Source organism: Gopherus flavomarginatus, chromosome 1, assembly GCF_025201925.1.
Source record: "Gopherus flavomarginatus isolate rGopFla2 chromosome 1, rGopFla2.mat.asm, whole genome shotgun sequence".
In the NCBI taxonomy this organism is placed as follows: domain Eukaryota; kingdom Metazoa; phylum Chordata; order Testudines; family Testudinidae; genus Gopherus; species Gopherus flavomarginatus.
This window is the reverse complement of record NC_066617.1, coordinates 77,385,490-77,629,282: the sequence shown is the minus strand read 5'-3', so window position 1 is coordinate 77,629,282 and position 243,793 is coordinate 77,385,490. Positions and strand designations below refer to the sequence as shown.

The 243,793-nt window shown below is 41.7% G+C and overlaps 2 protein-coding genes across 2 annotated transcripts; both read right to left on the bottom strand.

Annotated features, from left to right (window-relative positions):
* Positions 1-7,015: 7,015 nt before the first annotated feature.
* OTOGL (otogelin like) lies at positions 7,016-142,754 on the bottom strand. The gene is made up of 58 exons (XM_050934069.1): positions 142,676-142,754; positions 141,538-141,577; positions 140,366-140,414; positions 139,316-139,382; positions 138,484-138,582; positions 136,988-137,142; positions 135,399-135,520; positions 133,578-133,783; positions 129,868-129,998; positions 128,715-128,821; positions 124,797-124,903; positions 122,053-122,178; positions 119,605-119,713; positions 119,296-119,342; positions 117,300-117,445; positions 116,516-116,639; positions 111,811-111,988; positions 108,020-108,144; positions 105,925-106,134; positions 105,163-105,328; positions 103,637-103,711; positions 102,522-102,571; positions 101,618-101,780; positions 97,786-97,893; positions 96,247-96,385; positions 79,248-79,382; positions 78,593-78,739; positions 75,912-76,031; positions 73,725-73,841; positions 70,780-70,936; positions 68,873-68,899; positions 64,103-64,270; positions 61,336-61,614; positions 60,427-60,544; positions 59,895-59,974; positions 54,676-57,716; positions 52,948-53,125; positions 51,371-51,513; positions 48,478-48,501; positions 48,262-48,354; positions 47,031-47,220; positions 41,966-42,180; positions 37,795-37,936; positions 37,235-37,420; positions 34,783-34,995; positions 32,498-32,602; positions 32,063-32,170; positions 31,102-31,203; positions 30,286-30,390; positions 30,159-30,199; positions 28,509-28,572; positions 26,458-26,636; positions 23,350-23,454; positions 18,755-18,874; positions 16,733-16,778; positions 14,637-14,708; positions 12,861-12,940; positions 7,016-8,543 (listed from the first exon to the last, which is right to left on the bottom strand). Exons 1-58 carry the CDS (start codon positions 142,752-142,754, stop codon positions 8,343-8,345), a joined length of 10,029 nt encoding a protein of 3,342 aa, XP_050790026.1. The 3' UTR covers positions 7,016-8,342.
* Positions 142,755-152,425: 9,671 nt separating this feature from the next.
* On the bottom strand, positions 152,426-155,915 carry LOC127042717 (40S ribosomal protein S16). The gene is made up of 5 exons (XM_050935967.1): positions 155,771-155,915; positions 154,823-154,924; positions 153,594-153,690; positions 152,772-152,819; positions 152,426-152,645 (listed from the first exon to the last, which is right to left on the bottom strand). Exons 1-5 carry the CDS (start codon positions 155,816-155,818, stop codon positions 152,500-152,502), a joined length of 441 nt encoding a protein of 146 aa, XP_050791924.1. The 5' UTR covers positions 155,819-155,915; the 3' UTR covers positions 152,426-152,499.
* Between the last annotated feature and the right edge of the window lie 87,878 nt (positions 155,916-243,793).

Genomic DNA, 243,793 nt, shown 5'->3' with positions numbered 1-243,793 from the left:
CCGGGTCCCAGTCAGCAGTCCTAGGGGCTCGGGGTCCTGGCCTTGGCTCGGGGCTCTGCAGCCGCCCCCAGCTGTGGCCCACTGGCCCCAGCCTGGGGCAGTGTGGGGTGGAGACAGGGGCAAGAGGGGACACAGCTCATAACCCTCACTTTAAAATTGTTCAGATTGCAAAGTGTATTGCAAAAAATGGAAACCCATTTACAGATGGGAAAGATATAAAAAGTTTTTCTCAGCCATTTGGAGGTTTTGTTCAATGATTTGCCAAATAAATATGCGTATCTAGAATAAAAGAACTGCCTGTCTCTGCCAGAACAGTTGAGGGACGCATAAGCGAAATGGCAGAAAACATTAACGAAAAGCGGACAACTGCATTAAGAGACACAGCAGTGTTTAGTGTTGCAGTTGATGAGAGCGTGGATATAAACGATGTTCTATGTTTGGCATTTGTTGCAAGATATTGTGCTTCTGATGAAATCCAAGAGGAACTTTGTTGCCTAAAACCCCTGCATGGCACCACAAAGGGGGAAGATATAGCAGAAACTTTTGTAAACCATTTTGAAGAATGAGGAGTTGACCTCAGAAAAATATTTTGTGTGACAACAGATCATGCTCGTGCCATGGTCGGAAAACAGAAGGGATTTGTAAAGTTACTTGAAGAACAAATTGGCCTCCCAAAAGTCAAATTTCACTGTATCATCCATCAAGAAAACCTGTGTGCTAAAATTTCTAATTCAGAGCTTAATAATGTGATGAATATAGTGGTGCAAATTGGAATATAGTGGTGCAAATTGTGAATATCCTTGCTCAATCTGCTTTGACTTGCAGACAATTTCAAGCACTGCTAAAAGAGATGGATAGTGCTTATAATGACATTCCACTTCACAGCAACATTCGGTGGCTAAGTTGTGGCAAGGTTTTGGTGTGCTTTATAAACTGTTTTGATGCAATCAAGGCCTTTTTGTTGGAAAAAGGACAAAATTACCACAAACTGGATGATGACAAATGGCTGTGTAAACTCATGTTTCTAACTGATATCACCACTCACCTAAACAAATTTAACCTCCATCTCCAGGGTGCAGGGCAAACGGTTCTGGATCTTCATGAAGCCTAGAAGGGTTTTGTTTTAAAACTAGCAGTTTTTTCTCAGGATATTCAAACTTCAACTTTCTGCTACTTCCAACACATAAAAGAGCTATCGACACGTTGCACTGTCAGTGTCAATGAGATTGGAATGTACATGCAAGAACTGGAATCAGAATTTTCTGACAGATTTCAAGATTTCCAGCGATTTGGCCCAATGGTTTCTTTTCTAATTAATCCTGAAAAGTTCAACGAAAGTGACTTGGATTTGTCTGTATTTCAGTGGATGGGTGTTGAAGATTTTGAAATGCAGCTCATTCCGTAAAAAGAATTGTGGGCATCAAAGTTTGGAGATCTGCGGAGTGCACTTAAAGCTATCAACAGAGATCATGGGGCCTATAGTCTGACCTGCTGAACATCCCTGCCAGTGAAATGTATCTGTTTGAAGAAAATTGCGTTTGCAATGCTTTCAGCATTTGGATCCACATACCTGTGTGAACAGGTATTTTCACAAATCTGTCCTCTGTCCCTCTCAGAGATGGTTAACAACTGATCACTCAGAAGCCTGTGTGCAGCTTAAAGTATCCAGATATGTGCCAGACACTGGAAAACTCAGCAAGGAAAAGCAAGGGCAAGGATCGGACTAGACTGATAAGATCTGCATTTTAATTTAATTTTAAATTAAGTTTCTTAAACATTTTAAAAACTGTATTTACTTTACATACAACAATAGTTTAGTTATATATTATATAGAGAGAGACATCTTCTAAAAACCTTAAAATTGTATTACTGGCACATGAAACCTTAAATTAGAGTGAATAAATGAAAGACTTGGCACACCACTTGTGAAAGGTTGCTGACCCCTGCGCTAGATAAATCAGTCAAGGTATAAATAAAAATAAGTAGCCCTATCAAACATGGACAATTCATGACATACATTTCCTTATGTGGTATATCTTCAGGTTCTACAGTCACATGTGGTACAATATTTCTGTATCATGAGACATTCACTGGTTATATTACACTATAGGAGTTCCTAATAGCACACAACACTGAAATTGTGAAGTAAATAACTGTGACATATGCAAGCTCTGACTAAAATGTCACTGTTGTTTACTTCACAATTTCAGTGTTGTGAGCAGCTATTAGGAAATCCTATAGTGTAACATAACCAGTGAATATCTCATGATACAGAAGTATTGCTTATTGCTGCATAAGCAGTTTTGGGCTTACCAGTTCCCTGCGTTCTCCAGGTCTCGTTGACAAGAAAGAAAGAAAGAAAGAAAGAAAGAGACCCAAGTTGCTGTGATGAAACCAAATTGGCAGTTTTTAAGGCATTTTATTAAAGCCCCACTCAATAAAGTATGTGTGTGTGTGGCACATTCCACTTTAATCAAAAGAGTTCTTTCCAAACAAACATTTTTCTTTTATTCAGTATTTCCAGCAAATGTTTAAGCTTGAGTTTTTCACCAGTGTAGTGCCCAGAATGTAACACAAGAACTTGTATACTATCTTAACAAGTTTATTTTTCCCAAACTCTTACTCATAAGTAACACTATAAAACACAATGGAGCTACTTATGAAAGTAAAAATACTGCTTGTGTATTCATAGTTTTGCAGAATTAGGGCCAATCCTCCATCCTCTGAAGTCAAAAGAAATCCTGCCACTGAGTTCAATTACATACAGGATCATGCCCTTTGTTTTTAAGCAGGAGTGTCATGGAGGCAGGTAAAAGATTCAGATCCAAAATGGTCAATAGGCATTCAATAATTTGTGAATAAATTTGAAGTTTCTAGGTCTCACTGATTTAGAGATATGATGTTCCAAAAAAGCATGCTAACAATTTGCCAATGGTGATTTACTCCTAATTTTTCCAGCTTCCATACCTCGGAAATTTTAAATGTAAATAGTGGGAGGGGGAACACACACACACTCCCCATTACAGATGGGCTACTGTCTCTCTATAGCAATGCCTTAAAACAGGGGTTGTCAAACTGGGGGTTGTGACCCCTCAGGGGGTCGCGAGGTTATTACATGGGGCTTCATGAGCTGTCAACCTCCACCCCAAACCCTGCTTTGCCTCCAGCATTTATAATGGTGTTAAAAAGATAAACAAGTGTTTTTAATTTATAAGGGAGGGTCACACTCAGAGGCTTGATTTGTGAAAGGAGTCACCAGTACAGAAGTTTGAGAGCCACTGCCTTAGAATGTACTTTAATTAAAGTATATGAAATGGATGAAATCTATTCAAACCACATAAAGCTTAGAGTATTCAGGCATTTATGTGGACGAAAGGCAGAACTGTTGGCAAGATGAAATCCAACCCTTCCAAACCAGAGCTAGGGAACATGGCTGCTAGTCTCCCACCCTACCTCCCACTTCCTTCAGGTATTACTCCAGCCTCTGAGTTGGAATATTGGCCACAGCCCTTTTGTGCCGGTTGCACAGGGTGCTGGGACCACTGGATTTACACTGATGTAGATATGTGATCCTGCCTCATTTCCATAATGCTGTTCTGTGAGAGCATGGGCCTGTGTTGAAGATCCTTTCCACAGCACACAGGCGATGCACAGGTGCACCTGTGTTTCCACAAGTACAGCTCCTATGTGGGGCTTTAGTACTGCAGAGGCCCTTATACCAGTGAATTGCACCCAATAGCTTTTCCTCTTCAGAATGGCATTCTGAATGCCTATTATTCAGTGCACTACAAAATCATTTACGGATGAAGTAAAATTATTTAAAAAAAAAAATACATCTTGGACCAGCTCCCACTCCACTGAAGACGACGTTTGCTGCCGATTTTCAATGAGGGTCTGATTCAACTCCCATTGGCTTCAGTAGTTGGAACAAACCCTGAAATCAGGAAAAAGTCTTTTAATATGTTGTCCCAGTTGCATATCTTCATGAGACTAATTAAAAATCTTTAAAGGTCGGTACATCTAGTGTAACATAAGACTCTGGGTTAAAGTTGATGTTTATGGATATATGTGAGTTACTTAAAAGACGTGCTGTATTGTTGACTAGTTACATTGGTATTGATTCACTGTAATTCAAGAGATTATTGAAAATATAATATTTATTGATAACTCTTTAATTACAAATAAGTGCTAAGTTTTACAAAAACGTTTTGTATAAAAATATAATATATCATTTACCATTTCAATCAAAACCCATCAAGTGTTCTATGATTAAATCTTTTGTATCATATTTAAACTTGTGGCATTATTTGGAAAACACTAAATGCATTAATAAGTATTGGCCCAACTCCCTGTAGATACAAAAATAAGATTCCTATCTCTATATGCCAAAAGCTCTTGAAGACATTTTCTTTTTTGAATATTTGTCCTTCCAATATATTGCACTGTTATACAAACTTTGTGTATAGTCTAACAAATGAAAGTAAGTTATAGTTATAATTATGGTCATTGTACACGGGTGCAGCCAGGGCTCGACCCTCTCCGGGGGATGAGGGGAGCCACGCCAGCCCGCTATGCACCAGTGGGTCCAGGAAACTAGCCTGGCAGTCCTCGTGGCAATCGCCTGCCCTGCAGGGCAAGGGGCTCAGGCCCTTGGGCAAGGCTGCGCAACAACAACAGTTTAAGGCCCGGCCCTAGGTCAGGGCGAGGCAGTAAACACTGAGTCAGGGAGCTCAGGCCCTTGGGCAGGGCTGCGCAACAACAACAGTTTAAGGCCCGACCCTAGGTCAGGGTGGGGCAGCAAACTCTGGCTTCGGCCTCAGCAGGCCAGGAAGAGGGGGAGTCTGCCACCCCAGAATGGGTGGCAGGGGGGACGCAGGCCCTCCCACTCCACTGCGTCCCAGCCCAGGGCCCTAGCAGCAGCTAATGATCCACTGCTCAGTCAGTGGGGGTCCTGGCCGCAACACACTGACATAGGCTCCGGTAAGGCTGCAGCCAGACTACAGTCAGCTGCCCCCGAGCTACTTCTGGGGACCTACCTGGGTCCAGATGTCGGCCTCTGCAGGGTCCACAAGCATGGGCTCATCGCAGCCGGGGCTGGGTGGTAGGTCCAGGAACTCCTCTGGGTAGTCGGGCCAGGGCAGCTCCAGGGGCTCCTCGAGTAGCAGGTGCGGAGAAGCTCCGGGGGCTCCTCCGGGTAGTGGGCGTGGGGAAGCTCCGGGGAATCCTCCAGGTAGAGGGCGCAGGGGAGCTCAGGCCAGTCGGGGTGGCCGGCCTGGGCCGCAGGAGTTTCCCAGTCTTGAGCTCCCTGCAGGACGTCTGCTCTCTCCGGCTGCTGGGGCCTGACTGAGCTCTGAGGGCTGGCCTTTATAGTTCCTGGGCGGCGACTGACCCTTTGAGGGGCAGGCTCAGAGCTCCTTAGCCCCGCCCACTCTGGCCTCCGGCTGGGCTCTTCCTCCTCGGGGCTGGAGGGGAGCCACACTGCCTCACTACAGTCATGAACTGGTACAGCACTAGCCAAGCACATTTTGGTTCTAGGTCCCAGTACATAATAGCTCCCATTGGCTGGGAACGGTGAACTGCAGCCACTGGGAGCTGTGGGCGGCCATGCCTGCAGATGGTCAATGTAAATCAACTGCCCTGCGGCCCACCAATGGATTACCTTGACAGGCCACAGGTTGCCCACCACTAGTCCATACATTCATTAAAACTCTAGGTGTAAACCTGGCCCCACTGAAGTCAACATACGTTTTACCATTGAATTTACTGGGGTCAGGATTTCACCCATAATATTTTATACGTTGCTGCCACATTCATTGTCTCAACTGGCTAAAGTGATTGGATCCTGTTTCTGACTATTTATGGTATCTGCTTTCCCTACACAGAATAAAATAGACAAGCAGTATTCCAAAGATATATCATTGTTGCTACAGTAGCAACTCTATGATGACCATCAGATGAATATTATGTCTTTATAATGATTAAATATTTATGATAAAGGCTGCGTGTCTGTCACGGAAGTCATGGATTCTGTGACTTTCTGCAACCTCTGTGACTTCCACAGCTGCAGCAGCCAGTGTGGCTGACCCATGGCCACCCAAGCAGCTGACCTCAGGGCCAACTGCTCAGGTGGCCCCAGGGACATCTGCATCAGCCACTGCTGGAGTGGCCCTGCAGCCAGCCGCACGGGTCATTGCTGGAGTGGTCCTGAGGACAGTCGCATCAGCTGCTGCTTGGGCAGCGCCGGGCAGCTGGTCCCAGAGACCATGCACGCAGCTGCAGGTGCAGCAGGCCTTGGGGACTGCCTGAGCAGTGGTCCCGGGGGCAGCTGGAGCAGTGGCTGGTGGGGCTGGCTCTAGGGCTCCCCAGAGCTGCGGCACCCCGGAGGCCCCTCTTAGCTGTGGCGCTCCTGGGCAGCTAATATTTAGTCAATGTTATTTATATAAAGGTCATGGGCAGGTCACGTGCCCATGAATTTTTGTTTACTGCCCATGATCTGTCCATGACTTTTATTAAAAATGCCAATGACTAAATCGTAGCCTTATTTAACCCAACTCACAATTTTTTTATTATACATGGGGAACAAATATTTGATAACGGATTCTTCCATCTAGCATATGAAGGTATAATATGATCCAATGGTTGGAAAGCGAAGCTAGACATATTGTTTGGAAATACATTGGAACAAAATACAAAGCATTGTGGTGGATTCTCCATCACTGGCATTTTTTAAATCAAGAACAGATGTTTTTCTAAAAGATAAGGCCTAGAAATTATTTTGGAGGTGTTCTATGAGCTTTGTTATACAGATGGTCAGACTAGATGATCACAATGGCCCCTTCTTTGAATCCATAGGAAGGTATCTCATGAATAACTGACTGATTAAAGTTTATATACTATTTTTCTCCCTAATCAGCCAAATTTAGTTCACAGGAGATGGAAAGTTAAGTTTCAGCATATGAAGTGATGAATGATACAAAACAGCCACAACTTTTAAATATATTTATTTTTCCTTTTTATAGTGACTATTTCTCATTATAAAAACAATGTAATAATCCAACCTCTTTATTATTTTATTAAATTCCAACAGTTTATGAGAACTGCTTACCCAAGAAATTCTTAGATTCTTAGCCAAGAATTTTAGTTTCAAAATAATACATGAGTGAACTCCTGGCCTCACTGAAGTCAATGACTTAACTTCCAATGACTTCTACCTGGCTAGAAATTCACCAATGAGTTTCTAGGGTGAGCAATGCTTCTGAAAATGGGCATAAAGCTACATTCTCAATTCTTAAGAATTACAATAAATAGTTGATGGCTAAGAAAATGGAGAGCACTTTTGGTATCAGATACACAGGACCATGTGCATCCATAGACTAATTATATATATGAATTATCTCCTTACAATCAATGTTATATCCTTTTCAATGGGCGCATGTTTCTTCTTGACTCCAAATGATTTGAGACTTAGATTCAGCAATTGTGTCCAACCTTAATATTCCTTTAAATCAATCGTTAAATTTAGTTAGTTTAAATAAAAAATATTGAACATGAGCATTTCAACCCATGAAACAAAGGGTAAAACCAAAACAGAAGGTGCACTGGTCCACTTTAAAAACAGAATACATTCACAGAATCCTCATAAAATAATACAGTAAGAGCAATTTCTCCTCTGATTGGTTGTAAAAAGTTAAAAATTGATTTAAAGAATAAGCCTTCAGTGAACGGTAGAGTTTTTACATATTTTTAACAGAAGTCTGAACCACGCTCCATACTTGGCCCCTTCTATCCAATCACAATATTTAAAATGCATATATGATATTAAAAAAAGCAAAATGCCATAGATTTAAGGAATGTAACATTATACTACGATTTAGGCCACAGGTTTTTTAAAAGTACAAATTAAAAAGACTACATTCATTATGTTGCTCAGTGGGTTCAAATTTATGCAGATTTCAGTCACTGAGTAATGCCTAATGAAACTGCTAATAAGATAAAAGCAAAAGGTTTCACAAAAAATAACTTTTGGATACAGTTGGTCCAATTCAATCAAGTTAAATTTTAAAAATCAAATTAGTTTTCAGCAGCATATTGGACAGAAGTAAATAATTGTCAAATTAATAATCTGATATTTGCCAATGTCTGAAAATGTTTTGCTGTAATATTTCTATGCATTTTCTACTAAATTTGCTAAGAAACCAAGTTGGCTGAAACATTACTGATAAAATATATTTTTCTATATAATATTTATTCAGTCTGTCCAATGCCAAAAAAATTTAATTCAATGATAGGAAGCCAACTTCAATTCTCACTGTGAAATCAGGTACATAGAATCCATCAGATGTTCAATTCCATTGGCATGAACAGTCCGTAGGCTCTTGGATGACATACATCACTTCAGTGCCATTTCCTGAGCAGTATAGTGGCACAGTCAAGTTCTGTACTCCATTTTCACGACAACATTTACAGAATTTTAAATGGCTATCGATATTGACATTAAAAATTGTAGCTGAGGGGCATTTCCCTTCACAGGAAGCCACATTTATCTATTAGTGACAGAGAAAGAGAAATTATCAAACAAGTTTCATTAACAAGATGAAACAAAACATCTCAAAATTAACTGTAATCAGAATCTGTTTTTATATTTAAAAATATCCAGGTTTTTGTAAAAGATTCTGATACGTAATAATTATTTTCCCTATTAAAAATCATTTGAAAGTTATCACATACAAAACTATGTTAAATGGTTATGTCAATTCTAAGTTGAGGTGAGTCTCTTTGTTCTTGCCTTTTCTTTTTTAAATGAAGTCAGCTTCTAAATGTTGAATTTTTTTGTACTTGTGACCACATATGTTGGCTGAGCCTGAACAAAATTTGGTACTTTATTCTAAAGCTGTTTACCACTAACTTTTACCTTATACTACCTTCTTCTCCAAGCAATCCACTCCCTGCTCCTGGCCTAGCACTGTTGTGGAAGAGCATCTAGGTTTTTGAAGGTAATGAGCCAGATACAGAGATAATGTATAAAGGATGACAAGTTATATCCAGGTAGATCTATATGGTACTCCTTAATTAAGGCCTGATCCAAAGCCCACTGAAGTCAATGGAAAGATTCCATTGGGCTCTGGATAGTAGGCCCTTAAATAGGGATATTATTCCTGTAAGAGCAAAACCCTACCCCATACAGAGCTTCCTATAACCTAAGAAGAGAATCTTCAGATCTTCTTCTCCGTTCTCTGGTTCCGATAAGCTGTTTAAGCTAAAAAACTTGTCCAGCCATCACTAAATCCTAAAATAGATGGATATATTTATAATGTTTAAACTGTGCAGCTAAAGCTGTGTCCTTTACTGTTGGTGGATTAATCTAAGCAAACTGTGGAAAAGTCAATATTAAGTATTCCCCTGCGGGATCAAAAGTGGAAGCACACTAGTGTGATAGCTTTCTCCTTCCTCTTTCAACATGGCTGGCAGCTAGAGTACTGTCATTAGCCACACTATCACTCTGATAGATATGTGTGAAAGTATTAGAGCAGAGGTTAGGTCAGCAAGGAACAAGGTGGGTGGGGTAGTGCAGGTTGCATAAAAGAACTTGTGCCACAGAATCCAATCTCTATCTTTTGTATTGTTTGTTTGGGACCTGAGCTGTGGCTATGTCTACACTTATGGCAGCATATACAGTACATACACTGCACACTCCTCTGGCATGGGTATAAATAGCAATGGAGACCGTGAAACTCTACCTAAGCAAGTAAAGACACTCAAGAACCTTAGGGTGTATATCCAACATAGCTCTCAACACACCCAAGCAGTGCATCCCACATCTACGCTATTTTTAGCAGTGTACTGTCCCACTGTCTCCCAGCTGCTGGAGCCTTTCCCCACTGTCTTCCCCTGGCAGAATCTTTCTCTGCCGCATGTAACTATACATCACCAGCGTGGACACAGCCTACTTTTCACCTCAGCATGTTGCTACATATAATCTATACACCATTCCAAGTGTAGACAAGGCCTATATTACCATGGGTGCTATCCTGACCTCAATGGGACCAGGATTTCATCCAATACTTACAGCATATAAACAGTTTTCTGATATGCTATTGTGCTGGGGCAGATTAGAATGCTGATACAGTTGTAGAATACATAGAATCATGAAATAACATCCATAGATATATTGAACATACAAATTGCCGCAGTGATTCAAACTAGTAGTCTATCCAGTTCAGTATCCTGTCTCTGCCAGTTGACAGAACCAGATACTTCAGAGGATGGCATTAGAACTTTGGAATAGGCAAATGTAGAACCAATTGCCCACACATAGCTTTCACCCCAAGTTTTAATAGTTAGAGATTGCCTTAAACCCTAAATCAGTGGTTCCCAAACTTGTTCTGCCGCTTGTACAGGGAAAGCCCTTGGCGGGCCTGGCCAGTTTGTGTACCTGCCGCGTCCACAGGTTCAGCTGATCACAGCTTCCAGTGGCCCCAGTTCGCTGCTCCAGGCCAATGGGAGCTGCTGGAAGCAGCGGCAAGTACATTCCTCAGCCCATGCCACTTCCAGAAGCTCCCATTGGCCTGGAGCAGCAAACCACGGCCAGTGGGAGCCGCTATCGTCTGAACCTGCGGATGCGGCAGGTACACAAACTGGCCCAGCCCACCAGGGGCTTTCCCTGCACAAGCGGCGGAACAAGTTTGGGAACAACTGTCCTAAATCATAGACTCACAGGGCTGGAAGGAACCTCAAGAGATCATCTAGTCCAGTCCCCTGCACTCGTGGCAGGACTAAGTATTATCTAGACCAGTGTTTCCCAAACTTGGGACACCGCTTGTTTAGGGAAAGCCCTTGGCGGGTCAGGCCAGTTTGTTTACCTGCTGCGTCCGCAGGTCTGGCCAATCGCGGCTCCCACTGGCTGTGGTTCGCCGCTCCAGGCCAATGGGAGCTGCTGGAAGCAGCGCAGGCTGAGGGACATACTGGCTGCTGCTTCTAGCGGCTCCCATTGGCCCGAAGCAGCAAACCGTGGCCAGTGGGAGCCGTGATTGGCTGGATCTGCGGATGCAGCAGGTAGACAAACGAGCTTGGCCCAACAGGGGCTCTCTCTAAACAAGCAGCATCCCAAGTTTGGGAAACACTGATCTAGACCATTCCTGACAGGTGTTTGTCTAACCTGCTCTTAAAAATATCCAATGATGGAGATTCCACAACCTCCATAGGCAACTTATTCCAGCACAAGCTTTAATATCCCTTCCAAAATTTTGTCTTGAATTATAACTCTGTATCTTCTTGATATCCATATAAAAGTCTAATCCCTTTTTGAATCTTGTTAAATTCTTGGCCTCAACAACTTCTTGTGGCAATGAGTTCCATAGCTTAATTACATAATGTGTGAAAAAGTATTTCTTTTATTGGTTGTGAATATGCTGCTTTTTCATTTTATTGAAAGTCCCCTAGTTCTTATATTATGAGACAGGGAGAACAGTTGCTGCCAATCCACCTTCTCTACACCATTCATTATTGTATATACATCTATCATGTCTGTTTTATTTGTCTTCTTTCTAATGTACACAATTCCATTCTTTTCAGTCTCTCTCCATCTGCAACTTTTTCTATGATCTTGAATATTCTTGTCCCTGTTCTCTGAACCACCTCCAGTTCTGCAATACAATTTTTGAGATGGGACGATCTGTACTGTACACAATATTCCAGAATAGGTCACATCATTGATTTAAAGACATATTTGGGGGATTATTCTCCTTCCCATTCCTTATGCATCCTAACATCTTGTTAGCTTTTTTTGATTGCAACTGTGCATTGAGCAAAGGTTTGCATTGAGCTATTTTGGACTGATATAGTCAATTTAGAACCTTGTAACAGTAGCTTAAATTTTTCCTCTCAATGTGTATTACTTTTATATTTGCCTACATTAAATTTCATTTGCCATCTTGTTGCCTGTTTACATAATTTGTTTAGATCTCTCTGATGTTCTCAGTCTTCTCTGGTCCTGACTAACCTAAATAACTTTGTCAGCTGAAAACTTTGCTACAGCCCTATTCACACTCCTTTCCAGATCATTAACAAATATATTAAACACCACAGGACCAAGTATGGAAGTGTGGGACACCTGCTGCTAACCTTTTTCAATGATGAAAATTGACCACTTAAATCTACTCTTTGCATTCTAGGTAATAGCTAACTTTTGAACCAGAACAATACTTTGCTTCCCACCCCATAACTATTTAGTTTTTTAACAGCCTCTTTTGTGGGACCTTGTCAAAGGCCTTTGGAAGGCTAAATAAATTATGTCAACTGGTTCTCCTTTTTCCACTATATTATTGACACATTCGTACATGCACATAACAGGTTTTATAGCTGAGACGGAGACCTCACCAAAGCAGAGAGGTATGATGTCTTATTAAATGATCTCTATCAATGTATGATATAGAGAGACTTGTCATGTGGAAGCAAGAAGAACATTTATGTCAGAAAGCTCTTTAAGGAGGAATGTGTTTCCATAAGTGGAAGCATTTATACTCCCATTTTTGAGTAACTCCTCTTTAGGGATGTTATTTCATGATGGAGAGGTCAGTGCCTTTGTCAGTGATAAGCAATTATATTGTGTACTTTTCATTTAGAGTCAGATATTATTCCAAATAGAAGGGCTCAGCATTTCTGCCATGTGTGGGCAAAAGTAATTAATTTTTACCCACACTTATGAGTAGAATAACATTTCCAGGGTGAGAGGTCTGCTTGATGAGAGGATAACAGCGTTTTTTGTTGTATATTGATGTCTGCAATCCTCTTTTTCATACTTGTTTTATTAGTATGACTCATACTCATAACGAAACACAAAGACAACAGTTTTCTATACTTACAGGCCTCTGACTTATACAGTCACTTTTTCTTATAGTTGTTCTGACTGTCACTTTCTGGCAAATCCTTTCGTCCTTTCTACCTGATAAAATACAGAAAATGTTTATTCATTAAATAGACATTGTGCTCTGTTTTTTCATTTTTTAAAATGTGAAAGGAGAATTCCAATAATTGTAATAATTGAATTCTTACATTTTAAATTAATAATATGGTAAAATATTATTTCCATATCTTACTCATTAGACATTGACAAACCAGTAATATACTAATAAACATTTCCTGGAAACAAATACTATAGTGTCTAATTATCATATATGAATACATTAATGAGCATAGTCATAGAACATATAAAGAGGTTACAACTGTTGAAATGTTAGAGAGATTTAATAGTTATGTTGTAAAGCTTTTGAAGATTGAACCCACATAGCAAAGGCAAACCCAGTGAATAGAAAAGGGCAAAATGCTGTATTTCAAACACTATCAATTCTAAGGTCTGAATTTATGAAAATAACAGACACTAACTTGAAATTAGTCTTAATTATATTTATTTAAAAGGCATATTTTAAATAATTATATCCTTGCTCTTGCTCCTTAGAACACTTCTGGAACTGGCTATCATTAGAAGGTAAACCAGCTTTAAATATCCAGCACACAGACTAGGGTCCAGGTTTACTAACTGTGGGAGAGTCTGACAGGGCTTTGGGAAGACTTAGGAGGAGAGATGCACATTTCCTCCACGTATGTGGGGTATTTTGTACTAAATACTACTCCTATGGCTGGAGCTGTTTGGGGATAGCAAATGCGCATAGAGGTTTATGAAAAGATTACATTTTTCTACAGTTCTGGATTTTTGTGGATTGTTCTTTGAGCCTTTGGAAAATATCCAAATATTAAGAAGGATACTTGTGACACAAAACAACTAATACCATGATACTGAAACAAATACAAAGGTTACACAAAACCCCCATACCATAGGACACAAAACAAGTTGTGCTAGATGTATGTATTATACAATATATTTTTACTACACCAATTTCACAAGCAAATCAGAAGTCACTGTATAACTGTGTTGCCACATAATTATTTTGCATCTTCAGCATCTAAATTAAGTGGGACTAACCAACGAAGTCCCTCTTCACTTTCAACACATCCCATTCCTGCTCCAAAGGAAGGGCGGAACATATGTTTTGTAAGATCAGCAAGCTCTGAGCAATCCAGTGACGCATGTGGAGTAGCCATGGAGCTGGTGGGTACTCCATGTCAGGAGTAAAGCACAAATCTTCTGGCTTCAGGGATAGATGCCATGCTATCCTCTGACAAATGCTATGCAGAATCAAGATCAGGTCGGTTGGTATACTAAACACTGTACTCTCTTACCAGAATTGTTGTGCAAGGGCTCATCTAAACAGTGATTTAGTGCTCAGCAGGCAAAAGGTGTAAATCTACAGTGCGTCACCCATTGTGCACTAAGTAGCCATGTAGACTGTGCTACTGCATACTAAAAGTTACATAGTGCACTTTGATCTACTACCGACAGCACGTTCCAACAATTAATGGGCTTAATCCTGAGATGCACTGAACAATAGGATCCTACAGAGGATCTCTGCTCTATGGAAGATTCCAGGAGGATCAGCACCTCTCAGGATCAGACCCAATACCAGTATGGTATTGGTTATATTACATTGATAGTCAAGTATAAATATATCCCTACAAACAATTATGTTATATAAAAAAGACTATGTTATATAAAAAAGAAAATACATTAAAAATAATAATACCTGGTTCACAATTTATACTATCAGTAGAGACTACAGGACTAATGGCAAAGGGTAATACACCCAATCCAGAACCTGGCAGAATTATTAGGAATATAAGTTTCTTGTAAAATAAAAACATTTTTACACAAATGACATTTCATTAATTCTTACACTGCCAACTGCAATTTTAATTTTGGTAAAAATGTAATGAACTTCCCTATTTGCCTTCCAAATTTAGAAATTCTGCAGTTGCTGAAAATCTCACTAATAACACCCTAGACTTAGTACTTTCCTGGTTAAGACAAAACTTCAACAGTGTTTCCATGCATACCCCACTTTTGCAATGGGTATCTCATAACTATGGCAAGGTAAGAATTAAGTATATGAACTCACTTTGCATGCACTTAATCAAGCTCTTTTCAAAAGGATTACTTGTTCCCATTACATCCCCCAGGTGTTGCAAGCTCTATTTTTAATTTGTCTTTTTAACTGCTTTACCCCAGGGCACATGCTTTTAGTTTGAAAACACAAAAAAAAATAAAAACAATAAAATAGCATGTAATTGTATGTATTGTATTTTTGTTCTTAGCAGCCACCTCAGCAAATATTTCTGAAGTATAACAACGCCTTTCCTGAGGCCACAGAATATTGTGAAAGCTAAATCTTTCCTGATTACTGCAAAAGGCAGAAAATATTTGTAGCCATTAATACTTTAGTCTCATTCTCTAAATGAAACCCACCCAACTTGTATGGCTTCAGCGAAATATTTTGCAACTTTACTCCAACCAGTAAAAGAATAACTCCTTTTGAAAGACACTAGCACAATTCTTGTGCAAGGTTTTTATTATTATTATTATTATTATTATTATTATTATCTTTCATTCTGAAAAAAGTACTCTATTAAGCTACAATCATTTCTGGCTTCTTTGCTGTGTTTATGAATGAACAACATTCCATCCACATTCCTAAAAATTGATTTTCAGGGCCTTGTATGCCATGGATGCTAAATATAATTTTATTTGATAAATATGAATAGATAAATATATGCCTTTATGCAGCCACTCTTTTAAGAGAGACACAGGTATACATATGCAGCTATCATATTGTACTTTTGAATGTCAAGTATGACACAGTGCAATATGAAACTATATTTATGTGTTCTTCTGCAATATTATTGATAACAGCTTGGTTTAAAAAATGAAATTCAGGATTTCAAATTTTAATTCTGAAGAAAAAAATTGTGCTTTCCAAGCAGCTCTATTTTTGACATTTATTATTAACTATTAATACAGAATCAAGGGTTTTATTTTATGTCGTTTAGAATTCACAGCCTAAATAACAGAGCTTTTTGTAGTTCAAAACTACAGACAGAGGACCAGATTCTGTTCTCAGTCTGTTTTTACACTGGAGTAAAAAGAAATCAGAATCTGTCACATAACCTACACCATAATTAAGAACTTGTATGTTTTAAACATATGCATTCATAGAATGTGAATATATAACTAGACAGCACAAGTGTACATTTGATCTAGATTTATGCCTTTTATCACCATCAATAATTCTTTGCTCTACACCCTGCAATGTTTTTATATTTTGGATTTAAATGCATTTTCCAAAATGGAAAGGGTTAATTTTTTAATTTAAAAAATACTGTATTCCAGCACTCTGACCCTAGAAAACATACAAGAACAAAACAGAATAAACCCATAATTATACAATTTGTTTCAAAATATGATCAAAATAGGTATCAATTTTAGAAAATTTGTTCTGAGCTTTTATAGAGAACACTATAAATATGTATATGTATAGTTTTGGAGTAATCTTAACAACAAACAAATCTTTTCATTATTTAAATTGAGATTACTTTTCATCTTCCTCAGGCTGTCTTTGGAGAGATTTGGTTATACTCCAGAAGGATAAGGTTAAATATCACCATATCAGCAGCCACATGAAGCAAGGCTTTTCAATAAACAGTTGTTAAAGAACTATAACAATTTTGTTTGATTTGGGGACTGCATGCTTTTTCCTTTCTTATGTCCCAGCAACTGAGTTAAAAAATACTGCCCTCCAAAACCAAAGCCAAACTAGCATGTATTGCAGCAGCTTTCTTCACTTACACGTCTTGCAGCAGCCATCGTTATAAGTCTGTACAGTGCCTCCATTCTAGGAAAAGAAAAGGGGAATATATCAAAAAAGACTGTGCCCAATGGAATGCCCTGCTGTATCCAATTACATTTAGAACATAATGGTCCAAATCTTCAGTTGGTGTAAATTGGTGCACCATCACCGATGTCAATGAAGTTACAAAAATTCACACCAGCAAAGGATCTGGGTCAAAATCTCCAATCTGTTTTAAAATAGAATATTTGAAAATGAACTTGCCATTATGATTGATCTTATCTGAGCTGGTCTCTTTTGAATCAAGAGAGCAGTCATCTTCTATAGCCATTACCATCCATTCTCCCACTGATGGCTCAATTAACATTGGGAGTTACTTAGACATTTTAAAAATTCCATATTTGAGTAAGATGTAAATTTGTTGAAGATTTAGAAGGGTTTATATTGCTCATGTACCACAGAAATGAACCAGTGAAAATACCAATTAGGTAGCTATTTACAACTGAATACCTATAATTTTGCATCATGTAATATATTTTCAGAGCTCTAATTCATCTCTTCATTCTAGTTTTTTGGTTTTCCTTTCACATTCTATAATTAATCTTTGTTATGATTTTCTTCTCAAATGTATTGTAGGCAGGACTGAAGCAGGAATGCAGAAAACATATCGAAATGAGGAGATATTCCTTTTTAAATTAAAAAAAGAAAAGATTTCTCTCATGCAGAACTGACATAATAAATAAGAGAAACTGTCCACACTTTTAATACATTTACAGAAATTGCAGGTAAAACAGGAGAGTGGATGGGATAGCAGTCTTGTACTAATAGGGTACAAAAGATTTTTTTTTAACTCATAGTATTGGTTTTCTATATTATTATAGAGAAATCACTGAATATGTTGATCAATTTTTCAAAAACAAGCACTTAAAGTTTGCTTCCTAAATCCAAATTAGCTCCTAAATTAATCTAACCTGATTTTCAAAACTGCTGAGCAGCCTCAACTCTCACTTGAAATCAATGCTTAGCATTTCTGAAAATCAGGTCGAACTGATTCAGAAGGATAATTTTAGGAACACATTCTGGAAAATCTTGGCCATTATTATTATTATTATTTATTATTATTGCAAGATCCTAATAGAATGTGATAAAAAAGCTCCAGAAATAAGAAAAAGTTTTCAACAGCGTCAATCTTACTTTAATGATAAGGTGCTTTATTTGGGATAGGCAGAAGAATGGCTCTGTGCCCTTTCTAAATAGCATGCAACAGATTTATAGATCTTGTTCAGAATTTGAAATCGGTACTCAGGACAGATACTGCAATGTATTTTTAGAAGCGTTGTTTGAACAGCCACAAGTGCAAAATGTAGAATGTACAAAAACCAGAATAATTAATTAGGATATAAACTAGACACATATATTCCCTAAACAACAACAAAAAAGTGTGTGTGTGAAGTATCTAAGTCCTTTGAACGATAGCTATTTGGTTTATAAATGTTAATTTTTAGGTAGGTATACTAAGTAATTTGTAATCTTCAAGAACCAGAGCTATTTGTTTCACATAGAGCACAAAGTCTGCAGGCCTCTTGAAGTGTTTCTAATCTCTGGTCAATTTATGGAATTTTTGAAACTCCACTGCTGCACATTTATCTGCAAAGTTTCTAAGTGGCGTGAAACCGCTCATTTCATTTATGTGTTTATAAACTCTGTGAATTATAGGCCATATTCAGAACTCTCTGCTCAGAAAAAATTGAAGGGAGTAAGAACCCTATAAGAGAGCAGCTTAATATCAATTAAACAAAATTTTAAAAGTGGACATTGTTTGGGATTTATGATATAACCCTAAAAACAAACAGAAAAATAGTAAATAAGACCATTCATTGCTCATTTAAAGGTTGTTACTTACCAAATGTTTTTTTTAGATTAGTCATTCTATGGGTGTCAGACCCATAATAATTCTGAAATGAATGCCAAGCTCCAAAACAAAAGATAAGTTATTATGATTTACATCACAAAGTACAAACCTTTGTGCATTCAGTCTCATTAAAAGGGGGACAGACAACACTAGATCCCAGTATCATAGCACCTACAGCAGTCTTTGCACACTCATATTTGGTGCAATTGGAGACCCAGGTGCTTCCCTCCTACAAATACAAAACAAAAATACCAGAACAGACAGCAAGTTACAGGAGCACTGATACTAGAAGATTGTTTAGTTATAAAGGTGTTATTTCCACATGTAGCCACTAAGATAGTGGACGGGCCCTGGGCTCTATTCCTCGCCAATGCACCAGCCGGAAGGAAAAGAGCCTGCACCAGAAAAAGGGCTGGTGCAACTTACTTCCCCATGAATCAGAGTGGAAACTGAATTAAGTAAGAGCCAAAGAGTCATAGAGTTTAAGGCCAGAAGGGATCACCAGATCATCTAGGCTGATGACCTGTAGATCACAGGCCACCAAACCACCTGCACATTAAACCCAGCCACCAAAATTAGACCAAAGCATTACAGTCCACAGTAAGAGAACAGGAGGGACAGAGATGCTCCAGTTCCTGAGGCTCCTGCAATGGCAGGGAATTGTTTATGTCAGATACACATAGATAATCCCAGTAAGTGATCCACACTCCATACTGCAGAGAAAAGTAAAAATACCTCAAGGTCACTCACTATCTGACCTGTGGGAAAATTTCATCCCAATCCCACATATGGCCATCAGTTGGACCTTGAGCATGTGAGCATGAGCCAATCAGCTAAGCACGGGAGTGACAGACTGTTCAGTGCCATTTCAGAGCATTGGCCCACCCCGTCCAGTGTCCCATCTCCAACCATTTCTGATGCTTCAGAGGAAGGATACCAAAACCAAAACAAAAAACCAAAACCCAGAATACATTGGGGAAAGGTGAAATCCCTTCCTGATTTCCTGCAGGTGACCAGGAAGCATGAGCTATAGGAACATGTGAATATTAACCTTCTTAATATTATTAATCTTTCATTTATATCATACCCACAATCCCAAAATGCTTTACAACCTCTCCAAAAAGTATATAGTACAGAATCACTAACACCAATCACTGGAAGGCAGCCACTATTTTGTGTTCTGAGCCTCTACCAAAAAATATAACAGTAGCCATTGACCCAATCCTCTTTTTACAACTCACATTGGCAAGTTCGCCATATATATCTGCTTAAGTGTTTGAACAAGAGCTTCCCTGACATCAATAATAATTCCAGTGTCATTTAGGGAGCCTGATTTTCAGGTGTGCTGAGCACCCACAGCTCCCATTGACTTCAGTTGAAGTGGTGGGTGTTCTGAACTCCTGAAAATGCGGTGCCAATAGCTAGCTCCACAAAGGGACTTGGGCATTGCAATGCTAACTTTTAGGCACACTGCCACTCAGTTGAAACTGCAGCCCTGAGTTAAGCATCCAGGCTCCCTATGCAATGCATGGGGAGAGTTAGATGTCAACTAATGGGATTCACAGAAGCCAGCACGCTAAGCTAAGCAGTAGGAAATGCCAAGGACGGGGTACATCTTAAGCCCCTCCACACACACTCCTTCAAAGGTAGTCAAGTGCCTAAGTCCAGGTTGGAGGGAGGCACCTATCTAAACCTGGGATTCACAGCTGTGAACCCTCTCCTTGAGTTAGATGACTAGGCCTTTCTCATGAAAAACCAAAGAGAATGATTCCATTATAGCCAATAGCCCAGTGGTTAGGGCACTTGCATAGATGTGGGAGACATATTTGCAAACCCCTGCTGCAGAGCAGAACTTGAACTTTGAGGCCTGGTCTACACTATGTGTTTAAACTGAATTTAGTAGCGTTAAACAGATTTAACCCTGCACCCGTCCACACAATGAAGCCCTATATATTGATATAAATGGCTCTTAAAACCGATTTCTGTACTCCTCCCCGACGAGGGGAGTAGCACTGAAATCGGTATTGCCATGTCAGATTAGGGTTAGTGTGGCCGCAAATTGACGGTATTGGCCTCCGGGCGGTATCCCACAGTGCACCATTGTAACCGCTCTGGAAAGCAATCTGAACTCAGATGCACTGGCCAGGTAGACAGGAAAAGCCCTGCAAACTTTTGAGTTTCATTTCCTGTTTGGCCAGCGTGGAGCTCTGATCAGCATGGGTGGCGATGCAGTCCCAAATCCAAAAAGAGCTCCAGCATGGACCATATGGGAGATACTGGATCTGATCACTGTATGAGGAGACAAATCTGTTCTATCAGAGCTCCGTTACAGAAGACGAAATGACAAAGCATTCGAAGAAATCTCCAGGCTATGATACATAGTCCACAGCACAGTGCTGTGTGACAAGCGTAACGGAAAGCCAAAGAATCAAACGGACGCTCATGGAGGGAGGGAGGGAGGGGGTACTGAGGACTCCAGCTATCCCATAGTCCCCACAATCTCCGAAAAGCATTTGCATTCTTGGCTGAGCTCCCAATGCCTGAAGGGTCAAAAACATTTTCCCAGGTGTTTCAGGCTATATATCGTCAATTTACACCCTTCCCCCCCCCCCGAAAGAAAAGGCAAAAAAATATTTCTCGCCCTTTTTCAATGTCACCCTATGTCTACTGCATGCTGCTGGTAGACGGGGTGCTGCAGCGCTGAACACCAGCATCCCCTTCTCCCTGGCAGATGGTACAATACAACTGCTATCCATCGTCATCATCAGCCCGTGAGTGCTCCTGGCTGGCCTCGGTAAAAATGGGAATGACTCCCAGTCATTCCTGGCAGATGGTAACTGTCCTCCTCATAGCAACTGGAGGCTAAGATCTATCAGCCCCCCCACTTTCATGTCTAAAGAAAAGATTCTGTACTGCCTGGACAATCATAGCAGCAGGAGGCTGCGCTCCTCTCCCCCCCTACACCTTTTAATCTCCTGCCTGGACTATCATAGCAGCTGGAGGCTGCCTCCCCCTCATTTTATCTCACTAAAAAGTCATTGTTTCTTATTCCTGCATTCTTTATTACTTCATCACACAAATGGGGGGACACTGCCATGGTAGCCCAGGAGGGTTAGGGGAGGAGGGAAGCAACAGGTGGGGTTGTTGCAGGGGCAACCCCTAGAATGGCATGCAGCTCATCATTTCTCAGGATCTCTGGGGCTCTGACCCGGAGCGGCTGCGCTCTCCGGTTCTCTAGTACACTTGCCCCATATTCTAGGCAGGACTGACTCTATTTTTAGACAAAACATAAAGAAGGGAATGACCTGGGGAGTCATTCCCAATTTTGCCCATGCGCCCCCGACCAACCTCAGCGAGGCCAGCCAGGAGCACCCATGACAGCAGCAGACGGTACAAAACGACTGATAACTGTCATCTCATTGCCAGTTTACAATGGCAGATGGTGCAATAGGGATGGTAACCGTCTCTGCTATCTTGCAAAGGCAAATGAATGCTGCTGTGTAGCACTGCAGTACCGCGGCTGTCAGCAGCATCCAGTACACACACAGTGACAGTGACAAAAGGCAAAACGGGCTCCATGGTTGCCATGCTATGGCGTCAGGCAGGGCAATCCAAGGAAAAAGGGCATGAAATGATTGTCTGCCGTTGCTTTCTCAGAGGAAGAATTGAGTGATGACATTTACCCAGAATCACCCGCGACACTGTTTTTGCATTGGGATCTCAACCCAGAATTCCAATGGGCGAGGGAGACTGTGGGAACTATGGGATAGCTACGGGATAGCTACCCACAGTGCAACGCTCCGGAAATCAATGCTAGCCTCGGTACATAGACGCACACCGCCGAATTAATGTGCTTAGTGTGGCCGCGTGCACTCGACTTTACACAATCTGTTTTACAAAACTGGTTTATGTAAAATCAGAATAATCCCATAGTGTAGACATATCCTGAGTCTCCTATATCGGAGGTAAATGCCTTAGCCACCAAGCTATTGGGTATTCTTGGGGGAGGGGCTTGCACTATCTCCTGTTCAAATTCTTCCACTTTGTATAAAACACTAAAAATTCATTGGAGGAGGCATTTGAACTTGGGTCTCCCACATCCCAGAGAAGTGGCCTAACCACTAGGCTTCAGAGTCACTCTCACTTTTTGCATTCTCAGACTGCCTACTTGGTCAAGCCCCACAGATAAGAGGTGATAAAGCCTAGTTTGAGAATCCCACCAGGGCTTAGCCACAAGCTATAGTGTCAAGCTATTCAGCAGTGGCAGGGCCTACGCAGTTTTGCACATGCCCAGTGGTGATAACTTAGGCACCTAGGGGACTTTACTGGAAAACGTCAGGTGCCAAGGAATTTAAGTGCCTATAGCATTAGGCAGCAGTCAAGCAGGGATTCTAAGGACTCACTGATGTTTAAATGTTGGACTTATATGCCTATCTGCCAATTTAGGTGTCTAAGTTCCTTTATGGATTTAGCCCCAGGTGTTTAGTTCAACTTCTCTGCTCCCCTATATTTGCTGGCTGATGACAGACAGCCATGTGGATGCAGCTATATTGAATACCACAACTGTCCACGTGGACAGACCAAAAGTAGCAATGTGAGAAATGATAATACAATAACCAGCTAAAAGATGTCAGTTAAATACTTGAAAAAAGTCATATGTGCTACTGATACTATTATTTCCTCCAACTGCCCAGAGGCACTTACCTCATGTACAGATAGTGTTCCATTTTCAGTATAGAAAGCACAAGACACATTTTGGCAGGTTCCACAACAAACATGATGACTGGAAGAAGGAATGTATATTTGATGCTGTTAAAAAAGAAAAAAATGTTAAATGAACCTTTTTTTTTTTAACATATAGGTCACTAATTATAGGTTGGCATGGGAGTTTCCTTGTCTGTGTTCTCTCTCAGTAGAGATGGTCCCAAGTCACAACGTTTGGATGTGAATCAACATCCACATTCTTCAAAGTGTTAGGCAGGGACATGATCTGGTGTTTTGATTTAGGCCCATCTCTATTTTAGAGAGGTTACGAAAATGTAGACTTTTATTTTTATGATGAACCATATGATCTTTGCCTGTTCCTCAAATCTTTCTATATTCTTAGTTAAATGAATGAAGTCCATTTTGACTATTAAAACATGACATACCAAAACGAACAAACAATATAGGAGATCTATTTTGGTGAGATACATTTACTTTTTATGCTACACATTTACAACATAAGATTGCAAGAACGAAGACAAGCGGCTGAGAAAGAAAGCTGGGAATCAAATCTAAGAGAAAATGTGTTATTTATTAAAAAAGTAAAAAAGTGACACCAGGGAATAGGAAACCCATCCCACAAGGAAAAGGGAAAGCGTCTTCATGGCACATTGTCATTTTTACTTAAATTTGTGCAAAATGTGCCCACTATAGCCTCTGGAAGTATGAATAATAATTCAAAAACATCAATATTAGAGAATTTTAATATTTACAAAAATCATCTTCTTCCACTCCCTACAAAAGAAAATACAAAAGAAATTCAACCCACTCAGGCAACCTTCCTCAAGTAAAAGCCTAAGCAACTCAGTAAGCTTTACAATGTGCCCTGGAGGTTGGTTGTCAAAACGGCTAGAAAAGTCAAACCAAAGTGAACATCTCTCCACCGAGAATATCTTGTGTTTTGAGAGGAGTAGCACAGAACTCACAGCCCATTGAGAAGGTGGACTACAGTGGTATTAAGCTACCTTTGCATCCTTCCAACCCTCAGCTACTCTGAGACCTCAGCATAATTTATGCAGTCCTGGAGGCCAGTTTAAATTATGGCTTCCTCCCAGGGACATTCTATAGTTTTCAGCACTGCCCAGACTCTCCACAGTGCTATGTGCTGTGGTCCTGTGCTCGACACAATCCTCTTGCTTCTAGCCTGCCTCCTGGCACAGCCCCTATACACCTGCGCTTATGAAGGGGTCCCTGGAAGGCAGCCTTACAAGGGAATTCTCCCTAATGGGATACTGGGCTTTTTAGGACCCCTTTACACTTTTCCAGCCCCTTCATCTGGCCTAAAGGTGTGGAGCAGGGGTGAGGATCTTACCCTTTTTTTCTAAGATAGCTAAGGCCATGTCTGCACTCACCAGGGATTGACGCTGCTGCGATCAATGCAGTGGGGGTCGATTTAGTGAAGACCCACTAATTTGACTGCAGAGTGCTCTCCGGTCGACTCTGGTACTCCACCGGAATGAGAAGATTAAGATAAATTGATGGGAGAGCGTCTCCCGTCAATGCAGCACAGTGTAAACACTGCAGGAAGTTGACCTAAGCTACATTGATTTCAGCTACGTTATTCACATAGCTGGAGTAGCGTAACTTAGGTTGACTTACTGCGATAGTGTAGACAAGGCCTAAGACTCAAACTTTAAAAGTTCTTCATATCGTGGCAGTATAAATTATTGACTTTTTATAGGCAATCACGGTAGATCAACATCTATAATTTCCCCAAGAAGCAAACTGCTTAGCTATCTGTACACTATAGGACACATATGCTTTACTGGAGAAACACCATTAAATAATCGGACAACCAGGGCCGGCTCCAGCTTTTTGCCGCCCCAAGTGTCAAAAAAAAAAGAAAGCCACACTCGGCAGCACTTTGGCGGCTGCTCTCCTGCACTGCTTCATTCTTCAGTGGCAATTCGGCGGCCGGTCCTTCCCTCCGAAAGCGACTGAGGGACCCGCCACCGAATTGCTACCGAAGACCCAGATGTGCTATTCCCTTCCATGGGCCGCCTCAAGCACCAACTTGCTGCGCTGGTGCCTGGAGCTGGCCCTGCGGACAACAATTCTCTTCCTATATAAGCTGAAGTTTCTGAGTGGTCTTCAAGCCCCATGTAGAGTGCACTGCAAAAGTCTGTCTTACTCCCAAATGACATAATGTTCAAATATGAGAAAATGTAGTTAGAGGAATGGTTTCAAATTCTTTAGCAGAGATAAGCTAGTTTCTACATTTAAGAGGTTAAATACTACACAACTAAGGGCTGTCTATGCAGCACCACAGTCCAGACCACAGGGGTATGATTTGTAGAGTGTTGTAAGTGCCCCATATAGACCCCGCTGGCATGGACTAAAAGGTACCTAGTTCACTTTAGTGTAGTCCTGGACCTTTTAGTTCATGTCAGCAGAGTCTACATGGGGCAGTTTAGAGGGCTCTGCAAATCACAGCCTCATAGTCCAGACTGCAGCAACATGTAGACAAGCCCTAAGATAAGACCCCTAACCAAAGCCCCAGATCTGAATACTCCATGAACTTTCAGAAAGCGGATAGGGATCAATATCCATATCTGAAAGTTTGCAGTTCAGGTCCATTTCTACTTATAACTTGCAAGCCATTTGCAGCCTAACTGCCAGCCAGATTCCCCAAGTGGAGAATACTGTATCAAAGTTACTACTTCTCTAGTTTCTTGTGCTATCTACATACACAGCCTGCTGAAAATATGCACATATTTCTTACCTGCTGCTTATAACTTTTTGCCATGTAACCATTATTTTTAAATAACAGACTTGCAATTTGAAAAAAAACTCTTTGTTCCTGGCAACTTCTGAACTGCAAAATGAAAAATTTGTTTATAAAACTTAAACAAAAAAATCTCACTAAAGCAAGATTTGTCATAGGCCACCACCCAACAAACACAAGGTTACTGCCATTAAGTCAAGTTCTTATTATTCCACTTGCTGGATAGATGTATTGTTAAGCATCCTCTATTCAATCTTCATAATCTGTAATTAGGATGTTTTTGTTCACAAGTTACATCAGAATTGGATTTTAAAAACACTCACAGCATCACATTGTTGGGAACAGTTCACAACTGTAAAATCCATGGCATGATATCCTGTGCTGTGATCTTTTTCTTGTAAGCACTGTACTATGTAACAAAGATTTTCATCCAAATACTGAATCATAGATTGTCCAGGATTCAGCACAGTTACTTCTTGGAATAGGCACACATCATCCTTTTCTAATAATAATAATAAAAAGAAGAAGTGGGTCATTAGGAAAATGTTTTCCATTAAGCAAATTATCAGAATCTCATTCAAACAACTAGGACTAGATCCTGCACTTTGTGACAATTTTGACATTTACTACTACAAGTATGGATTGACCAAAGTAAGCTCCTTGACTTCCCATCCTGGAGACAAATTCTATGTTCCCTTACATCCAGTGCAATTTCACTGATTTTGATAGAGTTCTATGGAGATGAAAATCAGTGCTGAATTTGCCTTCTGCACTTTAAATATGCCACATTTAGATGTGTATATTTAGTTGTGAGACGGCTTCCTAGGCAGGAGGCAATGTGCTCTTCCAAAGCATGTGGTGCACTGCTCAGGACATACAGGGAAATGAAAAAGTCACTGGGATGGATTTTAAGCAACAGCCTGCAACTTTATTCACTTACAACTGAAAAGGGGTGGTATACACACACCCATCTCACACATAAGCCATTTAGCTGGGTCCACTGCAAGGTTACAGGGCTCCCATCATATAACCAAGAACCCAGGGTAAACCCTTCAGTCTACCTCCTAGGACTCAGATCACTTCTACGTCCTCTCATCCTCACCTCCTACTTTGCAAAAAGAGCAAAGTACCAACAGGGGGACCTTGGTCTGCAAAGACTTCAGGCCTCCCCTTCTTACAGGCACAAGATCCACCAGCAAAAATCCCAGGTCTCATTTGCCTCTGGGACATAGTCCTTTTAGCTTTTATCCATTCTGGATACCAGCTGCAAGCTGAGACAAACTGTAAATTCCTATATTATCATTTAATATCAGACTTCCAAATGCCTTTCTTCTTCATCCTAACTGCACGTCCACAATGCTGTGAGGAAGGCAAAAAACACACCGACTCTCTGCCATTTTGGCTCAACAGGAAAAAAAATTCCCCCCTGATCCCATAGCCAGGCGATCAGTCACACACGCAGCAGCCTTGAAACACAGCTCCCTATCTACGCTATAGGGAGGAAAGGCAGAGCAGCTGAAGAGGCAAGGGAGCTCCTGAAGTTTAAATTATTTTAGGGAGGGGCACAGGAGCCAATCAGCTCTCACTCTTCCCTCCTGGCTAACCAATAGGCTACAACAAACTGGGACCCAGGTCTGGCATTTTGGGGCATGTGCTGCCCACCTTCCCCCTCTTCCAGGAGCAATGCATTTCTTTTTCGGGTCCAACCAGTTATGTCCCTCCTAACCCACTGAGAGGGCTGAGGGGCATATCTCAGGCATGGGCTCTCCCCTCTTAATTTCCCTTATGGTGATAGTGCATTCTGACCAAACATTTCTACTCCAAACTCCTCTGCCCCAAGATGAGTGTGGGGCTGAGATTTTTCCCACTCATCAATCCCATATTTGGGGCTGGTAACTCAGTATCAGCGCATACATGGAAATTTTTTGTCCATGTTTAACACTTGATTTGGAATTTAATTGTTAAACCGGATGGAATGGGGACTTTCCTAGTATTTGGGAGGAAAAGAAAGCCTACAACATAACACTGCTTTAAAAAAAACCCTGAAAAGCTATAAAATGTACAACTACATAATGTTAATAATACTCCTGGCCTGGGGCTGAAGTCAGTCTTCATATTTTCTGCATTTCTCTAATATTTAACACTATGATAATCTAATTATCTATATATATTTAGTCTGCAAATCACAAAAATGTAGCTTTTCACCAATTAAACTTCTATCTTTAGAATTAATGTTGAGACATTATACACTGTAGATATAAAGTCACTTTAGTGTTTCCATCTTAGAAGGCCAGTATTGGTCCACTCCTGCATTGCTTGTGTGCTTTTGTTTAGTAAAACAAAAATTAATAACATTAAAAAGAAAAACAATTACCACACATGTACTGCATGCATCCACAAGCGCTATAAATGCTGTTGTCTATTTTTTGAACTTCTCCCTGTGTAGTAAGAAACATTTCAGAGTCAAATACATCAAACACAATTTATAAGGCTTACAAGAGACACCCTTTTCTTAAAACATACAAAGCTACTGCCACTCCAGCCTAAGCTTTGAGAAAGAGAAAATCACAATCCATTACAATAGACAGCAGATTGTATGGTTGCCAGATGCACTTCCTTTTGGTCTGAATATAATAACAGTGTAGCTGAATATGAATTTTAATTAATACTGACCTGAAGAAGAACTTTGAAACTTGCCTCTTTCACCAACAGAAGTTGGTCTGATAAAATAATATTACCTTACCCACCTTGTCTCAGTTTTAATTAGTTTATTTTTTAAAAATCTTTATTTACTTTATTTTGGATATACTTTCAAGTGACAAATCCTGGTTATTTTAATAATAAAGGTATATCTGGTCATAAAATACCACTTTGACAGCTCTGAAACCTCCTCCATGACTTCAGTGTAAAATTCTGTACTACCGTACATCTCTTGTAATTGGTTCAGAATTTGGCCTGTTATGATCTATATTACAATCCTTGCATTATATCCTTGCATTACATCTTCCTCATATGTAGAGCCCTACATAGATACAAACTTTATATCCGCGGATGCAGACATCTGTGGATATAAAGTGGATATCCACAGAAGTGCAGGGCTCTACCAGGAGTGGCAGCAGCGAAAATTGCAGCATGTTGGGCATCTGCTTCCAGGAGTCAGTACCCTCCTGGGCAGCTCCTCCAGCATGGCTGTACTGGCCATCCCTGCCCACTGGGGCAGGCACCAGGCTCATTGGTAGCTGTCACTGGTCGTGCTAGTGCGTGCAAGCGGCTCACACACTCCTGGATACACTAGCATGACCACAGACTGCTGCCATAGATATCCGCATCAGTGGATATAAATTTTGTATCCATGCAGGACTCTATGCATATGGGGGAGGGCATGTGATGGGAAAATATGCTTTTCACCACAGTGATAGTTCAGAGTTACACCATTCATTATCATGCATTTTCCAGGTTATAACAACTAGCCTATTTAAAACAAAATAGAAAATGAGCAAGGAGGCCAGTATATCTAAACTCTCATATGTTACAAAGGTCAAAGATATTTAATAACTTTCATAGGAAGCATATATTATTAACAAAACAAGCTAACATTCTTCTAGAAACAAAGCATGTTCATAAAGTTGATTTCTTTCAATAACAAAAATTAATTTTGTAACCAGTAAAATTTTAAGCATTGTCAGTATTGAACAAAAGTAAGATTACATTTTCTTCCCTTCAGTTAGGTCTGCTTAAAAAACACATAATCAAGCTTCTCCAGTGGACTGATGGTAGCAACACAGGATCTAAAATAGGGGGTTACAAGCTAGATTTGGAAGATAGGAGACAGTGTTTCAACACCTCCCCATTTTATAATCCATGTACTGGCAAATATATGATAGGCAGTGTTGGTATCCCCAATCCCATGGCCTATGATGACAAACTCAAGGAAGGGACAGAAACAATAGTGCATAAAAAGAAAGAGGGGAATCAAAACACCGGATGTTATTAAGTAACTAACAACTAAAGGAAATTTTCTTACCACTTTACAGGTTGGTACAGTAAAATTTTCACAGCTACATTCTAAGAAAAGAGGAACAAAAGTGTATCAGTCAAAAGATATTAACTTCTATTTATAAGTAACTAATAGAAGAACAAAAAATAATTACCACAGTGCCAGTCTGGACAACACTGTCCAGGTACTTTCTCTTTCACAAGTTGCATGTCAGCTGTGCAGTTCAGAAGAGGCATTAAACAAAGGTTCTCATCACAAACTAAATGGGGGGAAATGACATGGATCAACATGGATCAACTATTCTAACAACGTTGAAGGTTTTTCATAGAATTTTGTTATTACTGTTTAATATTTGTTAAGGTCCAATAGCATTCTTGGCAATGTACAAGGGACAAATAGAGAGACACGCCATGATTTCCAAAAGTTAGCGATTTTGGTTATCTCAGTTTTTGATGCCCAACGTGAATCACCTTTAAGGGTCTTACATTTTCAAAGTCTGCTGAATGCCAGTCATCTGAAAATTTTGCTCCATCAAAGCAACTCAAGTTGGTCACCCAGCAGTTGAGGCACTCAAAATCACTAGTAATTACAGGAGTGCTCTAGCTGTATATCTGTAAATAGTTGGTAGATAAGGTGTCGGTATACGGTGGCTGACCAGAGGAATGGAGTCACTTCAGAATGGTGGTGAACAACATTCCACTTCTTGTTGCAATGCTAATGTATGGGGATAGCGGTGAAAACTGAAACTTCTTCAGAGCCTATTAAGGGCAAACTGTGAAAGGGATGCCAAAATACTGCAATAACTTAGGACATTATACAATACTGAACATTTTATAATACTATATTTTTAACATTTGGATAAATTCAACTTTAGATGGAAAGTGTTGAATCAGTTGAAAAAAATAAATACTCAGCATATAATATTAACTAGATACAGGAAAACCTTTTAATTAAAAACAGCTAAACTTACCACAATGGTAACGAGGACAACAGGAACGCATGGTGCTAAGATCTACTGTGAGAATTTCCCCCTCATTACATAAAGGAACAGGCTCAATGCAAGACTCACAAACTAAAGTTAAAAAGAATAAACCAAATACAAAGTTTAAAATACATCATCAGAAAGTTGTTACATATGAGTTTTATTCTACCCACATTCTTCTACTGTGCTGGCCTGCCTGCCAACCAGCCAGCCCCTGGGTATCTAAGAAACTTTTATTGACTAACACATTTAAATAAAATAGATAATTGAATGCAGTGATACAGTAATGGTAGTATCTATTGCTTTATCTGGTGTTAAGATTTATCCTTAGACTGTTGCTACATGGACTGAAAAGATGATTGTTGGTGGGCTATAATCTATGAAGCTGCAGACTGAAGGCAAAGGTCACATAATTCTATAAATGAAATATGTCCAAATATTTTCAGACAAGCCCAATTTCTGTACTTGTGTGTGAAATGCCATCATTCTTTAGTGTGCAGTTCAGCAGTAACATTAAAAAAAAAGTAACCTAGGAATAAAGGCCACAAATTGCAAAATGATACATGCAAGTGGACACTTATAGCTGTAAGTGTCTGCCCAGGCCAGTCCTGTGACAGCATTCTCAGGCAGCCTTATCAAGTATGCAACTAGAGACCCGTCTCTTTTTATTTGTAGATAGCCTAATAACAGTGGTTCTTAAACTGTGGTCCAAGTACCCCAGGTGGAAGGGGGAAGTGTCTGCAGACTATATCTAAGGGGCCCACGAAAGACAGACTGAAAACTGACTGAACAGATTCAACTATATATACACAGACATTAGATTTCTAAAGGGGTCTTGTATCTCCATTCAAAAGTTTCTAGGGGTCCTCAAATGAAAAAAGGTTGAGAACCACTGCCCTATAATATCCTGTCTACCCACAAGGAAGGTAGTATAGTAAAGGCTTCTTACCACATAGATAAGAGAAACAACAAGGATCTTCCTGTTTTGCTTCAACAATAAACTGGTCCTCTCTGCACTCCGGACGGGGAGCATTGGGACATGCTAAGGGATCACATTCTACATAACAGACAATCAGTATCTCTCATAAAAAGTCACATGAGTAATCCTAAAATAGAAGAATCTATTTTCCTTAATTTTTTTTCCATTTTCTCTTCTCTTAAAACTAAATTGATGGGAAATCAAAACTGACAGAAAGAACAAATACAAAAATAAGTATAAACCCTAAGGATCAGAGCAGAAACAACATGAGGAAAAGAATAGAAACCTCTCTCATAAATTATTTACAGTGATCTGTTAATACAGGCAGAATCGTCATCTGGTACAATTACCAGACAATGTAGTGAAGAAAAATATACCCTTAATCTTGTTCCATATATCACTTACCACATTGGTATTGTGGACAGCAGGAAAGGGCACTATAGCCTACCATCAATTTTTCACCATTTTTGCATGTTGGAATAATAGCCTCACACAAAGTCATGTCACATTCTGAAAAAAAAATGGCATATGCAAATATTCATATATGTATGAACGTGACTAGACATTACATTTGTTGATAACTGGCAAGTGGTTACAAGTAGCTATCTAGATAGTGAAAATAACAGTTCAGCTATCCCATTTGCCCTTTATTTCCACAAAAATATTTCATTAACACATTAAAACAAGCATCTTATGACTAACATATCAGATACTTTTCAGAGCAGCAGTCATGTTAGTCTGTATCCGCAAAAAGAACAGGAGTACTTGTGGCACCTTAGAGACTAACAAATTTATTTAAGCATAAGCTTTTGTGGGCTACAGCCCACTTCATCAGATGCATAGGCATCTCAATTGACTGGCATCTTACAGTTGGTATGGCTACTTCCACCTTTTCATGTTCTCTATATGTATAAATATCTTCTTGCTGTATGTTCCAGTCTATGCATCTGATGAAGTGGGCTGTAGCTCAGGAAAGCTTATGCTCAAATAAATTTTGTTAGTTTCTAAGGTGCCACAAGTATACCAGATACTAGAATCATGCTTCTTTTGGTAAGAAACATGGACAGACAGAAAACTAGCATCTGACCATCAACTGACACTAAGCTGTTTTCTGGAAAAACAGTAACATGCCAATTCATGATTCACTTAGAAGAAGCAGTGATGCAAAGATGTAGAATCATGAAGATTCTAACAAGGCATTCTACTGTGCTGGCAGCTCACTGATGGAAATAGAAAATAAAATAGTTAACTACATAAGAGGATGAACAGTGTTGTCATTAAGGCAGAGGACATGGGATCAAGGAAATTTGGATTCACTTCCTGGCTCTGCCAAAAAGTCTTCTTGTGTTTCCTTGTGAAAGTCTCTCTGTCCCAGCTCCCATGTGTAAAACTGTGGTCAGTCAGAACACTTCCTTTGTCTCACCCTATGACTTGTCTATTTAGATTTTAAACCCTTCAGGGCAGGGACTGTGGACTACTCTGTGTACATAACAAACCTAGCACTAGGGGACAGCAATCTATGTTTCGGCCTTTTGCCAATACTGTTATCAAAAATACCATTATTTATTATTGCACAATAGAATACATAATGTGCAACAACTAGGGAGAATTACCTTAGGGTTTGCGTACATGAACATTTATACCATGGCAAGCTGGGGTGTGAATCTACCCCACACTAGCCTGCCGCAGTCTAACTGTCCATGTGCACTCTGCTGATGCATGTTAACAGCTTATAGAGTGCTTTGCTCTAGTCCTCTTTGGACCAGCTCAAAGAACATTAACAAACTGTTAACGTGCATCAAAAGAGTCCACACAGGTAGTTACACTGCGTCAGGCTAGTGCAGAGTAGATTCACACTCCAGCTTGCTGTGGTTAATTGTTCATGCAGACAAGCCCATACTCTTCTATTTAAAAGTGAGGACTGTTCTATCATATCCCTTCCAAGACAGGAATAATCTGCAAACTGTTTAGGAAAGTTTAGCCTATGTAAAATTAGCCTACATGACATAGACTATGTCGACACTAGCACTTTTGTCAGTAAAACCTTTGTTGGTCAGATGTATGAAAAAACACATACGCTCTCCCACCGACATAGCAACCATCGCTTGCTGGAAGTGGTTTAATTATGCCGATGGAAGAGCTCTCTCTCGTCGGCAGAGAACAGCTACATAAGAGGCCTTACAGCAGTGCAGCTCCAGTGGTACAGTAGTAAGGTCTCTAGTGTAGACACAGCCTTAGAAACCAGAGTCCCATTTTCAAAAGTGACTAAGACAATTAGGAGCATAAATCCCATTGATTTTCTGAGAGACATTGGGTCCTACGTGCCTTCAGGTGTGCCTACAACTGTGTTTAGGCTTGGGCTAGAGACCAAGCTCTGGGACCCCAGGAGTGGGAAGGGTCCCAGAGCTCAGGATCCAGCCTGAGCCCAAATGTCTACACTGCAATTTTACAGTCCCACAGCCTGAGCCCCAGGAGCCCAAGCCAGCTGATGCAGGCCAGCCACTGATGTTTAGTTGCAATGTAGATATACCCTAAGTCACTTTTGAAAATAGGTTTTTCACTCTTAAGTCAAATAGGCATTTTTGAATGTTTTACCCTGAACCCTGCCTGTAAATCAAACCATGTCAATAAATGTGTAAACACCTCTTTAGCACATTTGTTATGGAAAATATGTTTGGCTGCATACTTACCGCAAACTTTCTTTGGACAGCAAGCCCTCTGTTCAATTACATTAACGATAACTTCACCTTCCCTCTCACAGACTGGCAGTGGGTCTTCACTGCATTCTGGTTCTATAGCAATAACACTTCCATTCTCCAAACAGTTATACATACAACATCCTTTAATGGACCCATTCCAAACCTCTCCAGCAGAACGAGGCTGTCCTTCATTATCTGTACATGCTAAGGAAGAAAAACATCACTTCCTTCAGACCTGTATTTAGCACAAATTTATTCCAGACTAGTACTAATAACATGTCAGCTGGAAAACCTCATGGCATAAAAGGATATGCAATATTTTATCAAGTATTTAATTGAAAGGTCTGCATTGTTTTCTAAAACACGATTGAATCTGATATATTGAAAATTACTAATTTAATTGATCTATTCTATTAACAGAAACTCTATGTGGTACAGAATGCCAGTTCCACTGAATGGTATGATAGCTGATATGCATAACACCAGAGTTCAAGTTTCTGCACATACTTCCTCTTTGCTTCTGGGAGAAATTCAAGGAGTCAGTGACTAACTTTACAGCCTTGAATTGTCTGGGTCCCAGAAATTACCTCTCTACTGATACATCCTTTTATGCAGTGTAGTTATAGTTTGTCAGTCCCAGGGTACTAGAGATACAAGGTGGGTGAGGTAATATATTTTATTTGTGGCTCTAAAGCTTATCTCTCTCACCAACAGAAGTTGGTCCAATGAACGATATTACCTCGCCTACTTTGTCTCTCTGATACCTTCTCATGTCATTTAGATCCTCTAAGAAGCATTTGCTGTCATAACCTAGATTTGAATGGCCTGAATCTTCCTACCTCATCCTCACAGAGCCACAAACCCTGAGTAAGTGTCCAAACTCACTCCTTTCATTGAATCTATTTAGAACTCAAAAACAATACCACGAGATAAACTTCAGCCTAAGCTTCCTACCTGCGACTGGCATTTAAAACCATTTGATCCAAATAGACACCGCCATTCCCTTTACACATTGACAATTTAGTGGGAGAATTAAATTTGACATAAATTCAGTCATTTTGTGTGTCCAGCCAATATTAGCTGAAAACCAAATACCATATCATTAAAAATAATTCTTAGGACTTTGAAAGGCAAGGCCAAATAGTTCCATGATTGCAATTTTGCTAATTAAAGTGGGAGGATGTGATAGGAAGTTAAGAGACCATGAAAATGGAGGGGAATACGTAAATAGCCAACCTGGACTTTAAGTGCCCCTAACATATGTTTTATTGTTGTTATAACTAAAAATACTAAAAATGCTTTGCTAATAAAAAATGAGCAATTTGCTAAAGCTAAAAAATTCTGTGACCGGCTAGGGGTTACTAAGGTGACCCACTAGGAGTAACCATAAGTTATGTGCATTATTTAAGTCAATTATAAAAAATTAAGTACAAAAATACACTTTGGAACCGTTCAAGGAAGCTTTTCTTTGAGCAAAGACTGACATCTCCCCAGCAGGTGGACAAAAGTAGGGCCCGCAAAAGCCTGGCTGTTGATCACTGGAAACCATCTCACACTTAGGATAACTATAACCTGGGATGCTCTAAACCTGTTGCTACAGCATCTGTGTATGTACGTGAGACTCAGTAAAGAAGGAGTTTTCAATGAAAGCACTCTTGTTTGTACCAATCATTTATCAGACTGAGGAGCTGTGTCCCCACTGATTTGTTCCTGACACCACCTGAAAAAACAAGTTAAGTTACCACAGTTTGGGGTTCTAAAAACCCCAAGGAATGGAGCTAATTATATTCATTTTCCAATATGACTCACTGGTAATTAGTCTGAATTTTAACACAGGATTATAACTAGAGCTGTCATGGAGGATTACAGTTTTTCTACGTTTAATTTTGTTTCAACTCAGAATAAAAGCCAAACATTTTTAAATTCTTTGGTTCTGGGGCAGTCTGCTTGGTATGGTGTCCTGGAGCTGCAGACCCCGGAAGCTGGGGCTGCCAAGGAGCCATGACAGCCTAGAAGCCTAGGCTTGCCAGAACAAGCTGTCAGGGGCAGTCACTGGCCGAAAAGCACCACCAAATTACAAACATCTTGAACAAAGGGTGGACACAAAGCCACTCAATATAGAGGACAGGAGCTATTCTTTGTTTTTCTTCTTGGGTGCACTAAGAAAGGGAACAAGTTGTAGGAACACAGAAAGAACATCCTAGTGGAATGGCCCTTTAACCAACAATAGGGATTGCACCAAGGACCTGCACAGATGAAAGCATGAATCTCTACAGCTTGAGCTAAAGAGCCAAGTGCCGTATCTGGGGCTGTAAAAGATTCACATTCTCTGGTGACTGGGCAAAGATAGGGTACATAACTTACTATGAGATGTCAATATAACCCACCAGTTAGTGGGTTATATTAACATACCTACTCAGCCACTCTGCTCAGCTTTACTTACCACATTTTTCTTCAGGTATGCAGAGATCAGAGTCTGTTCTATGGAGAATAGTTCCATTTTTACACACACAGTCTTCTCTTAAATAGGAGCATGGGGATTCTTCATAGAACCATTTATTTAGGCACGTTTTGGCTGCGCAGGGTTGCACACAAGGTTGGTATTCCTTGCCATCAGGACAACCCAGAGCTAGAAGTCACACACAGAGGAAATAAAGTATTGCTTTCATTTTCAAAGGGGAAAATATGTAGTAAAAGCAACATGTTTATATAATAAAAAGCATGTTATTTACATTTTTAGCAATGTAAATTACAAAATTATGCTTTAGGAATACATATGACTAATTCAGTCAAGATTAGAATTAAGTTATAACATATTTAATGAAAGGCATAACTTTAAAGTTTTAAGAAATTTTACCATGACTTAACAAGGCTGTGACTGAAAGGGCAAATCTTCTGACAATAATATGTAAAAAGAAAAAATTGCTGGCTAGTATACAAGACACAGAAATGTTTCAGTGATAGGAAATTATGTCTGGAGATAGAATAGTGTTATTTACTTACAACAGTAATCTGGTGTCCTCCACTTAATGCAGATATTATGTTTGTTGCACAAAGCCACATATGCAGAAAGTGCGTCACATTCATAATTCCAAAAGTAAGTATTGTTGATCCACATCTTCTCACAAAAGTCCTGTGGTGAAACCTAGAATTACATTTTAATTGAGATTTAATAAGAACAACTTTTTGTAATCAAAGTTTCTAATTAATTACAAGAAATATTACCACTGTAGGGGAAAAATTCATCAACGATCCGTGACTGACAGGAATTCAATACCTTTTCTGTTTCTGATCATTACTTCTATGATTCTACACCTTCCTCAATTTTGTATGCTCACTACTAGGCAGTTTTGTTACAGATCCTTCTTCACTTTTTGAATTTTGTTTCATTTAACTTCTGTGAAGCATATAGTATATTCCATCCTCTCTGGCTCTGCCAGTTTCATGTGCACATGAGAGAATAAACTTCATTCTGGCTGAGGCAAGTGTTCCTGGCTTTGACACAATGTCAAACACTGATGCAGCTCAGAAATGGAGCACACAGGTTCGATGTATCAGTGCTCCTGACAGCTCCGTGAGGAGTGGTATTCAGAACCCAATGGTTTTGTCATGTATTTTGACTACCTGACCTACCTCTGAACTATAAGCTAAAGACATCAAAGTGTATAAAGCAAAGACTACCCCCACCTTTTCCCTCCTGCTGCCAAATTGCTTTCCACAGCTCCCTCCTCTCTTGATCCTGTCAGGTTTCTTCAGATGACACCTACTAAAATGTCACTCAATTTTTCTCCTCAGCCACTCCTTCAATCTGAGTTCCCTCCATTTTCTCCCTTCATATAGGAGTGGGGCAAAGACAGGAAACATCTCTGGAGCTTGAAGGAAGGGGGTGAGCTGCCCATGATGCTGCTCACAGTTGGCTGGTCTACAGTCAAGCAGATTTACAGGGAAGGGCAGAGCAGGGCAGAACAAACCACAGAGAAGCAGAGGTAGGAAAGAACAAAAATAAAATCAGGAACTGGAATCTGGACCTTTGCTCCTACCCTGCGAAAGCACCAGATGGAAAAGAAGTTTTGAGGCTTGTCTGCACAGTCCAGCAATGTGCACCACAGGGGAGTGAGTTGTGAAGTGCTCTAAAGTATAGATCCTGCTGATGTGCTCTAAAAGGTCTCATTAACATATTCCTGTTTCATGGGGTCTACATGGTGCCATAAGTGACATGTGTGTGTAGGGGGGGGAAGGAATGCAGGGTCACATGCCCCCCAGATTTCTTCCAAGCAGGGCTGAGGGGGACATGCCTGGGAAAGGCACCAGCACTGAGCTCTCCCACTGAGCCCCACTAGGTGGCGCCCAGGGCAGGGACTTGAGACCAGCTGGTAGCAGCTGCAGTTACTACAGCTCAACAGTGAATCCAGCTTGGGGTGCATGTGCAAGGATGCAGAAGGGAGCTCAGGGCAATGTAGGAAAGGAGAGGCAGTAGAGCCCGGGGGCACTGGGGGCCAGGAGGAATACAAGTGCAGTTCCACTGAAACTGTGACAATAATATTTTATTTCATTTTTTTCCTAAAGGCTCTAATCCAGCAGAGTACTTAAATGTGCTTAAATCCAGCACTTGAGCAGTTCTCTTGATTTCAGTGGGACTAATCACATGCTTATAACTGAGGATATGCTAAAGAGTTTGCTGGATTGGAATCTTAATGTCAAAATATATTATAGTGAATAATAAGAACTGGAAAGTCACACTTGTATCTTGTAATCTTAATAACAAAAGTGGGTCAGTTGTGAAGCTTCAATCCAAATTCAAATACCTAAACTTCAGATCCAAACCTAAGCCACTTCACAAGAGTATTGGGATTTGGAGTTCTGAATTGGTCCATCACATAATTAAACCTGAACTGTGAATCTTAGAATTGTAGGACTGGAAAGGACCTCAAGAGGTCATCTAATCCAGTCTCCTGTACTCATGGCAGGACTAAGTATTATCTAGATCCTGACAGGTGTTTGTCTAACCTGATCTTTAAATCTCCAATGACAGAGATTCCACAACCTCCCTGGGCAATTTATTCCAGTGTTTAACTACCCGGACAGTTAGGAAGTTTTTTGTAATATCCAGCCTAATGTATTCTAATATTCTAAATATTCCCCTTTGCTGCAATTTAAGCCCATTGCTTCTTGTTTTATCCTCAGATTAAGGAGAACAATTTTTCTCCCTTCTCCTTAAAACTACCTTTTATGTAGTTGAAACTGTTACATCCCCTCTCAGTCTTCTCTTCTCCAGACCAAACAAACCCAATTTTTTCAATCTTTTCTCAGGGTCATGTTTTTCTAGACCTTTAATAATTTTTTTTTTGCTTTTCCTTAGACTTTCTCCAATTTGTTCAGAAGAGACATCATAACTACCAGGAGGGTTGGCATGATATTTCTGATGCCCAAGACAGCCAAAGTCTCCCTGTAAAGCCAGAAGAGAGAGCAGATTCAAATAGAGGGGGGAAATAATTTTATGTGGTTAAATTAGAATGGATTCCTGACATACTTATTGAATGCTGATATTATCACAAGAGCTCTAAAAGATCATATCAACTGATCGGTTTGCAAATATCTCTGTTCCTCAAATTGATAGACTATGTCAGAGCAATCCAGAGTTTCTTCATGTGTAGCTCTCTTTTAGAACAAAGGGGACATGATAACAGTTTTCAAGTACATAAAAGGTTGTTACAAGGAGGAGCGAGAAAAATTGTTGTTCTTAACCTCTGAGGATAGGACAAGAAGCAATGGGCTTAAATTGAAGCAAAGGCAGTTTAGGTTGGACATTAGGAAAAACTTCTTAACTGTCAGGGTGGTTAAGCACTGGAATAAATTGCCTAGGGATGTTGTGGAATCTCCATCATTGGGAATTTTTAAGAGCAGATTGAAAAAACATCTGTCAGGGATGGTCTAGATAATACTTAGTCCTGCCATGAGTGCAGGGGACTGGACTAGATGACCTCTTGAGGTCCCTTCCAGTTCTATGATTCTATTACATCAAAACTTGCTCTAGAAATCAAAACTCCTTTGCCTTTTGAATGACTGCCCTGAACGCTGCTGCATACCACCAGAACCTTTAAATTGTGCATCCCCTCCTCCCCCATCAGCAGTTACCAGTCACTTCCGCATGGAGCAGGTAAAGAGCAGCACTTTAGAGTGCTCTACGATTTACACCCTTCTGGTGCACCATATAGGCAAGCCCTTGGGAGTGAGCAAGATTGTACAATCATATTTCTTCTCCTCATAAACTTATTTTCTCATTTCTCTTCCCCTGCAAACCATGCCTACTCTGCCTTTATTGTACCAGCTACCTCTAGTGGCAGCTGATGTACTGAACTATGTAATTACTAAAAGTACTGAAAATAAACACTCTGTAAGGATATCACAAGCGTAGGAGTGACTAGGTTAATGTCTATGTGGCTCAGATACTTCTGTAAGTCTGAACTGGATGCTATTACATTTATTAGAACCATTAGGCCTTCACTCCGAGCAACATGCTTCTTGATCATGTACTAAACATTACCCTTTCTGAACAATACTTCAGTGTTAGGCTGTTGCTGTGGAATCTCTACCTTTTATATGTTCTTTTCAACTATGGCATGGTACTTCGAGGATCCACACGTTCACAGCGTGTTCTCACTGTATTGTTAGATCAAATTAGTACACTCAAGTTACTCTATTCGAGCCAGGCTAGTTCCAGACAGAATAATCATGCTGAAGCTATACAGGCAGCTGATGAGGAGTTGTAACTCCTCATCCCCACTGCATTACTAGCTCAAGCTTCTGCAGCACTTGGACTTCAACACTTCCTCATCTACTCCCCCATCGCTCCCTCCAAGGCTGGTTACCTAGAGCTTAAAGCACCACCAATTAGCTCAAGCTAAATATGTGTGTGGATGGACAGGAGTTGGATTGGGGCAAAACCTGAGGTACAGCTCAAGCTAACAAAGCAGTGAAGAAAAGCCCTCAGAGATTTGCAGGTAAGGAGACCATCTGAGGTTACCCATGAGCAACATGGAGGAGGAATTAATTCTGTCAGTCCCTTCACTAAACATTGGAAGCAAGTGAAATGTAAAAATAAGTATTATACATTATATTTTTATTATAAATTTTATTAATTTAGACTTGGAACTGCCTATTTCTTTGTACTTACTTTTTTGTGACATGGAACAAAAACTCTTCTGTTTAACAGCTCCATACAGTAAGTGCAGTTATCTTCAGTACAATTTCTAACTGGCCTCCTGGTTGTTACATCAACTGATTTCTCAATTTCCCAACTTTTAATAAATGCTTCAATTTCTTCCAGATCTGTAATTATAGTCCTATTTTGCATCTTGAGGTCATCAACTGGGTCTCCATTACACACACCTTAAAACAGTGTGTCATATTTAGTGAATAAATATAGCACATTTGTTCTTCAATTAAAGAAAAGTGCAAAGGATAAAGTAATGTTAACAATGGAGCAAATTCGTTTGTAAACAATTTTATTTGCAATAGCCTATTGCATTTTCAAAAGTTAGAATTTCATTAGTATGGTTTTAATTTTTATTGGGCACACTGTCACATCAACAATATTTTAGCTAGACAGACAGATCATACAGTTCAATTAAAAACTTTCTCAGATGTGGATTAATTGAAAATAACGGGTACTAATATATATCACAGGCAGAATGGCAAACTCACTCAGATTGTGCCAGATTCTGACACCCTTACTCACATTGAGTAGGACCTAATTCCACAAGTCCAATTATTAATTTAAATAAGAGTGCTTATGCAAATAACAACTCACTGTGATAGACTGCAATATCCCGGACAAATCTTCTTGAATTAAGTTTAACATCTTTGGAGTTCATTGTTTTAAAAATGCAAATATGTACTATTCTGGGATTGCATGGAACTTTTTTTTAGCAGGAAGACAGGATTAATGCAATCTCTGAGAGATATGAGGAACTTCAAAGCACACTTTGGGACAATAAATATAAAGTGGATTTCCTAGGAAATAGTTGGGGGTGAGGGAAATGCAAATACTCACTTCAGATCCATGCTTTTGAAGCTGGAGAGAGAAACCAATTGTTGCTAATTACCTGCTCCTGGCAATCCCAGATCAAAGACCCTTAAACTACATAAAGGGTGAACTAAATATATCATGAGTGTGCTAGTTCTGATCTGAGGCTCTTATGAACTTGTCACCACAAGAGACCCCTTTGGGAAGGTTTGAAGACTCACTTGCCAGAACCCATATGGAAGACAGGCATTGGGAGGGGGCAGAATCTCTGCTAATCTTATTAGCATGTGTATAGGTTCTTCTATTGTTTTAATATGTTTTTCTGTGTTTTTACACTAAGAATAAACAAGGCTTGCAATAGGAAGTGCTATGTGGTAACTTAGAAGTGTGGACAGGTACACTGTAAACTCTCTGAATATAAAGTAAGCAGGCTTGCTTAGGCAGAGTCTCTTGCTGGGAATAATGCAGGGTACTGTCCAGCCTGCAGATACCCCACTCAGAAGGGAGACAGATGGATGTCTGCACCCAAGACAGGCGACGGCCAGGTAATCCAGAAGCTTGAGAATGAGAGCTCTTGCTGTACCACTAAGGGGAAACACAGGTGCCCTGAACTGTGGCACGCACCTTGGGCAGGAAAGAGCTCATAATCTGGCATAGTATTTGGATTTATCTCAACATTTCTAAACACTATAGTTATCAAAAGTAATTTAAAACAAAATTGAATAAATTACCCTCTTTACCACAAATACTTGGTATTACTTGATTTCTCAGTGCAGAAAGATGCATCTAGCATATTTTAAAAATTAATGTTCCCTATTCTCTTATGAATTTGCTATTGTATGGAGAGACAACAGATGCAATTTCCATACTCAAAGACAAGTATTTAGAAATCACTATCTTCCTATAAATCTATATTATACAAAGTCAACAATAAAATGGTAGAATTCGAATCTTTATGGATGGAGTTTGATTTAGCAAATAAGCAGCAGAACTCTGTACAGCCAAGGTGACACTGAATATTTTTGTTTGGGGAACGGGCAGCTGGGGTTCCTAGGTCTTTTTTATTATTATCTAATTGTTTTGTTTCCTTTTCTTCCCAGGCCATAGAGCACCTTTTAATTTCTTCTTGAGTCATTATGAACTTTTAATTTGTGTTTATGTATTTTTAAAGTCCTGGTAGGCATGATTTGTGTCTTGAGATCTTTCTGATGTGTCTGTATGTAAAACAAATTTGTAATTATGGTGCAATTACAGTAGCTGGATGATTTCATTGTCAAACTCTACAAATTTTGCTTCATACAATTTAAACACCAAAGTCTCATTTAAAATCTGATTTAACATGCATGTATGTTGATGATAAACGTAGTCCAAATTACCCACTATGTAGAATATTTCCACACCATAAATTTCATAAGTTTGGATTTATAGGGTGATATTCCCAGGAGTTTTGTCATTGACTGCAGAGAAACCAGGATTTCACATATTCTTTCCTTCAGGTAACAGAGTTCCCTATAACACCTTTCTTGACCCTGACCACTCAGCACCACCACATCAACCACCATGGCAGTAAGGTTTGTGATATGGTATCCCCTACTGTCACTGCCTACCTATGGGGACACAGGTCACATCATGAAGGGGTACCCACACTAATCAATGCTGAAATTGATTGATGCTTGGAAGAATCAGAGTGTGGGGTGTGGCGGATTACTGGGCCATCTGTCTTCAACCCTCTCCCTCCCAAGTCATGAATCCATATCATCATGCACTCCTACAGGAGGTTTTCATGGGACTGAAAGAAAGGAAAGCATGCATCAAAGCCAGCACTTCCCATCTCCCCTGGATTTACAGCTTTTTGCTCTTCTCAGCCCATGGGTGAGCTTTTGGCTTTAAGTACTTGATTTGCTTAGACATGGAGCAGCAGGTTTGTATACTTTCTGGTGGTGCCCAGAATGGGTCCAAGTCCCCTCCTCACACACACACGCACACACACACACAGACACCTGCCTAAGGGTCTAGAAGGGAGTTTGGGTGCAGGATGGGATTCAGGCTCTGAGAGAGAGTTTGGGTACAGGAGAGGTGAGGGGTCAGGCTCTGGGAGGGAGTTTGGGTACAGGGTGTGGGCTGGGGCAGAGGGTTGGGTGCAGGAGGGGGCAGGCTCTGGGAAGGAGTTTGGGTGCAGGAGAGGGTGCGGAAGGTGGACTCTGGGAGGGAGTTTGGGTGTGGGGTGCAGGCTCTGGGCTGGGATCAGCAGTGAGGTGCAGAAAGGGGGCCGGGGGCAGGGTCTGGGCTAGGGCATGGCATTGGGGTACGGGAGAGGGTGAGGGGAGCGGCACTTATCTTGGGAAGCGCCTGAAAGCGAACTGCACACCTCTCTGGCAGCAGCTCCTAGGTAGGAGGGCGGGGAAGGGGTGTCTCTCTGTGCCACTGCCTGCAGGCACCACCCATGCAACTCCCATTGGCCACAGTTCCTGGCCAATGGGAGCTGCAGAGCTGGCACCCAGGGAGGGGCAGTGCTCAGAGACACACACACATCCTCCAAGGTGCAGGGACGTGCTGGATACTTTTGGAAGTGGCACAAAGCGAGGGCGGGCAGGAAGCCACCCTAGCCCTGCTGCGCTGCCGGTGATGGCAGGGTGGGCAGGGACCACTGGGCCCCTTTAAATTGCCTGGGAGGTGGCAGGCAGGGCTGGGAGACGCTCTGGGGCAGGTGCGTGGGGGCCCTGAATATTCCTGGAGCCTGGGCAGCACAGGCCCATAACTCACTGCCACTGGCTTAGGCTATAGATTTTATCTGTTGGAATTAACATTGACCTGTTATTTTGAAATTAATTCTTTTAAAAATAATAAAATAATTTGAAGTTTAACTCGTGAATTTTATTTGTATAGAGCAGTAATTGTTAAATTACATTGTGACTAGTATTGAGCAGTATTTATACAAAAATTAAAATACCTCTTTACACTTAGGATAATAATGTTATCTTGTCCTTTGAATTTGACTACAAAGAGCTAAAGGGAAGAGAAAAGCTTTTAAAACTAATCTGTGACTCCAAATCGGAAAATAAGAATTGAAAAAAGAAAGAAAGAAAGAAAAGCTATATTATTCAAGACTGTTCCTGCAATTTTCTGCACTAGCAACTGTTAATTATCAGTGCTCCAGAGATTGAGGAACAGAGTGTCCTCACTCTTAGAACACTTTTGCTTTAACCACAGTATCCCAGTTTTAATAAATATTTCTCAGTAGCTGTTGTGTTTATGTGCTTCCACATCAATATTCATTACACTCTGCAGAAGTTATATCCAAATTAAATGTGTTATACGGTCGAGTTGCTGTATCAAATCAATAACAATTTTATATGTCACATTAGTTATGAATCTTTATTTTTTGTTTTCTTCCCTATTAAATCTGTTGATGTGCCTCTTATGTCGAAGAGCATAGTAAGACATCAATTTAGGGATGCACTCAGTACCTCATGAGGCACAGATAGTTTTACCATGGTTATTTTTCTCCCCTTGCATAGCTCTTTTTTCCTATATTTTTTCATTCTGACGACTGAAAACCACTGTTTTTGCTGTCCCTAAGCAAAAACAGTTGTGGATTAAGGAACCATAGCAGGCCTGTGTCTACAAGGGAAACAGCTCCTTAGCCAAACCCACAGATTTGGTAATTGCTCCGATCATCCCAGGGCTAGACCATTTCTTCCTTTACAGTGGATGGGGCAGAAAGCCCTTCAGGAATTAGTATCCCTTTGCAAAGCCCACTGAATGCACTGCCCCCACCTCAACTCATTCCTTGGCGGTTTCTTCCGAGCACAAAATTTGGCTCCTTTTGTTCAGTGGATTTCATTAATATTTTTGCATGCAGCCAGTGCTTTTGATGGGTGCACGTCAAATAGAGATAAATACATAAAATGTAGTGAATAATTATTTACCCTGATATTATTTAAACAGGTGCTTTGAAACACAAGTAACGTTCATTGATAGATTATGGATCCAATCCTGGGAGCCCAGATCAGGTAGAATTTTCATTAAAATTAATGAGAGTTTCATATCAGAAGGACTTTAAGACAACAGATAACAGCTGATAAATCTTGATTGGCAGCAGCATTAAGAAGTAGGTATCTTACAACTTTTAAGTGAGAGAAGACTAAAAAATAAAAAACTTTAGTGAAAAAAATATAATACAAACAAAGATTAATAGAGAAGATAATCTTACCACAAAGTCCTTCTGTCTTGGTAGATGTGTTAGAATGTAAGCCATATTGTATATCTATAATGCCTGTAACATGAGCCCACTTAATGCTAATGCCAGCAGGTGTGTTAATGACGTACATGGCACCAGTATCCTGAATACACAGTCCATGTTTTGAGAAAGGTAAAGGTTGAATTACAGAATCCACTACTACCTAAATAAACCAAATATATTTTGTAATGAACAGCAGAATTCCAGAAACACACTTAATGAAATAGCAAATACCATTTGTATTTTATTGTTTTAGATTGTTTCCATCACATTTGTTAGAGGTAGTCAGGGTGTGCAAATCATGTCATTTCTAATCAACCTCCATCTCCTATAATTGCAAAGAAAGTAGGCAATGAGAGAAAATGATGAAGGAAGAATCTTTTGTAATTATGAAGACAGGAAATCTTGCTTGATCCCATACCCAACTGCCCAAATAAGAAACTCATCCTGCTTTCTTCATTTTTTCCCTTTTTTTACTTATTATTGACTAACAGGGAGATAATGGATTAAACGTAGAACTGGAGATCAGAAACTCAACAAGTCTAGGAACAGTTCTCATTTTGGTTCCATTTTGAACATCTTTTATGAACGTGTTTTGCAGAGCTTCCACCAACATGATCAAATCCCTGGTGCTTCTTCAAAAGTCTGTGAAATTGGGCCAAATATTGGTTTTATAAACCAACCAAAAACTAATACATTTTTCTTGGTTTGAGGTTTCATCACAAAAGAGTCTCACAGCTTTGCTTACGGTCTTAGTTCAATATCCATCTGAAAGACTGTAATTCCATCACCACCGTGTCCCCTAAAACCATGCTTAGGAACTATGCTATCTAGAGAATGACAAACACCACTTCCAGCAATAAATAGGAGAGGCAGCTGACCTCAGTGCCGTAGGAGATCAAGAATAAAAGAAGAGGGGGAAGAAATTGGTAGATTCAAAGTTTCTGATTGTTTTTCTCTAAATCATTCATGAAAGAGGAATAACTGGGAAGGCCAACAGCATATTTTATACAAAAAAAAATTATAAAATACTGTTGTTCCTCTTGTAGTAAAACAAGGAGAGGCTGGAGCTGTACCACAGGAGTAACCCTGTTCCTACACTTCATAAACTGTAAAGACTGGTTTACTGCATTCTAGAACAGAATAACGCTGTAGAAATTACCCTTTAAATACACATATGCTGAATATTAACAGTTATTCTCACCTTTCTTGCCAAGCGGTTGATGAGTACTTTATTTGTAAGTGTTGTTACATTTAATTTCTTAAAACAGAGCCCTGAAGTGCCTCCAGGTGAAACCTTGTAAGAAAAATGCCAAAATAAGAGTTTGGGGGATGGGTGAATATTACAGATAGTATTTATTTTAGCATATACAAGAAGTAAATAACAAGTGGTATACTTAAAAATTAACAAAATACTCACTAGTTTTCTTATTGAATTTGCACTCTGAAAAACATTTTAAAAGTAGATTAGAAATGCAGGGATATTAGTAACATTCCTCCTGTTTTGCTATGACAAATTATTAGTCATTTTCAACACTGAGGGTCCTTCTCCTGCTATCTGAATGCTAGCTAAACTTTCACTAAACATGGGAACATATACTTCCCTGTTAGTTCCAAAGCATATGTTTATTAATATGGTGCATGCTTCTGTGTGTTTACTTATTTACTATGGAGTTAGAGCCAAATGGCCAGTTAGGGGAATCAAGCAGGAAAGACAACACCACGACCTAGATAAAGAGCATTCCAACACTCAGACACAATTGCCAGTTTCACAGTAGTGAAGAGACAACTCCTCGGTCCCAACCCTGGTGACACAGCTATTTTGCCAAGGCTGAGAAGAGAGATCTCAATGGGAACACTTAACTGTTACAGGACCCCAGGCCTAGAAAAGGGGTGGGAGGTTGAGTATGTGGCCAGAGGCTGCCTAGGGTGTGTCAGTGAGATCAGACAGACTGGCAAAGAGACACAGAGAGTTAGGCCTCGTCTACACTTCAAAATTTAGATCAGCCTAGCTACATCGCTCAGGGCTGTAAAAAATTTCATATCCTGGGCATTGTAGTTACGTCAACCTAAGCCCTGGTGTACATGTGGCTATGTCAATGCCTCTCAGAAAGAAGGATTAACTACATCAGTGGAAAATAGCCTTCCATCAATGTAAAAAGCCTCTACGCTACAGCACCACAGTGGCACAGCTGTAACTCTGCAGCTGTGCCACTGCAGTGGCTGTAGTGTAGAAATGGCCAGAGTGAGAAGTCGAAACTGCAGCAAGGGCTCAAAGGTGGAGGTAACTGGGCTAGCTGAAACACACAAGGATGGCAAGGAAAAATCAGTTAAGAGTAAGATAAAAGTAAATATGCACATAGGCCTTTTTTTTTATCCTTCACTCTGTGTGCTTTGCACCTTTGGGTGAATGATAAATAATGCTTTGTTTTGAAGAAGCTGTTTTTGAGTCACTTTAACCTAGAGGCTGCTCTAGTTATATACAGATTAGACAGTTGATGAGAGCAACTGATTTCTGAGGGCAAGATTTCTGTAGACTTGCCCCAGTACCCTCCACAGGGAACAGTAATGTAATGGTGGATGAGCCTGGCAGTGCTGCCAGTGGGCAGGGGGACCCCCTACCAGGGCTACCTGAAGCAGGAAGTGACTCCCAGCCAGGATGCCAGTAAAGTGCTCTTGCCCCCCTACCCAGCTGCTCAGTGCAGGAAAGGTCACTGCCATGGTTCAGAGATGCTCCTGATGGCACCACAGATGCTGATGGGACTTCAATCACAAGCACAGCGACCTGCCTGGCTCCATGTCAGTGCCCAGCCGTCACCTGCCACTCTGAGACCGCCCATGCCCCAGCCACTCTGCGGCCATGCTTCAACTCCACTGTATCCAGGTTCTAGTGGAGGAGTTGCCACCAGAGAGCTACAAGCCCAACAGCAATGAACTCACCCAGGAAGGCACAGGGAGGAGGACTAGGGCGCATAGGGATTGTTGGGAGTCTCAGGGGGTGCAGGCTCTGAGTTGCTGGGGGTGTGTGCAGGAGGCTGGGCAATAGAATGGCAGTGTAAGGACTGAGGTGCAGGACTAGGCTGAGCAAGCACAAGCCCAGATGCCGAGAATCCCACTCTGTCCACTAGGAAGAAGCCCACCACCCACTATGTGAGGAGGATCAGCACCCCCAGGCTGGGTGACCATGTGTTTCTACCCAGAGTGAGGTGTGGGATGCCAGGCTTGTCGTGTGAGGGCTACACTTGAGAGGCACCTAAAAGTAACCACACAGTAACTGGGACCCCTTATCAAATTACAGTAATCACCTAAAACAGTGCTGTAGTAATATCATAAAATTTAGTGGTTTGGGTCCCAATCCTACAAAATATTTGCTAATGTAGCCCATGTGGATTTTGCCCATTTGCCCCTTGCACTCCCATTGAAATCAGCCATACAGGACCAGGGTTCCACAAGGTCTATCTCAATGAAGGACTGGGACCCTGGACCATTACTACAGTGTACTGTAGGCATTTATTGTCTAAGGATAAGGATTGCAAGATTGAGCCTCAATTTATTTATGATAAAATGTGATCTGGAGTATTTTTTCTTGTGAAACTCATTTTAATATAATCAAATATGTTGTGACTCTCCCTCTTACACAAACCACCCACACAATGATCTTAATTCCGCTATGAGTTTTACCAAGTTTCACCAGCCTTGCAGAAAGTCAACCCTGAGAGAGGTAGCATTGGTACAAGTCCCCCAACACCCGCACCCAGCCAGTGCAGTTCCAGAAGTGTGAGGGAAGGTGGAGGCTTTAAGCATATCACTCAGGCATTCGCTGCCCCAGGAGGACTGTTGTGGAGATCCTGCTGCAACTTGAATCTAGCATCACAAGCAAAATCCCTGGAGGAAGCCAGTGATATGGGCATCTCTTGCTTTCCTCTCATGGGACTGAATTCCCCTAGGTTACAACTGCTACAGGCTAGTGGAAGGGGATATATAATTTGCACTTCCCTTCACCACTTCAATTGAACTATGCTGATTTAATCTTTGAGGATCTAGCCCACCCAGTTGAATATCTGACAATAAGAAAGAAAACTACAGTTTCATTTTCTTATAACAAATACAACAATTACTAGTTACCCTGAGGTCTGTTTCATTTCCCAAGAGGTACAATAGAACGTGTTTTGAAATATAAATAACTTGCAATTTCTAAAATGGCTAACACTGTTAACTGGATGTTAATTCACGTTGTGCCTTTGCACACACATATCAAAAGAATTCAACATTACTAAGAGTATTGAGGAAGTGATAGCATGCAAACATCTTACCTGATTAGTGGGACACTTCTCAATATGAGCAACAATTATTTCTTCTGGGAGCTTCACTAAAATGTAGGAAGCCATATTATAGAGGGCTATGTTATTTCCATCAAACGTAATAATGCTCAGTTCAGATAGTACAGAGCATTGACCTAAAAAAGAACGGACAGTTAATGAGGGTACCACAAAACTGAACACTACAAATTTCTTTAAATCTTCTATTTTTGGCAACAATTGCCGCTTCTGTAAAAACAAAAACCCACCACTGTTAGCTGGAATTGCTGTGCACAGCACATTGAGCCAAGAGGAGAAGGGAGTACCTTATGTTGTTCAACAGCAACTACTCTGGCTAGTTAAGGAGTGTGCTGGATACAGGGACAGATCCTCAGCCGTTGCAAATTGTCATCGCTCTGTTGAAGTGAATGGCACTATGACAATTTACATGAAATGAGGGTCTGTTCCATGGGTCAAAAGGGAGACTCAATTATTCTTCTACAACTGAAAAGTCAGTGGCTGCAACATGGAGGTCTCAAGAATGTCATACATCTTTGTGACTATCTATATTTTAATACTCACCTTTGCTATACCCTAAAAAAAATAAAATAAAATTGGAAGGTCTATTGCCAGAATTAGGGCCTGATGCAACACTCTTTAAATTAAATGACATATCTATTGAGGTCAAGGCCTAAAGTTCCAAATAGAGTTGAGTGAAATTTGGAATTTCCGTCCTGCAGGAAATTCTGATATTTCAATGTTGTTCTTTTGGGAAAAAAGCTGATATTCTAACATTTTTCATGGAAGAGAAATTTCAATATAGAAATGTTAAAATGCTTCATTTCAATATTTTCAGTCAGAATGTTCTGACATTCCCCAAATCAAAAGGTCTCATTCTAATTTGTTGGTAGAACTAACCTGAGACATTTGATTATTAAACTGTATTTTCCTACTGTGGCACACTGTCTCATGGGAGTTGTAGTTCTGGAGCCTGATTTACAACAATGTTTCAGGTTAGTTCTACCAACAAATCAGAATGAAACCTTTTGATTTGGAGAATGTCAGAACATTCTAATTGAAAATATTGAAATGAAGCATTTTAACATTTCTATATTGAAATTATATTTAAAAGTATATTTAAAAATCTGTACATTAAACTCCAAAGGAAAAAAATCAAATTAAGCAAAGTAACCTATAAAAATAATGCTGATTTATTCTTTCCCACAAAATTTTAATCTCTCCCCAATTTATTTATTTTATTTTAAGAAAAGGCTTCTCTATTGTATTTTTACTGTGGTATTGCATGCCTCATGGACATTAATGGATTTAGTTTCTCAATATTCCTAAGAAGTATGGAATTCACAATTTTTAGATGGAGAGAGATTAAGTATTTTGTCCTAAATTCACACAGAAAATCTGTGGCAAAACTAGGAATAGAACCCATGTATTCTGAGTCTCAGGCCAGTGCATTAATCACAAGACAATCCTTCCTCTTGAATTTATAATCCTTAATTTATAATTTTTGATGTTTACATAATCAAGTTTTAATCCTTCACATTTGAGAATGTAACGTAAACAATATAATGACTTACAGGGACATTCCCATTCTGGACAACAACTATCACTGTTAACTTGAACTGGCATTCCTCGAAAACCACAGTCAGGTTTCTCCACATTCTTATGGCAGTTCCTTGAAACGTTATACAACATCCATCCCATATTAATGCATACATACTGGCTACATCTGTCTACAGGTTCAATGTATCTTGGCTGTTATGTAGAAAGGAAAAATAGGAATGAGCATTGCAGTCTGTGTATTCAAAAATTAAATTCAGAGACACGGACAAGAATATTCTTACACCACATGAGATTAGCTGCAACATGAGCTCCCTGCAGCTTTTGCTTTGGAACATCCAAAAGCACACAGAGACCTATCTATGCCCATTTAAGGTTAAAGAGGCCAACTAGATGCACTAGACAGGCCTCCATCTAGTACCCAAGAATCCACCAAGTTAATATGCTGCATGATCCTAGGTTAGAAAGGAAAGAGACTCCCAATACTCTTCTCCCACATCCTCCACGACACTCAATGGCAGATTAGCCACGGGGCCAATGGGGCCCCTGCCCAGGGACCCCAACCCGCTCTGCCCACCTGGTGCACCTGCCAGGGGGTGGGGGAAGCCTCCGCACCCCGACCCAGCTCCTCGGCAGGAGTGCTGGGCAGGGGGGTGGGGCAAGTCCCCCGTGTTCTGACCCCATTGCCCCAGTAGGAGCCCTGGGGAGGATGCAGGGGGGACTGCAGGCAGAGGGGGTGGGGAGGGGCCCACTTGCTCTGGCCGAGGGGCCCACAAACCTCTAATCTGCCTCTGAGGACACTGAGCAGGACAAGGCAGAAATTTGCCATAGTGCCCAAATACATATACAAATAAATTAAAGATAACTGAAAAGAACAAACAACAATAAAATCAACAAAAACACAGAATTCCAATTAATCCTCAAAATTGTGACATGGTCACGGATCTTTTGCTAAAATTGGGGAAAAGGCTCTATCATTTGAAGACAGAGTAACTGAAGATGTTGGAGGAACTTTATTCTCTTGTAGCTCCTTGTATTTGTTCCAATAACCTCAGAAAAACAGGTTATTCACCTATCAATGTATTTCCAGGGGTCTGCTTTCATACACCCACAGCACTTGGTACATATATACATAAACACACACACACCTCTCACTGGAGCATAGGTGCTGGAACTAGAGGTGAGGGGGGCTGCAGTACCCCCTGACTTGAAGTGGTTTCCATTATATATAGAGTTTACAGTTTGGTTCAGTGGCAATCAGCACCCCCACTATAAAAATTGTTCCAGTACCACTGCACTGTAGCCCTATAGAAAGCATTGGCTATTGAGGCCACTTGCTCACAATAACCAGTGTTCATGCCCAGAAGCATATAAGGAGACATAACCCTGCTTTGTTCCTCAGTAACTTTCACTAATTTAAATTCCATAGACTCCAAAGAAGTAGGAAGGGAAGGTGAGCTGTGCCCATCTCTGCAGGAAATAATTTCAGAGAACTCCATGTCTCAATAGGTGCACACAGCTCCAATAGCCAAAGTTTTCCAGAGTGTTTCAGCCAATTTGTGAGCGTGAAGGTGCAGGCAACCTTCAAAGAAAAATTAAGAGCCAATATAAAGGCAAAACAGAGAGAGAAAAATGAAAGATATTTTATCCAATTTAAAACCTCTCCCATCCCAGTTGGTAGAGAAAAAGCAGATTAAAAAGCAATATACATAGACTATACAGTGGGCAGATAAAATTGATCATACCACACAATCTGAGGAAGATGACATCAGTGTATGTATCATTGTGCCATATGAAGCATGGTCAGCTGTAACTGTCATCATCATGTCTGTGTCTGTCAGTGAAGTTTGTGTTTCCACAGTTTCTGTAGTAGAAGACAGCACCTTTGCATAACTGAAATGAGATGAAGCTGTTACAGTGGTACTCTGCGATTCTCCAATCCCCACTTGCTCTGGTTCTGTTAGATTATAGTGAGGTTTGATTGTTCTTGGTGGTGGAATTCTGGACCAATCTGATAGCGGTACATCTGTGACTTCAGAAATAGAGATAGATTTTCCTGAAGTTATCCTGCTCTGACTGGGCAAGGAAGTAGTCTGAACAGAAAAGAACGTTGAGTGTAGCAGTGAAGATTTCTCAGTAGTTGTAGATTTTGTCTTAGTAATATTTCTTTCTACTTGTGAAGTCTGACTGCTTTCTCCAGTATCTGCAGTTCTCCCAATGGAGGTTGCATATTTAAATTCTGAAGCTGCAGAAGGTGTAATCTTCAGCTCTGAGAATGCAGTCATGGCACCAGTTGTTTTCATGACTACAGTTTTTAGCATTTCTTTAGTACTCAGTGAAACTAGGGAAGGTGCAGATGTCAGTAAAGTCTTAGGTGAAGGATACATAGGTGTTTTAGAGGTAGCAGGAACTGGCCCTGAACTAGAGGCTGTGTAAAGCTCAATATGAGTAACAGAAGAATCAGTGGTTTTTGCAGTAACACTAGGGGCTATGGTGGTGGCAGGAGTAACTAATAAACTTATTGAAGGACTAACTGATGTTTTCATAGTGACATAAGTTGGCACTAAGGATGTAGTACTCAAAGCTGTGCTCATGGTCAGTGCTGCCGATGGCACTGTGGAGTGAGTGACTATTTCAGTGGGTACAAAAGTTCTTGTTTCATATTCTGTGGAAGGACTTGATGATGATATATTTGTTCCCAATGATACAGTAGATACATGGGAGGTCTCAGAAGAGGGTGACAATGTAGTAGTGAATATACTGGAATAGCTTTCCAAAGTGACTTTAGGAGTTTTAGAAGTTAATAAATGTGGTAGTGCAAACGATGTTTTAGGCACTGCTGAAGGACTTATGTAAATGTTTGTGCCTAAAGTTAATGTAGAAATACCCGAGGGAGAGGTTGCCAGTTCTGTATGGGGGCTTCTTGAGGTTTCTTGTGTACCTATGGATACAATGGGTGACTGGGTAAGAGTTACATTTGATATCAAAGCAGATGTCCTGTTTACTGTGGGAAGCACTGAAGAACTTGTTGTATGGGATGTCATGGCAGAGGCTTGTGAAACAGATGGTCTTGATGATGATGACAACAACATTGTAAGTAATGTGGATGGACTGGTAAAAGACAATATAGCTCCTGATAGTTCTCTAGAAGTTAGAGAAGTATCTGTACTTCGTACCACAGAGGCAGTTTTGAATTCTGAATGTGGACTGATAGGGTACCCTGTTATTTTTGAAGTGGTTCTTGCCATTTGATAAGTAGCTAATGTGGCATTTATGGGAAATACAGGTGTACTGAAAAGGAAGTCTGTAGAACTAATGGATGCAGTCAACCTTTTAGAAATAGTCGATATTGGAAATGCATCAGTGTGTAGTGCATATTTACTTTTTGTTGAGATTGCACTTGTTACAGATACCTCAGAGATTTGAGGAGTAGCTAGAAGAGAGACTGAAGTAGTGGAAGGTCCTAAGAAGAGACTCTTTGAGACAACTGTGACTTCTCTCGTTGCTTTGGGCTTGGGGGATGTAATTGGAGGAGGCATTAATGTAGACATTGTGTGTATTACAAGAGGACTCAAAGAAGACCACATTGTTCTCATGGTTGTAGGGATTTGGGAAGCAACTGGAGATGAAGTTTCAGTCATTATAGGTGGAATAGTGGAAACAGTGTCTGTGCTTAATGGAACTATATGTTTGGAGGGAGTAACTGAAATGTCCATTGAAGATAAAAATGTAGGTACTGAAGTTCTAGTTAAAGAACTGGTTGTTCTTAAAGATGATGAAGTAGTTCGAGAGGTGGCTTGAGTTGCCACCAAGTATGAAGCTGTGATTAACTGAGGAGGACTAGTTTCAAAACTAGTAAATCTAGAAGTAGCCATGGGAGTTTGAAAAACAGTTGAAGTTGGGGCATAAACAGAAGCTGGGTGAATTATAGGTTGAACCATAGTAGACCTGGTTCTTTCAGTCATAGTAGATAATGGTGAAGTAGATGCAGTTAATATTAACTGTGAGCTTGTTAAGAATGTGGGACTTGAAAAAGATGTTCTTCCAGTTAATGAAGCAGATGAAGGAAATTCTGTGGATGTTCTTGGCAGTTGTGAATGACTTGTGGAAAGTCTTCTGGTTCCCCAGATCCTTGTAGGTACTTCAGTAGTGACAAAGGCTGGTCCAGGGGATAAACTTGCTAATGCTGTGGAAGAGGATGCAGTTCCTGTTTCAAGTGAAAATGGTGTTACCACTAAGGAAGTGGGCATTGGTAATGTAGAATATCTAGAAACAGGACTTGCAGTTAGCAGAGTAAAAGCAGGTGTTGATGGAACTGCCATAGTTGTAATGGGTGAGGCTATAAACACTGTCGGACTTGCAGTAGGGGATGTTTTTAATGTGGCTGCTGATGTTTGAAGAGTAGCTGGAAAATCTGCTGAAGATACGGGCTTGGGCAGTACAGACAGGCTTGCTGTGCTGTGGGTTACTTTGGAAGACTGCATTGTACTTGAAACGGGTAATGAATAAGTTGAATAAGTAGTTGTATGAGGTGATGTCAGTGAATGAAAGTCTGACAGAGTTTCTGCTGTAGTGTTTGCTCCTCTTAAAGTTGTATCTATCTTTGTGGTTATTTTGGTAGTTACAGTTGTATGACTAGGCTCAGCTTCAGCTTCTGCAGTGACAAATATAGGGGGCAGCTGCGGAAATCTCTCCGTAGTAACAATTGTAGGAAAGACTAATGCAGTGGGCCTTGTCCTCTGGGTTTTTGTTCCAGCTGCCAGCTCTGTAGGTGTCACAGGTATGCCTGTAAGGAAAACGTATATTTCACTGTTATTCTGTATTAAAGAAAGAGCAAAACAGCAACATCTATCAGTCACTGGGTACCAATCTAAATATAAACCAGCCTATTCTTAGACAGCTTAAATTCCCTGAAAAGATAACCACAGTATGCCCCAAAAGGCATTGGTTCAGGATATCTGCAGACTCTAGAGGATAACTCAACATTAGTTGCACACAACTCACATTTGTAAGGTTTTCTTCACAAACCAAAAGCTAGGTTTTTTATTACACGGCAATTTAAAGCTTTTATTCTGGAGCACAATTCTGCAGCAAGGAGTGAATTCTGTAGCAAATTCTGCAAACACAGAATAGTAGACTATATGGGACCTGGGATTAAAAAAATACAATTTTCTTTTCTATTTTTGGATAGTAATGCACTATAATAGATTACTTTATATTAGTAATTATTAAACATCACATAACTAGTTTAAAAATACAAAATACTGAGACTATTTTAAAATGGAAGAAAAATAACTATAATGCTTAATCACCACATTATCCACAAATAAAGGAATGATGTGATAGCCACATGCCGACAGTTAAGCATCCAGGACACTGAGCTATTTAAATTCCCCCTCCCCTCAAAAAATGTAGCCAAAGATGCAGGGAGGTTGGCAGTAAGGTAACAAGAGTTCATGGTAAAAACACAGGATCAATGTGTAACTGGGGTAGAGTTGTGCTGAGCCTTTAACAAGGACAAGACATTTCAATTTAATACAATGGAAGTGACCAAAGAGAAACTGAATTTGTGTTCAACATAGTCAGATGTGGAGGATGATTTTTGCAGCTGTATTCTGGATGGACTGGAGTGGAGTGATGCACGTAACAGGGAGGCCAGGGCGAAGGAGGTAGCACTTTTGCAGGAAGCATAAAAAACTTGTGCAGTTACTGCATGTACAGTATGCATATCCCTCTTCTTCTCCCTCTCTCTGTATATGGGCTTGATTTTCTTCTAGGCTTTCAATCTAGTTGTTACAGCCTGACACCCCAATATTCACCACTGTCATGTAATTAGGATATGTCTTAAATGAAGTATGCCTTGTGAGGTGTCATTCGAAAAGTCTTGATCTGCTAGACAGTAATATCTCATAGGATTGTATGTGCTACTGTCATTTGTGAAGGTAGGCTTTGTTTGTGTTGCTGAAACATGTCCTGAGGTTGAAAATACCCACAAGCAGCCTTTCAGGTATGACAGTAAAAAGACCAAACAATGTTAATGGCTTATTGAGGAAATGCACACAAGCACCAGGATTACCCCAGGAACTGTGTACAACAGAAACCTCTCAGAGATAGCTCTACACAATGAGAAATGTTTGTCACAGCAAAAGAGCTTCCAGCAAGTGGGGAGAAGATATAAAAGGGGGGAAAATGACATTGGGGGGGGACCTCACTCTCCCAACAACACCACACCTGGAAACACCTGATGAACAAAGACTGAACTGTGGGAAGTGATGGTCCCAGGGCAGAAGGATTTTTAGCCTGTGTATGAAAACCTGGGAAAGCCAAGGCAACTTGTGTCTTAAGAATCTGACAGCCTGGTTGTCACTCAGAGTGAGAATATGCTAATTAATATCTTACCTATCTGGTGTGTTAAGCTCAGTTTGCGGTTTTTGTTTATTTACTAAAGTAATCTGCTTTAATCTGTTTGCTATCCCTTATAACCACTTAAAATTTAACTTCTGTAGTTAATAAACTTATTTCTTGTTTATAACATAACCCAGTTTGTGCAATTCATATCTGGGAGGGCAAGAAGCTGTGCACATCTCTCTCCACATCGAGAGAGAGGGTGAATTTTTACGAGCTTGCGCTATGCGGATCTTTCTATACAGTGCAAGACAGGCTTATCTCCCAAAATAGGTGTGCACATTAGTGCTGGGTGAGTCCTCTCACACAAAGCGGACTTCAGTCTGTGTCTGCAGCTGGGTGTGGCCCTAACTCTGTGTGTGTGCTGCAAAAGGCAGGAGAGCCTAATTCAGCAAAATAGGGAGAGGGAATCCAGGCTGGTGGAGCAGGAAAGGCTCAGTGAAATCCCAGTACATCAGGTGGCACCCCGGACGGGGGGGTCCAACCTACCACTCTGATCATGACCACTAAATAAATTATATAATAAAAAACTTTACTGGTAACTGCAGAAAGTACTTACAGTCTTCTGGATAAACACATTTAAGCGTCACTTCATCAAGGATCATATTTTTCGGACAATATGGTAAGCATCCTTCAACCCTTTAATAAAACCCAAAAAAAAATCACATTAGAAAAAAATGGCAAATCTACAATATCTTAGTTCAGTTTGACAAAATGACAGTTTTTAAGGTTCCTTTTTTTGACCCTGCCACACAGAGAATCCTGAGACCTCTTCATTAGCTTACACACACACACATATCTGAAATCCTGATGCTGCCAGCAGGAGACTGACAAGGAGTCATTCCACATTCATGCTGATGGACCATTACCCACCAGATAAACATAAACATATATCATGTGTAAAATCATCTAATGGGCAAGTGCACACTTGATTTTACAAGACACAAGAGGCTAATTCAACCTTGTTATAACTCCACTGAAGTGAACTTTTTGTTGGTAAAGATTAGTATATAATATATTATTAAAAATGATAGCATATACATTCTATATAATTGTATTATATTGGAGAAATATAGTTTATTTAGACTTACGGTGGAAGAAATTTACATGCTACTCCTTCAGGATCACTACATGTTTTAAAACAGGGGCTAGCACAAGGTTCATATCGCCATTCACACATCCTCCTATAAGGCACTGACGCATGGAGATCTGAGAAAGAAGGAAAGCATGGTATTTATAGATTGACAGTCTTTTCTAGGATGTATATTACAGTAATAGCAATTTGATAGTAGAAATGAAGTACAGACTCCCAAAAACTTCCAAATGAATAGTAATGTTTTTATAAGTGAGTATTTAAACCAAGGAGTCCTAGAAAGTTCAAAAATATTGGAGTATTAAAGGAAAAAGGACATATACTCAAATGTGCTGTTGATTTCAGGAACAACCCTACTGCCTCACCTAGCAAACAGAAAAAATACCTATAGCTCACTAAACAATATATGAACTTTTGTCTGCTTGTTATAACATACCAAATTCATTTCCAAATTAAAAAAAATAGGGCTGTCAAGCAATTAAAAGTGAGCACTAAACACTTTGTATTCTGTGTTATAACTAAAGTCAATATATTTGAAAATGTAGAAAAACATCCACAAATATTTAATAAATTTCAAATGGGATTCTATTGTGGGATTAATTGTGATTAATTTGTTTAATTGTGATTTTTTTTGAGTTAATCACATGAGTTAACTGCGATTAATCAACAGCCCTATAAAAAAAATTATCAATTTGACTGTGAATTATGCTGTCAAGGCAATATTCATGACCTAAAAAACAGGAAATCAATAACATGTGGACACAGAGGGGAATAAACACAAAAACAAATAGGGGAAATCAGTACAAATATTTGCTACTATTGATGAAGACGATGCACTCATGTGTACCCCTCTTAAGACAACTAGAACAGAATTCTACAGTATCCTTTGGGATCATGTACAACTTACCTTCAATGCTAAAGCTACTTGTACGTTTGAATTCTTCTGAATCATCATACTTTGACACTTTAATACCAGAAGCTGTCAGTATAATGAAAAAGCCTTTCTTGTTGTGAAGTTCAAATGCACTATAATCTGGAAACCAGAGACCTTGGTGGTGAAAGAATGTAGCTCTTCTACGAAATGAAGAACTTGCATCCCACTTTTCCAAAGTAACAGTTTCATTGTCATGGACATACAGGAAGTAGTTTGGTCTTTCAGCAGACTCAAGGGAAACAAGAGACAGAGCTGCTGCAAACAAAATACAAAGCAATCAAGAGTAGGTTATCACACCAGAAAACCAGAGGCTATGGACTACACGTTAGCTATTAAGTAGTTTATGTCAAAACTATTGCTCTTCACAAAAATTCTCCCATTTTTCTGTAGAAAAAAGCAATGATGACCCATAATTCAGTTCATACAAAAATCTGAAAATTCAGCTAGATATAGAGCTGACTGAAAAAGGGAAATTCCTTTTTGAGAAAAAGTTTTGTCCCAAAGTGAGATGAGACATTAAAAAACATGCAAGTTTTCACAAAATGGGATTTCAAGAAAATTTTCATTTTGGGAAAACCTAAACAGGATTTTTCTTCCCTCCAGGACAAGAGCCTTCTAGCCAGCTGCCAGAAAGTCTGAGAGCCTGGTCACTCTGCCTCTCTCCACTTAGCTACCAGGTCTGAGAGCCTGAGGGGTGCTGCCCATCCTTGGAGCTAGGGGAAAGACAGAGAGACAGACAGTCCTGGTGCTCTGCTGCGTTTTGACACAAATTTCATCAAATCTGTGCTATATTCAGCTAAACCCTTCACTCTACCAAATAAGGGTGACCAGACGTCCCAATTTTATTGGGACTGTCCCGATATTTACTTGTTTGTCCCACTTCCTGACTCCAGTGCATAGGCAGAGGGGGCTCTTGCCCCCAACTCAGCCTCGGACCACCCCGACTCCGCCCTCTCCCTGCCCCATTGGATCCCTCCCCAAATCCCCACCCTGGCCCTGCCTCTTCAACAAGCACGCCGCATTCCTCTTCCTTCCCCCTCCCTCCCAAGCTTGCGCAAATTTGCTATATGGCGGCACAAGTGCTGGGAGGGAGTGGGCAGAAGCAGGATGCAGCAGCCTGCTCAGGGGAGGCGGAGGTGAGCTGGTGTGGTGTGGGGCAGGGCAGGGAGCTGCTGGTGGGTGCTCAGCCCCCACCAATTTTTCCTATGCTCCGGCGGCTATTTTTTTTTTTTTTTTTGCTCCGCCGGCGACTCCCCCACCCCCCATGTCCCGATATTTCATGTCTCTCATCTGGTCACCCTATACTGAATTGGCATTTTTTTAGTGTTACCAGAAAATTTCCCACCAGCTCTAGTTATGAAAGCATAGTTTGTCCAAACTTCTTTTGGCTGCAAAAATCAGGGTACACATTTTGTGAAAACAAACTCTTCTCCCCTGAGACATCCTGTCACAGCCAGAAGTGCCGTCAGGAAAGTTGTATTTAATCACTTCTTGTTCTGGTCCTGGACAGATCAAAAGTGAAGAAATCACTTCTCTGAACATTTGAGAAGCTCAAAAAAGGCTTGGTTCAAATAACATGGGTAAAAATATGCAGCTTCCATACTTCATCCAATTATCATCTCATCCCCAACAGTAATTTGAAAAATGTCCATATACTACACGGATTTACTTCAGCTTTCAGTCACCTCAACATTTTACCTGTACTATTTTATATCTGCTGGAGAATTTCATTAGACTTCATTCATCCTTCTACTTCATTACCTTTCCATTTATTTTCAAATGTCATCCAAAAACTTATTTTCTCCCTTGCCAATATATCTCAATTTCTCTTAAACATGAGTTAAAATCTCAGGACAGAGATGACCCTTTTGGAGATACTGGTTTCACAAACTGTGATAGATGGGAGCCCTGCATCCACTGATATCAATGGGAAATCTCCCACTGAATTCACTGGTGCAGGATATATAAAGGATTGAAAGAAGGAAAAATATTTTTATATAAAAACATTTTTGGTTACGTAGGTCACTGTTTGAATGAAAGAGAAAGCATTAAAAATTATTTACACAGTGTGAACAAAGAGAAATAGGAAGAAGATATATATTAATAAGTGCAGCATAGGTGGTTGGTTTATTACACAAACACTTTTGGTAAACATTTTTAATATCTAATGTTTCATATTCACCCATGCAAACCAATCCTATTTCTAGTTGCACAAGATACTTAAATCTCCCTTACAAAAACACTCATTTGGACCTTGCTGCATTTCTAAAATATATTCTTGCAAAATTTAGCATTAAAGCCTTAAGTAAATTTTTCCAAGAGTGTATTTTAAATGCACTATATTTCTTCTTGAAACCGTAAGGAAAAATCAGTTTTGCAACTGTCTAGTCCATTCTCATTTGTTCCATTCCATGAAGGACAAACTGAAAAAAAAAATCACTGTAGCATACTTTAGATAACTAATACATTTAGAAATAAGTAACAGAGTAACTGATATATATATACACCTCTACCTCGATATTATGCTGTCCTTAGGAGCCAAAAAATCTTACCACGTTATAGGTGAAACTGCGTTATATCAAACTTGCTTTGATCCACTAGAGTGAGCAGCCCTGCCCCCCAGAGCACTGCTTTACTGCGTTATATCCGAATTCATGTTATATATGGTCGCATTATATCGGGCTAGAGGTTTAGTTCTAAAACTAGTCTTTGTCATTACTGTAATATTGAGTATACTTACATAAGTCTTTATCTTTGAAAAGGCCAGGAGTTATCATAAAACTAAATCCTACATTTTCATATGTACTGATTCTAGGCAAAGGAAATAGCTTTCTGCTGGTAATGTTAGCTCCTATAACAGTATCGTTCTGTCCATAACTTGCCAAAATATATGGTCCTTCTCCAAGGCCTAGTGAAACAAACACCAAACAAACAAAATCAAAAGGAAAAAATCTATTGATTTACTTATATAAAAAAGCAAAACCTCAGCTACTTACCGCCAATGATTGGTGGCATATATTGCCATCAATTATTTCCCCACACTTGGAATTGTTCACAAAGAAAACCCAGGAACCATTAAAAGCAGTTCATTTAGAATGGGGCCATGTGCCTCAATGTAATCTCAGGCCAAGGCAGCATCTAAGCTTTTGTAACTACCTTGCAGCTGGGAGTGTGTTTTCCAGTGCAAGCAAATAGATATAGCTAGCACACTAAAAATAGCAGCATAGTTGGTCATAGCACAAGTGTCAGCTTGAGCTAGCTGGCCAGGTACCTGGGGACTGGATGGGTTTGTACTCAGACAGCTAGCCTGTGCTATGTGCTACCCCCAGCAACACCGCTGTTTTCAGCAGAGCTAGCATGTGTCTGTCTACTTGATCTTGGAAGCATGTTCCCAGCTGCAGAGATACAACAGTCCCTAGCCCCAGTTCACTCCCTGTCCAGAATACAAACACTCTAAACAAGTAAAAAGCGACAAAGAGTCCTGTGGTACTTTACAGACTAACAGAAGTATTGGAGCATAAGCTTTTGTGGGTGAATACCCACTTTGTCAGATGCAACGAGATGCAAGAAAGACAAGTATAGATATATTCAATAACTACCCTCACTAGTAAGTAACTCAGGTTTGTTCTTCATGAAATTTCCTCCTCTATATATCCCCACTCTTGGTGATGAACTGAAGGTGTCATATTTACACACAGATGATTGTCTCAAAGATACCAGACTGCATCATCAATTTCTCCTCATAACTGGAATAGCCTGCAAGACCCTGAATTTTTGGCTAGCCACTCAGGCCAAAAAGTAGTAACAGGTCACAGCATCACTCACTCAGACTTGGCCTGCCTGTGCACCTCCTTCCATCAGAAGGGAAGGGCAGCCAGGCCAAACCTGAGCTGTTCTGAGATTGTGTGCATCAGTTTGCAGGACAAGGAGCCAGTTCCATCCCCATGAGTAGGGCCCTACCAAATTCAAGGTCCATTTTTGTAAATGTCATGGTCGTAGCATTTTTTAAATCTTGAATGTCACGGGTTCAGATATTTAAATCTTAAAGTTCATGGTGTTGTAACAACCATGAATATGTATTTAAAAATGGCAAAATATAAACATGTAAAGCCCTTAAGACTCAGTATTTCTCAAACTGGGGGTCCTGACCTAAAAAGGGGGTCACAAGGCTATTGTAGAGGGTCATGGTATTGCAAGCCTTACTTCTGCACTGCCTTCAGAGCTGGGTGGCCAGAGAGCAGCAGCTGCTAGCCAGGTGCCCAGCTCTGAAAGAAGTGCTGCTGGCAGCAGCACAAAAGTAAGGGTGGCAATATTATGACCCTCCTACAATAGCCTTGTGATCCCCTTTTGGGTTGGAACCCCCAGTTTGAGAAAAAGCTGTGCACTTTTGTATACTTTTACCTTATTAGGGTAAAAGGACACAAAAGACCAAATATCACGATCCATGACACATTTTTCATAGCTGTAAATTTAGTAGGCCCTATCCATGGGATAGGAGCAGCTGCTGCCAGGTGAGTGTTCTTGTTTTATATGTTATTTTTCATTTTATTTTGTGTTATTTCATGTTTGTGAAGAACACAAGGGCTCTAGCCATAATCTAGTGTGATGGATCTGCTAAGGAGGGCACTATAACTCCCACTAACCCCCTTCCCTACTGCATATCCCTTTCCCCTGGTCAGGTAAGAAGAAGGTTCTGACACAGATGATGACTGGGCTCTGTGTGGCGAGTGGCAGTCGCATGGCAAACCAGAGAAGCTGCCAGAGCAGCAGCTGCATGGCAAGCAGAGAGATGGCAAGAAGCTGGAGACAGGAACTGTGTGCGGAGCCACATGTGGAGCAAGCTGTGACTGCCAGACATTATAGCTGGGTGCAGGTCTGTGTGGGACTTATGGGGGAGCATCAGCGACTGGGCAGGGAACCAGTGCAGAGAAGCCTCCATGAGAGACACTAACTGAGCCTGGCCTGGAAACCTGCAAGTGCATAATTGCTTGAAAAGACATAACTGGCAAACTCACAGCTTCACCCTGCCCTGGCAGCAGCCTGCTGCTCTTCGCCTCCTCCCCTCCCTGACCACTGGAGACACCCTGAGTGCTCTCCGTGCTGCTGCCCTGACCTGGCCACATTCCTGCATATTTTAAACCCTTGAAGCCTGTGGAAGCAAGAGGCCCTGGCCAGGGGGAGGGGGGGGGAGGAGCTCCGGTTGGCACTGCGTTCCATGGTCCTCTCTAGGGGATGGACCCTGCTGGGTCCTGCTGCCAAAACAGGCGTGAGTTGCCCACTCCCCTCAGTGAGTCACTGTGTGTTTACTTTTGTTTTCTTGTAACCAATTCTGACTTTTATGTCTCATTACCTCTAAACACTTAAAATCTATCTTTGTGTAGTTAATAAACTTGTTTTATTATTTTACCTACACCCGTGTCTTTGGGAAACTCCACTGGAGATAACAGGATTTGTGCATATCATTTTCTAGTAATAAAATGACAGACTTCATATGAGCTTGTGTTGTCCAAGAGACGGCTGGGCAGTACAAGACTCACATTTTGATGGGGAAATCCAGGACTGGGAATTTGCTGGTGTTGCTCTGCAGAGTGGCTGGCTATAGCACTCATACAGTATCACTGGGAGTAATTTACATGCAGGAGGCTGTGTATGAGCAGACCAAGAGAGGGTGTTCTCACAGTGAAGCTATGTAAAAGGCATCTCTGGTTGGAGAGTTGAGGTGACTCAGCTGTTCAACAGTCCAGATGGTATTCTGGGTAATGACACACATTATGCACTGATATCACTGGATCTAGCCAAGATTTCAATTTTTGTGTAATGTCTTGTTTCCAGGATCCAAGAAACGTGCCATGCAGTTCTAAGAGATGAAGTCATGAAGGTGAAGTTTCTTATGAATATTTCTATAATTTAAAGCAGCCATTCTTGAAAGTACCAAGACTATGATATTTTCACAGAAAATATCTGTTATCCTATTAATATTCATATGAAGTAAACTGATAAGCCCCAACTATTCAGAAAGCTTTTAACAAGCTCAGATCTCCAGTTTTGCTATAATTCACACTGAATCAATTATCTTTTTAGATTCATTTTAATATAGTATCATTAGAGATGTAATATATAGTGATACTATTCATTTTGTAAGAAACAATTATAATTTCACTGTCTACAAAGGCAGTTCACTGCGGTGAAGGTTAAAATGGTAATAAGTATATATAACATCAAACCACACAGCTTGTACACTAATGTGTCAGTAGTTTGAATCTCTTAATAGTATGCAAAAACAATGAGGAGTCCTTGTAGCATCTTAGAGACTAACTAATATGCTTCTCTGTTTACATTAAAAAAAGTTTTCATGGCTTTCATATGGGAGAAGTCCCATGAAATAGATGGGACATGTAGAAAGAAAATATTGTTAGGTATCTTTTGTAATGGAGTAAAGTGTAGAGGAGGGGAAGATTTTTAGGTTCATCTATAAATCTGGTGTGAGCCCTTGCAAATATTATATAAGCACAAGCTACTTTGAACTCAGCCTAACACTTTTCTGATTAAAAGACTATGGCAAGTACACAAGGCAAAGGTGCATGCGCACACACACACACACACACACACACAGATGCTTGTTTCCAGTGAAATGTTACAGTTTGCCTCTAGTCCAGGCTGGTGAGACAGGGAAAAAGCCTGCCTCAGAATAAGGGATCATATTACAAGAGAGCAGTACAATTACATCATGATATTAGCATGGAAGGGCAAATATTGAAAAGGACATGCAATATTTCTGGCTAACGTGTCTGCTGCCTTCTAATGGTTGAGAATGTCTAATGTACTCAAGAGTTTGTTAATATGCAATCCAACTGGAGGGCCTAGAGGCCTAGAAAGAAGACAACCTCTAGGACCACTACAGCTGACAGAGATTTTTCTTTGCTTAGATGGTGGAGGGCTGTGTTTTTATAGCAGGATGTCTTAAGTTACATCCCAGATGACAGACACAAGTGGTTTAGCTAATCACTGTGAGGTCTGTATCCATTTAATCATTGTCTCAATACCCTTGGAAGTCACTCAGGTGTCAGTTTGCTAACTAGCTGAGCTGCTGGTGCATAGTTCAAGACATCTTACACGTTCATGGAACAGAAACATTGAAAAACCATTAACTTCCACTAACCAGAGAAATATCAAGCCATACTGACTTGGGAAGAATTTGGCCTCCTACATACATATAGATCTTGGCTATACTAGAGAAAGCAAGGTTTGAAAAACATTTTTAAAATTTGTTTTAAAAGATCATGCCCAAGCCCTGGGCATAACAGCAGCTAAATCCTGCACAAAACTAATTGAGAGAGTAACCATATTTAAACTATTGTTTCAAAATAAGGTTCCTTCTAGCATATAGAGGGTCGTATGGTATGGCAAGAAACAGTCTGGATTATAATGATAAATGTGCTCATCAAGCTATTTTGAGAGATGAGGATGCATCCAATAGAGAAATATTTATCTTTACATAAATACTACGTACCTTGGTTGTAATATTCACAATTATAAGCTGCAAGAGAACAAAATAGATAACGTCATTAAATGCCATCAATAAAATTCATATCTGTCAACAACCTGAGACACCGTAAATCAAGGTCACAGTGTGGTAATTCACTTTGATCAAAGAAAGTTCTGTTTTCCTTAATGTGTTCCAATTAGTGGATCTATTTCCATAGGATATCATTAATAGACACACATCTGTGTTCAGTTAGAAGTGTCAGCATTGCTGTTTTAAAGCACCAAATACCCATTACCGAGTCGTCCATTGAAGAACACTTTTTTCATAGTGAAGTTAGATGTAAAATATGTCAAATCTAATGGCAAACTCACAATGAGAGTTTGCAAGTAGCATACTCTAATATGGAGGCTACTTTAAAGGACAAAGGTATACATAAGAACAGCTATACTGGGTCAGACCAAAGGTCCATTTAGCCCAATATCCTGTCTTTTGACAGTGGCCAATATCAGGTGTCTTAGAGGGAATGAACAGAACAGGTAATCATCAAGTGATCCATCCACTGTCACCAGGGCTGGATTAACGCAGGGGCTACAGCCCAGGGCCTCGGGCTAAGGGGGGTCCCGCAAAAATAAATCCATAATTATATACAATTCAGTGATCACCAACCCATCGATCAAGATCACTGGTTGATCCTGGAGCCTCTGCAAAGTCGATTGCAATCTCTGGGCCACTACAAGTCCAGCAGCGCAGCAGGGCTCAGGCAGACTGCCTGCATGCCGTGGCCCCATGCTGCTCCCAGAACCAGCCAGCTGCTGGCACGTCTCTCATGTGTCTCCACAAGCTGCCCCCGCCCCCAGCATCATCCCCGAAGCTCCCTTTGGCTGGTTCCCAGCCAATGGGAGCTGTAGGGGCAGCACTTGCAGGTAGGGACAGCGTGCGGAGACACATGAGAGATGTACCAGCAGCCAGACACTTCCAGGAGTGGCATGGGGCTACAGCATGCAGGCAGCCTGCCTGAGCCCTGCTGTGCATTCAGCTGGGAGCTGCCTGTGGTAAGCACCTCCTGTCCGGAGCCTGCACCTCACATCCCCTCCTGTGCCCCAACCCCCACCCCAGGTCAGAATCCCCTCCTGCACCAAACTCCCTCCCAGATTCCACACCTCCTCCTGCAACCCAATCCCCTGCCCCAGGTCAGAATCCCCTCCTGCACCAAACTCCCTCCCAGAGTTCACATCTCTCATCCTCTCCTGTACCCCAACACTCTGCCCCAGCCTGGAGCCCCCTCCTGCACGCAAACTCCCTCCCAGAAAGAAACCAATGTAACAACTGTTCTAAGGTAACAAATAGGCTATTTTGAATTAATTTAACTATAGTCTACATGTTTTAAAATTGAGATGTAACCACAAAATGGCTTTATGTTAATTAAAAGGCAAGTTTAGTATAGTGTTAATAGCCTCGATGCCATAATTGTGATTGTTTTGTTTTAAATTAGAAAAAAGACTTGTATATGGAGGCCCTACAAAATCTAATAGCCCTGGCCCCACAGGAGAGTTAATCTGGCCCTGCCTGTCACTTATTCCCAGCACCTGGCAGACAGAGGCTAGGAACACATCCCTGCCCATCCTGGCTAATAGCTATTGATGGACCTATACAAAAATATTGTGATCATAGCCCATTTCCTTATAGAGGGCTGTAAATTCAGTTCTAAATGACTAACTTGTTAATGCATGGACTGCATGAAAAATTTAGAGCAAAAGTACATATATATATATTATAGCTTCTTCTATCCCACTTCTGATCATTTGTATTGTCAATGAGAACTTTAATCTTTCTTTTTCCTTATGTGTCAACAGAAATCAATCATTAAAAGGTCAAATAATCCAGTGTTTCTTTATTGTGGTTTCTGGGGACAAGATCAATCATGTACTTACGACAGACAGAGGGAGATCTCCAATGAATTGCTGCACCCTGCTGGCAGCATTTGTAAGCATAAGCTGCAATGCTTGTGCACAAACACTCACAGTCCCCACCAAGATTACAATTACATGTGTCTGTATGGCAATTTTTGACAAATGAAGTCACATCAATCTGAAAAGTGAAAGGGAAAAAAAGCAATTGAACGTGTGGGCTCCACCTTGCCATTACTTTGCACCAAAACTCCCACCAGTTTCAAATGGAATTCTGTGTTTAGAGAGAGAGCAGAATTCAACTCTCAAAGTCTGTCATAGAAATCTGAACATTTTCTAATGCCTGGGTAAGTTACTTTATCTTTTAACATAAGTATAACTAGATTTGTCCACAGAGGCTAGAACTGACTGATCTTGCAGTAGCATCCCCACACCCCCTGTGCACAATCACTTACGCACAGTAACGCTATTGTCTTCATTGCACACTGTGTGTTTCCCAACTATAGCAGTACTGTACAGCTGCAGGCCCCCAATAGTGTGTTCAAGTCTTAATGAAGAACTCTGAACAACTTTCAAGTTGTCCTAAACAACGTTGCTTGTCTAGAAAACTTAAAGTGTATATCATAAAGTTCATGCAGTACGCCTGCCAACACTCTTGCTATTTAGTGGTTATGAACATTTGCATGGTTACAACATTTAGTCAAAGTTCCTGATTTTCTATTTTTATAAGGCAAATACTGCCATCTAGTGTAATATCTGTAGTTTTACATTAACAATATCAAGACCAGGGCAGTGATAACATGAAAGGAAGACCTTGCTGAGCAATTTTACAATTCAATTTACTTTACTTTAAAAAAAAAAATCAGTGTCATTTTCTGGCAAGAAATAGAATGTCTGAGAAAAAGTGACTGAACTTCTGGAGCTGTTGTCATTTAGACAAAAGTAAAATATTTCTGTGTTTTGAAGATTTTCTCTCTCATTTGTCTTATAGCTCCCCAGATTTGCATTAGCCCACACATCCATTTGCTTCCCCATGCCATTCAGAACTCTAAAACTTAAAAAGAAAGAAACTATTGCATTATTTCTGCAACTTGAATTATAAAATAACCCTTTGTCAGGCTGAGGCAACCTTAAATCATCATAAAAATTCTTACTGCAATTCTAAAAGCTGGAAATATTAAAAAGTGGGGAGCTCAGTTTAGTAGTTTTAGATCAATCTTTGGTAACGCATTTTAGGTCTACAGGAATTGTATCACAATCAGTAACTCAGAATGGCTGCTTTACTGAAAACTACAAAGACACCATGAGCCAAATTTTCAAACAATGAGGTCTAAGTGGTATATACACCTGGAATGTACTTGCACCTGCAAAATGTGTTGCACACCAAAGATATGTGTACGTGTGTAAATACGCAATTGGATACGCAATTTCATGTTTAGCACGTGAGGTGAATTCTTGTGAACATAATTTTGCCAATGCAATTTAAGTGCCATTGTTGAAAAATGATCCCAAACACTGGTAAAATAGAGAAAAGTGAGCGCACAACAAAAAACCAAATTCTTAAGTTTTTGTTTGTTTTTAGAGAGAAAAATTTACCTTCTGAAGATTCCATTTCTATTTCTATTTTATATTTTGAAAATATATTCATCACAGGCTGATGCTCAAAAAATTCCTAAAATATTGGCTAATGTCACTATGAGTAAATCTACTCACTCCATAGTTAAACTATGTACAACACTGTAACTCCTCCATCAGGCAAATTTCTGACCAAACTGGTAGTCCTTACACCATGCTCTGAAAGTCAAGAGATTCCGTTTCTGATAGGCCATCCAGAGATACCATTCGTTATGTCTAGAAGTCATAAAGAACTGTGGCAAGCACCAGTGCCTACACTGCAATTAAGGGATGTAATCGCAGCATGTGTATGTAGGTGCTGGAACTAGGGGCACACTCCCTTGCCTTGTAGTGGTTTCCATCATTTACAGGATTTACAGTTTGGTTCAATGGATCTCAGTACCCCCACTATACAAATTGTTCCAGCATACCGGCATATGTAGACATACTCGAGCTAGCCTTAATCTATCTAGTTCAGACACCAATAGCAGTAAACTGCAGCAGCATGAACTAGCTGTGAAAAGGCCCTTTTGGTAACTGAAGGTACCTGAGTAGGAACATACAATCAGAAATCCAGACAAATATGCAGATTACAAACTATTTGATAAAGGCTCAGCAAACATCCTTATTAATGGGGTCAGAGACTTCCCTTGTCACACTTTCCTCAAGATATCTGCACCATCTCCACCTTGTCTGGATTGAGCCTTAGACAACTTACTGTAATCCAAGCCCCTAATAGCAAGGTACTAGCAAAGCCAAGATATGGGCCACACACTTGATAAAAAGGTTAGTTACCAGTCAATTACGTTATCATGGCTCTGACATCCAAATCTTCTCACTCTCTCCCTCAACATCCTCTCATACAGATTGAGCAGGACAAATGACAGAAGACAGCCACCTGAGATAAAAGCTATACATGTCTCCAACTTCTCATATCATGTATTTAATGCTCGTGTCTATCAAATTTTCAGAATCCCTTGATGCATGTGAATAGTCTTAAACTTAGTTAACAACATACAAATATACTAATACAGTAGAAACTTGATTTTCCAAACTGGTAACCCAAAACTTTCCGTTATCTGAAAGAGGGTCATGTCCATGACATTTAATAATATTGAAAATCCCACCAACTGTCCTATAGCTTTACAATCCAGACTTTGGCTAAAATCTTGCAAGGAACTTTGTACAAGCACAGGAGTTCACCCACCCAGAGATCTTTACAGCACTGGGAGCTGAGTCAATGTCTTCCAGTTATACTGTAACAAGGAATTAATTACTGACTCTTGAATATTTTGCTACCAGAGATTCAGAATCAATATGTTCATCTTTGAATAGTTAATAAAGTATAAGCTTACCACATTTCGACAAGGAGCAAAAACATCACTGTACAAAATTGAGCATTCCCTTTTGGCATAGGGGAACTTGCTCTGATGCACCTCACATGGCTTTATGGTTTCATTTGGGCTTTTACACTTAAAAAAAAACACAAAATGAGTTTAAAATATTTATATAAACTATGTTTTTGTTCTTGTTTTTTGTTTTTGTTTGTTTGATTGTTTTACAAGATACTTACTTTTGGGATATAGCAAAACTCCCATTGCCAGGGAGCAGAGAAAGCAATGTTAAACAGCAAATATGTTTCCCCTCTCCTTTCCAGTGTTTTATAATTGAAAACATTTGCATGAAAAATAACCTTTGCTTTTTGTTTTTAAGAAGTCAGATGTTTCTGCTTCATGCACCATACATGAAGACAATTTTTTTTTATTTGTGACACAGTGTAATTGTTTCCAGAGCAACCAATTATAATATCATAAACAGAACATCATGGGGCAAATCCATCCCTGGTGTTTTGCCATTGACTTTAAATGGCATCACACTAGGGATGATTTAGCCCTATATATTCAAATGAAGAAGCAGCAGTAGGAACAGATTAACTCATAAAAAACAAAGAGCCAAAGATCATCATGATAACTCAAAAATGACGGAGATACTCAACTCCCTTTTTGAATCGCCTCCTTCAAAATGAAAAACGAGTGGGCAGGAAAGTTTAACAAAAGGGCACCCAACTTGCTGAATGCAAGTTCATCCAACATATGCACCCAGGGTGGGAAAGAAAAATTTGGGAAGCAGCAATGGTGACAGAGATCTATCTATTGCTTATCACAGACAGGAAATTAGACATGATTTTGCAACAGTATGCAGCTCCAAAAATAGCCAGAGCAAGCTGGGCTGTGTAAGCAAAGGCACCACGTCATGGAGCAAAACGTTATGATCTCTTTTCTGATGATCTGATGCAGCTGCACAGAGAATCTCATGTTCAGTTATGGCCACCACATTACCAGAAAGATATTGACAAAGTGAAAGGATAATGAGGGAGACTAGAGTGGTTTCCTTGTGAGGAAAGATTAGAGAGAGTAAAGTATGCACAGACTGGCTAAGCAGAGACATGATATCATGTCTACAAATGTTGGGGGCATTAATACAAAGGAGGGAAAGAAATTATTTCAGTTACACACAGCTTTATAACAAAGTAGTAATTGAAGAAAATTAAGAAAGGGAAAATTTGGGGAAATTTCCCTTTGGGGAGATATATTGGGCTGTGAAATAATGATGGAAGTTGCATCACTTGAGAATTTAAAACTAGTCTGGACAAAATACTAGAAAATTGCTCTCAGGAACAATTCTGCTTTAGCAGGGAGATGACCTCTTAATAAGGTTTTTTCTAACTATACCAGGCAATGCCAGTTATGTACTAAATTTCAGACAACCAAATAGACTTGTAGAGAACCAGTGACTTATGCTCCCTGTACCCAAGCCCCTTTTACCAGCAGCCATCATTTGATCTCATCTTCTTTGCTAGATTAATCTTTGTTTATAAACCACATTTTTAAAATCACTGAGTGAACCTGAATCTGATTTCATAGGCCATTCAAGGCACAGTACACAGAGAGTCAAGCTGTCTAGCCCAACACTGTGGAAATAGCCTGTCCTGCTATCATTTGCATTCAGGAAAATTCTAAGATTTGCAGCTGACAGTTCTCACAGCCAGAATATGCTTGCTTCAACCGAGGCCCCTAACATGAGAGAAGAAATAACAAGAGATTTTCTTAAAGTTGGACCCAGTCCAAAATACCAGATTCAATACATCCCAAACTTTGGGGAAGTTCAGATCTAGATATGAACTTTACAGAGTCTAGTTTTTCTGATATACTAATATTATAATTGATATTACTATAGCATGCACCAGGACTCTGTTGTAAAACAATTATTTTGTTTCCTAAAAAAATTCCCAAAATTATTTGGTTTGGTTTTTCACTTAAACTCAACATCATCTATTTACTGAGATACAGAGGTATCTTTATACCACATATAAAGTTTATAGACAAAGTTTCTTCTGTAAGTATCCAAATGTCCCTTCCATGCATTGATTTGACTGGCAATTTGGAAAATGTCAGCACTCTCAGTGTTTACATGTTCTTTTATACAATAATTAACTTTTCATACTGTTTATTTCTAAGTTGGTGAACAAATATGTTACTTACCTGTCCCATTGCCCAACTCTCTCCAAAAACCTGAGCATTTCTCACTTCCATGTTATTTGATGTAGTCAGATCATTCGAAGTGTATTTATCAAAATTTCCACACAAACCTGCTAATTTACCCTAAAACATAAATTGAAATTTTTTAAACATCTTTTGATTGGTTTGTAATTACAGTTTGATTACTGACAGTGGTCAAACATTTTTGGTTTTACTTTTTAAATAGTTTTAAGGGAGAGGAAACTAAATTAATGTTGCCTTAATATCAAGTTTACAGGGTGATTATAACCCTGACCCACACTTTGACAATATTTGAAGTGTCAATATATTTAGAGCTCCGAACTAAAGGTTTTAAAAGCAGAACATTATGTTTTCATTTTTTATTCTATTTTCTGCTCTCAGAACATATCTTCAATTTCTCACTGAATAAAGGGACTAGGGTCTCTTCAAAACTCCCAAGTCAAAAGCCAAAAGTTCCGGTACATTACCTCATACCATTGGAGCCAGGGGCAGCTCTAAACATGTCACTGCCCCAAGCACGGCAGCATGCCGCGGGGGGGGCTCTGCCGGTCGCCAGTCCCGCGGCTCCAGTGGACCTCCACTGAAGCCGCCGGACCAGCGGACCCACCGCAGGCACGCCGGTGGGAGGTCCACCGGATCCCTGCCTGCTGCCCTCCTGGCAACCGGCAGAGCGCCCCCCATGGCATGCCGCCCCAAGCACGCGCTTGGAGTGCTGGGGCCTGGGGCCGCCTCTGATTGGAGCCTGACTAATGATCATGAAGACCTTCTGCCTATATCCAAGTTAGGATAGCGAGGGCATTCATATCAACAGTTATGCACAAGCCAGTCACCTGTAGCACTCTTAATATTGGGGCATGCACTAGCAATGCAAATATAAAGAAGAGAACTTATTTTTTCTGTTCAATAGTACAATCAAGATGATGGACATTCAGACTCCCAGAGTGCTTTGGGTTCATTCTAATAAATTGTTGTTTCTTTAGGTCCTACTACTACAGGCCCTTTCTTGGCTGAGCTGAAGTCTCTGAGAAAGGTGTATGTGAGCGGGAGAAGTGTGTGATGTATTGGTGTCCTTGTATGGGCACTATAACTCTTCTCGCTGATGGAGCCCTTCAGAACCCCTTTCTGAGCATGTGTATTCATGGTTGAAACTGAGGGTATGTCTACACTGCAGTCAGAGGTGTGACTGCAGCATGTGTAGGCAAGCCCGAGGTAGCTTTGATCTAGCTAGCCTGAACAACAATAGAGGAATAGCACTGCATAGGCAGCAATGGGCTAGCTAATTAAGTACATACCCAGGAAACTGGATGGACTTGTACAGCATGTACTGCTGCAAATTCACTGCTATTGTTACTTGAGATAGCTGGATCTGGTTTGTCTATATATGCAGAAGTCACACCTCTGACTGCAATTTAAACATACCCTGAGAGAACAGCTTGGTAGGTATTCAGAGAGTGTCTCCTATTTCTTTCCTAGATCCTTTTCCCTGGCTGTGTTGTTTGCCCATGTTTATTTTAATCCCAAAATGTGAATATGTAATAAACTACGCTGACTCTTCTACAACTGTATCATCTCAATCTCTTCTCGCCTTAATTTGGGTCACACTAACACCTCAATGTCACAGGAGAGCAGTGGAATGTATCACCAGGGATGTCAATTAAAAACAAAGACAATAATGATTATTCCACAGAAGTCAACAGTTGCATTTGGAGCACTGAAAGCATCCGAGTATGCTTGACAGTATTTTTCAGTGCCGCCCAGAGGATTCAGGGGGCCTGGGGCAAAGCAATTTTGGGGGCCCCTTCCATAAAAAAAAAGTTGCAATACTATAAAATACTATATTCTTGTGGGGGCCTGAGGCAAATTGCCCCATTTGCGCCCCCCCCCCCCCGCCAGGGCAGCCCTCGTATGCTTTGAATTACTAAAATAATCTGACTGAAAGCAGCATTACCAATGTAACACTCCTACGATTGGAAGACAAGCAAATATATTGATTTCAATATCTAGTGTAAACCTCAGACTCTACGAGTACTTGTTACTCGTTTAAAGCTAGATTCTGACACACTTGCTTATGCCAAATAGTAATTTATTCCACAAGAACTCCTAATGAAATCACAATTTGGCCTGTATTTATTTTTCTCAATTTAAGATAATTTCATTTTATTATTGCTTATGAGAGTTAAAGAATGACAGTGCTAGCTTGATCCAGGAATAGCGTAGGCAGCCAGCATTCAATTTCTTATATGTTGCTGTAAATGTTGCTGTTACTTAACCTGCAACTTACCAGCTGAGATTCTTAGCAGAATGTATTGGGCTGAATTCTGCTAAATTGCGTCAAGGTTTTATTGACAAATATAAACCAAGAGTGAGACCACCAAAGTCATAGAACTTGTGACCTCATAATGACCTCAGCCATGAGGTTCATATCTGGGATGAAAAAATCCAAATTCAAGGAGTTTACATCCAATATTCTGCTTTGGATCCACCTTTGCTTTGTGATCTAAACCAGGTTTCAAAAGTGCCCAGAGATTAAATGTTAATACACTGAATTCCAAGGGCCTCCCCATATTTCCACCCCACACTGTATTTCTTTCCGTATGAATGAATGAACCTCTTTGTAATATAAAATACATTGTATACAATATCAAGTTTACAATTTGGTGCACCTTCCACCGAGGTCCAACTTTGACATGTATCGTTGTCTTCTTGTCCCACAGGATTGTAATTTCCTGTTCTGGAAAGTGTACCACTGTATAATATCCAGCCTTCCAAAGCTGATATGTTGGGGGGTTTTCCCGTCCCCTTGAGGTCCTCTGTCAGAAATGGATATTTGTGAAAGATCAACAACAGCAATTCTATAATGCATACAACCAAGAGATAGAGCCAACTAATAACTAGCCCAAGGAGTATTTTAAAGTGTAGCTTAACCTTAGCATGTTATTGAGCAACTAGGGAGCATTGCCTCAGCTGTTTTGTTTTAAGAATTTTTATTTTATTTGTAGTTATTTTGGCTCAGATGCTGCCTTCCATCACAAAAGCACATGGACAGAAACAAACTAATTCAAAAACTCCTTGGTTCCATTGGAGGAGCAGCAGCCAAGCATTCTTCCCAGTGGGACCAATATGGGTGTGGAAGGGGAAAGGGAAAGGGGGCTTGGAAAAGCAGTGAAGAAAAAGAATTTTCATGGGGATACAAGCTACATCAAGCTTGGATGTTTTTGATACTTTAGATTGAGTGAGACTTAGTTTAATAAATTAAATTTGTGTGTTTCAGACATGAACCTTAAAGGGTCATCCAAACAAGGAAAGAGAATAACTAACCTGTTTGTCAGAAGGTTCACTAAAATAAATCTCAGTGTCTCCAACAGAGATCAAAACACTCTTTGAGCAAACAATGTCATTGTCAAAGCACTTCTTGTTCTGGGCAATTACAGATACATTTGAGTTGTCTGTACTCTGCAGTATGAAGACAAAGTCATTTTATTTACAAATACAATACAATTACATTTCACTTCAGCAGATAAATTCCACCTTAAACATCTTAAACTGAAAAGCCATGTAAAGAAATATCAATCAAAGAAAGAGATTTTAAATCCAGTACTGTACCTTCTTTTGATTCAAAGCTTAGAGTTAAACAAAAAGAACTATTAAATCCATCTTTCAGTCATTTTATATTATTGAGGACTTTATTCACAATTTGAGGATTAGCCTACCCTAAAATTAGAATTTTAACTAAATAAGAGTTTGGTTTAGGTTTTAAAAATTGATTGTATGCAGAAAAAATCTAATATTTTAGCACAATATGGTAATTATAGTCCAGCTATGTTATAAACAACAATGAAAAGGAATTTTTAAAAAGCAGGCAGTCTGAGAACGTGTTGCTATTGTATTTTCAAAAACAAGAAGTGTACCAACCATTTGTCAGATTTGTGGTGGGCAATAGTGAGATTATCAACCAAAGTCGCTGGAACCCTGAGGACGGCCCCCCTAAGGAGGCTGTTGCCTGTTGTGGGAACCCTGCAAAGGGACCCTCAGGAGGCTACCACCTGTCACTGGAATCCTGCAAGAGGACCCTGAAGAGGCTGTCACCCATGGTTTGCCCTGCCTGGCCCCACTGGCTGCCAGCTCCAGTCCCATGGCCCCAGGGAATGAAGCAGAAAATGTCACAGAGGTCTCTGGAAGTCACAGATTCCATGACTTTCATGACCTCCATGACATAAACGTAGCCTTACTCATAAGTTATGTAGAGGCCACTAAACAGCCTTCAAACAGTGAAGGCTTGAGAGACCTGATTCTGATCTTGCTTACATCAATGTAAGTCAGAAGAAACTCCTGTAAAGTCAGACTGGTGTCAGATCAGTTCTAGGCATATGCTCATTACAAGCCCATGTTAGATACAAAACAACAACCCCAAGTTGACAAGCTCTATATCCCACCTCTGACTGAGTCACCCAGTCATACATCCTCCATTTGGACACTGTCTATAACAACTCCTTGAGTCCTCTTTTGTACCCATACAAATACCCTAATTTTGCTCCCTTGAACATTCTCAGAAAATATGACTAACTTAATACATTGTGATGCAGCAAAATCTCAGAAAACTCACCTGCTTTCATTGAAGTATTTTACTGTTTTAGCTCCTTGAGTTCAAACTAGATAAGAGACACAGGATTCAAGTAAAACATTACTAATGTGTACTAAGGATAGGAAAATTACTGAACTATGTAAATTAGTAAGTAAACAACGCATGGATTCTTCACCTTCATGACATTCCGGAGTTTTGCATTTGAAAGCCCTGTCCCACAAACCCACATCTCTGCTGAGATCTCACACATTCACATCTCTCACATTCACCAACAGACACCTACAATTCCTCCTCCCAGGCACTGGGGGGTGGGGGTGGGGGGGGATTGTGGTGCTGTTTTCAGGTAGCCTTTCTGCCTCCACTTTGTTTTTGATCCCCCTTGCTGGTCTGCCTCTTGAGAGGCAGAGACAGCATCTGAAAGGGAGGGGCATGGGACAGAATAGGGGGCTGATGGGACAATTGGGGCCAGGAAAGGGAAGGAGACAGAAGTGAGGAGGCTAATGGGGAGAGGCTGGGGCAGGGTAAGGGTAGCTGATCCAGGGCCCCCACACCCCTAACAATCCTCCAGTCCCTACCACTGGCCCCAACAACTCTTTCTCCAAGCTCTCTCCTTCCAACAGCCATAAACATGCCCCCCTTCCATGCTCTCTTTCACAGCAAGCCATCCCAGCAACCCAACTCCCTAATACCCTGAGGTCCTCTGGCTCCCCCAGGTCCCTCTGGTTCTGAGAAGTGCAGGAGATAGATTCTGTTTTCCCCACACACACTTGCTCAACCTGCTCAGGAAATCATAGGGTGAAACATCAGTTGCTTTTTCTCACCAGCAAGAAATGTTGCATGTGGGGGTATGTCTACACTACGGGATTATTCCGATTTTACATAAACCTGTTTTGTAAAACAGATTGTATAAAGTCGAGTGGACACAGCCACACAAAGCACAATAATTCGTTGGTGTGCGTCCATGTACCGAGGCTAGCGTCAATTTCTGGAGAGCTGCACTCTGGGTAGCTATCCCGTAGCTATCCCATAGTTCCCGCAGTCTCCTCCGCCTCTTGCAATTCTGGGTTGAGATCCCAATGCATGATGGTGCAAAAACAGTGTCGCAGGTGATTCTAAGTAAATGTCGTCACTCATTCCTTCCTCCGTGAAAGCAACGGCAGACAATCATTTAGCGCCCTTTTTCCCTGGATTGCCCTGGCAGACGCTACAGCATGGCAACCATGGAGCCCGTTTTGCCTTTTGTCACTGTCACCGTATGTGTACTGGATGCCGCTGACAGAGGCGGTACTGCAGCGCTGCACAGCAGCATTCCTTTGCCTTTGCAAGGTAGCAGAGACGGTTATCAGTTGTTCTGTACCGTCTGCCATGCCATTGTAAATTGGCGATGAGATGATGGTTATCAGTCGTTCTGTACCGTCTGCTGCAGTCATGGGTGCTCCTGGCTGGCCTTCACTGAGATCGGCTGGGGGCGCAAAGACAAAAATGAGAATGACTCCCCGAGTCATTCCCTCCTTTATGTTTTATCTAAAAATAGAGTCAGTACTGCCTAGAATATGGGGCAAGTGTACTAGAGAACCAGAGAACCGGAGAGCACAGCCTCTCCGTGTCAGATCCCACAGAAATGATGAGCTGCATGCCATTCTAGGGAGTGTCCCTGCAACAACCCCACCCATTGCTTCCCTCCTCCCCCAACCCTCCTGGGCTACCATTGCAGTGTCCCCCCATTTGTGTGATGAAGTAATAAAGAATGCAGGAATAAGAAACACTGAGTTTTTAGTGAGATAAAATGAGAGGGAGGCAGCCTCCAGCTGCTATGATAGTCCAGGCAGGACATTAAACGGTGGAGAGGAGAGGAGCCCAGCATCCCGCTGCTATGATAGTCCAGGCAGGACAGAATCTTTTCTTTAGACATGAAAGGGGTGGGGCTGATTGAGCTCAGCCCCCAGTTGCTATGATGAAGACGGTTACGAGCCGTCCGTTCTGTACCATCTGCTGGGAATGACTGGGAGTCATTGCTATTTTTACCCAGGCGCCCCCAGCTGACCTCACCTGAGGCCAGCCAGGAGCACTCATGGGATGATGATGAGGACGGCTATCAGTCATTCTGCACTGTACCGTCTGCCACAGGGGAAGGGAGAGGAGAGGATGCTGCTGTTCAGGGCCGCAGCACCGCATCTACCAGCAGCATGCAGTAGACATACGGTGACATTGAAAAAAGTCAAGAAAGTATTTTTTTTCCCTTTTCTTTCACGGGGAGAGGAGGGGGTAAATTGACGCGATATACCTGAACCACCCCGGACAATGTGTTTGACCCTACAGGCACTGAGAGCTCAGCCAAGAATGCAAATGCTTTTCGGAGACTGCGGGGACTGTGGGATAGCTGGAGTCCTCAGTAGCCCCTCCCTCCTTCCATGAGCGTCCATTTGATTCTTCGGCTTTCTGTTACGCTTGTCACACAACTCTGTACTGTGGACTCTGTTCATAGCCTGGAGATTTTTTTTCAAATGCTTTGTCATTTCGTCTTCTGTAACGGAGCTCTGATAGAACAGATTTGTCTCCCCATACAGCGATCAGATCCAGTATCTCCCGTATGGTCCATGCTGGAGCTCTTTTTGGATTTGGGACTGCATCGCCACCTGTGCTGATCAGAGCTCCATGCTGGGCAAACAGGAAATGAAATTCAAAAATTTGCAGGGGTTTTCCTGACTACCTGGCCAGTGCATGCAAGTTCAGATTGCTTTCCAGAGCGGTCACAATGGTGCACTGTGGGAGACCGCCCGGATGCCAATACTGTCAATTTGCGGCTACCCTAACCCTAATCCGACATGGCAATACCGATTTCAGCGCTACTCCTCTCATCGGGGAGGAGTACAGAAACAGGTTTAAAGAGCCCTTTATATCGATATAAAGGGCATCGTTGTGTGAACGGGTGCAGGGTTAAATCGGTTTAACGCTGCTAAATTCGGTTTAAACACATAGTGTAGACCAGGCCTGGGACTGCAGAGAACTTGGCAGCTATGGGAAGCAGTCTTGTAATCAATACAAATAACAACAAGCAGCACAGCTTAAAGTATTGTTCTGATCTGAAAAGTGACTGTGTGGTGGTGGGGATACGGGTTTTTTGCTGATCACTGGGAGACACTTCACAGCCCTGCATAACCCCCAGTTCCCTGGTGCCCTTAGGAAGAGACTCCACTGAGCCAGCTCACAGCTTGTGGGGCTTGGGGGTTAACTTCTAACAAGAGTCTGTTCAGGGAAGCACTGCTAGCTTGATGCTTCCTAGAGGCAACAGGCTCTAATTAGGTTCAGGATCTTAAAGGCTATATCATCAATGCAGACGTATCTCAAATTATCAAAACTTGAGGTAACCTCTCTCAGGTTAGCCTGGTTTGAGTGAGGGGAGCCACACTGCAAGTTAACACTCAGGTGATGTTTTCACTGAAAACAGTAAGTGTGTGTGTGTGCGCATGCGCGTTGAAACCTCTTAGTGTGGGTAGACAAATTTGTGCTAGCTGGACTCCAGCTAGTGCACTGAAAATAGCTGTGAGTGTTGTGGCTTTGGTGGAGACTCAAGCTATCTACTCGAGCTCAGACCGAGAGGGTCGGGCTGCCACACAAGCTGCAACGTCCACCCTGTCTATTTGGGCTGCGAGGCACACTCCCTGCTGCAGCATAGACACACTCTGATAGGTCAGCCAAGTCGAGTTAAAGGCACCACCACACAAAAGGGTTTTTTGTGTATGAACAGAACGTGAGTTCAGGGGGGTGGACACAACTTATAAAACGAGTTAACTCTGCAGTGACAACAAGCACAGTGAGGAACTGGGTTACTCTCATGAGAGAGATAGAGCAGTATTGCTGACCAAAAGCCCAGACAGGGAGCCTTAAGGACCCAAAAGTACTTTCCTGTTTGTTGGTTTATATATTAGAGATCATTTATGGAAAGCTGCATGGCAGGAATGCAGCCAGAGACTGCCAGTTTGTATTGTTTTGATTAAAACAAAACTCCTGAAATAAATCAGAAATCTCAGAAATGGCATTCTGTGTTTAAACCTAAGCCTCTTGTGCACCCTCTCCTGCCACTCAAACCCTGAGCCTGGCCCCTACTATAAAAATGCCCCTTGTGGGGCTCCATGTTTTATTGTGTCACAAAACTTTCAGTATCAAATTTGCTCAGTTAATAAAGACTTTTTTTCCCTAACTGCAGCCCTGCCACTCCTCCACAGATCTGAAAGTAGCTGGGCTTTTTCCTTCTCACACAGCAGCTTGAGTTACACCTGCGTAGTCCCATGATCTGCAAATTCAGCAACCAGTAGCACATGTGCCACCCTATTACTTTCAGTGGGTAAAGCACGGGTGCAACTGCAATGTAGTAAATAATTCTGTTGACGATGCAAAAAAAGAAAGGGGTCCAACTTAGACAGTAATCTCTTCGCCAGACAAACCATCTTTTTGTTCGATGTTTAGCACAATGGGATCCGAATCCATGACTGGGGCTCTTAGATGCTACAGTAATACAAATAATAAATAATTATTAATAATCAAACTCAGTCTCAGTAACCTGCAGTAACAAACTACTTTTGTCACTGATGTTGGCAGATACGTCCGAGTATACACAGGGAGCAGATCTAGTGAATAACAAGGTGTCATTTTTACATAGTCACTTTCCAGAGCAGAGCTACTCTTTACCTTATTAGGTAAAATGTCCACAAAGAGCGATGTGCTACAATCTGTCATGTGAAACCAAGTCATGCTGATAGAAACTAGAAATAGAATGGTTTTCCCACTTCAAGAGAAACTAGTATCTTCCCACGTAAATTACCATATCCAGCCTGTTCCAGCTTAATATCAGTTTCTTTGTGATAATACGGAGTTGCTAAGCAACGTGAAGGCAGAGTGTCACGGACCTGGGCACTCAGTCAAAAATTCATTGTCAGTCTTAACTTCTCAGAATGTTCTTTTGCTAGACTTTTCAACTGCGCTGTATCCCAGGCCTTTGAGATAGGAAAAATGAACTGCTACCACTTTCCAAATTCGTAATAATGCTCGGGAACGTTACATCTTATTTCTGTCACAAATCTTCAGCTGCTAACAGTGCCAACTAATAAGAACACTATGCTCATCTCAGAAAATCCAGCCCAATAAATGATGACTTGAAGTGAAGGTTGGTTTTTTTGGGAGGGGGAAGGGGGGAATCATTTAAATCCATCTGCTTTAGAGCTACATGCTCAAATAACCAGGATTAGTGGGACACTCAGTAATTAACTGATTTAAAGGCATACCCTCTTCTCCATCTTTTCCAGGTCCTAATATCCAGGCTCACTGGCTCCCGCTCTGTATGATGTACCAGCATGCCCTCTGGTAGTACCACTGCACTCTCTACAGAATCTGGGGACAGACTGGAGATGGTACAGGGTAAATCAAGTCCCATTTTACTTATTTTTGTCTGAGTTTGCTACTTTTTTCATAACGATACTCGAAAGACAAAATATGGAGATTTGAAAACATTGAAAACTGCACTTTTCTGCAGAAAAGTAGAACTTGTTTTACTCTTATTGGCTATCTCCAGGGGGATGCCACCAGCATAGTATAGACAAATTTAGCCATTTTCCCTTTGTATATGTCATGAAAGCCCAGGCTTATTATTTGTTATTTAGTGTGATGCGGTGCTCTAAAACTCCCCTGCAACGCACTTAATGTTTAACTCCTGAAGCATCCTTGCTAATCTATTATTGACAAAGACCTCAATCCTGCAAGATGCAGAGCATTCTGTCCCCAGTCGAGCAAAGCACTTAAGCATAAGCATTAAAGCCTATATACCTTTGTGTTTTCGTAGAAATACACACACATTATTTACTGTTTAATTTTAACTTCTTGCCTACCTGAAGCACAATGCTAATGGCCCCCAAAAGGCTTTGCAGGAGTCGTGTGCATTGTTATTGAGAGTCACCAGATGGCACGGATACACACAGTCTCACAAGTTCTGAGAAATGGTTAAGAAGAGCTCAGAACTGGAGATGGGATGCATATTTATATGGAAGAAAGGGGGGTTCTCGCCATAGAGGAAAGCACCAGGAAAGAAAAATGGAGAAAAGAGCAGTGATATTGCTCATGTCTACAAAAATTAACTTGTTTATTTATTTATTTATTTAAAAATAAATAACATTTGGAACTACTAACATGCAAGCCAAATATCAACCAAACGATATGACATTTGTTACATTTCTCGCTTCCCACACACACCTTTTCCTTGCCATCCCCTATGTGTATATTAAGTCTAATTTTGTTTGTAAACTCCAGAAAGCACTGATATAATTGGATAAATCTGTAAAGTACCATACCCCTCTATGGCACTGTAAGAATAATGAATGATAACACTATTGAGTAAAAGGGCAGGAGCAGGGTGCAACTGCCGGTGGTGGGAAGGCTGTGGCAATGCTATATGGGTTATTATTCTGGTTTCTAACTCACCCTCTGACCATTTTCAGATATCTGATAATGCACTCAGGATACCCTCTCCAGAAGTGACTTCCAAAATATATCATTTTACGACCTTCATCTGATTTCCTAATTCTGGGAGCTTTTTATAGTAGTACAGAGTATGTGTACTAACAATTGTTTAGTGAATCTGACTCTATTGACAGTTCACAGTGGTACTATGACAAGGGAATCTTTCTGGTTAACATATTCCAAAGTTTATTTCTAAAAGAATGCCCTGTTTTAATTAAATCAAAATTTCAAAACCAAAATGATGCAATCAGGTAAAAAGAAATATAGCAAGGATTTTCTTCCTTCTTTTTTTCATATTTTAAGAAAAAGAATGCATAAAATCGTTTAAACAGATTCTCCTTTGTTTTGTTTATTTAATTTTGTCTTGCTTGTGTATCAGATTTGGCATTTGCTTAGGTTACATTACAACAATCCTTTTCTAATTAAAAATGTGATATTCCCTAGATTAAGGTTTTGGGAATGCTTGGGTATCTGTTACCAAGTGATAGGATCCCCAGCAGTATAAATTATTTTGAAATACAGAAGGTATCTAAACAGCACAGTTAATGGATGTACTGATTTATTGCATGTTTAAATATTTAAATTTTCATTTATATGGAAGCATGCAGTATTATAAAGTGTACGTGATATATTATTTTTGTTAATGGACCATAAATGTGGTTTTATTATTAATAGCTACTTTTTAGATGTAGCTAATTTTCTTGTCACTATGAAAATTTTGCTTTGTTCCTTAGTAAAGCAAAATGTAAGGTGAAAATGTAGAAATGACATTGTGACAGCAAGTTACTTTTCCGAAGTATCATATGAGGTATTTCTGAGTATCACAAAACATTGTCATTGACTACAAGTCCTAGACTTCATTACAACTTTTATAACAAAAAAAAGTTAAAATTGGATCATTTATATTGCTATACTGTAACGTCTAGTTTCTATGGATTCAGAAAGGTAGGATCTGAGGAGCTTTCCTGACTCAGCCCATAGCAAATTTAATTCAGAATCAAACATTTTCCTATATTGTGCCTACATTACCCATTCTTAGAGTCTCACCCACACAGTCACCCCTAAAGCAGCAGCAACAGGTGGCCCACACTAACATCGTCAATCTGACTCACATGCTTAGAGTTCACATATGGTAAAGGGCTCTCAGCAGTGAAATGACAACAAATACAGTGATCACCCTAAAACAGATGCGTACAAAGTTATTTTTGTTTATGGCTGGGAGTGTTATATTAACAGTCTATGGAACCTGACACACCAGAAGCAAGCAGTATTATCAGAACTCCAACTAGCCATTTTTATGGTGGTCTTGCTCTTCAGATAGGCAACAAATTAAAATGTAGATTAGGGATTCCCAAAGGACACCTGCCCAATCGTAACACCAAAAGCAAAAATCAATGGTTAAAAAGTTAACTGTCTTCATGCTGTGCGGTCACTGCTGAATAGCAAGGACGCATCATGTGGTGCCAACCTGTCAATCACACCACACCTCCTCAGTAACTCCAGTCTCATGGAAAGAAATTTTGCTCCAGCCATTGCTAGAAAACCTTCGTGCTAATCTGCACAAATTGAAAGCAATCTTTCCTTTGTTGGAGAACAAAGGTGATTCATTCACAGCATAATTTAATGGTCTGGATAGCCAGATGGTGGAGACAGAAAGGCACGTAGAGATAATTGAGTCTGAAGTCATTGATCTGGAGAAAATGGAACAAGAGCATGAACCCATTGCCAACTGTAATTTAATCCTCTGCTCACCGAGAGGATGGAACAAGTGGAAAAAAAGATACAAGCCAAAGTTATCTGGATACTGAGCTTCCCAGGTGAAGACTAAAAAGGAGAGGGACATCTCTATGGGCTTGGTTAATAAGAACCTAGCAGGACTTCCAAAAATTGATATAAAGAGGAGCTTTACTCTCACTGACTTCATTGGGCTTTGAAGCAGGCTCTGAGTATTAGCATAGAGCTCTCATTCAAGGACAGGCTGATCTTCAGGCTACGCAGACCCTTCAAAATTTTTCCTTGGTTGACATTCATCAGGTGGGAACATGACCTCTCCTACATCACTGAACGTGGAACTCTGTTTCTACAAAGAGGACAGCCCTGAAAGGCTGCAAAATGCCTACACGCTAGCATTATGCAGCCACTACTGAAGATGAGATTGAATTTCAAGAGTGAAAGCACCTATAGAGGCAATTATGAGCTAATTAGATTAGGCCTTACATATATACCACACAAGCAGCAATTTTAACATATATGCAAAAGTACCAGGAAACAAACAGGAATGAAACAACTGAGGAACATGTAGTATAGACAACCTCAGTGATTTTACAGTAGAAAAATATCCCTCGGTTTACTTTCCTATGTTTTTAAGGAAAGATCTTCTATTTAGCTATAACACTTGGCTGGCATGAATTCATCAATATTCAGACCTGCAAAAAATGAGCAATTTACTTGACTTACAGTGAAGTGAAAAAGATTAGTCGATCTGCACGGAATAGAGATTTTCTGCTTTGAAAGGCTTTGTTAATTAAGGAAGATTTTAAATTGTTAGGGCTTAAAATGGACACGTTCTTTAAGAAGTCATGCACAAGTGCAGTAACCTTTATGTGCACTAAATTCATAATGTTATATACTACATGAAACAAAATATCTTGAAATACATTACTAACTAATGAGAAGTAATGACCTCCCTGATTTAAAAAAATATATATTCTCCAATCAATTCTTTCACATGTTTTTTTTACCCAATAGAGAATATGTTCTTGAAACTTTTATAAAAAGTCTTTTCATTTGCCTGGTGTCATCTTAAACAAAAAGTGCTGATAATAATTACACTGAGTCTGTGTTTTTAAATGTCCTAAGTGGCTGAAAGATTAAATATGTTTCCTTTTCCCCCTTCCCAACACAAGCAGGTTCATCTGCTTAAAGTTTAACAGCAGGATAGATTGATAAGGTGTATGGTTTAAACACAGTGCATCAGGTTCAGAAAGGCTAAATGCCAAGTCAAACAGCTTCAGCCAATTACGTGGACTGGCACAACTCACTATCCTATCAACCGAGAAAACAGCTATAGTAGATTCAGGATAAAACTCATGACCTCAGTCTTGTGTCAGTAAAGAACATAGCAATAAGTATTTGGTAGCAAGAGTTCCCAGTATTGTATTCCACTGCCAGTTTACAAACTAGCAGGAGCAAAATGATCTATTTCTTACAGAAAAAAAAATTTCTGGTTCAGAATAGGCTGTTTAACCAGTCAAATTAATGTGTACATTTTAAAGTGGTGATTTCTTTTTCCTTGTAGAAAATGGGAAATGACGGTTGGGAAGGCTACCGCAATACAATAAAAAAGTACAGTATAACCTCAAAGTTATGAACACCAGAGTTATGAACTGACCAGAAGTACTCAATCAGGCAGCAGCAGAGAAAATAAAACATAAATACAGTACAGTTAAACGTAAACTACTAAAAAAATAAAGAGAAAGTTTAAAAAAAAAGATTTGACAAGGTAAAGAAACCCTGCGCTTTTTTTCATTTAAATTCAAATGGTTAAAGGAGCATTTTTCTTCGGCATAGTAAAGTTTCAAAGTTGTATTAAGTCAATGTTCAGTTGCAAACTTTTGAAAACAACCATAATGTTTCGTTCAGCATTACAAACATTTCAGAATTATGAACAACTCCCATTCTCAAGGTGTTCATAACTCTGAGGTTCTACTGTAAATAGTTTCCATTCTCTTCTTCCCGTAAGAGCAACAAGTTGAAATCATCATTTGAAATAATTATATCAAATATGCTGTTGAATAAGCATAATGTTACTTTTTAGGGAACTACTTTGTAGTGGAGGTGGTGTGGACAAGTGGCTGGGGTTTCTATCCTGGCTCTGCCACTGAACTGCTGTATAACCTTGGGCAAATCACTTCAATTCTCTGTGCCTGTTTTCCCTCCCATCTTTTATCTGCCTGATCTATTTAGAGTGCAAGCTGTTAGGCACAGAGACAGTCTCTTCTAATGTGTTTGTACAGAACCTAGCACAAAGGTGCCTTAATCTCAGCTAGGATTTCTGAGCACTACTGTAATGCAAATAATAGTAATAATACTGTAGGTGATTAAACGATGGGTAGGATAATTATGAAGAGAAGGTCATGGCATTGTACTAAATTAGGAACAATCAACTATAATTTCAAAAAGTGCACACAAATATGGTAATTATATGTATGCAAAGGAATGAATATGCAGAATTAGAGGTTGGATATTAGAAGAATGTGAAGTAAATAGGGTAAAGACTAAATAATAATAATTTTGCTTCTGCCCTTGCTTTTAGTTTAAATAGGCTAAATAAACAAGTAAGAGTATGTACTTGAAAGCACAAGGCTGCACTCCCTCTTCTCCCAACCCTTCCCCATCTGGTAGCCTTGAAGATAAGGGGCTAATAGAGCAAGGGGTTGCTATGGTAACCAAGCAGCTGGAGGGGAGGGGAGGGTAAAAAGGAGACTCAAAGTCTGCAAAAGAGTAACCATAGCCAAAAGTAACTCTGCTCTTTACCCCTTCCATCAGGTACAAAAGAGTTGGTCTTATCGACCCCCCACTTAAGACTCCCCAGAACGGAACACAACCATATATTGGAAGGGGTGGTACCAGGGGAGGGCCACTACAAGTATAATTAAGTTCACCAAGAAGAGGGAGCTCCATCCCTGTGCAGAGCTAAGGGTTAGGAGAAGAAGGGAGTTCTGCTGAGGCATAGCAATATAGTTGGGGGAGGGGAAGAGGAAAACTTTATTGGCGTATAGAGGTAGCCCGACTGATGTACAGGGCTTTGGAATATGCTTGTTCGTTTAGCCCCAATAAACCCGTCAAATTGCCTGCAGACTGGACTCTGGACTGTTATTTTCCAGCAAACTTTGTCTGGGAACTGAGAGAGAAGAGGGAACCGGACCTTCGCCAACACTGGGTCCTGGCTGGATAAGCATGTGAACCACATGTTCACACTCCCACAAGTAATATGCCAATTACACCTACATACACTACATGCAATGTATTAAATATGATAGACAAGGCGTATACTTTAATATTCAGTTGGAGTATCTATAGCACATATACTTCAGAGTTCCAGATAAATCAACAGGATTTAATGAATAGAAAATAAAACAGTTTAACCTAATTCCTGGGACAAATATTTAAAGCAGAAACTGCCCATCCTTGCAGTAGGAGAGACATGGAAACTATCTGATAAATCTGATAAATCAGTCTCTTCGCTGCCTCTAAATATTTTATAGACAGAATTGAACAAATAGCGATGTTATTGATTCTAGCAATCATCATACAGCGCCTGGCTTGTAGTAAACAATCCTTCTGCAGGGGTGGTGCAATCCTTCAACACTTCAATGCAACCCAAGGACCACGAACAAATTAGCTATTGTGAACCAGGCATATCTTAATTTTTTTTTAAAATGCAGAGTTTGAAAGGCTTCTAGGTAGGCCTACCATTGCACCTGTCTCCAACACAACAAGGCCAGTACTGATATCACAAATCTACATAGGCAGCATTTTCATCACTTGTGTCATCTCGTTCACTGGATGAAAGGACTACAGGCAATGTGCCACATGCCTTGATTATGTGACTGCCAACTACATTCTTGAACTTTAGAACTCTATGTGCTCCCGGTGGTTCATTTAAAAATATATATATTTAATATGAAGAATGACAGGTGAAACTCGACTGGACAATGTGAGGGATCAGCAAAATAGTCACAGCCCCTTGAAGGTGGAGAGGCTAGTAAAGATTGGGCTATGTACCTATCCAGATGGATGATTTACAGATTAAGAGATGGCTATTAATTTTCCAACTCACACATGCCAAGATGGTATAACAAATAAGTTAACTTCTATTTCCCGGTTAGAAGATGCCCTGATGCATATCAGGAGTTTAGTTGTGAGTGATTTTGTTTGTTTTGGCTTTTGGTAGAAGAGGGTTGTAAATCATCAGTTTGAATCATGCTTTGCAAACAGACATAAAAACTTTAGGCCATAGATGTAAAGTTGTATTATAAGTTCACATAGTTCTTACTTTGATAATTTTGTTTTATTTCACACAGCTTTGGATATTTTGTAAAGTTTCTATGAAATGTTATTTTGAATAATAATGACTGAGAAGCTGGGTTTCTTATCAGAATTAGAAGTAATAGGTCACATACAGTAACTCCTCACTTGAAGTCATCCCTGTTAACGTTATTTCATTGTTACGTTGCTGATCAATTAGGGAACATGCTCGTTTAAAGTTGTGCAAAGCTCCCTTCTAACATTGTTTGGCAGCCACCTGCTTTGTCCACTGCTTGCAGGAAGAGCAGCTCATTGCAGCTAGCTGGTGGGGGCTTGGAACCAGCGCGGACCGGCAGCTCCCCTATCATCTCCCCACTCCCCTATCAGTTCCCTATGCAGCAGCTGCCTAGCAGGCTAGCAGTTGCAGCTGTCCCACCCCCCACTGCCATGTGCTGCTCCTGCCCTCTGCCTTGGAGCTGCTCCCCGAGACTCCTGCTTGCTGTGCGGGCAAGAGGGGAGGGAGAGGGGGACTAATGTCAGGATGTCCCCAACCTCCCTGCTCCTGCACCCCGCTTACCCCATCTTCCGTAGAGTAGGGAGACACATGACAGGGCTCAGGATGAAGGGAGCTTGCTGGCAGCAGCTGCAGTCTCAGCAAGCTGATCTAATTAACAAGGCAGTGTAGTTAAAGGGGAAATGCACATCTCTCTCTCACACACATGGTGTTTGTCTCTGTCTACGATGCTGTCTCCCCCCCCCTACATTCCTGCTGCCTTGTAGAGTGTGAGAGTTAACCCTTGATGGCTCAGCCAATTGCTAGTTCATCATTTAGCAGTAAGGCATTCCCTGGGAAATATCCCACCCTCTGACTTCACCACCTCAACCAAGCCTCACAATCATCATCACTGTGTACCAGTATTAAATTGTTTGTTTAAAACTTATACACTCTGTGTGTGTGTGTGTGTGTGTGTGTGTGTGTGTGTGTGTGTGTGTGTGTGTGTGTGTGTGTGTGTACACATACATATAGTCTTCTGTCTGGTGAAAAAAAATTCTCTGGAACCGAACCTCCTTATTTACATTAATTCTTATGGGGAAATTAGATTCACTTAACATCGTTTCGCTTAAAGTCGCATTTTTTAGAAACATAACCACAACATAAAATGAGGAGTTACTGTACTAGCGTAGTAAAAATATTCTTTTATAGGACATTACTGGAATTCCAAAAACAAATTCTCACTTCTAAACACTACCATAAGCACCAACCAAGAAGAAGAAATAATTAGTATTTTTTTAGCAACAGGAGGATACATTTAGAAATGTCAGTAATGGTATTTTTACATAAAATAGGCAAGTAATGTAAATATTTGCTATTAGGAACATTAGTATGTAGTTGCCAGCCAATCATAATAAAGGAATTTGTGGCTTTTTTGTTAAATCAGCACACTTGAGTTTAATTAGACACATGCATTCAGGGTGTAACCCAGATCCCATTGGAGTCAATGGAAAGAATTTCACTGATTTGGGCATTGTGGATCAGGCCCCTAGAAACTATGCCAACCAAGTGCATTTTATAAATGAACACATGATATAAAACAAATAAACAAACAAACAAATGCAAAAGCTTCATCTAGCTGCACACTAGTTTCCATGCTAGCTGCTCTTACAGGAATACAGTCTCTCGGTATGATTACACTGCAATTAGACACCTGCAGCTGGCCCATGCCAGCTGACTCCAGCTTGGGCTCTGGGGGCTCAGGCTAAGAGGCTGTTTAATTGCAGAGTAAACATTCGGGCTCAGGCTGAAGCCCACGCTCTGAGACTCTCCCATCTTGCAGGGTCCTAAAGCCAGGGTCCACCCCAAATCTGAACATCTACACCACAATTAAACAGCCCTTCAGTTCAAGCCTGAGTCAGCTAGCATGGGCCAGCTGCAGGTGTCTACTTGCAGTGCAGACATACCCTGTGAGAGCAATACAGTTGTCATTTTGAAATTACATTGTTACTTTTTATTGTTCTCTGAGTCACAGAGAATATAGTGCAAAGCAATTACCTATATGGTTAGTTTAGAACAGTGGTTCTCAATCCACGGCCCAGCTGTGTGCTAAAAAACATTCAAAATTTGCCATTCTGATCTGAAAGGAGGTGGGGCTGGCTAAGGAGGACACAGCATCTGGCAGCCTGCTGAAGCGCTCCTGTCAGCCGGGGAGCTGGTGAGTGCTGCAGGGAGGCAGAGTGCAGAAGAGAGGGTCTCTGGGCAGCCTGTGGGGAGGGAGGGCACTCTGGGCATTGAGGGGATGGGGGCACTGGGAACTAGGGTTTTGTGCAGAGTGCTACAGCGTGCCAAGGTTTTAGGCTGCCTGGCCCCGCATGGCGGGCTATGGGTGTCCGGCTGCCCAGACCCGTGCTGCGAGGGAGTAGGGTCAGGCTGCCCATCCCCACGCCCTGGACTCCACTCCTGGCCCCATCCTGTGGAGGAGTCTCCGGGCAGGGGGGCTGGGCATAGGGGACTGTGCAAGGCTTTTGGGGGGGTGATGTGATTCTCAACCTGCAGCCCATATAACACGTTGTAGGCCGCACATGCAGCCCAAAATGATAAATAGCTTTAGAACCACTGGTTTAGAACAAGCTAGCTAGATGCAGTTCTAGTTAGATGCAAATAATGGTTAGCCAATCTTAACCTGTTCCTATGCCCTGCTATTTGTTTTAAGGCTGACAACTTACTCAGCAAGGTTGAGTACAGAAAATAAAGGAAGCTTTTGCTACAAAGAGCTTAAATCTAAAAGATACAGCTGGAGGAGCACAATGGGAACTCCAGTTGGGGAGATGGCTTGATGAGGGTGGTCTCTACACATCCCTTTGATTTGTCTTCCCTTATCATGGCAGGGCAGAGACAGGTCCTGTCTTTTATTTGTCCTTAGAGCACCTTTGTACACTTTGTCCACTATATAAAAAAATCATCACCATCATATTCAAAATAGTGTTAGCACAAAAAGCCATTTATAGGATAATTCTTTATAGATTTCCCCTTACATCTCTGTTGCACCCCTTTATTAAAGGCTCCTTCCATATATCAACTATTGATATTGAAAAAATGTAGAGGCTCCCTTTGCAAGTCCAGTTCTCTATTTTTTTTTCTTTTTTTACACAGGAGTGTGCCTAGGGAAAATAAAAACAATGTGCGAATAATTCTCCTACCTTCACTAAATAAGCTTGGCAGTCACTGACGTAATCATATTCCAACCCATCAAAAGTATAATAATGTCGATCCCCATAAACTGTACACACAGCAGGACAAGGATAACTGGTGCATGTGAATATCCCTCGCCGGCAAACACTGTGAGGAAAAGGTAATATAGTCCATAACATCTCCTAGAAACGCTATTTTCCTTTCAAACCCTTATTTTTCCAAGAAGTTTTCTTATGCTCTTTATTTTGACTTGTGGGGGAAAAAAACAAGGAAGGGGAAAACTTGCATGGCCACGTTCACCCAGAGTTGTGCTGCATGCTGCCCCAAAACTGTAGGCTTGCCAGTGTTGCAGAAGTGGCAAAAGGGTGACCTTAAACCCACATATTTGATAAAGATGTGCAGAAAATGAACATGAAAACCCTACTGATTCCATGGCACGTGAGAGCATTCCCACTGCCTCCTCAGGATGCACTGGCAGCATGGATAACTCCAGCACCGTGATGGCACTCTACAATGCCTAAGCCAGATTCTTAGAACACTAAGAAATTTCTGTTTGTGATTCATTTTGATATATTTTTGAGACAGGATCTATATTTGTTCAATACACAGAGCGCTCCTATTACTATCAATGGATGTCCTTGTGTTAAATAAGCCCCAAAGTTGCTTACATTTGGAGGGCCAAATTTTGCTGTCAGTTACATGAAGTGACTTAAATGGAGCTGCCTGGTGTAAATGACATCAAAAAATCCAGAGCCTTTGCTTATGAATGTGTAATTAATTTCTGAGCTCATACAATTTGCTAGTAACACTTTCCCACTATCACTAATTTGTATATGCAAGCTGACTACAAAGCAGGTGCAAGCAGGTTGTGTCCCTCAATTACATTTTTTTCCATATGTGAGTTAGCGCATACAAAGTTGTGTGGGTGCCAGTGCAGGCCAGGTTGAAAACCTGTGAAAGGAATCCAGGTGCTCTCTCTCCAATTTTAAAAATATTTTAATGCTGTGTAGTTATTCTATTTCCTTTATTTTTTTGTGACCTAATTTTTTTCTTTCATGGTCTTGGCTAATGGACAGATTCTGGTATCCACACGCACACTAAGTAGTACCGTATCCTGCACATAGCCCCATGCCTTACTGGAGAATAGCATGGGGGATAGCTCAGCAGTTTGACCATTGGCCTGTTACGTCCAGAGTCCTGAGTTCAGTCCTTGACAGGGCCATTTAGGGTTCTAGGGCAAAAATCTGTCTAGGGATTAGTCCTGCTTTGAGCAGCAGGTTGGACTAGATGACCTCCTGAGGTTCCTTCCAACCCTGATATTCTATGTAAGCTCATCGAGCTAAGCTACCAAATGACCAGCTTCCTCACTCATGATTTTACATTCAACTTTTCTCTTGTATTCTCCTTCACAGTGTCTCTTGATATTTCTCTTCCCGTACAACCTTCTTTTTCAATATAGTTACAAAATGTGCTGTATTAAGTATAAAGTTCACTTTATTATTAGGCAATGATGTTTTGGAAATATGTAAAACATAATAGTCACTTACCAGGTATAGCAAGGTGTAGCTATCACTTCTCCGGACAGATACTCCCAATCTTTCCAGGTACATGGACAACTATCAGGAATATAACATTTCCCTTTGTGCTCTGCCATCCTTCAAAATAGAAAACAAATCATTGTTTAAAGTGAGAATCCAATTACCTGAGTTTTGACTAATCACCTAAAGCACAGTTTTTCAGCTGTGGCCAGTAGAACATTGCTGGTCACTGGAAAACCTGCTGGTGGTCACATTGTGCTGACTTCTTACCTCCAGCTTCTCAGCTACATAAAAGAACAGCTAAAATATACTACAGGGGTACACAACCTATATTGGGCATAGGCGGCATGTGAGCTGATTTTCAGTGGCACTTACACTGCCCGGGTCCTGGCCACTGGTCCAGGAGGCTCTGTGTGTTAATTTAATTTTAAATGAAGCTTCTTAAACATTTTAAAACCTTATTTACTTTAGATACAACAATAGTTTAGTTATATATTATAGACTTATAAAAAGAGACCTTCTAAAAACGTTAAGATGTATTACTGGCTCGCAAAACCTTAAATTAGAGTGAATAAATGAAGACTCGGCACGCAACTTCTGAAAGGTTGCCGACCCCTGATATACTTCATGCTTTCCTGATACTATGCTCTAGGGAAGCAATTGCTGTAGCTGCCATTGTGACTGAGTGGGGAAGTAGTCTAGGCAAATAGATACCATCGACACTATAAGTTTGAGGATCCTTCACTTAAAAATTAAAACAAAGTGCACAGTAATGTTTTCCGAGTATTATCACCAGCATTAAGGATTAGTTTGTATTTTATTTTTCAAACTAATAAGACGTGATGGGTAGCGGGGTACCCAAGCCTATGAGTCACCCTGTTATCCTCTGCCTCCAAGAAGAGGAAGTCTTGCTTGTACTTAGGTCCCTGTCACAACCAGCCTATTAGCCACTCAAGCATTCTTCTGTGAGCTATGCCAGCCCTTACTTTGCCTTGCAGGCTAACAACAGGTGCACCCCAGTCTCTTTGAAGCAATCCTCTGTGACATCCAACCCGACACTGGCTACTCACAGAAATACCAGGTTTGCTGAGCCCAAGGGAACATGATACACACAGCTTGTAAGATTCAGCTCAGAACCATCCCTTTGCTTAACACCACAGCACAAATATATTTATAGTGAAAACAAAAATAAGATCATCATCAAAGATTAGAGATTCAGCAGATAGTGAGTAACGTTATTGGAAACAAATCATAGAAATGTAGGACTAGAAGGGACTCAGCAGGTCATCTAGTCCAGTGCTCTGCACTGAGGCAGGACTAGACTCATAGACTCATAGACTCTAGGACTGCAAGGGATCTCGAGAGGTCATCGAGTCCAGTCCCCTGCCCTCATGGCAGGACCAAATACTGTCTAGACCATCCCTAATAGACATTTATCTAACCTACTCTTAAATATCTCCAGAGATGGAGATTCCACAACTTCCCTAGGCAATCTATTCCAGTGTTTAACTACCCTGACAGTTAGGAACTTTTTCCTAATGTCCAACCTAAATCTCCCTTGCTGCAGTTTAAGCCCATTGCTTCTTGTTCTAAATATTATCTAGACTATTATCTAGACTAAATATTATCTAGACTATTGCTGACTGATGTTTGTCTAACCTGTTCTTAAAAATCTCCAATGATGGAAACTCCACAACCTCCCTTGGTAATTTGGACCGGTGCATAACTACCCTTACAGTTAGGAAGTTTTTCCTAATGTCTGAACTAAATCTTGCTTGCTGCAATTTAAGCCCATTACTTTTTGTGCTGTCCTCAGAGGTTAAGAAGAACAACTTATCGCCCTCCTCTTCTAAACAACTTTTTATATACCTGAAGACTGTTATCAAGTTCCCATCAGTCTTCTCTTCTCCAGACTAAACAAACTCAATTTCTTCAATATTCCCTCATAGGTCATGTTTTCTAGACCTTAAATCAGTTTTGTTGCTCTCCTCTAGACTTTCTACAATATGTCCACATCTTTCCCAAAGTGTGTTGACCAGAACTGGACACAATATTCCATTTGAGGCCTTATTAGTGCCAAGTAGAGTGGAAGAATTGCATCTTGCTTACAACACTCCTGCTAATACATCTCTGAAGGATTTTTTGCAACAGTATTACATTATTGACTCATTTAGTGTGTGATCCACTATAACCCCCAGATCCTTTTCTGCAGTACTCCTTCCTAGACAATTTCCATTTTGTATTTGTGCAGTTGATTATTCCTTCCAATGTGTAGTACTTTGCACTTGTCCTTATTGAATTTCATCCTATTTATTTCAGATCATTTCTCCAGATCATTTTGAATTCTAATCCTGTCCTCCTAGCTTGGTATCATCCAGAAACTTTTTTAAAGTACTCTCTGCCATTATCCAAATCATTTATGAAGCTATTGAATAGAACCAAACCCAGGACAGCCTTACGGGACCCCACTCTGTATGCCATTCCAGCTCGATTGTGAACCATTGATAACTACTCTCTGAGAAAGTTTTTCCAACCAGTTGTGCACCTGCCTTAGAATAGGTTCATCTAAGCTATTTTTCTCTAAATTGTTTATGAAAAGGTCATGTGAGACAGCATCAAAAGCTTTAAAGTCAAGATATATCACATCTACTACTTCCCCTCTATCCACAAGGCTTGTTACCCTGTCAAAGAAAGCTGTTAGGTTGTTTTGACATGATTTGTTCTTGACAATTCCATGTTGACTGTTACTTATCACCTTCTCTTCTTCTAGGTGTTTTCAAATTGATTGCTTGATTATTTGCTCCATTATCTTCCAGGTAATGAAGTTACGCTGACTGGTTTATAATTCCCTGGGTTGTCTTTATTCCTCCTTTTATAGATAGGTACTATATTTGCCCTTTTACAGTCCTCAGGTACATATAAAACAAAATTCTAACACACTTGCAGGAGACTAAACTTAATTAATAGGTTAACCTCCTGTCTAAAGAAGTTTATCTCACTCAAAGTCCTTTTCAGCTGCCTGAGATCCCATTTTCCTAAATGTAAACAGGAGCGGGATGACAGAGTATCTTCTTTATTCCGTAAATATAGTCCAGCAAATCTTTAAAGTGCATCTCAAGATGAGGTTCTCTTCCCCAGCTGCGTTCCTCTACCTGTTAGCTCCTCTCTGAAATTCTTACAATCCTTCATCTGCATTCAGCTCAGACAGGTGATGGGGAACCCATTGTGAATGAGACAATCCTTAAATTTACATTTAAACAACCAGACAGATGGACACACATCTCTTGTCTGACAGAAAAGTGTTTTACACGTCTGATGGTGACCAGTACCTTGGTATAGTTTTTAAAACATTTCAGTATACATATATATATATATATATATATATATATATATATGTATGTATACTGAAATGTTTTACACATATACACAGTCACACATTGCTGTTTTCATAATACCTACACTTATATTTCACAAAAATATTAATAACCAGTGTGACACAGGCTTCCATTTGTAGTGTAGGACCTGATCTTAGATTGGGAGAACTGCAGGATTCTGTGAAGAAAAGGTAAGGCATGAGGCCTGCCACTTGTGGGGGGTGCACTCACAGAGACAAGAGAAAGGGTCAGTAGTACAGATAGTCTGGTAACCATAACAATCACTATTTTGCATCTCAGAAAAAAAGACAGCTTGATAGATTCAAATGTTTGCAAGCAAAACGGAAGAAGGAAATTTACGAATTGAACTACCTGAAGAAGAAAAAAAAAAAAAGAACAGGGGGTCCCTATGGAGGCAAAGTATTCCTGTCCCTGTGACTCTACTAAACACTCTGGTTTACACTTACCCTGGGGGGCAGATACAACCACTTGCACATGGTGGTGATGGCACACAGGTGAAGTTCATGGCAAGGTTTGCACAGGAGATCTCACAGTTCACACCAGCTGCTGGTAAGCCAGGCACCGGATGTCTGCAGTCATAGTAGATTTTTCCTTCAGGGCATGTGAGAACTTCAAATATAAAAGGCAAATTGAATGAGATCAGCTGCTCCTTTGCACTGAAGGTTTATAATTCTTTTAGTTCACAATTTATTTTTAAAAATATTGTAATTAATAAAATATACTATTTAAACTAAGTGCATTTTGTCTGTGTTTGACTGCAGTTAAAGTGAAAATTTGCATTTTCATTTATAGTCTCTGTCATTATTTCATTAAGAATATCTATTAACTAAGGTCCAAAACTGAAAACTTCAGTGCCTAAAGTTAGGCATCTAAATCAAGGCACTAAGGGCCTGATCCACAGCCTATTACAGTCAATTACCAATCACTTCAGTGATTTGGATCAGTCTTTAATGTGACTTTATTTTCAGAGGTGTTGAGCACTCACAAATTCCATCAGAAATCCAACTGAAATTTCATTTGTTCTGCACCTCTGAAAATCAGGTTTCTTCCTTTAGATGTTTTAAAATTGAATTTGGATTGTCAATTTTAGGCACCCATTTTTGAAAATTGTGGCCTATGTCTTACAAGAGGTGTTTTTAAAAATTCTTCTTAAGTGACTTAGGAATGCAAGCTGCATTGAAAGTTAGGTCAAGATAAGTAACTTTAGACTGAAAAAATTCATTGTTATAAAAAGTGGTGATATTTAGCATCTGATGAGATGTATATGAATATAAAACTGCAAATGAATGAATACTCGAAAGCAAACATTTCTCCTGTGAAACTATAAAATAAGACAAGAATATAAATCACCTGCAGTTGTAGCAGTTTCAGTGCATTTCATTGTTCCATTCAAACACTGGCTGGTGTAAAGAAAACAAATCATCTTTATTCCAGGAAAAAATAAATCACACATCTGCTGCCATATGTAAGAAAACAACTTAGCAATTATGTAGCACTCCAAAAACACTACCTAATTTAAACAATCTAAATCAAGAGGGGAATGATCATTAAACTCTAGAAATCTAAATCTGTCTAAAATTCTGTATGTAATTTATTTATATTGATTCAGGAACTGGGTGTCTCAAGGTATTGGTAATGTGATACAGGCCCAGATTAACCAATGTGCACTCTGTGTACTTGCGTAAGCCCCATCTAAGGGAAATAACACGAGACAACTTGGGTGGGGGGACTAATTGGCACAACAATGCAACACCACTTGCTCAGATTTGGCCCAGCCACACCTCTGTCATGATGGAGTCAAACCTCAGCAGCACTGCAGCCCAGTGCGCTGGATCACACCTTACTCACTGAAGTTTGGCATGGCCACCTCTCTGAGCACTGCACGCAACTGATCAGCCCCGAAACCCTGTGTCTCTCAACACTTATTGAACTTTGACAGCCACACCAAACCTGAGCAGAGTGGGGCCGAGTGACTGTGAAGCGAGTCGAGCTGGACAGCCAAGATCAGGAGGAGCCATCCTAGCCCAGGATGGGAGTGGAGGGCTGAGCCATGGGGAAGAGGAGTGGAGGGGCAACTTTGAGTGGCTAGGAAAATCCCAGAGGAGAAGGGTGAGGTTGAGTTGTTGGTTGGCTGTGAGGTGCGTGAGGAATTTTGGGGGGCTACAGAGTGAGATGGGTTGTGGCAAGTAGGGGGCAATGGGACATGGTGAAGTTGGGCTGAGTGGGGAATATTGAGTGGTGGTAGGATGAGTTGTTTCTTTGGGTTTAAGAGTTCTTTGTTAAGAATGTATTAAATCCAGTTTCTTTCAAGATTTACTTTTCCAATATATGAAATAAACACAGCTCTTGAAGCAGTTAGGCCTGATTCTGAATTAAGAACCACAAGGGCATAGGGGTCTGCTCATACAATTCTACTAGCAGGGCCTGAGTGAGTCAACGATTAAATACTTAATACCAAAACCTACCAAGAGCCTGACTGTGTGGGCAGGATTTCCGCAGGCTGGAAGGTTCTGCCTTTGTAATAGCAACGACAGCTAGATCTGTGAAAACAAAGCTTATGCATATGGGTATAAAAACTATATGAAATAGGGTATAAGGATATTTACTCTTCAAATCCTAACCAAGTAGGATAAAAACACAGTTTAATTCTCTAATTGATCTGCTTATTTATATTTACTGTGCAAACTTAACCTAAGGCAAGACTTAAAGGGTGCAATCTTGGCCCTGTTGAAGTCAGTGAGTAATTTGCCATTGACTTCAATTGGGCCAGGATTTCACTCATATCCTGTAATGATCTTCAAATTACTTATTTGCTGTTCCTGTGTGTTGCAGTCTCACAGAAAGCAGCTTTTCTTCCTGGTTACGGGATGAGTACGCAGGATGCAGCCTGATTTAAGAACATAGGAATTGCCATACTGAATCAGACCGGAGTTTCATCTGGTGTAGTATCCTGTCAGACAACGGCCAGAATGAGACACTTCAGAAGATGAGATAAGAACTCCACAGAAAGCAGCTGTGAGATAATCAGCTTCCCACATTGATTTCTAATAGCTAGAGATTGGCTAAAACCATGAAAAATGAGGTTTGCTATCCTTTCCAAAATAGTTATTGTCATTAATTGTAACAACTCTGGATAGTCTTGACAACTATATAAACATCCAGTTCTTTTTTGAATCTTATTAAGTTCTTGGCCTCAATGACTTCCTGTGGCAATGAGTTCCACAGTTAATTACATGCTGTGTAAAAAGGTTTTTCCTTTTATTCATTGTGAACTTCCCACCTTATAATTTAATTGAATGTCTCCCTGGGCTTCTATTATGTGTAATGGAGAACAGAAGTTAAAGATCCACCTTCTCTGTTATATGATACACCTCTATCATGTCACCTCTCATTTGTCTCCTTTCTACAGTAAACAATCCCAATCTTTTCAATCTCTCTTCATATGAGAATTTTTACATGACCTTGAACATTCTTGTTGCTCTTCTCTGAACCACCTACAGATCTGCAATATCCTTTTTTAAGACTGGGTGACCAGTACTGCAAACAGTATTCCAGGAGAGGCTGCACCTTTGATTTATAGAAGGGCATTATGATAGTTTCTGTTCTATCCCTTTCCTTATGTATCCTAACATTTTGTTAGCTTTTTTTGACTGCTGCTGTGCATTGAACAGAGGTCTTCAATGAGCTGTCTACAGTGACACTGAAGTCTCTTCCTTAAGCTGATATAGTTCATTTAGAACCTTGTAAAGTACAAGTAGTTTAAATGTCTCCTTCACGTGTGCATTACTTTACATTTTCTGATACTGAATCAGTAAATCACTAGTCTTGTTGGCCAGCAGTCACCAGTTACACTATCATCAGCCAATAACTGATACAGTAATAGTGGTGAAGAAAGGGGAACACAAAATGAGATGCAAGAAAGAGTTCTATTTTAAAGGCTTGCTGCAAAGTGACAAACATGGTATATTCAAAACAATGTAATATGACTTACATTGGCACACAAAAGTTGATTGATTCTTCAAAGTATTTGCCATCAGGACAATTGCATCCTTCAGCACAGTCACCATTACACACATGCGGGGCAGAAAGGGAAGAACAGGAGTGTTCGCAAAAAGAAGAACACCGATGATACAGCATACCACTTCGGCACACTAGAGCTAGGGAGGAAACAACATCGTCTTATGAGACTGCAATCAATACACTGAGATACATTCGTGACAGTGTGAGATAACACAGTAAGATGTACTGTCCCAAATTGCCACAGAGATGTGCTGGGGTTTAATCATGTGATTCTCAGCTAAACCTGAGACCAACTCTGATTTCAAGTGTGTTAGAAATGTCTTGTCTTCACCCATTTTGAGGCTTTAAATGATTAAATTCAGGATACCTTTTTGTTAAGAAAAACCCTTGAAGAAGTATGTGTGTTTCAAAGTATATTTGATATATTTCTAGTAGCTCAGTTTCTAAGGGAGAGGAAGAATGATGCAGTGGTTAGGGCATTAGCCAACAATTTGAAAGATCTGGATTCAAGTCCCTGCTCTACCTTCCATATCACACTGTGACCTCATTCCCCTCCTTCCAAACAGTGACACCCTCAGCACTGCAGCTGCATCTACTGCGTATTATGTTCAGATCTGAACATCCCAAAGCAGGATTCTTGCTTCTGATGCAAAACAAAGATTTATTCTATTTCAAAGAATTTCTCATCATTCCCCATTTCTAAAACTATTCTTCTTTTGCAAATGTTACTCACCACAGTATGAAACTTGAGATCTAAAATCAATAGCAATTCCATGCTTGCCACAGATATAGGCATAGTGTGCAAGTGCATTACACAAACAGCTGCTTCCACATTTACAGGCATCAAAACGGCACAGCTGGTAGTATAATCCTGGACTGATGTATGGGTGACATGGAGCAAAAAGTTCTTGATTGATGATATCACAGTGGGATGCATAGCCAACTAAGGGAAGGAAACATTTTCTTTTTTGGCAGTACCCATGATAATATATCAAGCAAAAATAAATAGCAAAGAGTATCAATAACACACCAATTCATACAACTGTGCAATAAAAGCTTCTACATAAAGTAGTTCCATAAAATACTGTTCTTTGTAACTGACGTAAATATTTCAGCAATGAACTTTGCTTCAATAAAAATATGTAACTAAATAAAAATTTATATTGAGGTGAAGGAAACATGTAAACGGAAGCAGAATACATTTTGAAAGCATAAGGAAAGTCATTGACAATTTTGGGAGTTTGCAATGGCCAAACTTTTCTTCGCACACAGGCTGGGCAGTTATTACAAATTGGAGCTTTGGGACCCAAATGTCCCAAGACTACTGCACTCTCCATGTGCCACACAGTGCTTTCTGGAGTTACTGACTTTTTGCTAGCCTGCCCACTGAAATTCTTATCTGGCACAAAATACTCCATTATTTCTGCTTTGGTGCTGAGCCCATTTCATGCTTTTGTTCATTTTATCTCCTGGCATTAACAGAAGCAGAGGTGGGAGGGATAGCTCAGTGGCTTGAGCATTGGCCTGCTAAACCCAGGGTTCTGAGTTCAATCCTTGATAGGGCCATTTAGGGATCTGGGGCAAAAATTTGTCTGGGGATTGGTCCTGCTTTGAGCAGGGGGTTGGACTAGATGACCTCCTGAGGTCCCTTCCAACCCTGATATTCTATGAGAAGCTGGTGACTGAACGCTTGGCTGTTACATGGTGGAATAGCTGCCACAGATGATCATTCCAACTGCATGGCTGATATCTATGCCAGCCCACCACAGGAATGCTGAAGTACCACATGTGGCTTATTGCTGCACTTGGACCTCTTCTACAGTACTTGGTTTCCTAAAGATGACCATACTTGTCCTTTGAACTTAAATATAAAGGCTAAGAGCAGAGCAAACTCAGATCTTTGCTGTCTCTTGCCACCAACCACACCTCTCCCTGAGCTCTCCTGGAGCTGCCAGGAAGGCTCAGCTCTTTGATAACAAACTGCCTGTTTTCCAGCTACCACCTCCCCAGTCAGCCACATCAACACCACTGTCCTTCTGTGTGCTATACTAAACGGCATCCATCGCCATCCACCACTGCTGCTCTGCGTCATCTGCCCATGCTGCTTTCCTGTATGAAACAGGGGGTGGAACTTGACAGCAGATGGAGGAAGGGCAATCTTTCAGGCAGGCCAGAGGAAATAAGAGGGTATCTTGGAGGGAATTGAAGAGATGACTCTACACAAAACTCCTAACGTGCCCCCCTCACATTGGCCACAGACAATCACAGCACTCTAGAAAACTGCCCAGCCCTCAAGATATAAAACTCCTTAGGATTCATCAGCTTCCTAAGAGTTAAAGATTATTCTGGGCTCAGTCCTGTAGTCTTTACTCAGGGCTCAATCCCATTGGCTTCAGTGGAGGTAAGGCCTGATTAAGGACTTGAAGATTATAACCAAAAACATTAAAAATACTAAATCCAAATTATACCTGGGGATAAGGCACAATCAGTGTGAGCTACACATGCATATCAGAGAGGAGACCTAACAGCCTTCAAATCTGCAAAACCTACTTATATTTCTTAAAAGGAAACATAAGCACATCTAAAACTAAGTAATCACCTTTGCATATGCCAATGGTTATTTCAGTGTGTATATTAAGGACATTAAACATACCAAAGGAAAGGGTTTGAAAAAAAAATCAGCGTGTGTCTAAAACTGAAGTTAAACTAATACCCACAGATAATCTGTAAGTAACAATGAAGCTCAGGCAGCACAGAGAGAACAAAATCCTGATCTAGTAATGTGGTTAAGATAAATCTAAATCTAAATTCCAAAAGTGAGACAGTACCGTTTTGTTGATTAATGTTGCAAGGATCAACCACAGGAATGTTAACAGGCGCAAAACAAGCTGAAGAAATCTTCCATGCATTGGCATGAAGCTGAGGGGTTCCTTCAATCATCCCCGCTGGAGAACTGAAGGGAGAAGGAAAAATAAAGTAAAAGATTGCCTGGTAGGAGGGCTTCTCACATAGACTAGTTGTTAATATTGTCTATGCATTTGTCCAGATCTCTCTTGCACATCCATTGTTTCCACACCAAAGTGGAATTACCCTATTACTGCATTTTGTTTCAAAATCTTTGTAAAGGAATGAAAATGAACAACTCTCATGAAAACATTTTCCTTTACAACTGGCAAATCCTACCTTTGAAAGTGTAACAGCTGGTATAGGTACAGAAATATTTTGGGTGCCTGGTATAGGTACAGAAACATTTTGGGAAGTTAAGTATACTTAATCAAGGCCTGTCCAGTGTTCTTTGCATTATTACAAACATTTTATAACATCTTTACCAACTCTGTCTTATAAATTCTTTATAACATTCTTAAATCAGTTCCATTAATTTCACAGAAACTGTTGTTGACTATGTCCTTGCTCACCTCAGGCGTGATTTTCAAAAGTGCCTCGGTGACTTAGGGACACCAATTCCCAAATGGACTTTGTGGTTCTAAATCACTTGGGCACATCTGCAAAATCAGACCCCTCACTGTCATCTTGCCATAGAATTCAAGATGTAGATGCGGCAAAGGGCCACAGAGATGCAGACTCAGAGTCACTTCAGAGTTGACACACATTTCTGTTTTCAGATAAATGTCAAACTTCCGTAAGTTAGGTACTTACCTGGAAATTAGAAACTTGTATAGATTCTAGAAACAGAAGTAGCATCCCAGAGCCAGGGTATTTGCTCAGTCACAATAGAGAAGAACAGAGCATTCATAATACATTTTTAAAAAATCATTAAAACCAAGAAAACAAATATGAGAGATGAATGCTCTTTTGGGTTTCCTGTCTCCATTTGTCAGGCTTGCCCCAGCAAATAACAACAACCCCTAACTCTTATTTAGCACTTTTCATCAGTAGATCTCCAAGTACATTACAAAATGATGGCAATAGCATTATCCCCACTTTAAAAATGGTGAAACCGAGGCACAGAGAGAGAGGTGAAGTGACTTGCCTAAGATTACCTCACAGGCCAGTGGCAGGCCTGGGAATAGAACTAAAGTCTCCTAAGGGCTGCTTTATCCACTGGGAAACACTGCATCCAATGTATGGATTTTGAACCAGAAAAATCCAACACAGTGCAAAAAGAATGACAAGTCAGCTTTATTATTGACATCAAGGGAGACGAGTTATGACAAAAATGGAGAGCTGTTAAAAAAATCTACCCTTAAAGCACACTTTAGTGGATTTCAATGGGAATTTGTTTATGTTTGAGCCTGTCTTTAAAAAGAAAAACATTGCATAATTGACCAATTTTATTATTAAATGCAAATCAAAACACTTTGTAAACAATGATCTAAAAAGGAGGCCAAAGTTCATTTCTAAATAGAAAATGTGTAATGTTCTTTTTCACAACATATTCAAAGGCATTAACTTTTTAAAATAAAAGTTTCTCTCATCAGCTCATAAGTTGCTGGAGCAGTCACGTGGCCCATAAACTCTTGCCTGTGATAGCCCAGGTAACCGCAGGGCCGAAGCCCTGACTCAAGTAACAGACACTAGCTGTTGTTGTGGACATGCAGATAAACTTAAGCTGCTTCCTCTGAGAAAATGAATCAAAATGAGTCCTGCTGTTTCTACTGGCCACATGGGTTAGGTTCAGCAAGTCAAAGAACCTCAAACATGTAAGCAAATTCACCATTCAGAAAAGCAGTCTCCACATTTTTTAGCTTTCAAAAAAGTATAATCAAAGTCAGGTTCAGCTTCAGCTAATATTTTACTGATGCAGAAATGTCTGACTTCACTTCCACCTCAAGCAAGCACATTCATAGCAGAGTTGGATGATCCAGGAGGGAGAGCAGAATTTGGCCATTGCTAAAACTCACGTGTTTAGTGAAGCATCAAAAAAAGCTGACAAACAGCCAATTCTCAATGATGTTTTAATTTTGTATTCAATATGTCAAACAAATATATTTTCTATAAAGAATTGTGATAGAGTTTGAAGGATTTTCAGGAAGGTAGAGAAGTAGGACTGAAGGGAAGAGGAAAGGGTATCCTTTGTGATTAAGGGGTTCTTCTAGTTTAAAGTTGTGCCAATCCTAATAAAATTTAAGGCAAAAAATCAAGCAATAATAATGTTTGGAAATCAAGGGAAGATGGTAACAGTATTGGATACTGTCATTTTTCCTGGCTCTGATGCCCTGTGCTAATAGTTTGGATGCAAAGGAGCTACCTGGAAATACCAGGAATAAAATGGTTCAATACACAGATGACATGTTAATCTTTCTTTAAAAGGAGGATGACATACAGTGATTTACAGAGTAGTTTCTTGCCATGTCATGGTTGAGATAAATCAGCATGGTCACAGAAAGGCTGCTTTCCTTTGTTAAAAAAAACCCTGTTCAGTCCATAAATCAAAAGAGAACAAAATGTTTTATCAAAAAAAAGCGAATCTGCTAAAAAGTGAATTTTATTTATTGGTAAGTGTATACCAACTTTATCCCCCCAACAGAGAGCCATGAAACGACTCAAGATCCCATCAACTGTACTTCTCACTACCTTCCTGGTGCTGCAACCCCAATACAACCAAGAAATAAAGAAATCGTTAATCCTTTTGTGCTGGTGTTTCCCAGTAAATCCGTCGCCAGCAGTGGACTTCATGCAAGGAAATCTGACCTCCGGCGCCAAGGAGTTAAACAATGATACAAAACCTGCCTTCTGTTAAATATTTGCTTTTACTCAGTTTGGGAATGAATCATCTTTCTGTCCTCTGAAACCCCTGTAGCAATTCCTGTAGAAAGCTGTCACTAAATCTAGTAGAGAGGATAAAGATGCTGCTAGACTCAACCAAGCTGCTCAATGGATTTTTTCTGTTTGACTAATGATAAATATGTTAACTAATATGCTTTTTGGCAAATATAACAGCGTGATCATGATCTTGGCAGACGCAGATCTGACCTCTGCCAATTCAAACTACAGACAAGATGTAACAGACTAAAGTAATCCCTTGATCAATTCATAGCCTACATTTTTATACAAAATAGAGAAACACAATATAGCTATACTCTATATATGAGATGTATTCTGTGTATTAGATAAATGTCTAGTTATTTTTCTATGATTGCACTGTCATAAATAATCATTTACATTTATATATTGTCTTGCATCCAAGCATCTCAAAACACTTTGCAGACATTAGTGAGTTAAGCAATTTCACTGTGAAGTAGATAAGTTATAGTCATTATTTTACACATAATAGAGTCCAGAGGTGAAATCCTCATTCCACTGAAGTCAAAAGGAGTTTTGCCATTGACTTCAATAGGGAAGAATTTCACATCAGGAATCCTGACTTCCAGGCCCCTTCTCAACTCACCAGACAACATTGTCTCTCTGTAAAACTGATGCATCTCACCTTGGGGGGTGGGGGGGAGAGCACAAACACCTTGATTCTTAAGAACTTGACAGAGAAATAACCACTGCACAGGGTACTAAGTGAACCAATTTAATGTTAAAAAAGAAAGTTGTTGAGATTCTTGTAATTAAACTCAAGTGTTTTGGGGTTTTTTGACTGATTGGTTAGATTTATCTGAATATTTCACCTGTTATTAAATTCAATCCAGACATATATAAAAAAGAAACTTACAGAAAATCATCTCTTAAGTTCCCATTAAAAGTTCCACATAGACCTAGTGTTCTTCTTTTCCAGCTGGTATTGACTTGTATATAAAGTCTCTCCCCATCTTTAGCAAATTGAATCTTTAAACCAAATCTAGTTTTCAGCTGCACAAACAAAGAAGACAGGTTCTGAATTTCAATGTCCCCTGCACATAACAGAAGAAAAAAACGTTAAGTTATTTTTCCTTGATTGAAATATTTCCATACAGAAACCAGCCCTATGGTTTTAAATGTTTCAACTTAAAAAAAAAAAAACTTTGAAAAGTAGAGAAATGGACCAATGGACTATACACAACCTCAGAACACTCCAAATATCCCTGCCCACCCCGCTCCAAAACTAATGGAGCCAACCATGTACCACACTGTGACAGGCCCAATTGTGGTTCGCTACTCTGTGTCAGCAACTCTTCTCAAGCCTGACATACTCACTGCACCACTATGGTTATAACTGGTATCTAAAAGCTGTCATGTAATTTGTCATTGGAAAATTAATAACTCATTGATCATTAATATGTTTGTGCGATATATGTACATGGTGTGCATTAAGAGTTACGGATATATGCTGTTTAAACCAGGCATGTCATATGGAGTTGGAAAACAGGTCTGCCCTAGACAAACAAAAGTGTATTGGCTTCTCTGACCAGTCCTGTTGTCAGGCAGAGACAAAGAAGGCCTATTTACGTATTAGTTAAACTAAACTATTAAGTGGGGAGAGGAGATAGCTTCCAGCAGAAAAAAGAAACTTCATCTGGGATATAAAGACATAGGGCCTGAACCTTAAGTGATAAGCAATTGAATCAACAGATTGTATACAATATTACAGTATTAAGTGTATCGAGTGAGGTGTTATGAAAGCCTTTGACACACTAGTGATTAATAGCATTGTAAAATGTATATATTGACACCATATAAGGAATTATGGATACTCATTGGTATTAAGCTTTACAGCCTATGTCCAAACAAAGGGAGAAACATGCCTCTCCCAGACAGGAGGGGATGTCACAGCTATTCACTTGTCTCCCATATAAATTAAACATGGTGGAATAAAAACAATTGAAACCCCATTTACTTACAGGGGGAGGGGAAGACCACAAGAAGGAAAGAACAGCACAAGGTTACCTCGCCTCTTGAAACAAGGTCATTGAATTTTGGAAGACATAAGCAAAGGCAGATGCCATCTCTGGCATCCACTGCTAGACAGAGAAGGTGATAAAGGTCTTGCAAGCTGAGAGAGATGGGTCCTTCAACCAAAGGGGGGAGAGTTAAAGTCTCTGGGATCTGAATATAGCTGAGAAACTTGCTTGGGCAGAGATCTTTCACCTAGGAAGACATAGGAAGTCAGTGTCTTGTACTTTTGTGGAAGATCATGACCTGAAGAAAGTCAGATAGGGTTGGGAAGAAGGAAGGCTGGTGAGAAAAATCATCTTGAACAAAGCCTGTACCTTGCTAGATTAGGTTTTAAACTTTTAGATGCATGTTTTCACTTTGATTTGCTTGTAACCATTTCTACATTTATTTATTTTTTAGTTGGCTTCTCTTAACCTATGTTCTATTTTTTTTTATTTGTTTTATTTGTTTTATTTTTATTATAAACCTACTCAGTGTTGTGTTTGCAGGAAAGAGTATATTTATCCCAGTGAAGTTAATAAGATTTAATGTGCTTTTGTCTCTTTAAAGGAGCAAACAAACCTTATTATTTCTCTGAGCTGTCCAGGAAAGGGCTGGACACCTCAGGGCACAGAGTTTTGGAGAAATTCAGGAATGGGAGTGCATTGAGGTCACCTTGCTGGTTGTAACCCAGGCTGACGGAAGGCAGACAGACTGCTGGGGTCAGACAGTGCTGAACCAGGGCTATATAGCACACACGCGCGCACACACGCACACACACACACACTCAGGGTGTGACCTGCATGGCTGTAGGCTAGCTGTGAGTGTTCCAGGCTAGGAGCTACAGCAGCAGAACATTTTAAAACACTCAGGGCTGCCGAACACATGGTGACATAACCCCCAAACCCTGCAACACACATCTTCAACATTGACAAAATAAACCAGATGCCACAACTACAGTGTACCATAATCAGCATAAAAATGTATGCATCACCTTCCTGTACATGTCAGCTACTAGACCAGAGACTATTCTCCATTCTTTGACTAGACAACAACAATAACATCATGCCTCTGGTGAGACAAACGACAGTTCCGTTGAGGACAGAGTCAAGGGAGAATATGAACCTATTCCAGTATCTGCCAAAGACTCCCTGTGTAACTTTGGGCAAATCACTCAATCTCTGTACCTGAGCTTTCTCTTCTGCAAAATGGGAATGGTACAACTTTCTTGACTCACAGAGGCATTGTGAGGTTAATTAACAGAGGTTTGTAAGGTGTATTGCAGTCTTTATACAGAATATGCTACCTAATAAGTTTATTATTAATTATTATTACTACATTTCATATACAAACAAAAAGCTATAAGGTGGGCTAGAAGGTGGATAGAAAGCTGTCTAAATTGTCGGGCTCAACAGGTAGTGATCAATGGCTCCATGTCAAGTGGCAGCCAGTATCAAGCGGAGTGCCCAAGGGTCGGTCCTGGGGCTGGTTTTGTTCAATATCTTCATTAACAATCTGGAGGATGGTGTGGACTGCACCCTCAGCAAGTTTGCAGATGACACTAAACTGGGAGGAGAGGTAAATACGCTGGAGGGTAGGGATAGGATACAGAGGGACCAAGACAAATTAGAGGATTGGGCCAAAAGAAATCTGATGAGATTCAACAAGGACAAGTGCCGAGTCCTGCGCTTAGAATAGAAGAATCCCATGCACTGCACAGACTAGGGACCGAATAGCTAGGCAGTAGTTCTGCAGGAAAGGACCTAGGGGTTACAGTGGATGAGAAGCTGGATATGAGTCGACAGTGTGCCCTTGTTGCCAAGAAGGCTAATGGCATTTTGGGCTGTATAAGTAGAGGCATTGCCAGCAGATCAAGGGATGTGATCATTCCCCTCTATTCAACGTTGGAGAGGCCTCATCTGGAGTACTGTGTCCAGTTTTGGGCTCCACATTACAAGAAGGATGTGGAAAAATTGGAAAGAGTCCAGCAGAGGGCAACACAAATGATTGGGGGGCTGGAACACATGACTTGTGAGGAGCGGCTGAGGGAACTGGGATTGTTTAGTCTACAGAAGAGAAGAATGAGAGAGGATTTGATAGCTGCTTTCAACTACCTGAAAGGAGGTTCCAAAGAGGATGGATCTAGACTGTTCTCAGTGGTACCAGATGACAGAACAAGGAGCAGTGGTCTCAAGTTGCAGTGGGGGAGGTTTAGGTCAGATATTAAGAAAAACTTTTTCACGAGGAGGGTGGTGAAGCACTGGCATGGGTTACCTAGGCTGGTGGTAGAATCTCCTTCCTTAGGGGTTTTTAAGGTCAGGCTTGACAAAGCCCTGGCTGGGATGATTTAGTTGGGGATTGGTCCTGCTTTGATCAGAGGGTTGGACTAGATGACCTTCCAACTCTGATATTCTAAAATCCCTAACCAGCACCAAGTCCACCTTCCTAATAAAACCCTTATAATGGGCAATGAAAATTTTACAATCATTGTATCCAATTATTATCCATAGTGGTTGGGTTCCCTGCAGTTGCAGATATCTTAAACCCAGTATGCCTTTGCAGCTAATTTACATAACACTCTTTTGCATAACTGGAGTGAAAATGGTTTAAAATGCCTGCAGCTTCAGACAAAACACTTCAGTATATAAAACTTTAAAATGTTCCTAACTGATAGCCAAAACATTCAGCTATCCAGGGTTTAATAACATGTACTAGCTGTAATACCAAGATATTTGTCATAGCCAAATATTTACCTTATAAGAATGTTCCACAAGGTAGTGAGGCTAAAAAGGTAGAGCTTCTTAACTACATTCCCAAACTTTCCTGTGTTTAAGCTTTAATGTTTTGGAGTGGGGTTTTTCTAAGTGTCATCTTAACTTTTGAACTCCTTGCCTCATGTATTTGTCTTTGATAATTAAAATATTCTGCTGAGAGGTTTCCTCCCAAACCAACTAACTCATTTATATCTATTCACAAACATCTTAACAAGTTTGTCTGAGAAGTGGACATAATCAAGATGCTAGCTTCAACCTTAGAATCTCACTAGTTAACCCTCAAAACAACCCTCTGAGGCAGGTAAATATTATTTCATAGTTTTAAAAGTGGGGAAATTGAGACAAAAAGCTGAACTAAATTTCCCAAAGTCACATAGTAAATCAGTATCAGAGTCAAGACTCATGCATTCTTAGCTCTCAAACCCATGCAGATGCCTTTAAACCAAGTTGTGCCTCGTTTGCATTTTGGCTTGCAACATGTTCCAAGAATAAGCAGGACCATCCCTTTAGCATCAGGATGATCCAGTGGAAAAAAAAAATCAGAATGGCTGACACCTGTAGGTGTCCTTGGCAGTATAACACAGGGATTCCCCACTCCTACATAAAGTATTTCTAGAGTATACGCAGTATTCCATAGGTTATTAAAATTAAGAAGGTTAAGTCTTTTAACAGTAGTTAGCACCATTCATGGTTTGGGTCTTCCAAGGAATTATTTACTTGTAGAAAAGTATAATAAAAAGCATTAGAAAATATGAAGGCAAGAACGTGAACTCTAATCCATGTTTTTCTTACCATTAAAGTTAAAACCCTGGCTAGGGCCAGTTTGGACTTCACCATCCCTGGTAAGAGTCACTTGTTTACTCATATCATCTTCAAGAACTAGTGTTACAGACTGGATGCAGCCATGGTCGAGGTTCTGAGTGAAAACGAATTTTATCAACAGACAGAAAGATACAGAGTGTTTTCCTAACACTAAATTAAACTTCAGTTTGTTCATTCAAAAGTATGTTAAAATAATGTGAGGTATTTAACTTTTTTTAAAAAAATGAAATTAAAAGTTAAGGTTGCTGTTAACTCAGACCAATATCATATCCTGAACTCTTCAGCCACAAGCTGACACAGATGGCAATTAACGTTTTAATATTTTTGTGACCTCCTTAAACATACTGTTCCAAGGAATGTGATATCCTATAAAATAACAAATAAGTGTCTGAGACTGCTAAGAAATCTCTCTTACCTAGCTGGCAGTACATTAAAGCTATCAGTCCTTCAGTAAGAGCGTTTTTTCTGTCTAAGACACCTGCTCAGGCTGTAACCAAATATGTAGATACCTGTGTAATCATGCACGAATGAAAAGGTCTGTTGACTTAATCCCAGAAAGGCAGCAATTAATTTTACAAAGGGCAATAGTGGTAACACACAGATCATGATCAAACTATATTTAGCTCCTCAATATAAAAAGAAGCAAAACTGTTTCTAGTAAGCATGCCTGGTTAATTTACATTGGCTGGCTATGTAAGATTATCTGAAATTTTTATGTACCCATTTATCATCTCAAATTCACGTGTGAGCTTACCTGACCACATGGAGCTTTCTGTAAAGTGATTGTGAATTTGTCTTTCCCAGTGCCTTTTACCAGAATATACTGACAAATCCCGAGAAAGGTATAATGACGACCATCAAACGTTGTAAAATGAGAGTCACCTACAATGGTGCACTCAGCTTGAGAGAAAGAACAATGTTCAATAAATAGGAAAGTTCATTTGCACAGAGCCATATCAAAGAGTCAGAGATGGAAAAGAGGCAATGCAGGAACATTTCCCTACCATATATTCTCAAGCACACTATCCCGCCTAGTTTAAATCTATCTAGCTATCATGATGTCTGGTGCCACATTTAGTGCATGCGAAGTATCACATCTTACGTTTCCATCAGAAACCACCTCATCAAATGCAGTTTTACATGTGCAGCATCCCTATGTTCTAATCATGCTCATGTCACCATGTTATCAGAGTGCCCTCCCCCTTCAAAATAAGAAGAATTAATGCAAGACAAACCCCAACAAGAAGACTATATTCTGCATACACACACACACTCAAACTACCTCCTGTGAGGTTCCCGGAATACTTTTCCTCCTCTTTTCTCTGCATGTCAGAGACAGAGACAGAGAGAGCATGTTTCTCCCTTTTATTTTCCCTTTCTTAGTTGTTGCTGTTTTGGGAAGGATAGATTAAAAGGCAATGAGTCATGCATTGCATTCTGAAGGAGGTTAGGTAGGCAGTCATTCTTATCCTTCCACCAGGAGAGCCATAATCTAGAGACAGTTGCCTGGAAAGCTCTGTTCCACTTTCATGAATTTAACCTCCTGATTTTGAGTTTTATCATTTCTATGAAATATAACTGTCAAGGGAGACCTTGGTCCCTGAGGTACAAGAGTTATTGAATAGGTGTTGAATAACTTCCTCCAAAGCAATGGAGTCCTTAAAAATGAGGCCTGTTATCTTTAAATTAACTTGTTGCTCTACGCAGAGTAAGCTCAGCACCAGGATGATGTGCTCTTATCACTGTTTGTATTATGATAATATCTAGACACTCCAGTAATGGACCCATTGTTCTAGGCACTGTAAAGCACAATAGAAAGATGGTACCTGCCCTGAAGAACATGAAGACAAGAGACAACAGGTGGATACAACAAGAAGATTGGGGGAAGCATAAGGTAACAGTAGGATGATATGGTCAGATAATCAGCACATCAGTGGTCTAATCACTGCTCTTTGCATCCATTTATTTAATCTTTCCTGTTTGCTTATTATCATCCCTAAACCCCTAAAGCATATCTGTTTCTCTTATCTTTTGCAGCTTCTGGGCCACATATTCAGTATAGAATCATGGGACTGGAAGGGACCTCAAGAGGTCATCTAATGCAGTCCCCTGCACTCATGGAAGAACTAAGTATTATCTAGACCATTCCTGGTCTAGGTGTTTGTCTAACCTGCTCTTAAAAATCTCCAATGACTAAGATTTCACAACTTCTCTAGGCAATTTATTCCAGTGCTTAACCACCCTGAGAGTTGGGAAGTTTTTCCAATTTCCAACCTAAACTGCCCTTACTGCAATTTAAGCCCATTGCTTCTTGTTCTATCCTCTGAGGTTAAAGAGAACAATTTTTTCACTCCTCCTTGTAATAACTTTTTATGTACTTGAAAACTGATAAGTTCTCCAGACTAAACAAACCCAATTTTTTCAATCTTTCCTCATAGGTCATGTTTTCTCGACCTTTAATCATTTTTGTTGCTCTTCTCTGCACTTTCTCCAATTTGTGCACATCCTCCAATGTGGCACCCAAAACTGGACACAGTACTCCAGTTGAGGTCTAATCAGTGCAAAGTAAAGTGGAAGAATTACTTCTCATGTCTTGGTTACAACACTCCTGCTAATACAACCCAGAATGCTGTTTGCTTTTTTGGCAACAGAGTTACACTGTTGACTCATATTTAGCTTGTGATCCACTATGACCCCCAGATCGCTGGTGATCCCTATACTGGTGATAGGAATAATTAAAATGCAGTTACCTGGACAGTCATGTTCAGTGCAGTTCCAAACGCCACCAATACAAGTACTAAATAAAGCACAAAAAGACAGAACATGCTTTTTGTTCCAGTTTTTAGAAAAAAATTGATTTTCTAAGTCTTCAGACATGTCACAAATTTATACTTCATTTAGTGGTACATTTTCTCTGTATTCTAGTTAGATACAGAACACGGATTGTAGATACAGATATAGAATAGCCTTGAAAAATGTAACGTAACTTGGTAAACATCCTACAATGAATTAAGTATAGGCAAGCAGATACATGAAAGAGTGGATTAAAGGTTACATACCACTGACTGCATTCTTGTTCAATTTTTGAGCCGGCAGAGAGGACTTTCCCATGATAAATACAAGGACAATTTGACACAGAGATACAAGTTCCATTGTCCATAACGAGACCTATTTTTGTTTAAAAAAGAAAGGACTGAAAACAAGATAGGAATATTAGGGGTCTGCTGTTCACTCCATATGTTCACTTGGTCATAGGGACACCATTTTCATGATATTTCAGTGGGTGGTTTTATCTCAGCAAAGCCTGTCTCCTCTCCATGACCCCCATTGTACAGATGGAGAACTGAGGCAAAGCAGGCCATTTGTCCAGTTTTAAACCAGACAGTCCAGATTCTTAATGATTTATCCCCTGTCCAGTACTGAGACAAAACCAGGCATGATTTTATCTGAAATCATGGATGCAGGGTGCCATTTTGAAGAGTGTGCCACATCATCCTCACTCCCACCCCACCATGACCATTCATGCACAGTTGCACCAGTGGGGGCAGGGTGGCTCATCCTTTCAAATGGTGTCCTCTATGTCAGTGGTTCTCAACCAGAGGTTCGGGGCCTGCTAGGGGGCCACAAGCAGATTTCAAGGGGTCCATCAAAATAAACCAGAGAGCAGGGCCAGCATTAGACTCACTGGGGCCCAGGGCAGAAAGCTGAAGCCCAAGCCCTGCTGCCTGGGTCTGAAGTCCAAACCCAACCAACTTAACTTCACAGGGCTGCCCGGGGCCCTGGGCAATTTCCCTGCTTGCTACCCCTAGCACAAGCCCTGTCTTTTAATCTACTGGATATGCAGAAAAACAGTTGTTGTGGCACAGGTAGGCCATGGAGTTTTTATAGCATGTACAGGTGTGGGGAGGGGCTTAGAAAGAAAAAAGTTGAGAACCACTGCTCTACATGGTGTGACCTCACATGCACAGCACACCAAGGGACAGTGTCAAGTAGGTGTTGGGACCATGCTGTTCCTGGAAGTATTGGAATGCATGAGTTGCCACCCTAACTGGGCTACAAAGAGACTAAGGGCATGTCTACACTTACCAGGGATCAATGCTGGGTCACCTAGTGGGTCACCTAGTGAAGACCCACTAAATCGACCACCAATCACTATCCCAGTGACTCCAGTATTCCACTGGAACAAGAAGTATAAGGTAAGTCGACGGGAGAGTTTCTCCCATTGACCCAGCGTGGTATAGACACTACAATAATTCAACCTAAGCTATGTTGACCCCAGCTACGTTATTCATGTAGCTGGAGTTGTGTAACTTAGGTCAACTTAACCCTGTAGTATAGACCTGCCCTAAGTGACTCGCCCAAGGTCACACAGGATGTCCATAATACAGCAGGGAATTGATTTGAATCTCCCACATCACAGACCAGTGCCTCAACTGCTGGGCCATCCTTGTGCTCCACTGTTCACTCTGCAGCATAAAAGTTCAATTCAGCGAAAGGGTGAAATCGTGTTTAATTTGTGCCAGGGATGAGCCCTGGCACTTCTAGGCTTGGCAGTTCAAAGCTCTGGCACCTCAGGGCTTGCTGCATCAGTAAGGAATGTAAAAAAATTGTTCGAGACTGGCACCTAATTGCTTGAGCTCTTTCATTACAAATTAAGCACTGACTGAAATTCACCCCAAAGCAAGGTGTCCACTCAAGTTGCACCACTTACTAGTTTAAAGGGGCTTACAGGAGGAGAGAGGGCGTTGTGGTGGAGGTCTTTGAGCAGGTCTTTTGAAGCAGGTTGAATTTCACCCTGAATGTGCACACCATGTACAACACCCCCAAAGATGCCATAGAACCATACAAATTTGAAATGGAAAAGACTGGTGTGGTCACACAGTCCATTGCAGAGCTGTTCCCTGAAGTCCAACATTTTGTCTTTTGTTGAGTCCAGCTTTAAGGAAGATAATCTTCCTGAACACAGCATAAAATATCTGCACTATTTAAAAGACTCAAAACAATTAGGAAAAATTCAGATACACTAGTTAAAACTCATGCAACTTTTTTATTTGTTTAGCTCACCCAAGAGATCACCCAAGTTTTAACTGATATGGTCTGATTCACAGTTGCACTGTATTTTGAATGCTCTTTTAGAGGAAGGGATAGTTCAGAGGTTTGAGCATTAGCCTGCTAAACCCAGGGTTGTGAGTTCAACCCTTAAGGAGGCCGTTTAGGGAACTGGGGTAAAATTCTGTCTGGGGATTGGTCCTGCTTTGAGCAGGGGGTTGGACTAAATGACCACCTGAGGTCCCTTCCAACCCTAATATTCTATAATAATGCAACCAATGCATAAAACATTAGCAGGAGAAAAGAAAGTATGGATATATTAAACTAAAATAGAAGCTTATGTATGTAAAATATACATTTTTTCTGATTTTTTATTTTAAGCAGTCTATGACACTATAGTTGTGTTGTCAGGCATTAGTTTAACGTTAATATGTCCTGTGACAATATTAGATACTTACCATCTGGACAGTAACAGCCATCTAAGCAATGGAGGTTGCTGCCAAGACAATCCTTTTCAAATGTGCAGGTTGGGGGGCAACAACTAATGCAATCCCGATGGACAAAACTGTCTTCACACTTTTCAGCTAAAACATGTCAAGTTACACTGGACATTAGTGCATTATGCTTCCTTTATAAGTTAGAAAACCTTCATCAGTCATTTTTTTTTTTTTGAAACACAACATACCTTACCAAATAAATAGTTGTGCAATGTTTCTGGTATAGTTCATTATTGGAACATAAATCTACTTTTAAAAGCCCATTAATACCTCTCCAGTCATAACAGGAAGAGGAATTAAGTGGGGGCTTATAGAATGCTGTAATAAATCATAAATCCAGTGTGTCTATTCTATTTTCCCCTATGACTGGAGAGATGTTAATGGGGCCTCTTCACCTTAAAGGATCCCCTGAAATATGTGTTAACTACTTATGCTAAACAATCTGTTCCACCTTGTATTTAGCTGTTATAGTCGAGTACCTTTCCCAGACCTGAAGCAGAGCTCTGTGTAGCTTGAAAGCTTGTCTCTCTCACCAACAGAAGTTGGTCTAGTAAAAGATATTACCTTACCCACCTTGTCTTTCTAATATCCTGGGACCATCATGGCCACAGCAATATTGCATATGTTAGAATATAACATTTCTAAAAATCTTAAATATGCTTTAGTTTTGTATCCAATTATTACTATCTTCAACTCAATGGAATACAATTGTACCTAACATTAAAAAAGCAACTATAGACCTGAAACTACAGCTTATTCACCAAAAGACACATTTCCAAATATAGTGGTCCCCACACAGACCATGAGTGTAGTTTGAAGGGATGCAGGAGGGGCATTGCCCTCCCAAACAGAGGTAAGTGTGGGGGAGCACATGAGGTCATGTGCCACTCCCCCCTCCTGATTTCAGCAAGTACCGAGCTGCCCTGCAGGGCTTGCTCTGCTCGGCCTACGGGGGGTGGGGGGAAGGAGGCTCTGTCCGTCTCAAACTGTGCCTCCTCCAAAGGATGGGGAGCAGGACTGAGCAGCTGCTCCAGGTTGCTAGCTCGGCAGCTGGGTGCCGCCCTCCTGGGTCCCAGTGCCCATCTGTTTCCTGTACAAGAGTGAGTGCCTACTGCGGCAGGACAGGTTACAGGGGAGGGGGATGGGGAGAAGAGACAGTGGGGAAGAGGGGAGTAGGGTAGGGGAAAAGAAAGGGATGGGGTAGGGGGAAGGTGAAATGAGGTGCGATGGGGAATAGAACAGGATATGGGAACGGTGAGGGGGAACAGGAGCCGGCATGGGGCATCCCCTCAGTAGCAGCATCAGCCCCAGCAGGGAGGCACCAGAGCCTCCACATCTCTGCAGCAGCCGGTGCCAGAGTGGCCGCAGCTCCCGTGTGCAGGTCACTACAGCAGACAGCAGCAGCTAGGGTTCCTCCATTAAGCCAGCAAGGCCCATCCCATCCCCTTTTCCTCCAGGGCACCGTCAGGCCAGCTACTGTTCCAGGCTAGGGGACAGAGCCAGTTAAATAAATCCAATTTTCCCATTAGATTTAATGTAAATGCCGGGGGTTAGGTTCCAAGGAAATTTTAGGGGGGCAGACAAAAGGCATTATATACTGTCCTGTGGTGGGGAGGTGCCCCTGGCTTAACCCTGGGGCTCAGGGCTGGGGCTGCAGGGTCTGGAAGGGAATTAGGGTGTGGGAGGGTGCTCAGGATAGGGGTGCAGGAGGAGGTTCAGGGCTGGGGCAGGCAGGAGGTGTAGAGCACTTAGCTGGGCAGCTCCTGTTTGGTGCAGGTGGCCCTGTGCAAGGTGGCATCGCTCCCATGGTCGCGATTCTGGGAGCCACAATTCTGGGTGCTCCCGCCCCCCGCCCCACCAGGCAGGGCCACTCAGAACACAGGGGCTTTAGGGGCTGCGAGACATTTCTCTCCAGCCAGCTTTGAAGGGGAAAACACTGCTTCTCTTCGGCCGCTGGCTGCGCGGCTGCCCCTGTTCCTCCTGAGTCCTCTGGCCCATGCTTACCAGGCCTCATTCCGAAAGGGGATTTAGATCTGCAGGCCAGGGCCCCGGGGCTCCCTTAGGCCAGGGCCCCGCAGCCCCTAAAGCCCCCGTGTTCCAGGTGGCCCTGCCCCCTCGCTTCTCTCCCAGAAAGTCCTAAGCACTGCCAAACAGCTGTTTGGCGGTGGGGGAAGCACTGGGAGGGAAGGAAGAAGGGAGGGGGGAGGAGGCAGAGAAAAGGAACTTGTGCAATTCTCCCTTGTAAAGTCAGCCAAAGACGTTATAAGGGAGCATTGCACAAGTATGTACGTTCCCTAATGGAGCAGCGACGTAACTTCGAAGCAACATTAAGCGGGAGGACGTTAAGTGAGGGTTACTGTACTTGGAGGTTACCTAGTGGTATGGCTCCAATATGCAGCTTTGGTCACTAAAATAATTAATCCTGCAAAAATGGAAGAGTCAATCCCTACCAAACATCGATGCCTGGCTCAATGATAAGGCTGACCTCGCAGCTAACAAACAACTGGCATTCTGAAAAATTCCAAGTAATTTGGACTTGTTAGAGGTCCCTGATTAAGGTTGACCCTGAAGATAGATAGATCTTTCCTTCCCTTCCTTTAATCCTAATCCTTCTTGCTTACTTTGTGTATTATGTTGAATCTGCTATTTTAGTGTATGTGGAAAAATTAACAAAACATTATAAATATTAAAAAGTTGATACTTACTACAGGCAGAAAAATCCTCTCTCCAGTCCCGTATGGGGTAGCCTGCATGTGAGCATGCTCTAGCATACTCTGTCACTGCTCGGCAGTACGTTTCATCATCATCCACTCTGAAGCAGTAAAATAATCCTGTCATCACTAAATCCTAAATTGAATACTCATAGAAATATCTGCTATGTGACATTACAGAACTCTCCACAGAGTTGGCCTTGCACAGTTAAAAGGGGCTACAGTTTTTGAGGCTTTAAATAGCATCACTTACAAAAGAAACTAGGGATACTGATTATGCTTTTGCATCTTTTACCATTTGACCCAACAAAAGATCTTTGCTTTATTTTAATGTTACAACAAAGAATGAGTAACATTTATTACAAAAGATTAGCAATGCTCATTAATAGAAACAACTTGGGAGAGGAATGGTGGTCTTGTTCTGAAGACAATGGCCTGCAAGTCTGGAAATCTGGGTCTTACTGCTGGCTTTGTCACAGACTTCTTGTGTGGCCTTGGTCAAAGTCACTCTCTGTACCTTCCTTCCCTGTCTGGAAAATGAGGATAATATTCCCTCCCTCATCAGGTTGCTCAAAGGATACATTCATTAATATTTGGGTTGTGCTCAGGTATTCCGGGGACAGGAGTCACTTTTTTTAAAGAGAGAAGTTAACGGATGTTCACTGTGAAGGACTTTGTACCAAAACATATTAGTCATAGCAAGACATCTCTGAGATAGGCAAGGTTATAATATATAGTCTCGGGCTTTATTTGTCTTTCAGCACAAGATCAAGCTTTCAAAATTAGTTGTTTTAAGACTATATCGCATTGTGTGTGTTTTGGTGCTTTCAACATACCTGTTACAAAGTCCCCATTTCCAAACTCCACAGTGATCAGTTTCTCTCCATCTTGCCTCATCTAATCCAATTAAATGAGTCTTAATAGAAAGAGAGACTTGGCATATAAACTATGGTGCCAGAAGGAACTTCTTAACCTGACACTAAGCCACAAGATGAGAGTTCTCTTTTATAAACAACATAAGCCTAAATTAATGAGATTCTGGGACACAGAAACTTCACTCAAAGTTTTGAATATTCACACCATTCACATCACAGGTGTGAATGTGTGTTGGGTTTTTTTAATCAAAGCCTTCTGCATATTGCCTTATTAACTCAATTCTGCCTTGAAAGTTTGCTTTCCATTGTTCTCCATTGTAAAAGAAAAGGTGCAATAAGTCACTGAAATGTAAATAGGCATTACAAATAAGATTCAGATCCTGCCTGGCTTCTGCTCCCATTGAAGTCAATGGGAGTTTTTCCACTGGCTTCAGTGAAAACATTTTTAGACCCAAGGTCTCTCTCACCTAATCATTTCCCTGCCATTACAGGGGGCCCCACGCACTGGTGCACCTTGTAACTTACTATTGTCTGTGTGTAACACATAATTGTCTAGTCTCCTACGTCTACTTCGGTCTAATTTCGGTTGCTGGGTTTAGTGTGCAGGTGTTTTGGTGGCCAGTGGTCTATAGGAGGTCAGATTAGATGATCGAGTGGTCCCTTCTGGTTTTAAACTCTATGATGCTAGTAAACCTGTATCTTGCTATCTCCGTTGTGAAGCATAAGAGAAAATCAAAAATCAATCATTTGTCACATATTGAAGTATAATGGAAGCAAGAGTTCCTTCAATTCATTGCATTGATCACCTTCTGTACCCAGGGCGGGCTTTAGGCTGATTCAGCCGATTCCCCGGAATCAGACCCCACGCCTAAGAGGGCCCCGCGCCTTAAGCTCCTTTTAAACTTTTTTACTTACCCGGGCTGCGGTCTGCTCCGGGGTCTTCCATGGCCCTGCTCCCCTGACCAAAGCGCCGGCAGGAGTGCGGCTGCCCCACAGCCCAGCTCTCCCAGCTGGAGCCCCGGCCAGAGCGCAGCAAGCCCTGCAGCCTCGCTCTCCCGGCTGGAGCGGGGCAAGCTGCCCCCGGTCCCTGCTGGAGCCCCGGCCAGAGCGGGGCAAGCCCTGCCGCCCGGCTGGAGCCCCGCCGGAGCGGGGCAAGCCCCGCCGCAACCCCGCTCTCCCGGCCGGAGCCCCAGCCGGAGTGCGGCAGGCTGCCCCGCAACCCCGTTCTCCCGGCTGGAGCCCAGGCTGGAGCAGGGCAAGCCACCCCGCAAACCTGCTCTCCCGGCCGGAGCGCGGCAAACCGCCTCGTGGTCCCAGCTGGAGCCCTGGCCAGAGCGCAAGCCCTACCCTGCAGCCCTGCTCTGCTGGCTGGAGCTCTGGGCCCTTTAAATAGCCCCCAAAGCCCTGGGATAGTGGGGGGCTCCGGGGGCTATTTAAAGGGCCGGGGCTCCAGCTGCCTCTGCCACTCCGTCCTTTAAATAGCCACAGGAGCCCCCCGCCCCTGTATTCTCCAGGGCTCCCATGGCTATTTAAAAGGTCTGGGGGGGTAGAAGCAGGGGAGCCCCAGGCCCTTTAAATAACCCCCAGAGCCCTGAGATAGCAGGAGCCTTGGGGGCTATTTAAAGGGTGGGGGCTCCAGCTGCCTCTGCTGCACCCCCTGCCCTGCCCACACCAGCCCTGCCCCCCCCGTCTGCAGCCAGCTCTGCACCCCGTGCCTATAGCCAGTCCCTGCCAACCCCCCTGCCCTGTCTCCAGCCAACCTCTGCTATACATCTCTATGGCCCTGCTCAAAGCCAGCCAGCCCCACACACAGCCCTGCCCGCACCAGCCCTGCACACCCTGCCTGCCCTGTCCACACCCAGCCCCGTACCCCTGCCCTGTCTCCAGCCAATCCCTGCTGCACCCCCCTGCCTGAAGCCAACCAGTTCCACACTCCTCTGTCTCCAGCCCTCTCAACCCCTGCTGCATCCCCCTGCGGCCCTGCCTGAAGCCAGCCCACCCCATACCCCCCTGTCTCCAGCCAGCCCTGCACCCCTTGCCCTGCCTGCAGCTAGATCCTACCTCCAGTCAGCCCCTGCCCTGCCTCCAACAGCCTCATGTCCACTGCTGCCCTGCAGTTCCCAGGCCAGTAACCTGCACACCTGCTTCAATGAGGGGGGCAGGGAGTAGCTGGGACCCGCACACGTGCACACCCGCAGGGAGTGGCAGGGACTCTCACATGTGAAATGGTGATCATTAATAAGCAGTCAACAGCATATATGATGCAATGTACATAATATATAATTGTATTATTTATATAGTTATGGAAAGTAAATAATACATGGAAGAAATAAAAGGCTTTTTTTTTTTTTTACATTTTTTTTTTTTTTTTTAGTCATCCCTGCCAGGGCCCCACCGAAAATGTTCAAATTGGGCCCCGAACTTCCTAAAGCCTGCCCTGTCTGTACCCACTTAAATAAATAAATAAATAAATAAATAGGAAATAAGAAAGTAAATAAAATTGTAAAAGATATAAACAAATAACATGGATAGTGATGTCACTAAGATTATTTGTTAGTGATATCCTTTTTATTGAAAAATCTGAGATATATTGCTTGGTCAATTATTCAATTTCAGTACACGTGAGGGGATAATCACTTCTAAATCAAATGATCTCACACTGTCTAACAGAAACCTGCACTGTTGGAAATGCAGGTGGTATTAGCAAACAAGACTAAAAAAACCACCTCTGAAATGAAGGGAGAAATAATGGATTGAATTTATCTGTTGCATTAGAGGGTACAACACTCATTGTTGTCTATGAAAGTAGCAACATTTTATGCCAGGTTTGAATTTGACTCACTGTTTATTAAGACTATAGCGACTATTGGGATCAAACAGAGAAACACTGGGAGGTGAGATTGGGGGAATGTGGAGAGGAAATTACTTTACTAAAATAAAATTGTACTAAAAAACTCCACTATCTAAAACCAGTCTGGCTATTGTTTAATATTTCAAAGAATGAAAATAAATGTTTAAAGGACACCATCCTTCTTACCTGCAAAGGTCATTCATGCAGCTAGAAATATACGAATAAGGGTCTATGCTTTCATGACAGCTGAGAAAAGGAAACTGTAGGAGTATTTGGCATTTGAAGAATATGGCCTGTGCATTTTTTAAAAAAAGTCAGTTAAATAACAGCTATCATATACTTCATGATACAAATATTATTCTTTTTACTTTTGTTTTCCCCATTGGGTGTCTATTACATTCCTTTTAAAACAAGACGATTCTCTCATTTTCTCCTATCTCCACTTATTCGCCCATTATATCAGTCACTATTCTTCCCAAACCAGTTTTGACTGGACTGAATTTCTTCTATAGCCCCTCAATGCTACAGCTAAACTGGCCAAAGTGACAAAAGCATCCTCTTCCACCCAGGAGCTGAGCACGTTTCCTCTGCAGTACTTTAAACTCCTCAGATAATGAAGGGATAAGGCATCAGGGCTGGGAATTAAACCCACAGTCCAATGTGGCAGTAAATAACTGTAAGTAGCCAACAATCCCCGTTCTTTTAATTTCATCACATACAGTTCTTCAAAAATTCTTAGGAAAGGTCTCTACATTAATGACAGGCCTGATCTAAATCTTCTCATTCCCAATGTTTCAGTGTTTAGAGCCAGTGTTTTGCTTTGGACCAACCTCTTCTCTACAAGCTTGATATACTGACTATAGTTTTCCTGATTCTGATCTTATTTATGCTGTTCCCCCTCATGTTCTCTAACACTGGTATAGTTCCATTGACAACAGCAGAGTTAATCCTGATCTTCACCAGTGTGAGATCAGTATCAGGTACTTTCTGTGTAAGTCCTTTAGGACTTTAAGAAGTCTCATGTATTATCAATAAAGAACATGCAGATGACTATATTTCATTTCTTATGCACCTATATAACTGGTTAGAAAATATGATTTATTCACTGGGTGCCACAGCATTTGCCTTTTAAAATATTTTATCTAATTTTAAAATGAATCATTTATTATTTTTTCATGTGTGTTGAATTTTAGGTCTGTGCAGAGCAATAAGTGCTTTGGTTTGGGAAGGGTTGGGCACTTTATTATAAAATTATTGTTAATGGAAATACATAAAACAGGCTAGAGAAGGTGAATCACTATAATGCATCTAATATGAAAATGTATACTGACCAACTTACCTCGGAGGACTCTGTGTCAGTCGAACATGGACTAGAAAAATCTGAGGCAGTAGTCACACAAATTGCATCATCTGGGGTTTGTACAGACCAACTGTTTGCAAATACAGCAATGTCTTCTGTATATTCACCTACTTCAGAAAAACATCGAACAGAATCATTTTCCACAAGAACAAAGGTTTTTCTGTCAACACAAAAGCCGAGGAACCCCTTGAATGAAATATTAGAATTATTTTCCAAACAATTTAAACGTACTTACTATAAGATATATTCAGTTAGTAGTTTGGAATCTTTACAAAATTATTTTAAATTTCAGTTTACCTTTTATACCATATTTAAATTCTAAAATGAATTAACAGGAAATGTCTAGTTTTCCAGGAAATATAGTTGTGGTAACCTCATAAGGAGTCAAAGGCAGATTTCTTACTATGAGGATTTGTTTGTTTTTGGCACTTCTTTAATACATTTTATTTAAAGACCTCTATATATATTTTGAGGAAAGTGGGTATAATAATCTCTCCTGTTCCCCATCCGCCTCTTCAAACGAAAAATCTTACCAAAACAAAACACTGCGCTACACACACAACTCCCTCTTGGAGAGAAGATGAGAGAAAGAACAAACCACATGGGACCGATGCTAGTCACACCACTTAACGCACTGTTGGAAGGTACCAGAGACTATGGTGAAGAGGGAGACATAAGAACCAGTATATAATAGAACAGCATTCCACAGATAAGGAAATAGATGCTCAAGGCCAAGCAACAAGGTTAGAGGGAAGACATCCCAGGTTTTCTAATTCCCATTGTCCTGCTCTAAGCACTATGTTTCCCATTTACTTCATGCTCTTAAATGTGCAAAAAGAGTGAAACAGCTGCATTTCCTCCATCTTGTGGGACACAGCAGCAGTTGATACCAATCAACAGGTCAGAAGCCAGGGATACTAAAATGAGATGCATCTACAATTCCCTTTATCAAAGCCTGCATACATTGCCTCCAGATTAAACCAGCTCAGGACACAGGGAATCCAGTCCAATATCTTTTAAGTCGAAATTGCAATGTTTTGTGGAGACATATTGATTTTGACAAAGTTTTCATCACCAAGGTTTCTTGGATCACTGAGGCTCTCTGGTCACTTCCAACCAGAGAGAGAGAGACACTCACAGTCTATAGCCTGGAGTCTCAGCAATGGCCTGGGAGGGGAAGAATCTGATTCAGGCAAAGCAGGGACATAAGCATAGGTCTCCTACATGCCAGGCCAGTGCCATTTCACTCAGGCTATAGAATGAGTTTATAGCTCTCTGGTCAGATGAGATCCAATCTCTGAGTCTCAATCTCTTTCCCTCCTCTCCCTCTTCTAGCTCCCCCACAAGTCCTGTACCTGGAAAACCTTCCTGAATCAAACAGCCCAAGGTTTTATTCCAAATAAAGACATTCTGACAAATTCTGTTTTATATTCAACATTCAAAAGGTTTTGCTTTTGTTCCAGTGATGAACAAAACCAAATTTTGAAACCTCAAAAGTTGCTGTTAAATAGAATTGTCCTCCTCTGGGCAGATCTATCAAAATGAGTAAGGTGTCATATAAAGGAAACAACAACAACAAAAAGATGGCCATTAAGAAAATCAAACAAAAATACAATAAGATTCTACTGCTATTTAAGTATTCAGAATCTGTAGCATGCCTTTAATTTCACTCACTTTTTTTCTTTGGGAGAATCCCCATCTGGATTCATTTTTGTATCTTGAACAGTTTTAGGATTGTAGCATTGTCCCATTTTTCCACTTGTCCCACTGTATTTAGCAGTTTATTTTACCATCATTAGAAATGTTGAATTCTTAAATGTACTTTCTACTACTACTTTGGTAGGTTGTGAGTTATGTCTAATGCCCCAGCAACACTACAGCCATAACCGAATCAGGGATCTCATTGCAAGGGTGTCCAAGACTTTAGCCCACTTTCAGAGATCCTACAGTTCTGAACTGCATTGCTAAACTGGAAGACAGTCATATCAACAACAGATCCCCAGATTTGGTTAGAGCTGTAGTGTAGCTTAGGCCAATGTGAGTAATCAGTCTGCAGACTACAAAGAACAGTTCACCTTGCACTGCTGATGTATGGAAATACCAGAAAGGATTGATGAGAGCTGGAAACATATAGATGTAGAGAGAGAGTTGCAATTTATAAGTATTATGAACCCATCACATCTCATTCTTGTGAAAAATATCACAACAGATTGCTTCTCTTTTGAACACACAGTGTCAAGGTGCAGTGTTATAAACTCAGTTCATGTTTAATTTTTAATGTGATACATATCTCTCTGCTTCTAAAAGACAGGAATTCTGCCATTACAGTTGCCAGATTATCGTGCCATTAGTACTGTGTAATGCTGAAAGTGGAGACAGAAAGCAGACCACCTCTTGAAAGTGTTTTATGATCAACAGTAAACTAAAGAGACACTGAAACTATATTTTTAACTCTGTGTGAATCAATGATTTTTTTAAAAAATCATTAGTTTTAACTGGCCAGATAATGTACTATGCTTTGGTATGCAGACATCAAACGTCTGGAACAGAACAAACAGTACCATGTCACTGAATAACTGGAGGCTGTGGAGGGGTTACAACCAGTTTCTATTGGGCAGAAAATCAAAGCTATGCACACACACAAACACAGCCAACTGCTTCTCACTCTCCTGGTACGATAAATAGCACCTGGCTATTGCCCAAGAGCGATGCGGAAAGAGGGAGAAAAGTCAGGGTAATATTGAGACAAAACTTGTGATTTAAAAAAATAGCCAATGTGAGAAACTAAACTCTCTCTGTAGTTTGTTGTAGTGGTTAAATACCATTATGACTTTTACTTATATCAGGGATTGTTTGGGAGAAACTGCTCCTCTTGTGTTCCCAACCTTCCTCCTCTTGTTTCACCAGCTGCGAGCTGGTGTCTGCTCTAAAACAAAGGCAACACAGAACACTTTTCACTTGGGTGTGCATAAAATATTATCTACAGTAGACAATGGCCAGTATAAAGTGTTGCATAGAGAGAACACTATTCACTTGAGGAGAAATGCTGTTTTAACTTTTTCCAGATCTGGCACCCTTGCTGAAATCAACAGCACAAACTCATAGTCTCTCAGGTGGACTATAGTGATGCCACTTGATTATTCATCTTCTTAAAATGTACCATCTGTCCCCACAGCAAAGTATGTTAATAAAAGGGTAGCAATGGAAAAAAAATAAACTTCCTCAACAAGGTTTTTCAATTTTCTGTGTTTCACCAACCAATAAAACAGCAACATATTGTTTAAAATAACTGTGTAGATCCGTGTGCTGAGCTATTGCCTTTCCAAATATTAATTTGGGTTTGTTTGTTTTTTACATCACATTGCTTTCACAAAAAACAATAGTATTTTGGTCATTAAAAGTTTGTTTATCAATTAAATTAAGCATGTGCTTAAGTGTTTTGCTGAACAGGCAAGGACTTAAGCATACACTTAAATGTTTTGTTGAACTAGCCCTACTCGTTAACATTTGTGATTAGGGAAAGTGGACCAGACCCTATAAAGTCTACTCAAATCGCCTGAAAATAAATTTAAACAGATAATAGACACAACCTTTTAGAGCACATCCTCATATTTACAAGACATCAGGACCACAGAATCTTTTTTTTTTTTTAAACAAAGGAAAGGTGCATTTCTGGTATCTTCACTTACTATTTTGTATTATCAGGTCATCAGATTTATTGCCATTATAATTTCCACACAGGCCACAAGGTTTTCCTTTATGTTCTTCTGTCAGTTTAATATAAATACCAGAGCTTCCATCCCAAGCAAGAGAAAAACCAAAGGTAGTTTTCACCAAAATATAGTCGGCCAGCCTCTCAATGAAAACATTTCCAATTGTCTGAGGCAATGTCAATCTGGAAAAATAGAACAATCCATTTTAAACACGACAAGTGAGGCTAGAACTAGAAAAAGATTACATAAAATGTCACCTTCTAACTCATCAGATCTCTTCCCTGTGTGTCCTCAAAGTCTGTTTACTTTTCTGTCAAAAATATGTTTTCAATATCTGCCACTCCTGTTACTTTGAACAATCAATTCAGTAAAATGGATTATTTTCTGTCACATACACAATCAATACAGTATTGATATATAAACCACAAAGAACCCATGTTGACTTTCAAATCCCATGGTGCATTTGCAGCACTGCTGTGTTAGGAAAGACATCTTTTTACTTGTAAGCTGAATAGTTTTGACATGGAGTCATTGACAGAGACTTTAAGCATGGGACCCATGAAGTCATTTATACAGTTCCTTCTTAGAGTCTAAGTGCACGTTTAATTCATTTGTAAACAGAAGCAGCAAAAGGTAGATGTGCCCAAAACCTTTTTAAAATATCAGTTACTGAGAGGGTAATGACATGGAGCCATATTCTTCAAGTTTTCAATACATTCAACTCCCTTTGAAGTCAATAACTATTCTGTACATAGAATGTGTGTAGAATAAGACCCTCACTTAATCAAAGATTAAATAGCACAGAACATATTATTAGTCATGTACAGTATATCCTCTAACATGCCTGTAGCTCTGTCCAGTTAGTGGGGACAACTATGTTTGGATTTCCACCAGACTCTAGTATTGCAGAATCACTGTCTTCAAAGGTTGCTGCTTCTTGGACTAATGGCAATATCCTTGTAGCTACCAGGTGTAGCAGCTCAGATGTGAGAACACCAGATCTACTCATCGACTCTTATGTTTGAAACAAAGAAGGGTAAACCTGATAGAGTTCAGGGTTTGGTGTATCTCAAATACTATTTTGGGCCTCAAAATGGTAACAGAAGGAACTTAAGGACCCTGATGAACTCGATTTGGACTTCTCTACCATGGGGCATTGCACTCAGTGTAGACAATGACTGACTGTCATGTTTTAAACAATATCAGGGTTGGCCAAGGGTTAACCAAGACTAGCTAACGTCATTTTAAAAAAGACAATCCAATAATTAACATATTATAACACCATGCAATTTCCCAGCGTAGAAAAACTTTCAGTCAAGGGACAGACAAGTGAAAAATCAGAAATCAGATGCCTTATAGAGGCCCACCACTGAAAATAGAAAAGTTAAGAGGCTAACTCAGACAGGTGTGAGTGAACAACTCGCTCAACATTTCAGTAGAGTTAAGTTCCTTTCTGGATTTGACTTACTGGTAATAATTATAACCTCCGTGTTTTACCATATGACATCTGAGGGTATGTCTTCACTGCAGAGTTATGCCAAGCTTTTACCTGATATTGCCCCTAGTCCCTATCCCATCCACACACAAAAACCTCTCCCCTGAGTTTAGTGGTACTTTCAGCCCATGCTAGCTGGCGCAGCTGTGGGTGTAGATTAGTGTATAGGCTCCACTTTCACTCGGGCTGGTAACCAGTCCACTTTGCAGTAAGGATGCAGGCTAAATTACTCGAGTGCCTTCCCACAATTCCAATACTTCATTTCAGTGGTAAGAAGTTGCAAATACAGTCAGTTCATTTACCTGATTCCTTCTTTTCTTACTTCATGTCCCACAACAACTATTTCGTCCTGGCTTGAAAAAAATAAGCTGATTGACCGCAGACAAGAATACACCGAACCATCACACTGGAGGCTGTTATGAACCTTGAGAGGAGAAAAACACACACATGCACTAACAACAAATGTGGTTTTCTGCTCAATATTTACATACAACTCTTAATAAATTTACACATATAATCTTTTACATATCTACACACCTCTCACTGAAGGATCCCAAAGAACTTTAGAAATAAATATTTAAACAATACAAAGGATCAATAATACAGGGATATACATGGTTAGAAGACCACTTTGCCTTGCACTGCTATGAAACCCAGTAACTGTTTAGCAGAACCCAGCATCACTACATAGTAGCTTAAGACAGAAAAAAGAACTGGAATATTTTATCCAATTGAAACTACAGAGAGAATTTAGTTTAGGCAGAATATAATTACCTAGTTATGGGTTTGGTAATGATACTGTGGAGAACACCCCATAAAAGTGCAAGTGGGCCTTTACTGCCCAGAGGCATGTGTTCCTTGAAAGATGGGACCACCAGCAACACAACAGCCCCAGCACCATATGGGCACTCTCAATATTGATCTAGAAAACAGACTAGCATCTATTGAATCATCAGCATCCCTTCCTGCAGCAAGTAGGGGCTTATGTGGAGGTGTTCCATCCAAGTATTGATTCTGCTTTGTCCTGCTTGGTTTGAGAGTTCTGTTAGGACAGTGTAAACAACTTATATCAGCAAAAAAAAATGCTTTTGCCAGCGGAGATGTCATCAAAAAATAATAATCACCCCTCTAACTGGCATTACTGTACCAACACAAGATTTTCATGTAGTCCTGCCCAAGGCAGATACGTAGATCCCAAAACCCTAATATATTCTATAGCACAAATGTTTAGCTCAATGAACATCTTCTCTCCTAATCAATTTCTATTTTCAAATCTTTACACTGGGGATATCTGGAAGCCTCTTTGATATGAAATCCTGTGTGATTATCTATGCCCAAAACTAGTCCAGTCCACCTGTCCTGGTCAAACCACATTTAATGTAAGTAGAATCTCTATATTTCAGAAAACCTCCTCAACTCATATTTGTCTCTATAACTACCACTTGCAGTTTTACAAATCTGTCATGGACACAATATCTTTATCATAGTTATCAAAGTTATTATCTTTGGAATAATACCAGTCTTAACTTCATTTATATGTAACAAATGATGCTATTCAATGTCAGGGCACTGATCACTAACATTAAATGATTCAATCTGGGGCTAATGAAGGAGACAGTCAACTACTTTGAAATCAGGAGCAAAGTTCCCCATGTTTGCCTAAAGAGATCATTTTATAATACAGTTTACAGTTTATAGAGATTTGTAGATGTTATTGCATGTGTACTTACAGAGTTTTTGATCAGCACATTCTATAAATCTAAAAAGGAAATAAACCACCTTTTGATCCATTTACTGTCTCTGTTGAGCTATTTTTGTTATGCTATAACACAAGTTCTATGTAATATCAATCTTTTGCATTTCATTTCAAAACACATATTCACACACTTACCCATACAGTGTACTGAGGTTCCGGAGCACTGCAATCTTTTGCAAAAATGTAGGAACAATTTCCTGGGAAATAGTAGTAGATGCCATCAAATGTTTCAAAGTGATACTGTCCCCATGATTTGCAAATTCCATCTCGATCCTTGCCATCATTAGGTACTGGGGAGAATAAATAAGATGAGCATATAAAATGCAAAATAACAAAAAAATTACACAAGTGTCAGAGACATGTATAAAAGTAAGATATTACATGCATAGTAGATAAGCATACATCAGCACAGAAGATAGTTTTATTTATCATTCAAGAAATGAGATTAAGGCAAGTTTTAAAACTCCTAGGTGGGAACTGTGGACCGATGAAGCCAATGGAAATGTTGCCATTGACATTAATGGAGCCTGGATTTCACCTTTAAATTATAACTAGGAATGGACCAATGAGTAGAGCGGGGCAAAATTTTTGGATCCAAACTTTTTTTTAGTGAAAAAAGTCAGATTCCATGACAATTAAGCATTTCACGAATTCATGTTGATTTCACCAATTTGGGGGGGTGGTTGGGGGAAGTAACTGAAATTCTGGGGTGGGGAGAAATCAGAACTTTTTATTTTGACATTTTTAAACTAAACATTATGATTTTTCATTTTGAAACATTTTTATTTGACATTTCCTTTCATTTTGGTTTTAAAATTTAAATATATCTGAAAATGGTTGAAATTGAAATGAAATATTTTTTTCAAATAAAACATTTTGTTTAATACAAAATGAGTTTTGTTTTCAACTTGTTGAAATTGCCAGTGAACCAAAAAAAATCCATTATCCAGAAAACTCTACAAAGAAGAGGATGATCATATCATTTAAGTTTAGGTCCGTGTTTGGTGTATGGGCTCAGGGTGAACCAAGGCTAAGATTTTGGTCCAGTTTCAACAGCCCCTTTGGCCTACCATCTCAGCTGACGCAAATCAGTGCAGTTCCATTGAATTCAATGGAGTTACACTGGTTGACACCAGCTGAGGCTCTAGGCCTGACCTTAGAAAGTCCCTCCACGGCTGCTGTTGCAGATGTTCTACAGAGCCTGAGGAATCACAATAGGGACAAACAACTTCTACCCCAATTCTACTACCAATAGATTGCACCTGCCAAAACTTGTCCCATTAAAATATTTGAACATCCTGTCTTCAGAATGGGCAATAGGGCACTCTAAGTGGAAATGCAGTGATGTTTTTGGTGACACAGCTAAGTAAGTAAAAGCAGATATGGTACATTATGATGCACTGGGATACTGTTACAAGTATTAATAAAATTCAGGAACATCTGACACTCTTCTGTACTCCCATATCTCACTCTGAAATACAGCATTTGAGCCACCCAGCCTCCTTTTAGAATTACAGCTTGATTATAAAGCAATTGAAAAAGTGCCCTGAACAGGTATTATTTTAACAAACTCACCCCTAAATCTCACTCTAATCTGAAACTCAATTCCGTTGCTGATTACTGAAACTTACCAATTTGGCACCTTTCACCATGAGCCTGAAACATCTGACAATCACATACACCCGCCTCTGTACAAATTGCTCCATTAAGGCATTCTTGAGGACAAGAGCCTGAAAGAAGACATAGCAGCCTTCCACATTAAAGTTATTTTTCAAACACTTATAAAGACAAATACAATTTGAAAATATAGACCAGGCAGAGACTACTGTCTAGCTCCCACATTTCACTTACAAAGAAACATTTTTAAAACTAGCAACACTATAGGATTCACCATGATTTGTATTCATTGATATGAAAGAAACCAAAAACTCCATCTTGTCTTAAGAAAGTGCCACTGTTCAGCTCATTTGATCAGTTTTTGCATGCTGGATGCTAAATAACAGCGATGGGAATGTATCATCTGTGAAACCCCTCAATTAGCTTCGAACAAACTGAAGAGTTTGATTGACATCTAGAATATTCTAAAAGAGGCTTTAGGTTGGTCTTCCATGGACAACTGTTATCAATCCCACTCAGCATACCTACTCAAGGCCCAAAAGTGACACACAAGAAAACTAGGAGTGGAAATAACTGTAAAGCAATAAAGAATTTGTTTCATTAAGTGCTTGGGTGCCCCATTAATAGGTACATTAGAAACTAATTGTTTTTTATAACTATCTTCTATGATTTAGCAAGTCAGAAGTACAAGTTACCAAAACAAGATTAGATAGCACTGGGTTTTGCATAGAAGGTAAATACTATCAAAAGTTACACAATCTCTGGTAACAAGGGATCGTTGATGGATAGATGGCATTTTACTGAAATCCTTTCAAACAGGTAGTGAATTACTAACATGGTACTGACCTCCTGATGGACTTTGACCCTGAGTAAGGTCCCCATGAAGGTGAGACCCAGCCGAATCTGCTCCAGTCTATCCGAGAAACAAAGAAGCAAAACCAGAGTGTTAAGACTTCATAAATGGTCTGACTAATTCAATTCTAGGGATTTTGCAGCAATTTTAGGATAGGACAATTACTTAATACATAAAATGATCTTGCATGTATATAGAGCTCTTGATCCAAGAGAATCCCAAAGCACTTTGTAAACACTAGGTAAAATTGTAAACCACATGGAAGGAATTACTTTCTCCATCACTGAAATGCAGCGATCCCTGGGGTGGAACACAGCAACAGAGATATCAGAAGAAGGACAAGGAGCACAGCTCACTGAGATACTAGCACAAGACTAGCCATCTGCCCCAAGCAGGCACTCAGCATTTTGTGTGGCTTCCTAGCATCCCAGATGCTAACCCCCACACTCCTGTGCCAGTGAACAAGTTGCTTTCTCCAGGATTGGCAAATGGCAGTAATTTACAGGAGTTTGCATCTCTCTCTGACACACAACAAAATCCTAGTACGCAGAAGAGTGAGAGACTTTAAACTCATCCCAGATGGAATAATTGTCAGGTCTGCTCCCTGAGATATCTCAATAGCAATGAGGCTGGGGAATGGTCTTCGGAGGCACAGACTCTGCCCTGGGAACCTGCTGCACAGCCCAGGAGCGTTGCCCAATAACAACACTATTTGCAAAATTGTTCGGCTATGGTTTCATTATTGTGCTTTTCACCAAACATTCACTCCCAAGTTTCTGTTTGCTCTCACAAAAGGTTTAACAAAGACCCTCCTCCCCACATTGTGTGTTAGGATGGGTAATTCAGGAAGCATTTTGCTAAGAATGAATGAGGCTGTGGATTTAAGTTTGAGGAAAGCAGGTATGGAAAAGCTTCTCCTCATCCTTGTCTTGTTATTACCATTTCCATTCTCCTTTACAAAGACCTCATTGTGACAATACCAAAGCCCCGTTGCAGAAAGGAGGGGGATTTTTGCCCCTCTTTCTTTCTGTGGTATAACCTACCTCAGCTGCTAAGAGATCTCTTTTCTGTCGAGTTGCATTAAACTGGTTTCTGGAAGAAAACAAAAAGGATCTTGTGTAATCAAAGGTCCCTGAGCAACCTGAATAAGTTGTTCCCTAGGGAGAGGTGTTTCTCTCTGATTTCCAGCACGTTATCAAAGAGGTCTTTCTTGGGTTAACATTTAAAAAGGTGACTTTTTTCTTTTCATAGTCTCGTTTTACAAAATTCAAGAGTGCTCAGATCTCTGCTCTTGAACACAGGCTACTTGTTCAAGGAGGTACCTGGCATTTATGGGGGAGGGGAGATAAGCAAATTGGGCTTATAATATGGGACACAAGATAGTGAAGTTCTTTCATTAGATGCCTGAATGGTACATATGTTGTTGAGGTACATCAGTGCTATTTGCATGTGCAGTGGTCATGGTGTTAAAAGTGTATGGTTACCTTCCAGTGGTAACTAAATTACAATAGGCAATAATTACATTGATTTAAGAAATAATGGCCTCAATCTACAAAATACACTTTGTTTTATTTAACAGGCCAGATTTTGTACAATATAGTGTGTGATCGTTAGATGTATGAGAAGTAATTAGACGTCCAGAGCTGAGTTCTAATCCTGCTTCTACTGAATGGCAAAGTTTCCATTGACTCCAATGGGATCAGGAAGATACCCTAGTTTTGTTTTGAACTATTACAAATAACTTGCTTTGCAAGTGCTTTTATCAGACTGAGAAAATGAATTATCACTGAGACTATATTTATTGTATAACACATTTTATTTGTGGAGAAATTCCTTTCTGTGTGTCACTAGAATTTTATTTTTTTACCCCTGAAACTAAAATGGTATTTAATTAATGTACATTTGATCAGATATGAGAATAGTCACATAAGAAACTCATCCTGTGAACTTACTTGGGCCCCTGAGGAACACCATGTTTTTGTGATTACTAAAGAGGTGCACTTCTTTTTCCAAAAAGGATTTGCATGTTTAATCCCCAGCTCTTTGGGAAGAGTTATTAAATGGAAGAAATACTTTATGTCTAAGTTACTAAAAGTAAAAGGTGTTCTACACAAGGCCATATTGTATTTTTTATACTTCCATCATATCAGACAAGCCTTACTGATTTCACCTCGATTTGCTTTTAAAACTCTGCAAATGAGGAATGCACACTCACCTTGGTGTTCTTCTCAAAAGAGAAAACTCGCAATAGGATCCTGTTGGATAAAAAATGATGGAATTAAACCATTTTTCCCTCTATTTCCTTCTACGCATTTCACATGCAGACAAATGTTTACCTGACTTTGGTTTAAGAAACAAGAGTGAGTTTTGTTCTTTAGAAGAGGGCTAATGACAGTAAGTTTTCCAGAAAGCATTTATGCAGCCTTTCCATCTCCCTGCCAGCAAAGATAGAAACACTTTTCTTCTGAGTGATTGATGTCTTTCATCTTCAGAACCTGATCCTGAGAAGTGCTGAGAACCTGCAATTTCCAATGAGCCCAGTCCTACAAAGTGCTAAGCACCCTTGACTCCCAACATCAACAGTGGAAGTGGTGAATGCTCAGCACCCTGCAGGATCAGACTGAAGCTCACAAATACGGAAGGTGCTCAGAACCTCTCCGGATCAGGCTTCAGTGCAGTTCCCTGTAATGCTTTTCTGAACATAATAATTATAAACCTTTAGTCCAGTATGTTTAAATCTTGCTCTAGATTTCAAGCAGATTTACTTTCATTTAAGAATATTTTTACTTTCAAGCTATGTGAAAGTTACAACACTTGAAAAATTTCTGTTATCCTCAGGAATCATTTTTCTAAGCTGTCTATGGTATCTATTATTAGCATGTGTGATGACAACAGCTGGGACAGTTTATATAATCAGTTTGCCAAATATTTACTCTAGAGTTATAAAAAATGTTCAGACACACTGCAGGTGTAGTCCAAATCTTGATCAAACCCATAACCTGTTCATAACAATTACGCCTACGTCAATCTGATAACACATTTGACAATAAATAGAAGCAGGAAAACCAAGAAAAATAATTTTGTTCTTTACTAATCATTCTTTTTCAAATTCAAGCATTAAAGACTGAATTTAAAAAAAAATCAGCCATTTTTAGTTTCAAAAGGAGTAAAAGTATGTGATGTAAATATATTTTAGTCTGTATTATTGGTTTGTTTGTTTATTTAATTAAGCTATGGGCTTTAAGAAATATTTGCTTTACAGTGAAAGAAAAATAAGTAACTGTATTACTAAATTGTTAAGAGAAGTCTTTCTAAAAGGTTTTTAGTGAAAAAATTGAGCATAAAATTCTTACCTTGCAAAGACAACAGCAGAGAATGAACCAAGAATACGCTCCAGGGTATCAATAAGTTGAGTTTTCCCACAATATTCATTTCAGTGTAGCTTCTTAGTATAAAGTGTATCCAAATTGGTGGCCTTGACTATTATGGCATCTTAGAAGTATGTGTCTCTGGAATGTTTAAATCTTTTATAAATTTAGATAGCAGAGAAATTTAAATAAGGCAGGGCACAAAAAAAAAAAAAAGAAAGCAGGGAGAGAATTAAAAAGAAACATCAAGCTTCCTAGCCACATCCAGCTTCTGGAGCTCTGGAAATGTTGCATACAACTTTTTGGCTGTGCTTCTCTCATTAGTAATGCATAGTAACTCCTTACCAGAGCCTGTATTAGTTACACTTACACCAGACCTGCAAGGCTTACTGCTCTTTTGGACTGAATCAACCCTTTATAACGTTCATGGATAGTGATATGGAAAGAAATTTTGCCATGTCATGATGCTTTGAAAGATTTTTCAAACAGTTGTCATTTCATGTTTGTGTGTTTTGAAACTTGTGCTAATTAAAATTGCTGCCCTTTCTACCTTTTACTTATTAAAATGAAAAAAAGAAACTTTTCAGTTCAAACTTACAATAATGTTCTCGTGTAAAGTACCACTAAGTTGTTTTACTGGCTAATATATTAAAGTATTCAACAAACATTTTAAATAAGAGACATTAATTTCCATTAAATAAATTACCTGGATTTTAACTACCTAGTGGAAGCAAATAAGTTTTTTCCTTGTAGTATTTTGATAATGTCACAAAAGAAAACTTCCCAGAAGTTTATATTTTCTTTAAATAAAATGTGTTTTAAAATCTCATACATAACAGAAAGGGAATAACTGTTGGTGCAGGGGCATAAGTATTTTGGAAATTTTTCCATCCTCTTGGCTATATTCTTCATCAAAATGTAATGTAAATAAAGGAAAGACACTACCTCATCTAGTCTAGCCCTAGAGCTACACTAATCTTCCCTTCAAATTCATTGGAGATTAAAAAAAAAATCTGTATATCAAAACATGTACATTACTAATCCAAACAACCACTTGATCATAGCACTGTACTTTCCCTTCCTCCTAGACCTTCCACAGCCCATTTAGTGTTTGTCATTATGTCTTAATTTAACCCAGGGTCAAACCGTGCAAACACACACTACTGCATGTAGTATTCACTGACACGCCATTCTTGCTGATTAAAAATTCCTCAGCGTAAAAGACAATGGGTGAAATCTTGGCCCAATGAAATCAATAAAAGTTTTGCCATTTATTTCAATGGGCCAGGATTTCACCAATTTTATTTTTATGTAAAGCATCATCTAGGTTTATGGTGTGCGCATAATTATAAAGAATACTGATGATTTCTGTAGGTATATATCAGGAAAATATGACATTTACTGAGAAATTGTTACAAAGTATACTTACAGAGACCTAAAAAACAATTTGTTTGGGAGGGTTGTTTTTGTTTTTATTGATTACAGGCAACACACAAATAATTGCTATAACTGAATGGTACATATTGTGCAGTGATTTAAGTACACCAGTAGACAGAGAGATTAGAAAAACACATTTTCCTTTTAAAAAAAATTACTTTGTGCATTTGACAATACCATGATTAGACAGTTTCCCTTGGTGGCTCTTTCACACGGGACAGATTTAAAAATAAAGAAAAGGAAAATGTTATAGTAAAACCATAAGAGTTGGCACTGGGACCCTAGGGCAGGTGTACTACTCGAAACTGCCTTTACCTCAATGTTTACACACAACTAGGGTGGTCTCCTTGTGCCTTTGACGTGTTTAAAAGATAAAGCCAACAACTTCCTCAAAACAAACTGGAGAATAACCAATCAGATTTCCACTCCAACCAATGCTGTACTGAGCCCACCAATGCAGCTCCCACCCCAAAAGTAACAACATGCAGCATGTCTCTAATCTCATGCTGGAAGGCTATTTTAGATTCAAGTGACTTCAGAAGTTAAGGGCCTTGCATGGAAGCTGTCCTACCAGCAGTTCTCTTTCTTTTATCCATCTAGCTTAAGTGCCTTCACTGACTGAGAGAGATGCAGTATTTCAAAAAGTCAGGCCTCAAGCCACTTAAAGCTTTATAGTTCAAATTCACTACCTTAAACTCGACACAGAAATGAACAGGAAGCCAGTGAAGCAGCTGGAGCACTGGTGTTATGTACGGCTGGAAAGATGTACCAGTTACTAAACAGGCTGCCATGTTCTACATCTGCTTCTCTTTCCAGGTTGATTTAAGCTGTAGGCCCATATAGAGTGCATTGCAGTAATCTAATCTCTATAGATGACTCTTAGCAATGAATATAACTTCTGAAAAACAAACTCCATGATGTATTCCTCCACATTTTGGTATTTTAAAAAATGTATAGTAAAAAATCATTTTAAGCGTTGTTTATCTGTCTATTTTGTCTCATTTATCCCATCTACTTCTTATCTTCTAGAGGAATCAATGAAAATATTTCCCAGTGTGAAATCTTCCCTACAACCCTTCCCCCATCTCACCCCTCCAAATGAAGACCTTGCCTTGGTGTCCTGGACTTTGCAGGCAAGAACTGCATATGATGTTTTCTAGGACACATTAATGGTATATTTTGATTGATCAAAGGGATAATTTTTGAATAATATATACTCCAACATTGACCTGGAAAATCACCCGGGATGAGTAAGAGAGCAGGTTGTTATCTGTGCCTTTGCACCTCTGCTCACTGCCAAGAAGGGAGCCACTTAATGTGAATGATGAATGGACTCCTGTCTATTAAGAGCTGGATTGAGACCTCCTATTAATTTCACAGATCACCAAAAGGAGTTAATAGAAGTAATGACTTTTGATTATTACCAGCCTGGTACGGACCCAAGCCAACAATGCAGAGATGAGAGGCTCCGAATTCTATTACCAATTCCCGAGCCATCTAGTCTTCTACATCAGTTATTTTTGTCTTGTAAATATATTCATCTTTCCTTTCTTCATCTCTTACAAAAGCAGAGATGTAAAGATAATCTGACCTCAGATTCTGCCGTTCCCAAGCCCATACTTTAAATTACATATAAATGCATCATACTTGCATAGCTCCATGGACAGAAATATTTCTATTACCTTATTTTAACAAAGTAACACATTAGGTTTAATCCTAAACAGACACTATTTAATCAGCCACCTAACAATTATTCTCTGTGTAAGTGAGATGACTGGAGTATTTGGTGCATATCAATACCTTCATGATTTGGTAATTTCACAGTATCTTCAGAAAACTATTTACTGAAAGAAGGGCCAATTCTTATGAATATAAAGTACCACTGTAATGAAACATACCACTGTATATTATAAAATATAACTACTATCGGGGTGAAAGTTGGGAGAGGGGTCATCATGTATCAGTCTTTCACTCTTCTTCCTCTCCACTTTCACATCTATTCTCCTCTTCTCACATCACTGTTCCTATGTTGGCAATTCCTTTTTGCCATGACTTCAGATCCAGGCATTTTGGTATTGATTCTTTCTCACCATCCCTTGTCCCCACCACAGCCTGGTTCTCAGAGATTCTTTTAATTCTGTACACTCTTACCCAAGGATTATTTTTCCCACCACTACAACTCTGAAAATATGAGGAGACGTCTCTAATTTGAAACTTTCATTTACTGAGTTTTAACACTCTTTTGGAAAAGAAAAGGGCCCAGAAATAGCTTCCCTTTGTGTTGTGTACACACCAGTGACTCTGTCCTGAAAGTCTCATGGAACATCAACTGGGTAACCAATAACTGACTGATAACCAATGTATGAAGTTATTCTTACTGTTGTTTAGATGCTATTTAATGTGTCTGATACTTAGTGCTGGAAAAAGACATGTTAATATCATACTTTACAGTATAGTGTAACTAGTTTCCTTTATATTATTTCTTTGTCCTTGCAAAAGCAGTGAAGACAGGCAAACAATATAAAAGAAAGTAGAAATATTAAAAATACAGAAAGAACACAACAAAATTAGATTAATCTTGAAATAATGCAAAGTGAGAGAAATATTCCAGAACATACACACTTATTCGGACTGAGAAACTTGGAAAGCAATAATGCACAGAGACATAGGAAATCATACTAGAAAACATGTTAGACATTAGTTTGCAATGTGTCATAGCTGCAAAAAGGTCCATGCAGGTTAGGCCTTCAAAACACAGACATAATCAGGCATATAGCAGCAAAGCAATAATCCTCCATTCTACGATTCTAACACAACTGCACCTGTAAAACTGCATTAATGTCTGGCAACTATATTACCAGAAAGACTGAGAAATTTGAGGAAACAAACAGCAACAAAATTCACTAGTGTAATAGGGGGATGACAGATAAGGCAAGGTCGTAACAGTCCAACAAGCATTCAAGGAGGGAAAGCAATTACTCAGCGAGGTAGACTGTGGTATAAGAGTCATGGGATTAAAATTAAGAAATGGGAAGTGTAGGGGGGGGGAAATTAAGTTGAATAGGAGGAATTACATTCAGACAATGAAATGAATTTGCCTGCATAAGGGAATAAGTAGAAGCCCCACTGCTTGAGACCTTTGAAAAATCAAGTAATAAAAAAAAAAAGATCCCATGAGAACACATATGTTAGGTAACCATCCTGCATTGGGTGACATAGGGAGACAAACTGAATGATTAATAGGTGTTCTCTATCTAGACTTTCTACTGTTAGAAATGACAAAGTTAATTTAAGATATTAATTCTGTATTTAAAAGTTTGTTGGCTGACTTCAAATATACAAAATTAACAGCCTCATTGAATAACAAACTTTTTAATAACCACTTATAATCTATGTGGGTATTACAGTCGAGCACAATTTATTTCAATGACTCTAAAACCATAGCAGCAAGGAGCATCTTCAGCTTCTACAAGGACTGTGCAGCATAAAAGGGCAATCTGGTCAGCGAGGATACACCAGGCCAGAGCCACACTGGTCCAGCTACTCCCAATTTTGGCTCTCCCTACATTGTTGATGACAGTGACACATGGAACTTTTCAGAGCTTGCATCACACCCACAGTTGGTAGTCCCAGTGTCAGGTGTCCAGACTAGGCAGGATCCACATTTGCACAGCAGCTCCCAGTCCCTACTCTGCCTCCTAAACTTAATGCTCCTGAAGCTAGTGAGCCCTGGGATGGTGCTTGGGCCAAGCTGGAACCAGATCACCTCCAATTCCCAGCTGAGCCTCACTGCTGCTGGGGGACCTCTTTCTGGTCTTACACATCTTGTTGCTGATAAGGGCTAGCTGAGGAGGGGCAGGCTATACCAGAGCTGAGTTGGTAAAGCTGCTCCTACCACTATTGATGGTAGAAGAATCCTTTTCACCACTCATCCCCCAGTGAAGGTAATTGGAGGAGAGAGAGAATAAATAGGAAAAACAGAGTTCTCACTACTACATCCTATTTCCACCGTGCTCTCAGGCACTTTGCTCACACCAATTTACTTGTAGTATTTCAGAAAATAAAACTACCCTCCACCCCTTGGCATATAGCATCTCCCAATACACATCGAGTAAGATTTACATCTTATTAACAAAATCAAATAGTTTGACGTGAAATCATTGCAGAGATTAACAGGACATTTTCATGAGATCAAAATCCACTTTTAGAAAACATTTTGATTCACTTTTGTTATGCTTAAGGGCTTCTCTGTTTGAAGAAATGCCACGGAGGCAGTATGCTCTGCACAGCCATACAATATATCCAGGTTTCATTCCCCATCTCTGCACTCAAAAAGTCAGGCCTAGAAAGGGGGAGGCACAGCTTTTATGGCCCAAGAGCTAAAATAGCTCATCATTCATCATCAATTTCATCACAAGAAGAAACCTGGATGAGCTCCAATGTTCTAACCAGCCAATACTGCATCCCTAGATGGGGTGATGAGAAGTTTCACAGGTCAAAGGAAACTGAGAGGAAAGAGAAGCCAGAGAACATCCCACAAGAGAGATCAGTCAGAACAATAATAAACCAGAATAAAACTTCTGAAGTGAAATTAGGCATATTGTTCATTTGCTGCAGGAGAAAAAAAACAAACAAAAAGAAGTCTGGCAAACAAGTTACCAGTGGGTCACAGTAGATCTGCAAAAAGGAAACAAAAATGGGCTTGTTGCTTTCCTAAATTCCTCCTCCTTTCTTTCTGACGTATGAGGAAAGAATAACAGTTTGATTTTTCAGTTGCGTTGAGTTTGAAATTCAGGTCTTATCCACTCTGGAACACACAACTGTGACTGAAAAATTAGTTATGTTATCAACAGAGACTGAAAGCTGAGCAAATGAGAGCAGGACTTATCATTCTTGTTCAGAAGTTTGTTCAATTTATGCTAATACTATTTAATATTAATGACATTTATGAAAAAGGAAATCTTAATTAACAATTTCACTCCCTTACCCTAAAATATTTTAGCTCATTCTCAGACATCCATGAGCTCCTCCAGCAGCAATAAGGAAGACCAGACTGCAGATATTTTTAAGGTTAAAAAAAACCCTGCAAGCACTCTTCAATACAAGAAAGGGCAAAAGTCCAGTGTTTTTAAAAATCCTTTACAGATCATCTCCAACACCCCAGTTAGCAAAGGAAGTGAGTTTAGCTGTTGGTGAGAAGGAATCACTACAATGCAGGACCATGGAGGCTACAGTACAAAGAAGGAATTTTGGAAGACACCCCTCAAAAAAGCCCCCAAAGTACCACTGTTGTCTGATGGGAGAAATAAAATAGTATCTTGCTTAAAGTGTGATATGGTCAAGAATCTAGACTCTGTTGGTCAGCCTATGGTGTTTTCCATTCCTTTCCAAAATGGTTTCCTGCTGAGTATACAAAGGAATACAAAGCAGTTGTTCTCATCATGACTCAGAGCTGCTCCCATGCATCAGTAAGCCTCTACTCATTATTTAAGCACCTGTTTGTCAAATTCACATGATTTTTCCTGGTCACTTGTGACAGATGTCCCAGCTCTCCAACCTTTTGTTGACAGCAGCTAGATCTTTTTCATTTAAGTCTTCTTCATCATCCACTCACCCTCTTTATCTTTTTCCTCTCAATATCTACTTAAATAGATGCAACTTCTCTCCCTAGCCTGTCCACAATTTCCTCCTCTCATACACTGCACGCACCTCCACTATCTAGAACAATGGCTCTCAACTGTTTCAGACTACTGTACCCCTTTCAGGAGTGTGATTTGTTTTGCGTAACCCCAAGTTTCACCTCTCTTAAAAGCTACATGCTTACAAAAATCAGACATAAAAATACAAGTGTCACAGCATGTTATTACCGAAAAATTGCTTATTTTCTCATGTTTACCATGTAATTATAAAATAATGGGAATATAAATAATTTACTTATATTTCAGGGTATAGTATATAGAGCAGTATAAACAAATTATTTTATGAAATTATAGTTTGTACTGACTTTGCTAGGGCTTTTTATGTTGTAAAATTAGGCAAATATCTAGATGAGTTGATGTACTGCCTGGAAGGACCTCTTGAGTACCCAAAGGGGTATGCATACCTCGGGTTGAGAACTGCTGTCATAAACAGATAGTCAAGAGTTAATAGAACAGAAGTACTTCATGTTTCTTTTGCCTGTAGAGGGTTAAGTTCAGTGAGCCTGGCTGTCACCTGACCAGAGGACCAATCAGGGGACAGGATACTTTCAAATCTTGAGGGAGGGAAGTTTGTGTGTGAGCTGTTAGTTTTTGGTTGTTCACTCTGGGGGCTCAGAGGGACCAGACGTGCAACAGGTTTCTCTCCAATCTCTCCAATACAGGCTCTTATAAGTTCAGAATAGTGAGTACTAGGTAGATAAAGTGAGTTAGGTTATGTTTGTTTTATTTGCAAATGTGTATTTGGCTGGAAGGAGTTCAAATTTGTATTTGCTGAAAGGATTTTAATTTGTACTTGTATACTTAGGCTGGGAGGGTATTCCCAGTGTCTATAGTTGAAAGGCCCTGTACCTACTCCATTTTAAATTTACAAAGATAATTTTTACTGTTTTTCCCTCTTTAATTAAAAGCTTTTCTTGTTTAAGAACCTGGTTGTTTTTTTATTCTGGTGAGACCCCAGGGGACTGGGTCTGGATCCACCAGGGAATTGGTGGGGAGAAAGGAGGGAAGAGGGAGAGAGAGGATAATTTCTCTGTGTTAGGATTACTGTCTCTCTCAGGGAGAGTCTGGGAGGAGGGAGGGAAGGTGCATTTTCCTCTCTGTTTAAGATTCAAGGAGTTTGAATCACAGTGATCTTCCAAGGTAACCCAGGGAGGGGAAGCCTGGGAGAGGCAACGGTGGGGGGAAGGGTTTACTTTCCTTGTGGTAAGATCTAGAGGGTCTGGGTCTTGGGGTTCCCCAGGCAAGGTCTTGGGGGGACCAGAGTGTACCAAGCACTGGAATTCCTGGTTGGTGGCAGCGCTACAGGTCCTAAGCTGGTAATCAAGCTTAGAGGAATTCATGCTGGTACCTCATCTCTTGGATGCTAAGGTTCAGAGTGGGGAATTATACCATGACAACTGCTAATCTAGATCTCCCTCCAGATTACTCCCCATCTGTCTGCTTTTAGTCAGATATTACACATGTACTTCCAACGCTTTGAATTGCCTCCCCAATCTTGTGAGACAGGAAACATGTCTGTCCTTCAAACTGATAACATTACCTGCACCCCTTTATGTCTGAACTGTTATGGGTGTATAACATGTGCCCAAATTAGTATAAAAGCACCTCAAGAGTAACGACCTTTCTCTCATTTTCAGGGCATTGTGCAACCCTTTCAATGTCCAATATTTCTGAAGCATTGTGTGAAAGTATGTATTGTAGAATGAATTATAGAAATGCTGTATGTTCCTTTAAGCAGGAATGAGGAATGTTGAGGTAAAGTTGTCAGGAAGAGGAACATTAAGGTATTGAACAATGGGTTCACTTAAACTGATGGTTGGACATTAAGAGATTGGTGAGAGTTAATAAGGACATGACATATGTCTGGCCCCAGGTAAACTTATCAGTTCTGCTCCCTTTGTAAACTTGTTAATTTAATTTCCTTTTATCTGAATAAATAAGGTGGTTTGAGCCTTGTATGGCGCTTACATTTTCTGGGTGTAGTAGCAGAGCGCTTTTGCTAAAACACAGAGTGGTCTGACAAATTGTGAGTCCTGAGTCTGACTTTGACAATTGTAAGTAATTATATTTAAACATTTTTTAGCTTGAATGGACATATGAAAGCTTTCATGACTTTTGGAAAACATCAGTTTTCTAGTCTTGAATATAAACGTAAAAACTCACATAGCACAAGGGCATTTTAAAAAGTCTGCTACTGCACTTCAACATGCATACGCTGTAGAATTTTCAACAGAGAAAGAAACATACTCCTCTTGCTCCAAAACAGCAATAATACAGCTTTGTAGCATTTGGTCAGGATTTTGGGGAGGGTTGAGATAAGATCTTTTAATTTCCCTAGGTTAACAATTTTAGAAACTACGCTGCTAGATTTGTTAGTGGTTTTTCAAGGGTGCATGGAGCACAGTATGGAGAGTTTATTGTTTGAAACAAAGAAAAAAATGTGTATCTAACAGCAGCAAAGTGCCTTTCTTCATTTCTAGACACCAGCACTTCCCCTGTGTTTAAGGTCAGTTCTCTTATATTAATAAAATATTTAACTACTGAAGGACGCCCAACCCTGAAAAAAAAAAAAAAAACAGTTATCCAATATAAACAAATACCAGATTTAAAAACTTGAGCTATTTATTAACTTTTCCTCATATTTATTGCAGGATACAAGGGTAAAGAACAATTTTAACGGTAAGACTTCTGGTAGCGTGCACGGGCACCAGGTCCACCAAACTTCTTGGACTCGCAACGACGAGGATCTGCAACCAGTAAGGTCCTATCATACTGGATTAAGATGTCCTTGATTTCCTTCTTGGAAGCTTCATCAACATCTGAAAAAAGATCACGTTTGTAACTAACATTCTATACTGCCATCTATTACTGTGCTACCTATAGCACTTAAATGTCTGAAGCTAAACACTTCAAAAAGGCTAGTAAAACAAAATCAATCAACTTACACTTCTGATAATAAGCCACCAATGCTTTGGAAATAGATTGACGGATTGCTGTTGAGGAAAGAGACAAGTTAACAATATCCAATAAATTCAGGTTTACATAGAAAACATGGCAAAGGGTTTGGGGAGGGGTTGGCAGAAATGAATTTGACAAATGAAAAATATTTACAAGTGTAATGATAAAACCACATCAAACCATTGTGTGTCATACACCTTCTACCTCAAGCCACCTCCTTTAGTGAAAAACTTACTTTAAAATAATGTCAGGGTGGTTAACTAAAACAGATGGAGATTTGGGTCAATACATCTACTTGCTTCCTGTGCATCTTCTGAGCCATATCTTTTTAATGAATGTTCAGGCCTTAACTAGCAGCAGCACAACGTTAACACTTCTGAAAAGCAATTTATGTTCTATTTTGCCCAATGTGAGTAAGTTACAAGTTAAGTTCTGATTCTAGGATTTTTATCTAAGAAATTTTATCTGAGACAAGTAACTGCTTGATTTTGCAGTGCAGTTGGAAAATGCTGTTTAACTTCATTCCAAAATCCAATTTATGACCAATCACATGTAATCATTTATATAGCCCTGGAAGAGGGAAATGCTAAATGCCAGTTTCATTCAGATTATTTCCATAAGGATCATTGATGTGTATAAATGAGAGCAGGTGATAGAGATATAGTTCAAGATACACCTATCGTACTTGTAATAGCCAAAGCTTTAAACTGTAGATGATGTTTATTCCCTAAGATAAAAAAAATTATAGAATTTAATAAGTAGTTTAATCTATTCCAGTCCATACTAAGGATCTTGTACAAGAGTCGTACCGTAAATTTGTGCTACATGGCCTCCACCCTTAACACGGACTCTGATGTCAACACCAGCAAAGCGTTCTTTGCCCAGGAGAAGAACAGGTTCAAGCAACTAAGAAATAGACATAAAAACTGTATTAAATGTTGAGAACATATTTATAATCAAGAGGCAGCAATCAGTGATATGAGCAAGGTTTCTAAGCATGGATTTATAAAATATTTGGTGCTATGAGCCTTGAATTTACAATGCACATGCTAAAGTAATTAAATTAAAACCACTGAGGCAATGTGGCCTAGTCACTAGTGGATAAGAGCAGAGCGCTGCCCAGGAGACCTGGGTTCTTGTCACAACTCTGCTCCTGGCCTGCTGGGTGACGTTAGGCAAGTCACTCTGCCTTCCTGTGCCCCAGTTTCCCCATTTGTAAATGGGAGTAAGGATACTTTGTAAAGTGCTTTGAGCTTAACTGATGAGTCAAACTAGGTAATATTAAACTTTATCAAGTTAGATCTAAGGAAGATTAACACCTACCAACATATATACTTTGCTCCCATCAACACTAATAAGAATAAATGAATTGAGAAAATATGAATTGAGTAAAATTGAGAAAAGCACCTAACTGATACAGAAACTCAAATCCCATTTTGCAAAGTGACTTGAGTGAGGATATACTTTTATTATTTAATCTGAATACTGAACTCCAAAATCTAAAATTGTGCACACTTACAAATAGTCAAGCTACGGCTAACAGCCTACATGGCCACTAAAAAAAAAAAAATGGATCATCTAGTGGAGGGGTTCACAAACTACAGACCAGGGGCTGCATCCAGCCCTTCAGATGTTTTAATCAGGTCCTCAAGCTCCTACCTGGGAGTGGGGTCGGGGGCGTGCCCCGCTCTGTGTGTGCCAGGGCTCCCAAAAGCAGTGGTAAGTCTTCCCTCTGGCTCCTATGTCTAGAGAAAGCCAGGGGCTCCGCATGCTGTCCCTGCCCCAAGCACCACCTAAGCAGCTCCCATTGGTCGGGAACCATAACCCCCTGTCCAAGCCCAGGGCCTCCTCCCCCACCCTGAACTCATTTCTGGCCCCACCCCACAGCCTATACTCCTATCCAGAGCCCTCATTCCCTCCTGTACTCCAACTCCCAATTTCGTGAGCATTCATGGCCCACCATATGATTTCCATACCCAAATGCGGCCCTCAGGCCAAAACGTTTGCTATGTCCAAAGAAAACCAATAAAGTGCTTACTTTGTACTGCAGGGTTCTGGGCTCAATCATTTCCAGGGGTCTTCCATTCACTTTAATGAGACCATTTCCTCTCTTGCAGTGAGCAACAGCAGTAGCTGTTTTCTAAAAGAGCAAGCATATGTGAGGAAAGCATTCCTATACGATTAACTGTGCACCAACTGCTTTAGAGACTAGCATACAGGGGGCTTTCAGTCTAGATTATGACATCCAAGATTTCAAAAAGTATTTTTCCATTTAAAGCAAAGCCACTGCTGCAAACCATTGAAACCTACTAGGTCAAATGAAGACTTAAAATAAAAAAATATATTGTCAAGTCAGCCTTGCTAAAAACACACAAAATTTGATCTACACGTGGGAAGTGTGATGACATTATTTACTACCAGCAGCCAGGCCGCCTAGATCATGGAGGAGGAGAAGAAGAGGCCCAGAGGCAAAGCCATTACCTTCACCATCTGCTTTTTACAGTGATACCTTTGTGCGATTGGGGGGCGGGGAGGCAGGGGCTCTAGAACAACTTGTACAGTGGGGGCGCTGGGAGCCATTGACCCACACCGTAAACCCTGTACATGATGGGAGCTACTTCAAATCGGGGGGTGCTGCCGTACCCCCCTTCCGACACCTATGGGGGGTAGCAGGGAGGCTGCTGGGTCCGTGGGGACGAACACACGTGCAGGCGCACGCGGCCGGGGTGCTGCAGCTGCTCACTCCTAGCGCCGCGGCCTGGCCCCGATCGCGATGACGGGCTTGGCCGATGGCGCAGTGTCCCTAGGGCCGCATCCCGGCAGCTCCGCGTCGGGAGGCGGGAGCCCCGGGCCAGGGTTACCGGCCGCCCCGCCTGGCTGGGCCCGGCGAGACACGTGGAGGCCCCTGCGGCCCCCGGAGCGCACAGGCCGGGGAGTGCGGCCTGGTCCCGGCTTTGCTCGCCCGCCCTCCCGCTCGCTCGCTCACCTTCCGCCCGAAGACCTGGACGCTCTGCAGGGGCCCCTTGGCCGGCATGGCTCCTCCTGCAACAGACAGACACGGCGGTGAGCGGCGCGCGGCCCGGCGCGATGGGGGGGGGGGTGTGTCACGGAGCTGCCGAAAACTCACCTTCTGCCAGCGACAGCAGCAGTAAAAGAGAGAGCGGGGCCTCCGGAGCCGCTTCGCAGGGGCAGCGCAGCCGCAAAGCGCAGCCTGATTTCCGGCCGCGCGACACGGCTCCCTCCCGCCGCGCTTTACGGCTGCCCGAAGGGGGGGGGCAGGAGTCTCGGAACGGGCGGGGTGGGGAGAGGTGCTGGGGAAGAGGATGGTGCGGGGATCGATCGTCACTCGTAGCTGCGTCCTCCGGTGTCCCTCCTCCCCGCGCCAGCCCCCCACGTCGCAGCTGCTCCCCCAGTCCCAGCACCAGCCTCCCGGCGCCCTCCAGTCCCCGTACAGGTTCCTAGCTGCTCACCCAGCACCAGCCTCCTGGTGCCCTGCAGGCCCAGCACCACCTGCTCCCCAACTCCCAGTACCAGCCTCCCGACGTCCTGCAGTCCCAGTCTCAGCACCAGCCTCCCAACGTCCTCCAGTCCGAGAACCAGCTGCTCCCCCAATCCCAGCACCAGCGTCTCTCCAATCCCCAGCTGCACCCCGAGTCCAGTGTCGCCCACTCCCAGCATTTCTCTGTGTCCCCCCACTTAGGGATGTAAATACCATTTTAAAAGTTAACTGTTTAAACTGTTAAACTATTTTGTTTAAATTGTTAAAATATTTCATTTAAATGATTAACTGATTTAGCAGCTGGGGCCAATCCCACCAGCGCAGCTGAGGCTGGCTCTGCTCTGGCCAGCGCAGCTGCTGGGCCGGCCAGTCCAAGGCTTAATGGTTAAGCATTAAATCTAATGGTTAACTGGTTAACATTTTACATCCCTACCCCCAATCCCAGCATCAGCCCCCTCAGCATCCTCCAATCCCACCATCTTCTCCAGTGTCAATGTTCTCCATTCCCAGCACCAGCCTCATGGTGTCCCCCAACCCTAGGGCTCCAGTCCTTTCTCTCCAGCACCAGCTCTCTCACGTCCCACAGTCCCCTAATTCACCAAATGTTTCAGTCAATCCCAGTTGTCCAATGCTCAGGGCCATAATAAAGATAAAGGCTATAAGATAAATCTACATGATAACTGGGTATTACTATACAATAAGGTTCTAGGATTATCACTGTGTGTCACCCAGAAGCCTCAGATGACTGTTGAGTCACTGTGAAATGATGGAAACCACTACAAGCATGGGTGAGCTCTCTTTCTGATGAGTATCACCAGGTTCAATCTTCACTGGGATTCGTGGTCTGTTACTATCCAATTTTTAAGTTCTCTGTGCTCTTATTTTTTTACACTTTATGAATTACTGCTGTACAACAGCATAGGCTTTCACCTATCATTATTATCATTAAACTAACCCAAATAATCCACTAAATAGTACTGACTAGTGTTAGATAGTGTCATAAACAGATGGTTAAGGGTTAATGTCTCTTTTACCTGTAAAGGGTTAAGAAGCTCAGTAAACCTGGCTGACACCTGACCAGAGGACCAATAGGGGAACAAGATACTTTCAAATCTTGGTGGAGGGAAGTCTCTGTTTGTGCTTTTTGTTTGGTTCGTTGTTCACTCTTTGGACTGAGAGGGATGGGACATCATTCCAGGTTCTCCATATCTTTCTGAATCAGTCTTTCATGTTTCAAAATTGTAAGTAGTAGCCAGGCAAGGCAGATTAGTCTTATGTTTGTTTTCTCAACTTGTAAATGTGTCTTTTTGCTGAAAGGATTTTTACCTCTGTTTTCTGTAACTTTGAATCTAAGGCTGGGGGTGGGGGGGGTCCCTGTAGTCTATATGAATCTGAGTACCCTGTAAAGCATTTTCCATCCTGATTTTACAGAGATAACTTTTAATTAAAGAAAGAAAAAAAGTAAAAATTTTCTTTTTATGAACTTGATTGATTTTTCCTTGTTTTAAGATCCAAGGGATTGGGTCTGAACTCACCAGGGGACTGGTGGGGGAAAAGGAGGGGGATGGTTAATTCCTCTTTGTTTTAAGATCCAAGGAGTTTGGATTTGTGTGAAGCCTCTCAAGGCAACCCAGGGAGGGGAAAGTCTGGGGGGAAAAGGAGAGGGATGGTTAATTTCTCCTTGTTTTAAGACCCAAAGGGTTTGCGTCTGGGTTCCCCAGGGAAGGTTTTGGGGGAACAGAAAGTATGCCAGACACTAAATTCTGGCTGGTGGCCGCATACCAGATTTAAGCTAGTAATTAAGCTTAAAAGTGTTCATGCAGGTCCCCACTTTTTGTACCCTAAAGTTCAAAGTGGGGGGAAAAACCTTGACACATGGCAACCGCAGCTCCTCACACCCGTCCAAGGTTTTCTCTGCCTGGGCCCTTTCACACAATGGGTCCTTTTCTAAATACATTTTTTAAAAAAAAAAAAGCTGTTGATTAGAAGGAGTCTTTCACTTCCAGCATGATTTCCCCATTACAAAGAGGGAATTTTACTGGAATCAGTGTGATTTCTCTCATCTGGATACCTTTTTTCATGAACCCCAGTCTATTTGTAGGTGCTATTTTCTAGGCATCTGTACCATAGTATCTGAGCATCATAAGGAGTAACCACTACCAAGGTGGTGAGTAAAATATAAAACTGGCCCAACACCTCTACTCTCTGAGTAAAAATGGCCTATCTACATGGAACAGCTTTCAAGATTGTTTCCTAAATCAACACAAAAACTTGGTGCAAAGTAGAATTAAATGCTTAATCTAAAACAAATGGCACTATAACCCAAAGTATTTCACTTAATATTTAACCTAAGCCAATCTGAGCTGAAAAAGCATCCCAGACACTTAGAACCACTCCTTCTGAGCTTGGCTCTTGGTGCAGTGGCATATGGTCCTTTTAAGTTTACATTTTTCTACTGATTTTGCAGTATAATGTTTTATAATTTCTGTTCATTTATTTTGTTTACTACTTTAATTTTGAAACACGCCTGTCTTATCCTTAGCCACAAAGGAAATAACGTTTCCGTAAACATAAGCTTGACAGACATTCGAAATAGAGGAAGTTCCAAGTTCTTTAAAGTTTGTGCACAGTGTGATAGATTTTCTCCTAACTTTGAAACTCTCCTCTTGTATGAGTTCATTTTGCTAAATGGAACAAAAAGACATCTGACAAATAAAAGAATCCATGTGCCACCTAGAGGCTATTCAGTGCACTTCTTATAAAGGAATGCTGCTAAGATGGGCATGGTGAATATTAAAAGAGCACTGCACTACTTAGCCTGTTATGACCTGTGTTCAAATGCTTCAGACCAAATCATGGAAAAAATCCACAGATATCTGAATTTTATCATGTTTGGTATCAGCTCAAAAGTGATGTTCTGAGGAATTGTTGGGAAATGGTAATGCTTCCTTGGGTTAGTTCTGAGCAATCCAGATTATTATTTATATTGTAATATCACCTAGAAGCCCCAGCACAATAGGGCCGTGATCCAGATCTAAGTGTTGCACAAACAGATAACAAAAAGATGGTCCCTGCCCCAAAGAACCTAGCATGGTGGGGTCCTGGTCAATGAGTAGGGCTCCTAGGTGCTGTGGTAACATAGATAATAAATAAGAGTGAAAAAGCTGTATTTTTTGCCATTGAAATATTGCTGTCAAGGTCTTATTCCCACTTTGAACTTTAGCATCCAGAAAGTGGGGACCTGCATGTACCCCTCTAAGCTTAATTCCTAGCTTAGATCTGATAATGCTGCCACCAACCAAAATATAGTGTTTGGTACAGTTTCTGTCCCCCAAAAACCTTCCCTGGGGAATCCAAGACCCAAATCCCTTGAGTCTTAAAACAAAGAGGAATAAACCATTCCCCCTCCTTCCCCCTCCCAGATTTTCCCCTCCCTGGGTTTCCCTGAGAGATAGTGTGATTCAAACTCCTTGGATCTTAACACAGAGAGGAATTCACCTTCCCCCCTCCTCCTTTTCCCCACCAATCCCAGGTGAGTTCAGACCTAGTCCTCTTGAGTCTTACACAAGGAAAAAATCAATCAGGTTCTTAAAAAGAAAGAAAAAAAAGTAAAAATTATCTCTGTAAAATCAAGATGGAAAATGTGTACAGGGTCTCAGCTTTACATAGACCAGAGGGACTCCCTCCACCCTAGCCTAAGTGTAAGTTACAGCAAACAGAGGTAAAATATCCTTCCAGCAAAATACACATTTGCAAATAAAGAAAACAAACATAAAAACTACTCCACCTTCTATCTAGTTAGTACTTACTATTATGAACATGAGAGACTGTTTCAGAAAGATTGGAGAAACCTGGTTGCATGTCTGACTCCTCTTAATCCCAAGAGAGAACAAAGAACAACCCAAAAAGCACAAACAAAGACTTCCCTCCACCAAGATTTGAAAGTATCTTCTCCCCCGATTGGTCCTTGGCCAGGTGTCAGCCAGGTTCACTGAGCTTGTTAACCCTTTACAGGTAAAAGAGACATTAACCCTTAACTATTTGTTTATGACAATTGCATTTGCTAAGAAATATCAAAATAGTATCTTTGATATGTAAGCTCCCTGCATGCAGATCCATGTGCCCACACAAAGTCCCATTAAAGAAAGTGGACTCTTCACAGGTACAGGATCCATCTGTCTGCACTGAGCTCTTTGCAGGATCTGGGTTTTTGTCTCTATCTTTCACATATAATAGTATATAATACAATATGGAATATTGTGTCTTTTGTGGAGCTTGATTTTTTTGAAATGTAAGATCTAATATTTCACTGAAACCCTCATGCCAATAATAATGAGTATAAAGACATTTCTGCTATATGGAATCCATGTGTATAAAAAATGCAGATTGAATTAATACATATTTCTGAAACAGATTTCTGTTGACAGTCAATACTTTTATTTATACATTTAATTTGTCATTAAACAACCAATCCTTCTGCCTGTAAATAAATATATTGAATAGTCCTAAACTAGTACAACTGAATAGTTCTAATCCCTTTTAGGCCCCAAACATTTGAGGGTTTCCACATGTGCCTAATTTTCTGCACATTACATAGTTCCATTCAAGTAAAAGGCACTACTCACAGTGCATAGAGCACATTTAAGTCTTTGCATAATTGGGGCCTTAAGTGTGACCTGCAAAAGGATTTCCTTTAGATACCCAACTTTATAAATACATTCCCAACCTGTATTGGGTGGATCCTTCTCTATGCCAATGCAATTCTCAGTGCAGATCAGGGCTTAAGTATTAAATAATCAATTAAATAGGGGCATTCAAGTGCATTATTAGCATAAGACTTCCTATATTTTGCTTTTTGCAGATCCCGTGACATTCATTCCCACTCAGATAGTCATCTCCTGCTGCAAGTCTCTACCAACAGTCTAGAAATGCCATTAAAATTCATACTACACATACAGCTGATTATCTGCCTTTCCATATTCTGTTAGAAAAGTAAAACAGTAATTAGCACACAGTTGGACATTTAATAGTGATTCTGGAAAGAACTGGGTTTGGAGTTTTCTTTTGTTTGTTTGTTTCCCCATTTCTGGCCCATACATATCTTGGAATAGAAGCTATTTAATTTAGAAGCTCATGCTTCAGGGAGTGGAGTATGTAACATGAGAGAGAGAAAATTATGTCACAAATAACTATGTTCACAGAGATCATGGGGAAAAAAGTTCCCAGTGAGAAGCAGAGGAGAAAATAGAGATCAATGACAAGATGGAGAAAAAGGTTCCAGACTACGGAAGGTGTTGCAGTTCAGAAAATCAACGCGTGCAAAATCTCTTCTGATAACCTACTTACAAAACTACTTCAGTAGAACATCACACACCCTAAAGCAGCAATAAAAATAATATTTAGAAAGAAAAGATAACAAGAGTCTCCAGAAGAACTCACAGTACCATATTCTCCACTTCCTTGTGCTTTGTATACTCATTTGCACCTGTGCAATATAACATACTGACCAGGTAGCATTTTCTATCTGCTTTGCACAGGTCTAAATGACAACACAACTACTCATTCCTACTAAATGTAAGATTTGTGTGTTGTTCATCTGTCTTTACTAGAAACATTGCTCCTGGAACAGGTAGGATTTTTCTGACCCAACTGGGAAAGGCATCTTATAGGACATCTGTTATATAGCTAACAACCACCATTTAAATTCTTGGATCGGAAAGAAATTTTGCATTCAGAATTATGAAGAATTGTTTTATAACTCTACCTGGAGGAAAAAAAACATTTTATCTTAACTGCAAGGTCCTGATTCCACAGAAAACTCTGTGGCAGCAAAAGGTATTGAGAGAGAATCATAGAATATCAGGGTTGGAAAGGACCTCAGAGAGGTCATCTAGTCTAACCCTGTCATAAACAGATAATCAAGGGTTATTGAACAGGAGTACTTCATGTCTCTTTTGCCTGTAAAGGGTTAACAAGTTCAGTGAGCCTGGCTGTTACCTGACCAGAGGACCAATCAGGGGACAGGATACTTTCAAATCTTGAGGGAGGGAAGTCTGTGTGTGCTGTTAGAATTTGGTAGTTGTTCACCCTGGGGGCTCAGAGGGACCAGACATGCAACCAGGTTTCTCTCCAATCTCTCTGATACAGTCTCTTATATGTCCAGAATAGTAAGTACCAGGTGGATAAAGCAAGTTAGGCTTATGTTTGTTTTCTTTATTTGCAAATGTGTATTTGGCTGGAAGGAGTTCAAATTTGTATTTTGCTGAAAGGATTTTAATTTGTACTTGTATACTTAGGCTGGGAGGGTATTCCCAGTGTCTATAGCTGAAAGACCCTGTAACATATTCCATCTTAAATTTACAAAGATAAGTTTGACTGTTTTTTCTTTCTTTAATTAAAAGCTTTTCTTGTTTAAGAACCTGATTGTTTGTTTTATTCTGGTGAGACCCCAGGGGACTGGGTCTGGATTCACCAGGGAATTAGTGGGGAGAAAGGTTAATTTTCTTTCTGTGTTAGGATTATTTTCTCTCTCAAGGAGAGAGAAGGAGGATTTTCCTCTCTGTTTTAAGATTCAAGGAGTTTGAATCACAGTGATCTTCCAGGGTAACCCAGGGAGGGGAAGCCTGGGAGAGGCAATGGTTTACTTTCCTTGTGTTAAGATCCAGAGGGTCTGGGTCTTGGGGGGTCCCTGGGCAAGGTTTTGGGGGGAGCAGAGTGTACCAGGCACTGGAATTCCTGGTTGGTGGCAACGCTACAAGTACTAAGCTGGTAATTGAGCTTAGAGGAATTCATGCTGGTACCCCATCTTTTGGACGCTAAGGTTCAGAGTGGGGAATTATACCATGACAAACCCCCTACTCAAAGCAGGACTAATCCCCAGACAGATTTTTATCCCAGTTTTACCCCCAAATGGCCCCCTCAAGTATTGAGCTCACAACTCTGGGTTTAGCGGGCTAATGCTCAAACTGTTGCGCTATCCCTCCCTGTGCCTATAGTGTCTGTAAATGTGTATGTTTGTATATGTTGTGAATTCTCATGAATTAACATTGCATTGGGTTATTGTAAATATGAGTTTGGTGGGAGAGGTGTTTTAATGAATTCTGAGAAATCTAGGATCTGAAGCCAAATTTTCAAAAAGGATTAGTGATTTTGGGTGCCCAACTTGGAAAATCCTATGTGAGCCTGATTTTCAAACAGTGGGTACTCAATACTTCCTAATAATATGTTTCAAATTGAGCACCCAAAATCACAAGTCATTTTTGAAATTTTTGGTTTGAATCTTTACAGTTAAGAATGAATAGCAATAGGCACTTGAATGATGTCTTTCCTATGTCTCTCTTTCTTCATATTAGTACTAATTTCTTTGACAGCACTGAATTCTGGGAGTAATTACATAAAATTAAGTTAATGCAATATTAACTCCCTCTGAATCTTCTCCATGGCTACTACTAACCAGCCACAGGGGGATCCAATCTGTAACCACACAGCTTTTACTGGAGCCTATCCATGCAAACAGCTTTTACCTCTGTAGATGTGTGGCTTCTGTCCCTAGGATGCATAGCATTGAGAATCATTACTCAGTGCAAATCCTACATTATCTAAACTGTGTCACCCTGAAGGGAAAACTTGCAGGATTGCTGTGAGGGAAAGCTCATGGGATTCCTTTCTATCAGGTCCTTTACTTATATTCAGGTTAAACATTTGGAACTTAAACATAGTGGACCCAAATGTGAAACAAAAGACCTGATTCTTCACTTGCAGCTTGTACAAAATGAGTGTAAAACATACCCAGGTCAGAACTATAGTATTTTATATGGACCGTACATAGGAATAAATAACTACACAGGGTACAAGGCAGTGAAGTATCAAGGCAAAGGTATGTCAATAAGGCCAGCTTTCAGTATGAATCTTTATGAAAGGAGTGAGGAAACACTCGCTATAGTAAGGGGAACTCCACATACCTTCAGCACAGTTGCTGGAAGAGGGAAAAGAAAATGGGGACCTGATTGAAATATTTAAAGTTGAGAGGTGTAGCAAAAATTGATGAATTGCTCCTTTTGTGCTGTCTCATAATGTGAAAACAAAGAGTCATTCTAAAATTAGAGGTCAATTTAAAATAAATAAAAGGAAAGACTTTTCTTATACACTGTGTATTCAGCATGTGGAATTTGCTGCCACATACCAGTAGGTCATCTACTATGGTGCATAGCTGTATCTTTTTTTTAAAGGGGTGGATAATTTTGACTAGTAAAAAGACTTAATGCTCCTTCATACATGCTAAGATACAGATGGGTGAAAAAAACCTTATTCTTTATTTAGGACAAAAAATGATCACTGCAGGGCTCAGGAAGTTTCTCCTCTCAGACATGCCAGGAGAAAGATGTTTAACTTGGTCTACCATTGGCCTTATTTGCTATAGCAAATCTTATTATCCTTAGTTATCAGGGTATTAGTGTATAGCGCTAATGTTACATTGTGTACTTGTTTGATGATAAAATGTGTAATTAACTAAAGGATCGTATTATTTCCAATGTTTACTTTTCATGGATTATAGTCATGCAGACAACAGCTGAAGAGTCTTCTAAACTGAATTAGTGCAAGAATGCTGTGACCAATGGAAAAATATTTAATGCCTCCAGGAAAATGAATCTTCCCAGCTTTTAAAAATATTGCTGTCAAAACAATTTGGGATTGCACAAGATTTCCATATTATTCCTTTAGAAAATATTACTTATGACTTGTGTGTAATGCAAATTTATTGGGTTAATTGCTCTTCTCCAAAAAGGCTTTTTAAAATATTTGCATGTGAAGGTAAATATTATCCTGCTTGTTGTGAATAGCTGCTCACAGATGGGGTTGATCTTATGGAAAGGTTTAGATCACATTGGATGGAAGTCACAAATGCACATTTTTATAGGCCTGTAAATTAAAATCTTTGTCCATCAAGAAATAGAAACTTAACAGATCACTTACGGCTCAATCCTGCCATTTCTACTCAGAAATAATCTCAGTTCCTGGGGATTTCAATGTGATTTTTACCTAAGGACTGTAAGAGCTATCTGTCACTGAAACACCCAGTCACTGTAGTATCTAAGCAATAATCTAAGGATCAAGCCCTCTGACTGGAAATGGTGCAACACTGTGCATTTGAACTCCCTTCTGGTGTACAAAGGTACAGTGTAATTTGGTTTATAGTGAAGTAGAATGTTTGTGGTTAGGCCTCTACCACAACTCAGACTCTCCTCTGAAGCACATGTGTGCACACCCGCACAAAATCCCTCCTTACAGACGTGTTTCTTTTTTGGTTTTAAAGATCATAAGAATGGCCGTACCAGGTCAGACCAAAGGACAATCTAGCCCAGTATCTGTCTACCGACAGTGGCCAATGTCAGGTGCCCCAGAGGGAGTGAACCTAACAGGCAAAGATCAAGTGATCTCTCTCCTGCCATCCATCTCCATCCTCTGATGAACAGAGGCTAGGCACACCATTCCTTACCCATCCTGGCTAATAGCCATTTATGGACTTAACCACCATGAATTTATCCAGTTCTCTTTTAACCTCTGTTATAGTCCTAACCTTCACAACCTCCTCAGGTAAGGAGTTCCACAAGTTGACTGTGTGCTGCATGAAGAAGAACTTCCTTTTATTTGTTTTAAACCTGCTGCCCATTAATTTCATTTGGTGACCCCTAGTTCTTGTATTATGGGAATAAGTAAATAATTTTTCCTTATCCACTTTCTCCACATCACACATGATTTTATATACCGCTATCGTATCCCCCTTTAGTCTCCTCTCTTCCAAGATGAAGAGTCCTAGCCTCATATGGAACCCTCTCCAAACCCCTAATCATTTTAGTTGCCCTTTTCTGAACCTTTTCTAGTGCCAGTATATCTTTTTTTGATGTGAGGAGACCACATTTGTACACAGTATTTGAGATGTGGGTGTACCGTGGATTTATATAAGGGCAATAATATATTCCTAGCCTTATTCTCTATCCCCTTTTTAATGGTTCCTAACATCTTGTTTGCTTTTTTGACCGCCTCTGCACGCTGCATGGACATCTTCAGAGAACTATCCATGATGACGCCAAGATCTTTTTCCTGACTCATTTGTAGCTAAATTAGCCCCTATCATATTGTATGTATAGTTGGGGTTATTTTTTCCAATGTGCATTACTTTATATTTATCCACATTGAATTTCATTTGCCATTTTGTTGCCCAATCACTTAGTTTTGTGAGATCTTTTTGAAGTTCTTCGCAGTCTGCTTTGGTGATGGGGGACTTCAATTATCCAGATATATGTTGGGAAAATAACACCGTGGGGCACAGACTATCCAATAAGTTCCTGGACTGCATTGCAGACAACTTTTTATTTCAGAAAGCTGAAAAAGCTACTGGGGGAAAGCTGTTCTAGACTTGATTTTAACAAATAGGGAGGAACTTGTTGAGAATTTGAAAGTAGAAGGAAGCTTGGGTGAAAGTGATCATGAAATCATAGAATTTGCAATTCTAAGGAAGGGTAGAAGGGAGTACAGCAGAATAGAGACAATGGATTTCAGGAAGGTGGATTTTGGTAAGCTCAGAGAGCTGATAGGCAAGGTCCCATGGGAATTAAGACTAAGGGGAAAAACAACTGAGGAAAGTTGGCAGTTTTTCAAAGGGACGCTATTAAGGGCCCAAAAGCAAGTTATTCCGATGGTTAGGAAAGATAGAAAATGTGGCAAAAGACCACCTTGGCTTACCCTTGAGATCTTGCGTGACCTACAAAATAAAAAGGCGTCATATAAAAAATGGAAACTAGGTCAGATCACAAAGGATGAATATAGGCAAATAACACAGGAATGCAGAGGCAAGATTAGAAAAGCAAAGGCACAAAATGAACTCAAACTAGCTATGGGAATAAAGGGAAACAAGAAGACTTTTTATCAATACATTAGAAGCAAGAGGAAGACTAAGGACAGGGTAGGCCCACTGCTCAATGAGGAGGGGGAAACAGTAACGGGAGACTTGGAAATGGCAGAGATGCTTAATGACTTCTTTGTTTCGGTCTTCACTGAGAAGTCTGAAGGAATGTCTAGTATAGTGAATGCTTACGGGAAGAGGGTAGGTTTAGAAGAGAAAATAAGGAAAGAGCAAGTAAAAAATCACTTAGAAAAGTTAGATGCCTGCATGTCACCAGGGCCTGATGAAATGCATCCTAGAATACTCAAGGAGTTAATAGAGGAGGTATCTGAGCCTCTAGCTCTTATCTTTGGGAAATCATGGGAGACGGGGGAGATTCCAGAAGACTGGAAGGGGGCAAATATAGTGCCCATCTATAAAAAGGGAAATAAAAACAACCCAGGAAACTACAGACCAGTTAGTTTAACTTCTGTGCCAGGGAAGATAATGGAGCAGGTAATCAAAGAAATCATCTGCAAACACTTGGAAGGTGGTAAGGTGATAGGGAATAGCCAGCATGGATTTGTAAAGAACAAATCGTGTCAAACTAATCTGATAGCATTCTTTGATAGGATAACGAGCCTTGTGGATAAGGGAGAAGCAGTGGATGTGATATACCTAGACTTTAGTAAGGCATTTGATACAGTCTCGCATCATATTCTTATAGATAAGCTAGGAAAGTACAATTTAGATGGGGCTACTATAAGGTGGGTGCATAACTGCCTGGATAACCGTACTCAGAGAGTAGTTGTTAATGGCTCCCAATCCTGCTGGAAAGGTATAACAAGTGGGGTTCCGCAGGGGTCTGTTTTGGGACCGACTCTGTTCAATATCTTCATCAACGATTTAGATGTTGGCATAGAAAGTACGCTTATTAAGTTTGCGGACGATACCAAACTGGGAGGGATTGCAACTGCTTTGGAGGACAGGGTCAAAATTCAAAATGATCTGGACAAATTGGAGAAATGGTCTGAGGTAAACAGGATGAAGTTCAATAAAGATAAATGCAAAGTGCTCCACTTAGGAAGGAACAATCAGTTTCACACATACAGAATGGGAAGAGACTGTCTAGGAAGGAGTATGGCAGAAAGAGATCTAGGGGTCATAGTGGACCACAAGCTTAATATGAGTCAACAGTGTGATACTGTTGCAAAAAAAGCAAACGTGATTCTGGGATGCATTAACAGGTGTGTTGTAAACAAGACACGAGAAGTCATTCTTCCGCTTTACTCTGCGCTGGTTAGGCCTCAACTGGAGTATTGTGTCCAGTTCTGGGCACCGCATTTCAAGAAAGATGTGGAGAAATTGGAGAGGGTCCAGAGAAGAGCAACAAGAATGATTAAAGGTCTTGAGAACATGACCTATGAAGGAAGGCTGAAGGAATTGGGTTTGTTTAGTTTGGAAAAGAGAAGACTGAGAGGGGACATGATAGCAGTTTTCAGGTATCTAAAAGGGTGTCATCAGGAGGAGGGAGAAAACTTGTTCACCTTAGCCTCCGATGATAGAACAAGAAACAATGGGCTTAAACTGCAGCAAGGGAGATTTAGATTGGACATTAGGAAAAAGTTCCTAACTGTCAGGGTTGTTAAACACTGGAATAGATTGCCTAGGGAAGTTGTGGAATCTCCATCTCTGGAGATATTTAAGAGTAGGTTAGATAAATGTCTATTAGGGATGGTCTAGACAGTATTTAGTCCTGCCATGAGGGCAGGGGACTGGACTCGATGACCTCTCGAGGTCCCTTCCAGTCCTAGAGTCTATGAGTCTATGAGTCTTAACTATCTTGAGCAGTTTAGTATCACCTGCAAACTTTGCCCTTCACTGTTTACCCCTTTCTCCAGATCATTTATGAATAAATTGAATAAGATTGGTCCTAGGTCAACAAAAAGTAGTAAAAATTTTGACCTGAAGGTCACCCCACTGTATCTGAGTTAGGTGCTCACATAAACCAAGGAGTTAACAGAATTGCATACAGTGTATAGGATTGATTTTCTAAAACTGCCTGAATAGATATCCTAAGCTGCTGAGGAAGCAGAATGCAATTCCTCCAGTAGTCTGCTTCCTCTAGAGACCTCCTTCCTTTTATTAGCACCTAAGCACACTGGGACCTGTTGCCCTCTCTCAACTTTCCTCAGCAGAGAGATGCACTGTCCTGGCTTCCTCTCCTCTGGTTCACAAGGTATGTCAATACCGCTTCCCTATTGTGACACCCCAACGCCCCAATATTCACCACTATCATGTAATTAGGATATGTTTTGTACAATATATGTCTTGAGATGTATCATTCTAGAAGTCTTGATCTGCCAGACATTAATACCTCATTGGATTGTATGTATTATTGTCATTTATGAAGTTTGGCTATGTATCTTCTACTGAAACGTGCCGTGAAGTTGAAAACACCCACAAGCAGCCTTTCAGGTACAACAGTAAAAAGGCCAAACAATGTTAATGGCTTATTGAGGAAATGCACACAAGCACAAGGATTACCCCAGTAACTGTGTACAATAGAAACCTCTCAGACATAGCACTACATAATGGGAACTGTTTGACCCAGGTCACAGCAAAAGAGCTTTCCAGCAAGTAGGAAGAAGTTATAAAAGAGGACAATGATTTCATGAGGGCACCTCACTCTCCCTGCAAGAACACATCTGGAAACAAATATGGGGCAAGGACTAAACTGTGGGAAGTGATGGTCCCAGGCTAGAAGGACCTTTATCCTTTGTATGAAAACCTGGGAAAGCCAAGGCAACTACCAGCCTATTTATCACTCAGGGTCAGAATTTGCTAATGTATATCCTACTTGTCTAGTGTGTTAAGATCAGCTTGCGATTTTTGCTTATTTTCTAAAGCAGCAGTTCTCAAACTTCATTGCACCCCCTTCTGACAACAAAAATTACTACATGACCCCAGGAGGAGGGGACTGAAGACCAAGCCCTGCCAGCCGAGCCCCACCACGCCAGGTGTTGGGGCCAAAGCTGAAGTCCAAGGGCTTCTGCCTTGGATGGGGGCATGTAACCTTAGCCCTGGGCAGTGGGGCTTGAGCTTCAACCCTAGGCAGTGGGGCTTGGGCTTTGGCTTCAGACTGGCTGGGGCACAGGGCCAACACCAGCCCTGGCAACCCCATTAAAATGAGGTTGTGGCCCACTTTGGGGTCCTGACCCACAGTTTGAGAACCCCTGTACTAAGGTAATCTGCTTTGATCCGTTTGCTGTCCCTTATAATCACTTAAAATCCATCCTTTGCATTTAATAAACTTGTTTTGTTTTTCTAAACCACTTTGTGAAATTCATAACTGGGGCAAAAAGCTGTGCATATCTTCCTCCACACTGAGGGAGGGAGCGAATTTCATGAGCTTATGCTCTACAGTTTTCTGTGCAGTGCAAGACAATACAATTTTGTGTTTGCACCCAAAGGGGGTGTGCATTTGAGTGATGGGCAATTCCCTAGCTGATTCTTCATATTCAAAGCTGATTTCAGTTTCTGTCATTCTGCAGCTGGGTGTGTCCCTACCTGGGTGTGTGCTAGAGGAGGCTTGAGGGCCTGGTTCAGCAAGACAGGGTGAGGGACCCTAGGCTGGTGGAACAGGTAGGCTCAGTGGTACCCTAGTACATAAGATGGCACCCCGGAGTGGGGGTAACCCATCTCATCTATATTAGACAAATTTAGGAAAGTGTACATGAACAAGAAGGGCAACTCTGGGGATCTATAGAGTATGTAGTATTTGTCACAGCATCCCAGATGGCTTAGTAATGTCAAGATTGCAAATCTGGTTTGGCACACAATGATCTGTAAAAACACCACCTTCTCTCCATGTCCCTCCTTAAAATTCATCTCACTGTAATGCACACAGAAAAGTGCTATCTTCTAATGGTTCGGCAGGTGAAAAGTTATGCTAGAGTATGAATTGTGCACACAACCAGTCTATTCCAACACATTAGTTTTGTTTAGAACAGGGGAATTCTAGTTATTTTAGTCTCTAATCAGGTCATTTCTATTTCTGAGTTTGAATCTGTCGTGTGACTGAAATATTTTCTTCAGCCTGTGGTAGGATGGCAGATCAGGCAGAAGTAGCAAGGCAGGTGAACTGTTGTATGCTGTCTGACCTAGAAGAAAACAGAGATCATTTCTCCAGAAATGGGAGTAATTGAACTCTGGAGGAGGAGGAACCCTTTTGGCAAGGTATTACTAGGGCTCCTAGTGGAAAACATTGTGTCTATGAAGCAGAGGGACAGCAGAAACTTAGTCACTCTTCAGCCTTTAATACTCACACACCAATAATAAATCTTATAAACACAAGGCCAGATTCTAGGGGGTGATTTGGCCCCTATCCACTGACAATGTGAACACACCTAGCTGGGAAGTCCCCATCTGCCATAGGTGGTTCCTACACCATCCACTCACTGAAGCACTTGGGTTGAGAGATGGGGAAGGGTTGGGGCCACACTGCAATCCCTAACAGGAAGGCAGTCCATTCTGTTGGTCATTAAAGCTGGTAGTTTAGAGCAGTCTCGGGGCCACCCTGGAGTGCACTGTGACCAGGACCAGCATTGAATGGGCCCCAGAATCAAGGCACTCCAAAGGGTTCTTTTGCAGCCCTCTCTTCACCTTACCCCAGCAGAAGCTCGATCATACTATCTTTCTGCTCATGGGATCATAGACACTGCACAAAAACACACACAGCATTACAAGATGCAGATTAAAATAATGAATTTTTACAAAAAGAAAAACAGATAAAACAATTAAAATCACAATGCCGTGGGAAAGTTCATACGAACCACAAGGGACTGTGGAGGGCTGATCACATGTCAGCTTGTGAATAATACTCAGGAGACGATAATCTTTAGATAAACCAGATGGTTAGCCAGCAAACCAGATGGTTTTATTTATGCACACAAAGTTCACATTAAATGAGCTGGTTCGCTTTTTTAAAAACCAGGTTTCACACACGCAAATTAAAGTAAAAATAATGAAATGAGATGAACTAGAATATTCATACATTTTAAAACCCTAATCAACTAGTCCACTGCTTTGGGGAGATTGCAATGGAACTATCATCATGTCATCCTAGGCTGTTCTTCACATACTTTTTTTTAAAAGAAGTATTTATATTACAGTGGCAGCCAGAGGCTCCAGTCAAGACTGTGGTGCCATTTTGTTGCTTGGCTATAAAATTGTATAGGAAGATACAGTCCCTGTTCTGAAGAGTGTACACTCAGGAAAACAACATGTAGCAAGCGAGTTTAACAAATCATGGAAGAGAAAAGAGGATGAAGGTAACAGTAATAAGACTTGTTTCCATAGCAGGGCCAGCTCCAGGCACCAGCATTTCAAGCAGGTGCTTGGGGCGGCAATCTGCAAGGGGCAGCAGTCCATGTGTTTTTGCTCACAAGCAGCACCGGCCCTGTTCCATAGGTTAGCAATTAAGCTGTCTTCGGGTATGTCTACATCTACAATTTTGCAGCGCTGGTTGTTACAGCTGTATTAGTACAGCTGTATAGGGCCAGCGCTGCAGAGTGGCCACACTTACAGCAACCAGCGCTGCAAGTGGTGTTAGATGTGGCCACACTGCAGCACTGTTGGGCGGCTTCAAGGGGGGTTCGGGGAACGCGAGAGCAAACCGGGGAAGGAGACCAGCTTCGCCGCGGTTTGCTCTCGCGTTCCCCGAACCCCCCAGCAAACCGCAGGGAAGGAGACCTGCTTGCACGGGGGTTCGGGGAACGCGAGAGCAAACCGGGGAAGGAGACCAGCTTCGCCGCGGTTTGCTCTCGCGTTCCCCGAACCACCCTGCAAACCGCAGGGAAGGAGACCTGCTTGCTCGGGGGTTCGGGGAACGCGAGAGCAAACCGGGGAAGGAGACCAGCTTCGCCGCGGTTTGCTCTCGCGTTCCCCGAACCCCCCTGCAAACCGCAGGGAAGGAGACCTGCTTGCTTGGGGGTTCGGGGAACGCGAGAGCAAACCGGGGAAGGAGACCTGCTTGATTACCAGAGGCTTCCTCAGGTATGCTGGGATACCTGCTTATTCCACGGAGGTCAAGAAAAGCGCTGGTAAGTGTCTACACTTGATTACCAGCGCTGGATCACCAGCGCTGGATCCTGTACACCCGAGACAAAACGGGAGTACGACCAGCGCTGCAAACAGGGAGTTGCAGCGCTGGTGATGCCCTGCAGATGTGTACACCTCCTAAGTTGCAGCGCTGTAACCCCCTCACCAGCGCTGCAACTTTGTGATGTAGACAAGCCCTTCCTCTTCAGAATGAGTCCAGAAACCAGTCTAGTGCAGAGCTCTTCTCTTCATTCCCCAGTAGAATTCCAGTTTTGCTGAAATTACATCTCATCCATTTTCTAGTTGTCCTGTTACTCACTTTATAACACAGTTCCTTAAGAATCATGACTCCTCATCAGAGAATAGAGATAAAGAAATTTAAAGCAGACAGAACCACAACCCTCAAAAATCTCCATTCTCTTAGCGGCAGCAACAGTGACAAGCTAGCAATAACCTTGAAGAAGCAGTCTCATTTTTTCCTTAGAAACTATTACGCCTGCAAAACAAATAAGTCCAAAATTTTGGATCCATTATGGTGTCTTAGAAAACATGACAAAGGGCAAACGTGCATTTTTAGGTCAAGATGAGTTATTTCAATTGAACGAGAACAACAACAATGAACAAATGTAAAATCTCCATGAGAGAGAATACAACAACTGAAAAAAAAACCTGCTACAGAAAAGGACAGCAATGCCAAATGACAGCTTCCCCTGCAGACCGGGAGATGTGGCTACATTTGAAGGTGCAACACAAATAGAATGACATTTCCTTTCAGTAACATTACTACATATACGATTGAACTGGTGGGGTGGGGAGTAGTAGTACTCTCTCAAACTCTGCTTACATGAGATGCCATTATGGGACTGTTTGTAGTGAAATGTGCATATACTCAAAATGTGATCCAGAATGCTGTGGGGGGGTGTCTTGCATTGGTTTCCCTTCCATAGGGTTCAGATGCAGTCCTGGGCTCTGTTAAGTCACACTGATTTTAATAGGATCTTAAGTGGCTGAATACCTTTAAAAATCTGCCCCCCCTGAGCAATTTGAAGTATGTTATAGGGTGTACAGACTGCACACTAAACCAGAGCAAGGCATGGGACAGTACCGGGCTAGGGAAGTCCTGGCCTTCAGTTGCACCAGATGCCGGGACAGTTTAAAAGGACATTGGTAGTCTGGGAAAGGAGTTTCAGGTTACACGAGGAAAAAAGGCTGATGTTTGGAGCCATGGGCTGAGTGACTGCAGCACTGATAGGCCATTCCAAGTGCAGTGATCCATGTTTCCACACTCATGCCCCTTTTTTGGATTTGGGAATCCATGAGAGGCCCTGAACAAGGGGACATTGTTACTCTGGCAGACGAAGCTGAGTGTGACCGCACCCCAACTGGAGGCGCCACAGCGGAGGGGGAAGGGGGCAGACTATAACATGGGATGGGCCAATGAGTGGTCCAGACACTGCAACACCCTCTTTAGGGTCTGCAGTGGAATGCCAAACTTATTATACTGTTCAGCCACTAGATGAAACTATGTGTAAAATACCTTATTTAAACAAACCTCACCCATACCTGGCAGAGCACTACAGGATCTTATGATGAACACAGCTGGTGTATATAAGCAAGTTCTGTAGCTACTCCATAAGTCATGCAGAGGAATATGACAGGGAGCAGCTTCTGGGCTCAAGCTTGAGCACCAGAAATGATGCCATGTACCAAGAAATAGCAGACAAGCTGGAAGCATTGGGGATTCAACAGACTGGGGACCAGTGCAGGAAGCAGATTAAGTGGCTCAACAGTGATTACCTGAAAACCAGGGACTAGAACCACACCCCTGGGAACGCTCTATCATCCTGCCTCTTGTACAAGGACTTTGACAGGGCACTGAGTACCGCACTAATCACTGATTCCTGAATGATTCACAGTAGCCTGGTCAACTGGGGGGACCACCTTCTGACCAGCAAGTGCTGGATTAGGCTAGTGAAGTGACTCTGGTGCTCACACCAGTGCCCAAGGAGGCTTTACCACCAGAGCAGCTGCAGCAGGCCCTGGGTCCATACTTGGAAGAGCTGTTTGATGACTCCCCAGAGGAGCAGCCCTGCCACGGAATCAGCAGCAGAAACAGAAGAGGCAGAAGTAGTGCTGGAGCCTGGGAAGTGCTTTGCTCCATGTTTGTTGTTATAGATATACAGATGGGCGGGATTTCCAGTTTATAGCCCAATTCAATTTTAACTACAAGCCACAGATAGCAACATGTATCTGCTAATGGTGGAATGTACACTAGCGTGTTGGCATTACACCCGCACATACACCCCATGGAATCACAAATGGAGACCAAAAAGCACTAACAGCAGCTAAACAACCATTTAACATTAAATTTGTACTAGATACTCACACACTGTTACAAAGAGATGCTGGAGTGTTAAACCTAAAAAACTAAGAACCTTATATTGCCTTCCCTTTTAGTAAGCCACACCGTACAAATCAGCAAAGCCACAGCATTACAAGCTGCCTGTAAACAGGCGGGGAGAAATGTAGAGCATTGGTAAAAAAAAAAAAAAAAAAGTCAATGTCAAAAATATGGCAGGGGGGTTGTTTGCAGTTCTTTTAAGAGTTTGTATTATCATATGTGTTTGCATGTCATCCGCAGGGGATGTAGTCAGAGCAGACTGTATGGTAATCCATGGAGATATCCTATTGATTCCCCATGAATTTTGACTCCATCCTGGGTGCTGATAGTTTCAACCTTCTCCCATAGCAGGAACATCAGATAGGTAGTCACAAGTCAGGGAAGGGTATTTTTTCAAGGCCCTCCTCTATAGGACACCAGGCCGCTCCACTCGTAGATGTGTTGCTCAGTCACTATTAGCTTGAATATCTTTGTGATATTGTAACAGAGTGCATGAAGTTAACAGGTGAGCCTGCACTCTGATCACTGTAACACTCGTTGTTGTGCCGGCAGAAAGCTGACTGGGTAATGAAAGGTGATTAGCTGATTAGGCTAGGTGAGCTAATGAGCCAATTAGCCCTTCAGCTCAAGAATAATAAAGAGGTGCAGGAAGTAGCTACAAGGGGAGAGAGAAAGAGGAACAGGGCTAGCTGAGCCCAGTCTCACAGAGGCCTCAGGGAAGGGAGACCTCTGTTGCCTTCAGGTGCTGAGGGGAGGGCTGATAGCACAGTGGATATTGTAAATAGTACTGTTGCATGAAACTGTGAAGGTGTAGGTGGAGGGGCCTCAAATAAACTGCACAGTGGATACAGAGCCACTGGAGCCTGAGCCAGATTCTGTGGTGCTAGAAGGAAGGAGCAGACTACATCCAGCTATAGGCATTTTACTGGCTTGCCACCAGTAGCTTGGAACAGATTATCCCTTTGCCATTTGTGAAACTCCAGGATTTTTATGTCCTCCAGAATGTAGAATGCCTGAAGGAACTGAGAAACCTTAAGTAGTAAACCATGCCTGCCTCAGTCTTCTTATTCTGTTAACTCATTTGTGTCCATGGAGCTTTTGCGAACCGGAGTGTTCCTCTGGGGATATAATGGAGCTGAGTTTTACAAAGTATCATTTTTTGCCCTTGAGGATCCACTAAACCTTTTTGAAGTGCGGAGACAATAATATACTGTTTGTTACCTGTTTTCAGTCCCTTCCATCTCTGTAGGCCCTTCCATCTCTGCAGCCTAGCCATAGTCCAGCAAGAGCCTGGGATTTCAAACTGTTACAGAGCTGTCAAAGAGGAAGCATTTCTATGATGAACTTATGGTAGACATACTGGACTGGGCCAACAAGCAAGTACAGTACCTAAGGGACAAGGATTCACACCAAGTGGAAAAGACAGACAGGCAGCAGTGTGCAAGGAGAAGTGTGCAACACATGAGGAGAGATATGCAGCACAGTTTCTGGAGCTGGAACATTGTTCGAGGAAGGAAGCAGAGCACAGCAGAAAGACATGAGTAGTATAAGGGGCTTATCATCAATCAAACATAGGCCCCTCCCCTAACCCTCAGGCCCTATCCCCTGACCCCTCAGGCCTCCACCCCAGGGGTATTTCATCCCGGGTCAAGGCAGACACATGTCCGGACACAAACAGTATCATGTGACCACTCTAAGAACTCTTCCTACCGCCCTCTACCAATCAGGATGGGTTTTGCTCCCCCCCCAAGGACCGCCCCAAGAGGAAATTTGATCAATCAGGGGAAGTTCCGGGCAGGTGATCCATCTGGAAGTGAGTCATGTGACCCCTCTAAGAACTCCGCCCACTGCCCTCTACCAATCAGGATGGTTTCCAGCCACAGAGGACCTCTCGGAGAGTGGATTTAACCAATAAGAGGGGAGTTCCGGGGCAGAGTGACCTGCCCAGAAGTGGGTCATGTGATCCCAACCATCTCCCTCTACCAATCAGGATGGGTTTGTGCTTAATATTGTTTAATTTTAAAAAAGGAGGGGGTTAAACACACCAAACCAACTATTTGCAACAAAATCCTTTTCAAGAAACTCACCTCTGTCTTGCACAGAACAACTTCTCCACACACAGTAGTTTTAAACATACCAAACCAACAGTTTGCAACAAAATACTTTTCAATAAACCCACATGCATTTAAAAGCCAGTTGCAGAAATTTACCCTCCACCACAGGATAAAGGGATGTTGGCACATGGTTATTCTGTTTTTCCACATGCTTATTTGGGCCTTTGGGTTAAAGAACAAGCAAAATTGTAGTTAGTATTATTCCCTAAATGCATCAACCCCCTATACAACCTCTTTAATATCTGGGTTTTTTATTAAACAGTATTAAGCACAACTATAGTTAAAAATAGGGTTTTACCTTGCCCTGGTCAAATACAACTTGAAGTTGCTGTTTCCATGCTAAACAGATCACACTGAAATAAAGACATGTATCATTCTTAGTAAGGACAACATGGACAAAGAATAATATTATATACTCTCAGAGTTAAAAAACAAGCAACATACCTAGTCTTGCAGTCCAGCAGCTGTTCTGTTCAAGATCCTCCAGAAAGCTGAGGGGTTTTATACCATTCTAACTCTTTGTTTCAAACAAATTTCAAAGTCTGAAGTTAGCAGGTTGATTTGATTACTACAATTCTTAAGTAATAGAGACTTAAGGATTTTAAGCACTCCTCCCCAAACATCCCCCTTTTGTGATCTGCGCAACTCGGATTTTTTTAACTTAAAATACATTTTCCTGTTTCAATGAAAAAACAGAGTACTCGGGCCTTCTAACAGTATTAAACAGTAAATCACCATAGATAACAATCCTTAATATTACTGTACCCTCCCCTGACTGTGGGGACCTTGCAGATATCAAGGAATGTTTTAGGGTTTGTTTTTTTAAAAAAAAAACCCTGTTTCTTTCATGCTTAAAATGTTGGTTTGTTTTGAAATAAAATGGATGGAGCACAACCATAGTAAACACTCTACAAATACCCATAGCTTTTAAATGTTTGATTCTTAGGGTTTTTTCCCATAACTTTAAAATGTTTGTGTTCTTACAGCAAATGGTTATTTTATAAAAGTATGGTGGAAGTTTGTGAACCCTTGAAACATTTCAGTTTTGGGTTAGACCAGGGGTTCCCAAACTTGGTTCGTGGCTTGTTCAGGGTAAGCCCCTGGCAGATTGCAAGATCCTTTGTTTACCTGAGCGTCTGCAGGTATGGCCACTCGCAGCTCCCAAGGGCCACGCTTTGCCGTTCCTGGCCAACAGGAGCTGCGGGAAGTGGTGGCCCAGATCGCGCCGCTTCCCACAGGTCCCATTGCCCGGAATGGCGAACCGCGGCAACTGGGAGCTGCGAGTGGCCATTCCTATGGACGCTCAGGTAAGCAAAATGTCTCACGACCCACCGAGGCTTACCCTGAACCAGCTACGAACCAAGTTTGGGAACTCCTGGATTAGACCCTTGTTTATTTACGTAAATATATTATTTTAAACTTTTAATGACTTTGAGTTGCTAGAAAGACTGATCCATAGCAGTCAACAAGTTCCTGAGGTTTTATTTAAACTCTCCAATAGCGTCTATGAACTCCTGAGGTTACGTTTAAATTGTCCAATAGCATTCTAAAAACTCCTGGGTTATATTTAAATTGTCCAAAAGAATTCTACAAACTCCTGAGGTTTTATTTCATTTAGTATTAATCAGAGCTCACCATCCCCAAGCACCCACCTCCCTTACTGTGAGTGTACACCCATCAGACTTAATTACTGATTACTAACATGTTTAACTCTGATGGAAACAAGGGTGGATAATCACATCTAGACCTACAGACTCAATAGAATCACCCTAGCTATTCAGTGGGGATGTGGTTAAACCATCAGTTCAACAGAGTGAGTCAGCTCTATTGTACTCAGACACGTCTCAAACATCCGTTTTGTACATAATTTTGGAGCTTTTTTTTTTTTTGCTTTATTTTAAACACTTTTTATTTTTCCTCAGGATTCTACTACACACATTTCAGCTTTTTGCTGTAAATAGGTCTCTTTACACAAAGACACAATAGCTGAGTTCTCACAATCTATTTTTTTTTTTAATTTAAAAGACATACAGCCCTTGAAAACAAACCAGGATGCTCCATCAAAACTTTTATCTTACTTAAGGGCTATACAGACCTTCTAACAGAAACACAGATAGTCACAAAGCCCTTTTCAATAGATATTTTTATTTACAAGCTACCAAGTTTTATATCGGATGTTTGTCCCCTCACCATTCTCTAACTTAATCATTTTAGCTTTCTTACAAATACTCTTTTTCCTAAGCAGGGTTTTGTAACCTTTTGTGCGGACCATATGGTCAATATAACGCTCTAAGCAGCCATTCTCTGGTTTGGTCATTTTCTTTAAAACACTGTCATGGTCTCGACCAAATTATACACCATTTACCAATGTCACCCCTTGTGCTAAATGTTCTTGAGTTAAGCACAGACATTGCATAGCATAACCTATGGCATTATCAGCGTTTAATAAGCTTTCCAAACACAGTTCAGCACACGGGTCCTGGAGCTTGCAGTTTATATCCTCTGAAGTCCAAGTCACACAGTCCTGGTGCCGTTGGCCTGACACGTCTATGACATGGCCCTCACAATCTTTGAAAAACTTTTCCCTAAGACAGTGATTAAGGACAGCATAAACAGCAACATGTATAATAGTTCGCATGACTTTTTTACCCTCACTACGTGGCACTGGCTCATTTAGTTCCATGCCACCCTCCTCCTTAACTCCACAAATCCATCATCCTTGGACTTTTTGTCAACTATTTGTACTGTCATTGAGCAAAAACAAAGTGGGCCTGGTTTATCTTCACTGTCTGATGCAAAACTGTCCGGGGACTCCAGGGCCTCTGGAAAGGCATTGTCGAGCTGTCGAGAGATTTTCAGAAGCGAAACAGCTATAAGGCCCCACCGCTTGTTTTTTAAAATTTAAGCAAACCCCCAGTTTGGTTCCTATCCTATTACATCCCATCCTCGACCATCACTTCTTAATCATTCATTTACCTGAGTGATGTCTTTTCTGTTCACCTTGTCCAACGATGATCCTCACGAGCCACGGTCGCCTTCCTCCATAGAGGTAGAAAATGAGAGGCCATCACACTCGTCAGTCTGCCCTATGAGCACTTGGGTGTTGGGGTCAGGCTCCGGCATATCCATCAAGGGCTGAGCCAAAGGACTCCCCAGGGTTGCTCCCTCCTCCTCCTCGGAACTGTTGCTGATGGTGAGCTTCCTCCACGAAGGCTCTTGGAGCTAAAACAAAGTCCAAAGTTCTCACTGGGGTGGCAAAGAAGTTCATGTTTCCTCTCAGCCTTTCCATGATTTCTATAACATATGTTCTTGGAACGAAATGGCATCTTCCACGTAGCTCTGGGACTTCCCGGGGCAGTGCTGCACTCTGATTGGTATAGGCAAGTAGGGGGAGATCTTAGAGGGGTCACATGACCCTCTTCTGGGCGAGTCACTCCACCCTGGAACTCCTCTCTGATTGGTCAAATCCACTCTCTGTGAGGTTCTCTGTGGCCAAACCCCATCATGATTGGTAGAGGGTGGTGGAAGGAGTTCTTAGAGAGGTCAGATGACACATTTTGCTTCTGGTCATGTGTCCACCTTGACCCCAGATGTAATATCCCTGATTTCTGTTGCCAATGTGCTCCCACTGTGATGGATGCACTTTCTGGCTGTGTGTACTGGCTCAGCAATCCATTACTGTCATGGAAGGTCCATTTAGGAGCAGAAAATGCTCACCTTTGGATTCAAAGATTGTAAAGAGCACAGCAAGCCGCAATAGTGCAGACAACATTGATGACACTGGAATCCAAACATGTGAACAGCACTAGTAGGATTTCAATCTAAATGCATGTTTAAACCACCATCTTAGACTTACTGAGAGTCTTTTGCAAGGGCCTCTTATCATGATATGGTTTCATAAGTGAAAGAAGAAGGAGATATGCTGGGTCCTCTAGAATAACAGCAGGGACAGTTAATCCATTTATGACAATGGCATTTGGTGGGAATAGTGTCCTGGCCTGTCCATGAAGGAAGATTCCTGATCAACAGAAAAACCTAGTCTCACGAATGTTTCCAGTGCAGCCCACATTGGCATCCATAAATCAGCCTCTGTGGTCCACATGGACCTGCATAACAGTGTAGTTTGCAGTTTATGTTTTTGTGTTTCTTGAGGAAAACAAACTATGGGCACATGAGTCCCATCAATGTCCCTGATGCAGTTTGGAAACCCCGTTCTCTAAAAACCAGCAATTGCGACAGGGATATTTTTTATGTCCACCACCTTTGGGTAAAAATCACATGCTTTATTGCCTCAGAAACCTCAGCCATGACTTTACCAACAGTTGACTTTCCACCACCAAAGTGATTAGCAATGGACGTGGAGAGGTCTGGGGTAGCTAGGTTCCAGATGATTGACTACATGTGCTGTGATGCTAGAGGATGAGGGCAAGGTGCTCAGAAAGCTACATTTCTGGAGCTTTCTTCATGTGAAAGTTCTAGACCCATTACCAGACACCCCAAGTCCGCATGATGATGTGATCCCACCAGTCTGTGCTTGTAGCCGTGCTCCATAAATGCTGGTCTACAAAGGGGGCATCAGAAGCTATACCAAGAATTGTGTGTAGCATCAGCCAGTTCAAGTCTGCTAGGTCTGTATTCTCCTCCTTAGACAAGTGCCTTCACTAGGTCAGAAAATGCCACCAAAATGTCCACCAGCATCTCCTGGATGCTCTGCCTGGTTCATGGAACAGGAGTGAAAGCCCAAGCAGCCTTCTTCAAAATGATGACCCCTCCGTGTTGCTGGCTCCAGTTGCCTGGAATGTGCAGACCTAAAAGACAGCTTGGCAGGATGTGTTGGCAGGCTGCAACAACTTCCTGTAATGTGCTGCAGGATAGACAATTAAGTTTTACCACAGTGCATGTGACAAAGGGCTAGAGCAGCTACATCAGGGGAGGGCTCTAGGCATAGGCTAGTTTGACTCAGGTCTATGTAGCACAATGTGGATGCGTGAGCACAGCTGTGAGACCTGGATCCAGACATTCTAAGCCTGTGGTCGATAGTTAGTGTGGATGCTCAAGTCTGAGCTTAAAAAGAACAAACCTGCGAGCTCAAGTCCCACAACCCCTGAGCTTCCATTACAGTGTAGACATACTCTTAGAAAGTTTATTTTAATTTATACATACATGTTATATATAAATACTTTTCAGTTCTCTTCTATATTTCTGTCAAGACTGTTGCTCTAGCAAATATTTGTACTGTCAGCAGTTATGTTTTGTTAATTTAAAATAGTAAATAAAAAGCAGTTGGTCAGCTTCTTTGGGAAAAAAAAAAAGCAAGCCACTTCTATTTAGGTGCCTGTTTAAAGATCATTATTATTTATTTGCATTCCAGTAATGTCTAGATGTCCCAACCATCACTGGAGGGCCTCACAGTGCTGGGCACTCTACAGACACCCATTAAGAGTGGGAGAGGGACAGCTCAATGGTTTGAGCATTGGCCTGGGTTGCAAGTTCAATCTTTGAGGGGGCCACTTAGGGATCTGGGGCAAAAATCTGTCCAGGGATTGGTCCTGCTTTGAGCAAGAGAGTGGACTAGATGACCTCCTGAGGTCCCTTCCAACCCTGATGCTCTATGAGATAGTCCCACCCCAAGACAGTCAAGGCATAAGAGGGGAAGTGAAGACACAAATTTGTCAAGTAACTTGCTTAAGGTTACACCGCAGGTCAATAGCAGAGATGGGAACAAAACTCAGGTAATCTAAGTCCCATTTCAAGGTTGTATCCCCTGGCCCACTGTAAGATGGTGGGGCTAGGGCAACCTACCTAGTGGGTGGAGCAAGACCTTGCCTGGTGGTTGTGACAGTGGTTCAGAGTAATAGTGAGCATGATTCCAGGAATCAGGTACTAGTTTGAGGTGAAGCCAGAGTCAGGACTGAGAAGCCAAGCTAAAAGTGGAGGCATGAGTCAGAATCAGGGGAGAGAGGCAATGAGTAAAGTGAAGTTGGCTGGAGCGGCAAGCAGAAGTGACAGCAGGGGAAGCACAACTGCAGGCGTGGTACCACACTGAGCAGCTACTGCAAAGCTCATGTAGCAGGCTGCTGGTTCCCCTGCCCAATCAAGAAGCCGAACCATTTGGCCCAGCTGAGTTTGCTGGGTTGCCTAGAGACCAGACTGGGAGCCAGCAGTGCTCCTTGTAGGGCCCTAAATCCTGGTTTCTCAGGGCATCATTGGTGAAATTCCTGTGAAGGGCAGGGGCATGGATGTTTTCTATGAGATCTGAGGATGCTCATCTGGACCATACCTCTTCCAGTGTACTAAGTGTTGGAACTTATCACTGACCTGTCAGGAGATGATGATTTGATGAACCTCATACTGTTCCTGGGCCATTGTAGGGATAGTGGTGGATCTATCCACCTAGGGAAGGGCTGACTGAAAGACAGTGTGAATACTGAGGGATTCTGGGAGCTGGAGTTTGAAAGTCATCGGATTTATCTTCTGGGTGGTCTAAATGGGGCTCAGATACTTGTGTTCAAGCTTGGAAGAGGGATAGGACAATTTCAAGTTCTGGGTGGAGAGCCATATCTTATTTCCTATGTTTAAGTCCAGGGCAACTTGCCAATGTCAATCAGCATAGCTCTTATATTACTCTTTGACAGTGACCAAATGCTCTGAGCTCCTGATGAATTCATCAGAGATGAAGGACCAAGTCTGTTGCTGCCAGAATGGAAGGGCCTTCTGATAGCTCAGCGCAAAATTAGTGATGAAAAATTAAGTTATTGAAGAATGGGCTTTGCTGGATAAAGGCATGAGTTGCGTTATTGTAAGCAAATTCAGTCAAAAATAATGAGAACCCAGTGAACTTGCTGAAAATTCACAAAATAGCAGAGGTACTGTTCCATTGTCTGGTTGACCCTTTCTGTCTGGCAGTCAGTCTGAAGGTAGTAGGCAATTGAGAGGAGGCCAAAAAGGCAGAGGAATTTCTGCCTAAACTGGGAGACAAATCATCAGAAATGATCAGACCTGGCACGCTGTGATACTGGAAGATGTGTTCCAAGAAGAACTGTGCATTTTCACAGGCTGATGGAAGGGTACAACAAGGGATGAAATGAGCCATTTTCATCAGGAGGTCCACCACTATCAGGACCACCAAGTACTCATTGTAGAGCTACTCCCAAGAAGTCCACTGAGAGGATAGACTGAGGGTGTGAGGGCATGGGAAGGAGCTGGAGAAGGCCTATAGGTCTTGTGCATGGTGTTTTAGTGTGGGTGCATAGGTGACTCATCCTAACATAGTACTTGACATCGTTGCATAAGGTTGGCCACCAGAGATACTTGGAAATCAGATTCCTGGTCTTGAACTGGCCAAAAAGTCCTTTCACGGGGAACTCATGGCACATCTCCATACTTCGATTCCAGGGTCTCCTTCAGGAATGTAGGAGGAGGCCATTCTGTAGATGGAAGCTTGACCCCTAATAGGCACTAGAGTTTTCCAGGGACTGCCAGATTGCTCTCACCTTTCCAGACACCTGTTTGAGGCACCAGAGAGCAGATGGTGGTCATCAGATGGCCTTCTTTCTTCCCTCCAGTGAAGTGAGAGGATTTGATAACAGTGATAAGATCTTCCTCCTCAACTTCATGGTGTTCATCCCTGCATCTGCCTTCTGTTTATTGAACACCGTGGTAAACTCCAGGTGTTTGACAAGAATCTTATGTGTGGCTGGACCCACTGCTTGCCTCTCTGGGATCCTTGGGGGTTGGAGCATATCACAGAGCACAGTCAACCATGAACAGGAACTCGGGAGGCATTTTCACTGGCACTGCAGGGAGCAGAAGAGCACTGTATTTGATTGCCAGATGATTTGGGGGTTGTGGGTGTCAAGGATGATTGGCAAATGCAGGACATAGATCACCCCGAAATGCTTGATTTTCTGGTGGCCACCACTGGTCAGATATGTGATGAACCCCAAAGAGAAGGGTGATGTATGAACGATCTAAAGGAGCTCAGGGGAGAGGATAGGAATCAAATGACCCTTGACAAATTCTTGGAGCAGCAGAGCAACTCACTGTGGGACAGAATGGAGTACTGACCCAATCTTGTCCATATCTGGCATTTCCCGACATGGAGGGCCATCGGTCCTTGGCCAAGCAACCCACTGCAAAAATCCCCAGATTTCCCACAGTACAGGCAGAGTCCTAGAGCCTGGCACAATCTCTTTTCATTGTTGGAGACGAGGGGGTCACATTTGGTCGATCTGCATCAGATCAGGGTCCAATAGATTTCCTAGAGTCACAAGGGACAGAAAGGTCTGGTTCCACAAGGGCTGAGTGATGCATTTCTCATTCCGTAAGCTAGTCATCAATTCTAATGCACAGATCGATCAGGGTCCCAAGCCTAGGCAGCGGTTCCAAATGAGCTAATTTGTCTTTAAAAGGGTCACTGAGTCTTTGCCAGAAGTAATGTATTTGTGACATCTCATTTCAGCAGGTATCAGCAGCCAGCTACATATTTGATGATGGGTCGGTACCCCTGCCAGAGAACTTGGAGCACAGCTTCTGCAGTGCACTCTCTGTTCAGGCAATGGCATGCATTTTTGATTACCCTAACATCCTCAACTGTTTGAGAAGAGGGCTAGATGCCTCCAATAGTGCGGAAGCCTATGCCAGGGAGTCTCTGGTAAGCAGGCTAATCAAAAGTCCTACTTGGGATTGGTCCATGGAGTATGATAGCAGTCACAGAATGAATAACAGACAACATTGATTCAAGAACCCACAGAATATGGCATGGACATTGAACTTGTCCAGTATAGAGACCACAGGCTTGTGGATAGAAGGTGCGAGGATCAGGGGGCTGTAGCCACTCCCTGGGTTTGCACCTGGATCTTGAGGGTAGCATTCCAGTCTTGTACTGTGGCATCCTGTGCCTGCATTTCATGGGCTTGCACCTGGGCCTACAGGACTGCATTCTGATCTCAAAGTGCAACAACCTAGGTCTGCATTTCCTGCAAGGCTGCAACTAAGTCTGCAAGGGTGAGCAGAGCTCCTGCTGAGGTCATTTCAGGAGGGACCACCATGTCATTAGGCCCATGCCTTCCCTACACCTGGTATTTTAGGGCTGCACAAACTGTAGGTTGTCAGGGCATAGTTGGTCTACCCAATGGGCCTGGACCTTGCCTTGTAGTTGTGGCAACAATTTGAAATAATGGCAAGTGTAAATTCAGGAGTCAGGTACAGGTCCAAGGGTGAGCTGGAGTGGGAGTGGAGGAGCCATGACAAAAGGTCAGAACGGGATACAGGATAGAAAACATCAAGCCAAAGGGTAAGCCAAAATCAGGGTTGAGAAGCTGAGCCAAAGGTGGGAGTCTGAGTCAGAATCAGGACTTGGAGGCAAGGAGTAGACTGAAGTGGACAGGAATCAAGGCTAAAGCAGGGGTGGAGTAAGGGCTGAAAACACTCTGCAGCAAGTAGTTGGAATCAGAAGCTGCAGGAGAAGCCACAGCTGCAGCCTGGTAGGAGTTGAGCAGCTGCTGTGCTGCAGCCACTGGAACACTCAAGTAGCAAGCTGGCTCCCATGCCCAATCAGGAAGCAGGGTCATTTAGCAAAGGTCTATTGCACCCAGCGGAGCTTGCTGGGTTGCCTAGCAACCTGGCTGGGAGCCAGCTGTGCTCCTGACAATCCCATTGCCTCTCAAAGTGTAGACACCTAAATTTGAAAATGGTGACCAGTTTATATTGCTTTTTGTTGATTTTTCCTGCAATACTCTTTTAAAATCTTGTTGTTGCAGAGTACAAGCCAATATGGCTTCACCATCTTCTTGCCACTACTGAATTCAGCACAATTTTAGGAGAGGTTTTAGTTAACTTTCACATTCTCTGCTGTTTGTCTTCCTTGGTGTAATTGGAACAAGAAGTGTAGATTATTTCTTTTAAATAATCTCAGAACTTTCTCTACTAGATTACAGAAAATTTAAGGTATATCAAACTCTGTTCTTAGATTGCGTGTGCTCCTGCATTTTATATTTTCCTGTAAAAATTTAACAGTTGGGCCAGCTTCACTGGTATGGTCCTTTGTGGCACTATAGCCGTGCAAAGCAGCTGTAAACGTGGTTTAATTGGCCAGTTGAACTGGGCATCTGGGTGCTTTAGAGTGGTAAAAGGCAGCCAGAATGGACCATGGAATCTGGCCTATTTGCTGAAAAAACTGAGTATGCTCAAGTATCCTTTAATTTTTATTTACTATCTTTAATTAAAGACATGTATAATTACTGATACTATAAGCTGCTTGCTAGAACGATAGCCATGAGAGAAACCTAGAGATGGAAGTTTAGGGGAGTTCAGTGTGTTGGGGGGAGAAGAAATCAAGCCACTTTTATATAGGTGCCTAACTTTGAATTTTTTCCCTGAAGTATTTTGTGGCCTGTGTGGTGAGTTGTACTCATCTCTTGAGGATCCCTTGTCATCCAGTTATAGTTTTGCCCTTCTCTTGAGCTACCATTGCCCCCATAGGTCTTCTGGGACTTGGCCTTGTGGCACAGGTCACACACTCCAAAACCTTTTCTGGTGTATAACAAACTCAAAAGATAGAAACAGTTCCTTACACTCCAGGACCAATTATAAACAAAATAGCATCTTACACTATTTGGGTTAAATTCCCTCTCTCCAATTGAATCAACAGGGTTCTTTCTTAGCCATTGCCCTGGTTCCTCTATCTGCAGCTTAAGGAGCATGCCTCCTCACTCTTAGAGCTCCAGCTCAGAACTGGCTTGCTTGCTGACAGCAAGCAGCTCCTTTTATTTTGGCTTATGGGCCTTGATTGGCTGTTGTTGGTCCCCTGCCTTTCTGGCTGCTGGAGGACTAGATCTTGCTGATATTCAAAATGGCTGCTCTTTTCTTCACAGATAAGTTTCCTGAAGAGTGCAGCTGAGGAGTGGAGCCATCAGTAGGGGGCCACCGAGGCCTAGTTCTCCATCCCTGTCTCATCACAGTCTCTCTCTTTAAAATGTAGATCTGATTTTATACCAATGTAACTCATATTGAAGTCAATGACTTTGAGGCATGAGGGCCTGATTCTGATCTCACAGCAACTCCACTGATTTCGGTGAAGTTACTGTAAGATCAGAATCAAGCTCTTAAGTGAATCTTGAACCAAGCCCCTCTGAAGTGAATGGGTCAATAGACAGTTGCACAGAGCTACATGTAGAATCAGGCTTTAGTCTTCAATAACATTGCTGACATAAGCCTTGTGTTTGCTTCAAATAATCCCACTGTAAAAGGAAGTTTCATGAGGATCTTGATCCTAAGTGTCTCATTTAGAGGTTGTTGCCAAGTCAGATTTTTTCATAGCTTAAACAAAAAAAAAACACATGAGTTGGTTCCAGAACCAAAGCCACAGATCTGAACACCTCCATGCTTCAGAAAAATTCTGATCTGGAACTGAACTTTGCAACTGCCCTTTATATCTGAACCAAAACCATGGATCTGAATGCTACAAACTTTGAGAATGTTTGGCTATAGATTCAAAGGTTGAATCAGGAGCCCATCTCTTAAAAAAAAAGGCTGTGTAACCGGGTAGCAGTGTTTGTTTGAAACACTCTTGTCCCTTCTAGCTGATGTTTATTCTAGTGGGAAAGGGCTAAATGAACTCTGGTGACTCACCAGGGCAGGAGGTTTTTTACTGCAAAGGAAGTGAGAGCTGCTTTCTAGAGACAGAAGGGATCTAGGTTCTGGGGTGAGCAGTTCTGAGGTAGACACTGTAGGAGCCACCAGCCTGAAGAAAAGGTTCAAGATAGACTGTCTGGAGATTCTGGTTGTGTTTTTATGTTATTAATTTCTTTAACAAAACCAAACCCCAGGGAGGGGTGAATTTTTGAATCTACAGGGTGAGGATTTTGTGTTAGAGCAAATTAGAGCGCCTGTACCCAAACTACTATTCTGTGTTTATGTTAGAGTTAAAAAGCACTTGTTTTGTTTAAAAAAATGCACTTGTTTTGCTCTGACTCTGAGTATTGTAAATAACTGGGAAAGGTCCCTTTTAGCATTTTGTGGTTGCTTGCAGTCACCACAGCTTCTTCCTATCCAAATAGCCGTGCATTGTCAGAGCTGTGAGATGTGGAGACACACGTTTACTGAGCAATTGTGGCTTCCTGCTATGTCCAGTCAGCAAGTCAGAAAGCATTGGCAGGTGAGCTGTTTCTAAAGTGGTGATGGAAAGCTGTGGTCTCTCAGGGACAATGAAACTGAAAAACACCAGCAAATATTCTGAAAGTAGGAAAAGAAATATTTAACTTGATCATTTGCATTATCTGCTTTTTAACAGTTTCCAACTTGCCTGTGTACATGGCCAACTGTAACGGTTCTGAGGCAGCCATTACACTGTCAGTTAAATAATATGTATTTATGCAAACATGCATAGAAATTTTAATATCAACTTTATGAAGCATGTTAAATGGAACTCTTCCTATGAAATTCTTATTGGAGTAATTGTCAAATTAAACAGGAAGGTTTATTATGATCTGAGTGTAACCTGCTTGGCAAAATACTCCTGTTTACCAGCTTGTTAGACCATAAGAACAACCATTCTGAGTCAGACCAGTGGTCCATCTAACCAATGCCAGGTGCTTCAGAAGGAATGAACAGAACAGGAAATCAAGTGATCCCATCCCCTCTTGTCCATTGCCAGCTACTGGAAGTCAGAGGTTAGGGACACCCAGAGCATGGGGTTGCATCCCTGGTCATCTTGGCTAATAGCCATTGATGGACTTATCCTCCATTAATTTATCAAATTCTTTTTTGAACCCACTTATATTTTTGGCCTTCACAACATCCCTTGGCAATGAGTTCCACAGGCTGACTATGCATTGGGTGAAGAAGTACTTCCTTTTATTCGTTATAAACCTACTGCCTATTAATTTCATTGTGTGACCTCTGGTTCTTGTGTTACGTGAAGGAGTAAATAACGCTTCCTTATTCACTGTCTCTACACCATTCATGATTTTATAGATTTCTGTTATATCTCCCCTTAGTCATCTCTTATCCAAGTTGAAAAGTCCCAGTCTTTTTAATCTCTCCTCATATGGAAGCTGTTCCATACCCTTAATTATTTTTGTTGCTCATCTCTGTACCTTTTCCAATTCTAATATATCTTTTTTTGACATGGGGAGACCAGAACTGCATGCCGTATCCAAGGTGTGGGCATACCATTGAGTTATATAGTAGCATTATGATATTTTCTGCCTTATTGTCTATCCCTAATGGTTCCTAAAATTCTATTCACTTTTCTGACTGCTGCCTCACATTAAGTGGATGTTTTCAGAGAACTATCCACAATGACTCCAAGACTTCTTTCTTGTGTGGTAACAGCTAATTTAGATCCCATCATTTTGTATGTATAGTTGAGATTATTGTTTTCCAGGGTGCATTACTCTGCATTTATCAAAATTGAATTTCATCTACCATTTTCTTGTCCAGTCACCTATTCTGTGAGATCTCTTTGTAAGTCTTTGCAGTCTACTTTGGACTTAACTATCTTGAGTATTTTTGTATCATCTGCAAATTTTGCCACCTAACTGTTTACCACTTTTTCCACATCATTTATGAATATGTTGAACAGCACTGGTCCCACTATAGATCCCTTGGGACACCTGTTTTTACCTCTCTCCATTCTAAAAATTGACCATTTATTCCTACCCTTTGTTTCCTATCTTTTAACCAGTTACCAATCCACGAGAGAACCTTCTCTCTTATCCCATCACTGCTTACTTTGCTTTAGAGCAGAGGTCTCAAACTCAATTTACCTTAGGGCCAGTGCCAGTCCTCAAATCCTCCCAGTGGACCAATGTCACTCATGCCACCCAGAACCCGCCCCCCAAAAAACTCCACCCCCACCTGCCTAAGGCTCTTGGACAGAGTTTGGGTGGGGAAGGAGGTCTGGGGTAAGGGATTGGGGTGCAGGATCTAGGAGGAAGTTTGGGTGGGGAAAGGGGTCTAAGGTGCGGGCTCTGGGATGGAGTTTGCAGGTGGGAGGAGGTGTGTGAGAAGTGGGGGTGCAGGCTCTGGAAGGGAGTTTGGGGGCAGGAGGAGGTGTGGGGAGGGGGTGCAGGCTCTGTGAGGGAGTTTTGGACAGGAGGGGGTATGTGGAGTTTCATATTTGAGTTCCTTCAGAATTCTTGGGTGAATACCACTCGGTCTTGGTGACCTACTACTGTTTAATTTAGCAATTTGTTCCAAAACCTCCTCTATTTACACCTCAGTCTGGGACAGCTCTTCAGATTGGTCACCTAATCTTTGCAGAATAGTCAATTAATATCCTATTTTTGTTTTTCTCAACTGATCCGTTTGACTTCCCTGCTTATCAGATTAACAGATATAGGAGATCGTGGCAAAAGAGGAAAAAGTGATTTATGGGGAGAAAATGAGGCAGAGGAATTAAGATAATTAATCAAAGAGAATACACTTATATAATTAGAGATACATTTTTGGACAGAGACATCCCTTCGGGGAGGATCTATTCATAGAGATTCTATATGTCCTAATGAGGAGGAGAGGATGGCAAATGATAGGTAGGATCTGATGAGAAAGAGTCAAATGAAAACATATCAGAGGGGTAGCCGTGTTAGTCTGGATCTGTAAAAACAGCAAAGAGTCCTGTGGCTCCTTATAGACCAACAGACGTGTTGGAGCATGAGCTTTCGTGGGTGAATACCCACTTTGTCGGAGGCATGCATCTGAAGAAGTGGGTATTCACCCACGAAAGCTCATGCTCCAATACATCTGTTGGTTTATAAGGTGCCACAGGAGACTCAAATGAAAAAGGGTCCTATTCAGTTACATCATGTAATGGCAGACAACTGAAAAGTGACAAGTTTTTTAAGTGCTTGTATACCAATGTTAGAAGTCTAAATAATAAGATGGGTGAACACGAGTGCCTTGTATTAAATGAGGATATTGATATAATAGGCATCACAGAGACTTGGTGAAATGTGGATAATCAATGGGACACAGTAATACTAGGGTACAAAATATATCGGAAGGACAGAAAAGGTCATGCTGATGTGGGAATAGCACTATATGTGAAAGAAAGCATAGAATCAAATGAAGTAAAAATCTTAATTGAACCAAACTGTACCATAGAATCTCTTTGGATAGTAATTCCATGCTCTAATAACAATATAGCAGTAGGGATATATTACTGAGCAGGATGGTGATAGTGACAGTGAAATGAAGTTAGAGAGGCTATGAAAATAAAAAATTCAATAATAATAATAATGAGGGATTTCAGCTATCCCCATATTGACTAGGTACATGTCATCTCAGGACAGGATGCAGAGATAAAGTTTCTTGACACCTTAAATGACTGCTTCTTGGAGCAGCTAGTCTTGGAACCCACAAGAGGTGAGGCAATTCTTGATTTAGTCCTCACTGGAGCACAGGATCTGGTCCAGGAGGTGAATATAGCTGGACCACTTGGTAATAAAGATCATAATAATTAAATTTAACATCCCCGTATGGGGGAGAACATCAAAGCAACCCACCATGATAGCATTTAATTTCAGAAAGGGGAGCTACACAAAAATGAGAAGGTTAGTTAAACAGAAATTAAAAGGTACAGCGCCAAAAGTGAAATCTCTGCAAGCTGCATGGAAACTTTTTAAAGACATCATAATAGAGGCTCAACTTAAATGTATACCCCAAATTAAAAAAACATAGTAAGAGAACCAAAAAAGTGCCACCATGGCTAAACAAAGTAAAGGAAGCAGTGAGAGGCAAAAAGGCATCCTTTAAAAAGTAGAAGTTAAATTCTAGTGAGGAAAATAGAAAGGAGCGTAAACTCTGGCAACTGAAGTGTAAAAATATAATTAGGAAGGCCAAAAAAGAATTTCAAAAACAGCTAGCCAAAGCAAAAAAAATTTAAGTACATCAGAAGCAGGAAGCCTGCTAAACAACCAGTGGTGCCACAGGATGATCGAGATGCAAAAGGAGTATTCAAGGATGATACGGCCAATGCGGAGAAACTAAATTAATTCTTTGCATTGGTTTTCACAGATGAGGGTGTGAGGGAGATTCCCAAACCTGAGCCACTCTTTTTAGGTGACAAATCTGAGGAACTGTCCCAGATTGAGGTGTCATTAGAGGAAGTTTTGGAACAAATTGATAAACTAAACAGTAATAAGTCACCAGGACTAGATGGTATTCACCCAAGAGTTCTGAAGTAACTCGAATGTGAAATTGCAGAACTATTAACTGTAGTTTGTAACCTATCATTTAAATCAGCTTCTGTACTAAATGACCAGAGAATAGCTAATGTGATGCCAATTTTAAAAAAGGACTCCAGGGGTGATCTCGGTAATTACAGGCCGGTAAGCCTGATTTCAATACTGGTTGAAACTATAGTCAAGAACAAAATTGTTAGACACATAGATGAACATAATTTGTTGGGGAAGCATCAACATGGTTTTTTTTTAAAGAGGAATTAAGCCTCACCAATCTGCTAGAATTCTTTGAGGGGTTCAACAAGCATGTGGAGAAAGGGGATCCAGTGGATATAGTGTACTTAGATTTTCAGAAAGCCTTGACAAGGTTCCTCACCAAAGGCTCTTAAGCAAAGTAAGCAGTCATGGGATAAGAGGGAAGTCTTCTTATGGGTTGGAAACTGGTTAAAAGAAACAAAGGGTAGAAATAAATGGTCAGTTTTCAGAATGGAGAGAGGTAAATAGTGGTGTTCCCCAGGGGTCTGCATTGGGCCCAGCCCTATTCAACATATTCATTAATGATCTGGAAAAAGCGATAAACAGTGAGGTGGGAAAATCTGCAGATGACACAAAACTACTCAAGATAGTTAAGTCCCAGACAGACTGTGAAGAGCTACAAAACGATCTCTCAAAACTAGGTGACTGGGCAACAGAATGGCAAATTAAATTCAATGTTGATAAATGCAAAGTAATGCATATTGGGAAACATAATCCTACCTATACATATAAAATGATGGGGGTCTAAATTAGCTATTATCACTCAAGAAAGAGATCTTGGAATCACTGTGGATAGTTCTCTGAAAACATCCAGTCAATGTGCAGTGGCAATCAAAAAAGCAAACAGATTATTGGGAATCATTAAGAAAGGGATAGATAATAAGACAGAAAATATTATATTGCCTCTATATAAATCTATGGTATGCCCATATCTTGAATCTTGAATGCAGACGTGGTCGCCCCATCTCAAAAAACATATATTGGAATTGGAAAAGTTTCAGAAAAGGGCAACACAAATGATTAGGGATATGAAATGGCTTCCGTATGAGGAGAAATTAATAAAACTGTGACTTTTCAGCTTGGAAAAGAGATGGCTAAGGGGGGATATGATTATGGTCTGTCAAGGCTGAATCCCCACTCTGTCACTTTGAGTGCAGAAGGTGGGGGCCTACAAGGATTTTAAAAATTAATACTGGCCACTCCAGGCTGATATTAAACTCCCAAGGTTACAGCTTTTCTCTGATCTTGTCTTAGTAAATACTGCCACCACCTAAATGCAAAAAAACCAACCTTTTGGACCTAGGAAGGTGCACTTGAGAATTCCTCCCTGTGGGATATCCTCAGGCCCTTTCACCCACCCTCTGGGGAAGAGCTGAGAAAGAAAACAAAGGAAATTAGCTGTTGCTACTAGCTAATCCAACAATATGCACAAACCTCTTAGAACACTAAAAATACAATCCTGTTCTTAAAAAAGATTAATTTTATTAAAAACAAAAAGGAAGAAAATACATCTGGAACTTGGGCTTTTGCTATATTTTAAAAGAGCAATTCCAAAAATTAAGCACCCAAAATAGCTTTCTTGGGGGTTCAGCTTAAAGGTTACAAGCAAACAAAAGCATCTGGAGTTAGCACAGAGGAGATCCACAGAAATAAACCTGATCACATCTAGCTAAACATTCCTAATTTACTTACATATTTGGGAGGTTTCAAATACCTAATTCTAGGTATGATCTGATGAATTTTCATACCTGGTTCAAGCCTTACACAGCATTTCTGCTTATAGCATTGCTGTAACGTGTCTCCTCCAGTCCAGAGAACAACAAAGGGAAAGTTTCTTTCCCACTTTTAAAAAGTTCTACCTTCAAATTGGCTCTTTTGGTCAGGTGCCCACTCCTTTTCCTTTACCTGTGGGCTTGTTAACCCTTTGCAGGTGAAGGAAGCAGAGAACTGACACCAAGAGGGATTTTACAGCTAACTGGCTGGATGGATATCCATAAGGGAGCTACCCCTACACACACACTTCAGTTATCCCAAAGTCTATAAAAATATGCCTGGTGTGGAGAAAGTAAATAAGGAAGTGTTATTTACTCCTCACAACACAAGAACTAGGGGTCACCAGATGAAATTAATAGGCAGCAGGTTTAAAACAAACAAAAGGAAGTATTTCTTCTCTCAACGCACAGTCAACCTGTGGAACTTTTTGCCAGAGGAAATTGTGAAGGCCAAGACTATAACAGAGTTAAAAAAGAACTAGATAAATTCATGGAGGATAGGTCCATCAATGGCTATTATCCAGGATGGGAAGAGATGGTGTCCCCGGCCTCTGTTTGCCAGAAGCTGGGAATGAGCGACAGGGAATGGATCACTTGGTGATTACCTGTTCTGTTCATCCCCTCTTGGGCACCTGGGATTGGCCACTGTTGGAAGACAGGATACTGGGCTAGATGGACCTTTGGCCTGACCCAGTATGGCCGTTCTTATATTCTTATGATGGTGTAAAAACAAATAATATCCAACAACATGAATAGGTCTTGCACAGGTCAGCCTTTCTATTGACTTCAGTGGGCTGTGGATCAGGCCCATACACTGTAAACTCACTGTGCTGACATAAGCGAGCCACTGACTGCAAGGTTTTTGAGTATTTAGTGAAGTTACATGTGATGCAATAGCTGGTGTTGAAAGTTGTTAGGTATAACTTCATTGCATGTTAAACGAAATTGCACAATGTTCTAGATGACAAAATACTTATGCTGTGTGCTGTTTGCTGGGTACCTTGTTTGCACCATTTCCTGAAATAGTGCTTGAGTGACATAACACATTTTTATTGTTATCCTGCTGTTTGTCAAACCCTATGTAGAACTATCATAAACCTAGTCCCAGATTTGGACCTTAGCATCCAAAATATGGGGGTTAGCATGAAAACCTCCAAGCTTAGTTACCAGCTTGGACCAGCTTGGACCACCCAAAAAATTAGAGTGTTTTGGGGCACTCTGGTCCCCCCAAAAACCTTCCCTGAGGACCCCAAGACCCAAATCCCTTGAGTCTCACAACAAAGGGAAATAAACCTTTTCCCTTCCCCCCTCCAGGTGTTCCTGGAGACAGACACAGAAGTAAACTCCGTGAATCTAAACAGAGGGATTCCACCCTCTTTATTTCCAGTCCTGGAAACACAAGCACTTCCCTCTTCACCCAGAGGGAATGCAAAGTCAGGCTAGTAAATCTAACACACACAGATTTCCCCCTGACTTCTTCCTCCCACCAATTCCCTGGTGAGCTGCAGACTCAATTCCCTGGAGTTCCCCACTAAAGAAAAACCCCAACAGGTCTTAAAAGAAAGCTTTATATAAAAAGAAAGAAAAATACATAAAAATGGTCTCTCTGTATCAAGGTGACAAATACAGGGTCATTTGCTTAACAGAATATTGAATAAACAGCCTTATTCAAAAAGAATACAATTCAAAGCACTCCAGCAACTATAGCCATGTAAATACAAAAAGAAAAACAATAGAAACCTTACTGCCTTACTATATTGTACTTACAACTTGGAAACAGAAGATTAGAAAGCAGGAAACAGAAATCACTTCTCATAGCCGAGAGAGTGCAGGCAGAAGACCCAAGAACAAAGGACTCACACACAAAAAACCCTCCACCCAGATTTGAAAAAGTCTTGTTTCCTGATTGGTCCTCCAGTCAGGTGTTTCAGATTACTTCTTTCCAGGTGTAAGAGACATTAACCCTTAGCTATCTGTTTATGACAAGAACTTAGATAAAATTTACAGAATTTAGTTTTAAAGAGAGAATTTTATTTATCATGGGCACAGTGCTGTGTATTCTGCTGCCAGCTGGACTTTACTGAATTAAAAATTGATAATCACTTTGATATCCCACATTTACTGGTATATTATATTAAATTCACTTTATCTAATGTTGTCCTCAAATAATTCTATTTCATCACACAGCAGAGTTCTGTATTGACAGTTCAAAGTTTTAGGAGATGACTAGAGAACTGAAGCTTTTAACAGACAGGAAAATGTAGGAGGTGTCATTTCTGTCTCTTGTGGACAGGGAGAGATGTGACTTGATGTGACTTAAAATTGTTTGCTTAGAAAGATGGGCCTTTTGTTGAACTCCTACTTTCCCACTCCAGCAAACCCAGGAGCGTATCCATCTACTTGACACCCTTTGGCCTAAACAGAGCGGAAGAATGTTTCTGCTGAATGATCAGCAGTGAAATAGTTAATCTTGACATTTTAAATTGTTATTAAGTTTCCAAGTCAATACCCACCCGTAAGAATGGGAACAGATCATATCTCTAGGAGCTAGCATTTCCAGTTGTCTGCAGATTCTGGAGGCCGTTTCTGAACTGGTACATGGTCTATTCATCTGAATTAGTGCTGACCACAGTTTAACTATAAATGTAAACTAGGACAAATCATGGTCAATGCTGCTCTGACTCTCGGGTTAATGGTGCTGACCACAGTTTCTCCTTGCCTTCACTTACAGCTAAATCAAATTAATCAGTTAAGCTGATTAATGACAACCAGTTGCTGAAACAATGCCATTTCCTAGTGTAGACAGTCCTGCTATTTTGATGTATTCAGCTGCACCTTCATAGAGTGTTTGCCTTAACCCTGGAACCCTGCATGCCTGTCTAGGGTCCTAGAGTCTGTCACTCTGTTATGCTTCATTTGTGCTATATTAATACATGAAGTGAGAGACACTTGGTTCTCTAACAGCAGCAAAATTGCTCAGATTGCGCTGTAAATTCCCGTGTGCCTTAAACTTGACAATAGTTGCTATATCAGCTAATACACTAAATCAATAGCAATTCAGTGGCTATATAATGATTCACTGCACTACTGATATTCAGATTATTTCTACAGTAGGAAACAAATTTCCATGAAAAATAAACGTGCCACTTTTAGACATCATTTTGCTATTCTGCTCAGTAATACTCTCTGGACAACATCAGCTAGCAGGAATTGGAGAAAATGATGGCTATGCGTCAGCAATTGTTTGAAAGTTTTATTAATTAAAATAATACCCTACATTAGATCTTAACTGCATTTAGATAGAGCATTAAAATCCTTAATGGAAACTACCAGATAGGTAGCAGTAGCTGCTGAGCAGTATATTTTTTTTTCTTGCCAACATTTATTAAATAGAAGAAAATCCCAACTTAACTTACTACCTATGAAAAGAAACAGTATTCCGAACTCCAAATGAGTGGCACCTGGGAAGGTCAAGGAGTTCATTCTTGGAGATCTCCGTTACATGCCAGCAATAAATGGAGAAGGGTTACCGTAGCACCAACACAAAGAAAACAAAAATTGCCAAGAGGTAACTAAGGCTGGCTGTAGCCATATAAGGTACTTGGGAAAGGCATTGTTTTGCTTCCTTGATACTGATTATATCTGAAACGTTCTCTGTCTCCCTTCCTCCCCTGCCCATGTTCTCTACAGATTAGATTAATATGTTTACCCTAAAAGATGTCAAGTCTCCATCTATCCAGCTCACTAACAACTCCAGAAGAATAGCATATACGTCTAGCAGTTCAATACAATAACCCTCTAGGAACTCTCCCATTCAAAACCAACCAATAGGGCATAGGAATAGAGGTTTGCCGTCCCAACATATTCTAACTATATTGTAGTTCTATCCCAAAAATAATTGTCAATAGCAAAATGAATGGACGGTTGTACAATATTTCACATATTAAACTATTTCTGCATAAAACACACTATGGAAACACTCAGGTAGTACGTATATTTGGCAATACAATTAATATTTTTAGAAGCAGTATGTAGTCACGTGACTTTCCAACTAGCCTAGAAATGTAAGTCTAGAAGGGACCTTGAGAGATCATCTTGTCCATCCCCTCACTCTTAGGCAGGATTAAGTATATCTAGGTTCTCAAACTTCATTGCACTGCGACCCCCTTCTGACAACAAAAATTACTACATGACTCCAGGAGGGGAGGATCGAAGCCTGAATCTGCCCGAGTCCCAATGCCCCAGGTTGGTGGGCCAAAGGCTGAGCCTCACTGCCCCTGGTGGGGAAGGGGTCAAACCCCAAGACCTTCATCCCCAGCCGGGGGCCTGTAAGCTGAGCCCTGCTGCCCAGGGCTGTGGGGCTCAGGCTTCAGCCCTGAGCCCCAGCAAGTCTAAGCCAGCCCTGATGACCCCATTAAAGGATCACAACCCACTTTGGGGTCCCAACCCATAGTTTGAGAACCGCTGAGCTAAACCATCCCTGACAGGTGTTTGTCTAATCTATTCTTAGAAACCTCTAATGCCAGGGATTCCACAGCCTTCCTTGGAAGCCTAGTCCTGTGCTTAGCTAGAAGTTTTACTTCCCTAGCCAGGAACCTGGTGGGATTAGAACCTAGTACCTTTTAATTCGAGTAGATGCAGACATGTATCCCAAGTAGGTGTGTGTGTGCCCCATGCGCCAGAGTTGGAGACTTTTGCCTAAATTCCTTCAAGGATTCAACAGCTACCTTAAGGTCTCACCACACTGTGGCAGTATTTGCACACCCCATCACTCTTTGGGGACTCAAGACAGCACCGAAGACTCCTGGGACTCAAGATAGTACAGCTCAATGATCAGAGTCAATACAGTGGCCCTCCCATGCCAGACTGTGTGGCCTAGTGGCTGGAATCAATACAGTGGCCTTCCAGTGCTGGGCCACATGGCCTAGTGGCCAGATCTAGGGGCCACCACCAAAATGGGTGTGGTGGCTGGGTATGGGGATCCACGCCCACCCAACTTCACTGAGTCCCAGTCCAGAACCCTAACAGTGGCGGAGTGGTCTGCCACTGAGTCAGTAGGGAATCCAGTCACAACATGCTGACCTTACACTGGTGGGAGATACCATTCATGCCACCTCCCTGGGCCACTTCCTATTGTATTTCCTGCAGTTGTAATTCCTATGACATTGGGGTTTCCAGGCTTCTCGGCGCAGGTAACTCCCTGGGAGTCCAACTTCTGCCAGTCAGTTGTAGGCGACATGTCTCCAGTGTGGGTCTCGGGATCTCTGGCTCCCACAAGCAAGGATTGAAATGGCTTCTGGGCTTGGGCCTCCACCAAGCACCCTTCTTCTTGGCTGTCAGACAAAACTGAGCTGGGCTGCTCTCCTTCATACTAGCACAGCAGTTGGAACATACCCAACAGGGTCTGAGGGGTGGGATTCCTCTGCTCATAGTGTGGGATTAACCCTTTCCTGCCTGGTATGGGGTACGTACACCCCATCACACACCCACACCGAGATGCCATTAAGGGGCACAGCAACAGCAGTCATACAGGTCACAGCACATCTTTGTGCAGCCCTTCCCCCCGAGACAACAAGACTACCCCAGGAAGAGGGATCAGTCTCACAAGAGGAAGCATTTGAGCTCAGGGCCTAGCTGCACTTTGCACCCTCCTTCAGTGCCTGTTAAACACTGATTTTGACTCATTGGCCCAGAGCACTGTTCCAATTGTTTTTCTTCCTCCCTTTTCATCCTTTTTCTTTTGGGGACAGACTGGCCCGCTTTTACAATGCCTGGGTCTTGATAACATCCAACAGATGAGTCCTGGACACCATAACATCAGGCTATGCCATTTAGTTCCTTTCCACGCCCCTTTTCCACCCACCCCCCATCCCTCTTCAGGGACCCAACTCATGAGACACTGCTCTTTGAGCAGGTCAGCTCTCTGCTGGCATTTAGGAGTTCTGGAGGAGAGTCTACGAGAACATGGAGGTCTCAGATTCTACTCCCAATATTTCCTGATATCAAAAGCCAAGGGCTGGATGAGGCCCATCCTTGACCTCCACAGACTCAACAAGTTCATCAACATTCTGCATAGTCACTCTATCCTCCCTGCTTTGTCTCAGAATGACTGGTTCACTGGTCCTTCAAGACACTTACCTCCACGTAGCCATTCTACCAAGTCACAGGAAGTATCTTCAATTCTTAGTAGGAGACCAACACTTTCAATACACTGTTCTCCCATTCTGCCTCTCTTTTGCCCTCCAAGTCTTCACAAAATTCATGGTAGTGGTCATAGCGTTTCTCAGGAGGATGGGAATCCATATCTTCCTTTTCTCAATGGTTACTGAAGGGTGGTTCCAGAGAGGAGGTTCTTGCCCATGTCGACACCACACTACACTTACTCTACCATTTGAGATTCATTCTAAACACCACAAAATCAAGGGTGGTGCTGGGCTTTAACCTTCTCATGGCCAGCCTGGAGATGTTAGCTGCCTTTTGTTGGTTTACAAGCAGGAAGAGACAGGAGCTGCTTCCGGTCACAGCTACCAGTCAGTGGTGAACTAGTTTGGAGTGAGGACGTCGACCATTGGGGCTGCGTTAATACAAGTGTGCAAGGCCATTAATTGCATCCTACTGCAAAAGACCTTGACTCTTGGAAACATGCATGAAATGGTGAATGGCTTTGCAGAAATGGGTTTCTCTAACTGTGGAGGAGTGATAGATGGCATGCATATTCCAATTCTGGCAGTGGACCACCTTGAGACCAATCAGAAGGGGTACTTCTCCATGGTTTTGTAGGTGCTTATGGATCACTGTGGGTGATTCACTGACTTTAACGTGGGGTGGTCTGGAAAGGTGCATTATGCACGTAGCTTTACTAACACTGACCTGTACAGAAAGCTGCAAGCAGAGACTTTCTTTCCAGACCAGAAGTGGAAATCAAAATGCCCATAGTGATCCTGGTAGACTCATCGTACCCCTTAATGCCATGACTCATGAAGCCATACATGGGAAACCTAGAAAGCAGTAAGGAGAGGTTCAACAACAGGCTGAGTAGGTGCAGAATGACCATTGAGTGTGTTTTTGGTCAATTAAAGGCATGCTGGCGATGCCTATATGACAGGTTAGACCTGAATAAGGAAAATATTCCCTTGGTTACAGCCGTGCTTTATACACACATAATATTTGTGAAGAGAAGGGCAAAAGGTTTACTCAGGGGTGGACTGCTGAGGCACAATGCCTGACTGCTGATTTTGAGCAGCTAAACATCAGGGCTATTAGAGGAGTGCAATGTGGGACAATGAGAATCAGGGATGCCTTGAGACAGCACTTCGAAGATGAAAAACATGTTTGTTGCTATGCTTGGGACTACAATGGTTAATTACATTTAGTAGGCTAGGAAGCAGTTGTGATTGTTAAGGCCTAGTATTCATATAAAGAACTAATAAAAATGCCTGTAATTGCAGGTGCCATGAGTTATCATACTTTGCGTGGAAACAAATAAAGAGTGCTTTTAATTAAAAAAAAACTTTACTTTTATTGCCAGATAGACCACAACACCATATGGGAACACGCACACACAGTTGGTGGGGGAGAAGGTACCATGTGGGGGCTGATTTTCATAGCTGAGTATAGGTCCAGTTTTCATTTGAAAAGCTGTCTGCGAGGGGTGGAGTGTACAGGAAAGTGCCAAGTGCCAGAAGGTGGGAGTGAATGTGCAGAGGGAGTTTGCGGAGTTCATGGGAAAGAGTTCTGAATGTGCTGAAGGGGAAAGAAGGCCAGCATCTGCTTTGTCTGCAGTGTTATGAGAGTCTGGAGCATGTTGGTTTGATGCACCAGAACTTTAATCAGCCTCTCTATAGTATCCCTGTTATAAGAATCCTTCTCTTGCCTTTTCTGCTTTTTGCTTTCCCTCCACTTCTTGCGTTCAATGTTTTCTGCCTCTGACTGCTGCAGCACCACCTGGAACATACTGTCTTTGGTCCGTCTCTGCCATTTTCTTATCTTGCACAGATGCTCTGCTGCTGTCGGGGGTTGGTTCTCAAGGTCAAGCCTGGAGAGACATAATTAACAATAAACAGAAGTGCTATTGTCAATTACACACAGAGCATTGAAACAGTAACATTAATTCACTGCTGGTAACATACTTATCACTTTCTGGTGACCCTAGGCAAGCTCACATGAGGCAGAAGACCCCAAGAATGGTGAGTGAACCCAGGGGCAGGGGCCTTGTTTACTACAGAAAAGCAATCTGAAAAGGTCACAGGGCACTGATAGAGGACAACACTCTAAACATTCCCACTGTTTTCCATAGGTGGTGGTCACTATGGAAGATATCTTGCTCCTGAGAGTAAGCAAGGAAGCAAGGGCACATCTGTTACATGGTTGCAGCTTCCGCCCTCATCCCAATACTGCTTGCCTGTGTGCAGCTTTGGTCCCTACCCAAGTGATTGCAGAGTGGCGTAGGAAAGTGTGTCTCAATGGGGGAAGGAACAAAACAGCCTTGCCAAGGAACCTTCGGCAGTGGATTGCTGAATACCTCCAGGAAAGTTTCCTAGAGAGCACTATGGAGGATTCCTATGAAATCGCAGAGTGCATCAACTCCCTGTTACTTACTGCCTAGCTGAACGGGGAAATGCCCAGCACACAGAAACAAAGCCAGCTTTCTACATTTCTCTGCCCCCAACCTGCTTCAGAACTTCACAAAGCAAAACCACTTGCCAGGGTCTCCTTTCCTGCTTCTGGCTCATCAGAGATTGGCTGCAGAGACTGGCTAGACACCTTTGGGGTGAAGAACAGCTCCTGACTAGATGCATCGCAGGGCTCCACATCTTCCTCATCCTCCACCTCTTCATCAATGACTTCTTCCTCTGGGTTAGGTCCACTTTCCACTGGTTCCAGACACGCAGAAGTATCCATGATGCTCTTTGCAGTGGAGGTGGGGTTGCCACCTAGGATAACGTCCAACTCCTTATAAAAATGACAGGTCGGGGCACAGCCCTGGAGCGGTGGTTTGCCTCCCTCGCCTTGTGGTACGTGTTCCTCAGTTCCTTCACCTTTGCTCTGCACTGAAGCATGTCCCAGTCATATCTCTTTTCATGCAAGCTGCGCACAATCTGGACGTAAGTATTGAAATTCCTATGGCTGGAGTGCAGCTGAGATTGGACAGTCTCCTCTCCCCAAACACTTATCAGATCCAGTAGCGCTGCAGTGGTCCAAGTATTGGGAGGATAGCTCAGTGGTTTGAGCATTAGCCTGCTGAACCCAGGGTTTTGAGTTCAATCCTCAAGGGGACCACTTAGGAATCTGGGGCAAAAATCAGTACTTGGCCCTGCTAGTGAAGGCAGGGGGCTAGACTCAATGATCTTTCAAGGTCCGTTCTAGGAGATAGGTATATCTCCTTTTATTATAAACAAGAGATTGGTTGCTGCATGAAGCCATCATGGTCAGCTGGGAAGATGCAATGTGAGCTCAGCACACCAAGCAAACAGGAAAGAGAATTTCAAAATTACTGGGGCTTTAAAGGGGGAGGGGTGAAAGGTTGTTTACCTGGCATCAGGGCAGCAGAGTTGAAACTGCTGACCAGAGTGGTCAGGATGGGCATTGTGGGACACTGTCCGGAGGCCAATAACAGCACTAAAATAGAACACGGCATCTACACTGGCACTACAGTGCTAAAACCTCAGCTCAAAAAGCCTTATGACCCTTGTCGGGGTGGTTGTATTACAGTGTTGCAACTGAGGAGTTTCACCACAAAAAGTGGCTTTGCAATGTGTACACATCTGATGCCTTTTGGCGAAAAAACTTGCAAGAGTAGACCAGGCCTGAGTCATGAGTTAGTCAAATATATCAGTGACACAGTGCTGGGAATCAACAGCTAAACCAGCACTCTGGTCAGGTAAACACCAATTAATTCCCCCCAGGGTAGGCTTGACAGGGACTCGTAGGTGGTTCAGAATGGGTTGGGTGAGGATTAATGAGCAAAGTGACCCATTAACACAGGAGGATAAGGTAGCACAGAAAAGCTATGTTGGGAGGAAGAAAGAGCCAATGATCTCTGACTAAAATAAGCCCTGTCCCCTCATCAGAGAATTGAGGAGAAACTGAAACTAATTAAGGGATTTTAGTAAGATGATGGGAAGAGCAAATAAGTAAACTGCACTGGGGTGTCTAACAACTGAAGGTCTCTAAGTCTGCATAGACAGAGTAGAAGTGGGATGTTACCCTGTCACAGTGTCAAAAGGGAAAAATTTAAATTTTCCTGACACATAACAACACTGAATATATATTTATATGTATAGTGATAAATTGTAGTGATAATAGTGATAATGTGTATTTTTATTGCTATTCTGTGTTTACAAAGCTACAGTACCTGAATTCTAGAAGGATTCACACTTGCCTCTATACCTCTCTCTGCCTCTGTTGTCATAGGAACCGCTTCAGGATGCCAAATAGCTTTGTAACATCAGTACTTACATTTTCAGCAGCTCTCAAGAAGGGAGAAGCTGTGGTAAGCTGTGACAAAACGGGAAGGCTAGAAAGTCGGAGCACAGTATGTGAAAGCATCCCAGTCATGGGATGAACAGAATGACCAAGAGAAGATAGCTTTTATTTCATAAAAGTGGATAAAAGGTATAGTTCCAGAGGTAACCAGCTCCCAAATTCTCAAGCAAAATTAAATATCAGCTAATTTGAAAAAAAAATTCACTAATTTGAATAAAAGGTATATTAAAAAGTTCATTCATTAAATATCAAGTAGCATTACAGCTTAAGAAATCCTTCTCAAGATCAGCAAAAGGGAAGGAAATATGATGTCGTTTTTAGCATTCTTCAGTTTCCATGGATACTAAAAACCAAGTCTAGAGACTGATCAATATATCCATTTATATATATGTAACCCTTTTTCCAGTCAGAGTTGGCAGCAGCAAGGGCCAGGTTCAGTATCTAGGATTCCTTTTCAACAATACAATGCAAAACTGACTTGAGCCCCCACCCAGTGACCGGGGACAGTTACACATCACCCCCTGGGTGCCTCTAAGAGGCAATACTTTCCCTTGCACGCACAGAGTCTGAGTGTAGCAAAAAACTTTTACTAAAAGGAAGGAAGTAACTCGGCATTAATTTGGGGAAACACTGCAAACAGGGCTCATAAACATAAACCATGAGCAAAAGACCCATTCCCAAGTAAGTTGAGCAGTGTACTTTTCCTCTCAAGTTCTTAAGTCCAGCAACCCAAAGGTCCTTTTAATGTGCTCGTCTCTTCTCTGCACCTCACTCATAATTGCTGTCCTTGGGACAGTGCAGACCCAGAATTCAGAAATGCATCTGCAGAGTTCACCTCCCACACTGGGTGGAGGGGGGAGGTAAGGAGGCACCTTACTCACTCCACTGCTCAGGCACTCACTTGCCACCCTTCTCTATGAGGCTCTGCTTGGACCCTCTCCGCCAGCCACCCTGCTGGCCACTCACCAAGCTGTCCCCAGAGCCCACCACTTAACACAGCTCTGTGATTTCAATTGTTAATTGGGAAGCTCCACTGCTGGTGCATACTGGATAGTCTCTTGCATCAGACACTGTCCAAAAGCAGGTCTAATACTTAGATCTAGTTATCAGTGATTTTAGCTCTGCAGCATGTAACAAGACTCTTGGTTGAGTCCAAATTAGCTCTATTATTACACAGTGGAGAGAGGAAGAGTCAAATGATGTCTGGGACCCTTACACAGGATCCCCACCCTCTCTCAACTCACTGGGTTTTGGAACCCATGTCCCCTGCCTCGCGAGTGCCATTTAGTTAAGGTTGAGTCCCTCAATTGGGAAAAATGCCAAGTACAGTTTTGCTGCCCTTGATTTACACAACAAGGATAACAAGGGCCATCCGGGGGGGGGGCAAGAGGGGCAATTTGCACCAGGCCCCAGTCCCCACAGGGGCCCCTGTCGTAAACAGATGGTTAAGGGTTAATGTCTCTTTTACCTGTAAAGGGTTAACTAGCTCAGTAAACCTGGAACACCTGACCAGAGGACCAATCAGGAGACAAGATACTTTCAAATCTCGGTGGAGGGAAGCCTTTGTTTGTGTATTTTGGGTTTTTCTTTGTTCTCTCTCTGGGGTCTGGGAGGGACCAGACATGTATACAGACTCTCCCATCTTCTGAGAAAGTCTTTTCTATTCAAATAGTAAGTAATAGGTAGAAAGTGGATTAGATTTATGTTTGTTTTCTTTATTTGCAAATGTGTATTTTGCTGGAAGGATTGTATCTTTGTTTGCTGCAACTTGTATTTGTGCTGGGGGGAGGCTTCTCTCTAGTGTCTATAAGCTGAAAGACCCTGTAACATTTTCCATTGTGATTTTACAGAGATAATTTTTACTTTTTTTTTCTTTCTTTAATTAAAAGCTTTTCCTTTTTAAGAACCTGATTGTTTTTTTATTCTTGTGTGAGACCCCAGCGGACAGGGTCTGGTCTCACCAGGGAATTGGTGGAAGAAAGGAGAGAAGGGGAGGCTGGGAAAGCCTGATTTCTCTCTGTGTTAGGATCACTGCCTCTCTCTCAGGGAGAGTCTGGGAGGGGGATAGAAGGGGGGGAAGGTAAATTTCCTCTCTTTTTTAAGATTCAAGGAGTTTGAACCACAGTGATCTCCCAGTGTAACCCAGGGAGGGGAGAATCTGGGAGGAAGAAAGAAGGGGAATGGTTTATTTCCCTTTGTTTTGAGATCCAAGGGATTTGGGTCTGGGGGTCCTCAGGGAAGGGTTTGGGGGCCAGAAAGTGTCCCAAAACACTATATTTTTGGGTGGTGGCAGCTCTATCATTTCTAAGTTAGTAATTAAGCTTAGAGGGGTTCATGCAGGTACCCCATCTTTTGGACGCTAAGGTTCAGAGTGGGGGAATCATACCTTGACAGCCCCCACAAGAGTTTTTCGGGGCCCCTGGAGTGGGGTCCTTCACTCGCTCCGGAGGCCCTGGAAAACTCTTGTGGGTCCCTGTCTTCTCCAACGGGGGGTCCTTCACTTGCTCCGGGGTAGAAGGACCCCCCGCCGGCGAATTACCACAGAAGCGGGACCCACCGCCAAAGCGCAGCCAGGTCTTCGGCGGTAATTCGGCAGCTGGGGGCCCTTCCGTTCCGGGACTCTCCGCTGAAGTGCCCGAAAGACCTGCGGCGGGGGCCCCCCGCCGCCGAATTACCACTGAAGTATGGGTCTCGCTTTGGCGGTAATTCTCAGGCCGGGGGCCCCCGCCACAGGTCTTTGGGGCACTTTGGTGGACAGTCCTGGAATGGAAGGGCCCCCCGCTGCCGAATTACCACCGAAGCGGAGCCCCCCGCTGCCGAAGACCCCAGGCCCTGGAATCCTCTGGGCGGCCCTGAGGATAACAATTCTTTATTACTTCTGCCCCGATAACAAGGAGACTGGGGATCCCACGCCAGCCAAAAGTGACCATTTGGGTGAGCAATCCCATCATGCTGAGCACCTAGGTAGGGCGGTGTGCCCGTGCAAACAAAATCAGCTCCTGAAGTCCTCTTCCACAGCTCATCACTAGATGTTAGGGGAGAGCTCATTCAGACGCAGCTACCATATAGAATGAATAAATGCATAAATAACTGTTTATTTCTGTAGATCATTCTAGCTTGCTATATTATGTGCACTAGAAATGAGATAGGTAAAATAGACTTCAAGAAGAAAGGAAATGTATAGTAGCAATAAAGAAGTGGGGAGAACTCCCTGTTAACTCCTCTTGTGGCCTTCTGTGGCAAGAGGAGAACCGCTCCTCTGGACCTGATCCTTCTGTGTTCTCTGCAGCAGGGAGAGGCAAAAGACACTGACCTGAATACTCAGTTATACTAAAACTCCTTTACATTGCTAGAGTGGTGTAAAGGGCTCTTAGTATGACAGAGAATTCAGACCTGAATCCTCAAAAACCTCATCTGCTGTAGAGATATTTGGCATTTATAGAACCATTTCGAGCACTGGAAACATTTTCAAAACACTTCATGTTCACACACAAAACCGATGATAATATTTTTGACTATTAAGTGATTGCATAAGTTAAAAGCAAGTCTTATAACCAGACTGGAATGATTCAGGTTCCAATGAATTGTTTCTGTGCTGTGCATGGGCCATCCAGGCAGTGCAGCTGTACCAGATCAGCTGACTTTCCCTGCACAATCTCATAACAATTTCAATAAATAAGATTGTAATAGTTCAGTATGTTGCTGCAACCTTTTTTATCACTGTTAAATTAGAGTTATTTGATTAACATGGTATGCGTCCTGTTTCTTCTTAATTTCTGTTTTGCTTTGAGATATTGCAGGGGGGGTTAATTTTAGGCCTAAAACTTTGTCTTCTGAGATGCAGTACTGAAGTGTTGAGGCCTTTCTTGTTTAAAAATAATCACAGATGGTGGTGTGAACGTGGATGTGTATGACCATATATAAATTTGTTCGTATATATATATTTTAAAATTTATGTAGTTGTGTTTTCTCAATGAATATGTTGTACAGTAAAAAGAGGAGCTTATTTGGGTTGTGTTTCATTTAAGTATTTCTTCTAGTTCTAATCTATTGTTTCCCAATTGTAGAATTTCTCCTTTAGTAACCAGATCTAGGTAGTTCCTAAACTGTAGGCTTATATAGAAATCCCAAGAAGGTAGATTACATTTAATTCTGAGGTGATCAAATTTCAATAGTGTTATGCATTAGGAACAAAGTCTTCAATGGTCAACAGTCCTTTGGCTCCTAGTTTTTAAAGTAAACATCTTTCTGTCCTTGGGGTAAAACTAGTAGCCCATATATGTAGGAGAGAAGAGTTTAGAGAAAGCACCAGGAAGTTAGTCTGTGTGTACACGGCCAGAATGCTAGCTGTGACTGCAGCACCTCTTTAAGTTGTTCTCTTAGTAGAGATCCAGTTTAGTTTTGAAACTTGGAATCCTCTTGTGTTATAACCCAACATGTGGTGCATGAAACACTAGCCAAATTTGGTAAAGTCCAGTTTATGGACACAGTGAGCAACCAAGCCTCTCTGATTTTAAAAAGATATCTCCCCTGAAGTTCAAGGAAGACAAAAGACACAGGGATAGTGTCTGCCAGGAATCACTGACTCCCAGTCCCCAAACATCGTGTCATCTGGATTTGAGTTAAGCTTTAAGTAAGACAAGATGTGTATGGGTTTCTGTGTTTTTACTCCTTTTCTCTGATTGTTATATTCCATGGATAAATAAATACTTTTGTTTTGAAGAAGCTGTTCTGAGTCACTGCATAACCTACTGGTCACAGCTCCTGAAAGGAAGTTTCTTGCAGAGGTCAAACCGAGCTGGACCTGTTGAAGAAACATGCCTGGTAATCAGAGGTGCTGCAGCCCAGTGACCTGATCTATGAGTGGAGAAGCATGGGATTTGCTCCAGAAAGAAGTGAAGCTCAGGGCCTGGCACTGCAAAGGGCGCACTCAGAAGAGACTGAAGAGGGGTCAAATGTGCATTTTCTTTGTAACCATGGCACATATTAATGTTACATTCAATACCATGCTGAGGGAAAAGTGAGTAGACTGGTTATTAAGTGGTGATGGTTAAAGATGGAACAAAGGTCCAGCATTAAAGCTACCCCAGAACAATTAACCACATAGTAATATTCTTATACTAGTTCCCAGCTGATTGACAATAGTAAAATATAGCATGCTATCAGATAATCCATTCACCTTTTAAAAATACTACTATATTTTTAAGAGGGAGCTTTTCAAGTGTTATGAAATTTGCTTATGTTTTTTAAAATTAATCACAATTACACATAGAAAAATCTGAATTATGCCATGAATTGGTTGTGTTAGTTATTACTCAGAAAGGTAAAGCGGTGTCCTTGAGTGAAAGTAGAAACCTGAGGTTTTATCCTATTTAGTGGTCTGGTCTATAAGCTATTCAGAGATATGGCAACATGAAATTAATATAAATGGTATTTCATAGAGGCTGCCTTACGTAATATGCATAGGATGAAATCCTGACCCCAGTTGAAGTCAAGGGCAAAATTCCAGTTGAAATCAATGGGGCTAGGATTTCATCCATACTCTATGCTATAGACTTTGATCTTGTCTTTCAGAGGGGCTGAGTGCCTGCAGCTGCCATTAACTTCAATGGGAGCACTGCACATTCAGCACCTCTGATAATTGGGGACTACAGCCCCTCAGCTTTCAGACCTTGGGCCATTATCTATCTCAGAGTAGAATCATTGATTCGCCCACTCTCAGACCAGGTTTTGGCCTACAATCCCCAGGTGCTGACTGGGATTCCCTCAGCAGGCCTGACTTAGGCTTTGTTCCCTCCATGAGCTATGATAGTAGAATCCAGAACCCAGACAGTATTCTTAAAAGCAAAGGATTTATTTTATTTAGAACCAAAAGATTTCAGAGAAAACAGATCTATGAAACCATAAATAGTCTATATGCATGCCTGTCTTTCACTAAGGCTTACCATTCCCTGGAAGCTGGGAAAGGCCCTAAGTATTTTCAGACACTCCTACAAGACATGTGTATGGGTTCCATGTGGGTCTGTACTCTCCAGAAACAACTCCACCCCCTCTCCAGACAGTACTTTTAAGTGTTTACTCTCCCTTTGATTCCGAGGCTCTCAGACTTGACAGTAGGCCAAGGTCTTGTAATTGCCCCACAAATATTTGTTGGGAGGCTGCTAACCTATAGCCATTGTGTTGCTTTCCTGCTTGTTTTTCCAACAGCCCTACATTAAGCAAGACCAACTTATTCATACAAGAAAGTCTAATGCCCTGTATATAGTAACTTCACCTCACTGACCAGCTCACAAACATAAAATTATTACATATTAGTATGCTTAGATTATTACATAGCAGCTCCACATCCACCTCAGCCCTATATGGAAAAGTGTGGATGCATTCGGTCAGGACCATCAAATATTAGGCTGTCATAAAACTATGACAGCAGATGTTCTATTAACATAAAACCAGAGAATCAAAGTACATACCATATGATTTTGGCCTGATGACTGCAGTCATCCATGTAAGTCAGTGGTTTTCAACATTTTTTTTCACTGCAGACTCCTAAAAAATTTTGAATGGAGGTGTGGACCCCTATGGAAATTCAACCTGTGTTCTGTGGACACCTACCATAGAAGTCTTTAACTGAAAACTGGCTGAACAGAATTCAGCTATAAATGTTGCATGTAAATATTGCTTGGCACAGCATTTGATGCAGTATGAGAAAGGGCACTAAACTGAACTTTTATAGTAATGACAACACGTCTGGGTTTTGACCTGTAGGGTGAGGCTATTCATATACTTTTGATTGATCAGAAAAATGGAATGCCTTTTCTGAGATCTGAAGTGTTATTTTCATAATCAGGTTTCACAGACCCCTTACACATAGTCTGTGGACCCCAGGGGTCTGCGGACCTCAGGTTGATAACCACTGGTGTGAATTATGCAGCCCCTAGTATGCGCCTATGCAGGCCGTACACTAGGGTTAAGCTGATTTTGTGGCCCTGTCATGGCTGGCCCTTTAGGAAAGCTGAGTTTAATCTTGCCTACTGTGATGTAGCAACCTCAGGGATAATTAGTGACAGTACTTGAACCTGTTTGAGAGACTTAATTATAGTGACTGACGCCAGCTGCCAGAGAAAGGAGGAAGGACTATATAGGAATAGGAAGAGTTGAGAACTCCGCACAATGATACAGGAGAGAGATGCAAGGGCAGTTCCCTCTCTGGGAAAGGCCAGGGAAATCAAGCTAAAGGGGACCCATAGAGAGCAGGGCAGGCTCCTAAGGGGGATGCCCCAAGCTAGGGCCTACAAGGAGAAGGGAGCTCTTGAAGGGTTGCTGCCAAAGTCCTAGTGAGAGAATCCTGCTAGAAGAAGGTAGCATAAGAGCCGTTCTGCAGGGTCCTCGTATAAGAGCAGAGAACTGCAGTGTGTCCAAAGAGAAGCATTTAATTTGGACTTATAGTTGGATCTTTTTGTTTCCACAGAAAGCGGAGGTTGAACTTTTATGAGATGGGGCTGGAGGACCAGGCCACAGAATACTCAAAAAGTATATCTACACTGCGATTAAAAAACCCTATGGCACTGAGTCTTAGAGCCTGGCTCAGTTGATTTGGGCTCTCGGCACTCAGGCTGGCTGGAGGGCTATATAATTGCAGTGTAGATGTTCAGTCTCAGGCTAGAGTGCAGGCTCTCAGACCCTGCGAGGGAAGAGGGTCTCTGAGCCTGAGCTCCAACCTGGCCTGAACGTCTACAGTGCAATTTTATAACCCCACAGCCTGATCCCCATGAACCCAAGTCAGCTGACCCAAGCTAGCCATGGCTGTGCTACCCGTCTTTTATGTAGGTGTACCCAGAGAGACAGAGACAGGCCATCAGAAAGTGGATGAAAGCAGTCAAAAAAACATGCGAGAGACAGATTCCTGCAATGCTGCCTCCAGGCTTGAGGGGGCACTTCTAATGGTGAGTGCGGCCATAACAGGCCCCATTATAGTGACATTGTAAGGGGCCACTGCAGAGCCTGAAATCGAGCCCTGCAACAGTATTACCATAAAAAAATTAAAAGACTGGTAAAAATCCTTCGAAATATTCAAATAAATCAATGACAGAATCATGCAGAAAAACCCTTTTGTTTCTACAGCTCATAATACAACATTATTCTTGGTTATGAGTAACTGACTTAATGGCATGAAGAATTACACCACATTGAATTTATAATATTATGTAAAGCAGATAACTTCATGCTGACTTTTAAGTAAGAACAGGTGATTGCAGTAGCATTATTAATGTTCATAAAGTCAAGGTTTGACATAAACATAGAATGGAACAAGTAAAATAGTGTTATGGCATGAATCACACAGCTGAGTTAACAGTAAAAGGAAATAGAGATGAAATATTTATCATGGTAATGTGCACTTGATGACTCATCTGCATGCCGAAAAACAAAGTATGTGAATGATTAGACAATGGCAGATAGGTATTAAAGAGGGAGGGATGATGGAAAATATTATTAAGCTTAAGAAAATAACCTGAGTCATTTATAAATTTTATAGGCAACATGTGGGTTTTCTGGTCAGAGATTTACGCATACTTTTTTCTTTCAATAGAAAAACGCCTTCTATTACCTGGATGCCAGTCTATTGTGCGTGAATGACATGATGGAGAAAATTATGATTTAGGGCTTCATCCTATACACACTACTACACATTATCTCAGTGGGATTCCACACACAAAGGGGGTTACTAACCTGCTGCTTGCAGGACCATGCCCTAAATCTTTACAGTGTTTAGAGACCCGATGAAAACTGAACAGCTGTAATAGCTAAGCCTTCAAGCCACATCTCAAGTAAAAACAGTTTGTCATACTAGGTCTGATTAATTTGGGGAATGTCTGTTCTTTATTTTTTTTAAAAAAAATAAAGCTTAGTTCTATATAGAGCACGTGTAGCTCTGTCTTACAGAAGCCAGTTGCCCGGACAGCAATTCTTCCAGTATTTACATACTTATTCGATACTGCCAACCACAAAAGTTCAAAAATCTGGCTGATAAATCATAAAATGTATTTTAAAAATATGATGATTTCATGTTTGTGGTCTCATATGATTTTGAATCCACCTGCCTACTCCTACTGTGCATGTGACAATTCAAATGGTGCTGTCTCTCTCAAATTGTTCATAACATGATTTTGGCCCCTGCTGCAGGAGCTCTTTTTAGAGGACTCAGCCAGGATCAGGGCCTGTAGTGAGGCGGCCTGGCTCCCAGCCGCCCCAGAGAGGGACAAGTCCTTACAGATGCCAAAGTGAGCGGAGCCACAGGAGCCTGTGCCCGCCCCCCAGAGGTCAAGGCGCAGGGCAGGAAGTATAAAAGCCCAGCCCCAGGGCTCAGAAGCTGCCTGGCCGCTGGAGAGGCCAGATGCTGGTGCCTTAGCTCCCGCTGGGGAGACTCCTGCCGCCTGCGACCGACCTGAGGACTGGCCGTACCTGCGGAGCCTAGGCGCCGACTAGGTGCTGGAAGAGCCCTTATGCCGGCCTGTACAAAGGGACCCCGAGGAGCTGCCCAGTTTATCCCTGGCTCAGTATCCTGAGGATCCCATGGTGTGGGACACTGCGGAAGACGATGCCAAGACAGAGGTACCGGTAGAGGGGGAGGTCGGAAGTAGCCCGAGGGCAGCCGACCCAAGTCTGGCTGCAGCACACCCAGAGCCAATGTCAGTGTGTTGCGGCCAGGATCCCCACTGACACAGAAGCAGTCTGCCTGCCGCTGTTAGAGCCCCAGGCTGGGACGCAGAAGAGTGGGCGGTCCTGCGTCCCCCCTGCCACTCCACTCACGGGTGGAAGTCTCCCCCTCGCCCCAACGCTCAGGCCTAGGAGTCTAGGCTTAATATACTGAACTGGTTGCTCAGCTCCTGCCTGAGGGTCTGAGCCCCTGAACTGCTGTTTGTTGCCCCACCCTGACCTAGGGCCTGGGCTTACATTACTGAACTGGTTGCTCAGCTCCTGCCTGAGGGTCTGAGCCCTGAGCTGTCATTTGTTGTCCTAGGTAGTGAGGCGGCCTGGCTCCCAGCCGCCCCAGAGAGAGGTGAACCCCAACGGCGGACATTTACACGTGGTACCAGAACTGGGGAGCTTCCGTCCCGAACCCTGATCCCTGTGAGGAGGGATCTGAGGAGACTTGTCTGAGGCAGCCATGGACCTGGACAAGCGTATTAAATTTTTGGCAGAGAACCAGCAGCAGCAGCAGGCGCCCAGCTTCAACAGCAGCAGCAGGCCACCGCCCAGCTCCAACAGCAGCAGCAACTGGTGCAGCAGCTTGGGACGCAACAGCAGCAGCTGATCCTGGAACTGGGACGCCAGAACAGGGACCACGAGCAACAATGCCTGCAGCAGTTGGTGACATTGCTGCCCCGTCCCGCCGAGCCCCAGCCGGTCGGGCCCCCGGGACCACCCAGCAACGCCCCGCCTATCTGGCTAACAAAGATGAGCCCCAACGATGATGCAGAAGCCTTTCTCATAACATTTGAATGGGTGGCGGTCGTCACTGGTTGGACCCCAGATCAATGGGCTACACTCCTGGCCCCGTACCTGACTGGAACCGCTCAGACAGTCTATCGGGACCTGTCCACGGATGCGGCATGAGACTACAGCCAAGTAAAGGTGGCAATTTTAGATGACCTGGGCATGAGTCTGGAAACCTTCCAGCAGCGGTTTCGGAGCCTGGTCTACCCTACAGGGGCCTGGCCCCACATGGTGGCTCAGGAGCTAAGGAAGGTGTGCAAGCCAAAACTTAGGCCCCCAAGCCAATGCCCGCCTGGGGATGATCGGGCTGCAGTGTATCCACGGGGACATACTGACTACCCCAGTACTCGAGCCCAGCTAACAGTAGATGGGGTTACCCGACCGATGGTGGTGGGTCTTGCCCCACGCTTGTGTATCCAGTGATCCTGGAGCTGGACTGGCCAGAGTTCCCAGAAGTCCTCCACTGCAACACTGGGGAATGCCCAAGGGTCACGCCAGTCTTGGAAGGAGACCCCCCCCGAGACCAGGGAAGGGGAAGGGGAAGCACCCGACCCTACCAAACCGACAGGAGAATCAGAGGACTCTCCCCCAGAAGATGTTGGGGAGCCCTCACTTCACACTGACTTTTGCCATGATTAAAGGGCCGATCCCATGCTCAAGCAGGCGTATGAGCAGTTAGCCACTGTTGATGGCACCATCATTGATCCACACCGGGCGGCCCAGTGGCCCCACTTTGAACTGCGGTAGGAGCACCTTTATTGGATGGAGAGGGACCCCCACACCAGGGAGTCTCAGACCCAACTTCTTGTGCCCCAATGCCATCGGCGAACCATCATGAAACTAGCCCACAACGTCCCGGCGGCTGGACACCTGGGCTACGAGAAGACGCTGTCCCGGATATTGATGCACTTCTTCTGGCCGTGCATACACCAGGAGGTAAGGAAGTACTGCAAGTCCTGCCCAGACTGCCAGTTGGCTGCGACTGCACAGACCCCCAAGGTGCCCCGGTCCCCATGCCCTTGATCGAAACCCCCTTCAAACGTGTGGCCATGGACCTGGTGGGGCCTCTCCCCAAAAGCATTGCCGGGTTTCAGTATATACTGGTCATGGTGGATTATGCTACCCGGTTCCCCGAGGCAATACCCGTCCAAAACATCACGGACCACAACATCGCAGGTGAGCTCGTGAAGATCTTCGCCTGTGTAGGCCTGCTCCGGGAGATTCTCCCAGACCAGGGCACCAACTTTACTTCTCAGCTGTTGCAGCAGGTGTGTGAGCTCCTGGGGATCAAGCAGCTACATACATCGGTCTACCATCCCCAGACCGGGTTGGTCAAACGATTTAACCGGACCCTTAAGGACATGCTACGCAAATTCCTCCAAGAAGATCTCCGCTGATGGGACCAGTTACTTCTACCTCTGCTCCTGGCAGTTCGAGAGGTTCCTCAGTCGTCTACAAAATTTTCCCCTTTTGAATTACTATATGGTTGTCACCCACGGGGCCTATTGGTCCTAATGAGGGAGACATGAGAGCAAGCCCCGTCATCCGCCCAGGGCCTCTTAAAATATGTACTTCAGCTCCAGGAGCACCTTATGCAGGCTGGGGCCCTGGCGTGTGAGAATTTGAAGGCTGCCCAAGAAGCTCAGGCCCAGACCTACAACCGGGATTCCCAGACTCGTGACTTCCAACCTGGAGATCAGGTTTTACTCCTCCTCCCCTCAAGCAAATCAAAGATTCTGGCCTGGTGGCAAGGGCCTTATGAGGTGGTCTGAAAGATCGAGCCTGTCACGTATGAGATCCACCAGCCAGACTGGTGCAAGAAAAGGCAACACTATCATGTGAACCTTTTCAAACCTTGGCGGAAGCGAAACGGACCCTTAATTAACCCATACCTGCCGGAACCCGAGCTGGGTCCCCAGGTAACACGTTTGGAGGACCCCGGAGGGCCCCAGCTTGGAGACACACTGACTGAGGAACAACTCAAACAGACTCAGTGTCTCCTACAAGCGTTCCCCCACAGCTTCACAACCCAGTCGGGATACACCACCCTCGTCCAGCACACCATTCAGACAGATCCTGGGGTGGTGATCCGGGGCGTGACCAGGCCCTTGCCATATCACATGTGACAGGTTTTCGAAGAGGAAGTACAGGCCATGCTGGACGTGGGAGTCATCGAACTGTCACAAAGCAAATGGCGCAGCCTGGTAGTGCTGGTACCGAAGCCCGATGGCACCTGACGGTTCTGCATCGATTTCAGATGCGTCAATGCCATCTCAAAGTTCAACACTTATCTGATGCCCCGGGTAGATGAGCTGCTCGGTCGGTTGGGAGAGGCCTGCTGCATTACCACCCTTGATCTGAGCAAGGGATATTGACAGATCCCCCTCGAGCTGGCCTCCAGGGAAAAGAACACTTTTGCCATCCCTATGGGTCTGTATCAGTTTACGCGGATGCCCTTCGGCCTCCATGGGGCCCCAGTCACATTTCAGCTGCTGATGGACTGCCTCCTCCAGCCCCATTGGGACTATGCTGCAGCTTACCTGGATGATGTCGTTATTTACATCCTCAGACATGCATCTGAGGAAGTGGGTATTCACCCACGAAAGCTCATGCTCCAAAACGTCTGTTAGTCTATAAGGTGCCACAGGATTCTTTGCTGCTCGTTATTTATAGTCGCCAATGGGAGAACCACTTAGAGCGAGTAGAAGCAGTCCTGAGGTCCCTGCGGGCAGCTGGATTAACTGCCAACCCAAAGAAGTGCCGCATTGGCTGGCAAGAAACGACCTATCTGGGGTATACCATAGGGAATGGACGAGTAAAACCCCTCTTGGGAAAAGTCCAGGCCATTGCAACCTACCCACCACCAGCCACAAAATGCCAGATACGCAAGTTCCTGGGACTGGCCGGCTATTATTTTTGTTTGTTGCCCCGCCCTGACCTAGGGCCCGGGCTTAAATTACTGAACTGTTTGCTCAGCCCCTGCCTGAGGGTCTGAGCCCCTGAACTGTTGTTTGTTGCCCCACCCTGACCTAGGGCCTGGGCTTACATTACTGAACTAGTTGCTCAGCTCCTGCCTGAGGGTCTGAGCCCCTGAACTGTTGTTTGTTGCCCTGCCCTGACCTGGGGCCTGGGCTTACATTACTGAACTGGTTGCTCAGCCCCTGCCTGAGGGTCTGAGCCCTGAGCAGCCGTTTGTTGCCCCAGGTAGTGAGGCGGCCTGGCTCCCAGCCACTCCAGAGAGGGGCGAATCCCAACAGCGGACGTTTACAGGGCCCCATTGTACAAACACAAAGTGAAAGGGAGTCCCTGCACTGAAGTTTACAGCAAAGCAGAGTCGTGAGTTTGTGGAAGCTGGGTACGGAACTCCCTCCCCCTCAGGTTTTCTCATAGAGAAGTTACCAAACATCCCTTAGAGGGGGAACAACTTTTAATCATTGCTGAGGTGGGCTGAATTCAAACTTACGACCTACAGGGGAAAGGCTCTGTAGCCTGTCAGCAATGCCCTGAGGCATCCTGTCCCTCAGAAGTGCAAATAACTTTTACAAGTGTCCATCTAAAGTCTTTGTGAGAAGAGAGCAATAGTAATTTGTGGATGAACCAATCTACTAGCTCATAGGGTTACTGTTAAAAAATCACTCATCCAAAGTAAATGATACATAGAAAAAGTCATTGGAAGGCACCTCTAGGAGCAAGAGGATGGAGAAAGCTGAAATTCATATGGATTCCAGTGCCAAATAGCCCCACTTTCAGTATATACTGTAGGAAATAACCTGTTCTAACAACTGACTGGCCTAGATGACCTTATATTCTGTCTTGTATTATCTGCAAAGCAATACAGTGCATCTTAGGGCCTAATATACCTGTAAAAGCTGCATGCCCGTCATAACCAAGGAAAAGCACAGAGCCAGAGAAAAAGAGAGAGGACTGCAGAAAGAAATAGCTGCAGCCCAACTGTAGTGTGAGGCATCTTTATATAGAGAGAGATCAGTTCTTTTTGGCCGGGACAACAGGAATAACTAGAATTAAATAGAACTGGTTTGAAACCAGGCTTGATGAAGAGCTGTGGAATGAATGAGACAAGATAAGTGATATTAAGAACAATGGAACCCTACAGACAACTATTTACAAGAAATAAAACACCACACTTATATTCACAGATGCAGTAACCATCCCAAACACACCAAGAAATCTGTTAACCACAGCCACTCCCTCAGATACCACAGAATATGCTCTTAAAACCACCTTTACCAAACAAGGACATTCTACCAGAGAAGTAGCTCGCATCATGGAATAGGGCATCCAAATACCCTGAGAGAACCTGCTTCAATACAGGGGAAAAAAAACCTACTGACCACACACCCTTTCTTGTCACCTGCCACCCCAGACTGGAATCCATACATGGTATCATCAAACAATTACAACCCATATTCAATGGGGACTACCATCTGAAAGAAATCTTTCCCCAACCCTCTCTTCTGGCCTTCAAATAAACTCCAGTCTTGCCAAACTCATCATCAAAACAAGGTCCACACAGACCAAGACATATCAACTCAAAGCAGCACAAGACCCTGCCATTACAATGGATGCAAAACCTGCAGACATATCTCCTCTGCTACAATGATCAATGCTCCCCACCCCAACACACCTTTCGAGATCCAGGGGTTCTACATATATCTATCATACTATGTGGTATACTTCATCCAGTGCACTAAATGCTCCAATAGCAACTAGATGAAATAAATCAATCACTATACTCTCAAATGAACTCACATAGAAAAATGATAAAAGACAAAATACAACAGTATATCACTCCTGGGTGAACACTTTTCACAAAATGATCACTTCATATCTGACCTCTTAGTCCTCATTTTCAAAGGAAACCTGCATAACACCTTCAAAAGATGAGCCTGGGCGCTTAAATTCATCATGGACTCAATAAAGACACTGGATTTAAGGCTCGTTACAACAGTCAGGGCTGGCTCCAGGCACCAGCGCAACAAGCAGCTGCCTGGGGTGGCCAATGGAAAGGGGCGGCATGTTCGGCTCTTTGGCGGCAATTCGGCGGCGGGTCCCTCAGTCCATCTCGGAGGGAAGAACCTGCCACCAAAGAATGAAGCGGCAGCAGTAGAGCTGCCGCCAAATGCGGCTATTTTTTTTTTTTTTTTTTTTTTTTTTGCCACTTGGGGCGCCAAAAACACTGGAGCCGGCCCTGACAACAATATGTAACCCACTAACCCTCCTTTGTCCTATGGCTGCAGAGATGTTAACTGCCCTCTTCACCTTGAATGGTCTCTTGCGACATATCTTAACTCTTTATGCTTCACTTGTTCCACCTACTATTTAAGTGTGACACTCAGCGTACCTCTCTCAGACCAGAAGAGCTCTGTGTTAGCTTAAAAGCTTGTCTCTTTCACCAACAGAAGTTGGTCCAATAAAAGATATTACCTCACCCACCTGGTCTCACTAAGAACTAGTGCATTTGGGAAGATGGGGAAACAAACATAACTTCAAAAAATAAGGCAAGGAAGTGCACAAAGAGGTTAGAGGAGGGAGGAAAAAACACCTTTATAAAACCAGGAAATCAAAGCTGTAAATTATTCATTTGTGATTATTATGTACGTATTGCATTAGCTTTATAAGGAGCATTAATTATATTGCATTAGCTCCTTAAGGATTGGAGTCCCACTTTGTCAGGTGCTGTGCAAACACAGGGTAAACAGCCCCCACCCAGATTGCTTTAATTAAAGACAAGTTTAATTAAAGACAAGACATGACAAATGGGTGTAATAAACAGTAGGAGACAAGGTGGAGAGAGAGCATACGGTTAATAGTAATCCAATCACATGGTTAGAGGGTAGTTATGCACATAACTTGGTGTTTCTGAATCATTTACCTTTTTTCCTGTTACATTTAAAAATGAGAGTAGAGGTAGCAAGAGGGGAAATGGAGGGAGGCAATGAGCTAATAGCATGAAAACAAAAAAAAGAAACAGAAGAGGGGCACTGAGGTTGAGGAGAGGAAGAAGAATAGAGTACCTTTTTATGAGTTAGCTTAGTCCACTTTGGATAAGTATTTCAAAATAGCTGTATCAGTCAATTCTGAAGGTAAATGATTTTATCTTGCAGATTAAGAGGAACATGGAGGGCAGGGGGCTTAGACGAGCAAAGGAGGAGCCATGAGGAAAAAGAGCAGAAGAAAGTTAATTGGAATTAAAGTTCAAGCTGCAGAGAGGAAAAAATATGTCCACAGTACAGTTTTTAGAATGTAGTCTTCTGATGGCCTTGGGTTCTGAAGGTACCTCACAGGTTCATGGAGCCCAAGGCCAGAAGGGACAATTGTGATCATCTAGTCTCACCTCCTGTATAACACAGGTCACTGAAATTCCCCAAATTAATTCACATATTTTAGAAAAACATCCAATCTAAAATTAAAAGCTGTCAGTGATGGAGAATCCACCATGACCTTTGATAAATTGTTCCAATGGTTAATTACTCTCACTGTTAAGAATTTACATCTTATTACCAGTCTGAATGTATCTAGTTTCTGCTCCCAGCCAGTGGATTGTGTTACACCTTTCTCTGTTACACTGAAGGGCCTCATCCCTGCCCTCCTGCTGGTGCCTTTGCTCTTTGTTACTGGGGAAGTCCCTGCTGTTCCTGGGCACTGTCTCTCCCTTGTACATCTGGCTGAGGGGGTAAGTTGCTTGTAGAGGGTTTCCCACCCACATACATGCTCATGTTTGTCCATGGGAGCTGTAGTGAGGTCCTGGCTCTCAACAACTTTGACATTTCTTTAAAAGACAAATTATAACATGAGAGACAAATCCAGCTGCCAACTCCATTATATCCCAGCAATAACCAGCTAAACCCAGATAGCCAAAGAATCAAGAAAACCCCAGCTTCCCATAATTACTCTCCTCAGGCACTGAGGCCTAGCTCCACAATGGGATTTAGGCATTGCAGTGCTCTGCTTCACAGCCCCTAACTTTTAGGGGCATAGACAAATCACTGGAAGAGCACTGCAATCCAGAAAGCCTGTGTTGGGCACTTAGACTCCCTATACAATGAATGAGGAGAAATAGGTGCCTAAGAATGCGATCCACAAAAGCCAGCATGCTAAGAGTGGGGTAAGCTAGCCAATAGGAGAGGACAATGTGAGGGGTGTGTCCTAAATCCCACCTATCCCACAGAAATTGGCACCTAGTTCCACTGGCAATTGAGAGCCAGGAATCCTTTTCTTGGAGCGAGGTGACTGAGGCACCTGCCTCACTCCACACAAAACAGCCGTTGGTAATGGTGACCTTTCAACTTCTAGTCCAGTGATTAGAATGCTCTCCTGGCAGGTGGGTGAGCCAGGTTCAGCTCCCTCCTCTGCTTGATGGGAAAAAAAGATTTGAACAGGTTTCTCTCGCCTCTCAGGAGAGTGTTCTGAGCTATGAGATATTCTGATGTGGGGTTCTCTCAATCTCTCCTATTCAAGCTATTCCATTGGTAGTCAATAGTATCGAAAACAATTGGTAGGAGGGTAAAAGTGCCAATGCACCTTGGAGACTTGTTTTTCAGAGTAAGACTTGGTGGAAAGTGCTGGAGCAAGAAGAGCTGGAAGGATATACAGCAGCCATACATCTGTGAAAATCATAGAAGAGATGTTTACTGGTAGACACATAATCGAAAGAGACCAAATCTGTAGTCTCACAACTAAATGTGGCCAGGACTGCTGAAGGACATTTTAAAAGTACAATTATGTTTTAAAAAATATGAGAAAAGTCAGTGCAGGCAACAAGTCTGTAGAAAGTGGACATTGGCAAAGTAGCTGTGTTTTTCTGAAGATCATCTTCTGCTATTCAGCCTTTCCCACCACTACCAAAGATATCTACTCATGCTACTCTTCACACCATGGGCCATATTCTACTGAGTTACAGACATAGAACCCCAGTGACTTTAGTGACATTGCACAAGAGTAACTGAGGGCACAAGTTGGCTTAGGGTTTTTAAAGTGAAGATGAGTGAACCAATTTGGAGAATATAACCAAACCTGAATCTTTCTTGCTTTGAATATTATTTTCAGGCCTTTGCAGCTCCTGGTTTTGCCTGTAGGTGAGAGAACTGAAATCCTCCAAGAATCGATGTTCTAAGATTATTTCTGGTTCCTTCAAAACCAGGAGGCACCATAAATCTCTCTAGACAAACAAAACAAACAAACATATCTGACCTTGAGAGATTTCCAAAACAGTAAGGTAGCAGCCACTGAGATGCATATCTAAACCAAACCACTTGGAAACTTTCCATTACTAGTTTAAAGGTTGTTGTGATAAGGTTTCAAAATGGGGGTGTTCTGTGTAAATCTTTCTTGTTTAAGTATGGCAGGCTGTAGAACAGAATGAAAAGGCAGTGATTTTCTGGTTCAAAACAGGCTCAGTGTTTCGTGGACAATATCACTGAAATAAGTGACCTATCTGTACTACTATGCACATCAATGGTAATATATATATATATTATATATATATAATAAAGGGCTAGCTGGAATACATCCTTTTATATAAGTTATCAGTTTTATTCATACTTCTGTTGTCTGTAGCTGGGATGCTTTAAAAATCCTCAGGTTAATGATGAGTCCTACAGACAGCAAATGGTGTTATAATATAGATTATATCATGTGGAATAGGTAGAAACTTTCCACATAGAAGGACAACAAACAAAAAACAACACACACACACACAGAGCCAGATTCTGCAGTGCGTACTCATTCAGAACAGCACTTAGTCATGGAAGTGGTTCCACTGTGTTAGCAGTTGCATGAGTAAGGGTTGCACAATCAGGCCAAGAGCATAAAATTAATTTAGTATCTATCATTCTGAAACCCATCTCTATAAAAATCCTAAATGAAAAGTAGAAAAGTTCTATGAGCCTGATAAATTAGGAGCGTAAACTTGCAACTGAATTGCTTTCTGTACTTTTAAATGCACTGCATCGTTGGTCCTTCCTAATATTTCATTCAGAAACAGAAATTGCAGAGTCTGTTAATTAGACAAAAGAAAAACATCACCCTTCCTCTCAACTGTGGTGATTCGAGTTACATAAACCATTGATGGACTCATCTGAAACATCTGTAAACTATTAGAATTATTGTTCTGCCCTCTCAAGCACATCATATATGGACTTCATATCAGTGGAGAACAACTGGTCATGCCTGAAAAATATAAAATAAGGTTACAGTCAAATTAACAATCAAGAAGGAAGTAGGGAGGAGCTGGACAACAAAAATATGTTACACACCTTTTACCTGTAGGTGGCAGGAAAATACTCACTAATTGCTAGCATCAGGGAGGAATGATAATTACATAGTAAAAGAACAGGAGTGGGAGCCAGAAGACCTGGATTTTATTCTTGGCTCTGTCAGAGACATCATGTGTGAATTTGTGCAAGTCTTTTCACAAGTGGCCACAATTTCTGGGCGACTGCCTGAGAGTGGGTACACAGCCTGATTTTCAGGGGTGCTGGGCATGCACAGCTCCCAGGAATTTCAATCAGAGCTGTAGGTACCCAGCATTTCTGAAGGTCAGTTTTCAAGATGTCTCATTTTGCCTACCCAAAAATTAAGTCACCTAAAATCAGTGGCCATTTATGAAAACCTTGGCCTTAGAGCCTCTGCCTCAGTTTCCCCTTTACAAAATGGAGATAATATTTCCCTACCTCAGAATCAACAGCACTGAATTTGGCCCTTAGGTTATTGTAAATGCCCATAAGTGCTGAACAAGAGGTTTCTTACAAAACTGTTTAACTTTATATATTTTAATTTAAATACTGTATATTGGCTGAGAAGGTGGGGAGTACAGTTGTTTTCACATGTCCATGTTTTACATTTTGGCTAGACAATTTTACATTGATTGCTTCATATGGAAACTTACTCCTTCCAGATTTTGGTAATGAAAACTAAGTATAGGTGAAAAATGACTTGGAGGCTCCTGTAAACCATTTCTCCAGAGTATTTGAATCCTGTTTCCTGTAAAGAAGCAGAAGCAGTGTCAGTCTTCTGACCACAGTACTGAGGAGGGTAAAAGATAGCATCTTTGGAATTAAATTTGGAGGAATATGACTCATCCTTCCTTGCTGCTTGCCAAGCTTACCTTGACATTTACTTCTTTGCTGGAGTGCAGAACATGTTCACAGAAGTTTACCCCATGTGTATGCATCTGGATTGCTTCCTAATTGTCAGTATCTTGCCCAACTAGGAAGAGTGTTTCATTTTCCATTTACTAGAGTATTCCTTGTGTGACTTTAAATAGAAATGAGGGCCTGAACCAAACTGCAGATAAAGACATCCACAAATTTTGGAAAGCTCACATCCAGACCTGAACTCTGCAGCCAGCTTTTATGTTTATAAACAGCCAAAGCAAACTCTGGATCCAAACACAGCTGAACTTGAGAAACTTGAAAGCGGATCTGGATCTGACCTTTGCGGCTTGGTCCCATGGCTTATCAAATGAAATACACTGTTTACATTTTAATTCTTGAAAGGGATGTAACTGGTTAGCATTATCTTTTAGGATGTATAGTTTTTTGCCATTTAGACCTTCTCTACATGAGAAAAGTTGACTGTTTAACTAAACTAATTTAAACCATTGCAAATTCCTAATATATGAGGGTCTTTTAGTCTGTGATTGTACAGCACCTTGCACAATGGGGGCTTGTTCTATGACTGGGGCTCTTAAGCACTAACACAATTAAAAAAATGTAGATACACTTAAACCAGTTTAAACTGCACTTAAATCAGTTTAATTTAACATGGTAATTTACCATTGCAAGCTAAACAAATTTAAGCAAAGTTTAAATCACTCTAAGTGCATCTACATTAGGAGTTTGTACCAGTTTAACAAGATTGATTTAAAAAATATTTAGTTAAACCAGTGCAGCTTTTCTAACAGACAATCTTAGTTTCCAGGCAATTCAAGGCTTCTGCGGGGGGTTTTTCTGTTTAGATTAGTACATAGACATTAGTACTGAGAGCAGCTAGCCCCGCCGCACCGGCATGGCGACACTTGTGTTTTTAGCACACAAGCTCAATCAGAGATACCCCAGGTATGTCTACCTGAACTGAGAATCACACCTGCAGCTCCAGTGTATGTGTACCCTTTGACATTTACCTGCACATGTTATACTGCTCTGTGTGAAGCCGAAAAGGGTTGGCTAGTGTTGTAAGGACCGGTATCTATGAAGCAGTCAGGTTTTAACAATAACTGATATTTGCTGGTGAGGCTGCACTTTTCTGGGCAGGTATTTTTGTCCTCTATTCACAGTGACAAACCAAAAATCTCAATTATTTTATAATAGTCATTGTATTATAGAAGAAAATAATCACAAATAGTATACTTTTGATTGAACAAAAGTTTTTACCTCTCTTTCCAAAAAGATTTAAGATCTAGTTTAGGATTAAATGACAAAATGTTTCTAACTTTGCATAATAACACTTATCTTTTATTTGTTGCATACAATTTGACACCAGGAAAACAAACATATATGTTAGTGAATATTAATAATTAATACAACTTTACCATGATCTTTGACTTTCAATCACTTTTTCTTCTATATACTGTATTTGTATGCAGAAATTATTTGTTTCAGCTTAATTCGTGTTGATAAAGCAAAATAAAAGTAAGCTTACAAAAATAAATCAAGAGATAGTAGCAAAGCCAGCACATAATATTGTTGCCTTTGTAATTAATTTTAAGATATATAAAACTGCTACAGTATATAATCTAATTGAGCCAAGTAATTGTAGCCTGAGCCTCCTATCCTAGCTATTGTTTGTTGCATTTGAGAGAGATTATTATATTTGTTTAAAGTTTTTGTGTTTTGTATGCATTTGATATTAATGTTGCATATAATTGACTACTTAAGGCCTTCTTTATTTAGTGATTTTGCTGTACTGCCATAAGCTGCACAACCCTATTAAGTAAGACCAAAGAGTTGAGTGATTGATATCATACTTAATACAGACAGCTAAAATGGTCCTGTAATTCTTGCTGAATATTTTAAGAACAGTGCCATGCATTCTGGTTTTTAACAGTGCAGTACTTGCTCATAAAACTGAGTATATATAATGTAGTTTAATTCTACAAGCTTTTATGCAGTATTTCAGCTTTAAAAGAGTTAGTGAATGCCCAAAAGGAACCATTTTAAAACACATTGTTATAATGATAAAGTTCTTCTTGGGTTTAGTGCCAAACACTGTCTTTAAATACCTTTTGTTCCTGTTCCTTTCTATGTTTACTCTTTTCCATGGGCTGATTCAGCCTAGTCCGTACATACTGGCCTGTCCAGGATCCATTACTGCTAGGAGAGATGGTAGAACATGAGCTCAGAGACTTAGCTGAGAACATAATTATACCAGCTTTCCAAAAACAAAAAAACCTTAAACACTTTACTTCCAGCACAAACAGGTCTTAGTTTTGCTTTAGCTCGTCCTTTTGCTACTTAGGCACAGGATTTGACTATGGGAAGATCTATTGAGATGGATTGAGGCCACTGCAGGCAACCAGCAATTTCCCAGAGACTTAATTAAGTCCTGTGAATATTTTCTGCCCCAGGTTGACCTCTCTCCATTCTCAAGATGTTCTGGGGGAAAAAATGCAGAGACTGCCAGTCACCTAAGAAACACTAATATGCTGTAACTGATGTCCCCTCAGATTAGAGATTCTCAGATCTTTATTCCATTGATCATGAGAGGGTAGGATGATACTCCACCCTTCTGGTCCTGAAATGGTTAAACTAGTAAATTGTCTCCATGCATTCCAAAATGGGATTAGCACCTGTGTCAGCCTGGGGGAATTTATCTAGCCTTAGTAAACCTGACTATTTTAATAATATATCAGCACCAAACATTCCTCAAGTTTTGCCTCAGGAATCTACACCTACTATAACATGCCCATCTCTTTGATTAACTTTGTCCCCACCAGGATCTTCACAAAATTAATAGTGGTGGTGGCTGCCCACTTGAGGAATGAGGAGGGGCAGCAGTTCCTCCCTTGAACCACTAGCTCAGCTAGGGCTTCTTCCTCTGAAAGGGTAGCTGGCTGTGGCAAAACCCGATTTGTTCCAGCAATTAGACTCGTGACGCTGACTTGGAGTCTCAATCTCCGAGCATTTCCAGACCAAACACAAATTTCTCTTGGCCAAGAGGATGACAAAAATCAAAGAATTCTTGTCCAAGCATCGTTTCCCCCTTTTAGCCTTCTGGGTTCAAATCCCCAAAAGGTATTAGGTGCCTAACACCCATTTATTTCAATGGGAGTTAGGCATCTAAACACTTTTGTGGATCCAGGCCTGGTGTCCTGCATCAGGATCATTCACTGAATTTATTTCAAGCTCTGAGCTGTACCTGACAATGCTCATGACTCACAGTGCCACTGTTAGGGGAAGCTGTATTCTAATCTCCAGTATGTCAGACACTTGGTGCCTGCAAATAATGACTAGCCACCCTCATGCAGACAATTCTGGTGTAGTACGTTTATCTGAACAGATATAGCATGGGGGCCTCAAGAGTCACAGACTTCAGTCTCCTGTTTCTGTGAGTGGAAGAATAACTACTTGTCCTAAGACTTGCCTGACTTTAGCAAGAAGTTAAACCATCTAGTAGGTAGGCTGATGAAGCATGTTGTTTACTAGTGAGTAGTGTCACCTATTTGTTTGCATCTCCCTGGTATCCAGATGGGGGTATCTTCCAATGGATCTGACAAGTCTGGTCCTTTTCCTTTTATTTATTCTTTCTAGGCACTATATTTTGTTTCATATGCATCTTTCACCTTCTGTTGCTTAAATATTTTGCTCCATGGCAGTGACTATAAAGGGGAAGTCAGGATTCAAGCCAGAGAAGTTTCCTCTTGTGATATAGCCAGTGTATGTAGACTGACCAAGTTAGGAAAATACCATTTGCAAGCAAAATTTGTTCTCTCTTAAAAGAAATGCAGCTGAAACATTCCAGAAAAGCAAGGCAGCTAGGATGTAAACTGGCAGAGTTGTCCAAGGTCCGCAGTGATGTGTTGGTCAGGAAAGCTTAACATTTTTTAATGTATTTACTGGTAAATATTTTCAGGCATTGAAGACAGTATTATCCATTAGGCACTGAAATATTCAAACACTGTGTTGTTCCACATAGTCTGTAACATCCCCGTATATGTATGTATATAAACATTGTTTTTAATCATTCCAAGCATTACACAAGTATAATTCATTGTAAGGCCATAGAGCCCAGTTAATGTATTACATCTTCAGACCATTAAACTTGGCTCCTATCTCGCCAGCTTTTCTCCAACTGAATCTATGATATCCCACCTTCCCAGCATTACGTAAGTCAACTGCATTTTATATCTGATCATTACAAAGCCTTATTACTCTTCTAGGGGAACATGTCTCCTTGCTTGCTGCAACAAACTGGCTATCTGATAACCATTTAACTTCTTATGAGACAGTGGTTTAGTTGGTGCCTCTTATGGCATCTGATACTATGGTAACTATCATTTCTGTGAGGAAGGAAAAAAAGATGTGAGGGTTGTTTTATTAGGTTCCTTTTCTTTTGGCTTGTTTATGGTTAATAGAAAGCAGACTCTGTCACCTCTCTTCACCATGAAAAGTGTGTTACTCCACCAATAGTCCCATGAAGATGCTGGATTTAGGTCTAAAGAGAAAATACAAAGGTAAATGTGGCAATGTATGGATCCAAACTTTTAACAATGCACAGTATAATATTTACTTCTGTACTTTATTAATGTAATAGAAAAAGCTGCTAATCAAACCTGCCCATATGGAAACACTGTCATGAGTATATCACATAATGTAAAATTCTAGTGATGTATAAAATCCTGATTCCTTGATGGAAATCTAGGGGCAAGTGAATAAAAAAGCAAAACCACTTTAATTATGTATCTGTTGTGTACTAAGAGGACTGAAAACATTCCTTTCTTGATGAGATCTTTCAAATTTTTAATTTGCAGAAGCAAAATCTGGGCAGCTTTCAGAGAACAAGTTCTAGAAATCTTTGTTTCTTCCAAACTGTTGTTTGGTTTAAATTCTTTTACTGCCCTTTAACCATCTCCCATAACCCACTCACAGCACCAGTTTAAAATGCTGAGAATATTTTCTGTCTGTTAATTCCTGGCTCTAGTCTAGGCAATAATAAATAACGTCAATGATCGCAGTGCAGCTATTTGACAGAGGGCTAAATAGGACACAAAGACAGCATATTTTCAGCAATGTATCCTAAATCCGTACTGCAATGGCCTATGAACTTATCAGATCTCCTAAAATAAGCAGGGTTGAGCCGGGTCAGTACTTGGTTGGGGACCCTCCAAGGAAAACACAGAAGGCTGCAGAGAGTGGTGTTGGTGACTCAATAGGTTGCACTCTTCCGTATGAGTCATCAAACAAATCCTCCAGCAGGTTGCTAGGAAGCACTCAAGATGCTGTCTTTTCAAGTGGATACAGTATTCATTTCTTGATATGATCTGTTGTGTATTCTTTCTACACACTGTTAGACAGCTGCCACATTCTACCCGCTGTTGCAGACTCCCTAGACTTCCAGTCTGCCCTTGATCCTGTCCCTGTTCCTACCCTATCCTTGGCTGAGTCTTGTTCCACCCTGCTTCAGCCTCATCTGTGCCCTATGCTGACCCTGCTCCAGCCCTAGTTGTGACCAATTCCAGTCCTGCGCCTCTTTCTTGACCCTCCTGACCCTTGGACTGACTCCAACCTGGTTTCAACTTTCAGCCTGCATCCAAACTCTGACTATAATCCTAATTTGGCTTGTCTATGGACTCTGACCACGGTTCTGACTCACAGCCTGTCTGCAGACTCTGATTTCAGCACTGCCCTTGGCCCGGTCCCGATTCTATATCTGGCTTCAGCCACTGCTCCAACTACCAGGACTGACCACCTAGAACCCAGAGCCTGACAGCCACAGAATCTTTCCTTGAAGGTATACATTACCATAATTGATATATTGCACAGTTAGATAGCTCACAGTAATATCAGGGTACAAAATATATAGGAAGGACAGAATAGGTCTTACTGGTGGGGAAGTGGCACTATATATGAAAGAAAGCATAGTGTCAAATGAAGTAAAAATCTTAAATGAACCAAACTGTACCATAGAATCTCTAGGGATAGTAATTCCATGCTTGAAAAATAAGAATATAGCAGTAGGGATATATTACCGACCACCTGACCAGGATGGTGATAGTGACTGAAATGCTCAGGGAGATTAGAGAGGCTATAAAAATTAAAAACTCAATAATAATAGGGGATTTCAACTATCCCCATATTGAAATGTCACCTCAAAATGGGATGCAGAGATAAAGTTTCTTGACACCTTAAATCAGGAGTCGCCAACCTATGGCTCCAGATCCGCATGTGGCTCTTCAGAGGTTAATATGCGGTTCCTTGCATAGGCACTGTCTCTGGGGCTGGAGCTACAGATGCTAACTTTCTAATGTGCTGGGGGGTGCTCACTGCTCAACTCCCTGCTCTGCCCCAGGCCCTGCCCCTGCTACACCCCTTCCCCCATGGTCCCTGCCTCTTCCCCTGAGCCTGCCATGCCCTTGCTCCTCCCACCCCCCCCCAGAGCCCCCTGCGTATGCGAAACAGCTGATTGCAGCAGGCTGGAGGCACTGACTGGCGGGGCTGCCAGCAGGTGGGAGGTGCTAGGGGCTGGAGGGCGGGAGCTGATGGGAGGGGCTGCTGACATATTCCAAATTCTGGCTCCTTCTAAGGCTCAGGTTGACCACCTCTGCCTTAAATGACTGCTTCTTGGAGCAGCTAATCCTGGAATCCACAAGAGGAGAGACAATTCTTGATTTAGTCCTAAGTGGAGCACAGGATCTGGTCTAAAAGGTGAATATAACTGAACTGCTTGGTAATAGTGACCATAACATAGTTAGTTAAACAGAAATTAAAAGATACAGGGATTTCACTTCTGACACTGTAAGTTGCATGGAAACATTCTAAAGACACCATAATAGAGGCTCAATTTAATGTATACCCCAAATTTAAAAACCCAATAAGAGGACCAAAAAAGTGCCACTGTGGCTAAACAACAAAGTAAAAGAAGCAAGTATAGGCAAAAGGGCATGCTTTAAAAAGGAAGTTAAATCCTATTAAGAAAAATAGAAAGGAGCATAAAGTCTAGCAAGTGAAGTGTAAAAATATAATTAGGAAGGCCAAAAAAGATTTTGAAGAACAGCTAGCCAAAGACTCAAAAAGTCACAGCAAACATTTTTTTTAACTACATCAGAAGCAGGAAGCCTGCTAAACAACTAGTAAATCAGCTTCTGTACCTGATGACTAAAGGATAGCTAATGTGACGCCCATGGGCAGCAGGTGAATGCGCCCTTGGGAGAGGCTAGCCCCCCGGCCCCGCCCCTTCTGCCCCCCACACACCCCCATGGGCCACCAGCCCCAGCACTGGGTGTGTGGACAGACAGTGTGGCTGGAGTGCCCCCAACACTAGTGCTGGGCAGGCAGGCAGCACGGCCTGAACACCCCCTGCCCTGGAGCACCAGGCAGCCAGCTTGGTCGTAGCCCCAGCCTGGGGGTCTTGTGTGCACCGCGGCACCCAGCCTGCCTACCTCAGCCTCTGAGCCACAAAGAGAACAGCAGCAGGCAGGAGGGGGTCTGGCTGTGGAGCATGGGCGAGGCCACCCCAGGCTGTTTGGGGAGGCTCAGATGTCCCTGCCTATGATACCCACCAGCAATGGTGATGCCAATATAAAAAAAAAAACCACTCCAGAGGCAATCCCAGCATTTACAGGCCAGTAAGCCTAACTTTACTACTAGGTAAATTGGTTAAAACTACAGTAAAGAACAGAATTATCAGATACATAAATGAACATAATTTGTTGGAGAAGAGTCAACATGATTTTTGTAAAGGGAAATCATGCCTCACCAATCTACTAGTAATTCTTGAGAGAGTCAACAAGCATGTGGACAAGGGTGTTCCAGTGGATATAGTGTACTTAGATTTTCAGAAAGCCTGTGACAAGGTCCCTTGCCAAAGACTCTTAAGCAAAGTAAGCTTCAGCTGCCATAGGATAAGAGGGAAGGTCCCCTCATGGATCAGTAATTGGTTAAAAGATAGGAAACAAAGGATAAGAATATTTTCAGAATTGAGAGAGGTAAATAGTGGTGTCCCCCAGGGGTCTGTACTGGAACCAATAACGTTCAACATATTCATTAATTTTCTGGAAAAAGGGTTAAACAGTGAAGTAGCAAAATTTGCAGATGATACAAAACTACTCAAGATAGTTAAGTCCAAAGCAAACTTGGAAGAGTTCTCACACAAACTGGGTGACTGGACAGCAATTGACAGATGAAATTCAATGGTGATAAATGCAAAGTAAAACACTCTGGAAAACATAATCCCAACTATACATATGAAATTATGGGGTCTAAATTAGCCATTACGACTCAAAGAAGAGATCTTGGAATCATAGCCGACAACTTTTCCCAGTGCCAGTGGGTGCACAAACCCCTCCCCACCCTGGGGCCTGCCCAGACTCCACCCCTGCCCTGCCTTCCGCCATCATTTCAACCCCTTCCCCAAATCCCCACCCCAGCCACACCTCTTCCCCAAGATTGCTGCGTTCCCTGTCCTCCCCCCTCCCTCCCAGCGCTTTCCACCATGAAACAGCTGTTTCGCAGTGGCAAGCACTGGGAACCAGGGGGAGAAGCAGAGCCGTGGTGCGCTCAGAGGAGGAGGCGGAGGCAGAGACGGAGCGGAGGCAGAGGTGAGCTGGGGCAGGGCGGGGCTGGGAGCTGCCGGTGGGTGCAGAGCACCCACCAATTTTTCCCCTTAGGTGCCCCAGCCCCAGAGCACCCACGGAGTCAGCACCTACGCTTGGAATCATTATGGGTAGTTCTGTGAAAACATCCACTCACTGTGCAGTGGCAGTCAAAAAAGTTAATAATGTTGGGAATCACTAGGAAAGAGATAGATAATAAAACAGAAAATATATTGTCTCTATATAAATCCATGGTATGGCCACATCTTGAATGTTGCATGCAGATGTGGCCTCATCTCAAAAAAGATATATTGGAATTGGAAAAGGTTCAGAAAAGGGCAACAAAAATGATTAGGGGTATGGAACGGCTGCAATATGAGGAGAGATTAATGCGATTGGGACTTTCCGGCTTGGAAAAGAGATGACTAAGGGGGCATATGATAGAGGTCTATAAAATCATGACTGGTGTGGAGAAAGTAAATAAGGAAGTGTTATTTACTCCTTCTCATAACACAAGAACTAGGGGTCACCAAATGAAATTAATAGGCAGCAGGTTTAAAACAAACAAAAGGATGTATTTCTTCACACAATGCACAGTCAACCTGTGGAACTCTCTGCCAGAGGAAGTTGTGAAGGCCAAGAGTATAACAGGGTTCAAAAAAGAATTAGATAAGTTCATGGAGGATAGGTCCATCAATGGCTATTAGCCAGAACGGGCAGGGATGCAAAACCATGCTCTGAAGCGTCCCTAGCATTTGTTTGCCAGAAGCTGGGAATGGGCGACAGGGGATAGATCACCTGATGATTACCTGTTTTGTTCATTCCCTCTGAAGCACCTGTCATTGGTCACTGTTTGAAGACAGGATACTAGACTAGATGGACCATTGGTCTGACACAATATGGCCATTCTTATGTTCTTATAATGGGCATATTAGTCCCCTAATAAGAAGTCACCAAATCCCTTGTTGAGGTTAACTTTTGAGTTGCCAGATGCCATTTGTAACATTTGAAACCTATTAATTTTTGATCCATGACTCAAGTGAAACATCTTCTCCGATGAATCTAAATCTCTTCCTCTGGAGTCAATATACAAAATCTGGCTCTGTCCAGAAGCTCACATTCCTTATATACTGTAATTGTCCTTTCTACTAACTCACTATTGGCCTGATCCAAAGTCCTTTGAAGTCAATGGGAATCTTTCCATTGATCTCAGTGACCTCTGGATGGCATTCTGTGTTTGGAACCCCTTTCACTAATAAAGCTTTAGGAAGCAGCATTTTTGGCAACCCAATGACTCACTTAAAATCTGCATTTATGGAAAATATTCTAGAGAGAGAGTCCAGCTTCAATAGAAAGAGAAAATGAAAGGGAATATGGTCCTGTCCCAGCTACTGACAGAAAGACACCAGGTCCTCCGGACTGGTATAAAATGCACAGAACATTAGATGCATGTTGTTTACCTTTTCTTAAATGACTGCTTTGAGATGCCATCGTTTATGGTTTCTTTAGTAATCTTTCCTGGTAAGTCTTTATGGTAAAAATTCCAATATGAGTAAACTGCAATTTAATTAGTGGAATTCTCATTACTTGATATGTACAAAATAACTTTAAACATTGTTATCAGCTGAAGAAATTATGGGCAAATGCAAATTCAGGAAATTAAAATCTGCAGTATTACACAGTTTCAGATAATAGATACTGCAGAAATACAGCTGCTTCGTATTTTTCATGATCATTTGTATGGAAAACGGCATGAGTCTCCTAACCATCGTTAGCTCTGCATTAAATTTTACAGCCTCTGTCTTGAAAGAAGTTGTTCATTGTAAGCAAAGTTAAATGTCAAAAATAACGTTCCAGAGAGATTATTTTTGTTCTCAACAACATCATTAAGGTTTTCCACTCAGAAGCTGTGTTTTGCAGAGCAGCTAACCTCTCTTCAATGTTACATCTGTGAGGGGGCAAGACCAGATGGCTACAGTAAAGTACTGAGGAACAGGTATGTTAGCCCCAGGCTAAACAAATCCCTAGTACCATGGTAACCAAATGGCAGTTGCTCCAGGTTAATCAAGGCACCTGGGGCCAATTAAGATCTTTTTAGAAGGCAGTGGAGATAGCTACATTGATTAGAACACCTGCAGCCAATCAAGGCAGGCTAATCAGGGCACCTGGGTTTAAAAAGGAGCTCAAGCCAGTCAGGCGGGGAGGAGCCAGAGGAGAGGAAGTGTGTGTGAGGAGCTGGGAGCAAGGAGCTGAGACTGAGAGGGTGTGCTACTGGAGGATTGAGGAATTATCAGACAATCAAGCATTATCAGACACCAGGAGGAAGGTCCTGTGGTGAGGATAAAGAAAGTGTTTGGAGGAGGCCATGGGGAAGTAGCCCAGGGAGTTGTAGCTGTTATGCAGCTGTTACAGGAGGCACTATAGACAGCTGCAATCCACAGGGCCCTGGGCTGGAACCTGAAGTAGAGGGCGGGCCCGGGTTCCCCCCAAACCTCCCAACTCCTGATCAGACACAGGAGGAGTTGACCCAGACTGTGGGTTCTACCAGAGGGGAAGATCACTGAGGTGTGCAAATCCGCCAATAAGCGCAGGACCCACCAAGGTAAAGGAGGAACTTTGTCACCACTGGTGTCAGGGGTGGGATTTTTGGTGTGCACAGCGCGGCGGAAGAAGGAGGGTGATTTAAAAAAAAAAAGAAAAGAAAAAAAAGAGAGAGTTACTTTTTTTTTGTCACCACAATGGATGACATAGTGCGGGCACTGATACAAGCCATGGCGGCCCAGCAGGAGGCTACCCGTGTCCAGGCAGCCGCCCAGCAAGAAGCAGTGCGGCTGCAGCAAGAGACTAATCACCTGCTGATGGACCAAGCTCCTCAAGACCGAGCTACATTGCAGGAACTGGTAAACCAGGTAAAGACCCTTACACAGCTGAACCACAGCCATGATGGGACGTGGCTCATACGGGCTAGCCATTGGCTGCAGAAAACGACACGGGAGGATGATGTAGAGGCATACCTTCTGGCCTTTGAGAGGACAGCCCTATGGGAGGCCTGGCCTCGAGATCAGTTGTCTGGCATCCTTGCCCCATTCCTGTGTGGGGAGGCCCAGAATGCCTACCATGATCTGCCTGAAGAGGCTGCAGCAGACTACTCTCATCTGAAGGCAGAGATCCTGGCCAGATCTGGAGTAACGATGCAGTGCGGGCCCAGCGGTATCATGAATGGAGGTACCAGGAAGACAAAACCCCGCGGTCCCAATTGTATGACCTAATCCATCTTGCACGAAAGTGGTTGCAAACAGAGTCCCGGAGTGCGGAAGAGATACTAGAGGTTCTGGTCATCGACAGGTACATGAGGGCACTGCCACCAGATCTCCGCAAATGGGTAGGCCAGAACTATCCATCCACCTATGACGAGATGATCACACTGGTAGAAAGACTCATGACAGGCAGGGAATTGACCCAACTATCCAAGGAAAGCCCCTTTCGTAGCAAACACACAACCCCAGCCCTGGAAGGTGGGACAGCCAAACCCCTGGGGAGTCCTAAGTGGAGGAAGAGGGGAGCTGAAAACCAGCAGAGACTCCAGAAGGAAGGGATTGGCCTGAGTGGGGGGAACCCTGGGACTAAACCCCCTACCCCACATGATAGGAGAATAATTAGAAACAATTATAGGTGTTATGCATGTGGGGAGTGGGGACACATAGCAGCACAGTGTCCCAGCACTGAGGAGCCTATGCAATGCAACTTTGGGGATTGGGAGGTCCCATGCGCCCTTATCCACCTTGCAGGCGTCGCATTAGCCCCGCATAACTACACCAGGCTGGTGAAGATAAATGGAGCAGAGACTACTGCACTTGTGGACTCGGGGAATGCTGTCACCCTTATATCGGGTAAGCTGGTAAAAAGTAGCCAGCTGCTGCAAGCCAAACGCGTAGCAGTGACGTGTGTACATGGGGCCATGAGCCATTACCCCACTATCCCAGTGGAGATAGAGGTTCAGGGGAACCCCATTAAGGTGACAGTGGGCGTAGTTCCTAAACTCCCATATCCTGTAGTTATTGGGAGGGACTATCCAGGGTCTGATAAGTTACTCCCCCCCGGAGAGGCTGGAGGGAGGTGGAGACCCTGTTGGCAGTGACTCATCATTGGGGGAATGTCAAGCCCCAATGTTTTCTGAGTTTTCTCAGGATCTATTCTCAGCCCCCCCAAAGGCCCAGAAGACAAAAAAGGAAAGGAAGGCCGCGAAGGCTTTGGGAACCCGGATCCTGACCCAGGGCCAGAAGACCGTGCTAGTAGGCAGATGGACACGAGCAGCCATCAGAGAAACTACCAACATGGAAGGTGAGCCAGAGGCTGGCCCCAGCCGTGATGGCAACGAGCCATTGGAAGAAGCAGAAGCCGGCCCCTGGGAGCTCAGGCAGGTTAGTCCTGGCAGAAAGACTTTCGGACGGGACCAGGCAGAGGACCCTAGATATGATAACGTCAGGAAAGAGGTGGCTGAGATAGATGGGATACCAGTGGAGGGGAAGGTCCGGGGTCCAGGACCCTACTTTATAGTGAAGAAGGATCTCCTGTACCGTGTGGTGCAAATGCAGGAGCAGGAGATACATCAACTTCTGGTGCCACGAAAACATCAAAAAGCCATATTGTGCCTCGCCCACAGTCACCTGTTTGGAGGACACTTAGGAGTAGAGAAAACCCAGGCCAGGATCCTGCGGAGGTTCTTCTGGCCAGGAGTACATGAAGATGTCAGGCGATACTGCACCTCTTGTCCAGAGTGTCAGCTACATAGCCCTCGCCCACACTTAACGGGCCCCTTTGATACCTCTTCCAATAATAGAGGTACCATTTGAACACATAGCCATGGATCTGATTGGGCCCCTAGAGAAGACAGCTCGGGGCCACCAACATGTGCTGGTTGTATTAGACTATGCAACCCGATACCCGGAAGCCATCCCCCTACGCAACACAGCTTCCTAGACAATAGCTAAGGAGCTAGTACAGATCTTTTCCCAGGTTGGGCTACCCAAGGAGATACTGACTGATCAAGGGACACCTTTCGTATCCAAGTTGATGAAAGATCTCTGTTCATTGCTCCATGTACAAGCCCTACGGACTTCTGTATACCACCCACAGACAGACTGACTTGTGGAAAGGTTTAATAGGACCCTCAAGGCCATGATCAGGAAAGTGGTGAGCCAAGATGGGAAAGACTGGGATACCCTATTGCCGTACCTCATGTTCGCCATCTGGGAAGTTCCACAAGCTTCCACAGGTTTCTCTCCATTCGAACTACTATATGGGCTCCACCCCTGAGGCATATTGGATATAGCCAGAGAAGCCTGGGAAGAGGAGCCAAATCCCGGAAAGAACATAGTTGAGCATGTACTACAGATGAGGGATCAGATAGCCCGAGTTACACCCATTGTATGGGAAAACTTGGAGAAAGCACAGGAGACCCAACGGACCCATTATAACCACCAAGCAAAGCTTCGACGGTTCCAACCAGGGAATTGAGTAATGGTCCTGGTGCCCACAGCAGAAAGCAAGCTGTTGGCCCAGTGGCAGGGACCCTATGAAGTGACTGAAGCCGTGGGAGAGGTAAACTATAAGGTGCGGCAGCCAAGCTGCAGAAAACCGGAGCAAATTTACCACATCAATCATCTAAAACCTTGGCATGATCGAGAGGCGTGCTTAGTCACCCAGGAGACCCTTCCCCAGGAGGATAACTTACATGAGCAAGTGAAGATTTTACTCGACTTGATGCCAATCCAAAAACTCGAGGCACCTGACATGATTAATCGCAACCGAGATGTGTTCTCTACAAAACCGGGGAGGATGACTGAGACCTATCACCATATCTGCACGATCCCCGGAGCCAAGGTGACACTGAGACCCTATCGAATCCCAGCAGCCAAAAGAGAAGAAATCAAGGCTGAAGTAAAGAAAATGTTAGAATTAGTCGTTATTGAAGAATCCTACAGTCAGTGGTGCAGTCCAATCGTTCTAGTGCCCAAACCTGATGGTACCACGAGATTCTGTAATGAGTTTTGCCGACTGAATGAAGTATCCCAATTTGATGCATATCCCATACCACGGATCGACAAACTGGTTCACCGACTGGGTAGTGCCTGATTCTTGACTACACTGGATCTGACAAAAGGGTATTGGCAGATTCCCCTGACCAAAGAAGCTAAAGAAAAGACAGCATTCTCCACCCCAGACAGGCTATTCCAGTACACTGTCCTCCCTTTTGGGTTACATGGGGCCCCAGCCACACTCCAGCGCCTCATGGATAAGCTGCTGCGTCCCCATACTAGTTATGCAGCTGCATACTTAGATGATGTCGTCATCCATACGCCAGACTGGGGAACCCACTTGGAGAAAGTTGAGGCAGTACTACGCACCTTAAGGTGGGCTGGCCTCACCGCTAATCCTGCTAAATGTGCCATAGGACTAGCAGAGGCTAGGTACCTGGGATATATTGTAGGAAGGGGTATAGTGAAGCCCCAAACTAATAAGCTAGAGGTGATTCAAAACTGGCCCCGGCCGACCCGAAAGAAGCAGGTCCGTGCATTCCTAGGCATGGTAGGCTACTACCGATGTTTTATTCCCCACTTCGCCAGTAGGGCAAGTCCTCTAACGGACTTGGTGAAGGCCCGAGGTCCAGACATGGTGAAGTGGACCGACGCAGCAGAGGGGATATTTTTAGACCTTCGGATAGCCCTCTGTAATGACCCCATACTCATAGCCCCGGACTTTACCAAGGAATTTATTTTACAGACAGATGCTTCTGAGGTGGGGTTGGGGGCGGTTCTGTCACAAATGATTGGAGAAGAAGAACACTCGATCCACTACCTAAGCAGAAAGCTGCTCCCAAGAGAACAGAAGTATGCAGTAGTCGAGAGAGAATGCCTTGCTGTCAAATGGGCCATGGAGACACTGCATTATTACCTCTTAGGCCAGCGATTTACTCTTGTGATGGATCATGCACCCCTCCAGTGGATGCAGAGAAATAAGGAAAAGAATGCAAGGGTCACCAGGTGGTTCTTATCCCTCCAACCATTCCAGTTCCGCATATGGCACAGGGCTGGATGCCACCACGGCAACGCTGATGGTCTTTCATGAGCACACTGCCTGGCGTCCCAAGTTGCCCAACCCAATGGTGTTGAGCGGGGGAGGGAGGGGAGGATATGTGATGGGGCAAGACCAGATGGCTACAGTAAAGTACTGAGGAACAGATATGTTAGCCCCAGGCTAAACAAATCCCTAGTACCATGGTAAACAAATGGCAGTTGCTCCAGGTTAATCAAGGCACCTGGGGCCAATTAAGATCTTTCTAGAAGGCAGTGGAGATAGCTACATTGATTAGAACACCTGCAGCCAATGAAGGCAGGCTAATCAGGGCACCTGGGTTTAAAAAGGAGCTCAAGCCAGTCAGGCGGGGAGGAGCCAGAGGAGAGGAAGCATGTGTGAGGAGCTGGGAGCAAGAGGCACAAAGAGCTGAGACTGAGAGGGTGTGCTACTGGAGGATTGAGGAATTATCAGACAATCAAGCATTATCAGATACCAGGAGGAAGGTCCTGTGGTGAGGATAAAGAAAGTGTTTGGAGGAGGCCATGGGGAAGTAGCCCAGGGAGTTGTAGCTGTCATGCAGCTGTTACAGGAGGCACTATAGACAGCTGCAATCCACAGGGCCCTGGGCTGGAACCCGGAGTAGAGGGCGGGCCCGGGTTCCCCCCAAACCTCGCAACTCCTGATCAGACACAGGAGGAGTTGACCCAGACTGTGGGTTCCACCGGAGGGGAAGATCATTGAGGAGAACAAATCCGCCAATAAGTGCAGGACCCACCAAGGTAAATGAGGAACTTTGTCACACATCTTTATTTTTAAAGCTGTGATGCAGGATCAGCTAAGTTCATAATTCTTCCCTCATTTTTTACATTGCTAGAGAAAATTTGACATATGGACAGTTCCTGTGCTGGTGTGTTCTTTACTCAAGAAAAGGGGACAAAACTCAACTGCATTATGTTTAAAGAGTACAGTACTCCATGAGCAGTCCAACTGAAGTCAATGAGCCCACTTGTGGAAGAAGGTGCTTGTCAATGTTAGTAAGGGATCAGAATCTGGCCCAGAGAGAACAAGGAAAGATAAATCATCCAAATAGATTATTTGGAGTATTTTTGCTCCTATACACTAGGTACCTACACAATTTCACAGGGAAAAGCTAGCTTTTAAAATAACTTCCTCTACACCACAGATAAGAGAAAT

Bases quoted from the DNA above. Each gene is read 5' to 3' on its own strand.
- LOC127042717 (XM_050935967.1), bottom strand. From the start codon at position 155,818: ATGCCGGCCAAGGGGCCCCTGCAGAGCGTCCAGGTCTTCGGGCGGAAG. The intron at 152,820-153,593 runs GTACGACTCTTG...TTTCCTCAACAG, and splicing joins CCATGTAGCACAAATTTACG to CAATCCGTCAATCTATTTCC. The intron at 152,646-152,771 runs GTAAGTTGATTG...ATCTTTTTTCAG, and splicing joins GGTGGCTTATTATCAGAAGT to ATGTTGATGAAGCTTCCAAG.
- OTOGL (XM_050934069.1), bottom strand. From the start codon at position 142,754: ATGAATATTGTGGGAAAACTCAACTTATTGATACCCTGGAGCGTATTC. The intron at 53,126-54,675 runs GTATGATCAATT...TCTACATAACAG, and splicing joins CATCTTCCTCAGATTGTGTG to CCAAGATACATTGAACCTGT. The intron at 37,421-37,794 runs GTAAGTAAATAA...TGTGACTTCTAG, and splicing joins GAGGACACCAGATTACTGTT to CTCTGGGTTGTCCTGATGGC.